Raw genomic sequence first — 288,358 nt, forward strand, 5'->3', positions numbered from 1 at the left:
AGTTGAATTGCTGTAGAAAGTCTGTAGGTTGTAACCTATTACCGTATATACTCGCGGATTCTCCCGCAGATAAGTCGGGACTTGATTTTATCGTATAATTTCTGGTATTTTATAATGTTGGTCATATAAGTCGAATGCGGAAAATTGACGCTATTGGACCAAGAGATTGTGATATGCTAACGTCCACCTGAGAGAGTAACCACGGCGCACACTGCCTTTTTTTTCTATGTGGGTGCGGCAATGTGCTGTGTCAGCGTGTGCCTCACCTCTCTCACTCTTTCTCTCTCTATTGTGCCTACGTATGGTATGGTTGTGGGAAATGTGAACTTGCATACTGTAGACAATGATCTTCTTTCTAGTCTTACAGGTCTTAGAACCGCCCTAAAAGAGGTTCATCAACAAGTGCAGCAGGCCTGGAGAGACAGCCCGCCTGTTAAAGATTCCCCTATTCCATTGGGTACCTGGATTCTGGTCCGCGATACTCGGAGGAAACATTGGCATCAACCAAGGTGGAGAGGCCCATTCCAAGTCCTGCTGTCCACTCCCCACACGGTAAAGGTTGAAGGACTACCTGCCTGGATCCACGCGTCTCATTGTAAACCATGGCAATCCTGAAGATGATTCTTACTCTGTACCTCATTGTCCCTTCTGGGGGGCAACGGCGGACGGGAGGTGATAGGCTCCTTTATCAGGCCAAACTGGCTAACAACGATAAATATCCGAACATTTCACTCACCACCGGCATCACTACTACTGTGAGGGTAGACTTTTGCTATATTGTGGACTGTGGTGACGGTCGCCAAACCGATTGGTTGTGGTCAGATAAGTATGTCTGTGTTTCAAGTCCAACAAATGCTGAAGATTGGTGTAGCCGTTGGGGTTTGGTGTTTTCTAACACATGGTCCCAATGATTGGGGTTATGTACCCCATAAGGCTATGACCCATGATCTAAAATATCGCTTTTCCATCATTAAGGGACATACTAACTCTGCTTGTGACTCCGGAGAATGTAATCCTCTCATTATCACACTTAAGGACCCTTCCCCACATGACACTGGTACGTACATATTAGGAGCCTACGTCTCTGGAAAGGACCCCCTAGGAAAATTTAACCTGATAGTTACCGACCCTCCCCTTAACATTTCTCCCAACATCTCTGCCTCTACCACCTCTAACACCCCACCTTCAAACACCACTAACACAGATAAACCCATAACCCACCTTTCTTATTTGAACATCACTACCCTTTCTTCCACCTTTTCCATAGAAACTGGGTACGGTGACCAAAACCGCTGGTTGCAATGGATCCTCTATTCAGCCCGACAGGTAAACCAGTCTGATTGCTATGCTTGTGCCACCGCTCGCCCCCATCTCGCCACTACCCCATTTCCCTTAACAAACCTCTCTGACCCTACTGGCTTTCCCTGCCTTCTTTATTTATTCACTACGCCCTCTCCTATACATACTAAGTGCAATACTTTACACACCCTTTTTCCCCCAGTCCCCCCCATGACTTCCCCAATGTTCAGACCCTACCTTGGTGCTTATACCTGTTTTCTGCGCGTCTCTTCTAACAAGACTGCCATTCCCCTGGGTGCCCCTCCCCCTCCTTATTGTTCAGTCACATATAATGTTTCCATCGACCCTACCCCAAATTCCTCCCTGCCAGCCGATATCTCCATCACCTGGTTCACCTCCCAAGTCACTGCACGTGCGGATGTTTGGTGGATGTGCCGAAGGTCCAAATTGCTAGATATCCTTCCACCAGACTGGACCGGTGCCTGCACCCTTGTCCAACTAGTTATGCCCTTCCGTCTCCTTCCCTTACATGGACAACAACCCTCCCCTACCCCCCATCCTCATAGGATCCGTAGATCCCTCGTATCCCTCGCCAATTTTTCATTACATGGCCCTGGTGTATATATTGATTCCATTGGGGTGCCCAGAGGTGTACCTAACAAATTCAAAGCCCGTGACCAGGTTGCCGCCGGTTTCGAGTCAATTTTTCCCTTGATCACAATAAACAAAAATGTGGACTGGATAAATTACTTATACTATAATCAGCAGCGGTTCCTAAATTTTACTAAAGAAGCTATCGCAGGCATACATGAGCAGTTAAATAAAACCTCACTTATGACCTGGCAAAATCGCCTAGCCTTGGACATGTTGTTAGCCGAAAAAGGAGGTGTCTGTGCTATGTTCGGAGATACCTGCTGCACATATATCCCAAACAATACTGCTCCTGATGGCTCCATCACGCGTGCCCTGGCTGGCCTAACTGCCCTTTCTCTAGAATTGTCACAGAACTCTGGGATTGATACTCCCCTAGATGAATGGTTCGCGTCATGGTTCGGCCCCTGGGCCCATCTTTTTAAATCAGTTTGTATCTCCCTCGCGATAGGTCTCCTTTTGTTACTACTCACTTTGTGCTGCATCGTTCCTTTAGTCAGGCATCTGGTTTCCCGTCTTTTTTCCAACACCATGGCAAAAGCTTTCCTCCTCCATGAAGAACGCACTCTCGTCTATGATCCTGAGAATGTTTCCCTTTAGTTACCCGATTCTTTTTTCTGCTCAAAAGGGTTGAGTGTGGAATGGAAATTTTCAGTTTACAGATAACTGTCCTTTTTATATTATAAGAAAATGTGTACTTGACAGTTTTCAGAAACTGTATATGTGACCTTTAACATATATTACTGATGCTGACCTGTGTGAGCAGTTCAAAAGAATCTGACTTTACCAGAAAGCTGCCTTTACCAGAAATGTATTTTTATAAACTGTTCTTCCTGTTTTACGAATAAGCTAAGCTATGAACTCATCTGTAACTGCCGTCTATTTTAAGCCCTAAAAGGCTCATGCATTAATCTGCCTTTATACGAACTTGTAAAGTTTGCACACAATCAGCTGATATAAAAGAGCTGAACTCTTTCCTGTCAGCGCGCATGCTACTGACACTCCAGTCTAGGTATGCAAGAATAAAAGAAAGCTTATGAACATTTCTTCTGGTGTGAGACTCTGACTCCTTCCATTTTACGGGTCAACAATTCTTTCTTCCACAGTGACCACATGGTAATACCCAAACTATTCCGAAGCGATGTTTGCACTGATTTGTGTTTTTTGTATCTCACACCCTCATGCACCTTTATCGGAAGAGCATCCCTTATCTACAATGGAGCGTTCGATCAGAAGAAAATATGAAGCTGGTTTTAACTTAAAAGACATTGACGTGGCGAAAGAAATTGGTAACTGCTCTGCTGCAACAAAATTCGATGTGTCTGAGAAACTGATGAAAGATTGGCGGAGGCAAGAAGATGTAAAAAAAAAAAAACTACAGTAAGTGTTGCATTTTTGAACAGGCATATAAGTCAGGGTCTGATTTTATGATCGATTTTTCAGGTTTCAAGAACCGACTTATACGTGAGTATATATGGTAGTTGTTCTCTGAAGAAGGCCCATTTGTAATATTCTGATATTTCCTTTTTTTCAGTTTCACTAACCTAAACTTTAAATTTAAAAGTCTGGCAGTTTACTGCTTACCTTTTCACCATTTTAGGTCATTCATTGCATTTCAGATGATTATATTTGAAGAAAAACTGGAAAAACTGAGGTGTTCTAAAACTTTTGATTAGTAGTGTAAATTGGCACCAGATTTCTGTGCTAAGGGCAGAAGGGGTAGGCCCTCTAAAAGTGATGCCATGGCTCATCCTGGGACTTATCCTACAGTATGTTCTTTCGGGGAGTGAGAATCGTTGGCCAGCGATTGCTTTTGCCTCTGCCCTCTGGTCAGTGTGCTTATTGCAGATGAGCCCCAAGCACTCGTGAGCAACTGTACATCTACTATGTGATAAAACGCTAGGGTCTCTGTGTGTGTCCAGTCCCTATGAGCAATCCAATTGGTCAGTTTGGCTTTGGTAACAGGATCGTAAGAGGAAGTGTGAATGTGAGACACACAAAGAGAAGTAAATACAATGGATGCTTGCTGAGAGTCGCCTTTTAAAGATGGGAAATATAAAAGTGGAAGTAACGTGCCTTGAAAGGACAGCATCTGAGAAGCAGGTGTTATGGGAATGCAATGAGGGGAGGGAGCTCTAGGATTCAGAATTTTGTCTTTTTTGCTTATTTTTAAATCATTTATTTATGTTAGTTACTTTTGCTTGTTATTTTTGCTACACTATATGGACAAAAGTATTGGGACCCACCTCTTAATTATTGATTTCAGGTATCTCAATCAGACCCATTGCCACAGGTGTTAGGGTGTCTCCATTTATAAACATTTGTGAAACGAAATGGGTCATCCTGAAGAGCTCAGTGACTTCAAGTGTGCTACTGTGATAGGATGTCACCATTGCAATCAGACGGCTTGTGAAATATCATCCCTGCTAAATATTCCACAGTCAACTTTAAGTGGTATTACTGGAAAGTAGAAGTGTTAAGGAACAACAGCAACTCAGCCATGAAGAGAAAGGCCACATTAAGTCACAGGGTGGGGTCAACGACTGGTAAGGTGCATGGAGTGTAAAAATTGCCAATGTTCTTCTGAATGCATAGCTGAAGAGTTCCAAACTTCCGCCGGCATTGATGCAATCACAAAATCTGTGTGGCGGGAGCTTCATGGAATGGGTTTCCATGGCCGAGCAGCTGAATGCAAGCCTCACATCACCAAGTGCAATGCCAAGCGTCAGATAGAGTGGTGGAAATGTGTTCTACGGGGTGACAAATCATGCTTCTCTGTTTAGCAGTCAGATGGGCGACCCTGGGTTTGGCGGATGATGGGAGAACGTTACCTGCCTGACTGCACTGTAAACGTTGGTGGAGAAGGGATAATGGTGTGGGGTTGTTTTTCAGGGTTTGGGCTGGACCTCTTACTTCCAGTGAAGGTCTTTAGCATATCAAGACATTTTGGACCACACTATGCTTCCAAATTTGTAGAAACAGTTTGGGGAAGGCCCTTTTCTATTCCAACATGACTGTGCCCCAGTGCATAAAGCAAGGTCCATAAAGACGTGGTGGGATAAGTTCAGTGTGGAAGAACTTGACTGGCCCACAGAGAGCCCTGACCTGAACCCAATCAAACACCTTTGGGATGAACTTGAATGGAGATTACAAGCCAGGCCTACTTGTCCAGCATCAGTGCCTGACCTCATAAATGTTCCACAGAATGAATGGGCACAAATTCCCACAGAATCATTCTAAGATCTGGTGGAAAGCCTTCCAAGAACAGTGGAAGCTGTTGTGGCTGCAAAGGGGGGATCAACTCCATATTAATGTCCATGTATTTGAATGCAATGTCATTAAAGTCCTTGTTGGTGTAACGGTCAGGTGTCCCAATACTTTTGTCCATACAGTGTATATTCCCTATGGCTGTGTTATTTTCCTTGTATTCTGTTAGTGGTTCCCCAAGAGATGGTGCCACCTGCCTATCACTGTAAGGGGCTGCCCTCATCCCTATAAAGGGGGGAAACCCACAGCTCCTTGTAGGTCATTCAAATCCGCTTGGGAGTGGAGAGTCCCTGGGTTTGTGATTGGGTTTTGTTATTTACAGGATTTTTCACATCTGTACTAGATTTCATTTTGGAACGTTTTCCCCTTTGCTGGCAACTCCTTTTTGCCTTTGCGCTCCTTGGGGCCAATTATTGTGCTAGAGAGCATTTTGTATTAATAAATCTTGTTATTCATAGAGAACCCTTTGTGTTAGCAGCCAGGGTTTTTATATGGTGTTTCCCCTTCTGTTTACATTTTTTTTCTTACTGTTTGGTAATAACATGCTTGGGAGCTATCAAGTTTAATAACACATACATCCATTTCAGGTTTGCAGGGGGCTGGAACATTTTTTAACAGTACTGCAGGCAAGATGGGAGACATCCTTGAAAATAGGGTGCCAGGCCCATCACCCTAACACATATCTGTGTGGACAAAGAGAATGGGCAAACTCAGAGATGGGGGATTTGTACCCAGGAGGCAGCCATGCCAATCACTGGAATGAGGCAAGGACAGTTGGGCATTCACAATTAAAAACAAACTTTACTGTCAAAGGGACCCTCACTTTGTAAGTATGCTGACGGGCACCCAGGAACCGATTCCTATTCATGATTAAATCACATAGCATTTCCTTCTAACATCTGAAGCTTCTTAACTGTGGTCATTGTCAGGTCTGAACTTGGAGAGTCTGATTATTCAGTAAGGCGCAGATAGGGCTGATGGTTCAAGTACCGCAGGCAGGAATGGCTTTCATCTATCACTTAATGCTAGTTTTATAAGAAGCTTTCAAAGTGCTTTACAAAGCAAATAAGGACAAGGCAATTAAAGATAATATAACCAGCTTCTTAAAAAAAGTGAAGGATAAACCTTTTGGGTCACTCTACGACTTGCTGGCTAACAGCTCTCATTTGTTTAAAATTGGGGGTACTTCTGATGCTGTAAATACAAACAGATGCAGCTGTGAATGTGTCCGGTGGAGCAGCAGCTGCCCACACTGCGCTTGCTGTAATGCGCTGACTGGCACTTGAGCAAGGCCTTTTGGCAAACGGGGTCAATGGACTCTCATCACTGGAAATTTCTTGACTGTATTTTATCCTGCAGTCCTACTGTGAATAACACTAATGAGGCAGGCCACTGGGAGGGCACCGTGTAGCCCTGGACTTACCCCCTCATACCACCACTTCCTGTACTCCTCAACACACCCTGTCCTACTTCACACATTTCAGGTTGTCTTGTCATCCCACACTTTGTTTGGCTCACTTTCTTCCTCTTAATCCTGCCACTTCACTCGATTTTCTTTAAGCCACACAGCTTAACACTATCCTGGCCCATGTACTCCTGACAGTACTAGTACTGCTGCTACAGTATACTCTTGTTAGAAAAGCTGCTGTGGCTGTGCATCTTGGTTTTCTGTAACAGAGGCATCTGAATGTCTTGACTTTGGAGGCCTGTTTAACCTCCTCTGTTAGGTGTGTGCTGAGCTCTTTAATGTACAATTAAAATACAACTGCAAAAAAAAACATTGTCAGCAATACCTTTCATGTATTCACCTTCCACATTGCATTGTCCATCCATCCATTTTCTACTGATAATCTATTCTGGATGGTGGTGACAACAGCCTAAGGAAAGATGCCAAGCTAGCCCCTTTCCCTGCCACCTCCTCTGCTTCCTCAGGGGGGTACTGAGGCATTGTGAGGGCAGCTGAGAGAAATAATCTCTCCAACATGTCCTAGATCTGCCCCTAGGTCTCCTCCCGGTTGGACAATCGTGAAACACCTCCCCAGGAAGGCATCCTAATCAGATGCCCAAACCACCTCAACTGGCATCTTTCCATGCGGAGCAGCAGCAGCAGCTTCACATTGAGCTCCTCTAAAATATCTCTGCTCCTCACCCTATCTCTATTGCTGAGCCTAGAAACCCTGAGAAGCAAGCTCATTTCTGCTGCTTGTATCCATGATCCAGGTCTTTTGGCCGTATAAGTGAGGGTAGGAACATAGATTGGCTGGCAAACCGAGAGCTTCGCTGTTCAGCTTGGCTCCCTCTTCACCACAACTGATCATTATGGCGTCCTTGTGACTGGGGATGCTGCCTTGATCTGCCTGTCAATCTCCCACTTCTATCCTCACTAAACACAAGATCCAGAGATACCTAAACTCCTCTGCTTGAGGCATCCCCAGCCTCTTGAGGGCACTCCACCTTTTTCTAGCTGGAAGCCATGACCTTGAACTTGGAGATGCTGATTCCTCATCGCAACTGCTTCACACTCGGGCATTAAGCCACTCCAGTCTAAGGTCACAGCCCAATGGAGTCAATAGAACCACATCATCTGCAAAAGGAAAAAGAGCTCAGCAAACTGGACACCCTGAACTCCATGGATATGCCTAGAAATTCTGTCCTTAAAAATTACAGAACAAAATCCGGGATGAAGGGCAGCTCTGGTGGGGTCCCACACCCACCGGAAACAATTCTGAATCCCTGCTAGCAATATTATATTACATTGCATTGTATTTATGACTAAAGAGTGACATCAGAATATGGCCAGCTAATGTAACAAGGACAAAAATTAGAAGTATCAGTCATGAACTAGTAGTACACTGTCAGGGGTAGTTTGTCACACGCAAAGACTTTAGTTAAATTCTTACCTGAAGCTCCATCTGTTTAAGTGGCCTGACCACAAGTTCACCTCTTTCTGTTTTTCAAGTCTTTCCCAAATACTGTAATCTCATTCTCCTTAGCTTATCATGTCCTTGTCTCTTTCATTCTTTCTGTACCTCACATTATCCTCTCTTCTCTCAGTGATATTAAGCGATTTTTGCCCCTTAGCTCACTGTGTAAACCCAGCTTTCCCTGTATATACTCATTCCATATGCACTCCACTCATTTCACTTCCTTAACTCGTTTTGAATTTCCCCAAATAGTACAAAAATAGTTTCCTCTTCACAATATTGCAAACGTTTCACATTCCTAGGCTTTGGGAATGCTGCATGTTTTCTTCCATCCAGTTTCTTTATTCCAGCCTGTAATGAGCCTCCTATTGTAATTAAGTTTAATAATTCCTAGCTTTCTATCATTTGTTATTTAAACTTCTTTCCTGTAGTACTAGTAGTAATAAACATAAGTAGTGTACTTCCTGCATCCTTAATCTAGACACAGACTCCATGTGCTGCTTGGGAATTCCCATCAGATCAAAGATTGTCATCTTGTTGTGATTTAGGCTATTTTGAGCATTTACGCCTAATGCTGACAACGGAGTCATCCTTTCCAGGAAGGTCTGTGCTGGCACGTTATACAAATATAACTTCACAGTGTTGACTTCCAGCCAGGGTTCCCATCCTGTCTGGGGTTCACATTTCTCGTTTTTTTCAAGGGAATACCCTCAGCCTTTAAACCCCAGTCCCTTGAGTTCATTATATGCACCAGGTGGTTGGTGTGATTATTGATTTTGATTATTTGTGATTTATTGGATTTTTGTTCTCTGTGTTATGTTTTCTTTTTTTTTACCAGGACATTATTTGCTTTGGCCTTTGAAGCTACACCTTTGGCCTTTCTGTGCTCTTCTGACTTTTTCTGTTTTCAGAGCATTTTTGAGAAAATAACTGTTTATTTATAAAGATTCTTCATTTGCCCTTTCCTAGCTAGTGTGGGTTTGACAGTTTTCCCCCTTTAGTGGGAATTTTGAATCATTATTGGGAGTTTTTTTTTTTTTCTTTGGAACTCTCTAGTTCACAACAAAGTATGTAATCTTACTTAGTGGAATGCCCAGAACAATGTTAACTGGAAAGCGTTTACCTAATGAAAATGAATATATGGAGCTAATTCATTGGTCACCACTATGCAATATACCACAATGCAACTTGGGTGACAACTGTTGTTTCGTTTTACCAATTCATGGGATTTTCCTTAACCTTTCTAAGTTAAATATGAAATGTGTTAAGGACAGCAATTGCGTATACTAGTTAAGCAGCTGTTGCTTTATATCCTTTAATTTTCTAAACTGGCTAATGATGTGGCTAAGGATCTGTGCCTTTATCTAGAAGTTTGCCAGTTCAAACCCTGTTACTACCAGAAGGGATCTGTTGGGCCCTTGAGCAAGGCCCTTAACCTGACAATTGCTCCACGATGGCTGACCCAACGCTCTCACCCAGAAAAGGTCATGCAAAAAGACAATTTCCGCTCGGGGATTAACAGAGTATATCAAAAACAAAAATCAGAAATCAATATACAGGTGGAAAAGACTTAAAATGTGTTACCGTTCTATGAGACTGATCTTCACTACATTAACCGCTCTTTGTGTGTGACTCTCCTGGGTAAATGGACTGGAAAACATAGTGCATGAATGAATGGCTCTGCCTTTTGCTTTAACACAAACTATTTGGAAGCAATTGAATCAGAATATAAAGGAGAAGTAACTGGAGTCGACAGGCGAGACAGACTCTTCTGAGCAGCATTGGAGATTCTGCAACATGAGATGATCACAAGACAGAAGAAATGTAGAGCTAAAAACAAAAAAGTGAACTACTAAACATCTATGAAACAGCAATGAAGGAGAGAGATACAGCTGCATTGATAAAATCCATCAAGAGGGTAAAGTTGAAAAGGATCAACAAGTGCCAGGAAAAGTTAAGTATAAAGCCAGTGATGCACTACACAACTTCTAGGCGGAGGGGACGTCAGACTTGTCAACCGCAGGTGCCGATGTCATCACCTGAGAATATCAGATTATATGACTAGAAACAGCAAGGGATGACAAATTACACAATTACATGTGAAGACTTCCCTAAATTATTGTGAATGGCGTGTTTCCTGACTGAGCCAGTGCCTGTGTGACGGCTTTCCAGGTATGGTGAGTACAGCCACAATGTCTTCCCTTTTTTTTCGTTTTCTATTCTGTTGTGTGAGGTATAAATACATACCATACATCTGGGTGAGCATTCATTGTTTGTTGGCTCTTATGCATGCACGCACTTTTCCCTACGACTAAAGATAAAATGTCTTGGCCAGTCACAGGAACTGTGCTGTCTCACTAAAGTTTATGTGAATGTTGTTTGCAATTTAAGGCATTAGTCCAGTCAGTGTGACTGGGCAGGTATCACAGTTTGGTCATCAGAAAGCTGAGGATCAATTGAAGAAAAAGAAAAAACAAACGAAGAAGTCTGCAAAACGACAGGGGTCAGGTGAATGGAAGAAAGTCATGGCAAGTAGGATAAGGCGGTTTGGGCACACTCAGTGTGAAGCAGGGAGGACGACCTGATTGGGAAAAACATGATGGCTGTCTGAGAAAGGAAGAAGATGGAGAAGCAGACAGGTATGGAGACATGGTGGCAAGAGATTTGAAAGTGCTGGGTCTCTGAGGGTAGAGTGAGCGGCAGACAGAGTATCCTGATGTTTATGATAAAAGACTGGAAGGATGGCAACAAGCCGAATAACAAAGAATTATGCTAAGTTTAAGAAATTGTCTCAAAAGAAAAGCAGCACTCACACAAAGGAATTTAGGAATTCTTGCTCCGCATCCTTCTGTCATTACAGCAAATCTGATTTGGCCTGTGATTGAAGTCATTGTTGACTTTGGTGTTTTCTTGCACAGCTTTTGAGCTCGGATTGAAGATATAAAACATCTCATAATCAGTTTTTCATAATGAGCACTCAGATAGATACCCATCTACTAATAATGTGGAGAGCTCATTTTTGGGGGAATGTTTTAAATAGCTTGATGGCCTTCTCTGTGTTGCAGGATTCAAGAGAAGTTGTTGAACCAGAAGAGTTCTTTGATTTTTGTCAAAACCATGGATTACCATAGCCATTTGTTTTAACTTTATATAAGCTTTAAAACCTGAAAAAAGACCTCTTTAATTTACACAATTCCCACTCAAATATAACAGTCACTCTAGCAGAAAACTTTATTTCTTATATTTGAAAGAGAGAATAAACAGTTCGTGGTGAACTTAATTAAGGGTAGCAGGACTTGATTACAGCTCAGCAAAAATCCAACCATAATGCAGCTCACAAGTTTTTGTGCAGAAGGCGTCTGTGGCTGGGGTTCTTCCTTCATAAGAAGGGCATTTCTTTTGAGATCCAGTGATGCATCAGTTTCTACGGTTATCTAGTGTGCCATTACAACTTTAAGCAGATTAAATTTACATTGTGGCATCAATTTCAAAATGGGTGAATGTAAGAGAAGTGCTAGAGTTGGTGGCAGGCTGTTATTATTTGCTTTTAAAATATTTGTAAAATTCTGTGACCGCTTTAGTAAATAGTGCCAAGACTTCAAGGGTAAGGTGGTAATGGACACAAGGTGCCCATCAGGAAATCTGGCAAAGGGATACTGTATATGCCAGGCTAAGCAGGGGTGGACCCGTGTCTTTGTGTGATGCTTGTGTGAAAATCACTGCAGGACACAGAGGGGTGAGGCAGCCACAGTTACAGCAGGGGGCCCTGGAAAGAACCCACAAGACTACGTGACTGAGAAGTGGCAGCACATGCTTTCTAGGTGGTGAAGCTTGGGACAAGTAGCCAATTTAAGGGTTATGTCAGCGGAATTTCAGGACTCTGCCACACAGCCTCAAGGGACATAATGAAATGGGACCATGTGAAGTGGGCAGTATGAAAGCTGGTCTTTATAGCTTACTAAGGGTTCAAAGTACAGCAACACTGGAGGTTCAAAGAGGGCTGCTGTGGAGCTCAGGTGGGATTTTGCACCTTGGCTGACATGTTCTGTCTGGTGGAATAATTAAATTGAATGTTAGGAGAGAGTTGGTGAAAAGGCTGACTGATGTTAGTAACATAAGACATGGTCACAATGGAGATGAAAAGGGAGTGTGTACTCTGGTAAGATTACACAGAGTGTTAACATTCAAATATGGGTAGAAGCTACCATTTTTATAGGAAGTTCTACAAGTGAAATTATATTTTTATGGAAAATTACCATTATTCCTCCAAATTACTTGTTTGACTTCAAAAGAATACAGTTCCCTGTAAAATTCTATTTTCCAAACATAACATCTACAAAAGCAATGGTTAGGAAAAGTAAGAACTCATCCACTGCATTAACGTTTTACTCATGGCCTACTGTATGTAGCATGTTCAAGAGTGTGGCGCTCCAGTGGTCTAATAATTTTAGCCCCTGGTTAAAAAAAAAAAATGAAAACAAATATTGCATACAGAAAACTACTCTGTTAGTTATATCATACACATCTGATTAATTGAGAGCACCGAGGCCCATTGCCTTAGTAAATTTCATGGGTGATGCCAGGTGACACTTCTTTAATGACAAGTGGGACTGTTCGTGGGGTATTTGTATACATTGCACTATGACTATACAATCAATTTCATCACTGCATCTGAACTCACATTTATACCAACTCCTCCTTCCATATTTTAATATGAATTTTTCTAAAGTTAAATGTCTTCAAAATAAAGTTATTTTGAACTATTTTCACTTTTATGCACCTTATTTTCTCAAAAGGAAGTGTGTTTTAGCTTTGCCCATATTTAAGCCAATGAAAAATGGATGGGGCCTTCTTGTGGGTGTTTGAGTGAATTAGGATGAGGTAAGCCGCTCCTGACATCTAAACAGAAGTGCCTTTCACTGTATTTCAACTCTCCAGAACGCACCCCCCACCCCCCGCCCCAACCTCCAAGAAAAGTATAAAAATACAAAAATAGCTTGTTTTACAAATGATGGAGTTTTACTCTTACTTTCGAAAATATGCTTGATGGGATGAGAACTCCCAAGAATCTATACCATCTTACGGTTCAGTTGCTAGGGTTTTAAACATAAAGTCAAGAACTTCATTAGAGAAGGAGATTTTTGTAAATCCGTGATGTGCACAGTAAATGGGTGACATGATCGTGTTTCACTTATTCAGTTGAGTGAGAACAGGGTAGGAAGTCTGTTTTAATGCATTTTTCAGTTCACCTGTAAAAAGGCACCACAAACTGTATTGTATCAAACCAAATCTATCTTAATTGTAACGACTTCAAATGTAGTGCCAGTATAACTCTCTGGAAGTGTGGGCCCTGTGATGGATTAGCCTTAGCCCAAGGCTGTCTCATACTGGAATAGACTCTGTTTCTCCCATGACCATGAAATTGATTTCTGTATTTATGTATGCATGAAAGCAGAAATATGTGGGGAAAATCCTGTGGACACAATATTAAAAATGAAATGATAAACAAACACCCAAAAAGTAGTCAACATTTGAGTATTAGCCCTTTATTTATGAAGGGTTTCAGACATTTAAACCGGGCTCCTTATATTGAGTATATACAGGGTGAGTCAAAATTATATTAACATTTGAATGGTGGAAACAATTTATTCACAAAACCTACTTCAAATGTGCAAGATGATTTACAGGAATGTCTCAACCTGTTCGCCATCATGTTCAACACACAAAAACCAAAGAGCAGCAGTACCATTTAAAGCCTGGACACACATTAAGCAAGGAATCGATGATACCACAGTCCGTATTCTGTCCTTCAGGTCATTGATATCACGAACTTTCCTGCTATACATGTCCTCCTTCACCATACCCCATAACCAGAAATCACAGGGTGTCAAATCAGGGGCGTGTGGAGGGCATGGCAATGGTCCACCATGAGCTATCCATTGACCTGGAAAACTGTGGTCGAGATAAAAATAATCCATTAGTGTTAACATAATTCTGAGTCACCCTGTATAGCACATGGCCGGGTGTAGGACTGGTCACGGAAGGATAAAAGTTGGGACACCAACTGGGTCATTGCATTTAATCAAAATAATTCAAACAAAAGAAATACCTCTTGTTGTTATACAGCAAACCCTTAGGCAGAATATAAACAAAAACATATTCGGGTCTCAGTGGTAGAAGAAAGGGTCATTGTACAGGAGTGCCATGTGGCAGGTCACTCTGATCAGAGAAGACGCCTCCTTCCTTGGCAGCCGGGTTTCTTATAGTAGGCAAACTGGAAGGGGTGGGGCTAAGTGCCGTCACTAGGCGGTTTCTCAGAGGAGGTGAGATCAGAATGTTAGCAACAGCACCTCCTCTTGCCCAGTAGGTTATTAATACCTCAGCTGAGCCTGTGAACAGATCCTCCCATGCACACGTGTGACAAAGCGCTAAAAATCATCTAGGGCAGTGGCCCTCATGTTCAGTCTCAGGGGACTTCTCTGGCTATATATATATATATATATATATATATATATATATATATATATATATTCACGGCATTCGTAGTCTGTGTCACAATCTGATTGTATGGGTGGTTACCTACCAGGTAACGCTTGTGGTTGGCCAGCAAGTCTGCTAACATCCGCCACGGTGCCCTCAGTTGTGAGAAGCAGATCATAGAATGGTTGAAATAGTTTACTGTCAAATAATGCAAAGAGTACGCGACACGTGTTTCGCCCTAATTCTGGGCTCATCAGGCGTACACACTCTACTGCACTCCCTCTCGGGAATCGAACCTCGGACGTCAGCGCCAGAGGCGAAGCCCCTAACGTTGAGATGCAGACTATGAATGCCGTGAATGTAATTACCCCGATCTACATGCTATAAAATAAACGAACCACACGCCGTGTCTCAACGTTAGGGGCTTCGCCTCTGGCGCCGACGTCCGAGGTTCGATTCCCGAGAGGGAGTGCAGTAGAGTGTGTACGCCTGATGAGCCCAGAATTAGGGCGAAACACATGTCGCGTACTCTGCATTATTTGACAGTAAACTATTTCAACCATATATATATATATATATATATATATATATATATATATATATATATATATATATATATATATATATATATTCTTTTTTTTTTTGTTTTATCCTAACTAATTTCACAATCAGTGCACCATTCTTACTCTTAGTCTATCTCATTACTACTGAACTGCTTTTTTATTTTCTTATTTTTTTTTTTTTATGTATTGAATACTTGCTTCCTTTGCCACACCCCTTTTTCAGCTGAGTTTGCTTCCATTGTTGTATCCAAATGTTGACAACTCTGAATGCTATAGGGGAGCAGTAACTTCTACACCCTAGTCACCCATCTGCTCATTTCTAAGAAATGTTTCTTAATGAACTGGCAAGTGAAATTGGCAGTCCGGTCACTGTTGCCCTTTTGCATTCACTGATATTTGCACCCATGTAATCATTAAGGAAGCAAATTCTACAGGCTTAACTCAAAATTAAACATCAAAAGAAACATGATCATTTAAAGCTATGGATAAGAATACCAAAATACACTACAGATATTTGTAAGCCAAAAGCTAAACCATGAGATGAATTTAAAAACAAGACTGAGAAACTGATTGTCAAACTGGATGGAATATAAACCTGCAGCCATGGTGGTCTCCTGGAACTGGCTTAGGGGTGGGGGGTTGAGTGTTCAGTTGTGATGACACCATATTTTTGACATCCGTGATCTGATTTGTTTCCTTCAAATTATTTATTAATCCTATACTTATTCTTGAAATCCCATTTTTTAAATTTTGGTTCTGCATGCTTGCCAATATTGTGTGACTCTGTCTGCTTGGCCACTCTGCTAACAGGTTGTGTTACTCATTGCTAATCACATGATTTGGAAGTCACACAACACTTAAACTCACCTTAGTACGATTATGACACACATTTCCATCTCCCCATTAATGGAATGAAGACAAAAGAACAAATTACATATTTAAAATTAAGACTTTCCCTTTGACAACTTGTTGTGATGTTTGGGTTTGTCCTTTTTTTTTTAAAAAAAAACAACCTTTTTTGGCAAACCCTGTTTGCCCTTTAAGTCCTACTATCTCCTCGTCAGTTTTTCCATCACACCTAATCATTTCTGAGCAGCTGTTTCCTGCCGGTGATCATCATGTTAGCTTGATGTAATTTTTAGTAACACAATATCTGTATTACTCTATCTTTGACAGAACTGAATAGAAAAAGCAAGTTTGAGAAAGTTCTGTTACTATCATTATAATGGAGAAAACAACAACTGTCATTGACCATCCAGTGTTAGTGCTAAAAGTCCAGCTTTTTGGAAGTAGGACTAGGGATGTCTCCTGTCATAATTGAGCTAAGCGCATGCTTATATAATGGTGTTTCTCACTTTATCCATAAAAATGATATATTACTTTGGGACCCAAAATCCCTGGAAACAGCCTGATATTACTCTAATAAAAAGAAGGTGGCAGAGACAGAAACCGGATGAGGGCAGAGAGTGTTTGTCTCATTGAAAAACACAGACACAAGGAATACGTTACTAGCAGCTATACCACCTGAACTTCAGAAGAGGTTGTCCACTTGAAGATAAGCCTGTTCAGGCTCACCCAGTACTTGGATGGGAGACCATCTAGGAAACACTTGGTTGCTGCTGGGAGAGGTGTTGGGGAGACCAGCAGGGGGCGCTTACCCTGTGGTCTGTGTGGGGAGCCCAATGTTCCAGTGCAGTTACAGGTACACTGTGCTGTAAAAATGTCATTGTCCTTTGGTTGAGATGTAAAACAAAGGTCCTAACTCTCTGAGGTCATAAAAGATCCCTGGGCATCTTTCAAGAAGGCTAGTGTGTATCATAATGTCCTGGCTAAATGCCTTCCACAACCTAGTCACCCCAACCAACTAATCATCCCCTGCTTCCAATGGTCTCTCTCTCTCTCTCTCACTCTCACCCCTTCACCAACTACCAGCTCAAGTGTAGTGAGTGTACTGGTGCAATAATGGTTACCGTCACATCATCCAGGTGGGTGCTACACATTGGCAGTGGTTTAAACGGTTCCCCTCTGTCTAAGCACTTTGGGTAGTGAGAAAAGTGCTATATAAATGTAATTAGTATTATTAAATACTGTGGTGGGCGGCACGGTGGCGCAGTGGGTAGCGCTGCTGCCTCGCAGTTGGGAGACCTGGGTTTGATTCCCGGGTCCTCCCTGCGTGGAGTTTGCATGTTCTCCCCGTGTCTGCGTGGGTTTCCTCCGGGCGCTCCGGTTTCCTCCCACAGTCCAAAGACATGCAGGTTAGGTGGATTGGTGATTCTAAATTGGCCCTAGTGTGTGCTTGGTGTGTGGGTGTGTGTGTGCGCCCTGCGGTGGGCTGGCACCCTGCCCAGGATTGTTTCCTGCCTTGTGCCCTGTGTTGGCTGGGATTGGCTCCAGCAGACCCCCGTGACCCTGTGTTCGGATTCAGCGGGTTGGAAAATGGATGGATGGATGGATGGAAATACTGTGGTAAAGAGTGGTACTCTATTGGCATAGACAAGTTGCATCAGGCTGGGGATGGCATCACCAATGAATCACCACAGTATCCACTGGAATTCCATCATTCAAATGATCCACTTCAGAGCCAGCTGCAGGGGAGCAAAAAAAACAAAAAAACAATGGCCATAATTCTCAAAAATTCCAAAAAGTGTGGAAACCACAAGCTGTCCTTATAAACAACAACAACAACATTTATTTATATAGCACATACAAATTATGTAACTCAAATTGCTTTATATGATGAAGAAAGAGAAAAAAGACAAAATAAAGAAGAATTAAAATAAGGGAACACTAATTAACATGGAATAAAAGTAAGGTCCGATGGCCAGGGAGGACAAAAAAAACAAAAAAAACTCCAGATGGCTAGAGAAAAAAATTAAATCTGCAGGGGTTCAGAGGCCACGAGACCACCCAGCCCCCTTTAGGCAGTCTACCTAACATAACTGACCTCAATCAGTCCTCATTGTATTCAGGGTTCTCATGGAAGAACTTGATGACGGTCATGTGGACTTCTGGGGCCTCATGTATAAACGGTGCGTAGGCACAGAAATGTTGTGTACGAACGTTTCCACGCTCAAATTGCGATGTATAAAACCTAAACTTGGCGTAAAGCCACGCACATTTCCATGGTACCTCATACCCTGGTGTACGCAAGTTTTGCGCTCGGTTTTGCAGACTGGTGGCACCCAGCATCAAAGCAGTGCTACTGTTCCTGTGTGGTCTCCCTTTCTTTATCATATCCACATCCCTGACGCGACTTTATAAATACACTGAAATTAACTGCATATTGTTTATTAGTTTAATGCATCTGATTGCAATTAACCTGTAACAATATAATGGTCCACAGAATGGTCAAACTATTCCAAATACCATAACTGCTTTAGCGTTGTTACTCTCACTGCACCTTCTTTTACTTCTTTCAGCTGCTCCTGTTAGGGGTTGCCACAGCAGATCATCTTTTTCCATATTACTCTCACTGCACCACTCGGAGCAGCTGATCGGAAAGAGAATTATTGGTATACAGCATCAAGCACGCACTGCCTCAGCCATGCTTCCTATTTGAACTGCTTCTCACACGGCAAATGCTTCAAAACCTTTTCTGTACGGACCTCGTGGTTCAGAAAGAGTTTCATCCCAAGAGCTCTAAACGCACTCAATCAGTCCATCAAGTGCTCCTTGTAGACCTGTTTGGACTTATAAGTACAATCACCTCACTGTAAACTTGCACTACAGTTATAATATTGCACAACTTGCGACACTTTATAAAGAGCGTATTTATATATGATGACAATATCATTTTTAAGATGAAATGCAGCAAAATATGTTTATTATATTATACAGATAAAACTTTAACTTCATTTAAATAATCTGTATTGTTAATAATTAAAGGACACGGTGTCGCTACGCTAGCAAGGATCTGGCACTCGTTCCTGCCTCACACTGTATGCTTCACTGGGACTGGCATGAAGGATAGAATAATTAAACATGTACTACGAAGATATTTCAGTGTTCCTTTAAAGTTTTGAAGAATCGACGTTATAAGCTTGCGGATGGCTTAACGTCTATTACAGAGCTGATTGGGTATTTGGAGAAAGAAAGGTAAGGACAGGAATTGGGGGTTAGTACGTTTGAAAGAGACAGCACTGCTGCAATAAAATCATCGAAGGTCGCGCACAATCACTGCGCCACCGTGTTCCCATGTTTAATAACATGCTTTAACTCCTATCATCATGAAAATGATATCACGTATACATCTCAGTATTTTAATTATTCCGAGAGCTGCAATATTACGAATGTAATGGATTCTGTGTCCTGTCGGAGGAAGACAAAACCCGGAAGCACGTATTGATTCTCACACATAGAGCACATAGAAGATCAAATACAAAACAAAGCATTTAACGTGCTACTTTAGTTACGATGGGATTTGAGAAACTAGTAAATTAAATGATTTTAAGATGAAGTTTATGATGTTCTACTTTAATGACAAAATAAACTACGTGATTAAAGTGGAAATTTCGAGATTAAAGTTGACATTTCGTGCTTTTTTCCCCACTGTGTGCCTATATTTTTTTCTCTGTACCCTAATAAGCTTTCATATGACACTCAGACGGTGGGCTATGACTCGGCTTTTCACGGCGACTTTGATATCTGACAACTTTTTTATTACGGGCACTGTGCGACTTTGTGAACTTGAGCTTTCGAGTTTCTCCAACACTCTCTGTCACTCGATCAACTTCCCTTTCTTGTTTATACCACTGTTTAAACCAACAAAAAGTATGTTTTTCCTTTGCCTCCACTTGGTATTTGCTGAAATTCTTATATTTTCCCCCATGCTTTTTCCATTGTCTTTTCATAGAAGGCTGAGCTTAAGGGCTATTTATATTGATTTGCATATTCAAAGAGGCATAATTCTGGGAGGAGTTGGGGCGGGACATCAGGCTTGTGCACGTGTGTTACTTTTCACGCTGATTGGGATTTATGTAGCGGAAGAACGTGGAAGTTTGCGTACGCACAGATTCCTGCATCTGGATTTTTCTGTGCATACGCACATTCCCGCTTTCGTGCTTACACCATATTATAGTGTGAGTTCTACGCACGGCGTTATACATGAGGCCCCTGGTCTTTAATCCATCAGTGTAGGGACATCACGGTGCTTTGATTAGGTGGTTGTGGCGCAGATCGCCACCACAGAAAACCGGAAAAAGAACAAAAGAGAAAGTAGGGGTTAGTATGGATTTTGGAGCCACCATGAATAATAATGATAATTAATTGAATATACAGAGCATCAGGATTAAACTAAGATGAAGCAATGAGAAAGCCATGTTAAAATAATGTGTTTTTAGCAGTTTTTTTAATGTGCTTCACTGCGTTAGCCTGGCAAATTCCTATTGGCAGGCTATTCGAGATTTTAGGTGCATAACAGCAGAAGGCCGCCTCACCACTCTTTTAAGTTTAGCTCTTGGAATTCTAAGCAGACACTCATTTGAAGATCTAAGTTTACGATTTGGAGTGTAAGGTGTAAGACATTCCAAAATATAAGATGGAGCAAGATTATTTAAGGCTTTATAAACCATAAGCAGTATTTTAAAGTCAATTCTAAATGACACAGGTAACCAATGTAGTGACATCAAAACTGGAGAGATGTGCTCGGATTTTCTTTTCCTAGTTAAGATTCTAGCAGCTGCATTCTGCACTCATTGCAATCGATTTATGTCTTTTTTAGGTGGTCCTGAGAGGAGTGCGTTACAGTAATCTAGTCGACTGAAAACAAAAGTGTGAACTAATTTCTCAGCATCTTGCAATGTTATAAGAGGTCTAACTTTGCTATATTTCTTAAGTGAAAAAATGCTGTCCTAGTAATCTGATTAGTATGTGATTTAAAAGATAGCAAGCTACTTAAAAAGACAACGTAAAAGGAGTAAGAATCCATTTGGTCGACACCTGTGAGCGCCAGCACAGCGCTAAAACACTTTGGAGACCTTCAAATGCTGAACATCCGAATGGTCCTCACAGAAAAAAAGTTTCTGGTGTGGCATTATGGAAGCGCGAGCAAGCCCTTGAATTAAATAATGGGCTTCACTATTAGATAGAACTGGGTTCTTATTAAGAAAAATGGAGTTTGAGACCCTGGAGATAGCTTGCTCATGATTGTTTGATGAATTGAGAGAGAGGTCACGATCACGTGTGGATAGCGTGTTGCTGTACCCAACATCTGATGAATCACCTGGATCGGGACCCAAGTGCAGCAGGTGGCACCTCAGCACCACACTGGAACCATGTGGGGTTTATTTTTATGGTGGCTGGAGTGCCAAAGTTTTCCCTATAAGTTGGAGGACCTGCTTGAAGGGCTGGATGTACAGTAGATTAACGTCATACCCAGGACAAAGCAATTGCAGGTTTAGGGCCTTGGTCAAGGGGCCCAACAGAGTACAGTCACTTCTGGCATTTTACGGGATTCTAAATGGCAACCTTCCGAGTGCCAGCGCCGATCCCAAGCCTCTGCCCTATTTGAGAACTCGTAAAATTAAAAAAAACAGTTACACAAGGTTTACAATCTTTTATAGCAATTCAGCTGCAATAAAAGCAAACAAAGAATTTTTCTTTTTCAGAAGTAACTGGTCACTAATGAGGAAAGTAACTGGAATGAAAACATACAGCTACTGCGGCCATCCAGGATTTGAGTTTAATGCCCTCCGAGATGGGTGAAAGGAGCTGATGAGCTTTATAGGCATAACTGGCCTGTTGTTGTTATTAGCAGTTTTTTTTTAAATGGTATTTTTTAGCTCCTACTCTAAGGTATGTACTTTTTGTTCAACCAAGAACTATCATGGGTGGGGCTCGGACCAATTGTGCTGACTGGTTGACCAAAATTGATGAACTTTGGGGAGTTATCGGTACAGATAGAGCACCACACTTTACACAGTATCACTCTTTTGTGCCTCCTCTTCGGTGCGCCATGCCATGCACGGCTACGAAGCAGTAATCTTCTCCCTTGTAAAGTCACGATTGCTTCGAAGCAGTAAGATGGGGAGGATTAGGGATACCCCATGAACTACCAAAAGCACTGCACTTGACACTGTATAACTTTCACATATTTTGCACCGGTGATAACACAACACACAAAAGCGGGCCAGTGCCTGCACCTTACAGAAACTCATTGGTTGCTGAAAACAAAGTACCTTTCCTATTCAGAAAATAAGGACTTACTGAACACTAGCTGTGTTACTCATCTAAGACAGGTTGAAGTCTAAATAATCAATGTAGACTTCACTGTTAACGTTTGTAGTACACCACCCACTAGAATGTTATTTGCAATGTGTACTGTATAGTAATAAAATGCATTATGTTTGTCATTCCAACAGATGCCACTTCACAAAATTTGTAGTCATAAAATGAAATACAGATGGCGCATCACAAACATCAGCACTGCTTTTCTGAATCCCATACCAAATAGCATATAACACAGACATAGCAACTGGACAGATTAGTGTGAATAGGCATTCTGGTTTGACCGGGGTAGTACCAGTTTCAGGCTATGTGTCCTGTTTTCTCCAGAAGAGTCCAATTTTTATGTATGGTGTTTTGGAATTGAAGAAAATGTCCTATTTTTTCCCCATTTTTAGATCTCTGAAATATAAGGGGGAAAAACATTTTGATTTCATGTGTAATTTTACAATTTACATGATAGTTAATGGAGAAAAATCGCCCATCTTCAATTTTATTTGTGTTTAGCACACTTGCTGGATTAATGAATTGTGGCACCATAACAATCTGGTCGGCTTAAGTTGCCCGGTTTGGGACTTTGAAAATCTGGTCAACCTAACTCAGACGCTTGTCACTTTATTAAGGTAGATGGGGTTTCATTACAGGTGTGACTGTTAAACAGGTGGTTTAATTGCCCAAAAAGGCTTCATTAAAGGTCATTAGCGTTGTCCGTGTCACCAAAGGCGAATATAAATTAGCAAGGGCAGCAATGGCACTAGGCGGCCACACACCGCAGTTTTACATCACGGATCATCTCTGATGAAGGAAAAAAAAAAACAGCGGAAAAAGGGACAGATTGATGAGCCAGCATTAAATATGCGTATGTGTGTGTTTGAATGGATGGTGTCGGAAGTAAACTGGTAAATTAAAGTATACTCTGGTCACTTGACGTGCCCGAAATCCGGTAACGCTCCGCTCGCTTCAACGCATACAATTACACGGCCGCATCTCTTGCATATTTTTTTTTCCTTCTTTCCCAAACTTTCAATCGCTTACCTGAAGGAGTTAAAAGTAACTCGACTCCCCTTGTCGTCCTGCTCTTCAGGGGAGGGAATTGAATATAAAACCCCGGCGACCGCTGGCGCGGTACTTTGACGCTCGCCAGGTGTTTTGTGGAGACGGAGGACGAAGCAGAACGGACAAGTAAGTGCGAGGCGCGCCTCAAGGCAGACAAACCCAACGCTTGTGGTTTTTCTTTTCTTTTCTGTTTTAAAAACGGCGGTCTATTCCGGCGCGGCTTTCCACCAGCTAGCGGCGGAGTCCATGAGAGTTCAGGGAATGCGCGGTAAATACGGGAGTGCGCCCCTTGTGGAAAGCGTCGAGAAGGACGCGCTAATGAAGGGGCAACAGCAAAGAGTCAAAACAGTAAACTGCGTCCCGTCACTGGGAGGTAAGCCGCTAACGCTTCATTAAGTACTGGGGGGCTTTCATTACCTGTTATTAAGTATAACCACATAAACAGTTTTTTTTAATTGTCATGATTGTCTCCTACAAAGGCGAAACTGCCACCCTTGTTTTAACTTGTTCGGAGAAAGTCCCAGTGTGTTATTTTAAAAAGTAAAAAGGTGTACAAACGCAGCAGAACTTGGGCGTGTCAGGATTAACGGAACGCCCTGACTTGCCTGCCCTTCACTTTCTGAGGCGGGGGTGTGGCAGTCCTGGATGGGACGGGACGGCGGACCACCATAGCAGGTCAATAAGGTTATTGTACACAGGTCAAGGTTGCACTTAGGCCGCGGTACTTCATTACGGGGTCATTATTGTCCTATGGGCGTGACGTGTGTTTTTACTTTTATTTTTTCCTGTTTATTATAAAAATGAGCCGAACCCCGTTGACATTTTTAGGGGGGCAGTGAAGGCCAGTCGAGTGGTCTTACATCATGAGATTGCAGTTCCAGCCTAGCATGGCAATTCCCAGGCTCGCTCTTCCGTCGCTCCTGCGCCTTACTGCCGTTTGTTCCAATCCGTTTAACATTCACGGTCATTTACCTCGAAGTTTGATTAGATTGCTTATGTGTTTTTCTTTTTTCTCATTTGGGCTTATTCTAAATGAGGAAGAGTAGCAGCTTTTCTAGGAAAAGCAAAAATCTTTGCATTTTTTTGCACAGTTTTCCTATAAGTTCACTTTTTTCTATGTAGTTTGCTCTCTCCTAATAATGAGAGATTAGGGCCAAGTGGAGTAGACCCCAGGTAAATTAATCTGAATGCTGCAATTTCATGATTAGTCCCATTGACCAGGTTACTACAAAGTAATGATTTAAACAACCAGAACCCATGGATTAGAATAATGAAAATTACGATTTAAATCTTAATTTAAAAAAAAAAAAAAAATACCACTTGCTGTATTCTAATAAAGCAAACATAGTTTTGATATTTCTGGTGTCAAGCCCACTAGTCTTCCATGTATTAGGATACAGTTAATGGTGGATGCTCCACAGAAAAAAAGTGGATTAATAGGAAAACAAATAAGAAAAGTTTAAGAACTTTTAAACTATGGCAAAAATACAAACATAAATATAGAGCATAAGAAATCTGACAAACGTGAAGTCCATTTGTCGCTCAGTTGTTTAGCTCCTTGCTAAGCTGTCCCAAAACCTCATCCAGATTCTTAAAGGTTCAACTCCATGGCTTGGTGGTTTGTTCCTGATTCCCAAAACTCTTTGTGTAAAGAGGTGCTTCCTGGCTTCATTCTTAAATGCACTTCCTCTTAATTTCCAAATTGCAATAAGAAAAAAAAGACATGCAAATTAAACAATGGAATTCATTAAAGAGAAAATTGCTCACTGGTTGTAACAAAAATCTGAAGCTTCTCGGTAATACAGGACTGGGCTTGGAAAACAGTGGCCAGCTATCTACTGCCTATGCTGAAGTGTCTTTGAGGCTCTGAGTAAATTTTAGATCAAATGTGTGCCAAGTTTCTGATATCGTTTTACTCTGAATTTTGTTTTTCTGCCCGCAAGTGACCATACAGGTGGAAATGCATTAAACTTGACAGGGATAGTATAGTACACTTATGTGTGTGTGTGTTCATCTGCAAACACATTTTCAACAATTTATGAAAGAATTATCCAGCTAGTACAGTTTTTCTCCGGGGTTTTGTTCTTTGCACAGTTTTGTGATTCTGTAGCACAGAAACGGACGTTAGGGTCACATGAGGTCACCTGATGTGTGTCTTTTATTAAATTAACAGGTGTTATGTATTTTTAAAACATTCGTGGCACCAGAGAGTAGCAACTTGTTGCATGTGGGACAGACGTACAAGTAAAGAGACATATAAATAGAAGATAGAACTTTTGTTTGTCCCCATGGGGAAATTTGGCTTTTAACAGAAGCTCACCAAATCAATAACTATATACACACACTATGATCTGAACACACCAGAATGACTCAAGAAAATTAGAAAGAAAGAAAACCTCTGACTTGGCGGTCCCAGTGAGGTGACGTATTGTGGTTGAAATAAAGGATCTCCAGTAGCATTTCATGACACACTTATACTGTACTAGCTGTGTAAGCCCGGGGTCCAAAAAACTATTGAATCCGTCAGAAAAGAAATTGAAATGTAGAGATGTCAGGTAATTGAAAGGAACTACTCTGGGCATCGCTTTCCTATGTTTCAAGAGCTGATGTGGTGGCCTCGCTTGTGTATTAGCGGCAGGAGGAAAAGTAAAAGGGATACCGTTTTGCCAATGTACTTGTCTCGCTTGTGGAGGAGTTTCTGTCTTTTCTCTGCGGCTTTGGCAACAGAAACGCTTTCTTATTCTAACTCGTTAACTTGGGGCCGCCTTGCTGGCTCTCTGAGTTTCATGCTGCAGGAGCCTAGCACTTCTGGGCCAGCCAGCCAGACAGACAGACACAAACACACACACGCGTGTAGACGTTTAGTTTTCTGTTTCCTCGGATGTGGAGCCCTTACCCCGACTCCACCTCTCACTTCCGGGCTGGACAGACAGACAGACAGACAGACAGACAGATACACACTTCCATGCACAGATGTTTATATATAAGTTAAGCCATTGGCTGGAAGTCCTCAGTGTTACTATGTCAGAGGGAGGATGTGGAGCATTGTTCATAACGGCACTCAATTTTGTCTACAATCTCTCTTTTGCTATCTCCAGGGGGTCCAGAGTGCATCCCATAACTGAGCCTGCCCTTTTAATTAGCTCACTAGCACAACACACCACACTCGCCATCACAGAGTTGTAGAAGATGTGAAGGATGTCGCTAAAGCATTAAAGGAACACCGGAATTTGATCTGCCCTTTCTTCTCTAGTTTCTCTGTGTTCGGAGATCAGTCCCCACCGGACCACATCCACTCCTTGATTAGTGACCAGATACAGAGGCTGTTTGGTGTGGCAAAAATCAATGACCAGTTCTCTGCAGACAATTCTGTCCACTCCAAAAAAACAAAGTTCTTCACTTGTCTCTTCTGCTGTGTCTTATTGAGAACAGAATCATCAGAGTATTTCACTGCATTTGTTAGCTGAAGGAAAACTGGCTTTAGTGTTTATATGTTCAGCCATGGGCAGCACAGTAATGCTGTTGCCTCTCAGTAAGCAGATCAGGATTTACATCCTGGGTGCTCACAGCATGGAGTTTGTATGCTCTGTTTATGTCCATTTGGGTTTTCTCACAAAGACATGCAGGTTAGGTGGATTGGTGATGCTAAATTGACCCTAGTGTGTGTTTGTTCCTCCTTTAATGTACTGGCACCCTTTTCAGGGGTTGTTCCTGCCTTGTACCCTGTGCTTGCTAGTATAGGGGTCCTGCCGCCACCCACAACCCAACTCAGGATAAGGAGGTTTGAGAATTAGGTGGATGGATGAATAAATGATCTACCATTAAATGTAACACTGACTGAACTGCAGTCAAGTACAAGCAGGTTTTGGCCCATGCACAATTTAACAATCCATGTGCTGTTCCTGTATTCTCGTTGGAGCTGCTGTGGTGGCCATTCATACTGGTTTTCTGCTTGTATTGGCTTGACCAGCGTGTTTAGCATCCTGTTATATGCATACTCTATAGTGGCCACTATTTGAATCACATGAAAAGACAACTGACTGTAAATAAGTTGTGGGGAATAACTCCTGTGCATTAGCCTCTTGGATACAAATCCCATCTTCTGCTTCTTCTTTCAGCTGCTCCCGTTAGGGGTTGCCACAGCGGATCATCATCTTCCATACTGCTTGGTATTTATGACTAAAGAGTGACACCTGAACATAGCGCATTTAACAAGCACAAATAGTAGTCATTACCTGTAATGTAATACTGTGCACAGAATATGGTGAAATTCTTACTTTTGTAGTTGCAACTCTAAAACACAACAGGTCACCACTCTCCAACAACATGATAAACAAGATGTATTAAAACATAGAGCTGTGTTGGTCAAATCCACTTAAATGATACGCTGCTTACTCCTGTTTCTATGTTCTCATGTTTTGAAACCATCTACAAAAAAAAAAAAAAAAAACCCAGAGGAAATCTTGAGTATCATTAGCATTCGTCACTCGTGCTTATTAATGTCATTTGTCCATGGTTTAGGTGTGTTTTTCCAAAGAGTGACAAAGTGCAGACATTTGTGCAAACGATTAACCTAAAAGAGGAACGACTTCTGTATTGTGGCTTTGCTTTTTCATAACTAAAATAACATGGTTTTATTTTTCTCAGACATTTTGAAATAAATAACAGAGGAATATCTTGAAAAAGAGACAATGGGCTCAATTACACCTACTTATTTATCTGAATAAAACCTGGTAAAAGTTTTCTATATAGACAAAATAAACAATTTCAGCATGGTTAATTAGTGCCTCGAAAGCTTGCATATTGTAATCTTTTTAGTTAGCCAATAAAAGGTGTCATTTTGCTTGACTTCTCACAGCATGGTTAATTGAAATAAAAGTGGAAATGAACTGTGACAGAAGTCTGTAGGCCCTGTGCCCTGGCATGCTGTATGTACTGTGAAAGATGCCCAGACACAGACAGACACTGAGACAGCCAGAAGTGCAGAACATACACGTTTAATTTTCTTTTGCCTTCTACACAGCACACACAGTACCCAAAACACCACAATAATGCGCACAGTCCTTTCTTCTCTTCTGCCACGTCCACTCCACTCCACTCTCGCAAGTTCTGTCTTCTTCCTCCCGACTCTGGCACCTTGAATGAAGTGAGGCAGCTCCTTTTATAGTGCACCTGCCCAGGAGGGCTCAACAGCTGTTGCAGCACCCCCTGACCGCACCTCCAGATTTTAACAGGGCTGTAGATAACTCCAACTCCCATGAAGCCCTGCAGGAATCCAAGGCACCTCTGCAACCCAGCGTGCTGCCCTCTAATGTCCTGGGGGAGGTTCTGTTAAGCCCACACTTGGTCCTCTGGTCCTCTCATTGAAGAGGCGTCCCGGCCGTCTGTGACAGTACCCACTTTGAATTTAGCACTAGAGCACCAGCAACACACTGTTTAGGCCATTTTAAAGTCAACGCAGTGAGCACATTGTCTTTGCAAGTCTGGACTGGAATTGTTTGTAGAGTTATAGCCTGAAGTTTGATTTGGTGAACTGTTTAAATGCTGCTTTAGATCGGCTTCTTTGCAGGGGGTGGCACTGCCAGGTTTACACCAAGATGGTTATCTGCTGAAAGTAAGCTCCCTTCTGCTCATGGAAGTTGTTGTCAGCGGCAGGTGCTTACTAGTGGTGTGTCATTCACTTTGGTGTGTTCTCTTGCAGCAGTGTCATTTAAAACTTTATATGAATGTTTCTAAAAGAAATGTGTTGTCTTAGACAGGGGACAGTTAAACAAAGCATTTGTCTCAGGGGTAAAACACATTTGTGTGCCTATTCTGTTTAGACAATTTGTGCAAAAGCAGAAGTCTTTCAACTGAGAAGGTTTAGGGGGTTTAGCGTTGGGGGGGCTTTGGCCTTAGTTTTGATTGGATTAGCTTGAACTAAAACTGGCAGCAGTGGTGCTCATTTAATTTCCTTTTGATTTATATAATGGACTGAGAATGCCACACAAGTTCTGTTTGAAATAGTAACAAGTATTCCATGGCACATAAAACTAGACATAGCACTCCACTATAGGCCACCATTTGAGAACTCCTCATTCTGGATGTTCGTTCTCAGTTCAGTTCATACAGTAACAAAACAAAACAAAAAGAATAATGGTGACTGGAGTTGGAATGTTTTGACTGTGGGTACTCAGCCATGGTCATAATGTAATAACTGTCTTTATTATTTTTGAAAGCATTCATCTACTAATATGTTTTGTTCTCACTGTAATATAATAAATAATATGGTCAGAGGTTGACTCACTCATTTTCAGACGATTCTCTTCTTACTGAATTAGTTCCCAGAATTGCTATTTCAGGATGAATTCTGCCATAAAGTGGTCTCCTGGCATAACAACATATTTAAGTATTTCACAGCTCGATTCCTTATTTTTTTTAATCCAGTACTACATCAGGGTTGGTTAACATTTCAGAGGAATTTATCAAGTATGTCTGAGTATGTCATACACAAGTGTGTTTTGACTTTCTTGATTGTTACAACAAAATGTTTTTTTGAGAAACCATTGTATAAGTTCACTTCTCATAGATAGATAGATAGATAAACTATCTATCTATCTATCTATCTATCTATCTATCTATCTATCTATCTATCTATCTATCTATCTATCTATCTATCTATCTATCTATCTATCTATCTATCTATCTATTCTCTTCCGCTTATCTCAGATCGGGTCGTGGGGGCAGCAGCTTGAGCAGAGATGCCCAGACTTCCCTCTCCCCGGCCACTTCTTCTAGCTCTTCCGGGAGAATCCCAAGGCGTTCCCAGGCCAGCCAAGACACATGGCCCATTCGGTCTCAATGTCCCCCACCTCCCTCGGGATGTGGTCGAAGTTCTGCCGGAGGTGGGAGTTGAAGCTACTTCTGACAGGGGACTCTGCCAGACGTTCCCAGCAGACCCTCACAACACAGACATTTGGCCACAGGTCCGACGACACGACCACAAAGTCAATCATCGAACTGAGGCCTAGGGTGTCCTTGTGCCAAGTGCACATATGAACACCCCTATGCTTGAACATGGTGTTCGTTATGGACAATCCGTGATGAGCACAAAAGTCCAATAACAAAACACCGCTCGGGTTCAGATCGGGGGGGCCATTCCTCCCAATCACGCCCTTCCAGGTCTCACTGTCATTGCCCACGTGAGCATTGAAGTCTCCCAGCAGAACGAGGGAGTCTCCAGAAGGTATGCCCTCTAGCACCCCCTCCAGGTACTCCAAAAAGGGTGGGTACTCCAAATTGCTGTTCGGCGCATATGCACAAACAACAGTTAGGACTCATCCCGCCACCCGAAGGCGGAGGGAGGCTGCCCTCTCGTCCACCGGGATAAACCCCAATGAAAAGGCTCCAAGTCGGGGGGCAATAAGTATGCCCACAACCACTCGGCGGCTCTCACCTGGGGCAACTCCAGAGTGGTAGAGAGTCCAGCCCCTCTCAAGGAGATTGGTTCCAGAGTCCAAGCTGTGCGTCGAGGTGAGCCTGACTATATCTAGCCGGAACCTCTCAACCTCACGCACTAGCTCAGGCTCCTTCCCTTTCAGAGAGGTGACATTCCACATCCCAAGAGACAGTTTCTGTAGCCGAGGATCAGACTGGCAAGGTCCCCGCCTTCGGCCACCACCCAACTCACACTGCACCTGACCTCCTTGGCCCCTCCCATAGGTGGTGAGCCCATGGGAAGGGGGACCCACGTTTCCTCTTCGGGCTGTGCCCCATGGGTGCAGGCCACCAGGTGCTTGCCATCAAGCCCTACCTCCAGGCCTGGCTCCAGAGGGGGGCCCCGGTGACCCATATCTGGGCAAGGGAAAATGTCGTCCAAAGGTTTGATTCATCATTGGAGGTTTGTTGAACTGCTCTTTGTCTCATCCCTCACCTAGGACCAGTTTGCCTTGGGTGGCCCTACCAGGGGCATAAAGCCGCGGACAACAGAGCTCCTAGGATCATTGGGACATGCAAAACCCTCCACCACGATAAGGTGGAAGTTCAAGGAGGGTCTATCTATCTATCTATCTATCTATCTATCTATCTATCTATCTATCAATTATTTGGTATAGCTATTGGAGCTGTCACCTCACATCATTTGGATCCTGGTTTGTTTCTGCCTTGGACTTCTTTCATGTTGTGTATGCTTGTTTTTCCTGTGTTCTTATGGTTTTCTCCTGCATTACAAACACATACAGTAAAATAACTGGTGACTTTTAGATAGAACTTTATTTGTCCCCATGAGGAAATTTAGTTTTTACAGAAGCTCTTTAAATAAATGCATATATGATAGGTAGATAACTAAGTAAATAAATAAATATACACACACCAGTATGACTATAAAGGAAGAAAATTGAAAAAGAAAGAAAACTTCTGACTTGGCGGTCACAGTCCGAGTGAGACATTGTGCAGACATACTGCTGTTGGTACTCACTTTTGCTGAGTAATTTATTTTCTGGAAGTCCTCAGTGGGAGGGTGTGCAGCATTGTTCATAATGGTACTCAGTTTTCTTTTCTTTCTCTTCTTTGCTATGACCTCCAGGGGGTCTACAGTGTGACCTGTTATCCTTTGTGTACAGTCTTAGGAGAGGTGGCATGGTGGTGCAGTGGAGTCTGCATATTCTCTCCATGTCTGTATGGGTTTTCTCTGGGTGTTCTGTTTTCTTTCCACTGTCCAAAGACATGCAGGTTAGGTGAACTGGTGATCCTAAGTCCCTAGTGTGTGTGTGTGTTCACCCTGCGATGGACTGGCGCCCTGTCCAGGGTTTGTTCCTGCCTTGTGCCCTATGCTAGCTGGGATAGGATGTAGCATCTCATGCAACTCTGTTCAGCACTAAGTGGGATCGAAAATGACAGACTGACAGTCTGGGGAAAAAACAAGTTAATTTATGTTTATGCAAAACCACTTTTTATATTGTTCCAAAATGGCTGATAATTTCACCATTTTAAAACACACCTTTAAATTCACAATGACTTTCATTTGAAACTTTTTTGTGAAATACAAAGCTGTGCAACAACAGATAAATTTCACAAAATGATAAACTGAGAGGCTGATGTTTAAAAAAAAGTTAAGGAAAAAAATCAAAAGAATTAATGAATGAAATGTGAGAATGAGTGGGCTGTTTTCGGTCAAACACTGCAATTTGAGAAGACAATTGTAATATATCTGACACAGAAATGGCTTCTCTGTTGTCATACTGTGCCTTAAACTGATAACAAGAGTCAATTTAAGGGTTTTATAAGGAAAATGAGAAGATGAGGGGCTACAGAGCAATAATGAACATCTCCCAGTAGGGTCCTTTCATAGTGGGGTGAGGCAGTGTGCTGCTGAGAGCTGTGCAGACATGACAGGTGTACACTTGAGCTGTGACGGGAGAAATTTCTTGAGTGACCTGGGCCTTAATGTGTGACATTGTGCTGGAATCTGCAGCTCATAGAGTTACTGTGTGCAGTAGTTTACTTTCTTACTTGACAGTTCTTGTCTTTTCATCACACACATCAGGCATTGGTGTAAATAAATGAACAGCTGTTTGATTATTTTTATGTTGTCTTAAAAGTAAATGCACTATTTTCCACCAAGAATTTATTCCATTTTAGTATCTTGTTTTAGAACGTTGTCAGCTTTTCTACTAGTTTATTATTTTCATGATTAGCAAGGTACCTTTCGTAATATCCATCTATTTATTTTCTAACTGTGAGTAGTTTAGAAGATCTCAGGGAGCTCCAGCAAGAGAAGGCACCAGTTCATTACAGTTGTTTCAGAATTGCTTCATCTTAATGAGTAAATATAAACACAAATATTTGCATGCTAAAAATTGTTAGTGAGATATATAGCTGTTCATGGCTCCTTAAAGGATGTGTGATCTTACTGTTTCACCTTATATAGAACTACAACCATAAGCTGGCTAAGCTGATAATGAGTGATATTTTGAGGATACAGTTCATATGTCCATTTTTATATGTTCAGGGTTCAGGAGGCGTGGAGTCTTTTGTGGCATCCTGACCACAAGGCAGTGTTAAGTTTTAATTTGTTCTTTGAGAAAAGCAATCAGAACTGCAAAATTTTTAAAACTTGGCTTTTTAGGTTTTGTCAATGCATGCTGTATTATGAGTGTTAAGTTTCTATTAAGGCTTAAGGGAATGTGGTACCATTTTGTTCAGTTTGTTAAGGAGACATAAACAAAGAAGTCCAAAGAGAACTCCTGAGCGGACCTGTTAGGTTAAATTGAGGACGTTTACCTTTCACTTGATGAATGTCGCTTTATAGGGTGCCTTTCCAATAACAAATACTTAAAACCTTGAAGAATTGCAAAAATTGTGATGCAGTAGTAAATGCTGTTAGCTTTGCCTACACCAGGGGAAGGCAACGTCGGTCCTGGTGAGCCTCAGTGGCTACAGGTTTTCATTCCAACCCAATTGCTTAATTAGAAACCAATCATTGCCAATCTCAGACCTTATTTAATTTTATGGCTTGTTAGTCTGTGCAATGTAAGGCTCTTATATCGTAGATTTTTTTCCTTTCCAAGGATATCATCCAAATGATTTGAAGCCTAAAACAGATCATTTTCAGTCTGTCAGTGTTTTATTAAATCAAACAGTGCATGACGAACACACAAAGATGTAATTGGAAAAAAGCTAGCTGGAGAACTGCTGGCTACTTTGTCTTTTACATCTTATTGCTAATAAGGAGCAATTAAAACACTGAATGCAGCAGTTTAAGATTGAAATAAGCAATTAAGGTTGGAGAACCTTAACAAGCGAGACCACTAAAAGGAAGCATCAAAATGTCACTTAAGCAATATGTGCTTCATCAGCAATAATTGAGTTCTCGTTAAGGAACTGGGTTGGAACAAAAACCTGCACATACTGTGGCACTCCAGGACCGACGTTGCCTACCCCTGGCCTACACCATGGTATGTCTTGATTATAACAGTTTTACAAATTTAGAAGCTCTGAATGCCATCCATCCATCCATCCATTTCCCAGCCCGCTGAATCCGAACACAGGGTCACGGGGGTCTGCTGGAGCCAATCCCAGCCAACACAGGGCACAAGGCAGGAAACAATCCCGGGCAGGGTGCCAACCCACCGCAGGACACACACAAACACACCCACACACCAAGCACACACTAGGGCCAATTTAGAATCACCAATCCACCTAACCTGCATGTCTTTGGACTGTGGGAGGAAACCGGAGCGCCCGGAGGAAACCCACGCAGACACGGGGAGAACATGCAAACTCCACGCAGGGAGGACCCGGGAATCGAACCCAGGTCCCCAGATCTCCCAACTGCGAGGCAGCAGCGCTACCCACTGCGCCACCGTGCCGCCAGCTCTGAATGCAAGATGTATATTTCTACTTTTTTGCCGTTATGGTTTTGCATGACATTTTATTGCTCTAATTTTTGAGAATCTGGGTGACAGTCCTTTACACTGTTAAAAAAATGGTATAATTGTTGTGACTTCATGTGTTGTAGTCTTTGACTATTATTGCAGTTCCTTTAACACAGTGTCTATTATACAGTTACCAGTAACAGTGCACTGCACTTTATCGTGCAGTGAATACACTTGACTTGAGCATTCCTAGTTTTCCTACTCTTTCTCTGTACGTTTATCATTCGTTTGCTCAGAGGTTGATGCACTTGCTGTTCCTGAGCAGTTCTTCTTTTCCCCACCCTAGTGGCCTACTTCTTCTCTTCTTTTGTCGGCATCTTTTTGCATTAAAACTGATTAAGTCAGTGTTTGTGTTGCAATTACTTAGTATGTTTTCCTTAATTTTTCACTTAAGCTGGCACTTAAGTCTTTAATCTGCCTCAAGAATGATTTAAGATATGAAGAGGTAGGGGAAGTGATGGCGAAGGTGGTAGGGATGAGAACGGCACCCGTATGCATGTGCTGCACGGCCGCCCTGCAGTCCGCTGCTGAGAGTTGATTCTACAATAAAATAAAATAAAAAGAGGTATAACCTTGGAGGTCAATCATCACCCCGAAAGCGGACAGTAGATGTCACGTAGTATATGTGTACCAAATTTCAGGTCAATAGTTCAAACAGTTTGCAAGCTGTAAGTGATTTAAAATCCTTAACAGACAAACGCACAGCCACAGTAGCATATTATATAAGAAGATGTAAGCAGATAATATACACCTAAAATTGCCTTTACAAAGACGATATCATTTTTGAGGTGCAATGTGGCCTTGTATAGTAAGTCCAGTCAAAAACGAAACTGCCAACCCAAATAAAAATGGGAATAGTTATGTAAGAAGAAGAAGTATAATAGCTTTGCACTTTTTGGTTTTGAAATATGTTCTACTTCTGTGGAATGGCCTGGTGTCCTCTCTATATCATTCCCTCTTTGCGCATAGTGGTGACATGTTTGGATCTGGTTCCACAATCCCCGAGTTAGAGCTGACATGCTTTAATATGTGTGTTTGATCAATGTTCTGTAACTCTCGTATTTTTACAGTTCTCCTTTTTAATAATAGTGTCTTCAGTTCTGCAAATAATTACATCTGTTTCACTTTAAGTGAATTTCTAACACAATTTGTTTTTCCTGAACATGCATGATGAAAAAACATAATCTGCTTTAGTGACAAGAACCTGTTCATTTGTCCCCTCCACTGTGTCCTGCGTGACAATTGCATTCTGCTGTCTGTTGTTACATATTATAAGATATGGGAGTTTTCTGGAACCCCAAGTTTCATTGTTAGCCAGGTTGATTCACAGCTAGTGTAAGAAGTGTTTCTTTTTAAGCATTTTTAGAGGTGTAATGGTTCCTTTTTTTTTTTTTTGAGAGTAATAAAACAGGTTAAATTCTATGCCACGGAGCTCTGATTAGGACATGTCAGAACTGGGTGTGTTTATTTTCCCTAAGGTTCATGTATTTCATTCTTTTTCGTGATTTATGTTTAATGTGGTGTGTGACCTCAGTATGTCTTGTGTAGTACATTTATGTGTCTGTGTGTGTGTAAGCCCACTTTATGTAGACTTAGTAAGCAGTCTTTTTAAAATGATGGTTGTTGACCATATCTTATTCCCGTCAAAATTTTGACTTCACTATAAAATAACACCTGTGCAAAAATTGTATATGACAGGTCAACAAAAAAATAACAGATTTCTGAACTTAAATGTCTACTTTTTTAATGTATTGCTATGCTCATGATTACATATTTCTCAGTTAACCCTATTTTCGTGATTTGTGAGGCTGGTTGTAAAAGTTTAGGCATATTTGTTTACTTGAAGTAATAGCAGTTTATGATGGCATCTGAAAATATTGGTCGCTGTTTTATTCTGGATACCTACAGTATGTTTCTTAGATGCTTTTCTACTGTGTTTATATGAAGCAAGAAATTGGGTTCAAAACTATGGACTTCAAGAACCTTCAGTTTGCCCTAACACAAATGTAAGTAAGTGGGGCACAAGTTGTTTTTCAGTGCTGTGCTCACTGTCTGTTTGTTGGTTGTACTCATGACAGTAAGTGTCCTGCTAGTACTACTGCTACTGCTGTCTTTTAAATTTGTTGCTTATTCTCTCCTGTTACAGAATAAACTGAATTTTATTGAATTTGTTTGTTAGAATATTCTAGATGAGAATTGGCCATTAAGGCCTACAAAGCTCACCAGTCCTATCCACTTAATTCTTTTATAATAACATCAAGTCGAGTTTTGAAAGTCCCTAAAGTCTTACTGTCTACCACACTACTTGGTCACTTATTCCAAGTGTCTGTGTGAAGAAAAACTTCCTAATGTTGGTGCCACATTTACCCTCAACAAGTTTCCAACTATAGGACCATGAAATTTTTCAATAACAAGTTGTATCCGGTTCAAACAGCATATGGTAGATCTCAAAGCATGAGTTTGCCATACTGCTTCTATGGTACAGACACTTTTTAATAGCTAATTCGCTTTTGCTGGTATCCCATGGAAAACTTAATAAGAAAGAAATGGCATGAATAATTAGGACAGTGGCCACATTATTGAACTAAAGTGTAAGAAGATGCAAAATCCACGTCTCTCTTGTTTTTTCAAGAAGGCTACACAAAGAACTTGATCTTTATCGTCATCCTGTACTAAACAAACGTATACCTGAACCTCTATTTCTGTAACCTGCTTGTTAAATATAAGAAGTCTAGAGACCCTCACAAAGCTTTTAGTGTGCTCTGCTTCCATCAACACAAAAGGTCAGCCTTTGAGATGACATTTAACAGCAATCCATTGGGTCACCATTTATTAAATACTAGTTGTGCTGCCTGTCTAAGATGTGTTGAAATTTAAGTAATCAACGTGGACTTCAGTGTATTCAGCATTAACATTTGTGGTGCACAGGGCATGTCAGGTCAGGATGGGGGGCATGCAGTAATACAATGCGTTGCCGCATCCACCACATGACGAATAAGCTCAGGATCCTGGTTGGCAACCCCCAAGGCAGACATGCAGTCCAGTACCACCCTTCAGAAATGACTGTCTGTCTGCCACTGCCAGGTCTTATGTGGGAGTCCCCTTGGCCTGGTACTGCCATTCGGATCCACAGCAATGGGAATCCTGTCTGCCAGATCACCTTTGGGGAATTGTTCCACATGGCCGTAGTGCCATAACTGACGCTCCCTCACGGTGCAGGTAATGTGCCTCATTGGGGACTCCGTGAACAACACAAAGTCAAACCAGCAGTACCCAAGGATTCTCCGGAGAGACACAGTACTGAGTCCAGTCTTCGTCTCAGGTCATTGGATAGCGTCCATGTCTCATGACCATATAGCAAGACAGGAAGCACCGGGACTTTAAAGACTTGGACCTTTGTCCTTTTGCATAGATATCGGGAGCGCCACACACCCCTTTCCAGCGACCTCATGACCCCCCCATGCTCTCCCAGTCTGTCTACTGACTTCATAGGAAGAGTCACCAGAGACATGAATGTCACTGTTGAGGTAAGTAAACCTCTCGATGAGGTTGACACTCTGTCCGCAGGCAGACACACTGCTGATGGCTGTGCCCAAGAGGTCATTAAAGGCCTGGATCTTGGTTATTATCAGGACACTTGAAAGCCCAGACACTCAGACTCCTCGCTCAGTCCCTCGAGAGCCCCGATCAGTGCTTCCATGGACTCTGTCAAGATCACAGCATCGTCAGCAAAGTCAAGATCAGTAAATCTTTCTTCACCAACAGATGCCCCACAGCTGCTGGACCCCACAACCCTGCAAGCATTGAACAGAGTAGGAGCAGAACACACCCCTGACGAACCTCACAATCAACTGGGAAAAATGCAGAGGTTCTGCCTCCACTCTGCACAGCACTCACAGTACCAGTGTACAGGCCAGCCATGATATCCAGCAACTTTGAGGGGATCCCGTGAAGTCTCAGGATGTCCCACAGGGCAGCTCGATCAACTGAGTCAAACGCTTTACAAAAATCGACAAAGGCTGCAAAGAAACTGCTAATATTTGTGTTTGCGGTCCATGAGAACCCTCCGTGCCAGGATGTGGTTGATGGTAGACTTCTTAAGTGTAAAACCAGACTGCTCCGGTCACTGGTAGGTGATCATGTGATCAAGGATCCTATTGAGGACAACCCTACTAAGGATCTTACCCGGCACTGAGTGCAGTGTTATCCCCCTGTAGTTGCCATAATCTAAGCGATCACCTTTCCCTTTCCAGATAGGGACGACAAGTCCTGTTTTCCAGTCAGTTGAGATGAAGCCCGTCTCCGAAATGGAAGCAAAAATTGTTTGCAATCCCAGGAGGACAGGCTTAGCACCAGCCTGGAGAAGTTAACCCCTTGATACCACAGATCCCCGCAGCCTTCCCTACCCTCAGCTGGTTCGCCACCTGTGCAGTCTCAGAGAGATTGTAGTGTACAATCTATTGAAATGTATTTTGTAATGTGTGTAGTATTTGTGATGGAATGGCAAATGCCAATGCATGTGTCTTTGTTATATGCTGTTCAGTATGGGATTCATAAAAAACTGTGTTACTGTTTGTAAATGTTTGTACTGTTTGTACTGTTTTAAAGCTACACCTTGCTTTTTAAGGCACTTGTGCCATCATACTTGAAGTTTACAAAACAGACAGAGCAAAATGTCCCAGTCGTGGGGGAGGCTGTGTCACGAATGTTGTAAAATTGTTTGTTGATCGATGAAAGTAAGCTGGTTTATTGTAAACATTGACAGGGTGATTATAAATAAAGCCTTTAAGATGACAAACAGAATTTAGAAATAATGCAATAATACAGTCACAGTGCATTGTTGCTGAGGAGAAAGAAAACCACCTGCTTTTTGATCGTTGTGATGAATGTTTAAAATGTTTAACACACAACTGCTATAATTTGTTAAAGTGAGGGTGGGAGTAGAAAGATCTGCTTAGTGTGCTGGATAATGTCCTCTCTACATGTGGAAATACTGAGCCTATGCATACTGTACATTTGATCTGGACTGAGGCTGGCTCTGTGCAGAAGTGGTCCGAAACTTTGGGAAAGAGAGCAGAAGTGGGGTTAAAAATTTATGTTCACTCAACCCTCTCATGAACTTGTGAGAGGTTAGATGCCTAAAAATAAAGCATTAAAATGACATACTGAAAATGAAGAGAAGAAGAAGCAAATAATTATCCACAAGTAGACTGACCATGTTAGTTATGTGAAGTTCATGGTAGGTGGCTGCTGCTCAGCAGGAACTTGTCTACGGGTAATGGCAAATGTTAAGGCACCTTTTTTATCACTTGGTTGCTTTTGTAAGTAGTGAAGTAACGTGTGAGGTTTGTGATTTGATATGGTTTTAAAGCTTTACTTAGAAGACTTAACATAGAATTAAACGTAATAGTTAGCTTCTGTAATCACAGTGCTTTGTGTCAGTTAATTTGTAATTAACTCTGCTTGTGTTGGCTGCTGTTTGACTGGTACACCATGAAGAACCTGAATCGTGACTTATATTGTAAATGCATGAAATGAACAATTCAGTTGTATTCATTCATTTATTTAATTTAGTATATATGCAGTTCACTGTTGATATGATGACTTAGTCACCTTACAATAATCATAGTAAAGATTTTACACTGCCCCTCAAATAATCAGATAACATTTACTTTACAAAAATATTTTAATTTTAATATTTGAAATTAACTGTAATTTTCATCATCCCCTTGGGGACTAATAAAATCTATCTATCTATCTATCTATCTATCTATCTATCTATCTATCTATCTATCTATCTATCTATCATATAGTGCCTTATTCATCTAGATATCTTTATTTTTATATGTTTTTCCAAGTATAAGTCATAACTCCCATATAGTCCCTTTCCTATCGGCTTATCTATGATATTGTGCCAGTCTTATGTGTCTATCATTTTTGTTATATAACACTTTTTCTATCTGTCTGTCTGTTTATATTATCTGTACAATTACACTCCATTTGTGTTCATTGTCATGCATTTTACACTTACATTTATTTGTTTAGCAGATACTTTTATGCAAAGTGACTTACCAAGAAGGTCAACATAATCAAGTAAACGTTGGTCTAGAGCAGGGGTAGGCAATGTCGGTCCCGGAGGGCTGCAGTGGCTGCAGGTTTTTGTTCCAACCCAGTTTCTTAATGAGAAGTCAATTATTGCTGATGAAGCAGTTATTGCTAAAGTGATATTTTGATTCTTCATTTTAGTGGTCTCGCTTGTTAAGGATCCCCACCCTTGATTGCTTATTTCAATCTTAAACAGCTGCATTCATTGTTTTAATGGCTCCTTATTAGCAATAAAATGTAAATGACAAAGTAGCCAGCAGTTCTTAATCTAGCTTGTTTCCATTTATATCTGTATGTGTTCATACACTGTTTGATTTAATAAAACACGTAATAGAAAATGTGACAGACTGAAAATTATCCGTTTTAGGCTTCAAATCATTTAGGTGATATCCTTGGAGATTAAAAAATCTATGATAAAAGAACCTTACATTGCAGACTAACAAACCATTAAATTAAATAAGGTGTGAGACTGGCAAAGTTTAGTTTCTAATTAAGCAGTTGGGTTGGAATGAAAACCTGTAGCCACTGTGGCTCTCCAGGACCGACATTGTCCACCCCTGGTCTAGAGGACTGTTTAGTGTGATAGAACAAGGTTGCAAAAACAACCATCACACGTGAAAAGCTCAGAACAAAATGACAGCAAGTTACAACTCTTAGACAGAAATTCACCCAACAAGAAGGTCTACAGATATTTTCTCAACACACTCAGAATGTCAAATGGAGCTGGGCAGCTCATTCTGCCAGCCAGGAGCTATGCATGAAAAGTAACAGGTATAACACACCGGCACATATTCACACTCACTCAAATGGGACCATCAGGCAGTGGCGTAGCTGGTGGGGGGGGGGGGTAAGGGGGGGACATCTGTCCCTGGGCGCAGCATCCAGGGGGCGCCGAATTGATGTTCCCCATTGCATTTTGGCAAACAGGAGGGGGTGCAAATCTTCAGTTGTCCCTGGGCGCTGAAAACCCTATCTTTGCCTCTGCCATCAGGGCGTTCTATGAGCACGGCCAGGGGCCCGTGACGGCAAAGGGCCTCTTCACCAAGATTTTTTGCTCCACCTCTTGATGAAATGATGGAGTATTTATCTACGAGTCGAAATGATCACCCGACTGTGATGAAGCGGTCAACTCTCACACCGAAATCAGAAGTGAAAACTGCCATCCGTGGACTACACTGTTAAATGTCTGATCAGTTCTCTGTTACAGAGCTCAGTCATGCAGGGGCCTGTAGAGGGTCTTAATCCATTCTCGCATGGGATGAATTTAGAGTTGACAAGTTTGAAGAAACATTTGACAATGTTAGATTTAGATGCTACAAGAATTGCTCTGTGAAACTGATGCTTATGTGCTACCTTAATTTTTTTTCCCCAGGGAGAATGAAGGTGTTCTGTTTCCTGCTCATCGCCTACCTAATGCCATTATTGGTGTATAGTGTAAGTTTTTATATTTCTTTATCTATAAAAATGACTGTGTAGGAACAGATTTATTAGTAAAGTTCTTCTTAATATACAGTAGCTATGTTTCTCTAATTTATTTAAGTGAAGTAACTTTAAAGTAATGTTAAGGCATTTAAATTAAAGAGTCTTGTTAAACAGTGTGGTATATTTTTGTGCCCTGTTTCCATTTGGTTTGGGTTTCCTTTGTCTTTCATGACTATTTTAACAGCATGCATTCTAATAATTACCACCAAAGTGCTGTCTATGGTTTGTCATCCACTTACTGATCTCCTCTTATGTTAACCAAGTCCCATTCAGTTAGTGGGCGGCATGGTGGCACAGTCTTAGCATGGCTACCTCACAGTATTTAGACCAGGGTTCGTGTCCTGGGTCCTCCCTGTGTACAGTTTGCCTGTTCTCCCCGTGTCTGCTTGGGTTTCCTCCCACTGTCAAAACACATGCAGGTTAGGTGAATTGGCGATGCTAAATTGATCCTAGTGTGTGTGTTTTGTGTGAGAATGTGTGTGTGTTCGCCTTGTGATGTACTGGTGCCCTGTCCAGGCTTTGTGTCTGCCTTGCTCCCTGTACCAGCTGTGATAGGCTCCAGTCCCCCACTCCCCACTGTTAGATGCTGACATGACATTCATTTTGTTGCTGTCACTTTGGAAGTTTGTGATGCTTTCAAACTCCCGAGGGAATCCTCCACACACTCATGTGTTTTACCCCTTTGTGTTTCCTCTGTGCTTATGTGCACCACACTTATGCTTAAAGGTTTTGTCATAGTTTGAAACATTGGAGAGCATTTTAAACGTTTATTGAAGTTAAACTGGGCAAAAAAGAAATATAATGTAATATATTCACTTTTGAATTTTTATTAATCAGTAAATGTTTATTAGTTGTGTCTTTTTGTTTAATGCTCTCATATTGATTAATATTCATATCTGTTCATGTCTAGATTTTTGGGGACAGCAAATGGTACAATAGTAGGAGCAGCTGCTTCAGATAATGTCATGTTATTGTTTAATCCGCTTAATCCTGTGCAGGGTCATAGTTGGGGGGGGGGGGGGTTGGGGGGGGTATCCCAGCTAGCACAGGAGGCAAGGCAGGAACAGACCCTGGACAGGACACCAGTCCATTTCAGGGTGAAAACACACACACACACACACACCAACCCACACACACTAGAGCCAATTTAGTGCCGTCAATTCATGTAACCTGCTTATCTTTGGACAGTGGGAAGAGGAAACCCATGCAGACATGGGAAAAATATGCAACCTCCACGCAAGGAGCACCCAGGACTTGAACCTTGTTGCACCACCAATGTGCCTCAAAGTAATATTTATTAATCACTGATTTACTTTCTCTTTATTAGACATTCAAAAGGACACCAAATAGGTTTTTCACTTTATTATTATGTTCTATTATAAATCACCTGCTTACACTCAAGTATACAGTATGTTGTAAAAATATAAAAGTATGGCAATTAGTAATAAAAATAATTTAGGCCAGAATTTGAAACACTTCATTAACAGCATAATTTAGTAAATAACAATTGTAATATTTCAGGTTCCAAAGGTGAAAAGACAGACGGATTATTGGGGCCCTTGGGGAGAGTGGGGTGAATGTAGCCGGACTTGTGGCAGAGGGATAATTGTTCGCCAAAGGCACTGTTACTCCCAAAGGTACTTCTACGTTTTACTTCTAAGTGTTTTAGGTTTAACACATTTTTGATTTTGCCTAAAAAGTTACAATTGTATCACTCTACTTGTATTGGGTAGATTCTGTGAAATAGACATTATTGCTGTTATATTTCAGCCAGGTGTCGTGAAATAAGAATCCAAGCACTAAAGCGTGTAGTTCCACACACTTCCAATAATGCCCACTGGCGGGGATATCATCATCAAACCCTGGCTAGTAATGAAAAAAAAAAAGATTCTAATACAGAATTGATAGACGAGAAAAATGCAGAAAAATCACAAGGCATAAAAAATTTACAAAAGCACATGAACTTGCCACTCCAGAGTGCATTCACAGTGAACCGCCAGGAACTGTGGGAGACCCTCTAAATTTAGAGGATGGAGGGCAGTTCCTGGCAGTGATTGAGGGGACCACCCACAAAACACATGGAACATAACTAAAGCACCTTATATACATAAACACATTCAAAAATAAAAAATGAATAATGAACAAAAGGGTCGTAAAACATGAAATTGCCAGGGGAGGAACCCTGCATGAGACATGACACATTTATTAATTTATTGTAAACCTGAAACCAAGGGTGAAAGTCACCATGTTTGGTTTCCATCTCTTTTGCCATCCAAATATCGTTTTTACATGTATGTATAAAGTGGTAAATACTGGGCAGCATACAATTACAAATGTGCACTCCCACTAGTTGGTTACCTACATATCTTCCTCCCCTGGCTGGGGTTCAAATCCATGTTTGTTTTTTTGTTTCTCTTTTGTTCATTTTTGATTTTTTTTTATTTATGTCGATGGTGTGTATCATTCTTTATTTTTGATTTTGTGTATGTATATAAGCTGCCTTTGTTATATTCCATGTGTTTTGTGGTGGGGCCGCTTGCCAACCACCGCCAGGAACTGCTCTCCACCCTATCTGGAGGGTCGCCCATCGTTCCTGGTGGTTCATTGTAAGTACACTAGGGAGTCGGTACGTTTACATGTCTTTATTGTTATTCTTTGATTTATTGGATTTCTGGATTTTTGACCTTTTATTGTTTCTTTGGATTCTGTGTTGGGACTTTTTTTTTTCTTCTTGCCTTACCTTGCCTTGCTGGCAACTCCTTCATGCTCTTTGGTGGTCTTCAGAGCTTTATAGTGTGAGTGAACATTTTTTGTGGAAGTAAGCTTTTCATTTTATTAAGGTCCTGTGTTTGCCATCATTACTAGCTAGGGTGTGATGGTAAATCTTCCCCTGCAATGGGCAATTTTGGAAGTGTTTTAGCCACGTGGAACTCTGTTTATAACAATTACTAGCTTGTTGTAAGTGCTTAATGATAATAAAATATGGTTTGGGATAAATAAGGTTTTAAAGAAAAAATAGAAGCACTTTCCATGACTTCACAGTCAGAATTCAGCATAACAGAACATATATTCTTTCATGCAGAAGTGCTGTTAGGTATGTAGAATGTGCAAATCTGTACAGAATAATCATTGATTAACTCCCTAAAGGGAGTGAGTGGTGTAGTAACGTGCATCACAAAATGAATTGAAAAGCCTTCAAGCAGATGCAGAGGCAGTGATTTTGCAGATATTCAACACTATGTATGTAATTACTTCTATTTGCTACTATAAGGAATACATCATATTTATATTGATTTGAACCTTTTGATATTGTAATTGTAACATTTCATTCAATTTAAAGTTTTTTCCTAAAAGACACAACCTAGTATTTGGTCACTTTGTGTATACAGTGCTCTCCCAAAGTATTCTGATAATAAAGGCAACAGTCCTGTTTTTGCCTTTGTGGATGACAGGAGTTCTTGAGACATCTTTAGACCAAGAATGATGTCTGTCATAATTTAAGTCATATTTGTATTTTTTATGTACTGTTTTGCAGGTGTCTTGGTGCCATTTTTTTGTATATCATTGGATTGAATTTACACGTGTGTGTGTTTGTTTCCATTTTGTGCATAATATCGTTTTGTGGTCACTTGTTAAAGACTAGTAAGCATTCACCTTTGTATTTGAATTTAACTTCTATAACTGGTTGAAGAAGGCTAGCTTTTGTAGCAGTTTCCTTTCATCCTTATTTTATATTTTATTTCTGGTTTTGACTATTCAAGATTACAATTTACGTTTGTTCCCCTTGGTTTTGGATGCTTTATTGACCTCTAGTACAAATTCCCTTGAATTACAACTTCTCACCACTTCACCATATTAGAAATTCTGGATTATCAATTGCTACAGAGATATAAGAGAGGTGCATTTACACTACCAAACTTGATCCAGAATGGAATGTAATTTAATTGTTCATGCATATCTGTGTAATGTAGTAGAGTTACAGTGTAAATACTCTACCAAATTGTGCCAGCATCTTGAAAACATTTATAGTGGGAAAAATGATCACCAATTTACAAAAAAGAATAATATGTAGAGTGTTTTTCTGCTCTTCTCGTTTGATGTATGAAATGGCATCTTTATTGCCATCAGCCATTGCCTTCAGGGGGTGCACCAAGCCTCAAAACCCAGACACAACTACACAAGGACTGTCCCACATTCAAACCAAAGAGAAAGAGAAGTTAGGAACACACACTGATACAGCGCATTGATGCACTCACCACACGACAAACAACCTCAAGACCACAAATTAGCACCTGAGTGTAGCTGTGCAGCGGGCGACACCTCAGCACCACACTAGTTTGAATTTGATGGAATAGTGGGAGGTTTTTTTACAGCGGCTGGAGTGCCAATCCTGCCACCAACCCCCAAATTTCCCTTGCAGGGCTGGATGCAGGTTAACGTCATACCAGGACAGAGCAATTGCAGGTAAAGGGCCTTGTTCAAGGGCCCACAGGCATTTATGGGATTTGAACCAGCAACCTTCCGATTGCCAGCACAGATCCCAAGGTCAGAGCCACCACTCCACCCATGTTCATCGAATTTTTATTCTTATTTTCACAGAGTACCCTTGACAGGCTTCTTTTCCTCAGTAGTACACCATTCTGTTCCATGGCAATCCATTGTAGCCAATCCAATCCTTTTTTTTTTTTTTTATTTCTTTTCTCCTCCAATCTCCCCAGGCGAATGTTGTCCTGCTCCGCTCCCGACTGCAAGTCCCTGAGCCAAGTGGAGGGTTCTTTTTAAATTCCGGACCCAGGAGTACTTCCGACGCTTAATCAGTTGCCTTCCAGAAGCACTTCTGGATCAGGAAGGATCAAAATAGTCCTTGTATTTTCACTATGTGAGACATCCCCCTGGTGGCCCACACAGAACCTGACAAGGCAGGCCCATGGGACCACAACTCCCATGTTGCCCTGCAGGCGAACATAATGAGACTTGCCAGACAGGATGCTGGTGCCCAGTGTAAAGAGAGACACTCTGCCCATGGAGTGATAAAATAACATCCAGTAATAATATACCATCATTGCTCATGGGGATGTTTAGTGGAAACATTTGTGACAGCATAAACTATATATTGAAAGCTTGGGCCATATGTCTGAACACTCAGTAGAGTACAAATGACCAGTCCTATAAATAATCTGTTTTATAGAAATACTGAAGTCCTCCTTTATGGTGTGTGTACATAACCTTGTGAAATATGTCTGTGAAGATTCTCTGTCATCCAGGTGAAATTATCTGGTAGTTGAGTCATGGCAACTGGACTCCTTACTTGTTATGTAGATATGTTTCACTGCTTATCCAAACAGCTTCTTCAGTCTGGGGAATGTTGTTAGAGACCACAATTTTATCCTCCAAGATAGTTTCACTTCACACCTGCCCTGAATAGGCTCGTTGAGTAAAACAAAGAAAGAGGGAGGTGTGGGTAGATGTAACCACCACACCTTTTAACAGCCCGTCCTACCCTCATAGAGTGGGTTGTTAAGAGTGGTCCACCTGGTGGAGGTGTGAATTGGGCCTGATTTTCCTGGGGATGGATGAAAGGGCAGCATGATAAATTGAAGACAGGTTATGCCTAAGGCCTCCACCTCTGTTGAGTGAGGGGTTGTTTATTTGCACATGCAAAGCTTCCCTCACCCCTCTCTCAAACCACTTGTCTTCTCTATCCAATATCTGGACATTAATGTTCTCAAATGAATGTCCTTTGTCCTTCAAACGGAGTTACACAGCTGATTACGGCCCTGAGGTGTTACTCCTTCTGTGCTGGGCCATCCTCCTGTGTAGTGGCTGTTTGGTCTCTCCAATGTACAGTTCAGGACACTCTTTGCTGTATTGAACGGCATATATTATATTGCTCTTCTTCTGTTTCGGCATCCGGTCTTTGGGGTGGATGAGTCTCTGTCTCAGTGTGTTTGAAGTGGACAGGTATGTGGTGCTGCGGTGGGTTGGCGCCCTGCCCGGGATTGATTCCCTGCCTTGCGCCCTGTGTTGGCTGGGATTGGCTCCAGCAGACCCCCGTGACCCTGTGTTCGGATTCAGCGGGTTGGAAAATGGATGGATGGATGGTATGTGGTGTTTTCCAAAAATCCTTTTTAATTTTTCGGACACACCAGCCATGTATGGAATAACCAGGTTCTTCTGTTGGTCCTGGGACTCCGACTGTTCCGTTGTCCTTTTTCTGGAACAAGATCCTGCCTTGTTAAAGGCCCACTTGGGATATCCACAGGCTTTAAGGGCTGTCTTCAGATGCCTGTTTTCCTTCTTCTTAGCTTCTGTGGAAGTGGGGATGTTCTCTGCTCTGTGGTGTAGAGTCCTGATAACTCCTTGTTTGTGTTGTATTGGGTGATGTGAACATCCAAGTACTGAGGTGTTTTCCGAACAAAGATTTTTAGTGAAGCAGTGTTTAGTTGTATGAAATTAAATCAAATGTGAAAAACTGGCTGTGCAAAAATTTGGGTACCCTTGTAATTTTGCTGATTTGAATGCATGTAACTGCTCAATGCTGATTACTTGCAACACCAAATTGGTTGGATTAGCTTGTTAAGCCTTGAACTTCATAGACAGGTGTGTCCAATCATGAGAAAAGGTATTTAAGGTGGTCAGTTGCTAGTTGTACTTCCCTTTGACTCTTCTCTGAAGAGTGACAACATGGGATCCTCAAAGCAACTCTCAAAAGATCTGAAAACAAAGATTGTTCAGTATCATGGTTTAGGGGAAGTCTACAAAAAGCTATCTCAGAGGTTTATACTGTCAGTTTCAACTGTAAGGAATGTAATCAGGAAATGGAAGGCCACAGGCACAGGTCTGGCAGGCCAAGAAAAATACAGGAGGGGCATATGCACGGGATTGTGAGAATGGTTACAGACAACCCACAGATCCCCTCCAAAGACCTGCAAGAACATCTTGCTGCAGATGGTGTATCTGTACATCGTTCTACAATTCAGCGCATTTTGCACAAAGAACATCTATATGGCAGGGTGATGAGAAAGAAACCCTTTCTGCACTCACACCACAAACAGAGTCGCATATTGTATGCAAATGCTCATTTGGACAAGCCGGATTCATTTTGGAACAAAGTGCTTTGGACTGATGAGACACAAATTGAGTTATTTGGTCATAACAAAAAGCGTTTTGCATGGTGGAAGAAGAACACCGCATTCCAAGTAAAACACCTGCTACCTACTGTCAAATTTGGTGGAGGTTCCATTATGCTGTGGGGCTGTGTGGCTAGTTCAGGGACTGGGGCCCTTGTTAAAGTCGAGGTTCGGATGAATTCAACCCATTATCAACAAATTCTTCAGGATAATGTTCAAGCATCAGTCACAAAGTTGAAGTTACGCAGGGGTTGGATATTCCAACAAGACAATGACCCAAAACACAGTTTGAAATCTACAAAGGCATTCATGCAGAGGGAGAAATACAATGTTCTGGAATGGCCATCACAGTCTCTTGACTTGAATATCATCGAAAATCTATTGGATGATTTGAAGCAGGCTGTCCATGCTCAGCAGCCATCAAATTTAACTGAACTGGAGAGATTTTGTATGGAAGAAGGTCAAAAATACCTCCATCCAGAATCCAGACACTCATCAAAGGCTATAAGAGGTGTCTAGGGGCTGTTATATTTGCAAAAGGAGTCTCAACTAAGTATTGATGTAATATCTCTGCGGGGGGGCCAAATTTATGCACCTGTCTAATTTTGTTATGATGCATATTGCATATTTTCTGTTAATCCAATAAAGTTAATGACACTGCTGAAATACTACTGTTTCCATAAGGCATGTCATATATTAAAAGGAAGTTGCTACTTTGAAAGCTCAGCCAATGATAAACAAAAATCCAACGAATTAATAGGGGTTCCCAAATGTTTTCATATGACTGTATCTACCTAGCAAGAAAGAAGTCCAGTTGCCATGACTCAACTACCAGATAACCTTGTGAAATGATACTCTTCTCTTGTAGTACCTGCAGCAGCCTCTCAGGTAGACATTTTCAGGCCATCTTATTCTAGCCATCTACCTTTATTAACCTGCTGGGTAATATAACTAGAACGATCAGTTCTGAGAAAAAAAAACATAACTTCCTTGAATAGGTTGATGTTCTATAGACTTTTGGTAGAGTCCATCTTGGGTGTTTCCTAGATTCTTTATCTCCAGCTTCTCCCAAAGTCATGCGAGACCTGCTGGAGTACTTTGAGCTCTTAAAGCCTTCACCAGTTGTTTTCCCTCTTCTGGGGTGGAGGCATTGCATTTTATATGTTTAGAAGTACTGCAGTTGTGTTTTCATAGGTTTCAATGAGAAAAAAGGACCAGGCATCAGGAGCTCAGTCATAGGCCACTATTCCTGAAGTTGGAAGTATTGATATAACACTTAGAAATGAAAATCAGGGAGATGTCAAGTCCAACATGAGCTTCACCTTAGACATTTTAACAAGAAATTTATGGTATCCGAGACTGCCTTTGGAGTAGCATAACTACAGCATCTTTAGTTGAAGGAATGCAAACATTGTTGTCAGAATTGGAATGACACCTCATCCAAGCAGAGCTTAAATAAGCATTTTAAAGACAGTAATTATATCAACCTAATCCACCCAATAGTAAAATCATAAGTACTTTGCCTCCTTTGCAGACGTGGTTCTTTAAAAATATACACTCTACCTTTTAAGGGTTTGTTTTTTCAATCTGTTATTAAAGGATACACTTTTGAAATGAAGGATATTTTTGCATGTATGCGGCATACTGTCATTTTCCCCAGCCAGTGCTTAGTTTAATGAATATGCACTTAATAATTTTATAAGAGCTATGTCTTACAACAGTATATCTGCAGGTATTTAGAAGAAAATAATTTTACGGCTAAAGTGGTATTTAAATATGCATGCCTAGAATGTGAAAACACAATGGAAAAGTTTGCACCTCTGCTTTCACACTTCCTCGTTTCAATAATCCTAGTACTCTGCAGCCACGGCAGCCATTGTGCTTAGCTTGGATGTCTGTACTCCAGTATATTATAGAAGTAGTGCAGCGGAGAAGTGTGAAATATGTTTTATTAAATCATTATGAGAGGGTGCTCTCTAGGTATCCCTGCCTTATCTTTACGTGATTAATTGCAAAACGTTTCTAGTCTAAGTTGTTGATTTAGACCAGTCTTTCTCAAAGTGGGCGATAACGCCCCCTTGTGGGCGCTGGAGGCCTACAGGGGGGCGTTAAAGGGCCCAGAGAAAATTGGGGGGTGTTGAAGCGGTTTAGGGGGGCGATGGCTGATTTGTATTTTTTTTCTAATATTTTAAAATTGTAAACTAAAATCAAAACCTACCTACTATACTACATCGATTATTTTGTTCTTATTCCTGTCCTGTTTGATTGTATAAATATAAATAATTTATCATGGCTTTCGTAGGTAGCCCATGAGCAATCAAGTTTTAACAAGTTTTTATTAAACAAAGTGATTTGTGCAATCCTGTATCAAGCGGCCGGATCATCGATACTTGTTCTAACTGATTCCGGTCGTTTTTATCGAAAATAAAAAATATAGAAAATAAAAAATATCGAATTAAAAAATGTCGAAATTTTCGTATAAATAAAAAATGAATCTTAGCCCTAGCCTTAACCCCTAAACCAATTTTATATTTATACTAAAATTTCGACATTTTTTAATTGGATATTTTTTATTTTTGACAAAAATGAGGGTTACCATTCTAACTTGCTCAGTACGAATTCCGTCGAATGAGGTAAACGAGTTTGTGCATGTTTGTCTTATTCCTGTCGGTGCGTGCTGTATTTTAATCCTATATAAGAGCGCGTAATACTTCTTTTATTTTCATTAGTTATATTTTCGCGTGCAATCGTTAGAAAGTTTTTTAAGCTTGATACTTTACTCACGTATTTGTAAAGACAAAACCATGTCGGAAGCAAAAAAGAAGAGACGGCAATACAGTGCGGAATGTATTAAATACGGATTTGTTGAAAATCCCACAAATCCATCTTCGCCTATGTGCCTTCTTTGTCAAAAAACATTTTCGAATGAAGCGATGAAGCCTTCTAGGCTACAAGATCATTTGAATAAAATGCATCCAGATAAGAAAGAAAAAAATGTGGCCTATTTTCAAGACCTGGAAAAGAAGTACATAGCTCAGCCAACTGTATCAAAACTTTTTTCAGCGGCTTCTAAGCAAGACGATGACGGACTTCGAGCCTCGTACAATATCTCTTTGTTAATTGCTCAAACAGGCAAACCACACACTATTGGAGAAGAGTTAATTTTACCGGCAATAAAAGAAGTAATAACTACTGTGCTCCATAAACCAGCGGCAGATATTATTCGAAAAATTCCTTTGAGCAATAGTTCTGTGCAAAGACGAATTGATGAGATGGCTGAAAATATTGAAGACTCATTGTGCAATCATCTGAAGACTACTCAATTCTCAATTCAGTTGGATGAGTCCACTTTACCAACTAACGAAGCACTATTGTTGTCATACGTGAGGTTTATTAAAGATGAGAAAATATGTCAAGAACTATTTGTTAGAAATTTAGAGACAGATACAACCAGAGAAACCATATTTAATACACTGGAAAAGTTTTGTAATGAGAAAGAAATTCCCTTGAAGAATATTATATCAGCTGCTACGGATGGCGCTCCGGCTATGACAGGGCGTCACAAAGGCTTCATAGCGTACTTAAAAAATAAAATTCCAGATGTGCTCGCTGTTCATTGCGTCATTCATTGACAACATTTGGTTGCGAGAAATTTGAGTGAACGGCTGTTTCAATCACTGCAACATGTCATCAAAGCAGTCAATAAAATCCGAAAGAGCTCTTTAAATGACAGATTATTTAATCAGTTTTGTATTGTTAATGACGAAGATTTCAACCGATTGCTGTTTTACACAGAAGTGTGTTGGCTACCAAGAGGTACTTGTCTGACTCGATTTTATAATCTGTTTGACTCTGTGATAGAGTTCTTGGAAAACAAAGACACAGAATTGTGCAACAACCTCCTCACATCAAAGAATGATATTGAGTACTTGACAGACCTGTATAAATTGTTTAATGATATCAATCTCCAACTTCAAGGTGACGACTTGAACTTGATTAAAACAAAAAATATCGTTGCTGCTTTCGTAGCCAAACTGCTCTTACACAAGAAAAACATCGGCAGACGTGAGTTTCACAATTTCCCTAATTTATCAGCAGTACCCTTCATCAACGACGACTTGCTTGTTTACTGCCAACATTTGGAGAACCTCCACAGTGATTTCAAAGAACGGTTCCAGGACATTTTAAAATTGGAAATACCGGACTGGGTGTTGGATCCTTTTTCAAATGTCAACACAGCAGGATCATCCCAGCTTGAGGAAGAACTTATAGAACTGACAACGAACGAGGAAATAAAAATCAAATTCAAAAATGGCTACCAAGAATTTTGGCTACAAAAGCCAATCCCACAATTGTACCCTGGATTGTGGTCGATTGTTCAACGATTTTTGGTAGCATTCCCATCGTCATATTTGTGTGAACGTGGATTTAGTGCTGTGGCAACGCTGCTAACTAAAAAGAGGAATCGTTTGCATGTTACCGAACGCGGTGACTTACGGCTGTTTTTGAGTAAATTCGAACCTGATATTAACAAACTTGTTAAAAATCATCAGATTCATCCTTCACATTAGATAAGTTTTAAAATTTTAATTGAAATGTTTGTTTTAATTTGAATAAAAGTCTTTTTAAATATTATAAAGTTGCGTTTTTATTGCTCCCGTTAGTTAGAAAGTCTCATTTAAAATGTAAGTTTGAACTCAGAAACAGGATAAGACACATATGGCACGCTATAATTAAAGTAATGATTGCGTTTGTGATTTTAAAGATGTGGTAAAGTTAAAAATTTTGGGGGGCGCTAGAAAATAATTGATTCTCAAAGTGGGCAGTAGACAAAATAAGTTTGAGAACCTCTGATTTAGACCTTGCAGCTTCACTGCTTTTTCCAATTTATATTTATAAAATGGGAAATTACCTCTATGAATAACAAAGATTGTGGCATTGCAGGAAAATGAGGCCTTGTTACCAGATATATCTCTACATTTCTGCTGGTAGTAGTAAGCCCTGCTGCATACAGTGCTCATACTGATTCTCTTTGGACATAAGTGGGCATATCTAATATGTACGCCACAAACTACCTTTTGTCCTAAGCCTAACAGCAGCTACAATTTGTAAATTTACATCTTTCAGTGTTTTTGATTCCTCCCTGTCTCATCCTCCCCCCATTGCAGCGTGCCCTCTTAGATATATTCTACTTCATATAGGTAAGTCTCACAGCAAAACTGAATATACTGTATCATCATTGCCAGTCTTTTTGTCAGGCATACCAGTGGTGTAAATTGCCAGTTGATATTGATTATATTTATAATGGTAGCTCTGACAATTGCATTCAAAAAAGTGGGTCATGGCACCAAAAAGGTTTAGATACACTGATGTGAATGACAGCTTGTTTATCTGAGTCTTTATAAAAAATGTGCAAAATACAGAAGTTACTATTAAAAGTTGTAAATGTGGAAGCAGATGCACTGGCATTCTGAATGGGATTGAGTATAGGCCATAATGGAAGGGCAGCAAGAAGGGAGGAGCAACCCACCTAAGAGGATCACCAATTTCTATCCCAGTTGGTAGGAACTAAAGATGGATGGATGAGGGTCGACAGGATTTTATGAGCAGTTTGTCCCTGCACCCCTCTAATAGGGGCCCAGTTAGGACACCACTGGGACATATAACATGAAAGGGCAACCCCGTCAAGGTCTCTGGGTCCTGCAGGGTGGTACTGTGAAAATTGGATATCCCTATTATGGGGTACTTTGGTATGACCCGGAAGTGCTTTCTTGTCATTGCACCAGAAGTGCTCCTGGGTTCAGCATAAAAGAAGGCACCTCAGCTACCTCAAGGTCAAAATCCAGAGGAGGTGGATGAGGATATCAGAGGTTGTAGTGGAAGGAGACAGAGGTGCTTGATCGTTCAATTATATTGTGTCTCACTGCTTTTTATTGTGTTATGGTAGAATTTATCAAATACATGTTATTTTATTTTACTGGTGAAATTGTGTTTGGCTGAATTGGCTCTGGGGTGCCCCCTGCAGTTCTCAAAGTACATATGCAGTTTTTAGGCTTTTAATGGAATTTCCTAGTAATTATGTCATTGGGTGGTATGAAATCATATAAGTAAAGAATGAAGAAGGTGATGTGGAAAGCAAGACTTCTTTCAATTAATAGTAGATTCACGAAAAAGTGGGAATATATTTTGGTTAAAACACATTGGAGATGTGTTTTTTTTTAATCAAATGTTTTAAATCGAATCCATAAATTTGTTCAAAGAGTTGTTTAAAAGATAGCATGCTATCACTCTTGAAAATATTAACCCAAGTGGTCTTTCAAAATGCTTGCTCCTGTGAAGACTGTCTAGTGTTCTACATTTTTTTTTCAAATGAATATTATTCCTGTGCTTTCGGTGCTTTGGAAATTATTTTATACACCGTTCCAGAAATAAAACCATGAACAGTTTTTTTTTTTTTGCAATTTCTTTTAATCAAATCATAATGTGACGAGAGAATCTGTGTGTTGAGAACTTTTCTATAATGGAAAGCTTGACTTTAGTCCAGTTGATATGGAACAGGGATCAACAGTATCAGATGTGATTGTTAACAGTAGCATTCAACGATTGATCTTCTCTTCAGCTTCATTGACAAGGAGACCGACAACAATGAGGTTTCCTCAGCTGTGTGCTAAGTAATACAAGGTCAATGAAATAGGGCTAGGGTTAGGTTTATTTAGCTTTGGACAACAGCTGTCCCTTGGAACTCAGTCCAAGGATATGCTCCTTTGTCCCACTCACACTCAGATAAGTGATTACAGTTAAAGGTGTAGTAAATTGTGTTACATTTTGTGCTTGAAATAAGAATAAATGTTCAGTGTTTTGATGCTAGTTTAAACGGCAGGGTTAACTTCCAGGCCAATGGTTAATCAATAGGCCAGACTTGCACTATCTGTAGAGTGTTAATGTACATTCTCTAGAATTGTACTTGTAATGCTGTGGTTCCTTTAGCAGTAATCAAGGAAAACCATGGAAATCTTACTATGCCTCCTTGTTGTAGGCTTTCTGCCAAGTTCCACATTTACATGAAATACCGTGAAGCATAAGCTCATGTACCTTTTTCATGGGGGAATCCACTAGGCATGACAGTTGTTCTAATTTCTAAATAGATAGGACTGCTCCCCCTGTGATTCAGCTACAGAAAAATGTATTCTTCAAGGTTTTGCCACCTTTTTCCCCATTAAGCACATAAGGGTTGTAGTGCTTTTTGCCTAAAACCCATATTTCCCTGCCCCATCTGCCTCAATGGCTTCAGAGGTAAACGAAACATCACACATGTCAAACTGTTACAGTTAGAGCTGCATTCATTAAGGTTTTATGGATTTACTCTTAGATGAGATTTGCTTGTTGATAATACACATCATTCATTATGATTATTATACTAATACTGTTCCTTTAAATGATAACACTGTATTTTATGTTTCACGTGATAACACATATAAAAAGAAATGGCTTCTTGTCGAGCTGTATCATACAGCAGTTTCTATGTTTCCATTGAATGAAGGCTTTTTTTCAAGAGATAAAATGAAAACTGCATTAAATTACTGCAACTGCAGCTAGTTTCCATCAAACTGACTTCTAGTGATAATGTAATTTCTTGAATAAAACTGCTGTTGCACATGTTTTTCTTTATTGGACAAACACAGAGCTGTCATTTGTGTTTTTATCCTGAGCTTCATGTATAATGCAAATGATACACAGGGAAATTCACTTGAAAAGAGAAGGAGGTTAGGAGCAGGTGCTGATGCAGCGCTTTGCAGAACCCACGACATGACAAACCAACTCAGGATCCCAGATTAGGACCTGAGTAAAGCCAATCAATGGGTGGCACCTCAGCGCCACATTAGTTCAGATGGAGTGGAACAGTGTGAAGTTTTTTTTTATGGTGGCTGGAGGGCCAATTCTGCCACCAACCACCAGGTTTTTCCCTGAAGGTTGGAGGACCAACATGCAGGGCTGGATGCAGATTAACATCATACCAGGGTGGAGCAATTGCAGGTTAAGGGCCTTGCTCAAGGGCCCAATGAAGTAGTCACTTTTGGGGATTACGGGATTTGAACCAGCAACCTTCACTCGAAAGAGGCCACAAATATTCTGTATTAACTCTCGCTAGGACGAAGCAATCTGAACGAAACAACATGCAATTTGCTCCGCAGTATATGGAGCATCAAACAAGCCGGGATACCCCTGCGTTGGAGCTATAAGGTAGACACTGGACAGCCATCTTGATGTTTAACCTCCGTTTGCAATTTCTGAGTGCATATCACCCGTACCCCTTCACTCAGTCACTTGACTTCTCATCAGGATGGTGGTGTCCAGTATTGAGCAGCGCGTCTTCGTGTTGCAAACCTATTGGGTCACAAATCCCTTTAAGCGATGTCAGAAACAACTGGATGCTCGTGAGTTAGCGGAAGGCTACTTCCAGTAAGATGGAGCAACGCGTCACACATTGGCTAGGAGCATGGCAGAAATGGAGTCCTTCTTTGGCCACAGGGTCATTTCAATGGGGCTTTGGCCACCACGGTCACCAGATCTGACACCGGCAGACTTCTTCCTTTGGGGTCTGCTCAAAGGAAAAGTCTACCGGAACAAGCCTCGCACTGTGGAAGATTTGAAGGAAAACATCCAGCGTGAAATTGCTGCTAATCACCCCGAGATGCTTGCCAATAAATACAGGAACATGGAGCACCGCGTCGAAATGTGTCTGGCAGAAAACGGAAACCACTTCCAGCATCGCATGGAATGCATTCGATTACACATACGTTAAGGTATAGAGAGTATTTTTTTGGTTCAGATTGTTTCACCCTAATGGGAGTTACAATAGAATATTCGGGGCTTCTTTTGAGTGAATCTCCTTGTACTTTTGGCTTTTGTGACTCTTCAGTATAGTCAAGTCAAGCTGTCCCATCTGTGTTTATTGTCATACCATCCATACACCATATTACACATACAGTAGCAAAAAAAGCATTCAACAGGACATATCCATAAAGGCAGGAAAAGTGCAAAACAGTATACTATAAATGGATAAATAAATAATAGGTAAATGAATAAACAGTAATAAATCAAAATCAATAGTAATAAATAAATATTAACAACAACTAACACTTGTAACATGTATAACAAATGTACTGCATAAAATAGTATTTAAATATATTACTGATATGTGTGACAAAACCTAAATGGACAGGATATACAGGTCGCCAATTAATGGTTGCCTGTTTAAAATAATTCTTATGTCTCACCTACCTGCCACACTTAATACCCATCCAAAGATGACAGTGCTGCAATGAAACAATTGCTCAAATAATAAGACAACAAGAGCCTGCCCTTTTAAAAACCCAACATATAGAAAAGATTGCATGTCAGAAGGTTGTGGGTGACTCTAACTGAGAAGCCTTCTAACAAAACCCACTGACTACAACATTTCAAAATGTCAAGATGAATATTGGAAAACCTCTGTAGTTGCATAAGAACATTTGTTAGACACCTATGTAACCTCCAACTGCCAGTTCCAATCTAAAAGTGAACTTCCATAGCTTTGCAGTTTGACATTTTGTCTGAGTATCGAGTCATTGGAGAGAGACATTTGAGGCCAGTAAGACCACCATCCTCTACTGTGTTTGCACGGTGTACATGCTATTTGAAAGACAATGATGTGCACGTACATGAAGTTACCAGACATTGTATGGTGCAGCCCACTTCTTTCCAGTACTTTGCACCATAGCTGTTTGGTGCACTCAGTAAAATGCATACACTTGCCCAAAAGTGAAGGTTACCACACTTGCATTAATGGTAAAGGATCTTCTTCTTCAGGTGAGGTGCTGTTCAAAGACAAGTGCTCAATCACAGACTTTGGGAGTGTGCACGGTATGAACGTATTCACCGCATTAGACTTTTACAGGTATGTTGAATAGTTTCAAGGCTGTTAAATATTATGAATGTTTATATATTTATTATGTATAACCTTAATAGACTACATAACAAGTTGTCTATTTTTAATTGACACTTTAAATGAATATTACACATTACACATTATAGAAAGCTACAGGTATTATGATTTTGATAGGCTGAATGATTTGTTGTATGAGAGGTGCATGATAAAATCCCACAACACCAGAGTGATACATAATTGCATTATTTTTCCTGTTTAAACCGTTTTTTGTGGTAACCTAGATAATCTCTTTATCATATCAATTAACATGCAGGAGTCAACGTTACTGCCGTCAAGTGAAGCCTGTCGTCCTCCACGAGAGGTCAGGATGGTAAACTGATGTGTTAAGATAGTCAGACCTATTGAGTACAGATAAAACAAAATCAGAAAATAAGTGGACAATGTAGATAGCAAAGAACAGAAAAATAAAATAGTACAAGATCCAGCAAGGCCTTACAGGTCCGGAGGATTTTATAATAATTGTGTGCTTTAGACTTTTAGATTATTTTTGTGGTTGTAGGTATGATGTCACGATTCTGTTCATCTCTAAACATTTTTTAGTTTATTTAAAATTAATTTTAGTAGCTCATGCAATAAGACACTGCAATCACAGAAACAGATGGTCTGAGATGAGAAATATCTCTGAAAAGGAAAAATATAACTAGATCTTGATTGAAAATGTATGACTTCCATACTGAGTTTCTAGCTATTCCAAAAACCTTCAAAACTATCAACCATTAGCTTTACATAATCCAGCTTAGTCTACTTGGACTTATGTGTAATGAGTGTTGTCTTCATTTTATCACTCTCGAATTAAAGAAAAAGTGTGTGATAGATACATATCTAGTAAGCAAGAAAAAAAAAAGAATTAGGTGGTACAAAACATCTCAGTGCCATCTTCATAATTGCATCCTAGGACCCAGACCATAAAGGGAGCATATACAGTACATCTAAATGTTAGACCGTGAGGGTACAGGAGTGAGCCCAGTGGCATACTTTGGGTATCAGGGCCAGTAACAGGTTTAGGGGTACTGAGGGCAAAGAGCTGATCTCTAACACAGATAGGACCGGCAGCTCCAAAGGGTTCTAAAGAAGTTGTTTTTTTATTATAAAAATAGGGTGTACAAAGAAGACTCAACAGATAAGGAGCACACACAAAACCAAAAAAAACAAAGTAGAAAATAAATAATGTGTGCTCCAGTGGGCTTTCTTAGAAAAATTAGTGCCCCTAACTAACAGTGGGGATGCCTACTGCACTTCAACTCTGTAGACTCCAAATATCGCACACCAAGTCTGTTCTTTATTCTTCCAGCCAGCTGAACTTTTGAAAATACTCTTCTACACAACCTCAAGCTCACCAGCCACATATCCAGCAGTCTCCTTTAAGCCCCAGCCTACAAGCAATTCTGGGGTCACTTGTCATTAGAAGATTAGAACAATTTAGATGAGAACAGGCCATTCAGCTCAACAAAACTCGCCAGTCCTATCCACCTAATTCCTCCAAAATAATGTCAAGTTCAGGTCCTTTAGGTTTAAAGGTCCCTAAGGTTCTACTGTATACCACACTGCTTGGTCATTTATTCCTTGTGTCTGTGGCTCTGTCTGAAGAAAAATCTACCTAAAGTTTGTGTGAAATTTACCCTTAACTGGAATAATTCACTTCATAATTTTAAACAGTTCAATCATGTCACCTATTCATCTTCTTTTCTTTAAACTGTAAAGGCTCATCTCTCTTAATCTTTCTTCATAATTCAACTCCTGTAGCCCTGGACGTAGCCTACTTGCTCTTCTCTGGTCTTTTTCTAGTGCTTCTATGTCCTTTTTTGTAATCTGGAGACCCAAACTGCACCGAGTACTCCAGATGAGGCCTCACCAGTGTGTTATGAAGCTTGAGCAGAACCTCCTGTGACTTGTACACCACACACATCAGGGTGCTACATAAGATAACATACTGTTAGCCTACTTAATGGCTTCCATCTAGCAGTTGATAGTGACAAGTCCAGTAAGACTCCTAAATTTGTCTCATAAGGTGTACTTTGAATTTTCCCCTTGGAAACACTTTTGACATGGGGGCTAATGTATCTCTCGACCCAGTTCACCAGAATAGCACTCCGTGTATTTGCTGATATTATCATTGCATCTCCCAGCTATGGTATAAATCAGGGTCTCGTGCATAAATAAAATCCTTTCTTGTTCCCAACATGACTGAATCTCAAAGTTACTGCCTATTAGATAATAAAAGACTTAAAACAGTTCAGATCAGTGGCACAATTAGCAAAAATAACTGTAAGTTCTCACACAGTGCAGTCTGATAAACTGAGTTGAAGGCAGCACTGAAGTGTAAAAGAAATAGTTTAAAGAGGACTTCAGATGAGACAACTTTTAAACTGCAGCAGCGCTCCTCTGTGTGTGTGTTTGTGTGTGTGTGTGTGTATGAATGTTGGACTGGCCCGGTTTCATGTCCCAGCTCATATGTGCACCTGGGCTGCTACAGTATGCTCTCACCTCAGAACCAGAAACCATTGGCAAATCATTATCCACTTTTGCCAGTGCTGCCTTAATTCTAAGCTTAGAGTGAAAAATCTGACTGGAGTGGTATACGCAGATTATATGAATGCATGGGTGCCTCCAGCTGCTCTGTCACAACATGTTCAAGGACGTGAGAGTTAGTTTAATAGGTGCTTAGGTTTGAGATCTACTTTTTAAAAATAGGTCCAGGTGTTGACATTTTTAGGCTAGATGGTTAAAGTTCAGAAGACAGGGAGCTGTTGATAATACTAACAATGACAAGACAAAACATTGAAAAGTCCCTCTTAAAGTGTAGCAAGCATGGGATCCATGAGGAGTTAATCACCTTAAGATGAAAGATTGAAAGTTTTGTTAACGGAGAAGCAGTTTTATGGAATAAACTGATGGGCTACTGAGATTGTAGTAGTAGTAGCAGGAGTGTACTTAAGTGATTACATATTGAAAGAAACAGAGATATGTTGAATACAGTTACCTTGGTCTTAGATAAGTTTATTATGGTCACAATAAAGCCTTAGGGTTTTCTTTCACAGGTGAGATCATTTCAGAGGTTTGTAACTTTGAAAGAGATGAAGACATCTTTGTAAACTAGGTGATATTTTAATGATGGCCGTCAAAGTCTTTATTCACAGATCCTCTGGATTTAGCCTGTGAGCTTCACATGCATGAGAGCATTTAAAATGCCCTGAGTTTTTTTCTAAAATGGACGGCCTTTCTCAACTTCAAAAGGTTTCTGCAGGTCCTTTGCTAACTCTACTTCATTGGGCCCTTGAGCAAAGCCCTTAACCTGCAATTGCTCCGTCCTGGGTATGATGTTAATCTGCGTCCAACCCTGCATGTAGGCCCTCCAAACTGCAGGGAAAAACCTGGGGGTTGGTGGCAGAATTGGCAATCCGGCCACCATATAAAATCTCACACTGGTTCTATTCCATCTGAACTAGTGTGGTGCTGAGGTGTCACCCGTTGCGTGGCTGCACTCGGCTCCTAATATGGGATCCTGAGTTGGTTCGTCATGTGGTGGGTGCAGCAATGCGCTCTATCAGCACCTGCTCCTAACCTCAACCTCAACCATTGCTGTTACTGTAGTATTCTTTGACACCAGCTTCAGTACTGCATGCTCCTTTGTAGGACGACCGCCACTTGCAGGGGGAGCAGCAACAGTACTGACTTTCCTCCATGTGTAGAAGTGATGCATGTGCGAGTTGCAGTACCAGCAAAAATATGGGTGGCATGTGTGTTCAAGTTTTGGTACATGATGTCAGCATCGTTGTTTACTATCAAAATGTGACAGCAGGCATGTAGCTCCAACAGGATCAATCTGCATGCTTTGATATTTGATGAATGGTTCGATGTGTTAAAGCAAATCATTAAACTTAAATGCTAACATGCAAATGTCTTTATGGTCTCTTTATGGTGCTTTTCTTCATCCATTTCTCGCATAGCAACACAAGCATTGCATATTCCCCGTCATAATGATGCGATACACTTAAAGGTCTCGCATACCATCTTCTGTATGGCTGTTGCTGTTCTTTATTCCCTAAACATCTTTGTCCCCTAAACACACAACACAGTGAAACCGAACATTGTTTCCTCACCATGATGATTTCTCACACTGCCACCTGGTGGAATCCTCCAGATTTACTTAAAGTACGCATGCAAGTATAGACAGCAGCAGTGTCCTCAAACTCACGCTTCTTGTGGCATTAAGCATATCCTTGGCCTTAGACGATCAGCTTGAAGAGTGCGCCAATGACTGCTTCCAACAGGTTAAGATTATGTAAAGGAAGGCTATGACTGAAAATCGCTGAAAAGGTTGTCTAATATGATGTGGGCTTAAGTCTACTGGGACTAATGTGTAATCAATTCTGTATCCATTTTAGTACGATTTAATTAAAAAATAAAATTTTTTAAATAAATTGTTGCAAATTTTAGGTTGCAAAAACATGTTATGTTTTATGTATGTGCACCCACACCATATGAAAACTGGATGCAGCATCTCGACAGTCAGTTAATGGCTTCCAGCACAGCAGGCATGATAGAGTGAAGCTTGACTGAGATATTTCTGACCTGTTGGCCAGTTCCCTGGGAAGTGACAACAGGTAGCAGATATAAAATGACGAAAGAAACAAAAAAGTTTTTTTTGTGCAAATATACAGCAGAGGACTGAAATATAGTCTTTGTGTATGATATTCACGACTTATGAAGAGGCTTGTAATCATTCTGTTAGCCTTTCTAAGGCAGCATGTCTAGTATCCCTGCAAACGATGCTGTGAGCAGACTTCACTGTCTTTTGTATAGGTCCATGGTCTTGAGCTAAGCATGTACCATTGAGGATGGCCTTCATTGTGCACCAAATGAAGTTCTGGGGGTACTCTCAAGTAGGCCACAAACCCAAAAGAATGCATAGATACTAACAAAGTCCAACAAAAAGGGGATTTGTTGAGTTTAGGCAGAATAACACCTAACAAACAATAAATAGACAGTGGGAAGCATAATATGTAACAAAACTAGCCTCACTCAGGCTTTGCCCTGCCTTGAACCTTGTCTTATCCCTGACTTTGTCCTCCACCTAAGCCCTTATCACTGTCCCACTCTCGACTACAAGCACACCTGCCTGAGGTTAGAAGGTCCTTTATAAAGAGTAAAGCAAAACCACTTCTGGCGTCATTGCCAATTGTCTGGCTACTGGATCTGGTTCATCCCTGACCCTTTGGACCCTATAACTCCTGGCTGGCCTGGTACACCAAGTATTGGTCTTTTCATTTTCTGGACACTTTTGCTGCCTTGCCCAGAATAGGACTTTATCCAGCTTCCAGACGGCTGCTTGGCCTCACTGGTAGTTGTCCAGTCCAACATCTAGTTGATGATTGGCCTTTGCAGTACAACCACATGTGTAGCTGTTTTTGAACACCTGTAAATTTTATTGAGCATATGTATAGACATCTGGCCTGTCCACTGACATCTGAAGAAGTAGTCATTGGTAAGCCTTGTTAAACCAAGGTGAGTTGTGCCCATTTTATCAGTAATAGAGACTCCAAGAAGTTTAAACCTACTGACCCTCTTCTGCTTTCTTAAGTCTTTGACCTGCCTCGTGGTTTTGTTGAAGTTAAGACCAAGACTGTTGGTCTGGCACTGATGTCTGTCAGCAGGCAAACCTCTTCTCTGCAAGACTATTCCATCATTTTTAGTAATTAGGACTTATTAAGATGGTGTCATCAGCAAATTTAATAAAAATGATTGGAGCTGCATTTAGCTACATAGCTGTAGGTGGGGAAGGAACAACGGAGAAAACAGACTACTGTGTAGGCTGTCTGTGTTGAGGAGAAGGAAGTGACGTTGCCAGTTCTTAGAGTCTGCCAGTTACTAAGTACAAAATCCAGTTGCAGAGAGTGGTCCTAAGTTGAGGAGCTTGGTGATCATCTTTAATCTGGCATCACATTATACAACTTGTAGTTGCAGAGCACATCAAACTTAATGACTGTGGGTGCTGCATCTCATCACCTTGAAGATGTCAGATTACACAACTGGGACTTGCAGGGGGTGATAGATTACATGACTGCCTTACAACTTAATAACATTGTTCTACATTAACAAAGTATGTTGAGGTAGATAAACCATTCTTCTGTTTATGTGTCCCAGTGCCACTGTCTTAAAGATTTTCATCACAATGAGACTGAGTACCTAGACTATAGTCATTGAAACAGTCTATTTTTTCCCTTAGGCACAAGATTTGTTTTGTTTTTAAAGCAGGTTGTGAACCTTAGGTTTTCCTAGTGAGAAATTAAAGATCACATTTAAAATGTGCCCTGAAATTACCTTTGAACCAGATGCTTTATGAATCTTGACCTGTTTACAGGAGATGGATCATAAGGTACTCTAGTAAAGGCTATACTGGAAGTGACTATGAGCTAAGTCAACCCCGTTGTTACTAAGCTGTGCCTCTGGTTCGTGCTAGGAGCTCCTGGCTTGAAGGTTTAGAATCTTACTCTGCAATGGAAGGGGCATGGGGGCCCTGTGTAATGCAGTAAGAGTTACGCATTGCATCAGGTCGTAAGAAGGACACCTGTGGAATTATACATGGCTACCTGCTTCACATTATACAGTAAATGTCATAGTATCCGCAGTTTGAAGGGCTCATTGATAGAAGGCTGGGGTGCGGTGTTGCAGGCATAATACTATGAAGATGACTCTAGAGGTTTTAAAATCATGTCCTGACTCTGAGAGTTACTCCTAGGGAGTCGTTCCTGGCCAGGGGTTATAAGCCCCATCTGCTCATTCAGAGGATGAACTTCAACTTAGTAGAAGAGTTAGATATACAGTAGCTTAAAGTGGGGCGCGGAGAGACCAGAGTTACTGGGTAGAATTTATGGAAGAAGTCACTGAGAAAGATTATTGTGTTTTGAGAGGGAAGAAAGGGTCATGTGATAAACTGGGAGCAATGCCTCTGCTTGACAAAGACTATGATTTGTGTGTTTTCTTTTCATTCTTTTCTTTCCCTTGTGCTATTCCTCTGTTTATTTGTAATGCTGTTAGTAAAATTTTTATTTGAATTGATGTATAATGCGGTCACGCTGTTTGAAGTTTTTAAATGTCAAAATTTTCCACTGAAAAGCATAGGCAAATTTGCAAAGATGTCCACGTTAAAACAGAGAAACGTTCTTTGCGACTTTAGGAAATATTTTATTGTTACAATTTAACAGTTTCTCGAATGTGTTGTGGTTGCTTGCACATGTATTTTTTTTATATTTTCTTCTTTTACTCAACTGACAGCCACTTGGATGCCCAATGCAAGCGAGTTAAATGTTGGGCAGACCGGGTGCACATGCAGGCACTCATGCACGAATGCAAACAGTTCACACAGCCAGCAGAGACCGTCTTCACACAGCATCACCCTTCTCCTGCTACTTTATGTAAGTTTCCAAACAGAGTACACAAAAGGTCGCTTCACTGGAAATAAATGGAAAGAGAAAACAATTGTATAAGCATATGTAAGACTAAATTGAGTGCACCATGTTATTATTGTATAGAAATGACATTATCCACCTGCAGTTAAATGATGTTTGAAGTCATTATTAACACAGGAAAGGTGCAGCTGCCTTAACTGATATAAACATGGGATGGGTATATTAATGGACAAATGGAGGGTTGGGGCTTCAGTGGCTTAAACCCCTAATCTCTGGCACACAGACCCTAATATACACAAATATTCTTGCCCATCATGTATCATTTGTATTCCCATTATACAATAAATCAGTTGCTTTCCAAGTTATTACTTATTTATGTAATTAAGGAATTACTGTTTTAACTAATACTAATAGCTTATTTCAGTTTCTTTTCTTTCATTGGGTAATATTGATACTGATTTTATTCTAGTGTTGGTCGTTTTATATCTCTCTATTATAAAAGGAAATCCTGAGACGAGACTTTTTCAAAGAAATAATTTCAAGTCCTGCAAGATGAGACTTTGGCCATGAGATTTTTTCCAAGGCCCGCCCTCCTCTCAACCATGCACACGGTCTTCTCATTTCTAATTTGTGCGAATGCTTTTGACAGACACAGTTCCTGGGCTCTCAGCTCTTATAAATTTTAACGTTTTCCTTGTGACGATGCGGGTTCTCTTCACGCTCCCAACGTCCTTATGGGAGCCCTGAACCCAACACTGTCAGTAATGTCACCGAGATGAGCTGACAAATGGGGACAAATCTCACATGAAACCAGGGGATATATTCAAAAAGTGCTTAAGTGCTTTTATTAAAACAATCAGAAAAACAAAAAGTGCAGTGCATCAAGTTCAATAAATAAATCCTTATAACAAGTGTCCAGTGGGGATAAAAACCATCCAATAAATGAATCCTTTAAAACTCGAGGTTAAAATACAGAAGTTAAAAATGAAGTCTCACTCCCTTTACTCTCTGGCCCACCTCTGTCTCTTTCTCCCCGGCTCACCCATTACTCGCAGCCGGCGGAGACCAACAGCCACAAGCTCCTTCAGCTAACCTCTGTCTTGGCCTCCTTTCGGATGTCACTGCCAGACCGTCGAGGTCAGCTCTCCTCCCTTGATCTTTCGCGCACTTGCAGTCACTTTTCAGATCCCATGGGAGGACACCTCTCTGCTCACCCCACTCGCTTGTTTTCAGTGGGGTGAACTAGCCCCTAGAGCGCAACTAACTAATGCTCCTGCGCGGTGCCCCAGCTCGTGATGTCTCCACTTTCCAGGTGGCCAGATCCTCCTGCTAAGACTGCTCTCTCACTTTTTTTAACCTCCTTTACCTCTCTTCTCTCCTCGATCGATCTCTCTATTCATATATCTCTTTTCATGCATCTCTCCTCTCTCTGGTTCGACCCGTACATATACACCCTCGCGGGTGCCTCCGTGGGCGCAGCACCTTAATCACACACCGCAGGAAGCCAATGAGGCAAAAGAGAACGACCGCACCCACACGTGCAGGTGCGACTCGCTCCAGCCACATCATTAACTCCCTGTGGTCGTGCAACTTGCACTCACGGAGAACGACACGGCTATACAGATTTAAAACCTGGCCCTTTCTTGAAGCCGCGGACCTGCTATACCACATTCCTCACTTTAAGTTCCCAATTAAAGAAGATGTATTATGTCCAAATCATATTGAAGAATTTCATCACGAAGGGTTATCAATCGGAGAAATAAGCACCGAGAAACAATGAAGTCAAATGAATTAACGCGAAAATTGTCGATCGGTTACACGACAAATTGGTTAAATGCGCATCAATAGACAATGCTGAAACAGTTGGTGGTGATTGTGCGGAAGATGAAAACATCAACTTACAATATCCCGAAGAATATCTACAACCGTTAACACCGTCTGGTCTTCCACCACCCAAATTACTGTTGACAGAAGGATGTATCCCAGAAAGGTAATGTAGTAAATCTCCCACAGATAACATAAGACACCAAAGGAGATCTTGATATGCCATTCGTATTAAAACGTTAACAGTTTCCTGTTAGAATAGCTTTTGCAAAGACAATTAACAAATCAGAGACAAACATTTGAAAAAGTCGGTTTATTTATTAGAGAGAGAAACAAAATTAACTCATGGGCAGTTATATGTTGCGTTGTCACGATATAACTCCAAACACGGAATGAATCAAAATTTAATGCGATATTGACAAAAATTAAATTAAAAAAATTGTTTTTACTGAAGATTTACAGTAAAAGTGTACGTTTAAAAAGTATTTGCGTGTTCATTTCAAATCCAAGCAGAACGAAATCGTATAACACAACGAATAACTGTAACACAACATGAAACATAATTTATTTTCAAATTATTACGTTTTACTATTTTTTAATATGGTTAAGTACTTGCTGTAATGTAAAATAGTTCTATTATGCATATGTAACAATTCCCATGAAAATAACAATCTGTTTAAATTGTACATTCGCATCCCCATATGCGAGTAGCAGAACCGCAAAGAGGCTAGCGTGTAGCGCAGGCCTGGTGGTTGGCACGTGAAGCGAGCAGGGGGCAAAGCCCACTAGTTAAAAGATATTTTTCAATTGTTAATATTGAGTACAGCTCTATTGGGTATACTTTCAAAAATGTTATGTTTAAGAAAATTGAACAACAGTTGGTCATAGACTCTCCACCACTAACACACATCACTTGCCATTTTGCATCACTTGAATTGGACTCTGCTGTGTATGAAAGCTACTGAGTTCCCACAAGCCTCTTGTGCTCTGGTTTTAACTCCATTGTAAAATGCCATTAGAAAGCACGTATTTAATGCAGCGTACTGACAGTTGCATTCTGTTATAACTATTACTTTTCAATGTGACTCATTGTTACAAAACTATTTAATAAACAAAATGTAATAACTAACTCTTGGAAGAAGTAAATAAAAATGTGAAATGCTTCAACTTGCGCCTTAATTGAGAATGCACCTGAATGTGACACCATGCGCAGTTTGTCTAACTTGTTTGATATTTGAGACTCCATTGAGTTATTTCTTGGTTTGGAGGCATCTCATCCACAGGTTAGATAAAAACAGGAAATAGCCATATACTTCTTTTATAAAGCTGTTGTTTTGGACTTTGCAATAAGTGCAGAAGGAGAGTTTACTCATCTATCACTACGTTTCTTAAAAGAACAGGACAAACTTTTTGGAGGAGAGTTGCTGCTCAAGTATTCTGACGTTTTTATGAAAACATTTAATTCCATCAGGTTTGGCTTGACAGTAATATATCATCCACTCAGGAATTCACTTTAGCAAGTTCAATCCTGTTGCTCAACTTCATTATCAGGGGTTTGAGGGGGGCATTTAAAAGAATTTCTTCTCTTTTCCTTAAGGCAGCCATACACCTAGTGCCAGCTCCCAATTTAAACAAAAAATCTATGGGGCAGCAACTTTATTATGTTGTCTAAGGATTTACTAGACAATAAAGCAGACTGTGGCTATGCCCACACTAAAAGCAGTCAATAATGAAAGGTTAACAAAACAAATACAGAAGAATTATTTTTCAAAGACCACACATGATTATTTTTTTAAGTTCTTATTTGTAACATGGTATTTTTTTAAATATAATGATACTGTACAGACATGATGAGTTGATTGCCCCCAGCAGTGCACTGTCTTGTGTACTCCTCTGTTGATGTGCCCAAAGTTGGAAGGCACCTGTCTTTCAATTTGCCTTCCCATGTAAAGCCAGGTGAACCAATAGTGCCACTCAAATACCAGACATGAGTAGACATTTATTCTAAGGGTTTGAAAAGTGTGCAGTCTGCTCTTAAGCTCTTTAAAACTGCTTCTTAATGATATTCCCCTGAGGGAAGGTAGGGATGGAGTTTGCAGCAGGATTTGGAAATCTGGGCTTTATTGCCCTGTGGAGGAAATATAAAAAGGCAGGAGGCATCTTCTTACACTCATGACAATCTTCTAAATACTTACATTTGTATATCATAAAGAAATACTTCACCCAAAAGTTATATATTTTTTTTATAAGTTACTTACCCCATGTAGTCTGCAGTGATGGATAAGAAAAATTTTTAATCTCATGTTTTCATGAAGAACAGAGATGAAAAAATGTTTCAGATACCAGTCTATGGTGACCAACACTGGACAGCAGCAAACAACATCTAAATGTCCATTAAAAAATCTCTTGTTGCTTGTGTTACATAATCCACAAGTCAAATCATCCAGTTGTATGCTCACAACATCCTAAACAAATGTATTTTTAATAAAATAGTACTCAGTAAGTCACTTCCAGAAAAAAAAACACTCCTGTGAACTAAAACAGAACACAGTCAGACATGAACAAATGTTTGAATTGAAGACCCGCTTCTCCTTTCATTCATTGGTCACGAGTCTAGCCCAGTCACAGCTATCCATTGGCTGACATTGCACTTCATGTGATATCAACAGTGCAAAGTTCACAGAAAGATGTGTACCATAAAGATTAAAAGTTTAAGAAAAGTGAGCGAAAACATTATGAAGAAGAGAAAGTGCCTCAGATATATGTGTTTCCATGATGGTTCAACAAGCAGAAGCTGCTAAATAATCCTGAGGTACTCCAGTTGTGGGTGGCACAGTGCCTCACAGTGAGGAGGCCAGGTTTCGCTTCTCATATCCTCCCAGAATTTAGTTGACATGTCCCTCCCATGTCTGCACTGATTTCCTCCAGGTGCTGCAGTTTCTTCCCACAGTCCAAAGAATTGCAGTTTTAGATGACTGGATAAGCTTAAGTGGCCCTACTGGATGGGAGTGTGGAAGTGTGTTGCACCCTGTGAAAGACTGGTGTCCTGTCCAGGAGATTATTCCTTCCTTGCACCCTGTACTTGCTGGGATAATCTCCAGTCTCCGGCAATCCTGCTCAGGAAATGGTCTGGTGTGTTACTCTAGTTTTGAATATGAATATAAATGTAATGAAGGGAGGCAGACCTACAGTTCAAATATCTGAGCACGTTCAATTTAAGTTAACAAGAACATTGTTTCTGGAATTGACCAATGTAACATTATTTTACTAAAAACACATGCCTTTTGTCTGTTGTGAGCATACAACTGGATTATGCAACACAAGTAACAGGGGATTTTTTCATGAATGTTTTGATATTGTTTGCTGTTGTCCAGAACTTGTCATCATAGGTTTATATGTTATCAGAAATTCTTTTCTCTTGTTCTGCACGAAAACATGACATTACAATTTTTTCTCAGCAATCACCACAAACTACATGGGATAAGTAACATAATAAAAAAACATTTTTGGGTGGAGTGTTCCTGTGATATTTAGAACCTGGGGTGAGGAAGAGAGTGCATTGTTAATGATTATTGTGCTTTGGTTTATATTTTTGACGTCTCCTCTGTGCATTTCTTTATGTTCTTGTTCTATTTTTCTCTGTTTTTTTTGTTAGGAAGAATAAATATTCTATCATTGTTCTTTATTTTTGAGATTTGTTTAAAATAATATTTTTTCACATTACTGCTTCAAAATAATTTTTTGCATTCTTGGGCACCACCATTTTGGGGACTTTTTGTGTATGGATTCTATGCTTAGATGACTAAATGTTCCTGATATTATCATTGCATCGGTAAAGTTCAGCATCATGTACTTCAAGGTTTTCCAGGATTGTGGATAAATTTTACAGCTCACTATGTGTGTTTCTCATGTTTGATTTTCTGATAACTGAATTTTGTGCAAATTACTTGTGCAAAATAATACTTGCTCAGTATTATTTGATCTCCTCATTACAACATTTTGGATGCGGTTCGTCTCCTGGTCCCTGAATGTGTTGCTCTTGTGGTAATGTATATTTCATGTTCTGGCAGTACATGTATCCTCATTTGTACAAATTAGACCTTGTGGTCTAGTTAGTTTCCAAATTGCAGTGGTTGAAGATTCAGGGTGCAGTGTTCTTCCTTGCAAAGACTCAAGCTCTGGATGTGGTGTGGCATGATGGAATAAGTGGTGAAACCTAGTGAATGATGTGGCTTTGAATAACAATCTTCATCATTCAGGGAGCTAACAACTAGCCTCAAGCTAATTGCTTAGTGGTTTTGTGGCTAGTGGCAAGAAGAAATATGGAAGATTCAGGTATTAGAAAGAATGATGTGTGTGGCCATAGTTAATATTTAGGTGTTCTGTTATACAATAAGCTGTGTGTTAGTGTAACAGTTGTGGCTAAAGACAGCTGAGACTGTAAATTATTTTCAAAGGTTTTTATACTTGTTTTTAAAGAGTGTTAATCAATTATACTCTATTCATACTAATGCAGATTATCTTTTTGGCTATTAGTATTATTTCATATTTTTTACAGTGCATTTACATTTTGTGAGTTGTAGTAATATGTAGCGGGAACTAACAAAATCAAAAAGTAAAAAGTCACCAAGGTTTGTGATTTATTTGATGTGGCAAATAATCAAACATGCAATGTTCCCAGTTAGTCTTTACAATAGCAGCTATCCCACTAAGTCTTTATAAAAATTAATTAAAACTTTTATATGAAGTCATAAAGATCCCTAGAATGAAGTAATGTAATCTACAGGTCCTTCTCACTTCAACTAATGTTCATGGCTTCATCATCAGAAGGGTGTACACTAGGGCAAAATTAAGTCAAAGGCAAGGTGACAATGCAGAAACTTTGATTTGCTAATAAGAACACAAATGCTAATATTAAATCTACCAAAGCCAAGTTAGATATTCCTCAGCCATTCTGTAGCAAAACATTTTAACTGAAGTTGATCCTATTATGACAGGAGAATAGCTAATAATGCATTCAACAGTAAGGATTAAGGACCTCATGCAAGTTGTCAACCATGTTTTTGAAAGTAAGCTGTTGACTCTCAGAATCTTGTCTTCTGATTCTGTTGTGGCTTTGGGTCGGCCAGACCTGACCCTGTTAGAATTTTCTCCAGTTTCCAAGTTCCTTTTGATGATGTAGGACACTAGGCTTACTGACACCTTGGCTTTCTGTGCAGTTTCTATAACTGAAAGTCCTACACTTTGAAGACTTCTAACAGTTTATCTGTCTTTCTTTGTTAATTGCCTTTTTTCTCACCATTGTGATAGCAATATACAGTGCAATATTTTCCAAAAAATGTTTCAGAGAATGTAGCAAAACTTTGTTCCAGCATCACTTTTGTGTAAACAGAGGATTTGTAAGTAGTTGACAAAAGTTGGGACACCTGTAGAAATTGTTTGCCATCAACTTTCAAGGTTTAAATACCGTATATACTCGCGGATAAGTCAGGACTTGATTTTACCGTATAATTTCTGGTATTTTATAATGTCGGTCATATAAGTTGAATTTGGAAAACTCACGCTATTGGTCCAAGAGATTATGATATGCTAATGCCCACCTGAGAGAGTAACCATGGAGCACACTTCCTTTTTTTTTCTATGTATTGTGCCTACGTGACCACACAGTGATACCCAAACTATTCCAAAGCGAACAAAGCGAAGTTTGCACTGATTTGTGTTTTTTGTATCTCACACCCTCATACACCTTTATCGTTAGAGCATCCCTTACATACGATGGAGCGTTCGATCAGAAAAAAATATGAAGCTGGTTTTAAATTTAAAGTCGCTGAAGTGGCGAAAGAAATTGCTAATTGCGCTGCTGCAACAAAATTTGATGTGTCTCAAATCTACGGAAGCGTATTAGGGCCACGGTAAAAAAAAAAAAATATGGACACAGTGAAGAAAGAAAAAAAACTAAATGTTGAGATTAAAGTCTACATGTTGACTTTATTCTCGACATTTCCACTTTATTCTCGCCATTTATGGTTAGATTAAAGTTGTCATTTCCACTTTATTCTCGTAGTTTATTTTGTCAGTAGAATGTCTCAAACTAAACTTCATCTTAAAATGAATGTTTAATTTACTTGATTTTCTCAAACCCCGTCATAAGTTAATGTAGCACATTAAATGCTTTATATTAAGTGTTCCCGGCCCAGTTGTTAATCTCTATGCGCTTCTTAAACTGACTTCCTCTTGCACTGAGGAGGTGCCGGCAGCATTTGCCGCACATTGACTTCATGATATTCCTGCTCTATGAACATTCAGAATACTAAGATAAATACTTGATATCTTTTTAATGATAAAATGCATTAAATCATGTATTAAACATGGGTGGCAGGGGGCACGGTGGCGTGGTTATAGTGCTGCTCCCTCGCATTAAGGGGTCCCCAGGTCTACGTTCAGTGTAGAGAACTTTATGGCAGGTGTGACGAGGCTCCAAAAAAAACGGATATATGAATGGGTATCACACAGGTTTAACTGAAATATGTTGTAAATGTTAGGTTCGTGATGGATGTTTTTCTGAGCGGGCTTTTTTTATTGCATACATGCTGTCTCTATCTGACGTACTTATCCCCCAATTCCTATCCTTCCTTTTTCTTTCTCCACATAGCCAATTACCACATGATAAACGTCTTTGTGAAATTAAAACTAGTTATAAACTTAGACCTCAGAGTTTTCAGAACTTTAAAAAAAATCTTCGTTATACATGTTTAATTATGCCATCCATTCTGGGTTGCGCCCATCCCAGCAAGCATCATGTGCAAGACAGGAGCAAATCCCGAATGGGGCACCAGCACATCACAGGGTGATTACGAGCAACATATACAGTAGCAGGGTCAATAATACATAACAAAACCCCACATCCTACATGACTGTGAAAGGAAACTGAAGCACAGTGAGTAAACCCACCAGAAAAACATGCAAACTCAAGGCAGGGAACACCCAGAACCGCCTTGCTGCGAGGCAGCAGTGCAACCACCACACCACCGTGCCCCCACATGCTTTAATGTATTTCATTATGAAAATGATATCAAGTATTTATCTTAGCATTCTAAATGTTCAGAGAGCAGGAATATCATGACGTGAATGTGTTCTGTGCGGTGATCACTGCCTGCTCCTCCTCTTAGTGCAAGAGGAAATCAGTTTAAGAAGCGCATACTGATTAACATGGGTCGGGGAACACTTAACACAAAACATTTAATGTGCTACATAATTTATGAGGGGGTTTGAGAAAATCTAGTAAATGAAACATTCATTTTAAGATGAAGTTTAGCTTGAGACATTCTACTGATAAAATAAACTACGAGAATAAAATGAAAATGTCGACTTTAATCTCGACATAAATGGCGAGAATAAAGTGGAAATGTCGAGAATAAAGTCAACATGTCGACTTTAATCTCGACATTTAGTTTTTTTCTTTCTTCACTGCATCCGTATTTATTTTTTTCACCGTGGTCCTAATACGCTTCCATACAAATCACAGTTAATGTATTGTCTCAGGGTTGGAGGTTTTTTTCAGGAACACTTCAGAAGGCCCTTCACTTAAACAGTTTGTTACAGTAAGTCGTGTTTGTGGCACTGGCTCAGCTCAACAAGAGAAAGACAAGGCCTTCATATACATACAATAGTTTGATGGTCAGTGATACTGTCTCAGAATCTGAATAAATAGTCACTTAATTTGTGACCGTATAAAGAGGATACAATAAGGATTTTTATGTTAATATGAACTTCCTGTTTTCTGTAATTAGCTATACTTGGTTTGTAATTATTACATCATTATATTGGTAATTAGTAATACTTGGTTTTTGGCTACTAAAAAGGTAATTTGGCTCCTAAACGTTAATTTTGGGAGTCATTTTCTCCTAGTGATTTTGTAGCCTGGGGCCCTGTATATTATAAGCTTTATATACACACATATATGAATATAGTAATATATATATAATTTTTTAAAAAAGATTTTAATATACTTTATTAATCCCCAGGGTAAATTCTCTTTTTGCATGACTTTTGGAGGTCAGAGCCAGGGTCAATATATATATATATATATATATATATATATATATATACAGTATATATATATATATATATATATATATATATATGCAGTATATATATATATATATATATATGCAGTATATATAGAATTGAAAATTTATTTGGAATAAAATTGAGACCCCAAGAATAAAAATCAAATCGCATTTCTAGTTTCCCAAAGTTTCTCAATCCTACATTTTACCACTTTACATATTTAAGTTCTAGATAGAGAGACGTAGTGATGCAGTGTGATGTTTGCTTCTTTATTTTTATTTTTCAGTATTGTTATATCTAATTACTCAGTGTCTTTTATTTTTATAATTAGGAAAATAGGGTGGGTTGTGCAGTGGGTCACGAGTAGGTTGCTGCTCTGACAATCACACTTGCCCCCCTTTGCACTTGGTTCACCAAACCAAGGGATACCAACTCTGACAGTCATGCTCAAAGTATCAAGGGTTGCAAAAGGTTTGTCGCAAAGATACATAGAAAGAAAACATAAAAGGTTGAGAAACACTGAGTTAAGGGACACTGCTTTTTTTTATTGTGATTCTTTTAAATAATTAAATATATGGCATGTACAAAGTGGTAATGTAGTTCTTTAAAAAGAGCAACTAAGAACTCTTCCACAACCATCCTCTGTATTAAATAATTTTTTATAATTAAAGTCAGTCAGTCAGTCATCATCCAACCCGCTATATCCTAAGACAGGGTCACGGGGGTCTGCTGGAGCCAATCCCAGTCAACACAGGGCGTAAGGCAGGAACAAATTCCCGGGCAGGGAGCCAGCCCACCACAGGGCACACCCACACACACTAGGGACAATTTAGGATTGCCAATGCACCTAACCTGCATGTCTTTGAACTGTGGGTGGAAACCGGAGCACCCGGAGGAAACCCACGCAGACTCGGGGAGAACATGCAAACTCCACGCAGGGTGGATCTGGGAAGCAAACCCAGGTCTCATAACTGCGAGGTAGCAGCGCTACCACTGCACCACCGTGTCGCCTATTATTAAAGTACAAAGCCAAATTGTATTATGGGATATCATCTACTGTTGAATTCTGCTCTGTACTTGTAATATTTCTATTTTACTATTATATTGTATTGAGGATTACTTGTGTTCTGTTCTGTGTATTGTATTGTATTGACCCCCTTTTTTGACACCCACTGCACACCCAGCCTACCAAGGTTTCTTCCATTTTTTTCCCTACTAGGGTTTTTTCTTGTCTTCTTAGAGAGTCAAGGCTGGGGGGCTGTCAAGAGGCCTAGTCTATTAAAGGTCATTGCGGCACTACTTGTATGATTTTGGGCTATATAAAAATAAATTGTATTGTTTTGTATTGTATTAGGGTTTAATATAATGGAGGATTTTTTTTTCTTTGTGACAGCAGTCTTCTTAACAGGGAAAGATTAGGTTAATAGTAGTTGGGCATAACTTCAGTGAGATCAGCACAAGGAAATAATTACTGAATAATTTTAGGACATGATGAAGAACAGAGCAGCACAGCCCAGTATTAGTCTCATTAGTTAATGATTTTACCAGCATTATCCTGATGAATCTCTCTCTGTGTCTCTCTGTCTCTCTTCTCCATACATGTTTCTGTTATTGCATGTCACTTGCATTGCTTCTTTCCTTCCTTGCCACAAATGTACAGTACTTTTTCAGGAAACGTTTATGTGAAATTGTTCAAGTGTAGCCATCCTCCTCCATTTCACCATCCAAGGCAGTTGATTTTTTTGGTCTTCCAAAGTTGTGTTTCTTGTCATTGTGTCCTCACATACTGTATTTAGTATAAAGTGTGCGTGCAGCAGTATCTGTGTATGTCTGGATTATTATTTGTGTCCTTTTGCCTTGTGGGATTTTGCCTTCTAGTAAGTCCTTTACAACATTCCTAAATCATTTTCAGTGTCACCAAGAACTTGCAGTCTTTACCCACATTGTGTTCCATTTTGCAGCCGTCTTAGTAACTTTTCCATTCAGATGATTAATTTCCCTCTTCAAAGAATGACTGGCCTCTTCAGGTTTGTCAGCTACTTTTTATTTTCGTTATTTTATCTAAATTTAAGATAGCAGTGTACTGACTATGGAACTTTAGATCAGAACTCTTGCCTTGTGCTGTTGCTCGAATATACATTTCTAGATAGCAGTTATCCTCTGCTGCCTATAACGTAACACAACATTCTGCAACCCACTTATCCAAGTCCGGGTGACGGGGGACCAGAACCTATAACAGCAACACAACACACAAGCCAGCAAACAGTCCACAATAGGCTGGCAGTCCATCACAGAGACCCTCATGTACAGAATGCACAATCATACTCACCCAGAGTGACTATGGAATCACTAGTCTTCTAACCGGAATGTCTTTAGTGAGGTGGGAGAAAAACCTGAATACCCAAAGGAGAAGAAATGTACAAGAGGAACATGCACACTCCACACAGACTACGACCAGGCACTCCAGCCATATTTTGCTTTATTAAAGTTTTTCATACAATCTTGCTTTGTTTTCCTAATGCTGTTTGTAGGACAAGGTGGGCACTGCCCATTTTGTTAGGCTTTTTAGTGTCAAACAAGACATTTAACAGGGATGCTGACAATTGGCTGCACCAAACTTCAGGATCTTAACTCGTTCCAAACTGAGTAAGACATTTCCCTGTGAAGCTGCAGACAAAGGAGAAAAGCACTGCACACCATGAACAAAGAACCATATGCACTCCAACACAAGAAGAATATACCACTTGAACTTGGAGCATCAACAAAAGCAGCAACTTCACACAACATCCTTAAGGTGTTGGAATTGTGAAATATTTATCTGTGCCTAGAGCAAGTTAACAGGCATCCTCTTCTGTATTATATTTTTGTCAGTCTCCTCTGTCTGATATCCTCTCTTATATGTCAGTACATACACAGTTATATTATTTCTGTTATCCTGTTGTTTATCTATAAGTAATATTAAAATGAGTGGGTTTCATTTACCTTGATATAAGTCAAAAAGCTTGAGACCACCTTCTACAGAGAAAGGTAAGGAAAATGAAGAAGGAGCCTGTGGCCGAATGCAGGAATGACAGATTGCGGGAATAATACAAGATGGGACACCAACCGGATTGTCTCATTTAATTGAACAAAGTCCAACAAAAAAGTGGCTCTTTCGGTTTGTACGAGTAGCCTTTGGGAGATAATAGAGTATTTGTCTCTTAGCTACAGAATTTAGGGTCGTTTACTGGAGCTCTGTCTTGGGAGTTTCTCTGATGCAAAAGACGCCTCCTTCTGGACAGGGCAGGGCTAAGTGTCCTCAAACGGCATTATGCATGAGGCCCCTGGTGATTTCTCGGAGCTGCGGGAAGAAAGAGAAGAGAATGTTAGCACAGCGCCTCTAACCTCAGTGGGTTATCACATACCTCGATCGAGCCCGTGAGGAGATCATCTGATGTGCATGTGTGACATAGACTTACCAAATTATTAAATTTAAATTTCCGGCATTGCCGAAGGCAAAACTTATCATCCCTTCTTTTCCTACATTTTTCTTAATTCATACTAGTTCCCTTTCCTGATCCCACTGTGGAGCCGAAATTTGTGTATTTACATAAATCTGCTCCCATTTAGGCACTATTTAAAACAATGGTAATTTTCCAGCACATACCTGACTCTTCTTTTCTTTGCTGCCATGCATCTGTTTTAGTTTGTCTCCAGTCGGTGGCAGCCATCCACAGGCTATCAAATGACCTTTCAAGCCGAGAAAATCCTAGTACAACAATTAAATCTCCAGTGTACTGCACGGAATGTGTTTAATCATCCTCCATCTCGTTCCTTTTCTCTGTAATCTTACTTTAAAATCCACCTTTTTTCACTGATGCTTATTTTCATTTTAAGTGTGTTTCCTTTTCCCAGCTACTGTATGTCTATCACTCACCCTCCTGCCGTTTCCCCATCGCTACTGTGGTTTTTAAATTTACTTTTGTAGCATTTCATTCCTTTGTAGGCACAATATGGCACAATATGTTTTTCTTGCTTCATTTAGCTGTCTGTTCCACTGTCGCAATGTCCTGCATCATGCAACTCGTTTTTGAACTTGTGATCATTTTTTTTTTAACAGATTTAGAGTTTGTCTGGATTATGTTCACATTTACCACTTTGTATAAAATTTGTAGCTTTTGTCATGCAATAATATATTCTGCTCATGAGTATTGAAATATTTTGTATTTACAAATACTATATCTTCTTCTTTCGTTGCTTGCTTTGACAGAATACATTTGCTGTGGTTTTTCAGCCATGATATGACTCTTTATTTTTTTAACTCCATTTACTTAACCCTTGCAGTTTTATCTTTTTGATTCTTATAACACCCTATAGACTGGCATTGCCACAGTAAATAGCTGAATTCAGTGACCCCCTGTTGGCTCAGGGGCACATGAACTCCTATTGCACTTCATGACACACGTTTGTATTGTATATGTTGCTGTTTTTGAGGATTACTGCTTTAATTTTTAGTTTAGTGATTTTCCTTCTATCAGTCAGTTTAAACAAACTGCTCTGTATATTCCTCCATTACATTTTCCATTCTCAGAGTTTGGATGAAACTTTGTTTCCATGTTTCAACTCCTGGCTGGCCACAGTTTTTTATTTGCTCATTCTAGTTGCTGCATTGATGATGGGGAGTGCTTAATCATCAAGCAGAAGCACTTCCATTGTTTGGATTGTTTTCTTTGCACATGCTTCCTCTGCCTGACATCACTAAATGCTGATGCATTTGTCACTGCTTTCCAAGTATTTTGGAGTCAGCTATTTCTGTTCCACCTCACATAGACATATTAGAGTTTATTTATTTACAGTAACGGCGCACTGCATGATAACGTGCAGTGAATACACTTGACTTGAGCATTCCTAGTTTTCATCCTGTTTCTCTGTACGTTTATCATTCGTTTGCTCAGAGGTTGATGCGCTTGCTGCTTCCTGAGCAGCTCTTCTTTTCTCCACCCTAGCAGCCTGCACCTTCTCTTCTTTCGTTGGTATCTTTTTGCGTTAAATCTGATTAAATCGGTGTTTGTGTTGCAATTAGTATGTTTTCCTTAATTTTTCTCTTAAGCTGGCACTTAAGTCTTCAATCTGCCTCAAGAATGATTTAAGATATAAAGAGGTAGGGGAAGTGAAGGCGAAGATGGTAGGGATGAGAACGGCGCCCGTACGCATGCGCCACACAGCCGCCCTGCTGGCTGCTGCTGAGAGTTGATTCTACAATAAAATAAAATAAAAATAAAAAGAGGAATAACCTTGGAGGTCAATCATCACCCCGAAAGTGGATAGTAGACGTCACATGTGTACCAAATTTCAGGTCAATAGGTCAAACGGTTTGCGAGATTGAGGTGATTTAAAATCCTGGACAGACAAACAAACAGCCATGGTAGTGAATTATATATAAAGATTTATTGTTTACATTATTTACTTTGTGCATTAAATAAAAGCTATATTCTGCACTCCATCATCTGTTGTTACCTTACCTTCACAAATACCTTCTGCAAGATTTTTCTGTGTTTTGCTTTATGTGCTTCATTGCATCATCCTTGGGTGAGCTTCTAAATATGATAGGATGACAACTAAATGGCAGAATAAGCTACAAGTTTATCTTTCCTAAATTTTCATTGGGGAGGCACTAAGCACACCCCACCCACTCATATCCACACCCCACTCATTTAGCTTAAGTGTGTTTAAGAAGGTTTGTGTGGATTTTAATTGGTGTCACGAAGTGTTAGTTGAGTGTTAGTGCACTAGTCAGACTGTAAGGTCCTGGCCTGGTAGCAATCTTTGTGTAGTGTGCAGGACTGTAATGAAAAATAGCCCAATTGGACTAGAGACCGTCCTTAACCTGACAGCGCTGACCACCAGTCAAAGTGAACAATGCAGTCTGAACAGATTTTGGACGCCCCTACAATTCTGAATAACCAAGGGTGCATTACATTAGAATTTTTGTTTCTAAAATTTAGGTTTGGCCATCAGTGCACGGTTGTGGAAAGAGTTTACATCTTTTTTCACTTGAATGAATATTTTTTTGCTACTTTTCCGCTGCATGACAGAGCACCACTAAATTAATTTATAAAACCTATGACTCTGCGTGGAATAAGCGAGTTTGAAAATATGGTTAGCTAGATGGTTTAATTTATAGTATAATATAGTAATGTACACTTCTATATTATTCAGAGACCCATTCTGTGACCTTCCACTTCATAACTACAGAGTGTTTAATTTGTTTCAGTGATCATTTCTCCTGTTCTCTATTGGTTGGCCACTCAGTTTTTGCTCTCCATGGCCAATGAAACTCCTGTTTATTTAATCAATCCATTCCTACTCTTCACTTAAATATTTTAGTGATTAATGTAGTCATGTTGATTTTGGAGTTTTTTGTTAGATTTTAGATACAGTATATTGGCTTTGTTTATACTTATTACTATCTGTTCACTTACCTTTTATCCATCTATCTTTCTATCTATTTCTAGTACAGTGTTGTTCTTTACCTGTCTTACACCTGTCCTCTGTTTTCTGTGTATATTGCACCGCGGTCCTGGGCAGCGTTATTTCATGCCACTGTATGCTGCAATATGGTGTATGGATAGTATGAAAATAAAGACTCTTGAGTTGATTTAATTTGACTTGAGGTAATTTGGAATATTTTTTGTTGGAGCCTCCTTCACATCGAGATGCATAAAAATGATAAAATTCATACCATCAGCTGCATCTTTTCATTACCAAATCAGTTGTATTAAGCTCTTAATGTTCTCTTACATTTTCAACAATCCCAAACCTTCTAAGTCTAATTTAGGGGTTGCGTAAGTAAGAATCTATTCTGACAGCATCATGTGTAAGGTAGGAGGCACTCATGCACTTTCTCAAATTTCCACACTTACAGGCCCTCTTCTGCATGTCTTTTGGGAAGTGGGAGGTTGACCAAAGTTCTTTTGTGAAAACTACCATTGACATTTGGAAGGCATGTAATCTTCACACATACAGTAGACAGGTGGGGGATTTAAACTTAGGATGCTGAATCTGTAAGGTGATTCATAAGGTTAATTTTAAATGTATCTGATGAATGACATAAATGTTTGTCATCAGTCATTTTTTTCAAAGGTTCAGAACATTTGTCCAGAAGATCTATAATTCACCGAGCTGACTTAAATTCACTTTTAGAAATGTTTGTGTTTTTCTCTGTCAGTCGTTCCATTTCTTCCACTATCTCCATTCCTAGACTTCAGGTCTCTCTTATGCATTTTATTCAGTCCCAAAATCCTACAATCCATAATTAGATTCTAGTAATGGTTGTTCTTCCTAGTTGTCAGTTTAGAAGTCTTAACCTTAACTATGATTTTATTATATGTTTCATTCTTTTACGATAGTTTCATTCTCTGCTTTCATAAAGTTTCAAATGATGTAAAGGTATATATTAGTCCTTTTGCATCATATTCATCATAATTAAGTATAAACATTTACAGTCTCCAATTTTTTATTACTTATTCCTAATCTCTTGCAAGATGTTATGGAAGGTCTCAATTCAGAAGTCCCTGTATTGAGCAGATCAGCAGTTGTTGTATAAATCTCTGGAAACAATAAACTTTCTTCTGGCACAGTCCAAGAAGTGCTGACTGATAAGCATAAGAGTGACAATAAAAAGCAAGAATGTATGATAAAAAGGAAAAAGCAAGGAATGTAAAATAATAATAATAGAAATTAGGTACATATTTTATATGAAATAATAATTCATTATTACTTTTTTTTTTCCTGTTAAAGCTCCCTTTTTTCTATGGAATGTGGTGTAGTGACTAAAGATCAGACCTACTGTGGTTTAACTGTAAACTTGTTGCTTTAGTCTATACTTCATGAGGTTTTCATGTTACAGATCTTTTGGGACTTCAGTTGTTTTGAAAGTCATAGGTAAAACACATTGTTTTTTGATAAATAACAGGCATGTGATGCTAACACCTAACCTATCCTATTAATTTATTTTTTTATCATTACTCAGATATGGTGACTAATCATGGTGTAATTAAGCTTTTATTTGCCATTGCTTAATGATGTCTATCTCTGTATCTTACAGGACAGATGGAGGGTCGAGCTGTGTGGGTCCTGTCAGAAACTTTCGCACCTGCAACATTCAGGTGAAAGTCCAGCTCATTCATTAAACTGTTTATCATATGTATTAATGTATATCTGGTATGATACGGCATTAGTAAGCTTTGTAGATATAAGCTGCAAAATTGTTGATATTGACTTCTAGCAATGGAGAAAGCAAAACATTCTATCAACGTCTTTATTTATATACCATTATATATATATATATATATATATAGTCACAAAAACCAGACATAAGAGTCATGAAAAGGTTTGGGGAAGCCACCCGTATAATTTGGTTTCCTGGCTGCAAAGCTGCTTTCAATAGAAATAGCACTGATGTGCACAAAACCGAGTCCAACATAGAACCGAGGGAACAGGGAAGACAGGAAGTGAGGTCAAAGGGGTCGGGCTCATGAAGGTCTTCTGTCATTGGTGCGAGCCCGGACGTGACATCACAGGGGCCGGAGCCGGCAAGGTCTCCTTCCATTGGCTCGGTCCCGAAAGTGACGTCAAGAGGACCAGGTGGGATCCCTCGTGAATGGTCTGCAGGCAAAGGAGAAAAATAGTCAGTGCACTCTGCCACATCCCGGTATGTCTCGGAACTGCCCTTACTCAAGCCCTTTAGCTGCCTCATGCACACGTGTGTGACAATATATATATATATATATATATATATATATATATATATATATATATATATATATATATACAGTATATAATATATTTAAAGCATTTTTTTCATTTTTTATTACGTGATTGTGAATGCCCGACTTCTCCTGTGACATGATATCCATACACTAAAAAAAATTTTTCCCTAAAACTTTACCAAATGTAAAGTGCCTTTTATTGCACCTTCACAAAAGCCCAAACAAAGCTACTCTTTGAATTTGATGGTAGCTTTCATAATGGCGTATTCATTTTCCAGCAATTCTTTCATTCTTATCCAAAAAGACATTCTTAAATAGGTTTTCAACTGTCAGTCATTCCAGCTACTTTAGACACCCCCTATCAAAGTTATACACTTAGCTGCGACATCAAGGGACATACAGTAGGCCTTGGTAAGAGTAACTGAGTACTGCACTCTCTGCAGCACAATGCTCAGGAAAAGCTGTGGTGTTACTGCATTTATTAAATGATGTCTTTTATCTTTCTCAGCAGTACAAGAAAGAACCCACACAATCTATTATATTATTTGTTTCTTAGTATAAATGCATGAAACACTAAAACCAATGCAATTTTTGACTTCATTGCACATTCGTTAGAATGAAAAATGTTTTTATTAAATCAAAGGTTTTGTTTTGTAATTCCCAACAATAGAGCTTCAAATGAAATGTTCTTTATTTGGGAAAACAGTAATGTCACTGCTTGCATTATAATAGTGACTTTTTGTTGCTCAATGCATTAACATGTTTTTTTAATAGGAATTAATAATAACTTTATATTGTAAAAGCTACTTTATTTTAAGGAATACTGCTTCATAATTCTCTTCAAGTATTCCATTGTATTTAGTAGTAAATAAAAATATTAATAGATATTTGTCAGGTTTAGTTTATTCTTTTATTTTACAACTAGCTGTGCTAACTGTCTAAGATGGACTGAAATTGAAGTAATCAACGTGTGTCTCAGTGTTAATGTTTGCAGCGTACCATCTACTGGAATGTATTTTGTAAGGCATGTACTGTAGTAATAAAGTGCTTTTCATTTGTCATTCCAATAGATGGCTCATCACAAACACTTGTAGCTATAAAATGCATTAATACAGATGTTTGTAATATGCCATCTGTTGAAGTGACAAATGCAAAGCATGTGTCTCTGTTATGTGCCATTTGGTATGGTATTTGTAAAGGCAGTGTCAATGTTTGTGACAAATGCAATACATTTTATTCCTACAAATGTTTATGAAGCGCCATCACACACAGTTAGACAGATACACAGACACCTATCCTTTTATTAGGGCGGCTGAGTCAATAAAAAATGAGTTAGCAGAAATAACAGTTACAGTAATATACAGATAGTTTCATTATCTAAAAACTAATTTATTTCACTAATTTATTATTTATTTTGGGGAAAATGCAAAAGAAAATGAAAATCAAATAAACACCACTAGACAGAGCAGTTTTTAAAAATAATTTTGTTGGAATAGTATTATAAAGAACTTTGATTAGGACTTGCTTTTTTTGTTTCAATCATTCTTTAACAAACTCTTGACAGCTTTGAGGGCTACTATGTCTCAGTACCTTTATTAGCTATATGTGAGAGTTTGGCCTCCAAAACCCTTAATGCCTCACTGTCTTGTTACTCACACTAACCATTCAAACTTGGCAGTGGGCCGTCTAAGCTTATGAAACTGTGGACTGAGCTGAGTGATGTGCAGAAGGTGTTTCTGTCTTCTACCGTTTGTTTGAAATACATTTTTGAAATCTGCTCTTTCATTTTGAATAGCCCTGTATATAAAACCAAGGAATACGTCAGAAGAAAGCTGGAGTGGGAGAGGATTGAACAAGAGCTCTTTATGAATCGCTTCTTCCTTAACCACATAACTACAAATTATATAAAAAGTATTCACCTCCTTGGATGTTTCATATTTTATTGTTATAGATACAACACTGAAATTCATTGGACTTTGTTTTTTGACACCAGTCAACAGAAAATGACTCTTTAATGATAAAGCGAAAACAGATCAATGCAAAATGAACTAAAATTAATTAAATTAAATTAATTTAATTAAAAATACAAACACAAAATAATTGATTGCAAAAGTAATAAGTAGATGCACCTTTAGTATTCATGACAGCCTTGAGTCTGTGTGCACAATTCTCTTTGTCATTATCGGCTTTGCACATCTCAACTTTGCCATTTTCCCCCATTCTTCTTCGTCAAACTGCTCAAGCTCTGTCGGGCTACATGAAGATCATGAGTGAACAGCCTTTGTTAAGTCTAGCCATAAATTCTCAATTGCATTGAGATCTGGACTGTGACTCATTCTCTCCTGGGCATTCACTTTGTTGTTTTTAAGCCATTCCTGTACACCATTAGCTTTATGCTTGAAGTCAGTGTCTTGCTAGAAAACAAATCTCCAATTGTGTGGGACTTTTGCAAACTGCATCAGCTTTTCCTTCAGGATCTACCTGTATTTTGCTGCATACAGTATATTTTACTGTCTAACTTCACAAGCCTGCCACATCCTATGGCAGAGAAGAAGCCCCACTGCATGAAGCTGCAACCACCTTGGCTCATGGTGAGGATGGTGTGTTTAAGTTTAGGTTAAAGTACGGCTTAACCAAACCTGAAATCTAGTCTGATGACCATAAAAGCTCAGTTTTGGTCCAATCAGATGATAGAACATTCTTCCAGCTGACTTCAGTGCCTACCCTGTGCCTTCTGGTAAACACTCTGTATTTTTTTAGCACTGACTTTCTCTTTGTGACTCTCCAATAAACCTGCGACTAGAGAATCACTCGAGCAGCAATCCAGTCTCAATTGCTTTTGCTTGTTACTCTTTCCGAGTTCTCATAGGACTATTGGTGGCCCGTTTCACTAGTCATCTTCTTGCCTGATCATTTTGTTTCTGTGGACAGTCTGCTCTAGTTAGGTTTATAGCTGTGCCATGCTCTTTCTGTTTCTTAATGACTGATTTGAACTGGATTCTAAGGGATATTCAGTGAATTGGATATTTCATTCACTCCATCTCCTGACTTGTGCTTTTCAATAACCTTTTCATTGAGTTGCTTGGAGTGTTCTTTTGTCTTCATTGTGTAAGATAGGCCACTATACTGACTTGCCTGAAGTTGGACCTTCCACATAAAGGAACATTTTTACTACAGTCAATTGAAACCCCAGGAAGATGACCTCCATTTAACTGATTACTGTCTGTGAATACTTATGCAGTCATTTTGTTATGTTTTAAATTTATAAATAATTTTCAGAGATCTTTTTTTTTCACTTTGACATTAGAGTGTCTTTTTTGTTGATAAATATCAAAAAGCCAAATTAATTCAACTGTGATTCAATGTCATGTAACCATAAAATGTGAAAACTTCCAAAGGCTGAATACTTACATTTTGAAATATTACTAGTTACAGTGTCTGTAATATGAACAGTTAAAAGTAAACACGACAAAATAGGACTCTTTACTAAAACTTCAGTAACAAATAAAAGAGATGAGACATGTCTGTAATTATGAATAAATGTGAATTGCTAAAAAATGAATCATTTTAAAAGTTATAATGTCAAATGTCTCTGTGAAGAATTGAAAAGAAAAAAAAATGCTTTATTACATTTTAGTCCATTAGAGATGGATAAAGCCTTTCTTCAGGGGACTCGGCTGAATGTGGTCGGTAGCAACACCGCCTGCACTTCAGAAGAGATCACCCACCTGAAGCTAAGCCTGTTCAGGATGGGAGACCACCCAGGAAAAGCTTTAGTTGCTTTTGGAAGAGGTGGTGGTGAGGCTAGCAGGGGGTGCTCACCCTGTGATCTGAATGTGGATCTCAATGCCCCAGTGCAGTGACGGGACACTGTGCTGTAAAAATTACGCTTTCCTTTGAATGAGATGTCAAATTCAGGTCCTGACCTCTGTAGCGAGAAAAGACCCCTGGGCATCTTTTAAAAAGTGCAGAGTGTTTCCTAATGTCCTAGCTAAACAGGTCACCACAGCCCCCTAATCATCCCCTGTCCCTAACTGACTAACTATTGCTCTCACCAGTTCACCTCCTAACAGGTAATATTTGGTGACAGTACTGGTGCAATAATGGCTGCTGTTGAATCATGTGACATGGATGGTACACATTGGTGGTGATTGAAGTGTCTCCACACTGTATATGTAAAGTGCTTTGAGTAATGAGAAAAGCACTCTATAAATGTACTGTAATGTGTTAATTATTATTTAGACTAACCTGACTTAAGAGAGAATGGAGTGGATGGGAATTTCTTTCTAAGTATGGCAGTGAATCTAAAGGAGTGAGAAGGAATTTGAAAGGTGCTATACTGCAGTAAGAAGGAAAACTGAAGAAAACTAAATTAATCCTGGTGAACATATACAGTGCCCCCTATAATATCTGGGAAAAAGACACATTTTCCATTCATTTACTTAACCCTGTGCTCCACAGTTTAAAATCACAAATCAAACAATTCAGACACTGTGATTAATGTGCACATTGCAGACTTTCATTTAAGGGGATTTGCATACATTTCAGTAACACTATATAGAAACGACAATGCTTTTCATAAATAAATAAAATGCTAGCCCATAAATTAGGGGAAGGTTCTTAAGACCATCAATAAAATCAATCAATGGAGTCGCAGGAGTATGACACTACCTAACTTTCAACTGTACTAATTGGTTGTAAATTTATATATTAAGAGACTTTGGGGGGCAAAGCGGCACCATTCATAGACAATTACATTTCCCCTCATCCCAATACTACATAATCTTTAGCACATGCAAGGAGCTACAGATTGGAACCTTTAGAATTTTTTTATTGACTATGTCTTTGCCATCCTTTGAACAAGTCAGTCTTGGGGATAACCTGTCTCCAGTACATTTCGTTTACTTCATGAAAGTTTAAGACTTTGGTAAAAGAAACCTATCCATTTCTTCTAATTTTGGCCTAATGGGTGCTTTTCAATCTATTCTATCTATCTCTTAATCTGGACAAGATGAAAGAGATGATTGTTGATTTCAGGAAGAACCATGGTGTCCACACCCCACTGCACATCGAGGGCTCTGTTGTCAGGGTCAAATTCCTTGGTGTGCACCTGGCAGCTGACTTTACTCTTCTACCACCATAGCACCATATTTCCTTCAGTGGTCGAAGACGGCAAGATTACCTCCCCCCTTTCTCACCATATTCTACACGGGCACCATTGATAGTGTTCTAACCAGCTGCATCACAGTCTGGTTTGGGAACTGCAGTGTCTCTCATCATAAGGTCCTGCAGTGGATAGTGTACATTGTAAAGCTTTGTATTCGTAAAGCTTACAGCATTATAATGGACCTCTCCCACCCCTCAGACATTCTCTTTGTCCGATTTCCATCTGGCAGAAGGTACTGTAGTATCCAAACCAGTTCTGCTGGGTTCTGCAACAGCTTCTACCCTTTGACGATCTAGACTCTGATCTCAGTTTTCTATAAAAACATGAGATTGCAATTTTTTTTCTTGGCAATTACTACAAAAAACTCTGGTGAAGTAACACATATAAAACGTGATCATTTGTGGTTGGAGTATTCCTTTTAAAAATACCCTGTTTGAGTGAATGATGCCTGTGGAGAGTGTGGTTTGAAATGCACTACATGTAGAGTCTGTGGCTGCCTTACACCTGATGCTGCAGTATAACATTTGACCTTCCATGACTCTGATATTGATTAGGCGGATTCAGACAATAGTATACTTGAAATGAAAAAAAAAGAGAGAGAGCATAAAATGAAACGTTAGTGCTGAAAGAAATTGTACATTGAGTCATTCATTTTCTGTGCTTGTTTACTCAAGTTAAGGGGTGAAGACAACACTCAGTATTGTAAGCATCATCTAGAAAAGTAGGGCCACCCAAGGCAAACTGGTCCTAGGTGAGGGATGAGACAAAGTGCGGTTCAACACAACCTCCTATGATGAATAAAAAATTTGGACGGCGTTTTCCCTTGCCCGGACGCGGGTCACCGGGGCCCCCCTCTGGAGCCAGGCCTGGAGGTGGGGCTCGATGGCGAGCGCCTGGTGGCCGGGCCTGCACCCATGGGGCTCGGCCGGGCACAGCCCGAAGAGGCAATGTGGGTCCCCCTTCCCATGGGCTCACCACCTATGGGAGGGGCCAAAGAGGTCGGGTGCAGTGTGAGTTGGGTGGTGGCCGAAGGCGGGGACCTTGGCGATCCGATCCTCGGCTACAGAAGAAGCTGGCTCTTGGGACGTAGAATGTCACCTCTCTGAAGGGGAAGGAGCCTGAGCTTATGCGCGAGGTTGAGAGGTTCTGGCTAGATGTAGTCGGACTCACCTCGACGCACAGCTTGGACTCTGGAACCAATCTCCTTGAGAGGGGCTGGAAAATGTACCACTCTGGAGTTGCAACCGGTGAGTGGGCATACTTATTGCCCCCCGACTTGGAGCCTGTACATTGGGGTTTACCCCGGTGGACGAGAGGGTAGCCTCCCTCCGCCTTCGGGTGGGGGGACGGGTCCTAACTGTTGTTTGTGCGTATGCACCGAACAGCAGTTTGGAGTACCCACCCTTTTTGGAGTCCCTGGAGGGGGTGCTAGAGGGCATACCTTCTGGGGACTCCCTCGTACTGCTGGGAGACTTCAATGCTCACGTGGGCAATGACAGTGAGACCTGGAAGGGCGTGATTGGGAGGAATGGCCCCCCCGATCTGAACCCGAGTGGTGTTTTGTTATTGGACTTCTGTGCTCGTCACGGATTGTCCATAACAAACACCATGTTCAAGCATAGGGGTGTTCATATGTGCACTTGGCACCAGGACACTCTAGGCCTCAGTTCGATGATCGACTTTGTGGTCGTGTCGTCGGACTTGCGGACACATGTCCTGGACACTCGGGTAAAGAGAAGGGCGGAGCTGTCAACTGATCACCACCTCGTGGTGAGTTGGCTTCGATGGTGGGGGAGGATGCCGGTCAGGCCTGGTAGGTCCAAACGTGTTGTGAGGGTCTGCTGGGAACGTCTGGCAGAGCCCCCTGTCAGAAGAAGCTTCAACTCCCACCTCCGGCAGAACTTCGACCTTGTCCCGAGGGAGGTGGGGGACATTGAGTCCAAATGGGCCATGTTCCGTGCCTCTATTGTTGAGGTGGCCGACCGGAGCTGTGACCGTAAGGTGGTCAGTGCCTGTCGCGGCGGCAATCCCCGACCCCGTTGGTGGACACCGGCGGTGAGAGATGCTGTCAAGCTGAAGAAGGAGTCCTACCGGTCCCTTTTGTCCTGTGGGACTCTGGAGGCAGCTAATAGGTACCAGCAGGCCAAGCGGAATGCGGCTTCGGTGGTTGCTGAGGCAAAAACTTGGGCATGGGAGGAGTTTGGGGAGGACATGGAGAACGACTTTCGGACGGCTTCGAGGAGATTCTGGTCCACCGTCTGGCGTCTCAGGAGGGGGAAGCAGTGCAGTGTCAACACTGTATATGGTGGGGATGGTGCGCTGCTGACCTTGACTTGGGACGTTGTGGGTCGGTGGGGGGAGTACTTCGAAGACCTCCTCAATCCCACTAACATGCCTTCCAGTGAGGAAGCAAAGCCTGGGGACTCGGAGGTGGGCTGCCCCATCTCTGGGACTGAGGTCACCGAGGTGGTCAAAAAACTCCTTGGTGGCAGGGCCCCGGGGGTGGATGAGATACGCCCGAAGTTCCTCAAGGCTCTGGATGTTGTAGGGCTGTCTTGGTTGACACGTCTCTGCAACATCGCATGGACATCAGGGAAAGTGCCTCTGGATTGGCAGACCGGGGTGGTGGTCCCCCTCTTTAAGAAGGGGGACCGGAGGGTGTGTTCCAACTACAGAGTGATCACACTCCTCAGCCTCCCTGGAAAAGTCTATTTCGGGGGTTCTGGAGAGGAGGGTCCATCGGATAGTCGAAACCGGATTTAGGAGGAACAGTGTGGTTTTCGTCCTGGTCGCGGAACAGTGGACCAGCTCAACACCCTTAGCAGAGTCCTGGAGGGTGCATGGGAGTTCGCCCAACCAGTCTACATGTGTTTTGTGGACTTGGAAAAGGCGTTTGACCGTGTCCCTCGGGGAATCCTGTGGGGTGTGCTCTGGGAGTATGGGGTACCGGACCCCCTGATAAGGGCTGTTCGGTCCCTGTACAACCGGTGTCAGAGCTTGGTCCGCATTGCCGGCAGTAAGTCGAACCCGTTTCCAGTGAGAGTTGGACTCCGCCAGGGCTGCCCTTTGTCACCGATTCTGTTCATAACTTTTATGGACAGAATTTCTAGGTGCAGCCAGGGTGTTGAGGGGGTCCGGTTTGGTGGACTCAGGATTGGGTCACTGCTTTTTGCAGATAATGTTGTCCTGTTTGCTTCATCAGGGCGTGATCTTCAGCTCTCTCTGGATCGGTTCGCAGCTGAGTGTGAAGCGGCTGGGATGGGAATCAGCACCTCCAAATCCGAGACCATGGTCCTCAGCCGGAAAAGGGTGGAGTGCCCTCTCAGGGTTGGGAGCGAGATCCTGCCCCAAGTGGAGGAGTTCAAGTATCTCGGGGTCTTGTTCACGAGTGAGGGAAGAATGGAGCATGAGATCGACAGGTGGATCGGTGCGGCGTCCGCAGTGATGCGGGTTCTGCATCGGTCTGTCGTGGTGAAAAAGGAGCTGAGCCGTAAGGCAAAGCTCTCAATTTACCAGTCGATCTATGTTCCTACCCTGTTCCTACCCTCACCTATGGTCATGAGCTATGGGTAGTGACCGAAAGAACGAGATCGCGAATACAAGCGGCTGAAATGAGTTTCCTCCGCAGGGTGTCTGGGCTCTCCTTTAAAGATAGGGTGAGAAGCTCAGTCATCCGGGAGAGGCTCAGAGTAGAGCCGCTGCTCCTCCACATCGAGAGGAGTCAGATGAGGTGGCTCGGGCATCTGATCAGGATGCCTCCTGGACGCCTCCCTGGTGAGGTGTTCCGGGCACGTCCAACCAGGAGGATGCCCCGCGGAAGACTCAGGACACGCTGGAGGGACCATGTCTCCCGGCTGGCCTGGGAACGCCTCGGGATTCTCCCAGAAGAGCTAGAAGTGGCCGGGGAAAGGGAAGTCTGGGTATCTCTGCTCAAGCTGCTGCCCCCGCGACCCGACCTCGGATAAGCGGAAGAGGATGGATGGATGGATCCAGAAAAGGCCTAATCATCCATCCATCCATCCATTTTCCAACCCGCTGAATCCGAACACAGGGTCACGGGGGTCTGCTGGAGCCAATCCCAGCCAACACAGGGCACAAGGCAGGGAACCAATCCTGGGCAGGGTGCCAACCCACCACAGGACACACACAAACACACCCACACACCAAGCACACACTAGGGCCAATTTAGAAACGCCAATCCACCTAACCTGCATGTCTTTGGACAGTGGGAGGAAACCGGAGCGCCCGGAGGAAACCCACGCAGACACGGGGAGAACATGCAAACTCCACGCAGGGAGGACCCGGGAAGCGAACCCGGGTCCCCAGGTCTCCCAACTGCGAGGCAGCAGCGCTACCCACTGCGCCACCGTGCCGCCCAAGGCCGAATCATCCTTTTTATAATTAGAAGGTAAATGTGGCATCCAATTAATTTGATTTAAAGGCTTGCAGCAATTATAACATCCTTCCACCATTAAGTGTTGGCTTGGAAAGGATATATCACTTCTTCACTGACCTGCTGTTATCAAGGCCTTCTGGCCAGGTAAGGGAGTGGCGTCTATACCGGCTGAGATGCTGGTTCATTTGTCACAACTAAAATTGGATAGATTCATGCATTGGATATAGCAAATAAAAATAGCGGCCACAGTGTTACTCTAACAGTCAGATGATCACTGAAGGTGCTTGAGCCTATTGGGTTCAACTCGAGTTCATAGTACGGAGCATTCATTCATACATCTTCACTAACTCCGCACTCACAGTAAATGTACATCAGGTAAGCAGAGCTGTGCTTGCTGTTAATTAAAATGGAGTTTTGTGCTTTAACCCATCCATTTTCCAACCCGCTGAATCCAAACACAGGGTCACGGGGGTCTGCTGGAGCCAATCCCAGCCAACACAGGGCACAAGGCAGGAACCAATCCCAGGCAGGGTGCCAACCCACCGCAGGTGCTTTAACCCATTCTTGTTTATTATTGTGTCAGAAAGTGGTGATGTGTGGCATGTTTGTTGGAAATGCAAATAAGAACTGAACTGCTCTTTGTGCATGTTGAGGTACAATAACTATTGCTACTACCGATGCACTTTAGATGTCATTATGATAAGTTATCTAGACAGTCTGAAATAATAGGTTTCTGTTTATTTAAATCTACTGGCACTCTGTGGCCATGAGCAAGTCACTTGATTAGCCTGTGCTCCAATTGGAAAACCAAAACAAATGTAACCAATTGTATCATAAATGTTGTTAGTTGCCTTGGATAAAGGTGTCAGCCAAATAAGTAAATGTAAAATAAATGTAAATCCCTTGACAAAACTGCACACATTTTCTAGGAGAATAGATTTCATCATTTGTGTGCCTTTACTGCGATGTTGTCACAATCTCAACTATAAAGCTTTCACTTCTTCATATGTGTATTTTCAGTGTTTTTGTTTCTCTCAAGGTAGAACACAGCCATATGTAAATCTTTTGTACTTGCCAGTTTTTCTGCTCTTTAAAAAAAAAATGAAGTAAACTTTAATAGTTAGCAAGGTCTAAAAATAGAGAGATGCCAGTCTCAACTATATTGAGGTAAATAAAGCAAGTTATACCAGTTAGGCTTGTACCCCTTTCTGAGTATTATGTAAAGCTTGTAAATGTGAGGATATTGAAGATTTCATTTTTTTTTTCCTAAGGAAAGTGTATCATGCAGTAACTTGTTTTCTGTCTTTTGGTATTGTGCATTCTCCATTTGTCCTTTGTTTGTTGCTCAGTGTTTTTGGTCTCTTTATGATATTCCTTAAAAGAACACATCACCACAAATACTGTTTCTGTTCATTTATCTTGCCTCACCTAGACTGTTGTGATGTCTTGTCCAGAATTATTAAGTCCTTCCTGGCTCATTCAGTGCTCAGTACAGCTTTTTTTCTTTATCTGTCATTGTATTTTGTGTCAGGTTTTACTTCTCGGCTATATTATAACTACTTGATTCTTTTCATGCACACACAAGCCTCTTAATAGGTGATGGAAGGACACTCAAAACATTCAAACGTCAAAGAAAAATTACACGTTATCTGACCTTTATTGGTAGTTTAACTCCTTTAAAAACAACTGATAAGGCACAGGGAGCAACATATTAGCATGACCAGCGGTACAAAATGCTCTGGTCTAGCAGGAATGTGTGCAGGTTTGTAGTGTTTTCTTGATTCTTTAGCCATGTCTGGGTTTCAAACTCTGGAAGACTTGATAAATTCCAACAAAACTGCACTCAGATGTTTAACCATGGTTCAGAGTGTACTGGCTGCCCTTTGAATAATTTTGCTAAAATGTTTTTTAAAATGAGTCCAAATGATAATGCAGTTACTCTAATGTCCCATTCATATTCATACTTCCTTTTGTAACTTGATATTCTTTCAAGAATTTGGCTTATACAAAAGAACCCTTTGTGTTATCTGCCTGGATGATTACACTTGAAAAGGGCCTGGAATTACAGCTTAAAAGCATTCTCATATAGTATTCATCATTAAATAAAATACTACAACTAAATACTCTTGTTTGTTTTGGGAGCTAGAGTCTATGTAGCAGCAAGGAGTGAGTCCATTCTGTAAGTTAAACCAGTCCATCAGGGACACACTTGTACACACACCACACACTTATACTGGAGCTCTGTGGAGTCTGCAGTTCACCTAAGTCTCTAGGCCTCTGCTCTGGGACACTACTCACTACTTTTATTTTTTTAGTCTTTCCATATGGGGCTTCAAAAAGCCACTGTTCTGCTTCAGCCTATCCACTAATTGTCCTTTCTTACTTACTTACTTTTTCTTACTGCTTTCAGTGCACTGATGTTCAGCTGCCTGTGATGACAAAGGGCTTAACAAAGCATCTCAGCCCGATACTGACGCCACTGTTTTCTTGTACTGCTAGGTTTTCATGTAGTCATGGGATTTCTGTCCCATCTCCCTTCCTGTTTACCCGCTGCACAACAGTCATCCGGTACAGTATCAGCACTTGCCAACTACAAACATTTTCAGATTACAACAACAAGAATTTATTTCTTGTATAGCCCAATCACACAAGGAATGCCTAAATCGAGTTTAACAGGCTCAGCTATTTGACAACCCCACTAGCTTTGACTCCCTAAGAAGATGAGAAAAAACTCCCCCAAAAAAACCTTGATGGAAAAAAATGGAAGAAATCTTAGGAAAGGCAATTAAGAGAGAGAGAGAGAGAGAGAGACCCCTTTCCACATAGGTTGGGTGTGCAATGTGTGTCAAGAAATTGGGTAAATACAATACACAAAACAGAGCAGAAGTAATCCTCTTCACAGAGCTAGATGGCCTATCATGGCCACCTTAGAAATTCAACACAACAGTACAAAATACTTTGTTCTTGCACAGCGCTAATCCATCATTGGCTGAATTAATAATGGAGACGAGCCAGAGTACAGGAAGACTGGAGAGAACCACCAGCAATTAAGCCTCAACAAGAGCTAGTTGTGGACTTTCAATGATCATCTGAAACGGGTCACCATTCAGGGGGAGGGTGCAGAGCTACAAGGACCTGGGGATTCACATGAACAACAAACTGGACTGGTCTGACAACACAGTGGCATTGTATTAGAAAGGCCAGAGAAGACTGGACTTGCTAAAGAGACTCGGGACTTTTGATGTGTGCAGTAAGCTGCTGGAAATGTTCTACCTGTCCATAGTAGACATTGTGTTCTATACTGTGGTCTCCTGGGGAAGTGAACCTGAGCTCAAAATAAGCACAATGACCTGAACAAACTTAACAGGAAACCTTGCATCATCACAGGGCGGACCCTGGACATACTTGGAGCTGTTGTGGAAAAGAGGATGGTAGCAAAATTAGATGACATCATGAGAAACCCTCCCCATCTCCTCCAGGAGACACTATCCTGGAGCACTTTTAGACACAGGCTCATTCCACCACGGTGTGCTAAGAAGCACCTCTGGGGGTCTTTTCTGCCCGCTGCTATCAGACAATTCAGTGCTTCTTTCCATCTTACTTTTTAAGTTCATTCTGAAATTTCTGCACAATATTCATGTATTTGTTTACTTATCAATCGATTGATTGATTGGCTGTATTATTTGTCCTGTTAGTTTGTATCATTTTTATGTTTCTGCTGCTCTATGCATCTGAATTTCCCGACTGGATTAATAATGTTTATCTAATCTAATCTAAACTTACAATAATATTACTGTGCTACTTATGGTTAACTTAAATTTTGTTCGCTGTTGCTTGTTAACTTTTTTTTTTCCCATGTTGCCATGGTTAAATATAGCATCCAAATAAAAAAATAACAATTATTATTAGCAGAGGCCAAACCCTGGAGAAAATCAGTGTGCATAGGAAGAATTAAGACCCTCCACAAGGACTGGTAACCATACCACCACTGCACAGCTTTTACTGCGTCGTATTTCCTTTTTTTTTTTTTTTTTTGAGAGTAAAAATTCTTACAGTGGCGTGGGTGGCAATTTTAATAAACCATGAAAATATGAGGACAACTCTAAATTAATTTGTAGTACTTTTTCCTGCTCATAAACTAATCCACCCATTGCCTGATTCTGTACTTATTTACAGTATATTAATTTCCATCTAGCATTTCCAAGGCCTTGCTTGTTCCATTTATTTTTTATTTCTGTGTAACATCCAAAGGTGTGATTAGACTGAAAAATTTTTACTACATGATCTAGCTAAATGTATAGTAAATCACACATAAAGAGTTTGTGATTTGCACCTTGAAAATCCCCTTTTCTTTCAAACTGACGGTAGCAAATAAATAAATCAAAATATTATATAAAAAGAAGAACGTTCTTTAGAGAGTATATAAAAATGACAAACTGTGTGATCATTCTGGATTTATAAACCAAATCTCCGTCCTTGTCTCCTTCCTACTGTAAGAGTATATCGTGTTGAGAATATGAGCATTTGTGAGTCGAGTACCTAAGCATTCAAATGAAATCTGGGAATTGTAAAATGCTCTTCAAAACTGCCATTGTTGTGCACATCTGTAAAGCATTGCATGCGTGGTTAGGAACATGGCCTCTTTTTTATCATACTTGTCTTTCTAATTTAATTCCAGGACTGCCCTGAGGGCTCTCGGGATTTTCGTGAGGAGCAATGCTCCAAATATGATGGAGTTAATTTTCAGGGTAAACATTACAAGTGGCTGCCATATTATGGAGGTAAGAGATTAAAACAGAAATAAAACTTTTCATTTTTCAGTCATTGGCAGATATGTATTCTCTGTTTGGCATTTTTAAGGTAACCTTCTGTCTTCTTTTTTAATGTATTGGAGAAATATCTATGTATGGCCTTTGACAAATAATGTATTTTACTGCAATTCTGTTGCAGGAAAACATATAATAAACACCTGCCACCCCTCATCTGCCTATATACACACACACACACACGCACACCTACGTCCCACTCTCTCTCATGCACATGTCTCATTTTGAGAATTATGTGTCAATTTAAAATTCCTTATAGGGTCTAGACAACTTTTATTTAAAGGGGTCCCATTTCTCCTGATTAATTCATTACTCTCTCTTTACTCATCTCTTCTTAGCACCAAACAAATGTGAGCTGAATTGCATCCCCAAAGGAGAAAACTTCTACTACCACCACAGGGAAGCAGTGTTAGATGGGACGCCATGTGAACCTGGCAAGCGGGACATTTGTGTGGAGGGAGTGTGCAAGGTAACGTGGGAAGGCTGGATCTTAACTTGATTCTTCGCATAGTGTTTTATTTACAAAAGAATATCCATGGTAACTGTGTGTGAATGAGAGTTTCTATAGCACCCTCAAAAGTTACAAATGTGTGTGAAGCTCCCATCTTCAGCTTTTCGTCTCCTGAATGGGCTGAACATGTCCTTTAATGCAAATAAAGATATGTGCATTAAAGGTAGCTGCAGTCTTAGAATTAGATGGGTCCTGCCTTCTATTAACAGTTTGTAGAAGGTAGCTTACAAAAAGTGTATTTTCTTTGAAAGATAAAAGGCAAAGCATTTATCATAAAAAATGCAATTTTATTACTCATTTTATTTTTGTTGAACTTGCTAATACAAATAGTGCTTGAACTTTTGCACCAACAGCTTGCCACAAGAGTGACAAATTCTTCGTCTCCCCCCACTTCTGAGAAAATGTGCTTTAACAAAAAGAATTCAGTTTGTAACAAGTATAAATGAGTAGTCATTATGACGCTCCCGTCATTGAAACCGCTAGCTATGGTGTACAATAATGGAAAGAGAAATTACATTTATTTGAATGCTATATTAAGTTATAAAATATAAATATTTTTGTTTCTTTTAGCAACTTGGTTGTGACAACATGTTGGATTCAAATCAGAAAGAAGATCAGTGTTTAGAGTGTGGTGGGGTTGGAAAGTCCTGCTATCCAGTTCAAGGGACTTTTGAGGTGGCAGACCTCCCTAAAGGTTTGTAATAAGGCTTGTGAAAGTTTCCTGGATGTCACCTACTAACAGTCATACAATGAGATTAAGTCAGTTGTGTTGTTTTAAAAGATAGGTTTGGTATTTTTGAAGTCAAAGTTATTTCTTCACAAACATGGTATATTTTCATTTGCCATATTTTCTATAAATTAAAAAAAAAAACAAGCATAGCCTGTCTTGGCCTTTTATAAAGTCGTGGAGCACAACGACCGGAAAGTAAAAAGTTAAAAACTTACCAAATATTCCCATTTTTCAAACCAAGAAAGTTATTGAGCATTGAACCACATCTTGAGATTACGTGCACATTGTAAAATAGCTTATACATGTCATTTTGAAACAAAAAAAAACATTATGAGATTCAGCAATTTTAAAAGAAGATCAGCTGTACGTTCTACCTCCAAGCTTGTCTTCCTATTGTCGCAGGTGGCTGGGGGGGTGACCTGGCTGGGAGGACCGGAAGAGGGCTTACGCCTTCCCCAGACGACGTGGGGGCGACTGCCCTGGCAGCTATGGGGACCACAGGTACAGAGCATGGAAGCTCATCCCTGTAGGGGCCCGTGGTCACCGCTAGGGGGTGCCCGAATGCCTTGGGAGCCCTGGACCTCAGCACTTCCGCCACACCCGGAAGTGCTGGGGGGAAGAGGATCGGGGACACCCGGAGTGCTTCCGGGTACGCAGCCAGCACTTCCGTCACACTGGGGAGTGCCGGTGGAAGATTGCCGGGAAGCACCTGGAGCACAACTGGGTGAGGATAAAAGGGGTCGCCTCCCTTCATTCAGGACTAGAGTCGGGTGGAAGACGGATGAGGTCTGGAGGAGAGATAAGGAGGCGGCCTGAAGGAGAAGGCATTGTGTTGTGGCCAGGACTTTGGGGGCTTAGGGACTGAGGAGCACTTATTGTAAATATGGAGCACTTTAATATATGTGTGTGGGGTGATTACAACGTGTGTGCCTGTCTGTGTCCGGGTCATGTTCCACACTATAAACAACAACCTTTCACTCCCTGGAGTGTGGTTTCCTCTCGAAAGACAAAATCACACTAAACAGCTCCTGCCATGTGCTTGGTATCATGCTGATTTACTTCTGTGTTTATGTGAGCCGTTTATCCCACACCTCCAGGCCGCCAGATAGAGCCCTCCCAGCAGCTTGGAAGTTTCCCTGAATTCCAGCAGAGCCTTATGGACATTGTAGTTTTTATAAACAACCCTGCTGGATACCATGGGGACCACCATGAGCCGCTGTAGAGAGGCTTGCAGAGTGCTACGTGCCCTATAACCCGGAAGTGCGTCCTGATCACATGACCGGAAGGAACGACGTGCTTCCGGGTTAAAGAAAAGGACTTTTAATCTGACCCGGAAGTGATGAGGACTCATGGATTGCAGGGCTGGAACCACTTCCGAGTCAGGGACTATAAAGGACTCTGGGGAAACCCCAGACGAGTGAGCTGAGCTGGGTGGAAGGGTGGCAATGCGTCTGGGAGAGGAGGATTGGTTATTGATTATTGAATATTGTGTTATATGAGTAGTGCAGAGTGGAGGGTGCTTTGTGCACATTATTATTATAAAATAAATAATAATTGTACTTTTACCCGGTGTTTGGAGTGGTACCTGAGGGTTCAAGAGGTCGATAGGGACCTCTACTGCTACAGCGGTTTGGACACAGTTTTTCAACAAATAGCATACTTGCTGCAGTTAACCAAATAGCCCAAATAATAGCATTTGTTCATAACATAAGGATAATAAAAGATGGGTATATGCAAGTATATGCAGGTACAAGAAAATAATGATCAACAGAAAGCATAAATCTATTTGAGGTTAGTTTGATCTTATTCTCTCCTTTAGAGAAATGCACAAAGCTTGGGAATTCTATTTCCTTAATTCGTATCTGAAGGAATTAACCCAGGAAATATTATTCATTCAGGTCTGGCATCTAAATGTTACTGTCACAATTTAATTCTTTCAGTTAGTTTCGGTTATATCAATAACCAGAACGCATTAGCTGACTTTTCCTAACTACTAAATTACAGACAATAGCTCTCAGAATGAATGTAAAGGATTGAAGAAGCATATGAAAGAAAGTGGACTGAGTATGGAGGGTTGATGGCACAGTGTCGGAGCAAGGGATGGAAGGCCAGGTGTCAGCCAATGGAAGTAGACTGCAGAGGCTTTGTAGGCCACTCTCTTAACTGAATCCTAAATATCCTTGGCATATCTGGACTTCACACCAGAAGAGGCATCAAGAACATTTTTGAAGCAGTTGAAATGGCTTCTAGGTGACTTTGGATCTGTAGGGCTGAACCTTGGCATAGCCTGCAACTTAAACACAAGCAAGGGCTTAATCATCCCCTACTGGGTAACCTGGCTGAGGGCACCAGGTGATCAAAGACCCGAAATGCCCTGAGAGTATTCAAGTAGTACCAGAAGATGTGTTACAAAATCATGGCGTAGTTCTTGTTGATGTCAGCTGGAGTAATGCTTTGTATTGGTTCCATCAAATCTGCTGGGACTTCCTCTGACACATGTGGAAGGCCATTCATTGAACTTTGCCTTCTTTGTCCAGATGCTTTTCTCTCTTAGCTTCTCATACTTTGTGATTGCGGCATGTACTGCAGTTTGCAGTCTTTGAGGTTTTGCACACAGTGGTCCTTGTTCGCTGGCATAAAAATTAAATCTTATGGGCAGAAAGCCATCAGATGAATGTCTTCTTCAGCAAGGTAAATATGTTGCTATATGTAGGTCTCTTTTGTGCCCTCTGCTATTCTTTAGCAAGGTTGGACAAAATATCTCACCCATGTCCAGCTCTGTTATAGACGGCTTTCTACTCTTCTAGTCTGGCACTAGGTTGCTTTCTGGAATAGGGTTTGCTCCAGTTTTTGGTAGACCACTGCCTGGAGAAGCAGGGAATGGGCAGAGAGCACAGAAACCGTGCTTGCATTGGCTAAGGAAGGAAGATGTGGCCAATTTGCCATTGGTTTCTTGGATGCAATTGTTTGATAATCTTTTGAAAAGTTTTGCCCATCATGGTTGCCAAGGGTTAAGTCCTGTTTTTTTTTTGTTCACTGAGCAATTGGTAAATGGTGCAAGATTGGGTCATTTGACTGTGATTGATCAGTCTTATCAATTGTATCCCAGAAATCTCATGGCAAAAAAAGGTTCTGTGAGGAGAACCAACTGCTGAGCTGAACTTAAGTGGCATTGAAAACAGGGCTGAGAGCTGCAGCTTAAGCAAAATGTTTGTGTGCTAAAGCTAAGTGAATAATTTCAGTCTTTTTTTTAGTTATCCCATTCCAAAAACATGCTACTACAAGCAAAGGTGGCCTGCAGTCAAGCAGAGCAACTTTTGCTAAAGGCACAAAATATAAACAAGAGAGTGCAAGCTGGACAAATTGTACAGTAGTGGCCGAATGTTTTGACACTAATGTTGTGTTTTGCTAAATTTGCTGCTTCAGCATTTTCAGATTTCTTTACATGTTTTTATGGTATACTGCAGAACAATTATAAACATTTAATAAATTTCAAAGACTTTTATTGGCAAATAGATCAAATTTATGTAAAGAGGCAGTATTTACAGTGTTGACCCTTATTCTTCATAACTTCTGCAATTCGCTCTGGCATGCTGGATATCAGCTTCTGGGCCAAATCCTGACTGATGGTGAACCATTCTTGTCTTTGTAGTGCTTGGAGTTGATCACAATTTGTGGGCTGCAGTTTGTCCACCTGTTTTTTGAGAATTGACCATAGGCTGTCAATGAGATTAAGATCTGGGGATTTTCCTGGCCAAACTTTCAATGTTATGATCTCTGAGCCACTTTGTTATCATTTTTTCCTTGTGACATGGTGCTCCATCATGCTGTAAAATACACAGATCATCACCAAATTGCACCTGGATTGTTGGGAGATGTTGCTCTTGGAGGACGTTTTGATAACATTCTTTATTTTTTGCTGTGTTCTTGGGCAGAATTGTGAGTGGGCCCAACTCCCTTGGATGAGAAGCAACCACACACATGGATTGTCTGAAGCATTTGTCAGAGATGCTTCACTGTTGGCATGACACAAGACTCATGGTAGCATTCATCTTTCCCTTCAATGGATGTCCAGATGTCCAAAACAGTCAGAAGGGAAATTCATCTGAAAAAATAACTTTGCACCAGTCTTCTCCTGTCCAATCCTTGTACTTCCTGCAGAATTTCAGTCTGTCCTTGATGTTTTTCTTGGAAAGAAGTCACTTCTTTGCTGCCCTTCTTGACACAAGGCCGTTGTCCAAAAGTCTACACCTCGTTGTGTGTGTAGATGCAGTCACACCCACCCGCTGCCATTCCTGAGCAAGCTCTGCACCAGTGGCAACATGATTCTTTACCTGACTCCTCAGAAGGAGACGGTCCTGGCTCTTGCTGGACACTTTTAGCTGATCATTTTCTGCCAAGGGCCAAAATAAGTGAAAATGAATTTTTGTGATAAAGTTAACTTTTTATGCTAATAAAGCTCTTGCAGTGAATTAATATGCATCTGATCACGCTGCACAATAGTATAAAAACAATATGAATTGCCACCACAAAAATTGAAGCTGCAAATTTTGCAAAGCACAACATTTGTGTCACTGCCAAAACATTTGGCTACTACTGTACTATGCTGGTAGCATGCTATTTAACCAAAGAAATGGTCCATTTTCACACTGTAGAGAAGAGATCTTCCAAGAGATGAGCTACCATTTGAAAGTATTTTTCAAATATGGTAATCCCCCATCTCAACAATAAAATGTCTGAAAATGTTGCTAAAGAACTGATTTTTGTGGAGTTTCTAGCTTTCACAATGGACATGCAGTCCAACGGCCTGGACAAGTCACCATACCCATTACCACACACTATATAACTGAAGTATGAGAGCTCAAGGCAGAGTGGCTGCAGTCAACATTCCTGCCTAAAAGCCATACTGCAGATTATATAGCTGAGGGGCTTTGTGATGCAATGCTGGACAGGAAAGTAGATGATTAAAAAAAAAAAAACATGTATCAGAAGTGATAACGGAGCCAACATTGTCATGGCAATCTGGAAGCTTCAGTGGCCATGGTTAAACTGCTTTGCCCACAACCTAAGGAGGGAAAGCGAAAGCCTAAACAGACAGAGCATTTGGGGTCTCTCATGCAATAAAAAAAGACGAAGGGAGCTGCACAAATCCCAGGAAGAACTCCCTGAACATTCTGTCTTCTCAGGAACTACCAAGTCTTTCGTAAAGCTGGAATGGACCTCTGCAGTGCTGCTTTGATAATAACTACTAGAAAGAAACAGACTGGAGTTAAGCACCTATGCTTTCGTAAAGGAAACCGAAAATGTAATCTACAGTCTCTGTTAAGTTTTCAGTGTGAAGAGATGCACAAAACAGGTTGCAATGATTGTTGGCATATCTGCAGTAGGCCATAATATATTAAATCAAAGCAAAGTACTGTACAACTTAAATGACAATAATGACACCTCCTGGGCAAACGTATGCTTAAACAGTGACCCTGTAGTTTATTAGTCCAGAGAGAAAAGTACAAGATCATTTAGGATAGCAAATATTTTTTTCAATTGTTTACAATCTTATAAACATAATATTACAGAATAAACTACTGGCAAACAATATCATTGCACACAGCGTTCATGTAATTTTTTAAATGCTGATAAATGTCATTGTTAAAATCGGTAATACATGACTTAACTACGAATAAGCCTTGCAAATCATAAGCGGTAATCAAGACTCTTTTAAATGACTGATCAAATTTAAACTTTCAGAACACACACTTTTAGGCATGGACACACACAACCGGGTCTTGACGTGGAAGTGTCTTAGAGAAAAATGTAACAGTAGGGTAGATGAAAGATATTAAAATTGTAATTCAAAAACATGAAATTGCTACACAATTGTGGTACCTCACCTTTCATTTATAATAGCCTTATAAACTATGTGTTACTATACATTCTAGCTGGTGCTAAATAGCTAAATTAACTTTTCTTTAGAATAATATATATGTTGTCTTTCTAACCCAGAACCATGCTAATCAGCCAATGAGTAATCTTTCTGAGCCATGTTACACTTGCAAACAAATATATAATGACTCATTAAAAAAGAGAACAGTCAGCTTGAATTCAATGGAGCTTCAAGTATATGGAGTGAACTTAATGGACTTTTGTCGTTATTTAAATCAGATAACCCTCTCACAACCCTAATCTTTACCATAGTATAACCAGGAAGAGTTCTGAAAGTCTGCAGCTGGACTCTACTGACACCCATTGGAGGCAGCACAACCTACTTGGAGCTCCAAGGTGGAGGCTGTGAGCTACAGAGATATCAGAACTCTGTGAACTGCAGTTTTGTGGTATAGTTCATCAAGTACAACTGAATTCAAGCTGACACTTCTCCAGGAGGCAAAGATTCAGACCTTTCAGACTGGAAGTCTTTCGAAGGACTAATTTGGCCAATCCCCTGTCACTATATTAGTCTTATAATAAGCTCCTCTGCTCTTCCACCCACTCTGGAAGAAGAAAGAAAAAAAAAAAAGAAAAGATGCCTGGATGTGTAATTATAAACTAACATAGCACAGGAATCTCACACACCTCTTACAACTGCTTGACAAGTTCCTTGCGAGGTATGTGAGATGTTTAAAAAATAAACAAATAAAAAGTGACGGTTGCTGTGTGTCTCTTTGAGGAAATCAAAGATTTTTTTCACCGTAGATATCGACCATCACCTCAGTTCTAATAAACATCTCTTCATCTTGTGTCTTTTGTTTAAGTAAACAAGTATTTTTAAAATTTTGGGCCTATATTATAATTATTTTTTCCTCCGGGTGCTCCGGTTTCCTCCCACAGTCCAAAGACATGCAGGTTAGGTGTATTGGTGATCCTAAATTGTCCCTAGTGTGTGCTTGGTGTGTGGGTGTGTGTGCCCTGCGGTGGGCTGGCGCCCTGCCCAGGGTTTGTTTCCTGCCTTGCGCCCTGTGTTGGCAGGGATTGGCTCCAGCAGACCCCCGTGACCCTATAGTTAGGATAGAGTGGGTTGGATAATGGATAGATATTATAATTATTTTATATGGTACTCTTGTTATTACAACATACAGTATGAATTAGAATGTGGTCATGTGTATAGCAGGGGTGTGTATATTCAGCATGGATATGTCTGTATATTCTGTACTGTATGTGTATATTGAAGCAGTCGAGGACACCTTTGTGCTCTCTATTCATACTTGGAATAAAACCAAGGAAGCCACAGGAATACTAATGATAGATAAATTTAAAAGAAGCACACAAGGAAGTAAACTCAATTGTGAGCCAAAATGAGCAAAATAACATTTACAATGACATTTATTTCTATAGCACAATTTCATACAAAGGATGTAGCTCAAAGTGACATCAAAGAAAAAAATAGATAATAATAATAATAAATAAATCAATAAAAATAGCAGGTGATAAACAGACCCCTCACTGCTGCCGTGGGCTTGTCTTCTCAGGGGTTTCATCTACTGTGTACCACCTCTTTAATACTTTCAAAGCATTTTTCTATTGTGTTCCTCATTTCTCTTTAGTTCTTAAGCTCAGCTCCTCAACTTTACTCTGAATTGTATCTTTGAGAGAAGGCAGCTTTAAAACCCTTTGAATGATGACTTTCAGCTAAGTTTCTCAAACATTTCCAGATCTACTTTGATCTACAGTCTAAAAGTCCTTCTAGAAGCCATTGGTGTTCCTGCATGCTTAAGCGTTTAGTAATCTTTAAAGAGCCTAATCTCAAACACAACTCTTAATTGGACATTATGGTCCCACGACCCCTATAGCATCATCTGGTTCTGCTGCCCTATACCGTCCTGCCTTAATCTTCTTAACTATCTCCTGTAATGCAGCTCTGATGTCCTGGCTAGTGCCACTTCTGAGATACCATACTGCATATGATGGGGTTCTGCTGCCTTCCTGCAATTGCATGCTTAGCTGATTCATCCCTAGTTTGTATGAGTCTCCCTATCTTTTAGAGATTTTATGGCACTGAGCTCTACTTATTGTCACTTTGGTGGTACCCTTGCCCTGGTAATCTCATTTGAATATTCAGTATATAAATTACTGCAATGATTACAATTGTGTTGTAACTATGCCCTCTGCTGGTTGAAAGTGATATTTGTTAGTAATTGCAACTGACCTAGTGCTGCCCTTTATATTTTAACTTGAACACATTGCCCTTGATGAATGTTTTGACGTTTTCAGTGTTCTTGGGCATATTTTAATGCAAGGCAGGATATATATATCTTATATCCTTAATAAAACTATTTAAGCTATAAAGAAAATGACTGTTAGGAGCTATATACAAAATCAGTCTTCATTTCAGTTGACAGAGAAAGTGGCAGCACATCTTTTTAAATAGGGCTATACTGTACAGTATGTGGGGAATGTTATAACTTTTTTGTTCTTCTAATTCATTATTTTGTGTTGTTTGCATCTGTATACTTTATAATGTGGTGTGGGACAATGGGTAAGTGATTTTTTGTAAAAATGGTATAATATTTGATGTATATGAATGTTTACAGTTTGTTGTAGTTATTACTTTCAAGAAAAGTACAAGCTTATTTTTTTCTTCACTAGTCATTTTGTTCCAGAATAAAAAAAGAGAAAATCAGGGTAATAAAATTTCAACTGGAAATTACAATGTGTGTATAATAAAATAATTGAAGTTTTTTTTTATTATACATTTTTTAAGGTTATAATCAGATGTTTATCATTCCTGTTGGTGCTATGAGCATCCGAATTCGAGAAGTGGTCCCTACAAGAAATTTTCTGGGTAAGCTGAAATGAATTGAGCAAATGTTTTATTGTGTATTGGTAGATTCTTTAATTATTATCATTCTTTAATTTAATATTATTTATTGTATCAGTATGCTGCTGCTGAAGAATGTGAATTTCCCATTGGGATTAATAAAGTATCTATCTATCTATCTATCTATCTATCTATCTATCTATCTATCTATCTATCTATCTATCTATCTATCTATCTATCTATCTATCTATCTATCTAGATAAGCTAATGTGCAGTTTGTATCTTCTTTGGAATTGGAAAAAGAAGAAAAAAATCATTAGTATTTTTATTTTGTTGTCTTGGCAGCAATACTGACTGTACTTGCATAGACACCGACCAGTCTGCATATTGAAAATGGGTCTTTCGGGTTTTGTGGCAGCAGCAGTAATTGTGCAGAACCACCATTAGATTAGATAAACTTTTTTTAATCCCATGTGGAAATTCAGATGCATACTGTGGCAGAAACATAAAAAACAAAGATATAGACTCACCGGACCAATAATATAGCCAATCAATCAATCAATCGACCTGTTTAATTTTGGTTCACATAGCATGTGTGTGATATTAGATAGGCTCAAGACTCTTTATATACTTACAAAAAGTATCCATTACTCCATTATAAAACTTGACCTAATCAAGTTCTCACAGGTATGGAGTGCATGGCACATAATTACAAATAACACCTTTCTTAAAATAAAACGAAAAGTAGCCTGCAGTATACACATATCAGTACCTATTTATAGGCATTATTGTATATGTCACGTGCATCAGACAGTACATGTGCTGTTTAAGTAACTTGCTCAAGGTCACACAGTGTGTCAGACTGGGAAAATGATCTTACAGCCTTTGAGTTTAGGGGTCATTTCCTAAGCCACTGCACTACACTTTCTGCCTGTTATGACTGGGAGTTCCAAAACCACTTTCAAAAATGCCCAAAAAAGGGTGAAACCACATTAAAATCCTAACTAGATTCAAAAAGATCCATATATAAAGTCTTTACAAAATGAAAGATTGGTTCTTCACAAAAATGCTCTGCAATGAACAATGAAACTACTTGGAGCACAAAGGCAAAAAGACTTTCCTAAACCAATGAGGCAATCCAATGCAAAAAAGCCAAAACAGAGCATGAAATCAAAATCAGAAAACCAAAATTTATGTAGAAGATCACTGTAACTTACCACTCTGTAACACTTTCAAATACTGTAGACCAACTGGAACTGTGGTACACCCTCTTGCTTTTTATATGGTAGTCGGCAGTTTCTGGAGGTGATTGGCTGGTGGTCCCACCTACAAAACACAAGGCAAATAACACAGGCAAAGACAAAACAGCATATAATTAACAAAAGTACCCTTATAAACAAAATGTGTTATTATTATTATTATTATTCATGTACATATATGGATCAACTACAGACATAAAGGACATAAGTTGTGGATTTGATCCCTAGTGGGGAGATGAGCCCTGCCTGAAATATAACCCTGCCTAGTGTAAATCTCAAAAAACAAAAGATTTTCGTTTGATCAGCCTAATCCTGAAAAAGTGATAAGCACTTTGTTTTTTTGCATATTCTTCAGTGTTTTGATCTGCAGCTTTATGGTTTCACTTTCATACTCAGCAGTACTTTTTTAAAATTGTATTGTGATTAGAATCTGTTACTCTTTTTAAATACTCTCTCAAAAATCAAGAGTGAGGGGAACAATATATGAACCTATAATTTTCCTTTCTGTTGATTATGTAATCCTTACTTTCTATCAGAGTGCATTATGTGATAGCAAAAGGTGTTGTAAGATTTCATGTCATTTAATAATCTCCATTGAATTACCAATCTGAGATGAGAAAATGTGCTTCTGCTGATGCAGGTGGGCAGTTTTACTTTGGAATGTGCATTCCATGCACAGCGAAAACATTTCTGAATTCCTATTATTTTTTTTATTAGTCCTTCTGAATAACTGGCCTTCAGGTACATTGATTTGGCTACAGCAGGTAACTGTGAGGGACGCTGTCTTTGAAAATGACTATAAGGCAGTCCTGTTGTGAGACTTCAGATTTAGAGGTGCTGATTCCTGCCAACCATATTGATGCATGTGTGGTAATAGTTACTTACTTGAATTCTTCACGTCACCCTCAATTATAAATGTGAAGAGTTAAATGCAAAAGTGTGGTTTCAGTTGTACTAATTCAGGATTGAATTATTTTGTAGTTTTCATTTGAAGCATGTATACTGTATACCTAAATGTTTTTCAGTTACTTAGTGGTAATGTGGACTTCACCTGAAGAGTTATTTACTAGCAGCTTTTACTTGGTGTTTCCATTAAAAAGCCATTGTAGCTCTACATAGATTTAGTTTCTAGTTTAATTTAAATTGTTGGAACAAGGTTCTGATTCTACCCCCAAAATCTGTTCAAATCTGCAATTCAGCCACATATTTTTAAGTTTGTTTTTTGCTGGTGAACTGTTTGTACTTTTTCAAGCTATATGATGCTTACAGCTTTTAGTGCATGCAGTTATATAACAGTTTTCTTGTTTTATATCAATACTGTGCTGTCTTTCACAGCTATAAAAAATGTCAGAGGGGAGTACTACCTGAATGGGCACTGGGTCATTGACTTTCCTCGTGCCGCACATATAGCTGGCACAGTCCTACACTACGAGAGGGGAGCTGAGGGAGACTTGGCACCAGAAACTATCTGGGGAAGGGGACCCACTACGGAGCCACTTGCTGTGGAGGTAGAGTTTTACAGTATGCTACATTTATATCAGTATAAAGATGTTATACATAATTAATGAGTTAGCAGTATACTAGATACTGTAAATAATGAGATGTCAAGAGCCATATACATAAAATGCAAATGCAAACACATCAATATGGCCTTGCAAGAAGATATCTACAAAGGGTATTATGTCCATGGCAATAAGATAACCAATTCAGGAAGGCAGAAAGCTTAATATAATATTCTTAAGCCTTGTTAATTCAATTGAGGACCTTGGGATAGGAGAGTATTATGTTGATAATTTCTGAAGTTTTTAAGGATGAGATTACAAGGTACAGGAATATGTTAAAAGGTGTTGATAATGAGGTGTATGAGTATCATGAAAGCAACAACTGCCAAGACCAAACACAAAACAAAGGTTTAATGAGAGGATTCCTATATTTTGTACCTAGTGTCTGTATCACTCAATAAAAAGCAAACTTTTTGACTTAACGACAAATACAATGCTCTCCATAATGTTTGGGACAAAAACACATTTGTCTTTGATTTCCACCTCTGCTCCACATCTTAAAGTTACAAATTAAACATTTCAGACATTGTGGTTGAATTGCACATTGCTGACTTTCATTTAAGGGGCTCTGAAGACATTTCGGTCACAGCACTTTTTCTATATGGTCCCCCATTTCAGGACTCCATAATGTTTTGACAATTGGAGTCACAGGTGTTTGTGATTCATCAGGTGCGTTTCATTGTTTCATAACATACATTAGCTTGCTTCTACCCTTTGGGGTCTGTAGTTGACATGGTTCATAATGAGTAGAAGAGCTGTGCCAATGAAAGTCAAAGAAGCCATTAGGAGTCTGAAAAACAAGAATGAAACCATCAGAGACATCAGTAAAACCTTAGGATGACCAAAATCAACTGTCTGGAATATCATGAAAAAGAAAGAATACATTGGTGTGGTCAGTAATCACAAAGGAACTGGTAGACCAAGGAAGACCTCCACTGCTGATGACAGAAGCATCCTCACTATGGTAAAGAAAAAGCCCCAAACGCCTGTGCAACAGATCAGAAACAGGAGGCAGATGTGGATGAGTCAGAGACAACTATCTGCAGAAGTCTTCATGAATGCAAATACAGAGGCCAGACTGCAAGATGTAGACCCCTAGTTAGCTACAAAAACAGGATGACGAGATTACAGTTTATGAAAAAGGACTTAAAAGAGTCTGCGAAATTCTGGAGAAAGGTCTTGTGGACAGACGAGACAAAGATAAACCTCATCAGAGTGATGGTGAGAGCAAAGTGTGGAGACGAAAAGGAACTGCCTGAGATCCAAAGGAGGCCATCTCATCTGTAAAACATGGCATTGGGAGTGTTATGGCTTAGACATGTGTGGCTGCCACGGGTCCTGGCATACTTCTCTTCATTGATGACGTGACTGCTGATGGCAGTGATACAAGGAATTCTGAGGTGTAGAAAACATGTGATCTGCTCAAGTTCCAGTAAAGGCCTCTGAACGCATTGGTGGTGCTTCATCCTGCAACAAGATAATGAGCCAAGCATGCTGCTGAGGCAACACAGGAGTTTATCAAAGCTAAACATTTGGAAATTCTTGAATGGCCAAACCAGATACTTGATTGAAATCCAATTGATTGGATCTTCCATATACTGAATAGGAACACTTAAGGGTACAAGCCCCTGAAACAAGCACGAGCTGAAGATGGCTACATTAAAGACTTGGCAGAGCATAACCAGAGAAGACCTTCAACACCTGGTATGTCTGCAGTTAATACATGCAAAGGATATGTGACAGAGTCCTAAATACGACAATGGCTATAATAGACCTCCCATTGCTGTGACCAAACATTAGGGTGCCCTGAAATGGGGGCATGTAGATAAAGTGTTGACATTTTGACATGGTGTGACTGTATGAAAATGAAAGGTTTAAATGAAAGTGTGTGATGTGCACTTTAATCGCATGTGTCTTTGTCCCCAACATTATGGAGGGCACTGTAATATCTTTGACTAGAACTGCTTTATTCCCTAAAAAGCAATTTTTAATCGACACAGTTCCTGAACTTTTGATATTTAGAAGTCAGTCTAATACCTGACTCTCTTAAATGTTAAGTGTTATTTAAATGTTATTTAAAAGGTACCCCAGTTTAAAATATGACTTTAATTAGTGTCTTACACTATTATTCCAAAAGCCCCTAAAAGATGTATAGCAATGAATGTATTTTTAAAAAAGAAAATCGCTGTTTCTGTAGTGATGAACAGATGTAATTAGTGATTGAATATTTTGTTTAGCCAATAACTAAAACTCTCCAATGAGTAAAGTGGCTAGAAGCAGCAAATGTATGTCTTGCTCATTTGAACTGTGTATTTTGATAACTGTAAAGTGACATGGAAACTGCATGTTAATCCAAATACAGAAGATATTAAATATTTGTTTTATCTTCTGGTTATTGATCTTTGTGTAAATTGTGGCAATTACTGAATTTTGCAAGTGAACAGAAAATTTCACTGGCATTCAAATTCTGACTGGCATTCAAATGAATGTTGTTTCTGTAATTAATAAAATGAGAAATAAATAGAAAGTAAAGTGACTCTAATAGAATATGACTGGACTATACAAGTAAAAAAAAATTCAAAATGCAGCATAGTTTGACAACCAGTTGTGCTACTAGACAGAAGTCCGATAAAACTGCTTTGACCATCTTTTGGGTGGCCTTTTTATGGTTTTTACTTTCCAACTTATTGTAGCTATGAAAATGCAAAAGATTTCCTGAATGTATTTTTCATTTGCTCAGTAGACTTTAAAAATAAAAACACGCTATTGCTTTACCACGCTAAAGTGGCCGGAAATGTGTACTTTTACTACATTAACCTCGATGAAAGCACCTTTGAGTTTATGTCATTCGGAATCAGGTTGCTGTTGCAACACCATTTTGTCAGGTACACTGCCACTCTTCTGAATGCAGAAATTCATACAGTAACTCTGAAAAATGAACTCACTTACTGTGGTGCAAGTTTGCAAATTTTATAATTTGAGGTTGTACTTATCATGGATAAAGTGGGAGTGTTGTAATGGACAAACGTTATGAATCATTTTGAATCTATGAACTATTTTCTGATCTATTGCCTTTTGTCTAACTGCTTGGAGTAGGATGAGTCCCTCAAGGTCGCCCCTGACTTGGAGTGAAACATCATAAATATCTCTCTCTGTGTAACCTAGTTCAGGCTGATCTAATGCCCCATATACTATATGGTCCTATTTGTAATAGATTAACATGTTATTGGCAATATGCCAAATATTCTTTTATATATATATATATATATAATATATATACACGAGGGGGGACCCAAAAATAACCGGAAATAAATAAATAACCTAACAACAACAAAATTCCAGTTATTTTTGGGTTCCCCCTTGTGTATATATATATATATATATATATATATATATATATATATATATATATATATACACACACAGTATGCATACACAGTAAAGCGTTTGTCTAACAAAAGACTAGCAGCACTTCTGTGATTTCAATACAGAGAGCATGGGGTACTCCATAGTTTTCTTTGTTAAATATATTTTATTTATCCATATATATTGCTTGAGTCTGAAGAACCTTTTATGTTTGAGTGCTGCAGTAGAATCAGATCTGAATTTTATTTTTCCCTCTTAGTGTAAACTAGTACCAAAACTGCAGCTATAAAAGGTGCTGGTGTTTACAATTTTTCAAAGCTCAGTTGCCTATTTTTAACAACTTTATTCATACAAATGACACATATGTGACACATATATCTATTAAAAATAAAGTATTTATAGCACAGTTGCATACAGTACATGAAATGCAAGCTGTATTGATGTACACTGAACTAGTGTCTCTGAAGCTCATTAAACCTGTTGTAACTTTTTAAATTGTGTTTTCTTTGTAGCTCATTAGCCAGGAGCCAAATAAGAAGGTTGAGTATGAATATTACTTACCACTACAGAGCCAGCGTCAAGGGTATTTCTGGAGCTTTGGGTCCTGGTCTGAGTGCAGTAAAGAGTGTGGGGCAGGTATGATCTGAGGACATTGGTGGTGATATTGCACTGCTTAAATTTTTTATTATAACCTCTGTAAAATCACATTTTTATCATTTGCCATATAAACTACTGAATAGAATGTCAGTGTTTGTTGAGTTTTATAAGGCTATATGTTTAAAAGTTGCTTTCCAAGTCTATCAAAGTTCAAAGTTCCATTTGTCAGAGTGCTCAGATTCATGCTTGCTCTGTACTGTATAGGGACACTGTGACTTCTTCAGCATACCAATATATAGCATGACCTGTAGGGGGTGCTGCAGTCACCCAAACTCAGATACCACTACACAAACACAAATCCCGGGTTCAAATAAATGATTTATTATCAATAATACTGTCACAATGATTCTTCAAAACACACAATTCATCTTTTATTCATCTCCTTCCTCTCTTCCAAACCTCCAGGTGAGCTTTGTCCTCCTTTGTCCTGACTCCGACTCTCCCGGATGTGTTTCTTTTATTGTGACCCTAGGAGTGCTTCCAGTACCATGGTATATTCCAGTGCCACTGCTCTATAGGACTCCCATTCCCAGTGTGTCCTGCCAGTGTCCTAATTGGTAGTGTCAAGGGAGGGATTGCCATCTGTCTTGTTGGGGGAAGCCTGTAGCCTTCCCAGGTTGTCTTTCCCTGTCCTTCAACCCTCCTGGCCTCCTGGCCAGGTTAGGGATCAGAAGCCATTCAGACTGGAACGCCTATATATAGTGGACCACCAGCGTGCTCCAGCCGCCCCAGCTCCAACACAGACAGGCAGAAACGTGAGTTGCAGCACACCACACACTTTATTTCTATGGGGAAATGGTTCTGTCTGGTCTCCTCAACAGCAACACAGTACAAACACAGCACCAATGCACAGTTCTCTTCTTCATCCTCTCTCTCTCACTGTCTCTCTCAATCCTTCCTCTTCCCCTTCTCCTGGCAAGCTTTGTTCACCTCCTCCTGACTCTAGCTCCTAGAGTGGTGGTGGCTGGCCCCTATTATGTGGCATCCGGACAGAGGTACTGCACCAAATGACTCAGCAATCATTTAGGCGCTTCCTGGCAGTGGCCATGGGACCCAGCAGGGTTGAGCTTCCATATTCCAAACCTGTGATCCCACTGCAAACCAGAGGGGCTGCCTTCTTGCCTGGCAGCTCTGTCCTTAACATCCTTCTCCCAATATACTCAGCATCTCTCCTGAGCACATGTTCAAACCAACACAATCTCACCTCTCTGCCTTTGTCTCCCAACCGTCCAACTTGAGCTGACCCTCTAATGTCCTCATTTCTAATCTTGTCCATCCTCATCACTCCCAATGCAAATCTTAACATCTTTAACTCTGCCACCTCCAGCTTTGTCTCCTGCTTTCTGGTCAGTGCCACCGTCTCCAACCCATATAACATAGCTGGTCTCACTACCATCCTGTAGACCTTCCCTTTCACTCTTGCTGATACCTGTCTGTCACAAATTACTCCTGCTGACCTTCATTCCTCTCTTCTCTAGAGCATATCTCCACCTCTCCAGGGTCTCTTCAACCTTCGCCCTACTATCGCTACAGATCACAATGTCATCAGAAAACATCATAGTCCACGGTGACTCCTCTCTAATCTCATCTGTCAACCTGTCCATCACCATTGCAAATAAGAAAGGGCTCAGAGCCAATCCCTGATGTAATCCCACCTCCTCCTTGAATGCATCCATCACTCCTACCAGACCTCACCACTGTCACACTTTCCTCGTACATATCCTATACAATTCTTACATACTTCTCTGCCACTCTTGACTTCTTTATACAATACCACAACTCCTCTCGAGGCACCCTGTCATATGTTTTCTCCAGGTCCACAAAGGCACAATGCAACTCCTTCTGGGCTACTCTATACTTCTCCATCAACATCCTCAGAGCAAACATTGCATCTGTGGTGCTCTTTCTTGGCATGAAACCATACTACTGCTCACTAATCATCACCTCACTTCTTAACCTCGCTTCCACTACTCTTTCTCATAACTCCAAGGTTTGGCTCATCAGTTTTATCTCTCTGTAGTTACTACAGCTCTACATATCCCCTTTATTCTTAAATATCGGTACCAGTACACTTCGTCTTCACTCTTCAGGCATCCTCTCACTTTCCGAGATTCCATTAAACGATCTGGTTTAAAACTCCACTGCCATCTCTCTTAAACACCTCCATGCTTCCACAGGTATGTCATCTGGACCAGTGGCATTTCCATTCTTCATCCTCTTCATAGCTGTCCTTACTTCCTCCTTGCTAATCCGTTGCACTTCCTGATTCACTGTTGCCACATCATCCAACCTTCTCTCTCTCATTCTCTTCATTCATCAAGCCTCTCAAAGTACTCTTTCTGTCTGCTCAACACACCCTCCTTGCTTGTCAGTACGTTTCCATCTTTATCCTTTATCACCCTAACCAATTGGTATAGGTCCTTTTGTCCCTCCTTAGTGTTCAGCCTCTCATACAACTCATCATCTTCACCTTACACCTTATCTCCTTGTACTCTTGTCTATTTTCTGCATCTCTCTGACTATCCCACTTCTTTTTCGCCATCCTCTTCCTCTGTATACTCTCCTGTACTTCCCCATTCCATCACCATGTTTCCTTTTCCTCCTTCCTCTGTCCAGATGTCACGCCAAGCACACTTCTTGCTGTCACCCTTACTAATCCTGGTGTAGTTAACCAGCTATCTGGCAACTCTTCATTGCCACCCAGTGCCTGTCTTACCTCCTCCCTAAACTCAACCTTGCACTCTTCCTTTTTCAACTTCCACCATTTGATCCTTGGCTCTGCCCTCACTCTCTTCCTCTTTTGATCTCCAACGTCATCCTATAGGCCACCATCCTATGCTGTCTAACTACTCTTTCCCCTGTTACCATTCTGTAGTCTTTAATCTCCTTCAGATTGACTCTTCTATATAGGATGTAATCTACCTGTGTGAATCTTCCTGCACTCTTGTACGTCACCCTATGTTCCTCCCTCTTCTTAAAATATGTATTCACCACAGCCATGGCCATCCTTTTTGCAAAATCCACTATCATCTGGACTTATTCATTCCTCTCCTTAAAACCATACCTACCCATCACCTCCTCTGTTTCCTTCACCAACATGCCCATTGAAATCTACTACAATACATTCCTCCTCGGGCAGACGTGGAGTCAGCGAGTGACATCATCCATTCCGCTGTTGCTAAGTTACAAACGCAGCACCCTGAGGCGCTTGTGCTAATCGCTGGAGACTTTAACCATGTGACGCTGGACAAAACATTACCTGCATTCTCCCAGTATGTGCACTGTAACACCCGGGGAAATAAAACTATTGATTTACTTTATGCAAACGTTAAAGACGCATACAGCGCCACCCCGCTGCCTGCGCTTGGGAAAGCAGATCATAACCTGGTTCTGCTTCAGCCTCACTATAAACCAAAAGTTAGAGTCCTACCTGTAACCACACGATCATTCAGGAAGTGGACTCCGGAGGCTGAGAATACTCTGAGAGAATGTTTTGGAACTACAGACTGGGATATCCTGCAGGGATCTCATAGTGAGAACATTGAGGAAGTTGTTGACTGCACTACTGACTACATCAACTTCTGTATGGACATTGTAGTTCCAGTAAGAACTGTACGCTGCTATGCTAACAACAAGCCATGGATTACAAGTGACATCAAGGGCCTTTTGAATCAGAAGAAAAGGGCTTTTAAAGACGGTGATCAGCATGAGCTCAAGCGCGTGCAGAAGGAACTCCGAGTCCAACTCAGGGCGGCGAAGGAGCAGTACAGGAGATAGCTGGAGCAGAACTTGCAGAATAACAGCATAAAGGAAGTGTGGGATGGGATGAAGATCATCACTGGCTGCAGCTCGAAGCGGGGTACCACCATTGAGAGAGACGTGAAGAGAGCAAACCAAATGAACAACTTTTTTAACAGGTTTGACCACCCTAACCCACTCTCACTCTCACCTCGGAGTACTGCACCCTCCACACATCCTTCTGCTGATACCAGCATAGGAAAGACATCCCCACCCATAATTACAACAGCGCAAGTGAGCAGAGAGCTGAGGAGACTTCGTGCCAGCAAAGTAGCGGGTCCAGATGGAGTATCGCCACGACTGCTGAAGGTCTGTGCATCGGAGCTGGGGGGTCCTCTACAGCGCATCTTCAACCTGAGCCTGGAACAGGGGAGAGTCCCGAGGCTTTGGAAAACATCTTGTATCACCCCAGTCCCAAAGGTATCACGTCCTAGTGAGCTGAATGACTTTCGGCCTGTTGCTCTGACATCACATGTGATGAAGACCATGGAGAGGCTGCTGCTTCACCACCTTAGGCCACAGGTTCAACACGCCCTTGACCCTCTGCAGTTTGCATATCAGGAGAAGGTGGGAGCGGAAGATGCCATCATCTATATGCTACACCGATCCCTCTCTCACTTGGACAGAGGCAGTGGTGCTGTAAGAATTATGTTTCTAGACTTCTCTAGCGCCTTCAACACAATCCAACCTCTGCTCCTTAGGGACAAGCTGACAGAGATGGGATTAGATTCATACCTAGTGGCATGGATCGTGGACTATCTTAAAGACAGACCTCAGTATGTGCGTCTTGGGAACTGCACGTCTGACATTGTGGTCAGCAACACAGGAGCGCCACAAGGGACTGTACTTTCTCCGGTCCTGTTCAGCCTATATACATCGGACTTCCAATACAACTCGGAGTCCTGCCATGTGCAAAAGTTCGCTGATGACACTGCTATCGTGGGCTGCATCAGGAATGGGCTGGAGGAGGAGTATAGGGACCTAATCAATGACTTTGTTAAATGGTGCGACTCAAACCACCTACACCTGAACAGCAGCAAAACCAAGGAGCTGGTGGTGGATTTTAGGAGGCCCAGACCCCTCATAGATCCAGTGATCATCAAAGGTGACTGTGTGCAGAGGGTGCAGACCTATAAATATCTGGGAGTGCAGCTGGATGATAAATTAGACTGGACTGCCAATACTGATGCGCTGTGCAAGAAAGGACAAAGCCGGTTATACTTCCTTAGAAGGCTGGCTTCCTTCAACATCTGCAATAAGATGCTGCAGATGTTCTATCAAACAGTTGTGGCGAGCGCCCTCTTCTACGCAGTGGTGTGCTGGGGAGGCAGCATTAAGAGGAAAGACGCCTCACACCTGGACAAACTGGTGAGGAAGGCAGGCTCTATTGTTGGCATGGAGCTGGACAGTTTAACATCTGTGGCAGAGCGAAGGGCGCTCAGCAGGCTCCTATCAATTATGGAGAATCCACTGCATCCACTTAATAGTATCATCTCCAGACAGAAGAGCAGCTTCAGCGACAGACTGCTGTCACTGTCCTGCTCCACTGACAGATTGAGGAGATCGTTCCTCCCCCAAACTATGCGACTCTTTAATTCCACCCGGGGGGGTAAACGTTAATATTTAACATTATACATAGTTATTGTCTGTTTTTTCACCTGTATTATTATCATTCTTTAATTTAATATTATTTATTGTATCAGTATGCTGCTGCTGAAGAATGTGAATTTCCCATTGGGATTAATAAAGTATCTATCTATCTATCTATCTATCTATCTATCTATCTATCTATCTATCTATCTATCTATCTATCTATCTATCTATCTATCTATCTATCTACAATCACGACTCTCTTTCCCTTGGGTATACTGTTCATCATTCATAATCTTCATAATCATTACTCTGTCTGACACTCTTTTCACTTCCAAAACACTATTGACATACTGTTCTTCAGAATAACTCCTACCCCATTTCTCCTCCCATTCACACCATGATAGAACAATTTGAATCCACCTCCGATCCACCTGGCCTTAATCCCCTTCCGTTTAGTCTCTTGCACGCACAATATATCAACCTTCCTTCTCTCCATCATATCAGCTAACTCTCTCCTTTTACCAGTCATACTGCCAACATTCAAAGTTCCTTCCCTCAGTTCCACTCTCTTTACCTTCCTCCTCTCCTCCTGCCTCCAGAGACGTCTACCCCCTCTTCTTCTCCTTCTTCAGCCAACAGTAACCCAATTTCTGCCAGCATCCTGTTGGCTAACAGTACTGGTGGCGGTCATTGTTAACCAGGGATTCAACAGATTCAGAATGAATCTGGAGGTAATGGAGGTAATGCCCTGAATATTCTCTCTCCCTCTGTGCTTTCAGTATAGGGGCGTCCCGGCTAGGCAATGGCCCTGGTCGTCCACCACAATGTATATTGGCCTGCGGCCCCAAACCGACACAGACAACGCCAGCAGCTCAGGCTAACAAAAGCCTTTATTTCATGGAAAGGCGCTCAGATCCAGAGTTGTCCACAAGGACCGATACTAATAATCCCAATCTGGGTAAAACTCCGTTCCCTTTCCTCTAGAGTCTTACAGCCTCTTTTCTCTTCCGAATATGAGCCTCACCAGCCTTATCCTCCGACTCTGCCTCCTTTTTTAGCCACATTCAGGAGGTTCATTATGGAGTTCTGGAGTTGCTCCCAGGTGTTGCTGAGGCACAAAATAGGGCTCTGCAATTCCCACAGCTCCACAGATCCCACATAATAATTCCCACACAGCCCTGCAGGAATCCAACGTGGCGCTGCAACCCAGTGGAGCTGCCAAATAACAGTTCGGGGAAGAGGGTGTCCCCTGGAAGTCCTCTCCAACTGTCCTTCCACGTTGGCGGCATCCCAGTTGGGTAATCTGTCACAAAAAAAAAAAAAAAAAAATATATATATATATATATATATATATATATATATATATATATATATATATATATATATATATATATATACATACACAGACACAGACACAGATGTGTCATCACACATATTTAGAATATGTGTGATGAAGCATTTCTTAAAATAAACTACATTTATTCTGTGATGACAAAGCACAGCAAGAATTACTGAATGTCCTAATGGTCATGAAGGTTTTTTTATTGAAATTTTATCAAAGCCTGTATTTTGTGAAAGGAATACTCCACCCAAAAATTATACTTTTTAAATTTCCTGCTTACATGCAGAATAAGAGAAAAATGTTTATGATATAATAGAACTCAATGGCAAACTGTGCTGTGCAATGGAAAATGATGTGAAAAACTTCCACAGGAAACAATAAAAAATTCTCACGTTGCTTGCTTCACTTAATACACATTTCCATTATCCAATCGAATTCCCAAATGGATGCATTTTTTGCTAAAATATTATTCCTATAATACTGTGCTCTTTAATTGAAGACCTACCTCTCTCCATCATTCATTCATTGGTCAAGAGTTTTGCCCTCAATACCGGCTTAGTCATTGGCATTAGAGGTTATCCTGGCGACATCATGTAGTATGCAGGAACCAAACCAGGACAAGGGTGCCAATTCATCACAGAGCACACTCCCAGACTCTCAAGCCCAAGCTCACTAATTAAGTATCCATTTAGAGTCCCTGCATGTTTTAGAGAAGTGGGAGGAGACTTGTAACACTGGAGAAAAACGTCATGGACATGACAAGGAGTGTAAGCTGTGGAAAGACATTGGACCAGGACTCTGGAGCTTTGAGTCACTACTGCTGTCCTTTCTCCTCATTATATGTATGTGTATTTTTAGATGATTAATTTAGTTATATTTTATAAAGTGTACTGAACAATATTGAAATTCATTGTATTTCCTTAATCGTCGTCGTCTTCTTCTTCTTTCGGCTGCTCCCGTTAGGGGTTGCCACAGCGGATAATCTTCTTCCATATCTTTCTGTCCTCTGCATCTTGCTGTGTTACACCCATCACCTGCATGTCCTCTCTCGCCACATCCATAAACCTTCTCTTAGGCCTTCCTCTTTTTCTCTTGCCTGGCAGCTCTATCCTTAACATCCTTCTCCCAATATACCCAGCATCTCTCCTCTACACATGTCCAAACCAACGCAATCTCGCCTCTCTGACTTTGTCTCCCAAATCGTCCAACATGAGCTGACCCTCTAATGTCCTCATTTCTAATCCTATCCATCCTCGTCACACCCAGTGCAAATCTTAGCATCTTTAACTCTGCTACCTCCAGCTCGGTCTACATCTTTCCGGTCAGTGCCACTAATTTTCCCTAATCATCTTACTAATTAAGGCATTATTTCAAAAGTAACATAACCTGTTTTCATAAAGTGTAAGTGTTCATTTATGTATTTTATTTTGCTTTTATTTTGTCTGTTTGTTTTCATCCACCTTCCTGTTTTCAGGATACCAAGCGCGTCTAGTTTTCTGCACCATTGACAACGAGGCATACCCTGATTACTTGTGTGCACACCTTCCCCGACCTGCTAGTAACAGAACTTGCAATGTTCAGGCCTGTCCTCAAACTCGACGGTAAGACAGCTGCACTGTTTCTGAGGACTCTTTCTAAGAAATATCTTGCATAAAACAGAAAATAATCTCTTAATAATTCTCCCTGCATATGGCTACTGTTTTGTATAATTTGTAGTAGCTGCACTGGTACAAAAGCCAAAGTAGCACAAATAGAAAGAGATTTTTTTCTGTGCATTTTTGTGATCATTATACCTTTGGACATTCATAAATCCCAGAGGAATATTAATTCACATAGCAGGAGCAAAGAAATGCATTTAAATGAATTTATTTAGTGTTTCATTTTAACTACAATAACTGTCTGTTTGTCTGTAACCTTTTTGACCAAGTTACAGTAGAGAAAACTCTACTGCATTTAAACTGTGCTTCACAACTGACCAGTTTTTTAACTGTATAACTTTGTGCTTGACCACAGTACTTTAATTACATTTACATTGCGTTTAGTTACTTAGCAGAAGCTTTTACCCAAACTGATTTACAAAAGACTTTAATGAAGATGCATCCAATGACTGAGGCAAAGAAACAAAGGACATGGATCACACACGTTTACTGTGCTCATTAGTTTACTTATTTCCCTTTTATTTCTGTATCTCTTCTCAAATTGACAGTCCAAAGCATATTGACAGGTTCATTTTAAGTCTACAGAGTGGCATTTCTCCTTTTGATCCCTTTCTGTATCCAACATAATTTAAGAATTTTACGGCTATAAGGACTGCAGTTTTTAGTTGTTTGCTAACAAAAAATCCATCCCTTCAACTGTTCATCAATCCACCCATCCATCCATTCATCCAACCATCCATTTCCAAGCCTATTTATCCTGAGCACGGTTGTGGAGAGGCTGGAGCCTATCTCAGCAACATTTGGGCTGAAGGCAGAAACGTTCTCTGGACAGAATACCAGTCCATCACAGGCCAACAGAAAATTAATACTTTATTTATTTATTTTTTATTATTGCTTGGACAAGTCTTTTGAAGATTTGCAAATATTAACATTCTCTGCTTTATGTAGTCATTCTTCAAACTTTTAAATACACTGATATCAGCACTGCGTGATGTAGGTCTTTGTCAGCAAGTTTTGTCTTATAAGGATCCTTAATCAAAACTGCACATACTAGTGAGGCTCTGACAAAAAGCCTAGAGCACTGGTTTGAATATTAGGCACTCGGAAACCCCTTCCTTTCATTTAAATGCAGGTTTCACTTACTAATACTGCTCGTAAAAGCTATTGAAAAGAGTACTATACATTAGTGAAAAGCTGGGTAATGTTATGTGCTAGGTGAGGCGGTGATGGTGTATTATAATTGTAGCAAAACAGTTTGGCATTAAGATTAAATTTGAAGACCACTTTGCCTTGGACATAAGAAGCTAAGTTAACAAAAAACATCTGAAAGTGTTTTTGAAAATTTGTATTGTAAGAGCATCTAAGATTAATTTAATTAATATATGTATTGTTCCACAGCTGGAAAGATAAGGAAACTATGAATGTTTTTCCATCTTACTGTACTAGTGTTCTGCCAGCGAGTTGGAATGTATTTGCCTGCTAGGTTTAGGGTTAACCAGATCAGGAGATGTGCATATGTTCAGGGAACTGTAATGAGGGGTGATATCAAAAAATTACAGAAATTGTTAAAAATAAAGGGATTGGTAGGCCAAGGAAGACCTCCACTGTTGACAACAGAAGAATCCTCACTTTGGTGAAGAAAAAGTCCCAAATGCCTGTGTGACAGATCAGAGAAAGGAGGCAATTGTGTGTTTTCCAGGGATGACTATCTGCAGAAGGCTTCATGAACAGAAATACAAAGGCCACAATGCAAGATGTAAGCCACTAGTTAGCCACACAAACAGGACGGCCAGATTACAGTTTGTGAAAAAGGACTTCAAAGAGCCTGCAGTCTTCTGGAAAAGGTTTTGTGGACCAATGAGACAAAGATGAACCTGCATCAGAGTGATGGCAAAAGCAAAGCGTAGAGGCGAAAAACTGCCCACGATCCAAAGCAGACCAACTCATCTGTAAAACATGGTGGTGGGGGTGTTATGGTTTGGGCATGTGTGGGTGACACAGGTTCTGGCTCATTTATCTTCATTGACGACATGACTTGTAAAGAGAGTTGCACAATTAATTCTGAGGTGTATAAAAACATCATATTTGCTCAAGTTCCAGTAAATACCTCCAAAGTCATTGGACAGCACGTAACCCTACAACAAGATAATGACCCAAACATACTGCTAGGGTAACACAGGAGTTTATCAAAGATAAAAAATGGAAAATTGTGGAATGGCCAAGCCAATCACCTGATTGAAATCCAACTGAGCAGGCCTTCCATATACTGAAGAAAGAACATAAGGGGACAAGTCCCTGAAACAAGCAGGAACTGAAGATGGCTGAATCAAAGGCTTGGCAGAGCATCACCAAGAAGATCCTTAGCACCTATGAATGACTATGAATCACAGACTTCAAGCAGTCATTGCAAGCAAGGGATATGCGACAAAGTCCTAAATATGATGGCTTTAATAGACCTGCCATTGCTGCGCCCAAACATTATGGTGCCCTGAAATGGGTGGACATGTAGAAAAAGTGTTGTCATTTCTACATGGTGTGACCGAAATGTGTGAAAATCCCCTTAAATTAGAGTCTGCAATGTGCACTTTAATCACAATGTCTGAGTTGTTTGTTTTGACATTTTAAACTGTGGAGCAGAGGAGTAAGAGAGAGAGAGGTTGGCAGCATGCACTGACACAGCATCTTTCCTCACCCACCACACGAGGAACTACCTCAGGATCCCAAATTAGGACATTAGCAAGGTGTAAATTAAGGAAAATGTGTCTTTGTCCCAAACTTTCTGGAGTGGAGTGTATATTGTTGGCCTCATGCAAGAAAGAAGAGGGATGCACTCTGAACATTATTCTGATTGATTTTGTTACCCGACTTTGCTTGATTAACTGGTTTGCCAGTTTAATGTGGGAAGAAGCTGTATCTCAATACTTAGAATAAGAAAAAAAAATGAAAATCCCTCGGTAGGCATCTTTTTGTTAGTATTTTTAATTTACATTCATTAGCTTTAATCTCCTGAACCAGGTGATTAAATAATGATTATTGTTATGGTTGCACTTGATTGATTTTTCTTTCTATTTTTCCTCTTTCTCTATGGAATGAGGAAGGATCTGCCCGGGACCAATGTACATTATTGAATGCTTTCAGATCACTTTTAGTTGGATTTATCTTGCACTAGGGGGCTTTGCCCCTGCTCGCTTTGCTTGCCAACACACCTGTGCTACGCACCAGCAACTTCATGTCTCTGAGACTCGCGTATGTAAATTTCACTTTCACCAAACAACAAAACTTTTAATTCTCGCAGATAGGCCTCTTCATTGGGAAGAAACACTACTTTTCCCTGATGGCAACACGAATTAGATGATCCACAAGTCTCTGACTTAAAGTTTAAAGCCAAACAATATCTACATACTTCTGTCATATAACCTATGTCCATATATTCGATCTCTTTTCACTTTTACCTTTTTTGTCAATATAGCATTAAATTTTGATTCCGTGTTTTGATTGCATTAGTGATAACAAACGGAAATTATTACTCGGTGAAATAACGGAACAGCAAAAAGAGATCAAATTTATGGACATAGGTGATATGACAGAAGTATGTAGGTATTGGTCGGCTTTAAAGTCAGAGACTTGTAGATCGTCTAATTTGTAGAACAAGTAGCGTTTCTTCCCAATGAAGAGGCGTATCTGTGAGAATTAAAAGATTTGTTATTTGGTGAAAGTGAAATCCACAAACACTACAGGCAAAATATCCGAATCTACAATAATCTGTTTGCGTTTGCATCATTTAAATGCTCAAAACGTAGATTTGCATGATTCAGGACCATACGTTATGAGAATCTGTGGTCCCGCAACAATTATTAAAGCTACTGCAAGTTTAATTAAAAAAAAAAAAAAAATCACACAATTCGGTCAGGTTTATATTTATGATCACGGAGAAGCGATGCAGCATAGAATCAAAAGAGTTAAACGATCAGATGTATTAGAAATTCTACAGCTCATAAAGGATACAAATCCATATGTCCAAATACGGATAACATTAGACAACAAAGGAGATCTTGATATGCCATTCATATTAAAACTTTTACAGTTTCCTGTTAGAATAGCTTGTGCAAAGGCAATTAACAAATCTCAGAGCCAAACATTCAAAAAAGTCGTTTTATTTAATAGAGAGAAAGAAATGAAAGTCAATCACAGGTAGTTATACATTGCATTAATGCATATGTAACAATTCCCATAAAAATAAAAATCTGTTTAAATTGTACATCCGCTTCCCCATACGCGAGCGGCAGAACTGCAAAGAGGCTAGAGCGTAGAGCAGACCCAGGGGGTTGGCGAGCAAAGCGAACAGGGGGCAAAGCCCCCTCGTATATATTATATATAATTATATTTTGGTGTATATTTGCTAATGAAGTCTATATCTAAATATGTAAATATAGCAAAAAGTAAGATGTACATAAGAATTTAAAACATAAATCACAGTGAAATGCTAATTATTGAATACATTTTCTGCACACTGTAGACTGTCAAGTCTCAGATGTGAGGTGTCTGACCTTTAGCTTTTGTACATTCAAACCTTCCACGGCAGCATGCAAAAAACAGCAGGTTTAGTTTCTTAGTAACAGCAGCAAAAAATTCCTGCAAAGTATCTGATTTTCATTTTGTTTATTTGGCAGGTTTAAATTGTCATTTTATGTGCCATTTCAGTTTGACTGTTGCCATTTTCAGCTGTTACTTCTCACTAATCTGAGTATAACATCATAGACTAATTCAGCTGTCTGTGTGGCATAAAACGTCAAGGTGTAGATGAAAAAAAAAGTTTGTTAAAAAAACTTTTATATTTTCATATTATTCCTCAACCACTTGCTTCTGCCTACAGAGTTAAGTAAGGGCCCATGTGATTACCACAGGCATTGTGCCTACACAGACCAAAAACCAAGTAAGAGAGGAACAGGACAGTTTGCTCAATCCATTCTGACTTGGTTTTCTTCCTAGAATATGTTATGAAACAGATCCTTCTTTTTCAGTCCTGCAGTATGCCTTTAACAAGCAGAATTTGTTATTTTGGAAATGGTAAAGTTCATTACCACATTTAGATCTTCTTCCTCAAGATGATGTTCACTTACCTGTTTTCTAAATAAACCAGAAATACAAACCTACAGACGTGTATGTTTAGATCTGTGTACGCTTGCACTTTGCAGAAAAAACATGTAGAGTTAGTGTGAGGTCTGAAAGGTGGAAACATACCATAAATGTTGCAGCCTTCATAAATGGCTTCACTGATTAGATAATACTATGGTTTCTTATCACTTCTGGACCCCTCTTTGGCAAAAAAAAAAAAATTAGATTACATTAGATAAACTTTATTGATCCCAAGGAGACATTTAGATGCATACAGCAGCAGAAACATAAAACAAAACAAAGATAGAGACTCCAAATAATTTAATCTATCAATAGACAGATCAATAAATAAATACATACATAACAAATGTTCACTGTATTTATGCAGAAACAGCAAATTATAAATTATAAGTACTTAGTCTGGGCTGTCGTGAAGAAGCATTGAACAGGCCTGGTAGCATTGTCATGGTGAATTAACCTGTGGCTAAAAGTGCCTCCTGGAGGAGATGGGGGGATTTTTCATGATGGCATCCAGTTTTCTTTCCGTCATCTTTTCCACAACAGCTTCCTGTGTGTCCAGGGTTTGTCCTGTGATGAAACTTGCATTCCTGATAAGTCTGTTCAAGAAGCAGGCTTTGAAAGCAAGTACCACCATCCATCTGTAATGCTGCCCAGAGACATGCCCCTCATAGGTTGGGAAGAAACCTTTGGACTCCATTTGTTCTTAGCTAGAGAACTAAACATCAGCACTTGATAATGTGATAGGTAATACAGATTGTAAACTTTAGTTGGTTTGTTTTGGATGTGTATTTTTACATTAGATTACATGTTCAGACACATGACAAGTGTAGTGAACCCTGGGAATGGAAACCAATTTGTAAAATGAAAGAAAGATGGGTTTTTATGTTTTGGACATTTTCTCTTTCTCTCCCTACCAACTTTTGAGATAATTAGTAAAGTAATTACTTACATGTCTCTTGGTATGTGATGACAAGAATGCAAACGAGTCTTATTATGGCTTTATCACCAGGTGTGCATCAAGAAAGAACTTATGGTATCATATTAAAACATTAATAAAAGTTCTCTTTAGTGCACCTCTAGGTGGTGGTGCTTTTTTGAAATTCCAGGCTTTCTAATCATGTGTAAGTTTCTTTATTTTTTCTGCTTATTCCATCGATCTATCCATTGTACTATGTGTTTTTGGGAGGCCTTGCAAATCTGGAATTAAGTATACCTTGCTTATATAAAGGTTAAATGAGTGTGTGAGTTCTGAAAGATGACTCACCCTCTTTTGTTTGTTCCCATTAAAAGGATGGCCTACCTCTACCTGCCACAGGTATGGAAACAGCATCGACACCAGCGCTCAGGGGTGTACAGGTAAAGCTTCAGAGTTGAAGGCTGGCAGTCATACTTTATAATAGCCTTAGTCATTTAAAAGAGCCTCTTTACTGATTAGCTGAAGCACATCTCATTGTGCTGAAGGCAAAAATAAGAATCAGTTTCCCAGTGGCCCCTTCCAAGCAGCTCAGTTGATGAAGGAAGGGGCCACACATTCAGTGATCAAGCTGGAATGACATTTTCTTGGAATAATCTGTCCTGTTATATATATTCATACCATTCATTATTTGATGAGGTTCTGTTTTCTACTTTTCACTGTCTTAGGGATGAAAGTCAACACAATTGTGTAGGCAATCTGATATAGCTGACGATGTTTATTAATCAAGATGAAACTTTTTTTACTTAAATAAGTTCAATTCATGATGATAATCTTGAGTGTCGTAACTGCCAATGTGTTGCCAACAACTTAAGTTGGTCAATATTCATTAGGTCCTGCTCTATTGGGCAAGTGGTCAGAATCTGGGCATTGACAGAATACTTCAGAACATTTCTATTACCATCATATGAATGACATCCCCATCCACCTTTCATGTGAAATATTCTTGAAAATGCAAAAAATAATAATTCCATTCAGTTAGTAACACACACATCTCACAGAGGAAACGCATTTTTTAAAATCTGCTTTAGCTTGAGATGTACTTATTTCATGTGTCTATGTTTCTCTGTGTGAAGAAAAACTTCCAAATGTTTTTGCGAAATTTACCCTTACTACATTTCTAACTGTGTCCCTGTGTTCTTGATGAACTTAAAGTCACAGTCTCGATCCACTGGACTAATTCCATTCATAATTTTAAACACTTCAATCATGTCTCCTTTTAATCTTCTTTTGCTTAAACTGAAAAGGCTCAGCTCTTTTAATCTTTCTTCATAATTTATCCCCTTGTAGCCCTTAAATCAATCTAGTTGTTTTTCTCTGGACTTTCTCTGGTGCTGCAATGTCCTTTTTGTATCCTGGAGACCAAAACTGTACACAGTACTCCAGATGAGGCCTCACCAGTGTGTTATAAAACTTCAGCATAACCTCCTGGGACTTGTATTCTGCGCATCAAGACACTATGTAACCTGACATTCTGTTAGCCTTCTTAATGGCTTCTGAACACTGTCTGGAAGTTGATAGTGTCGAGTCCACTTCTTCTTCTTTCACCTGCTCTTGTTAGGGGTAGCCACAGTGGATCATCTTTTTCCATCTCTTCCTGTCATCCACATCTTACACCCTTCATCTGCATGTCCTCTCTCACCACATCCATATACCTTCTTTTAGGCCTTCCTCTTGTCTGGCAGCTCTGTCTTTAACATCCTTTTCCCAACATACCCACCATCTCTCCTCTGCACATGTTCAAACCAATCCAATCTCGACTCTCTGACTTTGTCTCCAAACTACCCAACTTGAGCTGACCCTCTAATGTACTCGTTCCTAATCCTATCCATCCTCGTCACACCCGGTGCAAATCGTAGCATCTTTAACTCTGCCACCTCCAGCCCTGTCTCCTGTTTTTTGGTCAGTGCCACCATCTCCAACCCATATAACATAGCTAGTCTCACTACTGTCCTGTAGACCTTCCCTTTCACTCTTGCTGATGCCCGTATGTCACAAATCACTCCTGACACTCTTCTCCATCTACTCCACCCTCCCTGCATTCTCTTTTCCACCTCTCTTCCACAATCCCCATTACTCTGTACTGTTGATCCCAAGTATTTAAACTCCTCCACCTTCACCAACTCTACTCCCTGTATCCTCACCATTCCACTGACCTCCCTCTCATTTACATGCATGTATTCTGTTTTGTTCATACTGACCCTCATTCCCTCCCCTCTAGACCATATCTCCTTCTCTCCAGGGTCTCCTCAACCTGCTCCCTACTTTCATTACAAATCACAATATCATCAGCAAACATTCCATTTCCACATTTCCATTCTTCATCCTCTTCATAGCTGTCCTTCCTAATCCGTTACACTTCCTGATTCACTATCACCATATCATTCAACCTTCTCTTTCTCATTCTCTTCATTCATTAGCCTCTCATAAAGAACTCTTTCTATCTGCTCAACACACTCTCCTCGCTTGTGAGTACGTTTCCATCTTTATCCTTTATCACTCTAACCTGCTGCACATCTTTCCCAGCTCGGTCCATCTGTCTAGCCAATCAGTACAGGTCCTTTTCTCCCCCTTAGTGTTCAGCCTCACATACAACTCATCATACGCCTTTTCTTTAGCCTTTGCCACCTCTATCTTCACCTTGTGCCTCATCTCCTTGTACTTTTGTCTATCTCTCTATCTGTCTTGTCTTTCTGCATCTCTCTGACTTCTTTTTCACCAACCTTTTCCTCTGTATACTCTCCTGTACTTCCCCATTTCTTCACCATGTTTCCTTTTCCTCCTTCCTCTGTCCAGATGTCATGCCAAGTGCCCTCTTTGCTGTCACCTTTACTACTTCTGCTGTAGTTGCACAGCTGTCTGGTAACTGTTCCCTGCCACCCAGTGCCTGTCTTACCTCCTCCCTGAACTCAACCTTGCAGTCTTCCTTTTTCAACTTCCACCATTTGATCCTTGGTTCTGCCTTCACTCTCCTACTCTTCTTGATCTCAAACTTCATTCTAAAGACCACCATTCTATGCTGTCTAACTATACTTTCCCCTGCCACCACTTTGCAGTTGTCAGTCTCCTTCAGATTGACTCTTCTGTATAGGATATAATCTACCTGTGTGCATCTTCCTCTACTCTTGTACGTCACCCTATGTTCCTCCCTCTTCTTAAAATACCTATTTACCACAGCCATGGCCATCCTTTTGGCAAAATCCACTATCATCTGACCTTCTTCATTCCTCTCCTTGACACCATACCTACCCATCACCTCCTCATCTCCTCATCAACATGTCAATTTAAATCCACTCCAATCATCACTCTGTATCCTTTGGGTACACTGTCCATCACTTCATCCAACTCACTCCAGAAATCTTCTTTCTCATCCATCACACACCCAACTTGCGGGGCATATGCACTAACAAAATTCATCATCACACATTCAATTTCCAGCTTCATAATCATCATTTTGTCTGACACTCTTTTCACCTCCAAAACACTCTTGACATACTGTTCCTTCAGAATAACCCCTACCCCATTTCTCCTCCCATCCACACCATGATAGAACAATCTGAATCCACTTCTGATCCACCTGGCCTTACTCCCCTTCCATTTAGTCTCTTGCACGCACAATGTATCAACCTTCCTTCTCTGTCATATCAGCTAACTCTCTCCCCTTACCAGTCATACTGCCAACATTCAAAGTTCCTACCCTCAGTTCCACTCACTTTACCTTCCTGCTTTCCTTCTGCCTCTCCGGACACGTCTCCCCCCTCTTCTTCTCCTTCTTCGGCCAACAGTAGCCCAATTTCCGCCAACACCCTGTTAGTATCATCTGCAAACTTGACCAGCTTGCTACTTATATTCCTATCCAAATCATTTATACTGTATATATCAAAAATAGCAGTGGCCCTAGCACTAACTTCCGTGGAACACCACTCTTAACGTCTGCCAGTCTGATAGAGATCCTCATACCATAACCCTCTGCTTCCTGAGTCTGAGCCAATTTTGAACGCATCTACGCACAACTCCCTTGAAATAACGCTAAAACCTGAAACATATCACAGTGCTCTAGTTTATTTATGGGGGTGATCTTCTTCCTCAGTGATGGGATCTTGGTGTAACCAATCCTTACAAATGTACCTCAAGGTAATCCCACAGAAGTAATGAAAAACACATTTGCATTTGGGATGTTTGTTTTTAATTAGTAACTCCCAATTCCCAGCTTGACACTTGATGGCCTGATTTGATTTTTTTGCCTGGTTCCCCTAGTGCTTCCCTTGGCTGATGTTTGTCTATGCAAGCGGAAAGCAGTGTGGCTAACAGGGCTCCTACATCTGCAGGTCTGGAAAGTGTTGGTGGACAAATCACTCAGTTTAGCATGTCCGTTTTGTCTTTTGTCTGCACTTATTTCATGCAATAACAAATATAGACATTCTGAAAAAGAACCAGCTAAGGATTTAAAATTTTGTAATTGATTATAAGATGATGGCTCTAAAGAAAACATTTAGAACAATGTCAGTCTCGAGAGGCATTTCCTTGCCTTCAGTAGTTATTCAGTAGTTGGCTTCTCTTTTTTTTTTTTTAAATTGTGCATAAGGCATGGTGGGAGGGTCAGCTTTTAGAATGGTCTTTGTCTAAGCATTTTCTCTTGCCTTTCATTGTAGTTGAACAGCTCAGCACCTGTTGTTTCATTGAGATGACAGGTGGATGTGAGAGTCCTGATTATATAAGTGCAGATGGTTCCTTCTGGGAGCTTAACTCTTGTTTCAGGGATGCGGCTTGCTTGATCATGGTGTGCTTTTCTTGGTAATCCTGCATTTGCTTCACTATACTTTGAAATGAGTGATCCCTCTCTGTTTTCTGCTGTTGACTTTGTAAAAATTCAATTTGGCTTCGGCTTAAGGCTATTGGGGATAAATGTCCATGTGATTTTTGTTTTTTTTTATTTATTATTCTGTGATTCTTTATTATCCTTTAGTATCTTTCTGTAATCATTTTCAAATGAAGGTCTTAAGAATTAGCACCTTACAAGATAAATTTAGGTATAGTTGTGCCAAGTTGCAAATGTATATAAAAAATAATAGCGGCACTTTAGTTTAGGTACTGCAAAATACATCTATTACTCTTATGTAAAAAGATCATAACATATAGTTCTTCGGTTCTTCATTAGACTTAGAAAGTCTTGAAAGTGTTTCTTCATCTCTACAATGTGACCTACTAACAAAACATCACTGTGGAGTGCTCCGAGGTAGCTAATGGAGACACAAGTCTCTTAATTTTAAATATTTAGTATCCTTCCTTTATTAGCATGTCAATATGCCACACAGCACAGACATGAATAACCCATCTACTGATGGCTTATACTGTAAGTGTTATGAAGACTAAGAGAAGCCTTTATTAAGGTCTTGCTACATACCAGTAAATGAGTAATAGATGCATTTTTGTAGTACTTTAAAGTGTTATCACTATCATTTTTCTTGGTCATAGCGGTGCTGTATTTATAGATGGTTTAACCATTAAACATTTCTGTTACAAGTATATGATAGTCACTAGTCATGAAGACATGTGAAAAGCATTCCAGAAGCAGTGGAAATAGTAGAGAAACACGATAGCGATCCATCAGCGAAAGACTTGAAATGCCAACAAATTGTTGCGAATATGTGCAGCATGTAAAAGTACCATTAGTTTAGAAGTGATCTTTAGACTAAAGGTAAAGTTGAAGATAAAAGCTTTTAGCTTTATTTACAAAGCGTTTTTTATTTTCCTGCTTGTTTAAAGAAGTCCTTTCACTCTCGGCCCTTCACGTTTCAACATTTATCCAAAGCAAAGTAACTCCATCTCAGTGAGTAATGTCTAAGAGACTTCATTTAATTTGTCAAAAGCGTAATAGGCCTAATCCTTGGACAGTCTTGTGCGGAAGAGCAGGTGGGATTTTTGCAATTCAAGGGCAGCTTACAAGATTTGCTTTGTCTGTTTTTCTCCCTGCTAGTTGGAAGACTGGCGAGTGGAGTACATGCTCTACTTCATGTGATGGAGGAACTCAGACACGCACTGTGTTTTGTCTCATTCATGACACTTCTGGGTCCAGAGTAGTCGAGGATGCACAGTGCCAGGCTTTCTCTTCTAGGCCACACACTCAGCAGGCCTGCAACTTTCGCCAGTGTGCAACTTGGAGCGTTGGTGAATGGTCAGAGGTGAGAATGGGACAATTCCAAGTCTTTTAATTTCAACCCATCTTCCTTTTACAGTGTCTTGTGTTCTAAATTCTACTTTAAGCAAGTACTAGCATTGTAATACCTTTTATCCTCTTAATGTATTTTTCTTCCATGTCATACTTCATTTAAATCATTTGTAGAATGCCAAAAAAATGTGTTATATTAATGCTTATATAAATCTTTTTGTCACACTCTTTCGCGTAACATTTCTGAAAATAAGAAAGGCAAATTCGAGAAAAACAAATTACATACTGTCATGTATGGAGTCCTTGTAGTTTGAGAAAACACAAGTAAATGATTGCCATTACAGTATGGCTTTTAAGATTACAAGAAGCACAGCTGAACAGAATAAAGTAATGTGTATTTCAACAGCAGAACCAGGAGATGCACATAGAATTGTGAATTTCCCCTTGGGATTAGTTAGTCAGTCTGTCTGTCTGTCTGTCTGTCTGTCTGTCTGTCTGTCTGTCTGTCTGTCTGTCTGTCTGTCTGTCTGTCTGTCTGTCTGTCTATCTATCTATCTATCTATCTATCTATCTATCTATCTATCTATCTATCTATCTATCTATCTATCTATCTATCTATCTATCTATCTATCTATCTATCTATCTATCTATCTATCTATCTATCTATCTATCTATCTATCTATCTATCTATCTATCTATCTATCTATCTATCTAAAGTCTAAGCTGAGACACCCTGTGAAGGAAGCTCATTTCTGCTGCTTGTATCTGTGATTTAGTTGTTTTGGTCACCACACAACTCATTGACTTAAAATTAAAGTGCTTTTTATAGAAGTTCATGCTAAGTAATAGTTAAGAGTTTTCAAACTGGATAAATAATCTTAGTAATTCATTGATTTAGAGTATGTGTTTAAGAATGCAAGGTAAACATTAGAAACACGGGTTTATTTACTATGTATCTGCATGTAACAACTGAAAATTTCACCATAGAATAGATTCTTACCTTAGTTTTTGAGGGGTAAAAGTAATTAGTAATTCTTTGCTTTTTTCTATCCCTCCCAGTGCTCAGTGACGTGTGGTGAAGGCGAGCAAACCCGGCCAGTAGTTTGTACTTCAAGCCAGGGCTCCCGTATTCAAGATTTTGCTTGTTTATCGTTACACAAACCGGCAGTCACACAGATCTGCGAAACACAGGCTTGTACAACTGAGATTAGCTGGCATATTGGTGACTGGGGCCTGGTAAGAAAATTTACATTTATTTTGAAATTACTTATTACTTGAAATTACTAATTAATTGAACACAGATTTTTAAAGCACACTTTACACATCTTAATAAAATTTATAAATTAATGATGTATTAAAAATGTACCGCGTATTGAGTATTAATTGTAGTGCCTGGCAACATACATCCAAGTACAGTATAATAATAAGTCTTGTACCACAATTACAAAATTAGAGTTAAAAAAGAAAATATTATTGCATAAACTCAGTTTTTGTAAATATCTGATTACAATTTTTACAACAGTCATGTACAATTAACCATTATCAAAGTTTTTCGGTTATAAATCTTATCTCTTAAATAAGTCTTATCACAGAGCTTGGAAATGTGTAATCATTTAGTTTTGATTAAGGCTGCTACTTAATTTTACAGCTCAAAGGAATACTTGATTCAAATATTATCATTTTTTTATATGTTACTTAACCATGTGGTTGGCAGTGATGGCCAACAGTAATTTTTAATCTCATGTTTTCATGGAGAATGGAGATAAGTGTTTCTGATAGAATGGCAGCTTGTCGTGACCAGCGCTGGACAACCATAAACAATATCAAAACCATCCATAAAAGATCTCATGTTACTCATGTTGAATAATCCACATGTCAGTTCATTTAAGTAAATGCTCATGTCTTGAAAAACATGCATTTTTTTCTAATATACTGTTTAATAAATACCTGTGGAAAGTGAAAGCAGTCCACAGACAGGAAGACTGTTCACATTGGATAGTGCTTTTGAACTGAAGCCAGGACTCTTGACTAATAAATGGGAGATAGAGGCAGGTCTTGAATTCAGACATTAACAGACTTGCTGTTTGTGAAATACTTTTGTTAAGTAAAAGACAGAAACATGTTTGAAATCCAAAAACAATACCTGACTCTAGGCCTACTTTGAAGTAGTAACTAATTGACACTACAAAGCTGTTTTCATTATCCAACTGGAAGGTAATTCACAATGGAAATGCTGCTGTATTTATACCCCAGTTTTGACGATGCTATGAAAGCAATGGCTGCATTTAGATGATGTGATACTAATGTTGTGTAAACTAAGAACAGAAAGAAATGAAAATAGAAATAAACTTCATCAAAACAAATCAATCAAGAGAAAAAACATCATAATGAATTCTTGTCTCATTCCTTGGTGATATTTGGCTTCTGTGGTCTTTAATTGCAAACCCATAGAAACTCATGAAAATCAGCAGAAACATTTGAAGGACAGATGTAATATAGGCAAATTGCTATATTCACGTGCCGTGGGTATTATGGGAAATACAAACTTCCCAGTGGGAAATTTCACGCAAATGCCCTGCCAGATCAGTGGCAAAATTCAGACGTAATATCTTTATATAAACTTGTCAATGTTTGATACAATGTTGAACTATCTCTTGATTGTGTCCTGTAAATTAAAAAGAAGCTTATTTGAAAAATGGCATTTTGTGGTTGTGTTATATTTGAAGTGATAAAATACCCACTTCATCTTTGTTTTTTATTTTCCCATAAATATTACAGCAATGACCTTGAAGTATGTCTCACATTTTACATAATCTACCTCACAACTCCAGGGGTCTGAGTTTAGTTGATGGTTTTTCAGATTTTGCACCTGCTCCAAAATGTGTGTGAGAGGATTATTTGGGGGCTCCAGCTTCTTCCCACATGGGAAAGACCTAAATTGGCCTCATATCACTGAATGTCTCTTGTTTCTGTGACCAACCATGTAATGACTAGGTCTGAAGCACTAAATACTTCCAAATCCTCCAAAAACACTTCCCAAAATGCACACTAGATGGAGTTATATTGCCATAACTCCAGCTAGAACGCAGGCAAATTTATTTTCTCGGAATACTCTGTCCCAAAAGAGAAGCTTCGTGGAGCACAAGAGGCATAAAGGAGTTGCTGAAGATAACAGCAAGATAATTTAAAGCAAACACAGTCCCCTTACAGAATCCAGTTTTTTTTTTGTTTTTTGATATACAGTATTAATCCCCGAGGGGAAATTGTCTCGTTGCATGACCTTTGGGAGTCAAAGCACAGGGTAAGCCATTGTACAGCAACCCTGGAGCAATTTTCAAGTTTGGGGCTTTGCTCAAGGGCTCAACAGAGTAGGATCCCTTTTGGCAATAATATACAAAGTCTAAAACAGAGCAGAGTCGAACATCCAGTAAATCACACAAGTACAGGCACTGCAAAATCAAGGACTCATCAACTCCCTAGCACTTTCAAAAAGAACCACCAAGAACTGTGGGAGATCCGATTATATATAGTGGAGGGCAGTTCCTACAGTGATTGGCAGGCACCCCACCTCTTGGGGGACTGCTCACAAGACACGTGGAACAGTAGTAACATAAATAAACAGCTCAATGATGAACAAAATGGACACAACACATGGAATTGAGTAACCCTGGCTGAAATATCACAGCCTGATATCCCTTCCAGGATGAGCGTCTTTATTTATGTTACAGCAAAACCTGATTCACATAATTCAAAAACTGAAATCAAGGTTAAGTTCTGTTTCTGTGACCCTGCTTTTGAAATTGTTGGATGATTTTTTCTAATTACTGATATACATAAGCCATTGTGAAGTAAAAGGTGGTCACCTTTTTCTTGCTCTTCCATTGTAACCCTAACACTACGTTCTTGGCTAACATACCAGTGTGTTGTCTTTTTGTTGGTCACACATATGGTAAAATAATGAATGGTAACACACAGGAGGTTACAAAAAGAAGGCAAATTCTAGAAGCGTGAGTTATAAAAATAAATTACATATTGATAACTCTCCAAGTCAGTTGGTATAGTACCGTTCACATTGTGTGATGCTTCTGAATATAACTGTTCTTTTCATTTCCTCGGACAGTGTTCAAAGAGCTGTAGCTCGGGCCTTAGGGAACGTCAGGTGATCTGTGCTGACCGGGATAGAAATTTCTACAGCTCGGAGCTGTGTTCTGACGTCGAGCGTCCTCCTACTGTGGAAACCTGCAATGCCCAGCCCTGTTACTTGTCACAGCGTAAGTATCTCAAAAATATGCTCAAGTTCATCACCAAACGTTTTCTAAGTGGTGCCACCTTTGCTTTACATATTTCAAGCATTCAGTTATGTGCTGTTGAAAATGTTCTGTAATTCCTTCTGAAAATAATAATACTAATGCATGATAAATATAAGATATAACTTAAAGCCTATCAAAAGGTTTCCTTTTTTCTATTTATACTAGGGGGCTTTGCCCCCTGCTCGCTTCGCTTTACAACCCCCGTGTTTGCACTACGCGCTAGCCTCTTTGCGGTTCTGCCACTTGCGTATTGGGAAGCGGATGTGCAATTTACTATTTTCCATTACAGCTTGTAATTAACCATATTAAAAAACATTAAAACGTAATAAATTGAATGTAAATTATGTTTCATTTTGCGTTAGAGTTATTCGTTGCGTAATATGATTTCATTCTGTTTGGCTTTAAATTAACATGCAAAAACTTTTTAAACTTTTACTATAAAACTTCAGTAAAAACAAGTTTTTTAATTACATTTTCGTCAATATCACATTGAATTGTGATTCTGTGTTTGGAGATTCATCGTGACAACACCACGTATAACTGCCCGTGATTGAATTTCATTTCTTTCTCTCCATTAAATAAACGGACTTTTTCGAATGTTTGACTCTGAGATTTGTTAATTGTCTTTGCAAAAGCTATTCTAACGGGAAACTGTTAACGTTTTAATATGAATGGCATATCAAGATCCCCTTTGTTGTCTAATGTCATCTCCTGAAGATGTACTACATTACCTTTCTTGGATACATCCTTCTTTCTACAGTAATTATTGCGCTGGAAGACCAGATGGTGTTAATGGTTGTAAATATTGGTTGTATATAATAGAGGAACAACACTGAATCTTATTGAATTTAATTTGGCTTTGTTGACATTGATAGCGAATTGGGTGATGCCTTCAAAAAAGACCCATAAATACATTACAGATCTTTCACTAGTCTGCCCCAGTACAAGTTTCATCCAGGCAAGCCTGACCCCAGGGAATTGGGACGTTTCAAGCCTGTCACTGACACGAAGTGGTATTGAGCTTTTAAAGTTCAAAAATAATGAGACTTTCAGATAACTCAACAAATGTCTCACAAAAGAGAGAACTGTAAAACTCTGTTCTATATGAAGACAAGTCCCATATCAAAATTAATTAAACAAATAGGATTAATTAAAAATAAAAAAACAGGTAAATACAAGAAGATGCTCAAAAGAGCATAAGGGAGTTGCCTGAAAAAATGTTAACTGTCATTCCCTAATGTGTTGTACAAATGCGTGTGTGGGTACCAGTGTGACATCTAGGGTTGGCTCTTGCCTTGTGCCTTGTGGTGCTAAGACAGACTCCTGACCCTGCAACCCTGAATTGGATTTAAATGAGTTTGAAATTTTTATGTTGTATTATGTTAGTCCTCATAAACTATGACTTTGTTTGGATTTTAAATGTGTCATTAACAACATATAACACTCAAAATATGTGGAAGTGAAACTGAAATATCAGAATGAGGGAATAGTGTGCTCTCCCATAGCCTTTCACAAGTAAAATACTTATTACCTTTGGTTTTGATGGTGTGGCATTGTAGAGCTTGGGTTTAAATTTGTACCTGTCTGAGAGTACCCCCTTTACACTCCTGAATGAGATCTAACATGTAATGTGAATATCCCAAACAAATACAAATTTGCATCATTAGCTAATGAAACACTAACTTGCCTTTGAAAAAGTCTGATTTGTAATGGGGAGATCTGCCTTGAGGCATATAAGAGCTTGACTGTCATAGTCCTGGATTTGTTTCTTTGATACTTAAGAGATCAAGCTGAGCTAAGTATCAGAAAGAATTGTGCAGTTGTAAAGTGTATCCAAAGCAGGCAACTTCCTCCGGGACTCCACTAAATATTTTGCCTTTATTTGCACAAAGAAACTCTCTGTTTTAGTAGAGTGAGTCAGTAATCATTTATTAAAAAGGCAGAAAGTGTCAGCCACATGCTAGAGAGAATGGAGTAGAGAAAGTAGAAATGAATGTATAGAATGTTACCAGTAGTACTCCAATTTATGTTATACATAAGCAACATAAATTGATGTAAAACCCACCCAAGGATTAAAATATAATCTGTACAGAAACACAGACTATGTGTGATAATAATTACAAGTTTTTGAGCAATGAGAAATATTTTTAATAACACATTCCAAGAGAGGAATTTGACACAGAGGAGAACACTTTGCTGCCATATCTTAATTATTCACTTTACTCATTTTATGACTAAAATGTCCACCCAAACTTTCTCCAAATTTTTCTCAACCTACCTCTTTGAACAATTATCTTTGGAAAGATTTGATTTGGAAGTTCCTAGTGAGCTCATTTCATAAGAAACATTTGGCTTTCATTCCTGCAGTGCCCTGCGTCTGTCTTTCTTGTTTCTATTAAAGTTTCTTTTATATTGCTGTAGGCAACTTAAATTTGAAAATGTAAAGACAAATGGTGTGAAATATGTGCATAGTAGTGTACTTCTTTGATGTACGGTAATACCTTCATGCACATTCATTTTCAATTAATATTTATTCTTTATCTGTACATAGAGGTGCCTAGTATGCCAGACCCTCGTGGCTATGACAACACCCGTCACGGAATCTTGGTCCCTTATATCCCAAGTGAATCTTCCACAGGTCAGGACCATTTTCTTTTCCTCTGTGCTATACTTATTAAGAAATTTGAGGTTGTCTGGTAAGAAGGATGCAAGAATTGATGTTTAATTTATATAGATAATGTACCACAATTAATTTGTAATAGCTTTAATCTGCGTTTTAGCCTCCGTTTAGAAAATGGATTTAGGACTTTATTGTACTTTTATACAACTTCAGTTATTTTCTTTAAAAATGGCAGAAATGTGATGTTTTCCTCATTTATTTTCTTTCTTTCTTTCTTTCTTTCTTTCTTTCTTTCTTTCTTTCTTTCTTTCTTTCTTTCTTGTTATATCTTAAGTAATTTTAATTAATCCTTTATCTACATGAGCAGTGAAGTTGATATGATAACTGCAGAGGCAATACTCATTGGCCCCAGGGAGTCTACCCAGAACGCAGATCTAATGGTAGATGTACTCCTGGTGGAATGCTAATAGAACATCCCTGCTGTCCTACCTCCAAACACCATAAATACTGTTTATACTCACAGATAAATTCTCCCATGGATAAGTCGGGACTTGATTTTACCGTATAATTTCTGGTGTTTTTTAATGTTGGTCGTATAAGTCGAATGTGGAACACTCCCGCTATTAGTCCAAGAGATTATGATATGCTATCACCCACCTGAGAGAGAAACCACGGAGCACACGGCCTTGTTTTTCTATGTATTGTACCTACGTGACCACACAGTAATACCCAAACTATTCCGAAGCGACATTTGCACCGATTTGTGTTTTTTGTATCTCACACCCTCATACCTTTATCGTAAGAGCATCCCTTATCTACGATGGAGCGTTCGATCAGAAGAAAATATGAAGCTGGTTTTAAATTAAACGTCATTGAAGTGGCGAAAGAAATTGGTAACTGTGCTGCTGCAGAAAAATTCAATGCATCTGAGAAACTGATGGGAGATTGGCAGAGGCAAGAAGATGTTAACAAAAAAAAAAGGCTCTCATTTGAATGGGCATATGAGTCAGGGTCTGATTTTATTATCGATTTTTCAGGTTTCAAGACTCGACTTATATGTGAGTATTGTATATATGGTAGTCTAAAATAAAAATAATTTATTGTCACAAATATACAGTGTTTGTGATAATGATCCAGTTTTCCTTGATTGACCCCTCAGCTCCACAGTTTAAAATTAAAAACAGTTCAGATGTAATTAAAGTGCACATTGCAGACTTTCATTTAAGGGGGTTTATATACATTTCGGTCACAGCATGTAGAAATATCAAATATATTTCTGGGCTCCATATTGTTTGGCATCACAGGTGTTTGTGATTATTCAGGTGTGTTTCATTGCTTTATAAGATACCTTGGCTTGCTTCTACACTTTGGAGTCTGTAGTTGCCATTATTCAACATGAGGACGAGAGATCTGTGACTCCAATTGTTCCAGACATAATGATGCCCTGAAATGGGAGTTCTTGTCTAAAAAGTGATGTCATTTCTACATGGTCTGACCGAAATGTATGAAAATCCCTTTAAATAAAAGTCTACACTCATCATCAGTTTGCACCGATCTGTGGGCTCTGTTTCAAACAGCTTCTGCAACAAAATAGCACAATTCGTTCAGTTTTCTTTTATTGCGTGTGCATCCCGCCTGGCACTGCCTCAGCAGTCGGTGCCACCTTGACTGTCACTCAGGTTGCCTTTCACACGAGCGTAACAGCTCCTGTATCATTTTGTTGATAGTATTCGGTTTCCTTTATTTTACTTTTCCACACAAGTCCTATTCCTGCATTTTTCTCCCTACTTTCCACAGATTCAATTTCATTGTTTTTATATTTTTATTTGCGGAATTTACTGTGGGTGGCATAGTGGGGCAGTGGTAGCACTGCTGCCTTACAGTAAGGAGACTGTGGTTCACATCCTGGTTTTCCCCATATCTGTGTGGGTTTTCTCTGGATGCTCCGGTTTCCTCCCACAGTCCAAAGACATGCTGGTTAGGTGGATTGGTGACACTAAATTGGCCCGTGTGTGTGTTTGTGTTCACCCTGCAATGGACTGGCGCCCTATCCAGGGTCTGTTTCTGCCATGCATCCTGCGCTAACTGGGATGGGCTCCAGCACCCCCCGCGACCTTGTTCAGGACTAAGCAGGCTTAGAAAATAACTGACTAATTTACTGTTTTTGTTTCTCTTCAGTTAGCTTGGCATGGTTGATTGATCAGTCATAATTTGTTCAGAGTTACAGACAAATTGATAGTCATGACCAATGTTCCCTCTAAGGAGTAGCATATAGTGAGCAAAAAACAATGTTTATGAGCGACATTTTGTTTAAGCCAAAAATTTATGAGCACCTCGGAGTGAGCGATCGTGCGATAAGTACGAGTGACGCTCTGAATTCGTGTGAGCAATCGCTCACGCGCTCAGCTTAGAGGGAACATTGGTCGTGACTCGTAATGCAATTGTTGTTTTAGTGTACAGGAGAACAGAACGCAGGGAATCTGTGGGAGGAACGAAAGTTGAAGAGGAACGAAGAAGGAACAACTTACCTTATAGGTGGGATTACCATCCGCAATCCCGTCAAGACTCTTCTCTGAACCCTGATCGTGGCTGTGTCCATTCTCAACATGGCTGTTGCCCAGATGGTCTCACACCGGCACGAGGGCCTCAGTGGTGGGGCTGCCCAGGGTACAACTGTGCACAGACCAGGTATCATCTGTTATAAGACTGATATAGTAGCTAATGAATAACGTTTAATTACAGGGCCTGATTTGTAAAAGTGACATTAGTAAAAACCAAACATTAACCCTTATGAAATAATAACTTCTTTCAGTTTTATGGATTACTAAAACCCTTTCTCTTTAAGAAGAAAATGGAAAGTGCGTAGTGTATCCTAGATGAAGCAGATCCAGTTAACCTTCTGAAATATATGGTATTGCTTCCAGCTTGTGGCCATTGCTGTCAGTTTAAGCTTTTGACCTTCCTAAGCCTGTACTGCAGAACATGAATAGAAGAACAGGGTGATCAAAAATGAGGGCTAGCACCTTTTCTATCACATGTATTTCTCCCAGACTAGTGGTCGCTGACGTTTGATACCCCGATATTGACAACTCATTTAGGTGGTCTCATTGACACTGTTTTGGTTTTATCGTGACGTAGGTATGGATGTTGTCCAGATGGTCATACAGCAGCCGCAGGTCCAAACCAAGCTGGGTGTCATCGATACGCTGGTGACAGTAACAATGGAGGCACCAGACCATCGTCGAACACTGATCCTGTGAGTGCTTTTTGTAATGGGAAATGTGTAGACTGATTTCTTTTGACAGGGTTGTCTGGTTCTAATACTGGAGCCACAGTGGCTTCGACTTTTTCTTCAGACATTTTCTTTATTTGAGATTAATCCTGCTTGTTAATTCAAATTGTGTAATCAGAATCTCACTCTAGCTCTCTATCAACATTTTCAGAAATTAACAAAGTCCAAAAAGTGCACATTTGTTGTCATGTGTCTGCAGTACAATGAAATTCTTACTTGCGTGTCTCCCACAGACCCATACAAAGCTGGCAACAGACAGATAGAAGTCAGTGAGCATAGATGGAGACATCTGGGCTTTCTTCAGACATCTAATGAAGTAAACGTGTTGGTGAGCCTTCTAGGCTAAAGCAGAGATGTGTTGTTTTCAACTTGAAGTTGTGAGCGATGGTTACTATATTAACTTTAAAGCTGCTCTAACTCCCCACCGCAGTCTGTCCAGTGTGATCTGCTTCCCAAAGTATATTAGCAGATTCTCTGTTTATCTAACATTAATGAAGAGACTGCTGTCCTGCCGCCACTGTGTCAGAAGGCATGTCCTTAGGCTTTAAATCGTGTTGTTGTTGATCCAGCCTACAGCATTGGTATCTTTAGAAAAATGATATTGGGCCAACCGTTCATAGCTCAATAAGGAATACAGCCTGCAGGCTTTTGTGCTGAGGATCAGTGTGGAGAAAGTCATAAATGAAAACATCTTGGGGTCTCCCAGTTAGGAAGTCCAAAACCTACTTGTAGAAGGTGACCCTAAGTTCCAGATCTAGAAGCCTTTCCACCATTGATGGTACAACAGTCATACATTCTTAGCTGTAGTCTAGAAACCATACTCTGGCAGAGCTGTTTTCACTGTCCAGGTGTGTCAGGGTGGTATGCGATGGATATGCTATTGTTTTTGCACCATGCGCTTATGAATTTAGGAAGACTGGCTATCTGGAATATTGTCATTTTCACCTCAATATTAACTGATGGCTGATTAAGACCACCGGCAAAAATTAAAACCTTAATGCAGCTGCTAAAAACTAAAATAAGCAATTAAGGGTTCTGTGTCACAAGTAAAACTAAGCCCAAAAAAACATATTGCTTTATTAGTAAATAAATAGGTTCTAATTAAGAATCTGTGAAAACTGGCAGCTACTGCAGACCTCAAGGGCCATGATTGGGTAACCCTGGTCTAGCTTAGTACTTTCAAGTCTGTTGTTGACATCTAGGGGTAGAAGGCTGAGAATTTGCCTAGAGTGTATTTTTTGATTTTGTCCACTACATCGCAGAAAAGACCACAAGATGAACTGAGTGACAGTCACTGCTGTCAAAACAAATCTTCTGTAATGGAAGCTGTGCATATTGTTGACCCCGCTGATTCTGCAGTGTTAAGTGGGGATGTTGAATTGCCTTAAGAAACACACAAAAGGGACACTAAGAGGGCTTTTGGATTTACCCTTTAAGTGTGAATGAGAGCAGAATGAACATTTCTCCAATGTGCAGGTCTTGTAAGCCACCAATTTCTTACCAGAAGCAAAGGTGAAATGACTCCACACTTTGGAGTTTTTTACCCTTTGACACTCCGCCTTAGGTACATTTCTGTCTCCACCAATTCTCATATTGCGATGCACATTAATCTTATTCAACAAAGTGATATGTAATATGTCTGATTTTAGGATGAAGTTTAGTTTACGACATTTTACTTTAATTATAAAATAAACTATGAGAATAAATTGGAAATGTCGACTTTATTCTCGACATATAGTTTGTTTTTTACTTCCCTGTGTCCGTATTTTTTTTCTTCACTGTAGCCCTAATACGATTCCATAGGGCTATACCACAAATAGCATTATAAATGCAAGTTGCAGTTTTATTATTTATGCATATAGCTTAGCTTGAAGCAAAGTCCATATTAATGCAGTTTGAGTTAATGATGGTTCAGTTGGTAAAGATGTCATCACCAAGTTGCACTTGTTTTATTTTATTTTAATTTGGTGAATACTGTGTAATGCATCTGGGCTTGAAGCCTTGAAGTAATAGTGCAACTATCAGTAATAATACTATTATTTATTTTATTGTTATTATTTATTAGTTTAAATATTATGCAGTTTAATGATGGTAAAGTTGTTTAAAAAATCACTTTAACGTGTCAGTGAACAGAGATTGTTAACATTAACAGAAAGTGTAGTTGGTTTACAAAAATATTTACTATTTATTCCTTTTCTACGACATGTTCAGTGCAACACAACTTTCGACAAACACTTCTGGATATTTTACTAAGTCTAAATGCCTCTTGGGCGGCACGGTGGCGCAGTGGGTAGCGCTGCTGCCTCGCAGTTGTGAGACCTGGGGACCTGGGTTCGCTTCCCGGGTCCTCCCTGCGTGGAGTTTGCATGTTCTCCCCGTGTCTGCGTGGGTTTCCTCCGGGTGCTCCGGTTTCCTCCCACAGTCCAAAGACATGCAGGTTAGGTGGATTGGTGATTCTAAATTGGCCTTAGTGTGTGCTTGGTGTGTGGGTGTGTTTGTGTGTGTCCTGCGGTGGGTTGGCACCCTGCCCGGGATTGCTTCCTGCCTTGTGCCCTGTGTTGGCTGGGATTGGCTCCAGCAGACCCCCGTGACCCTGTGTTCGGATTCAGCGGGTTGGAACATGGATGGATGGATAAATGCCTCTTTGGATGGTTGAAAATATGTTGTCAATATTTTACTTTACGTTTTTGCAAAATTCGTTCAATAAAAAGGTTCTACATTTTGACTGCATCTATCATGCAATGTGATTCCTTCTCTTCATTAGTGCCACCCCCTTGAAAAGTATCACTTTATGGGGCCATGCAAACCTGTATTAATACTTATGTGCACATTAAAATGTTTTTTTTGTACAATGTACAATTCTCATGACAGTGGAGTAGGTTTTTCTTAGCCAGTAATTGCACTGGAAAATGTGGTTAACATCCACTCATGCATGGGAAAAAAATACCGTCAAATACCATGAAACTGGGATAATTTAGAAAAATACCGTGATATAGAATTTCGGTCATACCGCCCACCCCTAATAATGGATATTAATAATGTACAGATGTGTACAGACTGGAGTCCACAACAGAACTGACTCGATAGCACAAAGATGGTGACTTTAAAGGAGAGCGGAGGAAGTGGCATGATTGAGGCGGGATTTCCCATGACTGGTCTGCAGAGGAGTGAGAGAAAGAGTTAGTACATTCCACCACTCCCTGGTTTGGCATGGAATTACTCTCATTCAGGCTCTTTAGCTGCTTCCCATGTGCATGTGTGTGACATACAGTATGTAACAAGGCAACAATTGATAAGATTTGTTGGCAGCTATCTTCTTTATCAATTATTATTAATGACATTGACTCATTGTTGCAACCTGTCTCCATATCACTGAAGACCTGCGACCCGTGGCAAAACACTTTCAGGGAGCATAACAAGTGAATCACGCTCTCAGTTGTGTGGCAATGTCAACAATTAGCAAAAGCAGGAATGACAAATTTTACAAAACAAAAATGAGATTGTTGGTTTCCAGTAGAAGTGTTGATGTATCATCTTCTGTTTTTAGCACAGGTGTCAAAAACTGGGGGGGGGGGATTTGTTTTCTGATTCCACAGGGCATCTCAATAAAATTTTCTCTTGATCTGTTTGCAGCCTTCTCATTCTCAGACTCAGAGGACCCCATCAGATGTGTGCCGATCTGCACCATTTGGTTGCTGCTTTGATAATGATGTGCCTGCCACTGGCCCAAATGGAGAGGGTTGTCACCAGCAGCCCAGTAACTGTATGTGATATAAAAATGTATTTATTCGATTTAATGTGGCATCTATACCTGTGTTCCATTACCTTTACCATTAAGTTATAAACTGAATGAAAGAGATTCATTAAAGTTATGAATTACTGGTGCAAAACAGGAAGCATGTATAGGAAAAGACGTTTTCAGTATTAATGGCCCTGGTAGCTCAATTGCTTCCTTGAGTATATTTAATCAAAATTAAAGATTAGTATAAACAGTCTGTAACTTCAAAAAATGACGATTTTGCACATCAGGACAATTGTCAAACTTGTGTGGGTTTTTGGTCTTCCCAAGTGGTCATCCAGCACATTCAGAAGTGTCAACGTGACACCCTCATCTACTGTCTTAGCTCTATAAGCAGAATGGTGAGGGTCCAGGTGGGCCTGCTTTTTGCATAACAGCACTTTCCTAATCAGCTCCTTGAAGGATTTTAATGACACCCATCTGGTTACCTCTTCTAGACCCTGGGCATTAGTTGCATTTCTAGTGGAATCTCAGATTTGGGGTAGAATACTGAACTCATGTGCAAGAGTGAAGCAGTTGGCTGTACCAATGTAACCCACTTTGTTTTTTGGGAACAACAGTACAATGTCTGGCAGGAGGAAAGTTGTAGTAATCTCAGAGGGGAACTGAAGATTCGTGTCAATGTTCCCTCTCATGTTCCAGATGCCACTAGGTGATAGGACTGATGCTGTCCGAGGGATGTAAGGTCCTCCACCTCCTGATCTAGTCAAGGGAATCAACAGTTGTCTATGTCCTGGATCAGCTCCATTTGCTTCCTATGTGCATGCTCTTGAGATCACTGATACCTGGTCATGCCGCCATCTATAGTCACCTTGTGCCAATGGAGAGTATGTGGTTTAGTGTGGGACCTGGAGCGTTGCAGAGTGGACATTCTTCAGAAGAAGTGTACCAAAGACACAGGTTGCTGGGGCTAGGGAAAGTGTCATACATTGATCTTAGGAGTAAACTACGTCTGGCTTGTGGTTTCCTCCATGTGTCATTCCAGCTCAGTTCCCCATTGACAACTCCCTCCCAGGTTGTCCAGGTCTCTTGTTGACTCTGACTTACAGCTTTCACTTTGTAGAGCTCTACTTCCATATTGGCTATTTTGGAGATCAACAGCTTTCTTTTCCTTTCCTGTGGCAGTAGACCACAACACAGAAGCCTTTCCTCACCCAAGACCACTTCTTCCAGTCTGTGTCCTACTGACCACTTCCTGCAGTCTCAGTCTGCTAATGGCTTGGTTAACAGCCTTCCATCTGCGACCGGCTCTAATCTGAGCCTTTGCTCTGCATGCTGACTGATTAGACGACCCTCTCAGCTCCATCGTTTGCCTTCCCCTGTGTGCAACTCAGGCTGGTTGACTTTAGTGGCAGTTGACGCATGTTTTTTCCAAAAAATCGCACGCTGGAAAGGCGCCTTGGTAGGCCTAGTTTTTCCTTATGTTATTATTGGTCTTACCATCCATTCTCAATGCTGTTGTTGTTGTGATTTCATATATCTTTAGGGGCCACTTCAGCCCCTGGTAGAACAGGGTGTTGCGTCATTGTCACAGCTTGTAATGATTTAGGTGAAACTGCTTTTGAGTACTTTCAGTGTCTTATGTAAATAAATCTTCAATAAACATTACTACACCCTTACTGTGGTATAAAATATTTTAAAAATATTTTTATTTTAATTACGTCTATAGATTAGCTTTGCACTGCAGTGATTTCTTATGCAAGGGCTTGCTTTAGGCAAGATATGTTTGGTTTTTTCGGGCATGATCATGGATCTAAAAACATTTCTTGTTTTTGTTTCTTATAGCTTATCCTCTTCATTGTCTTCTTCCCAGTGCCAATGGCCCATGTGCGGATTGGACTATTCGCTGGTACTTCATTCCATCAGCTGGTGGTTGTAACCGCTTTTGGTACGGAGGCTGCCAAGGCAATCGCAACAATTTCCAGTCAGAGAAAGCTTGTCTGAAGGAATGTAAACCACAAGGAGAAAATGTTGGGTTGGACTATGGAAGCCATTTCACAAGGCAGTTACATCCAGTAGCAGGAAGGGGACAAGACATCATGGCTCAAACTGTCAACTTAGGAAAGGGTGTTTCATCTGATCGCAGCCAGCAAAGGCTAGCAGTGCAAAGTGGGCAGGAAACTCCAAGGGGGGACACCTGGACAGTGTCTCGTGATGAACATGCACCCAGTAGTACCAGTCTGGTAAACTCTCAAAATAATCACAAAGTTTTAACTGTTTATCACAGAGGGGATCCACTGTTGACCATTGAAAAGAATCTGGATTCTCGAGTATCAAGTTATGCTAATGGCAAAGGGCAAACTGAAGTGTCCTTGGCTTCCAAAGGGCAAAGTATGGGAGTGGACGGTAATAACAACAGGAGGTTTTATGACAGAGAGTCACGGGTGAATTTTGTGAAGGGTCAACACCGACTTATACATGGTGGGTCACAGAAAACACCCTCCCCTACGAATTCTAACCATGGGTCAAAAATAACCGATGTTCTGAGTACTAGGCAGTTCCCTTTTGACCAAGATAATCCCAGAGTTTCAAGTAAGTCTGAGCACATAATCCACAATTCAGAGAGCATTAACCCTGAAACAGTTAACACCAGATACCCCACTGATGTAGGGATGGGGGCTTTCTTTCCAGCCAGCAATCAGCAAGGAAGAAGTTCACCTGTATTCTCACAGGTGATCACCTCAAGGCCTGAGGTTGCGAAACATCCAGAAAAATCCAGAGAAGAGGTAGAAGAAGAGGATGACTCAGGTGCCAAAGATGATCGCCATAATGGACAGCCTGCACGTACAGAGACGAGTCTCCAGTCTCAAGTTGGAGTGGTGCATGGACGGAGTAATGCTGCCGTGGATTATCGTAACACACCGAAAGTGCAAAGGTAATGGTGGTATCCAGGAAAGGAGACAATTGGTGACCTTAAGGCTGTTTTATCTCCAGGTACCTGCTCTCTACGCATATGGCCTAGAGTTATTGTGATGGTATACAAAGGCATTTAATGAAGGTGACAGCATGAGGAATCTGCTGCATTTTAACATGGTCTGTCATGACTACTCCTGTGACTTCCAGGGCTTCTCCAAGATCCTCATCAGCTCAAAAGCTGCTTAGCTGAATAGTCCTAGTGACCAATAGTAATGTAGTTTTAGGTTGGGACAGCATGAAAGTAGAGGCCGTCGTTGTGGTCCACAGGTTTTTTGAGTTGGTCCTTAGTCAATATGAAGGTGAACTTTGTAGCTTTGTTCTCAGAAATATCTCTGTGCTACTTTTTCTTTTTGTTAAGTATGGTGAAGAACAAAGTGATGATGATGATTTAATAGCTGATGCGTGGGCCATACTTGTCTGGTGCTTTCAAAAAGTGGTTGATGCATTATCAAAGAATTTCTAACTCTTGATGGTCTTATTTAGATATTCAGTATATTAGAGTTCCATCTTTCTTCCAGTCTGCATGAAAACAGAACAGGTGACACAAGAGCAGGAGTGATTTCATAGTACATGAAAAAGAATAATGAATTTGTCCAGATTGGGGGTACAAGTGAGGCTTGTTAGTATCAGATAGAAATATCTTCTGCATTGGGTCATCAGATTGTGAATGTAATAGTGTTCATTCAGTGTCACAGGGTGCTAAAGTGTATCTCTGCTGCAAACGGCACAAGAAGAAGAAGACGACACTGCATTTATCTCATTACCCAAAGCATTAACACAGTGAATAGGAAGTCAATTTAACCAACGCCAATGTGCAGCATCCACCTGGATGATGTGATGGCAGACATTATTGCACCTCACCACACTTTAGCTGTTTAGGTGGCAAAGTGGTGAGAGAGATAGTTAGCCAGATAGAAACTGGGGATGATTAGAGGGCCAGAATGACCAGGCCGTGAATGGCTATTTCGCCAGGACATCAGGATAAACTCTGTTCTTTATGAAGGATGCCCAGAGATCTTTTATGACCACAGAGAGTCATTACTTCAGTTTTACGTCTCATCCAAAGGACAATACAATACAATACAGTACAGTACAGTACAATTTATTTTTGTATAGCCCAAAATCACACAGGAGTGCTGCAATTGGCTTTAACAGGCTCTACCTTTAGACAGCACCCCAGCCTTGAAGACAAGGGAAAACTCCCCCAAAAAAAAGGAAGAAACCTTGGGAAAGGCAATTCAAAGAGAGACCCTTTCCAGTGAGCGAGCAGTGGGTGTCAAAAAAAGGGGGTGAATACAACACAGAACAGAACACAAGTAATCCATCCATCCATCCATCCATTTTCCAACCCGCTGAATCCGAACACAGGGTAACGGGAGTCTGCTGGAGCCAATCCCAGCCAACACAGAGCACAAGGTAGGAACCAATCCCGGGCAGGGTGCCATCCCACCACAGGACACACCCACACACCAAGCACACACTAGGGCCAATTTAGAATTGCCAATCCACCTAACCTGCATGTCTTTGGACTGTGGGAGGAAACCCACGCAGACACAGGGAGAACATGCCACCTCCACGCAGGGAGGACCCGGGAAGCGAACCCAGGTCTCTTTACTGCGAGGCAGCAGCACTACCACTGCGCCACCGTGCCACCCACAAGTAATCCTCAAACAAGTAATCCTGAACGGTCTCTCATCCAGGGCCCAAACAGGCTTAGCTTCAGGTGGATGACCTCTTCTGAGGTGCAGGTGGTGAGGCTGCTGGCTCAAAAGGTAGGAAACGGCTCTGAACAGGCCGTCAGCCCACTTTAGGACCCACTCACTCATTAACAGAGGGGCAATTTGAAATCACCAGATAATATGACCGGCACATATGGGCGTGTGGGGGAAAACTGGAGCACCAGGAGAACAAAACATGCAGAATAATGCTCAGTGAATAATCTGTCCAAAGGCTGTTACCATCAGAGCGTGTCCACCTCACCAAAATGCTGAAGGGTACTGACATTGCACAGACTTTCCAGAGAGATGGCAGATGTTTGTGATCAGGTCTTATGCAGTCAGACCATAGCTTGGGAAGGTTTAAAAGGTTGTTTAATGGATGATGGGGTCTTGTTATATGGGCATTATATATATATATATATATATTGTCATTTCAGTAGCAGCAGTAATATGGTATATTAATTTTGATATTTAACCATTTAAATATCCAGTTGGTTACACACACAAGCATACTCCAGATGTTTCTGCAGCATCTATTGACAGTCTTCGCACTTTGTAGCTTCTTGTTTTGTTTTTTTTTTTAACCTTTTGTATGCATTAGATACTGCATTTCAAGAGAAATCTAAATGGTTAAGAATTCTAAAAAAATATGCTGGATAATTAAACAATATTTAAAGTATCTCCGGTTGTAATCAGCCTTCAAGATCACAGACTAATTGGCTTATTGTATTCAGTCTTTGTAGGCTTCTTCTAGTGCATTTCATTATAAATATTGAATGTGGGCTGCAAGGACCTCTCAGGAGATAAGGTTGTATGAAAGATATGGACCAGTTGAAAGACATAATATTTTTCAAATCTTTGAACAGCATAATTCCCAAGCAACACTATCAAAATAATGACAGATAGCACAAGGACTTTGTCTGGATCAGAGAAGATGAAAATAAGAATAATGAGAGAGACCACTCTCGATCATTTCATAGTCAATGTGGCCCTCTTGTGTTTTAGCCTAAATTGAAACACATAAAAATGATCTCACAATGAGGCAGGATTGAGGGATCTGAAGAAAGTTTTAAACTAACCAGAGAAATTAAATATTTTCACATCATTAACCTTTGGTTTGAACCCTCTTTCTGTGACAAATTTCCCCTTCTGGACAAATTAAGTTGTATCTGTCGATAGCATGTCACCCAAAGAACACAGCTAGCTACACATGTGAATGATGGTAGTAATACAGTAATATTCTATTACTGAGGCACTAACCCTCACCATAAACCTGGACAGTCCTCAAAACGGCATACAGAATAGAGGTGGCTTACAGCAGGTCTTACACTCTCAGTAAGAAAGGGGAACGTGGCAGGGCGGGAATAAAAAGGGCATCACTCTTAAAGATTGTCTTGCCAGTGGGACGTCAGTCAATGCAGGCCTGTTTTATTGTGCTCACCCAGAGGGACACCAATAAATGTGGGAAATGGAAAGGTGAGTTTGAACTTGGTTCATTAATGATCAGTCACCTCCTAATACATCCAATAATTCATTAAGGCTTCTACTTTATTTACCTTACCTGTCTCTGCTGTAGGAGAGGTTCTACGGCCTTTAGATTTATATCAAGGTAACTGAAGCTCACTCGATTTAAGAAGCAGAGTATTACAATTTATTGATAAACAGAAGGACTATAGAAACTTGATCACTGTACACACTGTACATGTTGACATATAAGACAGACAAACATCTAACATAGAGAGGCTTGCTGTTTACTGGCTACTTAGAGTTCTGATTTATCTTAGCACAGATAAACAGTTTAACAGTACCGAGTCTTTAAAGATGATGTCCAATGTTTTGTGGATCAGCTGCCTTGTTGTTGCTTCAAGTTCAAGTAGAGGATTCATCTTGCGTTGGGAGTGGGCTCTTTCTCTTTGCAGTATGATCCTTTATTTCTGGTGTTCTGTGATGGCTGCTTTCTCAGTTTTTTTTTTGCCATAAGACCCTGTGGTGTGTTGTCTTCAACTTAGGGAAGACCATTACTGTTTCTGGCACAATGGTGTAGGTGCTGAAGTTCCCTTATTGATGTTTGGCCCACAGCGTGGCTTGGCAGTGAGATGGTCAAAATGTGATCCTCAAAGAAAAGAAGTTATCAGCTCTCCGAACATAAAATGGCTAATCAGCTTTTAGTTTCTGTCAGAAGATTCAGAAGGTCATTTTGCAGATTTTTCTCCTCTCTGAGTGAGTGTCCAGCAGAATATTCTCAGATGGGATGAGTGTATTTAGTTTTAAAGGGAGGTATAATTTCTCCTGATTGGATTAAAGCCACTTCCAGTTACAAAGTCAATGTGTTTCTTCTTAGGCAAGTTCTTCTGCTTATCGGAGTTGTCAACTCCCTTGAATTTTACCTCTTTGTGTCCATTTCACACCTTCTGACTCAAGAAGCCTGCAGAGGAGCCTCTGAAGAGATGTCCATTCAACTCTGATTATCACCTTTGTTATCCGATGATGTCCAGGCAGATCCTGGTGCCAGCTGGAGTTCAGCCACTTAGTTTGGAATGCAAGTGGGTGAAGGCGTAGCTGGACGGTTTGTTAGTGGTCTTGGCCGTTCCTGGTTTCTATTGGCGCGCTGTACATGTATTTGGTTGTTTTGTGCCTGGGCCTGGGATCTCGGTTATAATAAGATGTTTCTTTTGGTTTTATTCAGTAGTAATAGTCTTCCTATGCAGTATTGTTTCCTCTAACAGAGAAAGTGTTTTGTGTATTTTATTTCTCTATATAGACACCACAAAACAGAAAAGATACCTCGGATTAAATTACTGTTTCTGTTAAGTAATTGTCTTCTTTCCCCTCCACCCCCCAGGCTATCCATCGATAAGTCTGGTCCTTCATCAGTCACAGGAAGGCCCGGCCAAATGGTAAGACTTCCTTGCAGGTTCTCTGCCAGTTCCTCTGTGAATGTGGAGTGGAGAAAGGACAGCCATCCCATCCCGTCCTCCAGGTAGGAGCCCTTTTCTTCTGTGCTTTATTCCTTAAATGGTATGTGAGCTCTCATTTCTTAACTTGCAGCAGCGTTCTTGCCACTTGAAGAACTAATACTTTAAAAATTAGAATTCTTCTCACTCCTTGTAGACAGTATTTTACTTTGTCTTTTTACGAATGTGCTTGTAAAATTGAACAAAAAAATGTGTTTTTCCGTTAGAATTTATTTCAAATCCAAACATAAATAAAGACATACATTCTGAGAATGGCATTCATTTATGTGGGAAACTCTAATGTAAAAGATTTTTTTTTTTTTTTTTGGAATTTAAATCACTTTTTATAGAAATCTTTACATGTACATAAATTCACGAGTTATTTCATGTCTGTCTTCTGGGTGCCTTTTGTTATTTGGCGTTTAGTAACGTGAGCCCGAAGCACCATTAAGTGACACGTCTCTAGACATGTCTGCTTTGGTGCTTTCTCTGCAGCATTATAGATTTTCATTCAGGAAGTCTTCAGGCCCCTCCACTTTTTGCACACTTTATGCTGTTATACATTTAAATTTAAATAGATAAACTGGACATCGTTGCCCTTCAGTCTCCACTCAATAACCCATTGTGACAGCTGAAAACATTTTGACAAAGGTTTGCAGATATATGGTATGTACTCGCATATAAGTTGGGTCTTGAAACCCGAAAAATTGATCATAAAATCAGACACCGACTTGTACGCCCATTTAAAAATGCAACATTTACATTTTTTTTACATCTTCTTGCCTCCTCCAATCTCGCACCAGTTTCTCAGACGCATCGAATTTTGTTGCAGCAGCGCAGTTGCCAATTTCTTTTGCCACTTTATAGACTTTTAATTTAAAACCAGCTTCATGTTTACTTCTGATCGAATGCTCCATCGTAGATAAGGGATGCTGTTACAATAAAGGTGTATGAGGGTGTGAGATACACCCTCACACCCGACGAAGTGCAAACGTCGCTTCGGAATAGTTCAGGTATTACTGTGTGGTCACGTAGGCACAATACATAGAAAAAAAGGCCGTGTGCTCGGTGGTTACTCTCTCAGATGGGCGTTAGCATATCGTAATCTCTTGGACCAATAGCAGGAGTTTTCCGCATTCGACTTATACAACTGGCATTATATAATACTGGAAATTATACGGTAAAATCAAGCCCCGACTTATCCACGGGAGAACTTAAACATGAATACAGTATATATGGTATTCAGCGTTGAAAACGTAAATCTCTCCTTCATGGAAATTTTCAAAGCCTTAATTCAGAGTTTTGTAGAAGACCTTTTGGCAGCAATTTCAGCTTCTCGGTGAGCTTTGTACCCCTAGATTTGGGTAGTTGATCCATCAGATCCTCTCTAGCTCTGTTAGGCTGGATGGGAAGTCTGTATCAGCTGGCAACCTTTAACTGTTTTAACTTTTTTTAACTGTTGTGTGTATGTCAATTATGTAACTTATAATTGGAGAGTCACCAAAACTGGAATCAGATTCCTTGTAAGCATGCATACTTGGCCAGTAAATCTGATTCTGATTCTGATCTTCCAGTCTCTCCATATGTTCTATGTCACTCAAGGACAGAGACTTGTCCCAAAGCCAATCCAGTGTCGTTTTGGCTGTCTGCTTCAGGTCATTGAACTGTCACCCGTGTCTGTGGTGAGGTGCACTCTGGAGCAGATTTTCTTCAAGGACCTCTCAGTGTTTGGCTGCACTCATCCTTCCCTCAGTTCTGACCTGTCTCCCTCTCCCCATAGCATGGTACAGCCACCACCATGCTGTACCATAGGGGTGTTATTAGGCAGGTGATGAACAGTGCCTGGTCTTCTCCAGACGTAGTGCTTGGAGTTCTATCCAAAGATTTCAATTTTTGTCTCCTCAGGCCAGAAAATCTTTTACTCTTTGGCAAACTCCAAACAGGAGTTAGACACTTTATCATAAAAGCCTGATTGATGGGATGCTGCCGAGATGGCGTACTTCTTACTTGCTCTCCTCTCTCAGCAGGAGAGTCCTGAAGTTCTGTGAGAGTAACCATTTGGTTCTTGGTCACTGTTGCAGAAAAGACTTAGTAAATAGAAAAGGCCTTGAGTCATCAATATAAACGAAATCCAAGGACATTTTTATTTACACCAACTGATGGAGGCTCATTGTGTGAGCAGCAAGACTATCCATAGTAAGTGTGATTAGTCTTAAGAGAGCAGCTTCTGTTAGGCTCATTGGCATATAGTAGCTAGTAAACATTTCAGTCAATCACCAGTGACCACTCAGATACTCAGTACATTCTAGCAGTACCCCTCTGCCAATGAATAACCTCCAGAGGTACCAAAATAAGTTAATCATTAAGCGTCTTGTCGAAACATTTGGTTTACAGAATAAGACTTCTTATATGTGAACTGTTATCACAGAACAAAGCACAAAGTTAAATGTTACATATGATCTCATTTCCGAATATAAATTGTTAGGTACAAATGATGTCAGGATGACCCAGCTTAACAGGTAGGCAGTGTCAAACACTTTATTTATTTTCCCTTACCTTCCTGACCAACACCTTTCTTGCCTAGTTACTCCGTTTAGCTGGACAGCAGACACCAGGAGGAGTCCTGGTGGTTCCAATCTTCCTCCATTACGTATTCATTGAGACCAGTGTGCTAAAAGGACCACATGAAGCTTCATAAAATGGTTTGATCCCCTTGCTGCGGTCTGTGCCTCACCACAGTTTGATCACAGAGTTTCCTTGGACTTTGTGGCTTGTTTTTGGTCCTGACGTGCAGTGTGACTCGTCAGACCTTCTCTACACGTATGCTCTTCTAATGTCCAATCAATTCACTTTGCTACAGGTGGACTCTGATCAAGTTCTAGAAACATCTCAAGGAGGATTCAGGCAAACAGGAGGCACATGACCGCAACTTCCAGTTTAAATACTTCTATGAAGGAGAGGTTTAAGTTTTTGATCTATACTAATAAAAGGCAAAGCCCTCACTCACTCACTCACTCACTGACTGACTCATCACTAATTCTCCAACTTCCCATGTAGGTGGAAGGCTGAAATTTGGCAGGCTCATTCCTTACAGCTTACTTACAAAAGTTAGGCAGGTTTCATTTCGAAATTCTACACGTAATGGTCATAACTGGAACCTCTTTTTTGTCCATATACTGTAATAGACTGCAGCTCAATGGCCGTGGGAGGCGGAGTTGCGTATCGCGTCATCACGCCTCCCACGTAATCACGTGAACTGACTGTGAACGCAGTACGTACAAAACAAGGAAGAGCCCCAAAGAGCGCTGAAGAAAACATTCATTACACAATTGAGAAGGCAGCGAAACAATAAGAAGCGAGCGAGTGATGCATACAAGCATATTCATAAGTGCAGCTACTGCGGAAACAAAGCACGGTGTAAACCGTAAGTTTAAATTAAGTTTATAGAAACGCTCCCCCAGCCGTTTGCAATACCATATTCGCGACATACAAGTTTAATGAGAAGACACGAGGTATAAACGAGACTTTGGATCACTTTGTAACGGAGTTAAAATTGCTGTAGCGAGAAAATTTTAAGTGCCGGGTCTTAGCTAACATTAAATAGTTCATAGACCTACAAAAGGTTGCCATTGATTTGAGGCAAGATTGCTTTTCTCCTGTACAACTATACGTTGCATTCTCAACAGTAAGCTTGCACGGCTTGGTCATATTACAACCGGAGTGCTGAACTAACAACGTGGTATACAAACAGAACTATAACAATCGTGATAAAAGAACAATAAAACAGCGGAGAACCCATGGATTAAATAAAAAGGCTGCTTCCTTGGCAAAGCAAGGAAAAAGGATGACCTTATATGGCATTCGTTTATAAAACAGCAGAGAAGCTGTGTAAAGACTGCTTCACAAAAAAACAGCAGAGCGCCTTATATGAGCAGGCAGTCAGCTAAAGAAAGGAATCAATAAATAACTATAATCGAAATAAACGAACAAAAAATAGCAGAGAATCCGCGGACTACATAAAGGAAATGAGTACATGAACAGAAAAGTGAGTCTCAAATAGCTACACAATAACTATAACAATCGTAATAAATGAACAATAAAACAATACAGAACCGCTAAGCAAGGAGAAAGGACGGCTTTATATGGCGTTCGTTTATAAAACAGCGGACAGGCTGTGTAAAGGCAGCTTCACAAAAAAACAGATCCTTAACAAATTATTATTGGTATATTTTCCCTCGATTTAAAAAGTTTTTCTTTTCTTCTTAATAAAAATTTAAAAGCAGTACTTTGCCGCTGCGAAGCGCGGGGATTTGGCTATTATATATATGTCAATGTATGTATGTATATATGTATGTCTATATGCTGTATATATATGTAGATATGTATATATATGTAGATATGTAAATATGTATATGTATATATATGTGTCTGTATGTGTATATATATATATATATATATATATATATATATATATATATATATATATATATATATGTGTGTGTATGTATGTTTGCATGTGTGTATATATATATATATATATATATATGTATGTGTATGTATTTGTGTATATGTATGTGTATGTATATATTGATATGTGTATATATATATATATATATATATATATATATATATATATATATGTATATATATATATATATATATATGTATATATATATGTATATATATATATATATATATATGTATATATATATGTATATATATATATATATATATATGTGGATGTGTATATGTATATATATATATATATGTATATATATGTATATGTAGATATGTGTATTTGTAGATATGTATATATATGTAGATATGTATATGTATATATATGTTTACATAACCTCTTTAACACACTACTTCTCCGCTGCGAAGCGCGGGTATTTTGCTAGTTTTTAATAAAACTAGGGGGCTTTGCCCCCTGCTTGCTTCACTCTCCAACCCCCGTGCCTGTGCTATGCGCTGGCCTCTTTACGGTTCAGCCACTCATGTATGGGGATGTGAATGTACAATTTAAACAGATTTTTATTTTCCTGGGAATTGTTACATATGCATAACAGAACTATTTTACATTACAGCGAGTAATTAACCATATTAAAAAAGAGTAAAATGTAATAATTTGAAATTAATTTATGTTTCATGTTAGAATTATTCATTGTGTAATTCAATTTCGTTCTGCTAGGATTACCCGTGTACTCATTTTTTTCTGTTGATAACCCTTCGTGATGAAATTCTTCAATAAGATTTGGACATAATACGTCTTCTTTAATTGGAAACTTAAAGTGAGGAAAATGTTAAAATTTATAAGAGCTGAGAGAGCAGAAAATGTGTCTGACAAAAGCATTCACACGAATAAGAGGTGAGATTACTGTGTGCGTGGTTGAATATGGTTGTGAGGAGGACAGGACTTGAAAACATCTCATGGCAAAAGTCTCAACTCGTGGGACTTGGAAAAAATCTTCCAAAAAGTCTTGTCGCATTGCAGGATTTTCTTCTTTAATAGAGAGATGTTCCAACCTTTCTGAAATTCTGTTTTAATGAAATAAAAATAAAATGTACAACACAATAAAGTGTGCAGAAAGTGAAGGGGTCTGAATCCAGTGTAAGTAGCCTTCACTACCTCTGCAGACACACGACTGATCTCACGTCACATCCTCTTCTCAGGTACGCCCAGGAGCCTGACGGTACTCTGGTCATTGATCCACTTACAGCCCAAGACTCTGGATGGTTAATGTGTGTTATTTCAGATGGGAGGGAAAGAGACCACCATTTCATTCACCTGTCTGTCTCAGGTAACAGTTTTATTTTTTTTCATACTTTGATTTATGTACATGTATGTTAGAAGAACATGTTAGATAGAAAGGTATTAGCATCCCATTAATGAATCCTAAAAGAAAACATTTTAAAAGTAGCAAAATAGGTTGTTTCTTTTTCTGTGGAAATATTTTTTAATGTCCTTAAGCACTGAACAAATGCAAAAAACAATAAATCCTGACTTCCTAAACTGTGCCCTGTGTTGCGATTTTAGAAGATGCCCGTCCTACGGTGTTACCCTCGAAGCAGCAAGGAAGCAGCTTTGTGTCTGGACAGGCGGTGGACCTTTCTCCTCAGAACACTCCGTCAGTAGTGCCACGGCCATCACACCAGGGGTCTCACAGGTGGGCATTATTAATTTGTTTGTGCTCCTCTTAATTTTAAATATGTTTTGTTTGAGATGTACAGACCCAGTTTGTCTTCTCTGGGTTTTCAGGGTTTTTAGTTTCTTTGAGCGTTTTCAGTAATGACTGTCACACATCTAGACGTATGCCCTTCACACTGCACAGTTAATTTCAGAAAGTAATGGGCTATAAAACTGGAAAAAATCAAGTTCAATGGAAAAGCATGTTAATGAAGTTGTAAAAGAATGGACTTGTGCCTGTTGGTGGCCTATCAGCCTCCTGTATCTTTTCACCATTTTAATTGCCTATGATGTACCACACATAATGTTTAGAGCTCTTATTGTATGTTAAGATATCGTGCCTTTTCTTCTATAGAGATTGCAGTTATTTTTCTGTCTAGTTGATGGGGTACATCTCCATTGAAAAACATACATACATAGCACACTTTTGACTTTCAAAAGCACTTCTGTATACTGAGGATGTTCAATCAACATCACCTATTCAGTAGCCATTCTCCACGTTTCCACAGATTAGCTATGTCCCCACCAAACCCTCTACCTCCCCTCTTTACAGTTTTTGTTATTCATTGAGTCGATACTCATTCTTTCAATATCGTTTCACACGGCCTCTGACCACATCTTCTTCTGTTTCCCTCTCTGCCTCATCAGTTCCATCTCCATCTTGGTCATCCTCTGCCTCTTGTGCCAAATAATCTCAGTCTTCTCAGCACAACACTTCTGGCCTCCAGTCTGTCTGTTAACTCGACATTAATCTTTCTTTCACTGCATAGCACTCTGCACATCCACCTGATCGTCCTTGTGTCCATCCTTTCTAGCTTTGCTTCATGTTTTGACTTCCTTGGCTGTGTTTGACTCTCATGTAGCACACTACAGCATAAATGTTACTCTCTTCTTGAGAAGTGAAAATCAGGGGCAGCTTCATCCACACATCTCTCACTGTTGTCATCATTGCTGCACCACCTCTTGTACTCATCACCAGAACTTTTCGATTTCCTTCAAAACACCTCTATTGCTGTTATATAAATGGACACTTCCTACTTCAGTTTTCTTCTTCTGCCTCCTGACGCTTTGCGAGGTCAGTGCGTCGTCAGAGGTCTGTAGTGGCCATGCGCAGAACTTTCATGCCATGTGTACTGTAAGCATATCACATTTTACACCACTGCTTCATGAAGGCGTGATGTGACTATCCTATCAGAAGTCTAGCGAGATTTGCACCCTATGTGCATTAAAAAAAAAAATAAAAAACAGTATTTTCACTGGAAGGGTACATTAATTGACAATGATGAGAATATTATGAAAGTTCTTTGTTGTTCTGTTATACATTCATTGCACGTTGTTCCTTCACTGCCAGATTAAGTGTGTTATGCTCCTCACTATACAGGTGGTGGTGAGCACGTTGATCCCTCTCGTCATCGGCTCGGCCCGTTTAGAGAGACTCAAACACAGAGGTGCTGGTAAAGAGTAGCTCAGTAGTGCCCGCCAGTCTTCGAGTTTAGCCATGTGCCAGAGCTACGACCCCAAAGAAGCTTTAAAGGAAGGGCAAGAATGAAAACCCATGAGACCCTGTGAAATAATAACAATAACAAAAGATTTATTACTCTTTACACATTGTTTCTGTTGTCTTGATGGAAGAATGAAAGTGTGAAGAACAGAATGGAAACAAAACAAATGTGACAGCTTACGTGGACACCATGTGGCTTATGCAAGAGTGACATCAAATAAAGCTGTGTGGCATGGCCAATCACTGCCCCCAAGATTTTATTTAGATTTATTTTTATTTATATGTATTTAACATTTTTGTATTTTATTTCCTACTTATTGCTATTCTGTTGGCCATTTGTTGCGTGTTGTTTGTGGCTGCCGTTCCGTCTGCTTTGTTCATTGTGCAGTGGTTAGCACTTCTACCTCATAGCTACGGTCTTATTTTTGGCCACAGTAATTGGCAGATGCTTCACTAGTCCTTCAGGGACACTTGATTGACCACTGCACCATGATAGGCCCCTCAAAACTAGTTCACTGTCTTCTTCCCCATTGACTTGAATGCATTTAAGTGAATTTGGTGAAGTCTCCGAACATTTTTGCAATTTTGCTGCACTCACGCCAAAGCTATCTCTGCAATGTTCACTCATCACTCACCATCAACATTCAATTTAATTTAATTAAAAATGAAATTAGTGTCCAGCCTTCTTCCCTTGCTGTGGCCCAGGCTGGGTCCACTCTCTCATCTCTTTATGTGGCGGGCTCCCAGCAGTCCAGTTTCTGGCACGTGTGTCTCGTGTTTCTGGGTATACTCCTTATGCGGACAACTCGCCATCTAAGGCTGATTTTGGAAAATGTGTGAATAACAGAAAAAGCTTATGTGATCTTGGAATAATTTCCCATACAGAATACCAGCTTATTTTATTTGTTTCTTTATGCTGTCAGAATTATGTTACTGAGCTGACGAGCATTGACTGCTAAGGAAACTTGTTTATATGTGAAAATGGTGAAGTCTTAAAAAAACGTGAAATCAGACTGCCGTGTTGTTCTTGATGGTCTCCTGTTGCGTTTCTAAAGCTGCTGGGGAGCTTTAAATGGTTCTTTTTAAAAATGTCAAACTGTGAATCACATCCTGAATTTCTCTTATAGGCTGATCATTGATAAGTCGGGCCCATCGACAGTGGCAGGAAGACCCGGCCAGACAGTGAAGCTGCCTTGTAAGATCCCCTCCTCTTCTGATGTTATTGTCGAATGGAAGAAAAACGGCCACCTGCTGAAGTCCCCCAGGTAGGCTGCTGAACTCCGCAAATTTCACCCCACTCCTGTGCACCTTTCTGAACGTAACTAAGGTGGAACTCCGCTTCATGTTGTAATATAATAATTATTTTCTTTAAATTTCATGATAAGATATAACCACACAATTGCTCATTTTTACAGACACCAATAAAAAAACACATTCAACAGAAAACGTCAGGGCTCTGCTTGGATTCCTTATTTCACTGTTCAGTTTAAAAGTGAGCGATAGCACACCTTTAGAGCCAACATTTTGAATATGACAATATTTGAAATGCTAACCAAATCATTCAGATCAAACAGACCAGGGTCAAAAGATTTTGAAAAAATACCAGTTGATATTCCTATTCCGAAAATTCTAAAATGCTCCAAAATCCGAAACTTTTTGAGTGCCAATGTGACGCAACCTATGTTGCTTTTTCTGCTGAGCGGATGGAAACAACACGTGTGTGGATTCCTTCTTCTTCCTGCTGACCTTCATTCCTGTCCTCTCCTCTCCAGATCATATCTCCACCTTTCCAGGGTCTCCTCAACCTGCTCCCTACTCTCGCTACAGATCACAATGTCATCAGCAAACATCATAGTCCACAGGGACTCCTGTCTAATCACGTCTGTGCAGATTCCAAACGGATTTATTCATTCGGAGCTTTGGCCTGGCATCCCTGTGAAGCAACAAGAGCCACAAAGCTGTGACACACAATCGACAACCGGGGTTGGGGTCTCCTGTAAAGCAGCAAGCACCACGAGGCACCGCCATGCGGTAAAGGATCTCTCGGTCCCTCGTGAACTGCTGTGACGCGGGAAACATTTACACCAAAACAAAGAACACCACAGCAGGGGTCTCATTCATAAAGGTTTGCTTGGATTTGAGTGTTAAAATATCCCAAAAAACAGGATAGTGCATATGCCAAAAAAAAATCCAGTTTATAAAAATCAAAATGCTCTAAGTATGTTATAGACCAGGGGTGGGCAATGTCGGTCCTGGAGGGCCGCAGTGGCTGCAGGTTTTTGTTCCAACCAAGTTTCTTAATGAGAAGTCAATTATTGCTGATGACGCACTTATTGCTCAAGTGACATTTTGATGTTTCATTTTAGTGGTCTCGCTTGTTAAGGTTCTCCAACCTTAATTGCTTATTTCAATCTTAAACTGCTGCATTCAGTGTTTTAATTGCTCCTTATTAGCAATAAGATGTAAATGACAAAGCACTCAGCAGTTCACCATCTAGCTTGTTTCCATTTACATCTCTGTGTGTTTATTATGCACTGTTTGATTTAATAAAACACGTAATAGAAAATGTGACAGACCGAAAATGATCCGTTTTAGGCTTCAAATCGTTTGGGTGATATCCTTGGAAAGGAAAAAAATCTACGATATAAGAACCTTACACTGCAGACTAACAAGCCATAAAATTAAATAAGGTGTGAGACTGGCAAGGATTGGTTTCTAATTAAGTAGTTGGGTTGGATTGAAAACCTGCAGCCACTGCGGCTCTCCAGGACCGACATTGTTCACCCCGTTAGAGACAAATGCTGGATGTAGCGCCATGTCGGTCGCTTAATGGCTTCCAGCACAGCAGGCCTGATGAAGTGAAGCTTGGCTGAGATATTCCTGACTTGTCTGTCAGTTCCTTGAGAAGTGACAACTGGTAGCCGATATAAATTGACAAAAAAACAAAAAAGTTTTTCAGTGCAAATATGCAACATTGGTCCTCTTAAAAGGGAGCTAAAATCCTGTCTGCACATCATAGTCCTCACTGATGAAGTTTGTCACATCAATGCAGACTATAACGATGACTCCGTAATATAAATTATTATACACCCGAGCTGTCATCTAGCTGATCTGGCTGCATTACCTACTTGATCAAACGTGTTCCCAAGATATCTCATTATGCAAATACAAATATTCCAAAATCCAAAAATATCCAAAATACTCATTGGATTTGAGATACTCAACCTGTTCAACCATCTCCTTTTCTGGTGCCAGGACTTGTCATTTTGTGTAGTTTACCCAAGTAGAAGACTCTCACCTTGCTGCGGCAGCGTCAAAGTTGGGCCTTTTATCACCGGACTGAAGGGGTTTTCCTGATTTTCCTTCTGCAGACAAACACAACAGTCAGATGGCTCCTTGATTATCAGTCAGCTGAGAAGTGAAGATGCCGGCTCATACTCCTGCTCTGCTTATCGTGGAAAGGAGAGAGACTTCCTGCAGCTGCAACTCAAAGTACACGGTGAGCAAAAACGCAGCTGTTACCCATAGAGTTATAGACAGAAATAAGCACCAGTCTTTTGTGAGAAATTCTAGATTTATATATTTTAAAGATGGTGCCAGAATATGTTCTAGAATGTTCCCATAGTGTCCACTTGAAGAATGGGAAATGGAGCCCTAGAGGGGAGGGGTCCCCCTCAGTATCTTTATTTATTTATTTATTGTATAACGCTGTAAACAGTTTTCACTTAAAAATACAAGTACAGATCATACTAATTACTAAAATCAGACCTGTAGTCCATAGTGCAGATGGTAATCACAAAGATCCGGAGAGCACGCTGCTTGTGTTACATACAGTATATGGTGGCCCTCAGCGTCCACAGTGTACATTCAGTATTATTAAACTTCAAGGACCATGGATGGGGGGACTCCCTGAGTATCTGGAGCACATGCCCCTCCATAGTGTCCCCCTTGTTGTCCACAGTGAAGCTCTGCTGTGAGCCCAGCAGGTGACGATGCCCTGGACGGCCGCCTAAGTCGCCTAATGGATTGATCAGCTCTGCTCTGTTGTTATGTTCTTTGAAGCAGACCACTTGTGTCCTGTGAATTGGAGGTATTGTAGTCTTGGAAAAGGTCAGGATGGAAATATTTCTCCACACGACGTGATCAATCAGAATCCCTTGGCATGTATCTTTATGTAGGCCGTGTCAGGAAAACTCACTCTGCATCTTAGCAGAGTCACCAGAGCTGTTTGTAGCAGGAAACAAGGATTTGGACCTGCAGGCTCTCCATGGACGGACTTGCTTACTGACGGCGATTCGTCTGACCCAACGATTTCCATTCACTGCACATGTGACCAGAGTTTGTCATCTTACCGGTATTTTCAAGTGCAGAGGCCTTATTTGCTGTCATTCGAGGTTTAGAACCTTAACCCACCTCTAGGAGTCCCAGCTGTCTGTGAAGTTCCATTCTGAATGAGAATTTCTGCTTCTTCTTTACATGGACATTTGTAATCATCATCTGAATTCCAGGCCACTCCCACCTTAGCAAATACTTGTTGATATACCTTTTGACTTTTGGGGGTCAGTGCATGTGATGGTGTGCGGGTCAGCTCAACGATTCCTCTTCCATTTTGGGAGCCTCTTGAACCAGAGACCAGGATGAGCCTGGCTAGATGAGGACAAATACACACCAAGCAAGGGAATGGTGAAAAAGTGCTCTAGTGCTTCTAATCAGCAACTCAAAGATCAAAACAGTGTCAATTAAAATACACTGCTTCTAAAACTCATCAATAATAAAAAAACAGTGGAAATCCGTGAGATTAAAAACAAGACGTAAAATGAGACCGAAAGTAACGCCACAGTCAGCAGGTCATCGTTCCTTCCAGATTTGGACCCCCTCTTTGTCTCCCCAGCTCTCCCATAGCTCACTCATCTGGCAGAGACACTAGCAGCCACAGTCCTCTCCTCCCACGCCCTCTCTTAGCCACCTCAAGCGACATCAGCCAGACGACTCTGGGTCGGTTGTTCTCCCATCTTCCTTCATACTCCCACAGTCATTCCTCGGGTCCCTGGGGAAGACGCCACCTTGATCGCACCTGCTCCTCAAGGACAGTCAGTGGACACAATGTGCCCCTAGAGTACCAAAACGTTGCTGTAGGGTGAACGACGGTGCTACCTTTCCCCACACTGGCTGGCTGGCTCGACCTGCTCCTCCACCTGCTGCTGTTCTCACAGCTCTTCTACTCTTTGTTCTGTCTCCTGTTACAGTATATGCTGGGCAGCGGGGCTGACAATGAGACAATCAGACTGTCCACATGTGCCGGCAAGGCAACGTACGGACGGCTGACCACCTGGCAGCATCCTGGAGACGAGCAGACTTCTCCACAGATGGTTGTCACTTGCTCCACTCCCCAGCGTGAGCGCGTTCGTTATTTATTTATGTAAAATCGGCTACATTTTTCTGAGCTGTGGACCTGCTACACCACAGTGCATAGGGTCAGCCTTTGTGCAGCACCCCTAAATATTCCTTATAAATCTGAAACAATGTTACTGCACAAGTCCTGCCACTGTTTCTCAGACTTTTTTTTCTTCGAGATGAGGAGCTGGGCCTGTTCAGCACTGATCTGCCACCTGCTGTCCGGGTGGGTCACTTGTGTCCTCTGGTGTTTCTCTGATTTGTGAGTGACAACTGGGCAGATGCAGACGTGGCTTTATGACATCTGGCAGTTTACTTTGATGGATGAACTGCTCAGACAGAGAGGGTCCCCACATTCCTCAAACAAATATGGAATGTGCATGAAGTTAGGTTAGAGCTACAGTATTTTGAATTGTGCTGCTTTGCTAACGTGAAAGTCCTGATTACCCACCATGACTCTCTGCCATTATTTCTAAGTTATGAGTATATAATTATTGCATAGAAATCTGAGGTATTAAATTAATTTGTAGCAAGTACTTTATGTCTTGCCTAAGGTCATTACGAATTTAACACTTTGTGATTTTTGAACCGTGTCCCCACCTACTAACCGAGCCTTGTAAAGAAAGAGGATGCCAGGTACAACTTGTTGTATGCCCTCCTTTTCAGGGGACCTGAAGATCACAGTCGCTCCAAACAACGTGCAGGTGTCTGAAGGAAGCAGTACCCAGCTGCCCTGCGTGGTGTCTGGGAACAACGTTAACATCCAATGGTCTCGGTAAGTGGCTTGGGATGACGGAGTGTGCACAGTGTCACCGCATTCCCTTTGCTTTGCTCATGTCACTCTGTGTCTGTGCTTTCGTCCTTAATCCCTCGTATGTCTCCTGAATTTTAGTTTTTTGGACCGATGTTTATTTTCCCCATACACTGATCTTTTTAATTTACCTCATCCATTTTGGTAGTTTCTTAAGGGTTTTAATTATGCCGTATGTTTGCAGCTTGTTTGTTTTTCTGCCTGCATCAGAACATCTCTAAATTGAGGAGAGTTGACATTTCTGTTTCCCCATTTTCTGCAATTCAGGTGGTGAATCTCAAGTAGGCCGCAGCACAGATGTGTGGTTCTTGTGGCAAACATTCACAGTCATATTCTGAGCAGTTTTGTGATTTCACTGTTTCTCTGCTTACATTGTATGGTGCAGTTAATGTGTGACATAGCAGGGTGTGTGTGTTTGGTGAGTGACCTTGTAGGGCTGCCGTTTTTTGTATTATTTACTTCAGTTCTTGTTTGCACTTCAGTTCTTTTTCAAAAAGCTTTAAAAACGCATGAGGTTTTTACTGTTGATTGCTCAGGTAGCTCCCGTTTCTGCTTTCCAGGAATGGCGCCCCCGTGAGGCCCGATGGAAGGCACGTGCTGGTGTCCCCGGATGGCAGCCTAATTCTGAATAACGTGAAGCCTGCTGACGAGGGTGCCTATACCTGCAACGCCTACACGGGGTCCTACTCTGTCAGTGCCAGTGCGGAGATCAAGGTCATGAAGCCATCGCAGCAAGGTAACATCAGCTCAGATTGTCAATAATATTCATAATGCTTTAAGTTTGTATAGCGCTGTTCTCGTTACTCAAAGCGCTTTTTTATAGTGAGAGTGGAGCCACCACTGTGTACCACCCACCTGGATGATGTGATGGCAGCCATGTTTGTATCAGTCACATGAGCTATTAGGTGGTGAAGGGCTGACAGAGACGGGGATGATTAGGGGGCCAGAATGTTTAGGCCATGGTGGGCAGTTTAGCCTGGACATTGGGATACACCTTACTCTTTATGAAGGATGCCCAGGCATCTTTAATAACCACAAAGAGTCAGGACCTCGGTTTTACATCTCATCCAAAGGACACCCCCATTTTTAGAGCACAGTGTCCCCGTCACCGCACTGGGGCATTGGGATCCACACACACACCACTGAGTAACCCAATGGCCCCCTGTTAACAGTACCCATCTTGTCCCAAGCCATCCACTGCTGGGATTAGAGTGTTTTGAAGTCTTGTTTGACGTAACCCACGTTCGATACTTGTGTAAGGAAAAGTGGAGTATTGTGGGTTTGTTTTTTATTTACTTCAGCTTAATTAGACCTTAAGTACTAAGTGTGCCACCTCACAATCTTGAATTCAAGTTTTATTCCAAGATTGCCCTTCCTTTCTCATTGATTGCCATACAAGAAATAAAATCCGAAAGCTTTGAAATGCAAAGTAGCCACACGTTATCCAATAAGTGTTGTTAAACTCGTGTTCATCTCCACATACATCCAAAAACCAGTGTCAGAAGCAGCAGCCATGTGACCTTTTTGACGTATGACCTACCATGCCAGTTTTAGTTTGATTCCCACCGGCACACCGTTCTAGCTTGAGAAGATGAGCGGGGTCATCCGAAATGGGGGATTCAGCTGTGATGACTTCAACACCTGGGCTCGTGGTGAGCACCTTAGAGATGGTGTCCTTCGAATCAGTGGGTTTACCTCTCAGTTGAGAATGATGTAACGTGCCAGTATGTACCCATGTGTGATGTTTAGCAGATCATGACATATTGCTTGGTGGCTGCAGATCTTGAAGCACATCTGTGAAGCTCAAGGTCTTCCTATATGTCAGGGCTGCGAGTTATTCAAATCGCTTACGCATTTCAAGGCGATGCTCGTGTAAACATTGAGGTGGCACATAATGGTCATTTTGTAGTAGTAGAGAATATTTACTGGCATAACTGTAAAAACTGGAGAAAGCTGACTGGTGAAGGATCTAACGACGCTTGTTGTTCTCTTGTGTGGGGCTCCCCAGATTCTCCTCAGTGACTCAAGGTGGTTGCCTCAGGTAGGTCCACTGTACACCCACCCACATTACAAGTCATTCAGCTTCTCTGGAGACAACTGGCAACAAGAGAATATCTCACTTTGTCATGGAAACTATGCTGGCACCTTTGACACTTACTGTAATGCTCATTATTGTATGTTTTATGTCTCCTTATTCTTCATATTTCCTCTTGTTTATTTGAACTCCTGTTTATTTGCCATGAGTCTATCCTCATCTCCTTCTGGTGGGGCAGATCGTGCCACAGACCTTGTGTATTGTCATGAATTAATTCATTGTTCCTGTGTCTGTAGTCATGATGGATGTCCACTGTTGTTTTTGGTAAAGCTTGCACTTGGATTCCCACAGTTAAAGTCCCTTGAAATAGAAAGTATTGTCCTCAAATCCCCATGAATTAATCAAACTGTAGAACTTTCAATGACCTATGCTGGACTGACTCACCATCTAGTGGTGGTTCCTCTCTTGGGTGGGCCCAGTGCTGCCCTGAGTTGGGGAGTGTTTTCTTATAGTTCTTTCTTTCTGTTATGTTCTTTCCTCATTGATTCATTTGGTCTTTTCCTGGTTTGGTTCTTCTTGAGAAGGAGGGCTTGAATGTCATTAATGGAGAACAATGTCAGCCGGCACTTCCTACAGCCACAAAAGTGATCTACTCAAAGCCACGTAGTTTTACAGTCTTTGCACACATTTGCTTCATTTTGTCTTTGCAGTGCTGCCGTCCTCAGTCAGCAATCACTTTTGCATAGACCAGCCTGACCTCGCCAACTGTGACTTGATCGTCTATGCCAAACTCTGCAACAATGAATATTATTCCAGTTTCTGCTGTGCCAGCTGTTCCAGACCTTCCCCGAGATCCCGGAAGCACACAGAAGATGGCGGTAAACATGCAGAAGAGCAGACTGAGACAAGTGAGAGGGTCTAGTGAGGAGCCGCAGCCACAAAGCCAACTTGATTCCTTCACTTAGACACTATGTGCCTCCAATGGCATTCCAGTAAACCGTGAGTGGGAGACCTGGGTGCAGTCATCCAGTGGGAGGGGGATTATGGGCCAGTAACAGATGCCTTCAGTGCAGACCTTTTATTTTGTTTGGTTTTGACAACATTTATAACTCCCAAGCGAGTCTCCTTGTACATGTCTGCAGGGAGAGTGGGGACTTGCATGGAGGGGGGTCCTGGCAAAGCACCCAAAAAAACATCACCAGGTGCAAATGAAAGGCCACCACGGTTCCATTTACAGGTTTGATTGAAATGTGACAAAATCCTTTGTGTGTCAGCAAACATATCAGACGACAGCAGGACTCCTCCGGTCCACATCCACAGAGTTGCTGCAGGCATTGTACACTTTTCAGAATATCTGCCTGCAGGCAAGGTACGTAAGACAGCTGAGCAAACCTCATTACAAAAGTGCCTGAGACAGGAAACGAGTCCAGCCGTGAGTTTAGTGAACCTTCATTCTGTTATATTGTGGGTGATACGTGTGGAAGCCTTCAGACGTACAAAACGGGAGCTTGTGTTTAATAATATATTATAGAGGTAACAAATATATTTATAATTTATAGTAATCCAACGAGAGAGAATCCAAAAGTAAAGGCAACTTAACAATTAACACCAGTGACTGTGAGCAGAAGGACATGACTGTCCCACCACTTCTCCACAAGGTCTCCCTGCAGGTCCACACTCTTCTCGTATTATTCCACTGACTTCTTCATTCCTTGGGAGATGAAGCTTTTCAGTTACTCCCAATCTCATCATCCGAGGTGAACCTGCGACCATGCCTAGCCTCTCTTAAGTGGGCCAAAAGAGTGACCATCACGCACACACACCTCCACCGTTGCGGCCACTGCATGGGGACGTGGACTTGTCGTGGTGCAGCGTTCCTCCTATTTTGCCGTGAATTGCAGATTTCGGTTTCTCTCTAAACACAGCACGCTACATTGCACTGGTCACTGATTGTCTGTGTTCCTGAAAATGCACCTGCATGTCCCTAAAGAAGGTGGCCATGATTTTCTTGGTGGAGGGCTGTTGTTTGAATTTCTCCTTTACTGGTGAAGACGGATGTTTCCACTGCATTCCTTTGCCTCTTGCTCTCTGGCTTCCAGTGATGGACCCCTGTCTCATCTCTGGTGATTTTCTTCTCAAGAATACTCAGATCTTCATCATGATTCGGGAATTGGGTCTCAACCTCCATGTGCAGATCAGCAAGCTGTTTGAGTACCCGTCTTGACCAAACGTTCTGGTACCCCAAGTCATCCTGTACTATGGCGGCTGCAGATCCATAGCTGATATCCAGCAGACACCGTGCTATGTTGGTGGTCTTCTGTGATGAAGGCATTCACCAAGTCCATGAGAGATTTGAGTGTGCGATGCTGGTGGTCCACCAGCTCAAGCTTTGTCAGTTACACTTGATTGTCCTGCTTCAGACCTGTCTGCCCAATCAGAACCTTTTTGTCGAGTTCTGCTTTTTTCAGGTTTCACACCCTCCTCCGCCTAATGAAATCTGACTATGGCGCGACAGTGGACCATCCATGTTCAGTTGACCCTGGCTTTGACTAGAGTAACGGCAGAGCGCTGCGCTGTGCCTGCTCAGGCTACCCATAAGCCATTGTGAATGTGTTGTCTAGCGCCAGCTTCAGTCCATTTTCTGCGGTTACCGCATCATTGCCTTTACTTTTGGATTCGCCATCGTGTTTGCTGGAGGTCTCGATCACTGGCTCCTGCAGGTGAGCTCAGTCCTCAGTTTGGTTTTGGGATGCAGTTGTCTGCCGCTCGTCCTCCATGACACCTGTAGCAGTTACCTAATTTGTTTTATTTCTTGTAAGCAGTGTAATGACAAGCCGGCTCTGTGGGCTAAAATCCAGGGTCTCTAAGTTTGACGTTGTAAACGTTCATTGATGTGGCTGCCTCTTTCTAGCAGAACTGTTGCTCCTTGTATCCTTTGTATGTCAGCCTTCAGCTTTGTATGACAAGGACTCCATTTGAAACTGATTTATGAAAAGTGCGCCATTGCTGTGATACAGAAGATCGTCAAGAACGTCCCACAGTCCCAATGAGAACAACATGCATGGAAGAGGAGTGAGGTGATGGACGAAGGAGCACAGGCTTCATCCACACCTCAGGCCGCTGACTTCCAGATTGGGGGTTAATCAAACATGGAGTTAAACGTGTTGTCATTTTTTAATTGCAACATCTCATAATGCAGCGTTTCTCAACCACCGTGAGGGTCATGTTAGGTTGTGGGTTGGGTTCGGTGTTTCCCCACTCTGATGACTGCACTTGACTCATTAAGGGTCCCCTCTAACAATCACATTTGATTAAGCAAGGGAGGCCTTCCACTGGTGGGCTGCAAAGACCCCCTAGCCTGTGTGTAAATAATAGCAAATATAAAAAGATGACATGAAATGTCTTCTCTCCCAGAGCTCTTCGGTTTGGAATACAAACTGGGATGTGCCACATCTGGCCATTAAAAAGAGACCATTTAAACAGAACATCGAACACTGGACGAGAAAAGGCATGCAGGTGCTTGACTTGCTGAGGGTCAGGCTGTTTGTTTTTAACAGCTAATCCTTCTTCACAGAACAGTTAGGACCACCCAAGTCTGTCAACAACGTCAGCCATTGCAGGTGGGACTGTCCGGCTCTTCTTTGTACCGTATGTAGTGTGCTTTGGATTGTGTTTTCTGTACAAATGTTACATCATGTATTTAAATTCTGCTGTGGCTCAAGCACTAAATAAACAGGGCATTGTAAGCTTTGGCTCAGGTGGTCTTGGACTTGTCTCCTTCCAGCAACAGATCTTTTCAATAAAACTGTCCTATGCTGATACAGACGAGGGTGGCAGTGTCATTTATGTCAAGGCGGGTGCCCGCGCATTCTTGGAGGCCTTCTGGAGATTGGGAGGAGGTCACTGATCAGACATGGCCATCAGATCCCCTTTGTCTGTGTGTCTGTCATACATCAGAAGCACCCTGGCCTTCTCAAGACGTGGGCTGTTTATTCATCATGGCCTGCACTCTTAAACAAATGGAAAGTAACAAAGCTTACTGTACACAAAAATCATCAAATTGTAGCAGCCATTTTATGTAAGGTCACATTTTTATTTTTCATCTGCTTTTGGGTAAGGAATTGAGTCTCAGTGGTCTTGCTTCATTTCATGAGGATGAAGACCACTGTATACTGGCCGAGGTACCTTAGCATTGTAGATAAGGGTCTGGAACGTCACGAGGCATTCACTGTTTTCTCAGAACATTTTGGAAGCCACCAAAACACAGAGGGGGTCTCCTGTTGAATTTCTCATCACACAAGCCCATCGGTCACCTGGAGAGTACGGATGTGCCCTCTGAACTCCCAACGGCTCTTCACTGATGTGGCCCCCTGCCCTGTCTGTCTGCGGAAGTGAACCTGACTCGCCAGATCTAACCAGAACTCTTCGGACCGCCACACTGGCCCTGGCCTGAGTAACAGTTCACATCCAAAGGGGTCCTGTGACATTTCAGCTGCACATGGCCGCCTTGTAAGCCAGCTGTGGTGGGAATCGTTATGTGTCTTCTGTGAGGCCAGTTTTCGTTGTTCATGTTTGAATCATCCCAGGGGAGTTCTGGAATGGGACAAAGCTCAAAGGTGTGCCGTTACGGCAGGGTGGCGTTGTGGGTGCTTCTGGAATTAAAAAAGATCTTTTAAAAGTGTTGTAGTGGGGCACAAGATGGCACCATAAAGAAGCACGAACCTGCAGCATGTCCTACGCATGGCTGATTTTTACATTGTTTGAGGTACAATGCAGATATGTAGATATGAAAGGAGCTATAAAAAGTCAATGTTACAACAGAGGCACAGTTAGGTAGCAGAAGTTATACAGTAATAATGAAATGATAGCTAGAGCAGTGAGGCACTATAAAATAGAGTGATAGATAACTCATAAAGGCACTACATGATCGATGAGAAACGCACGGATAGATATGCAAGACACTATATAATGGACAGCATATTTGTATGATATTGGTATAATGATATGATTTTGCCTTTTTTCCCCAGTTATTTTTGGGATGCTACAGCGTTAACTAAATACGAGTCTGTCAAAATTGTTCTTTAACGCGCTTTGGTGAAGGACGGCTCGTTAAAAGCCGCTCACACGTTGAACATCCCCCTTGTCTCGCCCTCCGCAGCAGAGCCTTGAACTGAGCGGCGCTGACCGTGATGGAGCAGCTCGAGTTCGAGACCCCCAGAGCCAGAATGAGTAATAAAAAAAGATGAATACAGAGAGAAAAACGGGTGTTTCCTACCATTAACGTGCTCCCCAGTTATTTTTCAACTTGAGATTTTGCAGCCGCTCACCTCCATTGCTAAGCAGCACGAGTGGGCTGTGGTCATCAGGTTAAATTTACTTAGGACCGGAGCGTACAACGCGGTCCCGCCCCTGCAGGATTCGAACTCCAGTACCCCGGGATGTTAGGCAGCAGCCTTCCCCACTGAGCCACGGTCCCACTTCGTGAGTTACGCCACATTCTGCGCACTTGTAGTCTGTGCTGTGTGTCCCGTCTTGCGTTGTTAGGATTACTGCTGGTGACGATGGCGTGCGAGCTCATTGACTTTCTCTGTCTGTAAGGCGCACTTTATAACGTTTATTTCAAATAATGACAGAACCGGTCGACACTTTTGACAAAAGGCGGGCTAATGGCTTTACCTTTGAAATCATGCGGGCTGTCTGCGGATCTCTTAACTCCTATTGGGTACTCGAACAAAGGGGCGTTGGTGCTACGCCGTCAGCGTCGAGTGTTCGTCACCTGCGGCACACGCGCCCTTTCAGCACTGAGCAGCGGACTGAGAGGTCGGTGAGTCCGGCGTTGTGTTTTTATTTACCGAAGCACAATAAAATAGCAGGAAACTAAAATGTGTGAGCCTGCCTCTACTGTCAGGTGGCTCTTTGGCTTTCTTGGCGTACGTGTTGTCGTTGATTGGATTCGTGTGTGTGTGTCGCCGAGCAGACGGGCTGCACCTTTCAAATTGGATGCGGAGTTTGTTTTTGTACATGTACTGTTAGAGGCTCGAGGCTCACTGTAAAAGTGTGAAGCCACCGATGGTCTTTGTTTACTCACTCGCTTACTTATTTATTCATTGTTTTATTTTTTGTTAATTTCCAGTTTTCATTGCTAAGATCCACTGAGCTAGCTGTCAAAAAGCGATTGCGGTAAAAGCCGCTCAGGGTTTCTACCCACGGCTCCCCAGATGTTGGGTCACTTCCTGCCTTATACCAATAAGTGGCGATTACATAATTATTATAAGGCAGGATTACATTCGAGGAGCGGTCTTGCTCTTTTGAGACCACACCCGGAACGGGACACTGGACAGGGGGCACTTTAGTGTCTTCAATCAACCTGACCGCATGTCTTTAGGCTTTTGGGGGGAAACTGGGCCCACGCAGTCACGGGGAAGAACATGCAGACTCCGCACTGGGGGTCGCGGACGGGATTCGATCCCATTGGGGGGTCACGTGACATCGGCGCGTCCCCAGCTCTTAGTAATTCGTGGGGGAAGTGGAAGCCGAATGTCAGGTGCGGCCAGAAGTGCAGAGAGGTGTGCTGCTGGGCGCTTCATTTTCAGCCATTGGATCCATCAGGAAGCATAACGGGACTGCGAATTTCAGGTGGTAGCGGACGATTTCTCGAGTTTGCATAAGTAGTCAGGTTACTTGTTGACGTTTTATTTTGTTGTATTATTGAGTTGGAGGTGCTCTCGGGCGTACGTTACCGTTTTCCTTTTCCAGTGCGACCCCCGGTAAAGCCAACATTTTTGCACCTCCCACGTCTTTCGTCTTTGCAGATCTAGTTTTGACAGCTCCTGTTTGTTTACCAGATTTTTTTTTTTTTTTAAACAAGAGGCGGGTTCATCTTTCCGACTCTGAATTGTATTGGTTAGTCGTTGTGGAGGCGTGTCCTCCCGCTCCTCCCCCGCTGTCATTTCCAGCAATCAGTGCAGACCTGTGTCAGGTGTGCTGGAGGCGTTTTGCACTTAAGGCCACGCGGTGGACCTTCGGGCGTTTTTGTTGAGTTTTTACCGTTGAGCTGCTCGTCTCTTTTCGCAGTTTTTCTGTAATTTCGTTTTAATGGTTGGTTGCGTCGTAGTTTTTGTTCAACTTTCTTTTTTTTTTTTGCAATGTTAGTGCGGCGGTGTGAGGCTCAGCTACGTTTTAATTTTTTGAACAGCATTTGCGTTTCTAATTCCCTGCAGGTTCCAGGAGCTGTGCGTTTCTCTGGCTAGTTTTGGAGTTTGAAGGTTCAGTGTCGGCGCGTTTGCCATGTTGGCTTGTGGAATGCTTGGGGCTTTTCTAGAAAGGGAAGCTGCTCTTGTTAAACGGGCTAGCGGCTTGTCCGTTACTCTGCGGCGAGTTTTCCGTATTTTTGTTGCGGTATCGTGGACTTGGACGTTCGTGAGTTTCTGATGTTAGGACGTTGCGGCTTTCGCTGAATTTTTTTTCTTTTTAACCCGCAGAGCCGTTAAAGGCTCAGCTCTGTGGCTTATTCAGGTTGGTAGAGGTCCAGGTTTTTTTTTTTTGTCTTTGCTGGCTCGATTTTTGCTTCTTTTAATAAATAGTCAATGTAATTTCATTCAAGTCTCAACTTTTGCCCAATTATAATTGTGGCCATATGAGTGCAAAAATTTCACAAAGTTCCGATGTTTGTCCCCCTTGATAGTGAGAGCCAAGTTCATAAAAGCTCACCTCCCTCATGTGTCCCCAGCTCTGCCCCCACCCAAATACAAACACTGAGACCACTCGTTTTCTTTATTAACAATCTGTTTCCACAGAACTACATCCTTTTTTTCCTCTCCTCGTCCAAACAGTCTTTGGGCCAACTGCTTCTGTCATCTTCTAGCATTGAGACTCTGCAGGACTGTGCAGTGTTACAAAAAAAAAAGGGGGGGGGGGAGCAGTGAGCACAACAGTGGACTGAGCCCATCAGCCATAAAGATAGATAGCTTCAGCTGTGCAGAACTCAGTAAAAGTCCACACACAACTTGATGTTTATTAATCATTTCAAAATACACTGTAAACCCGTATGGAGGGATCCCATCTGCCTGCAAACAAAACAAAGGGCCCAGTAAGTACTGATGGAGGTCCAGCTACAGACTGACAGCAGCATTTAAAGAAACAGTTGGCTTCACCCACCAACAAGACCAAGGGACAGCAAAACTGAAGCCACAAGTGGTGCTGCAAAACTGGCACAGTGTGAGCCAATCATACACATCCACACAACTCCATCTGAAGCCTGGGCCTGAGCTCAGATGGCACCACTCGTAGCCAGTTTTAAAACATTGAGACAACTACATTATTGCACATGCACCGGACCCAATTTCAGATTAAACCCATTCACATAGGAGGTCAACTCCACTAAAGGACGTGTGGTCACAGGCTACTCCCCATCCACAGAGGAATTGAACTTGGCTCTCTGTAGCCACCCTAACCAGTGAGGTACTGGAAGTCTGTCAATCCAGCACAATGTGTCGCTTGTTTCTCAGCCTAAACCCAGCAGGACAAGTGGCAGACACTCAGCTTGCAAGCTCTGGATGGGTCACCACCACATTTTCATTTCTTACTTAGACTTCATGCCACTTAAGAAACTTCCAGAACTGTGTGTTTGTTAGAGAAATGTCAAACCCGGCAATCTTTTCCTATCATTCTGCAAACCAATACAGAACGGGCTGGAGCTCGGTCAGGGGGTCTGCTCTTACAGGGGCGCACATCAAGCACACCTAACACGTCACTGCTACTGGAAAGTGGGAAACCATCATGAAACAAATGGCTGACGTCAACCATTTCATTCACAGACAGCATATTTAACGTTCTATAGCTACAGGAGGTGTCATTTCTATTCTCGGAAGGCTTCAGCAAACAGCATAACCGATGAAAATATGGAATCGTTTCAAATAACTTTTAAATCTTGTCTGGACTGTTGTCGAAATCCAAATGGTCACCTCCTCAAATGTACAACTTTTAAACCGATGGAGAGCCTGCACTATGAAGACTGATGACAAACTAAATCCAGTTCAGGGTCACTGGGGCATGAAGCCTAACCCAGCCGAACTGGGCACAGAGCAGGAGAAAGTCAGGGTGTAGCGCCAGAAGAATAAACAGAAGAGGAGGGTCAAAAAATTAAAACAAAAAAGTTACAGAGGGCTCAACTGTACCAACAGTGACGGATAAAACGAAAGAAAGACGGTGAAAGAAACACCATGTTTTAACAATGTGCGGTAAGCACCAAGTTTGGCAGGAGCTGTGAGCAGAGCGAGGCCGCAATGTTGTTCAGTGCCCTCCCAGATCTGGCATAGAAAACGGTGAGGGACCTCTTGGTCTGAGGACATAAAAAGAACAAGACAAGGAGTGACTGCCAGTGACAGCTAAACGTAAAGTGGAAGACAAAAATGTCAACTCAAGTACGACTTGATAGGCTTCTGACTCTTTGGCCTGTCAGGTGTTCCTTTCATTCAGTTGATGCTGGTGAAGGGAAACGCATTGCCTGTCGGTGACACTTGCAGGTAAGACCTACTCTCTACATGGACAGTACGACATTCAGACTGAGGGACCTGAGATGGCTTTAGAAACGAGTGAAATGTGACAAACCACACACAAGAGGATTTTTGTATTTCTTCACAATTCTCATTGACCAGTAAAATTAACGTCATGTGGACAACTCAGTGTGGCCTACAAAAAGGAGAGCCAGGGAGTGAGGCGTTCAAGGACACCTCTGCTGTGTGGCTGCAGATGGCTCTATCCCTGTGCACAGAATGGCACAATCTGAACCTTTTTTTAACAGAAATAATAACAAAGTACATTTGAAAAGCCCACTTTATCAAGACTTCAAACTTTATTAACACACTGAAAGCCACTGCTGACACATTTGCTCAGGTCCCACATGCTGACTCATCAGATTGCTTTCTTCCACAGACACAAAACGTCAGGAGGTCCTTGTGCAGGTGACAGAAAAAAAAAACGAGTCGAGTTGGAGCAAAGATGTGGGCTGAGCAGTGGGCCTTGTGTGAAGTCAGGAGTCGAATGAGCAGGGTCACCACTCAGGTTAATGTCCATCTTGTGGGGGCCACTCTTAATGGTAAGACAAGAAAACACACACTTAAAAACGACAAGCGAGAAGACCCAACAAAACACCAACGATTTGTGTGATGACCGCTCATTCCACAGAGTCACAGTTTTCAAGTACAAAATACAAAAAAGTATGTAAACTTGAACATGCTGGGCATCGTATGGTGGCAACAAGAAACCCTTCTGAAAACACAGAGACACCCAGTAGTTGCATGACTAGACCCTCCACTCGTGTTTGTCCCACAACCTCACTCTGCACACCACTTTGTGTTATACAAGGCTTGTGCGACATTAAGCTCATCCAAAACCTTCTTGCACCTCACCTGTCAAATGACGCTTTGATAAAGACGTCAGACACGTCGCTGTGACCGGCAACTTTAAATGGCTTGGCACTGGCTGATGTCGACTTCTTCTCCTCCTCATACTTCTTAGGCTCATGCCCCAGCCACCCAAGGAGTACAATTTCATACATTTGCTATTTAATGAACGCTAAACAGAAAGGTGTCACTGCACAAGCAAATACAAAAAAGAACAAAACGGTATGAATGGCAGGTCAGTTTTACTTTGGTTTTGTCAGCCCAGGCTCAGGTAACAGGGTTGTAACGGCCGACCCCTTACCCAGCCAGCAGCTACACCTCCAAGACCTGTGGCCTGGATGAATTACTGAGATTGAATCTTAATATCAAGCCGTACCTCTAACAAATAAACTTTTCCCCACAATTGACAGTGTTTTAAAGCACAAAAGAAAAGTGGATATGTAAAAATAAGTGAATATATTAAAACAGAACACAACAAAACACTATTGCATATACACCATGTAGAATACAGTGGAACCTCGGTTCATGAACATCTCGGTACACGTACAAATCGGTTCACGACCAAAAAGTTCGCCAAACCTTTGCCTCGGTTCACGACCACACACTTGGTATACGAACAAGCCAGGTTCCCTTTCGGTTTGTATGTGTTTAGTCTCTCCCTGTGCATTTCCTGTACAGCAAGCAAGATAGGGAGCGAGAGAGCGTGACACACACACACACACACACACACACACACACACACACACACAGAGAGGCAGTGCGAGACAAAGCCAGACGCACACACACAGGCAGCGCGAGAGAGGGGGCTGGACGCATAAGGTAGGAAGGCAGTTAAAGAATGCACTGGGCTTGATTTTGTTTTCAGTTCTGTTTACAGCGATTGGTTCGTAGCGTGCATTGTTGCAATGTTACTTTTCTTGGTGGTTTATTAAATTACGGATTTTTCAAATATTCATTTTTTTCCCTGTGCTTAAAACTCATTAAAAAAAAGTGTTTTTAGCCAGCGGTTGGTAGAGCTATAGCGTGAACTATTGCAGTGTTAGTTTTCTCAGTGTTATTCAATGTTTTTACATTTAGTTTACTATTATGCTGTGCATTGAATTGTTTAATTAACTATATTTGTGCTTAAAAACTTGAAAAAAAAATATATTTACATACAGTTCGTACGGTCTGGAACGGATTAATTGTATTTACATACAATCCTATGGGGGAAAACTGTTTCGGTTCACGACCAAATCGGTTTACGACCAGAGTTTTGGAACGAATTATGGTCGTGAACCGAGGTTCCACTGTGTATATATATATATATATATATATATATATATATATATATATATATATATATATATATATATATATCCCTCCACCAGAGCAATACCGTGACAACACTATATTATTATTATTATATATATATTATATATATATATATATATATATATATATATACACACAAACACACACACAACAAACCGTCTCTTGCCCCTGTAACATAACAAACAACAACGAATAACAACAATGAATGAAACACGGAAAATGGCAATGGTACTGAACTTGAGTCCGAGTGTACAACTGTCCTGAATGCGGATGATTGATCATCTGATAAGAGATGCGTTCGTTTTTCCCGGATTAAATGGAGCAACCTCACCGTGAATCCTCGGCGCGTGGTGGATGATGTAATCTGACCCCAGGGTCTCTGGTGATGAGGGAATTGAAGTCAGTCCAGCAGAATGAAAACAAACTGGTGCAAAAGCGCGATGTGGAAAAACAGCAGGTAAGTTGATTCGTGGTGGTGAAAAATGGTCTCCGTCTTTCTCCTCTCTCTCCCTCTCGTTTCCTCCTGATTTCTTAAATAGTACTGCCAGATGTAATTGATCATTAACAGTTTTCCAATTTGGGGCTGCGGTCTCTTTCCATCATCCATCCCCCTTGTAATTTACGGGGACGACATTTACTGACGCACACAAACAGCAAACGGGACAATTGAAACAAAACGCACTCAGCACAAACATTGAACAACACTATTACTATGTAGCCACACTACAGGGTGGCACCTCCTCCTCCACACATGTCCACTTCAAATGATGGCAGCTGAACTCCAAGGTCTCACGAGACACCCACTCCCCCCAAAGTGAATCTGTCAGAAACACATCAGTGAAAGTAATCCAAACGTGATGATGATGATGAAAGGGACAGAAACAACAAGCGAGATGGTGGGCACTGCTTTTTGGGTCTTTGGATCCCCCCGGGTGTTCACTCCTGGTACGTCCACATGAACACTCAATACTGCACCAACCTGGAACCCAACAACAGGCAGATGAGCGTTCAGGCCATCACATCAACAGGCCTGACAAGATCTAAAGAACCACTCCTGTCTGTCAAAACACACTCAACGTGCAGTAAACATCTCATCTGACTGGGATCTCTTGGAAAACGTGTGGCTTGGCTTTGCAGCTTCTCACACACACACACACAGAATTCTCATTAACACTAGAACACTTTGAATAAAAACGCGCTTGTTCCGTTATATTTTGTGAAAGTGCTTATTTGATATTTGGACTTAAGTCTTCGCACATTATACACATGTCTACATTTTGTCGTTAGTAGTTTCACACACGTGAAATGCATGTGTTCCAAATAACGATATATTTTTTAGCCTATACAGCTCCAAGTACCTCACTTCCAGTTAAACAAGGCTTCAGCTGCTAGAGCTTTTTGCCATTTCTGCAGCGGTGGGAGGATGGGATAGTAGGCTGCTTGGGCTTAGACACATTTACAAGACAAAAGACACTGATGGAGAGGTGTGAGCGGATTTACGATTTTTTTCGTAGGCTCTGGTAATTCTAGTGTTAAAGCACTGAATCCATTATTGTTCTGAGAGGCACAATGAAGAGCTGATAACAACTAACAGAGTCCTAAGGCAGCCCCTTTGCGGATGTCACCGTGTGTTTGACACGTCGCTCACATCCGCATGTTTGAGGTCAGCCCGAGTGTAATCCTCATATCCTTCAAACAGTAATAAAGCTTTTCACAGGGTTACATCTGTGTTATGTCTGTGGGCGGGCATGTGCCCTGTCGATGATTCTTATCACACTGCTTGCACTTCACTCTGGTCCCTGCTTTGTCTTCAGATGTGCAGCACACAGGCGGCGTCTTCAATTGGCAGGACCCTGCACATCATCCTTCACAGGGTTTTGACATCTCTGAAGATCTCCTGCTACATTTCTTGCCTCGCCAGGACTAACAGAACAAAGTTGACAACCGGTCATTCAGTCCGACCAGCGGGTCAATGCCATTCTCACAAATGAGATCTGAAACTCCATCAAGTCCTCCTCTCAGACCCCCAGTGGCAATGCTGCTGCTCTCCACCCGTCTTAGTCAGAAGACCAGCTGGGAGGGCAGTCAGAGAATACCGGAGGACTTCTCCATCCAACTAGATTCTGAACTACTGTTTTTTTTATTTGTAACTACTATTTTCTCACAAGTGGAGTTACTTTCTGCTGTTTATCTTTCAACTTCATTTACACTCAGGAGGTGCTTCCATTTGCAGAAGCTATTAAAGATTATTTCATCGTTATTACTGCTGCTTATTGTAGCTGGATGTGTCACAAAGTTGGACTTGAGTTTGTCCCTGATGAAAGTCTGAACTTTAGAATTTCTGATTCTTGTTTTTATGCTGGGAATAAATTCTTTAGCTATTTTGAACAGGTCTCTCTGCTGACTACAACAGCGTATTTAACATTAAAGAAAGGTTTGCTGATGACTCTTCTTATAGTGAAATATGGCACTGCTGTTTCTGTTTGGTCACATCTAACGAATTCATCAACGACATTTCAATTACGTATCTTGAAAATGTAATCTAAATATAACACAGACCGACTCTGACACGACCAGCTGTTCCTGCCTGGCGTACCACTGCTGGCTGTGTGTCTTCTTTTTCTTCAAACACCCCATGTTTGTGTTCAGACTTTGTGACCCTGAGTACCAGGATACACCACAAGCATCGACACTGAGCTTTGGTTTACGGAGAAGAGATCTCTGCTCTGCCTTCCTAATCTGTGACTTTCACTTCTAAGTTGTTATTAGGGCGCCAGGTGTTAAGTCTGCTCAAGAAATGTGATTAGAAATTGTCATCTGGACCCTAATAAATTCTTTGACTCTTCAGACATTGTGCAACACCATGGGCTCATGAAAGCAACTGACTGAAGATGTGAAAATTAAACTAAGTGATGTCTACAAAGCAGGAGAACACGATAAGGAAATATCAAAACAATTGCAGCTAACAACTTGTGCAGTGCATAATGACATTAAAAAAAGCAGTTATGGTGGAACTGTTGAGGTCAGACAAGATCTGGAAGACCAAGAAAAGTGACAAGAGGGCACAGCATGTATACTATGTGAGGGTGTAAAGGAAAAAAAAGACCCCAAAGGACTGGCAGGGTCCTGATGAGAAAGTACTGTGCAGCGTTACTAACATGGCGTCCGTGGAAGAGCCATTAGATTGAAACCTTACCTGCAATCTAAACAAGATCTCAAGTATCCAAAGAACATCTGCATTAAACCGAGGCATTTTGGGACCAAGTGCTAATGACGGTTGAAGCCACAACCACAGGGTTTGTTTGACAAAAAAAGGTGCATTTGAAGAAGAAGAAAAAAAAACACCACCTTGCTAACTGTCGAGGAATCTGTTAAGCTTCAGAGTGAGAGTACCCAGAAGAATGGACTCCACGAAATATCAAGAGATCCAAGAGAACAATGTCACACAGTCAGTTAGGCAACCGAGACTGAAAAAAGGACTGGGTCTAAAACGAGAAAAAGATGCAAAATACACCTGGACATGTAATGTGACGTACCTCAACAAGAACAAGGTGAATGTTTTGGAATGGCCCTTGCAGACAACAAACTTGAACAGCACTGAAAGTCTGCATGTAGATCTTAAACGTGGTGTGGCAGTGCAAGAATCTCTCGGAGATGGAGGTTATCTGCAAGAAAGAAGAGGGACAAATGTCCAAAACAAGAATTCAAAAAACTCTAAAAACTGCCTACAAGAAACGCTTGCTTCAAATATTAACACAATATACTGTTTGGCAAGAAGGTCCAAACTCCTACATGGAACTGTAAATACAGTATGAGTTATATACAAATATATATATATTTATACACCGTATGTTATATTAACAGACATTAACTGTCCTGTATTTATCCTGCATGTCCACATCACATTACTAAGCTCCTCATAACGTGATTCTTAAGGGAGTCGACCCCAACTACTCCTGAAATCAGCAAAGTGGCTATCACTCCATGCACTCCAAGCTCTTCCCTTCACTATCATTATCTAGGATCACTCTTTAAACAATTCCCCATCGCCCTAAACCAACATGAGCGCCACGGTTTAACTTACACTGTGTGATCGGAGTGCCTCCCCAGGAAGACAAATGAAAAGGGCAGCACCCCAAACTCCCGGCTTTCCTTGCACCAGCCTGGTCCGCTCTGTGGCTCAACTTGTCCTTGAATCATCTTCTGGTGCTCACAGCTGACTTGTAGTGGTCACCACTAAGAGGGCTCCAGAGTTTACCATTCTTGTACCTCACACATTTATGTTGTTTCAATTAAGCACATTTGTTTATTTATCTTTAAAAGGAGTTAACAGCTGACAGCATATCAGCAAATACAATAATGTCCGCATTACACCTAACAAGAAAACCCCTGAGGCTATCAGTGTGCAGTCTTCAGAGAACTGTAACATGCTGCACTACACACAGGTGAATTACTGCTGCCAACAGTAAAGTCTGAAATGACGAAATATCAAACGTGACCTACTGAGAGGAGACCTAAATACGCCTCAACGCTTACACATCTCACATTCCATATTCCATAGCATCGCGTATGGTGCAAACCATAAAGCAAGGCGTCTCGAGACAGACCCTTACATAACTGTACACCCGGGCTACCAGTGTGCTTAGGTTTAGCTTGTGCGAGTCAGAAATTTCCATCAAAATCACACACCCGGGCACAGTTCAGTTCCATTAGTACGTGGGTGGCTCAGGCTCCTTAAGTGCCCTTTGCTTCAGTTCAACATGACCAGAGTGGTTTTTTGGAGAAACAACATCAGCTCTTGAGAATATACAAGCACAACTAAGACAGCTAAAACATACTTACTTCATGCTGCAAGACCACCGGTGTTTAGACTAGAGTGTTACCTAGGATGGGCATTTAGATATGTAGAGAGAAAATGTAAATGTCAAAGAAAGTTGAGCATTATTTTGATACTGGACTGGCAGTGCCTACAGCCCACTCAGGTGTATCCGTGACCTGTTTGAGCCTAATGGGAACACGTCAGGTCTCGGTCTCGAGTCCAGCATGCACGCGGGAATGACTCGTCCACCTCCATACCATCGCATGACAGTAAGTTTTGCTTCATCTCATCCCACTGTGGATAATACAGAGCAGACATTTACGTTTACACACATTTCAGTCCTCTTCTAGCCGTAGGCTGAAACATTGAGCTGTTCTCACATCCTGCATGCCAGAAACACATGAAGAGTGGAGGGGCGAGTACACTGAAAGTAAAAGAGCGGGAGACACGGAGACGCAGTGACAGGACAAGAAGGCCCTCTTGCTAAATATAAGGGGGGGGGGGGGGGGGAGATTGTCACCCTGCACCTCTCTGATGTTTTGCATTCTTTTTCTTATTTTTTAGTTTTTATGATTCATGGCCTGGTCATGTAAAGTTTAATTTATGGTAAGGACTTACTGTACTTTGATTAAATAGCTAAACAAGATGATGTCTGGCTACGTTCTCGGCTACAACATGAGGCAAGTCTCAAACAATGGCACAAAGGCAATAAGAAAGAAAAATTGGGCACCTCAGGATGAATATGTCTGTCATGTGTGGCAAGTACTGCACATGCAGAGCAACTAACCTCTCACCAATGGAGACGAGCTACACGTTAAATTACGTCCAGGCAACATGTGAGAAAAGCCTGCATGTTATGTTCACGCTGCTAACTAGGACGTGCAGGGCTGTGTTTTGGGTGCCTACAAGACGTTTTCCCCAGCAGAGTGCCGAACATTTCAGTGTGAAGTTTTCTGCGTAAGGGATGGAGGAGGATAACGAGCGAGAAAAGAAACAAGGCAAAGGGAACAATAGGATGAAGATCGCCATTAGACAAGCAAGGGAAAGGTGACCATACATGCATGTATCACTATTATGCTGTTTTAGTATTTCTTGGACTCTGAAACACTGAGAAAAGACTTTGTTTCCAGACATGTCTACCAAAAGAAAATTAAGCTGCTAGCTTAACACTGATTGGTTAATTCTAAAAATGACCTTCTGAAAATGAATACCCATCCTGGGCACTTAAGGACCCAGACACACTACAACTAGCTTGTCTACCCAGGCGTCTGTGTCACCGCTGTGCAGCCATAGTAGCCCTTTGTCCAAGATTACATTTTTGACCAGAGAACAAGTGCAGTTCAGTGATTTACGGTTCTGTATTTCTTTCTTATAATCAGATGTTTAATAAACGTGTTCACAGATATAGAAAGGAAAACATAAAAACTCTTTTTATGGCTCCTATCAACATTTAAAAAAGCTTTTGAGACTTAGTAAAAATGAAAGGAAACAAGTGTCATCCAGCAATTAGAGGACACCAAAGAACAATGAAAAAGACAGGGAGCTCCATGATAAGGTAACCCTAGCCACCTTCTGACCAACACAGTTGCATTAAGAACTGGATGAGATGTTCATCAAGATGCAGAACATTCCAAGAAGGAGTGGATCGAAGTGATGAGTCCTGGCATTTCCTGTGGGAGACCAGTAATAGCAGCTTGAGTGATTACCCTTATGGCAGTACAGGGAGGGAGGCAGTGGAGAAACCCAAAAGAAGGAAACCCTGAGGGGCTGGAAAAGCTGATAATTGATTGATTATCTGGGAGTGAAGTGGAGTTTTAGAGTGGAAATAATAGATCGTTATTTGGAACACACTAATTTCATGTGTGTTCCGTTTCTACAGTAATCTGTGTAAACACATTGTTAAAGCAGAAACTTTTTCATATTTTAGTAATAAATGTTACAAAATGTAGGCATAAACTATAGAATGTGTGAAGCATGAAGTCCAAACATCAAATTAACACTTTCACAAAAGGTTCAAGAACAGTACAACAGCTTCCGTGGCGTAGCGGTAAGAGACCTGAGTTTGATTCCCCGTTGAGGAGAAAGTGTTCTATTTTTTTTCTCTTTTTCACCTCAAACGGACATAAAATTTATAAATTGGTATGCACTGTCAGTTAATGAGATCGTTATATTTTCATGTGGGATGCTTCTTTTAAAATATTTTTTAACAATTAAGACTGCAATTAACATGAACAAGTGTCCTTATAACTGTTATTTTTAAGATCCATAACACACAGACAGACAGAACACTGAGTAATAGAGAGAGACAGACAGAAAAGTCACTAGATATATAAACAAACAGGGAAGGCACATGTACTGAAAGAAAAAAAAGATCAACATGTGCGTTGATCTGCTGCACTGAATAAGCTCACGCGCTCTAACATCTGCCCCCACCCACCCCCTGATCTGAATTTAGAAACAGTGCAAGTACAGACGCAAACCAAGTGTAATCAAGAGTCCCCGGTTCGATCCCCAGTCACTCCTATATTTGCTGTTTTCAGTAGTAAGCTGCTCTTTTTGTTAATATTATACAGTACACACATACAGTGCATCCGGAAAGTATTCATAGCACATCACTTTTTCCACATTTTGTTATGTTACAGCCTTATTCCAAAATGGATTAAATTCATTTTTCTTCCTCAGAATTCTGCACACAACACCCCATAATTACAACGTGAAAAAAGTTTACTTGAGGTTTTTGCACATTTATTAAAAATAAAAAAACTGAGAAATCACATGTACATAAGTATTCACAGCCTTTGCTCAATACTTTGTCGATGCACCTTTGGCAGCAATTACAGCCTCAAGTCTTGTTGAATATGATGCCACAAGCTTGGCACACCTATCCTTGGCCAGTTTCGCCCATTCCTCTTTGCAGCACCTCTCAAGCTCCATCAGGTTGGATGGGAAGCGTCAGTGCACAGCCATTTTAAGATCTCTCCAGAGATGTTCAATCGGATTCAAGTCTGGGCTCTGGCTGGGCCACTCAAGGACATTCACAGAGTTGTCCTGAAGCCACTCCTTTGATATCTTGGCTGTGTGCTTAGGGTCGTTGTCCTGCTGAAAGATGAACCGTCGCCCCAGTCTGAGGTGAAGAGCGCTCTGGAGCAGGTTTTCATCCAGGATGTCTCTGTACATTGCTGCAGTCATCTTTCCCTTTATCCTGACTAGTCTCCCAGTTCCTGCTGCTGAAAAACATCCCCACAGCATGATGCTGCCACCACCATGCTTCACTGTAGGGATGGTGCCAGGTTTCCTCCAAACGTGATGCCTGGCATTCACACCAAAGTGTTCAATCTTTGTCTCATCAGACCAGAGAATTTTCTTTCTCATGGTCTGAGAGTCCTTCAGGTGCCTTTTGGCAAACTCCAGGTGGGCTGCCATGTGCCTTTTACTAAGAAGTGGCTTCCGTCTGGCCACTCTACCATACAGGCCTGATTGGTGGATTGCTGCAGAGATGGTTGTCCTTCTGGAAGGTTCTCCTCTCTCCACAGAGGACCTCTGGCGCTCTGACAGAGTGACCATTGGGTTCTTGGTCACCTCCCTGACTAAGGCCCTTCTCTCCCGATCGCTCAGTTTAGATGGCCGGTCAGCTCTAGGAAGAGTCCTGGTGGTTTCGAACTTCTTCCACTTACGGATGATGGAGGCCACTGTGCTCATTGGGACCTTCAAAGCAGCAGAAATTTATCTGTAACCTTCTGCAGATTTGTGCCTCGAGACAATCCTGTCTCGGAGGTCTACAGACAATTCCTTTGACTTCATGCTTGGTTTGTGCTCTGACATGAACTGTCAACTGTGGGACCTTATATAGACAGGTGTGTGCCTTTCCAAATCATGTCCAATCAACTGAATTTACCACAAGGTGGACTCTAATGAAGCTGCAGAAACATCTCAAGGATGATCAGGGGAAACAGGATGCACCTGAGCTCAATTTTGAGCTTCATGGCAAAGGCTGTGAATACTTATGTACATGTGTTTTCTCAATTTTTTTATTTTTAATAAATTTGCAAAAACCTCAAGTAAACTTTTTTCACGTTGTCATTATGGGGTGTTGTGTGTAGAATTCTGAGGAAGAAAAATGAATTTAATCCATTTTGGAATAAGGCTGTAACATAACAAAATGTGGAAAAAGTGATGCGCTGTGAATACTTTCCGGATGCACTGTATGTGTGTACTGTATAATATTAACAAAAAGAGCAGCTTACTACTGAAAACAGCAAATATAGGAGTGACTGGGGATTGAACCGGGGACTCTTGATTACACTTGGTTTGCGTCTGTACTTGCGCTGTTTCTAAATTCAGATCGGGGGGGTGGTGGGGGCGGATGTGAGAGCGCGTGAGCTTATTCAGTGCTGCAGGATCAACGCACATGTTGATCTTTTTTTGCTTTCAGTAATAGTGCCAGCATAAATCCTCACCCGATCTGACGCTGTTCATTTTCAAATAATATTGCATTAGTGCGATGATGTTTTCACATATATTGTCTCTTTCTTTCAGGTGTGTAATAGGAACCACAGCATAGAGAGAAGCTATGGTTGAGAGAAGCTGTAAATGTAGGAAAGACTATCCTTGCGTGTGTGTGAACAGTTAACATTTGAATCTGATGATTGCATATAGCGCTGAACTTACTGCTCTGTACTATTCTATCCTCTGCATGTCCTGGAGTACAAAAGAAACAGCATACAGCAACATGTGGGGATTGGCAAGATTGGGGGGAAAAAACACGCAGTCACTGATTACAACCGCAAGATGTTATGCGAATGAATATGAATAATGTTGCATCCGTGCCAAAAAGTTTTCTGAAATGTACTATACAGGTCATAAAACGAATAATTCCAAATGTCATATATACTTTGACATCATACACCATAAGGTGCACTCTAATTCAGCGTGAGCAGGAACACTCAATAACACTGAATAAGAAAAAAAATCAAGTGACGGTGAGATATGAAGAAGTCTGATTCACCAGCGTTTGTGTGTCAGCTTTAATCCCTCCATATGAGAGAATGTCCAGTTCCATTGTCTCAAAACACCACTCACATCTATTATTCCGTTTTAAATGAAAAATAACAGCGTCAGATTCCTGAGGGGTGGGTGGGTGGTTGGCGGTAGTATAGTATAAAAGCCAAATGTACCACACGCGTCCTACAACCATTGCTGAACTAAAATGGAGAATTGAAGAGGAAATCGCTGGCATTTTTTCCTGACATGTGATGTAGAGCAAAGCAGAATTTCCACAACAGGCTGTCAGAAAGTGTACGGAGAAATAGAAAACACCTTCATGAGGTTTTCTTCAGAACCTAAAATGAATACCATCGTTAATAGCACATCCTGTACATTTCATTAAAAGTATTTTGTAATGCGTTTATTCGTGCATTGAACGACAATGGAAAATTTGCCGTTTCCCTGCTCCACCCTGTATAAATAAAAAATACAACTCGGACAGATATTGAGACAAAAAGGTCTTGGCTCACATGAAGAAGGTCATAAATGGTTAGCTACCATGAAACCCACCCCTTACCATGACTTGTCCAAGAGATACAGTGAAAAATATTGTTTTCTATCACCATTCTTTATTCAATCTGGTCAAAACCTGATTACAGTGATTGTAAGGCTTATACTGAAATAGAACAAATGGAAAGAAAAGCTTCCTTCTTCCTGTACACCGTACATGCGTGTGTATCGTGTATGTCATCAGCACACACTCAGATTTTTAAACATTTTTCAAAGGTTAAAACCTTTGCTCTAGAACTATTTACGGGTTAAAAAGCCCTAATTCTTCAACATTTTAACCTTGTGCAAATGCAATTTTAGAAAAAAAAAAATAGACCACTAAATTGACAATAGTGTTAAAAATCCATAAAAATACATTTAAGACTTAACAAAAAGAAAAAAAAAAGAAAAAACAAAAAACCTGGATTCAAGCCACCACGACAATACTGCTCTTAACAGAGATACAGGTGCGCTATCAAGTGGTTATGATTGTTACTGCAATTTCAAACAACTAACAGTAGAACAGGAAACGTCCAATCAGAGGACAACAATACCCTCCCCTACCCCCCCCACCCCATCTCACTTACAACAGAATCAGAGATAAATCAGCTCTATATACAGTATACACGTGTCACGCAGCGGTTAGCTTACCTTTGGCAAGATTACTTACATCTCTTCCTGTTAAATTTCTCAGCTATTTAAAATATACACTAAATGCATAAAAATAAACATTTGGCATTCTCATTTCTTTAAGTCTCAAGTTTAAAATGGAAGCTCTTCAGGTCTCTGGTATCTTAACATAAACGGGGGTCCTGATATCACCTTAACTCATTCAAAAAGAAATCAGACCAAAGAAAGCGGGCACTCGTAGGTTAAACGGACTCCAAATTAAACAGAAGTTTTAAACGCTTCAGATCCACAGGTCTCTTCTCATGTAGGTATCAGATACTGCTCTGGGAATTTAAACAGCTAAAAAACAAAAAAAACAAAGCACGGAGCAAAGCAGATCCTCATTCCCATTTGCCACCTCCAATATATTATATGATTTATATTTTAATTTTCTATACTGCAGTTTTCAAGTTAATGAGTTAAGACTTTCCTAACTCAAATCCGTTCTAAAGTTCAATCTCAAAAGTTTTCTGCAAATCACTAGAAAAGGGGTTTGTCGGAGAAGGAGAAGTGCGCTGCCGGGATCGGCTCTCAAGTGCTGCCCACTGGGCTTCAAAGGGATCCACCTGCTGTGCAAGCGTAGGCTGTCCCCAGCTATCTTCACCATTAAACGTGGCAGTGCCATTCAGATGCTGAGGCTGCTGCTCAGGCTTGAAGAATGGACTGGCGCTCGACCTTCCATCATACTGAGGAAAAGAGCTCTGTTTGGAGAAATTGACAGGGGACGGCTGGGAGGCCATCTGCGGGTGTGTGGCTGTGCCGAAAACATGTGCAACCATCTGAGACGGGGTGATGCCAACCACAGGGACGCTGGGATGAGCATAGGGAATGCCATTAGCCACTGGGTAGCTCTGGGCAGGAGTGGGGATGAAGGCTGGTTGATGTCTTGGGGGAATCAAAGGAACGACAGGAGGTTGAGGAGCCATGAAGGTTCCGACAGGAAATTGCTGTATAGGTGGTGGTATGCTCATTCCAGAAGGAGCCATTTGTGGGTGCTGTTGAGCTCGAATCGTCTTTGATACTTCTTCTAACCAGCGATCCGCTTCTGAGGGAGTTCTTTTGTGATTCGACCCTGCTGCCGCCATTACTGTTGTTGATGTTATTGCAATAGGGACAGAGGGGTTTGTCGTAACTTCATTCTTCCACTCGCCAGCTGTAGAACCCAAAAACAAAGTTAATTAACTTTTCAGTCTTTAAAAAAAAAAACAATCTGTTTGTGTTGACAGCTGTGTAATTGCGCCCAAACTCATTAACATGCCCTCCTGGACCAGTGGAGTATCCTCTTCGTTTTGTCGCAGATCACAGACAAATTCTGCACAGTGCTAAGAAATTTGTATTCAGTGAAAAATGAAGACTGTAACTTGATATCTATGCCACTGACATGTAAACTTTACAAAATCATCCAGGGATACAAACAATTCAAAGGAGGAAATCTATGGGAGCAAAATATACAAGAAAACGCCATCATGGAAAGTTTGAAGAATTTTTAAAATATCGAACAGTAATTTTTTGAAGCAAAATCTCATTATTTGATTTGTCCATTCATAAGTCTCCTCTCAGCATCAAAGCAAACCTTCACAAGAAGCAAGTGACTCTTCAGACTGACAATCACCTAAATGTTAATATTGTAGCAATCATCTATACGATTGTAACAGAAAATTATATCCAGCATATAGATTGATACATTTTTCTTATGTCTAACAATATAGACATCAAAACAATTATCTAATCGTCAAGTGCAAGGAACCTGGATAATCCTGTTTTTACTTCCAATGAGCTTCACTGAGATCAGTCTTCATGACTTAACTACCTACATATGCTTGATTTCTTTCTTGTTTGTTTGAAAATACATTTATGTGTCCTTTGAAATGTGAGAAAACGCTGACAAAGCTAAAATGGGGACTATTTCACTGGAGAGTCAGAGGCTATGGAGACCATGTCTCTCAAAGGTCATATTCAAACAGTCTGTGCTGTCTGCCATGGCCATTCCATCCAACTAACATACAGTACAACACCACACTGTGACAAAGACCAAGTTAGAGCAAAGAATATAGAGTATTAAGGGGACAATAGGGTCACCACAGGACTCTATTTTAACAAAAACAAAAGAATGGTATAACCCAATTTCCATCCATCCAGCAGCTACGGTTCCAGAAAATTTGCTTCCAGGTGAAAGCAAGTTTGCTACAAGTAAGTGAAGCATAGCCTTGAATGATAGACCAATAATTATTATGGACTCTCCCAGATGATCAGTAATATTCAAGGTCAGTGTTGACAAAATTCCACCTGAAGGGGTATAAAGCTGAAATAGTAATTAAATGTAGCAAAAAGTCATCTAGAGAAGATTGTTTGGTTTTATTCACTATATGGCCACAAATACTCTAATATAAAATGAGACTTATGAACTTCAGGCATTTATTCCCCTTAAAGCATGGTATGAAATCCCAGCCATTGCTAATGTCAGAAAAGAAAAAATACAAGCCAGACAACTGATCAAAACGAATCACCACTGAAATTAAACAGTGAGCACACAAATGCATACAACTGATTATTTTGAACAGGATTATGTGGTTTGATATTATTAATGTCAGGCATTTGTTAGTTGTATATTTTGCACACTCAGAGCAATAATCACAAACAAGTATTTCTTGCTGAAATGAGTCAACTTACATAAACCACCACAGAGGGTCAGCTGTTTGCATATACAGTATGTGTGTGTGTATGTGTGTGTGTGTGTGTGTGCGTGTGTGTATGTGCGCGCAGACTCCAATAAACCAACAGTTCTATTAAGTGGGCTGAGTTGCAGTCAGGGCTTAACAACTTCAGCAAGTTCAGTCACGAGCGAGAGACATGGATTCAAGGAAACAAGATGTGAGACTGTTTTGATTGTACAGCTATGTACTGCTATATAATACAGCACTCCCATGTTCCTGTACAAGTGTGATCAAAAACTATGGTGAATGTTGCTGCTGAGTGCCATCCAATGGAAAGGCAGGGATCTTCAATATGGGAAGCAGCGCATCGAACCGTAGTAACAGTGTGACAAGTTTCAACTTGTTTGGTGCAGTCAGTCAGTTGTGAGCTACGGTTGAGAGAAGGTGTGTTTTAAACAAACAGCGCATTAACGTGGAATTTTGTTTCAAACTGCAAAAAAGTGCTCAAGAAAAGCACAAAATGTTTAAATTAGTTTATGGTGATGCTGCAGTGACCATTAAGACGACTTACAAATGGTTCAAGCAGTTTCAGAATGGTTGTGAATTGGCTGAAGATGAGGCAACATCAGGACGTCCTTCAACATCAAAAAACCAACAGAATGTTGAAACACTAAGCGAAATGATTCAATCAAACAGGCAATTAGCTATTAGGGAAATATCTAAGGATATGAACATCTCTTATGATTCTGTTAAAAAATGGTCAAACAAAAGCAACAGCGTTTGTCAATTTCATTGGAGCTGCGTGATCATACCGCTTCAGATTCCAGCTTTTTAAGAAATGTCATCACAGGAGATGAAATTTGGGCCTATGGTTATGATCCTGAGACCAAGGTTCAGAGTTCTCAATGGAAATCACCCAATTCTCCTCGTGCAAAAAAATTACATCAATCGAGATCTAGTATCAAGGTGAGGATGACTGTGTTTTTACACAGTCTTATTAGAGCATTTACAAAATGATGTGTGTAGAAAACGACCTGAGAAATGGGCAAACAGTTTCATCCTCTATCATGACAATGCTCTGTGTGGTACGGTAGTTACAGTCAAATAAAAACATTACTCTGTGTCCTCATCCACCTTATTCACCGGATGTGGCACTGTGTGACTTCTGGCTCCTCCCCAACGTCAAAATGACCATGAAAGGCAAGTGTTTGGAATTGATTGAGGATATTGAGGCATCCACGACAGGGCAACTAAAGACAGTTTTGAAAGAGGACTTCCAGAACTACTTCAAGAACAATGGGATAAGTGTGTTCAAAGTGAGGGGGTGGATGTGGTTTTGGTTTGGGGGGATTTTGAGGGGGGTTAATGACATTGTGTCGTTTACTGTAATACATTTTTTTTATTTAAACATTCACCATATTATTTGATCACACCTCATATATATGTGCACACACAGAAAAAAGGATGGTTTATAATGACTTCCTACCAGTGTTAATCTTCTGCTGGCCTAACTTGAGTTTTATTAACGATATGAAAAACTGACTTTACCTTAACACCATTTGTAATACTAGACTGTTAACATATATCAGGATGCCAAACTAAGAACCCTAGAGGGCCATAGTGTCTCTTTTTTGGTACCAGTCATTTTCTTACTTAGTGACCTATTACTGCTTACTGTAATTTTCACTGACTTGTTTTTTAATATTAAGAACTCGTTACTTTTTTTTTTCAACCTGCAGCTAAACAATAAAGCCATGCAAATCAAACTTTCAGTGAGATACATAGAGAGAGAGAGAACTATATAATAGATTCAACTTTATTTGCTCCCAGGGAGACATTTGGCTTTTTACAGAGGCTCAATAAATAAATAAATATGATTATAACAAACAATGTTACCATCCCACCACACCACAGCATAACAGAGCTGCAGAAGAGGAAATATCTGGTGTGATAGAACTAAGAAGTCCATCCATCCATCCATTTTCCAACCCGCTGAATCCAAACACAGGGTCACGGGGGTCTGCTGGAGCCAATCCCAGCCAACACAGGGCACAAGGCAGGAACCAATCCTGGGCAGGGTGCCAACCCACCGCAGGACACACACAAACACACCAAGCACACACTAGGGCCAATTTAGAATCGCCAATCCACCTAACCTGCATGTCTTTGGACTGTGGGAGGAAACCGGAGTGCCCGGAGGAAACACTCGCAGACACTGGGAGAACATGCAAACTCCACGCAGGGAGGACCCGGGAAGCGAACCCGGGTCTCCTAACTGCAAGGCAGCAGCGCTACCACTGCGCCACCGTGCCGCCCGAACTAAGAAGTCATAAAAGTAAATTCCATGTTTAACTTGGAGCAAAAAATAGGCCTCTAATTATATATAAAAAAAAGCATTACTAACTGTGATTCTTAAAAAGCAAATCTGTTAAGATTAGTGGACACTTTTTTGTCTTTGTGTCAGTAACCAGTTACTAATTATGAAAGTGAGTGGAACAAAACATACAGCCATGGCCATCCTCCAGTATCTGAGTTTGACACCCCAATGAAAAGCCTTTGCAAAAAAGAAAATAAAGAGTTATTAACCACATAACATTTTAATTTGAAACCATCAGCACTCCCTAAATCAAAAGGATGAAAGCTCAAACCTTTAGGGACAAGTCTTCATTTCTTACAGAAACAAATAATGCTCTTCCTGCATGTTTAGGAAGCCACTCACCCTTAATAGGTGGAGCCGGGACAGCCAGTGCAGCAGTGCCAACTTGACCTTGTGCCCAGGGGTTGGTGTCACGAGCAGGTAGTGGTGGGGGGATCAGGACAGCGGTACCTGCTGAGTTATCATGAGGCAGTGGTAATCCAGGCACAGCAGCACCATTCACTAACAACACAAAAAAAGGAAGAAAAAAAAAAAAAAAGTCAAGCTTTGGAAGACAGAAAGCACAGGCGACTCACAGGATGAAATGAAAACTGTAAAAGTAGGCCCAACAGTGAGCAGGTATACCTTGAGAAGCTGGAGACTGTGGAGAGGATACAGGCTTGGACATGGGCGCTGAAGAGAAGGGATCTTCAGGGGGAGCAATGAAGGCAGTGGCAATCTGGGTGCACAAGGAGCTGATACTGTCTGCCTCGCCCTCTACCTCGGGGACTGCCAGGGACAAAGGGAGAGGAGTGAAAGGACAGAAGAGGGAAGGTCAGGAGGAGGACTCACATCCATGCACAAAGATCACAGGTGCAGGGCAGCCAAGGTCACAGAAGTTCTACAAATCAGTTGTCCCTAAGTTCAATCCTATGGCTACAGGTTTTTGTTCCAACCTCTGCCCTAATCAATCCGTCATTTAACTTCAAACTGATATAAGTATTTAAACAGCTGAGACCTCATGTATAATGCCTTGCATAGAATTCACTCTAAAACATGGTGTACTGACAAAGCTGGAAATGTGTGTAAGCACAAAAAAAAATTCAGATGCATCAAGCTGTGCATAAAGAAAGTTCCACATACTTCCCCTTTATAAATCCCAAAAAACATGAATTTTAACACACATGCACACACCTACAGCCCCACACCAACTTCTGCCAGAATTTTGCCTATTTGAATATGCAAAGCAATATAAAAAGCCCCTTCCGTTCAGTTTATGTTACGATGGCGAATGCGAAATGGAGGTCCTGCTTAGTGAAGTGTAGGCAAGGAAAAATGTACTGTTTGGTAGCTTAAGCAGTGGTGTAAACAATAAAAGGAAATTGATGAAGCGGTAAAACATGGAGGAGGCACTCAAAAGTTCAAGTTCAAAAAGTCACATGGTACCCGAAATAAAAAAAGAAGTGGTAACATATCAAAGTCACTATGAAAAGGCAACTTTTGAAATTTCCACTTTAATCTGTCAGTTTATTTTGTCATTACAGTAGAAGTTGTAAACTTCATCTTAAAAATCTATGTTTAATTATTAGAGTTTTTAAAACCCCTTCGTAACTAAAGTAGCACGTTAAATGCTTCTTTTTCCAAGTGTCTTTAACAGGCTTTCTCTTACACCGACAGAGTGTGCAGGCACTGATCGCCACACAGAATGCATAACATTCATGATATTACAGTTCTCTGAGTCCCAGCAAGCATCGAGCGTGAAGCAAAAACAATCCCTGGATGGGTTACCAGCTCATCGCTACTGCTGTGCCACTGTGACCCCTCATGTTTAATTATTACCAGTATACATTATTTAAATGAAGTTAATTTATCTGTAAAGTATAATATACATACTTTAATCCACTTCTTCATAGAAATGATATCAAGTAAACATATTTAAATAAAAGTATGATATTAGCTTTACTGCATTAGATGTATAAACACCATTCCCAACACTTTTCCATAAACCATGCACAAAATCCCAAAAAGGAAAACTAAAAGTGACTTTTAATCATACACTTCCAATATTTAAAGATTTGTCATACTACTTTTTCTGAGGTCCAGATGCGGTAATATTTTGATTTCAACACTGATAAATCATTAAACACCTCTTACATTCCTCAGATTCTATATCCAAGTTTTTACCATCTGTAAAAGGTCCCGATTACTTTCACAGTCATACATCTTATCGAATTATTACCCTCATACAAGGTCAGATGATTATGTGACTACACTCAATTTGTTCTAGCCCTCACCAAAGATTCATCTGTTCACAATGTGCTCTATAAAGCATCAAAATAATGAGAACCTTACAATATGCACCTCATGCTCACTTATTAACTGTCAGCACCATTTGTTCCTAGTTTTGGCTTGTACTTCCATTTTTAAACTGAACTTCTTGGTCAATCAAGTTTATACTGTGGAAAAAACATGAACTAATAACATACCACCATTATTTATCCTGTTAATGATTTTCAAAACAATTAAAAAAAATAATAAGTCAATTTTGTCCTGCAATACTATGATCACAAAAGTTTCAAGCAAGTGCAGTCTGACTGTGGAGCATCTGTTCATCTGCACAAATCTGCAGATTTTTTTTAACTTCTGAGCTTCCTTGAGAAACAACTCACCAAAGCCACTTTAGCCTTGTGGGAAAAATTTGCTTGTGAAAGAAAAAATAAATGACACTACCCTACATAAAACTGCAGCTCTGCTGGTTACACAACCTGCCATCTTTACTACACCCAGAAAATTTTGGATTAAGGAATATCAGACTTTCTGATCTGAAGAAATTAGTAAAATTTGGCTGTCATTCCTCCTACCTGTCTACCAGAACACAGTTTTTTCATCTGTCTGTTGTATGAAATCCAAAATTCAGACTATAATCATGAAACTATAAGAACTGTCCCATGAATCCCAATACAGACTGATTTGTGGAAAAAAAAAACATTTGCACAGCCCATAGTTAACATTACATATCTTTACTGAAATACAGTATTTCCAGTTATTGTCCACTGTTAGAACTTTATATTAAGATGCATCTAAGACTTGGGAGATTAATTTCAAATCTTTACAGAAAATTATCATCTCTTTTCTGAGAGATGACCGTCCATTTTTTGCCCAGTCACAACTTGACCTTTTACTTTAAACGATATGCCAATAAACTTCAAAACAAGAATCCTTGTAAGAAGCAATGACTGTGTTTTTTCAATTCAGTACAATTACTGAAAAAAGCAGTAATACTCTTCTACTAGATACCGGTAAAAGTCTGTTTTTTGAAAGTCTCAGGTAGAAATGTGACAACTACAAAATACAGTTCAAGGCTCCATTCTACATGTACTGTCATTCAGTCTAAAACATTCATCAAAAGCATCACTCTAACAAAGATGTATTTCCTACTAACAATTAATGTGTTTCGTTTGTGGTATTTGGTGCTTTATTTTAGGCCAGCATATCAAGACCTCCGACCCACCTTTTGTTAGGTCACAGGGCTAAGTAAAGTGGATAGACAGGAACATGCTTTAAAAGTGCTAATAGTCTGAAATCATAAACAACTCCACTAAAATACATTAATTATATGAAAAATGTTTATGTTTACTTGACTCTGCACAATGTATCACAATAATCAGGTTTTTTTTCTTTTTAAACCACTGGATGCCAAATTATATAAAACTCAAAATGACAATTCAAAAGTCAGCCAGAAAAAATAAAGCAAACTATACTCTTTCCCACATCCCCCACCCCCCTTACCAGAGTTCTTCATGGGGAAGTCTGATTTGCGTTGCATTGTGGATGGCAGTTCATTCATACGTAGAGACAGCTGCCTTTTGAAAGGAGATGTTTTCTGACTCAGGGCAGGGAAACCTCTAAAAGAACCTTGGCGAGCAAGGGCTTCCATAGGTGCATGTCGTCGTGGGATAGCATGTGGGTTAGTATCCTGAGAGACACCTGTCTGAGGAGAGGAGACAGGAGACGCTGAGGTGGCAGTTGAAGCTATTGGGTTCACTATGGAGGGAGCTGTTGTTATAGGTGGAGCTGGGGTCTTCACTTCCACTTCCACTGTAAAATAAACACAGTATCACATTTATATCTTAAAAATCTATTATCCTTTTGCTCTACTTAAAGTTACTGTGCTATTTTGTTAAATTGAAAGTCAAAACATCCCAGCCTATTTAATTGTATATAATGGCTCCTTCTGTTTTCTTTAATTAACATGATAAAGCCAAGAGAATGTTCCACAAACCTGTGTGAAGTATAACATGCATAGGAAAATTACATGTTAACTTCATTGGTGTTAATCCCAAGGTTATGGTTATGCCCAAGTCAGACTTAGGGTGATGTGCAATGATCTGCTTTACAGTGGTAAGTCCTAGTAACTACTCGGAACAGTATTCTGCTGCCATCTAGCAGACGGAGTGACATCATGCTGCACAAAATCATGAATATTTCTATGCATTCTGGCACTTTATAATACCTCTGTTGTAACTAATCAGTATTTATTAGTTTGGTGGAGCCTTCAACCAAAAACATAATGGCAAGTGAAATGTCGTAAAGCCAGTTTTAAAAAAAAAACGAAACTAATCCAACTGCTGACCATGTGAATCGGTCATCAGATGCTGACATGGATAGTGAAACCAATGATGACACTTCACAACTGAACCGACATGATATGCCTAGTCAATTTGGTCTTGTGAAGCCTAACTTTGGTGCAACAGACACTGTGTGGTAAAAAGGCACAATGACTACTATTAAGTGCAAGGTCAATAAAGACATTATGCCCCTAAGCACGGTTCACAATGCAGCAAACTGTCAAAGTTTGTGTCAGTGGAAATCTGGAATTCACTGAGCTTTGCGCTGTGGTAGCCTACAACAACATAAGCTGAATGTCTTTCGTGTAGTAGAGCAGGCACTGACATTCCACATTCTCATGTACAAGCAACAAAAAAACAATATAAGAAAAGTGTGCAAAGAAACACACTTAAACTGTCCTGAATGCAATGTCAGGCTGTGTATTGGTGACTGTTTCAAAACATACCATACAAAGGATTTGTACCAAATCTCCATCAGTACAGCAGTGGGCACGAGGCAGAACTTCCTTACTATATTTATGTTGACATTTTGGTGTTTATATGTTTCTCTTACACATAATAACATTTTTTTCTTGTTAAAACATTAAATGTTTTTGACTCGTTTTTCCAGGGGAAAAATAATGCTAAGAAGGTTTATGGCTATTTCTTATTAAAACAATATATTGGTTATTACCAGATCTGTAACTTCGGCAAGTTATACCAGAGACATTAACATCTGGCAGCATCATGGTGTGCTATTGGAGTACCTGGAGAGGGAGCTGATGACAAGCTAGCCAAGGGTGATGTATTTTGTGTAAACTAAGATTTTATACAGCATTTTATGTAAATGGCTATGTATTTCTACATTAGTCTACTCCTCTGGTAAATGTACCACCTTTACAGACAGACTGACTGCATTCATTTTTGATAAACAGCAACGAGTTACTCTCTTTCCATTACTGGTTCACACATAATATGTACAGCCTATGTCTCTACAGAGCTACTGCTGCTGTTACACATATTCTAATAGGCTGACTCAAAAGTCAAGTCATGAACTCCCAAAATGTGGTCTGGAGTGCTTGTGCTAGCAGAATTTTCAAAATTATAAAAGTACGCCATTCTTAGCACAACAGCCCTGCATCCTGCTGTTTCCAACGACTTTATTTGTGACATTCTCTGCTCATCCCAGAATACCAGTCAGCAGCTATGTAATATGACTGATACACTTGTTTTCTATACACCAATGTTTAGCAATGCTTATAAACCACTGAACAGAAACCTTAGCCGAAGAGATAATGCAGTGTAGTTAAAAAATATTAGCCAGCAATGATATATATGCATAACTACATCAAATTTACAAATGAAGTTTCTGCTGTCATCTCCTGATTTGGAAGACCAAGTGTTTTACTGTTTAGTTCATGCATTAAAGATTACTTAACATTCTTAATGTGACCAAGACAGAAGCAAAGTAATGAACGTGAAAAATAATATGAAATGCAACCTCTATGTAGGAGCCTAGGCATCTAGGATGCTCTTCACCTTAGTAAGATGACTGGTCTCTAAACAGGTAGAATGAAATAAAGAGAGACTACATTTTTCGGTTAGCCTGAATTTATCCTGGTCAATTGCTTCCTTGATATACCTTGGAGCAATTGGACATTGTAGCTTAAGGCCACCTCTCCTGTCATGTTTAGGCTGCATGCCCTTTTAACAATCATTTTCAGGCAAGCCTTATTTCCTGGAAAACTCCTACCATCCAAGTCTACCTCTGCAGCTTCCTGGGCTAGGTCTAACTTGCGTTTTGCACTTGAATAGTTACAACTTGCATGTAGATGTCAGTTTATACTGGTTCTGATCTATTATGTGATGAGCAGAATAAGAGTCTCCGGTTCCATTTACGGTTAAGTTACAAACTATCTTGTCATTCGAATCTAAGATTAAAAACTCACGGAACAAAGAAAAAACTATGCATACTGTCAGAATGCTGCTTCTTTAAAAATATTTAACAGTGAATTATCGCATAAAATGCAAAAGACTGCAAATACACAGCACAAAATAAAATAGCAGTTCTTAACTCTGTTGATTTCTCGTCATTCCTGGGTATGCTTTCAATCCCATTACACCATGTTCAATCAGATCTGGTCTTAAGCAGCAATCTTTTGACAAACACGTATTGTTTAGTGTGATATCCCTGTACAAAGGCACCTTAGCACATATCTCAGAGTACAGACATCGGCAGTCATCCCTGAGTGACCAGAGGGAGAGACGCAGACACATAAACTTCAGGAAAATATAGAAGAGGTGCTTATTTCACCTTGTGCCAAATCTCAGACCAGTGCCAAGCAACGAATCTATCTATCTATCTATATATATCTATATATCTAAGTCAATGTATGTGTGTGTGTATGCATGTATGTATGTTCCAGCATCACTTCCGAACGGCTGGAGCGATTTTCATGAAACTTGGTACAAATGTTTTTCAATGGTCGACTAAAAATACTGTAGGGTGAAATCAGCTCTAACCCACCCCCTTCTAGGTAGGGTGGGGGGTGATCTTGCAGTCTTGTGTGCATGTTATCATCCAGTTGACACTCGGAACGACCACCAGAGGGTGAACTGGAGGTGCCTGCCAGCATTTTTTATGTCTGAGCGCCACCGCGCCCCTGATGCTTTTGAAATGAAATAGAGTTGGTCGGTTCCAAGCGTCAATTGGATGATAACATACATACAAGACAGTAAGACAAGTACATTAGCGAGTCTTCATTGTTAGTTAATTTATTTTTATTTTTAAAGTTGTGTTTTTTTTTTTAATTATATTTTTCTGAAACAATTAAAAACAAAAACAACACTTTATATTCCTCCCGGGCAACGCCGGGTATTTCAGCTAGTTCTTGTACACTAACACAATCAAAAACAAAGTTCAAAATAATTAAATAAATAAAAATTGAACAAGCAAGCAAACAAACAAATAAATAAATAGTCTTGATTTCTCTCCCCTCTTTATCTATCTATGTTCCTAAAATTTAATCCAGACAAAGAGACTCCACAGAGTACTATATCAGGATGAAAATGAGCTCACGTCAACGATTAACAATTTAACCTCCTTTTGCAAGCACTGCCATACCTTCTTTCTCATTACGAAACTGAACAATATTAACAGGTAAGTTGAAAGGTTTCTTCAGAACCCTTCTGTCCCAGATTCTTGCCTCCACTTTGATAGTAAGCCAGAAGACTTGACACTGCACCACTTTCATCATCTAATACAGAGCTTACAGAGGGTCACTATAAACTAACCCACAAAACAATCCGACAAACAGAAGAAGATCACTCACATCACTGTAGCCCCATTAAATATTGCTATGGGACTTCTGAAGCCGATCCTGGTCAATTAACTCTCTCATCCCCACACACAGGCTAATATGCTGCTATTCCAAAAATGCAACAGTACGTTCATTCACCTAATAACAAATCTTACATCATGGGGCAATGAACTTGCACATGACTGGCAACATGCACAGTGGATCCATAGTCCAGTCACCCTCCCTGAACCCCCACTTAGATAACTCTCTCCTAATTCCACCTGGGCCATTTTGCTCTCTTGCACTGCTCTTCTTAGCCAGCACTTTACTTGATGCTTTTCTTTCCTAGGTGACAAAGCAATGCCAGGATGTTGGTACCAGTAGAAATCTGACAGGTCTACTACAAGCATAGTAGAATAAATTTGATGCCTTAGTTTCAGATATAATAGTTTGGTCTAAAATCAGCAAACTAATAAATTGCATTAAAAAAGCAATTGTTGTATGTATCACAGACGATTGCTTTTTGTTGGTTATGTGTGTCCTGCAGCACTCTGATGAATATTTACTTGCCGTCACACTCACAGTATTACGTTATGGTTTTCTAACAGTCAGTACAGGACTGACAAACTTTTGAGTGCAATACTTTAAACGGATCTCCGGCAGGTATGCAATATAGTTTTAAGTCAAATCATTAAATAGTCAGTAGACATTTAAAACAATTACTAGACTAAAACATGAAGACAGACATGAAAGACTTTGGGATTTAACATAAAACTGTCATTCACTAAAAGGAATATCTGTCTCTTTTCATACTCATTTTCTAAATATGGTGATATCAAATACTGAAGGTGAAATACGACTAAGTATAGAGCAAAGTACCTGAATCACACTGGATCTGAGACCGAAACTATCAAAAGTTCTGTTGCAACAAAAAGCTATGGGAGACTCCACAAAGTGAAATGGTTTTCTATTTCACCCACAAATATTACACATTAATAACAATACTATAGCTCCCCCGGTCCGAATGGGAGAGGTACACGCTCCTCCAACTGGCGCACACTGTTTGAAGGAGCAGAAATATCCGGAGAAGCGATCTATAAAAGCAGCCATGTGAGTAGCGAGTACAAGGGGGTGCACACACCTCACTTTCAACTGCGCTTCCCCCGCAGCTAAAGCTCATTGGTTCTGATGCTTGGCCTCCAGTAAGCATCACATGTGGACCCAGGCCTCAGGTTGGCTCACGGAACCAGGTGAAAGTGTGGCATTTGGGTTGCATCTGACCCTGTGTGAGTAAACTAACACGGAGCTGAGTGATGTGTATCAGCTGAAGAAGCTAATGGTATTTTTTTTAGAGCCACATCCAGAAATCAGGCTTAAAGTGGCCAATTCCATTTCTCCTTCTCTCTCGCCCCCGAGTCTGCGTTCTGCTCCAGGTGTTATTTTACAGCTTCTCCTGTCAATTCTAAGTGAGGTTAGTTTTTGGTGATTGAACCACATGACAGAGGGGATTTACCTGTTAATAGTCATTGTGTCATGTTTAAACTTCAACTGCTGGGAATAAAATCAAATACATGCTTATTTGGTACATGGACTATACTTGGTCCAATCTTTCTGTTGAGGTCTACCTTATTGGGCTATACGACCTCACAAATGACCACTGCTCTTAATGTCTAAATAGTGAATGCGAATAAACTTGCATTTGCATCTGTACAGGAAAATTCAAATTGTACATGCAGTGTGACTTAATGAAAAAAGTATCTCTCTTTTGAAATCTAAAAACAAAAAAAAAAAATACACAAGATATGTTTATTATTGCTGCTATAGCTTTATGTTAATATTATTACCTACTATGCATTTGTTGTACCTAAAAGAATAGCACATTGAGTACAACAATTGTCTTTCTTGGAATATAAGAGAAACAGTACAGTACAATGTTACACTTTTTACTGAAATGATCAAACAGACGACACAGTATCTTGTTCAGTGTGCTTCTTGTGTTAACCTACTGGAGTATCTGGTAGGAAACTGACATTCAAATCAGAAACAAATCATGGATTCGATCAGGTCTAGAGATGACATTCATATAAATACCTTTCTTGGTTTCCTGCATTTGCCTCATTATTTCTTCCCTCTCTGCTTGCTCGGTTGCTGTGGTTACTCTGAAAGATCCCTCCCGGGTGAAAGTAGTTCTGTTGTTATCAAAAGTTGCTGTTACTCCACATTCTTTCTCCCTCTTCTGCTTCCTTTCTAGGCAGGCAGCAAAAGCACAACCTACAGCATGGCTCAGACGTTCTCCCTAAGGATACAAGGAGCAAACAGCACATTTTTTCCCTAAGTCTACAATTTACCAGCAGACAACAACAAAAAAAAAAAAGTATGCATATACAAATTTATCAGAAAAACAGCAGCATCAACATCATTATGTGACACGACTACAAATTAAGCTTTGGGACACACCGAGTCCTTCACAGCCATGAAGCAGTGGCATATCCAGCGACGTGTTGTACCATCCCTGCAGATGTAGGAGAAAGCTCGATCAAAGTTTCTGTCGGGTGCACAAAAGGACACCTTTTCTATTGTTTGGTCCAAAATCAGGTCCTGCCAAAAGAAATACCACTGTTTACTGCTGTGTTCTTTGAGCTAATTTCATTCAAACAATTGAACACCGAAAATACAACAAGATTTCTATTCTTTGCAAAATGATTGTGTAAGAAATAAAGGAGGAAAAAATATTTAAACCTGACATAGTTATGCTGTAACAAGAGTGTACTAACCATAAATACAATGTGCGCAACTTATATTTTGCTGAAAAATAGGTAAAGGTAATACCTAGATCTTGTCAAGACTTATTTTTCTGCAACATAAATTGACACTGTGCTGATGGACTGAAGAAGGCTCTCCCCTGAAGTTTTACCCATTTAACATTTTTCATGTAGCAGACAGAAACATCTGTGGCCATTACCTAATTTACACCTGCTGTTGCAAGGATAACCCCAACAAGAACCTCAAATTGTTTGTTTCAGAATGGTATTTGTTAATGTTACACCTTCCATGTTTTCTAGTTAAACTCTTGTCCAACTCAGTTTTTTGCTTGTCTTCTTCATAATCTGAGCATTTAACAGCTATTAAAACAGGACTGGGCTATCAAATTCAACACAAGGAGGGCTGCAGTGGCTGTAGTTTTAATTTCAGCCACTTTCTTCATTATCAGTTTCTGCTGCTAATGGAACAAACTATAAACCCTTGATTTTAATTAACTTAAAATATGTTTATTTTCTTCTATACTAATAAAAGGCAAAGCCCTCACTCACTCACTCACTCATCACTAATTCTCCAACTTCCCGTGTAGGTGGAAGGCTGAAATTTGGCAGGCTCATTCCTTACAGCTTACTTACAAAAGTTAGGCAGGTTTCATTTCAAAATTCAAAGCGTAACGGTCATAACTGGAACCTCTTTTTTGTCCATATACAGTAATGGACGGCAGCTCGCTGGCCGTGGGAGGCGGGGTTGCGTATCGCGTCATCACGCCTCACACGTAATCACGTGAACTGACTGTGAAGGAGAAAGGACGGCCTTATATGGCGTTCGTTTATAAAACAGCGGACAGGCTGTGTAAAGGCAGCTTCACAAAAAAACAGATCCTTAAATTGTTATTGGTATATTTTCCCTCAGTTTAAAAAGGTTTTCTTTTCTTCTTAATAAAAATTTAAAAGCAGAACTTCGCCGCTGCAAAGCGCGCCTGACTTTATTGAAAAGAAACTAAACTTGCAGCGCCGCTCTTCAATGACGCGCCGCTATTCAATTACACTTGCCTTACGCCTGATGAGCCAAGAATTAGGGCGAAACACGTGTCACGTACTCTTTGCATTATTTGACAGTAAACTATTTTCAACCATTCTATGATCTGCTTCTCACAACTGAAGGCACCGTGGCTGATGTTAGCTGACTTGCTGGCCAACCATAAGCGTTACCTGGTAGGTAACCACCCATATAATCAGATTGTGATTCAGACTACGAATGCCTTGAATGTAATTACCCCGATCTACATACTAGAGAAAACCTCAATGAAGAAGAAACAGTGTGTAAGCATACATATTAACACATGTGCAATTAAACGTGTGCATTTACGGGGTGATTTCTCAGGCTTAAAAGCTCGCCTTTTATTAAAAAGGTAAATGCAAACTGTTTTCATTCTGAAGGGCACAAACCACGTTGGATTTCAGCCGTTAAACGCGCAAAAATGTCGGTACACCAGATAAATAAGCGCAACATATTATCAGTTGTATTGTATGCTTACAATACATATAGAAATGTGTTAATCGTTAACTAATAGCCTGGGATGGTGTTTTTCGACTCGCGCCTTGATTTAAACGATTCCATGTCTTGGTGGGTTTGCGTAGCTTATTGTCAATATCTTTACACCTGTTTTTAAGACTTATTGACTGAAACGGGCTTTCACGAAAAAAGTTAGGGCTTTGCTACAGGATACACCCTCCACAAGTTAAGGAAGTAAAAATAAAGGTATATATTTCTGTTTTATTTAAACCTTTTAAGTTCGTATGCATAGCCCCATTTGGCTGTTTTAGTTTTTTTTTTTTCTTTCTTCAGTAATATTTAATCTCCTTAAAGAAAAACAACATATGCATTTTACTTTTTTGGTATCTCTTTAGTAATATTTTAGTGTAAAAGGATAACCAGTATTTAAACCTTTTATGTTACTTTATAAAGTTATTTTACACAATGTTGAAAAATTAATAAGAAAGCTGCATATTTTGGCAGCTGCTGCTTTAATTTTCAATGAAATGAAAAAAGCTCTCCAAAAGAAAACCTCAATGAAGAAGAAACAGTTTGCACTATCTAAAAAGGAGAAACCCTCATTTATAAAGGTTTGCTGCAGATGACTTAACTGAAAATAAATGAATAGTTCCTATGTGTATAATACATATTTATCTATTTGACTTATGCCTTTATTTCAGCAACTTGCAACATCTGAGGTACAATTTGTTACATTACTTTTGTTTTTTGCAGCACAGGCAGGTGAAGTGACTTCCTCAGGGTCACACAGTGGTGTCAGTACCAGGATTTGAACTGACAAGCTCCGGGTTTGCTGAAATATTACTGAAGAAAGAAAAAAAACGAAAACGGGCAAATGGGGCTATGCATACAAATGTCCATCCATCCATTATCCAACCCGCTATATCCTAAATACAGGAGCCAATCCCTGCCAACACAGGGCACAAGGCAGGAAACAAACCCCGGGCAAGGTGCCAGCCCACCGCAGGGCGCACACACCCACACACACGGGACAATTTAGAATCGCCAATGCACCTAACCTGCATGTCTTTGGACTGTGGGAGGAAACCGGAATACCCGGAGGAATCCCAGACAGACACGGGGAGAACATTCAAACTCCACGCAGGGAAGCAAACCCGGGTCTCCTAACTGGCACCTTTCACTGCGCCACCATACCGCCCGCATACAAACTTAAAAGGTTTAAATAAAACAGAAATATATACCTTTATTTTTACTTCCTTAACTTGTGGAGGGTGTATCCTGTAGCAAAACCCTAACTTTTTTCATGAAAGCCCCTTTCAGTCAATAAGCCTTAAAAACAGGTGTAAAGCTAAACTTGCAGCACCGCTATTCAATTACACTTGCCTAATGCCTCTCCTAAGGGGAGATACTGTGGGATCTGGGCATCAGTCAAAGCACCAACCACAGGCCCGATTAGAAACCGGGAAGCTGTGATTTGTCGTCTCCCTCCCATGTAATAATCACAGCCCGTGTTACAACGCACTATGTATGTATGTATATATGTATATATATGTATATGTAGATATGTGTATATATGTATATGTATATATGTATATATATGTTTACATAACCTCTTTAACATACTACTTCTCCGCTGCGAAGCGTGGGTATTTTGCTAGTCTTTAATAATAATGAGATGCAAAGCAAGACAACTGATAACTAAGATTGTATTTGTATCTTTCATACATGTCTCAATAATATATTTGACAAGAAAAAAGCGAAGGTCTAAGAAATACTGACCTGCTATAGTCCACAAAGCATTTGGATTGTGATCTCAGAAAAAAGAAGAGACTGTTGGGGCAGAATGAGAACACTTACAGGCCATTGCTCATTTACAAATACAGTTGGGCCAGATTTTCAAGCCAAGAACTTTATCTGGGCCAGACATTTTCAGCAGCAGGTAATGACAAATTTTAAATCAACACAAATGAATGTATTTAAAAACAAGTAATTTTCATTCATTGTTGCCCTTTTAAATTTGGTCACTTCTGAACAGGCAATAATGAGGTTGCCGGTTTGAATCCCGTAAATGCCATAAGTGACTCTACTCCGTTGGGCCCTTGACCAAGGCCCTAAACCTGCATTCGCTTTCCGGGGATTTACATTAATCTGCATCCAGCACTCTAAGCAGGTCCTCCAATTTACAGGGAAAACGTGCGGGTTGGTAGCAGGACTGGCACTCCAGCCAACATAAAAAAGCTCACTGTCCCAGTGTGGTGCTGAGGTGTCACCAAACACACTGGGGTCCCAATCCAGGTGGTTTGTTGTGTTCTGGGTATGACAACGCGCTGTACACAGCGCACACCCCCAACCTCTCTCTGGCACAGGCATATCAAAAATGTAAACAATAAAATAAAAAATTATATACAGTTAGGTCCATAAATATTTGGACAGAGACAACTTTTTTCTCATTTTGGTTCTGTACATTAGCACAATAAATTTTAAATGAAACAACTCAGATGCAGTTGAAGTGCAGACTTTCGGTTTTAATTCAGTGGGGTAAACAAAACGATTGCATAAAAATGTGAGGAAACAAAAGCATTTTTTTTAACACAATCCCTTCATTTCAGGAGCTCAAAAGTAATTGGACAAATTAAATAACTGGAAATAAAATGTTCATTTCTAATACTTGGTTGAAAACCCTTTGCTGGCAATGACAGCCTGATGTCTTGAACTCATGGACATCACCAGATGCTGGGTTTCCTGGGTTTCATTTTAATGCTCTGCCAGGCCTTTACTGCAGCGGCTTTCAGTTGCTGTTTGTTTGTGGGCCTTTCTGTCCAAAGTTTAGTCTTCAACAAGTGAAGCATGTCTCTGAACACCTCAGAATTCATTCGGCTGCTTCTGTCCTGTGTCACATCATCAATAAACACTAGTGTCCCAGTGCCACTGGCAGCCATGCACGTCCAAGCCATCACACTGCCTCCACCGTGTTTTACAGATGATGTGGTATGCTTTGGATAATGAGCTGTTGCACGCCTTCTCCATACTTTTTTCTTGCCATCATTCTGGTAGAGGTTGATCTTGGTTTCATCTGTCCAAAGAATGTTTTTCCAGAACTATGCTGGCTTTTTAGGATGTTCTTTAGCAAAGTCCAATCTAGCCTTTCTATTCTTGAGGCTTATGAGTGGCTTGCACCTTGCAGTGCACCCTCTGTATTTACTTTCATGCAGTCTTCTCTTTATGGTAGACTTGGATATCGATACGCCTACCTCCTGGAGAGTGTTGTTCACTTGGTTGGCTGTTGTGAAGGGGTTTCTCTTCACCATGGAAATGATTCTGCGATCATCCTCCACTGTTGATTTCCGTGGACGTCCAGGTCTTTTTGCGTTGCTGAGTTCACCAGTGCTTGCTTTCTTTCTCAGGATGTACCAAACTGTAGATTTTGCCACTCGTAATATTGTAGCAATTTCTCGGATGGGTTTTTTCTGTTTTCGCAGCTTAAGGATGGCTTCTTTCACCTGCATGGAGAACTCCTTTGACCACATGTTGTCTGTTCACAGCAAAATCTTCCACATGCAAGCACCACACCTCAAATCAACTCCAGGCCTTTTATCTGCTTAATTGATAATGACATAACGACGGACTTGCCCACACCTGCCCATGAAATAGCCTTTGAGTCAATTGTCCAATTTACTTTTGAGCCCCTGAAATGAAGGGATTGTGTTAAAAAAATGCTTTAGTTGCCTCACATTTTTATGCAATCGTTTTGTTCACCCCACTGAATTAAAGCTGAACGTCTGCACTTCAACTGCATCTGAGTTGTTTCATTTAAAATTCATTGTGGTAATGTACAGAACCAAAATTGGAAAAAAGTTGTCTCTGTCCAAATATTTATGGACCTAACTGTGTGTGTGTGTGTGTGTGTGTATATTATATATATATATATATATATATATATATATATATATATATATATATAAAAATAAACATAAACTGAACAGAATCTGATGTAGTCGCAATACTATTTTCCACTTTTGGAAAAAAAAACAACATTTTGCTCATATCTGACCCAGACACATCTAAAAAGTGCATAAAATCAAATAAAGTACACAATATTAGCAATAACTTTGGTTTCCCTTTTGAAATATGAGATCCTCCCCCAGTTTAAAGGGGTGGTCATGACAGGCAGGGGATTTGTTTTTTCATAGAACTTAAACTCATTCACACAGTTTTAATCACTCATGTGACCAAGGTTAAATTTGAGTCCCACAACGACGCCTTTCCCATGGAAATTGTTTTTTTTTTTTTTCCCCTCCAGGAAAAAAAACTACCCTAGTAAATGTTTAACAGCAATGCACTACGTATGGCGTGAAAATGGATTAGTACATTTATTTTAATGATTTGTCTTTAAAATATCAATGTACAGAGTTCTTGGGTGTCATGCAATTAATTTTTAACTATAATTATTACTATTATTTTTTGTTTTACTAAATCTTATTTTCCATGTTAATGAGCTCCTGTTGGAAGAATTTACTGACAACAGAACATATAGCACGCACGCCAAAACGACTGAAGTAACAACTAAAGAAGTGGCATTTTTTGATACCATTTTAACAAAGTCTACTGTCCTCCATCAATCACAGAGCAGCCTAGTAAAGCGACAGTAATACACCTGCAACCTTAAAACACAGACTTCATCACATCGCTGTGTGTGACAAAACATCGGGCAGGCGACTGCTCCTACATGTCTACTGACGGAAAGGTCAGCATTTTGCACGGAGTATCAGTTAAATCAAAAGAGAAATGCATGCAAACACAAGGAGACTGGTGACAATCACACCTTAGTGTGCCTGCACGAAATCAGAAGAGACAGCTGAATTCCACAGGGCACATATATCTTCATAACAGGGGACCTTTATGATGGGCAGAGGAATTTCAAATGTTTTGCAAGCCTACATTTTGTTTTGATGACCAGTTGCTCATTATTCTGACACAAGTGTAACCTGCCTCTCGTTGAAATTCACAGCTGTCCTGTCAGCCGCGCCGTGTACTTAGAAATATTTTCCCACACGCGTCTCCAAGTTTGATGTCATTTTCGCCGCGACTCCCTTGCACCCAGTGAGGGATATAAACTGGCCTTTATGCGACTCAGGGATATTACAAGGGGGGGTCCACACCGACACCTATGTTAACGTCACATCTGCTTTACAATAAAAAATGACCTTTTGCATTTGTTACAGTATAATAGTGTAAAGTTTCAATAATTTCATTCGCCACTGGCGAACTAAGCAGAAATGATAACCGCTAAAGCCTATTTTTGGTTTGTGACCATTTTAGCTGCCCTGGAGGGACCATGGGCTAGGCCACTCGGAGGTTGCTAAAGAGGAGATTGGTTGGAATGAAACTGCTCACTCTCTAGGACTGTTTGAGTCCTCTGAGTTAGCTGGTCATTTGGTGGTTAGTTTTACATTTCTTTATGGTTTAAGAAAGAAAAAAAACTATCAAGTATGTCAGTAATAATAAGGAAAAGCAGTCTGTTAAATTAGTAACAATAAATGTTTACCAATGAATAATAATAATAAATAATACATTTATATAGCACCTTTCTCATGCTCAAGGCACTTCACAGAGTTTAAGAGAACAGCAGATAGATAGATAGATAGATAGATAGATAGATAGATAGATAGATAGATAGATAGATAGATAGATAGATAGATAGATAGATAGATAGATAGATAGATAGATAGATAGATAGATAGATAGATAGATAGATAGATAGATAGATAGATAGATACTTTATTAATCCCAAGGGGAAATTCACAGCAGGGTATACAGTATATAGTACTGTACTAAACCAAATAAATAAAGAACAATAACATAGTAAATGGAGAATGAGTCTGGAGAAAAAAAAAATCTACAGCCACCTAATGTTCCTGCTCACCATGAAATGTTTTAACACTAGGACCCACATTAACAATATTAAATGCATGCAATGGCACAGAAAACCCACAAGGTTTCCTTGATATGGTAATCCTCAAATCTCTTATTTTGTTACCAGTGTTACCTTTATTCACTTTGTGTATTATAATAAAACAAAATGGAAGAGAAAGAAAAAGTACTAAAACATACGCACAGTAAACACAAATACCAACCTTTGTTTTATCATCGACAACCCTGAGTCCATCTGCTGAAACCCAGAGGACAGCTCTCACAGCCTTCTTTCCAGCCTTAATTGGATGAAAGAAAGAAGAAAAAAAAATTAACATAACATCAAGTGAAGAGATCAGGCACCACCACCCTTCCCTGCAAGGCATAATCCTCCTCATTCTGCCCTGCCTTGACCTGTAAGAAAGAAAGGTAATGTTCATTACAGGGACAGAGAAGAGGGAGACCTCCAAACCTTATGGGTCTTTGCTGCGCTGGCACTCAACTTTTAGTTTAACCCTGTAGACACACAATCACCAAACAGAAAAATTCAAACCATCACAAGAAAAACCAAACAAAGATAAAAACCTCCCCTTTGAAATGATCTTCAATTAACTGTAAAACAGTGGGAAAGGAAGGAGGAAGGCCAAGGGGTCACACCATGCAGAGGATGGAAAATTTCATTAAGCATTTCTGGAATTAATTACTTAATATAATAAAATTCAGACATCATCTTTATTAATAAACTCTAGTACTTACGTAAACCTTCAGCAGAGCACCTTTTGATTCACATCAAAGCAACTATGTTAGCCTAAACTAGCAGTGTCCACCGAGGGTTTACAGTAAAGGAACTCAAATTGCACTTCACAGTGTAAATCTCAGAAGCATCAACATGTGATGTTCAGAAGAAAATCAATTAATTCTTAAAAACTTAGTGAATTGTCAGCTGTGTTTTTAGGAGGATGCATGCTTCCCGAGTTGATTTATTATAAAATAATGCCGTCTGCATGGCTCTTAAGCCAAGAAAGCAGTTGAATGGCACTTTATATTTTAAATTTGCAGTCTCCACTTGGCTGTTCGTCCTACTTGCTCACAACATTTGGCCATATTATAGGGCTCAGCACACTTCTTTTCTAGAGCACTCTGAGGAGATAACATGCATTCTTTTGAACACACTTCATCCATCTGGAGGACAGCAGACACAGAAATCACCATTAGAATTAATTAGTGACAAAAAGGTGTGACGTCCTTGTCCTTCATAGCACCTTTGACCTGCACCCACTTACCAGACAAAGAAACGGGGAGAAAGTTGCAACTTACTTTTCCAAAGAAGCCTTTGAAGAACTTCCTGTCCTGGAGTGACAGAAGGGGAACAAGGCAGCAGAGCATTACTGAAGGAAGCTACACGTCCCACAGCTTCAGCCACATACACAATGGGGAAAGAAAGACAGCCCCCAATCTCCCTCAAAGCCCCTTCCCCCAAGTCAAAGGCAAAGCATAGACTCCAAGGTGAGAGATGAGATGGAACATCAAAGCAGGGAAAGCCATTCAAACGGCAGTGATCATGCACTCCTGTGGTAACTTAATTTCATCAAGAACAAGTTTTTAGTTCTCCAGTTAGTAGAATGTTATTCAGTTACAGGCATCACTTTAGACAGCCTACCTACGAGATAAATGTATTTAACATTAAGAGACAGAAGGACACAGACTACTACAAGTAGTGTGAGATTTAAAAACACTTCTAGCCACTGGGAAAACTGGAAGGGATGAGGGGAAAAAATGAGATACTAAGGAGTTCACAATAATGGTGGGAAAGAGGAGACACACCGAGTGAAAAACCTACTGTCTTACTCGCAATCATCTTAATCATCTATTACACTTAACTATCATATTGATCTTACCACCACTAATTCCAGATTAGTCCAAAAGGTGGCACTACTTACACATTCATCTGTTACACTGACTCAGACTGTAATGACTTGCAACATTACTGAAATCTTTTCAGAAATGAATGTATCTTCAAGAAGAGAGAAACAAGAGGATGACTGACTGAATTCCAGGCCTCCAGGCATCTGACAAAGCCGCTTGAGCAATAGGGTAGCCTTATATCCTAATCTGCCTAAGACAACTTCCCCAGCAGTCATTTCACAAGCACATTTTTCTTAACTAAGTAGCTTCTAAGTTCCCCTGCCAGAATATGCAAAATTAATACTTTATTACCTTACTAAGAGATGTCACTAAGTGCTGTATAGTAATCTTTTTTATGCAAAATGAAATGGAGCACATGATGGCAAACCAGTTCTCCTCTTCAACAGACACATTACCATCTCCTGCTTGAGGGACTTGTGGCTGAGATGTTATTTTGTTTCACTTATGTTGTATTTATAATCATAGCCTATTTACAGTGTACTCACTATGACTAAACCAACGACGGTTTCTAATGTCACAAAGAAACAAACAGATCACCTGCTATCCTCCTTTAAATGTGGAAATCTAATAACTTCAGGTTGACTTTGCAATTTATACATGAAGTTTACACTGGACTTAAAATTTAAGCAATTTTTCTCAAATGATAAACATAACAATTGCTACATACATACAGGAAAAGTTGTAATTTATGATTTGGAATGCTGTGTTTTTTGTTGCACCTTTATCCTGCCTTAACGCACACGTTAAGTTTAAACCAAATGTAAATGCGTAACCTAAATTTTATTCACTTAACATCGGTCCTTCTTAAAGTTCATCTAAACAACAAAACAATAAAAACAAAATCTTTATGTCCATTCATTAACTACTGTGTTATTGTAGCATGAACCTCAGTCTGTTAATAGTTAATTTGATGTGAATTTCAAATGGAAGAGAGTGGTCTTTCAAGGGTTAGAGAAAATATCAAGCATGCAAATAAAAATCAGATAAAGTAGTAAGGCAGTGTATTTTAAAATAAAACATTTCCTTTAACCTGCTTAAAAACAAAAACAGATATTAAAAACAAAATTAAAAACCATCTGAACACTTGACAATTATACATTAAGCAACTGTGTGGGAGCATTAAATTCTAAAGTCATTGGGAATTTAGAATCCAAACTAAATTATAGTATACTTTTCAATAAAATGAACTTGAAAAACAACTTATGTATATTGGTTGCAGGGTACATGAAATTTAGGAAAGAATGGTTTTTCTGAGTTCACCAAACATTAAAAGCACTGCTAGCAAATACACTAGCATGGAATTTATCTTTTAGAAAACACCAGTCTCCAAAGTCTCCCTGAGTAAACTCAAACAAAGCAAAATCTTGTGTGCGCCCAGCTTTTACATAAATGAATGTCTGCAAACACACCAACTGAAGAATACTTACCATGTGATGTCACTGAAAAAGGCCACACATGACACTGAATACCAAATGAACATTTTGGAATCATTCTAGCAAAGAGACCCACCACTTTCTTTTCATTCTTCAACAAACCAACAAACTGTGTGCAGAAAATCTCAATTCTCCTGTTCATTGGAATGCATGACTTACAGTGTAGATTTGGCACCAGCATTTTAGCTGTACATTACCTTTGACTGAACTGGAGAGGTGGTGTATCTCGTATGGGTAACCCTGAGCTGTATATTGTAATACAAATCCTCAAGAAACTGGTATTTAGCTTAAGATGTACTAAATACATCTTAAAACCTACGCAAATACCAGTAAATTAACAATATGACACAAAATAATTAGGATGAATTAAATATTTCATCAGATAATTAAGTATGAAATAATATTGCTTTCACTGAAAACCCACCTTTATTAGTCAAGTGTTTACTGCATGCAGACTGCAATATAGATTTACTTGAAATCACATTAACTTTATTACCCTTAGATTTGCTGATCTTCACTTTTGAACCTCATATTGTACACAAGTTGAAGTGCTAAGAAATAGTTTCTACAGGAAACTGTTAAATACATGCTTAAAATCAGGTCTCAGAGTTTTATTTCTCTTTTGTATTTTTTTCCTGGTTTTCAATATCACAGACGCACTGGTCATGTCTACTTCAGCTTGCCTTCTAACATTACGGCATTACTGCTGGTTACCTGCTCCTGCTCTAGGGTTACAGTGCTAACACAATGCATCTATTATTCAAACACACCTCTATTTTTGTACAGTGCCCAAGAATGTCTGTCATGAATAGCATGTTACATGAATATCATTACATTTTTTGTGACTTTAGCTATCTCAAAACACTAAACAATTCCAGAGATTTTACTTTCAGAAGCTGGACTAACTTTAATGTAACAAGCTGTAGACAAGGAGCCACTCCAGGGCACACTCATATACAAACCAAAATGAAAACTGACACAAAAGCCTTTAGGGATGATGGAAGAAAATCCAATGCATAGACTCTTGAGTGCATAAAAACACTACACAGACAATAACTAGGCTCAAGATAGACAGTTCCCTGGACAGTAGGTCCGTGAAGTAGCTCATTAACACTATACCATTATGCCATACAATACAAACATAAGCTTAGTTCTAGAAGTGCAGGTATTGATTGCATTAAGGGTTTTATTAGTAATAAAATAATATGTGGTCTATTACACTGCTCAAAAAAATGAAAAGAACACTTTGAAAACACATCAGATCTCAATGGGAAAAAATCCTGCTGGATATCTCTACTGATATGGACTGGATAATGTGTTAGGAACGAAAAGATGCCACATCGTTTGATGGTAATGAAAATAATCAGAGGGCTGAATTCAATGACACCCTGAAAATCAAAATGAAAAAATGATGCAGCAGGCTAGTCCATTTTGCCAAAATTTAATTCCAGCAACTCCAAATCGTACTCAGTAGTTTGTATGGCCCTCACGTGCTTGTATGCATGCCTGGAAATATTGGTGTTTAATGCTCCTAATGAGACGACAGATGGTGTCCTGGGGGATCTCCTCCCAGATCTGGACCAGGGCATCACTAAGTTCCTGGACAGTCTGAGGTGCAACCTGGCGGCGTGAGATGGACCGAAACATAATGTCTCAGAGGTGTTCTATTGGATTGAGGTCAGGCAAGTGAGCATGGGGGCCAGTCAATGGTATCAATTCCTTCATCCTCCAGGAACTGCCTTCATACGCTTGCCACATGAGGCCGGGCATTGTTGTGCACCAGGAGGAACCCAGGACCCGCTGCACCAGCATAGGGTTTGACAATGGGTCCAAGGATTTCATGCCATTTCATGGCAGTCAAGGTGCTGTTGTCTAGCCTGTAGAGGTCTATGCGTCCCTCCATGGATATGCCTCCCCAGACCATCACTGACCCACCAACAAACCAGTCATGCTGAACGATGTTACAGGCAGCATAACGTTCTCCACGGTTCTCCAGACCCTTTGACGTCTGTCACATGTGCTCAGTGTGAACCTGCTCTCATCTGTGAAAAACACAGGGCGCCAGTGGTGAACCTGCCAATTCTGGTATTCTATGACAAATGCCAAATCAGCTCCATGGTGCCGGGCGGGCTGTGAGCACAGGGCCCATAGGCCAACCTCATGAAGTCTGTTTCTATTTGTTTGGTCAGAGACATTCACACCAGTGGCCAGCTGGAGGTCATTTTGTAGGGCTCTGGCAGTGCTCATCCTGTTCCGCCTTGCCCAACGGAGCAGATACCGGTCAGTCCTGCTGATGGGTTAAGGACCTTCTACGGCCCTGTCCAGCTCTCCTGCAGTAACTGCCTGTCTCCTGGAATCTCCTCCATGCCCTTCAAACTGTGCTGGGAGGCACAGCAAACCTTCTGGCAATGGCGCATATTGATGTGCCATCCTGGAGAAGTTGGACTACCTGTGCAACCTCTGTAGGGTCCAGTATCGCCTCATGCTACTAGAAGTGACACTGACCGTAGCACAACTGCAAAACAAGTGAAAAAATAGTCAGAAAAGATGTCAATTGCCTCCACCTGTTAAACCATTCCTGTTTTGGGGGTTGTCTCATTGTTGCCCCTCTAGTGCACCAAAGCAGCTGAAACTACTTAACTGACTAGATCAATAGCCCAGAAGTGTCACTGACTTGATGCTATACTCTCATTCAAAAGCATTCCTTTAATTTTTTTTTTTTTTTTTTTTGGGCAGTATTTATTATTTTTTATTAAGATGTGTAAGATTTGTGTTACTTTCAGTTATATCAGGGAAAATTAGTTGAGCACAAACTATGCCTCTAAGATTAGGACATACTTTCATGTAACTCCTTTTTCTAAACATTTCAGTTGTTTAGAATTCCAAATGTATAGTCATGTGAAAAAGTACAGCCCATGAAATGGTGTTTTTCTTTTTTAACATGTGGACGCCTCAAGATTAGATCTTCATTTAAACAGTGTCTACAGATAAAGGTGATGCAATTGAAAACATAATGCCACATTTATATTTGGTAGTCTATTGTATAATTTAAATAAAACAGAAATGCAAATTTTTGTTTCAGATCAAAAGAGCTTTCTTAGGTCTCCCAAAATCAGGTTCTAAATACCTAGGATTTTGAGAAGGGATTTCAAAAGATCTTCAAATGATAAAAAATGTGAACCATTCCACTTTCTGGAAGATAATCAACAAATTACAGTCATGTGAAAAAGTTTGGGAACTCCTCTTAATTCTTTGGATTTTTGTTTATCATTGGCTGAGCTTTCAAAATAGCAACTTCCTTTTAAAATATGACATGCCTTATGGAAACAGTAGTATTTCAGCAGTGACATTAAGTTTATTGGATTAACAGAAAATATGCAATATGCATCATAACAAAATTAGACAGGTGCATAAATTTGGGCACCCCAACAGAGATATTACATCAATACTTAGTTGAGCCTCCTTTTGCAAATATAACAGCCCCTAGACGCCTCCTATAGCCTTTAATGAGTGTCTGGATTCTGGATGGAGGTATTTTTGACCTTCTTCCATACAAAATCTCTCCAGTTCAGTTAAATTTGATGGCTGATGAGCACGGACAGCCTGCTTCAAATCATCCTATAGATTTTCAATGATATTCAAGTCAGGGGACTGTGACAGCCATTTCAGAACATTGTACTTCTCCCTTGCATGAATGTCTTTGTAGATTTTGAACTGTGTTTTGGGTTATTGTCTTGTAACTTCAACTTTGTGACTGATGCTTGAACAATATCCTGAAGAATTTGTTGATATTGGGTTGAATTCATCTGACCCTCAACTTTAACAAGGGCCCCAGTCCAATGAAATAGCCACACAGCCCCACAGCATGATGGAACCTCCACCAAATTTGACAGTAGGCAGCAGGTGTTTTTCTTGGAATGCGATAAGCTTCTTCTGCCATGCAAAGCACTTTTTGTTATGACCAAATAACTCAATTTTTGTCTCATCAATCCAAAGCACTTTGTTCCAAAATTAATCTGGCTTGTCTAAATGAACATTTGCATACAACAAGCGACTCTGTTTGTGGCGTGAGTGCAGAAAGGGCTTCTTTCTCATCACCCTGCCATACAGATGTTCTTTGTGCAAATTGCACAGAATTGTAGAACAATGTACAGATACACCATCTGCAGCAAGATGTTCTTGCAGGTCTTTGGAGGTGATCTGTGGGTTGTCTGTAACCATTCTCACAATCCTGCGAATATGCCGCTCCTGTATTTTTCTTGGCCTGCCAGACCTGGGTTTAACAGCAGCTGTGCCTGTGGCCTTCCATTTCCTGATTACATTCCTTACAGTTGAAACTGACAGTTAAACCTCTGAGATAGCTTTTTGTAGCCTTCCCCTAAACCATGATACTGAACAATCTTTGTTTTCAGATCTTTTGAGAGTTGCTTTGAGGATCCCATGCTGTCACTCTTCAGAAGAGAGTCAAAGGGAAGCACAACTTGCAATTGACCACCTTAAATACATTTTCTCATGATTGGACACCCCTGTTTATGAAGTTCAAGGCTTAACAAGCTAATCCAACCAATTTGGTGTTGCAAGTAATCAGTATTGAGTGAGCAGTGACATGCATTCAATTCAGCAAAATTACAAGGATATCCAAATTTTTGCACAGCCAGTTTTTCACATTTGATTTAATTTCATACAACTAAATACTGCTTCACTAAAAATCTGTTTGGAAAACACCCCAGTACTAAGATGTTCCTAGGAAATGAAAAACATACCACGGTTATCTTTTTTGTTGAAAATAGAGTCAATTATTATGCAGGCTGAGAGGGGTTCCCAAACTTTTTCATATGACTGTATATCTACATGGAATGTATGCCAGGAGGAAAACAGTGCTGTCCAGAAAGAACATCATTCCAAGACTAAAGTTTGCCCATGGACACCTAGGCAAAGACCAGGAACTCTGGAACAATGTGCTCTAGGAACAAAAGGCAAATATAGAATTATTTGGCTGCAGTACCAGAAAGCAAGTTTGGCAAAATTAAAGACAGCATTTGAATAGCAGAACCTGATAACTTTAATTTGTGGCGGTGGAAATGTTCTTGTTTGGGGTTGCTTTGCTGCATCAGGGCCTGGGTAGCTCACTGTCATATAATCCGCTATGAATTCTTTATTATAGAAGAGGGCGTTAGATGACAATGTGAGGCTAGCTGTCAAAATACTGAAGCTCTACTGAAAGCACACCTTGCAACATGACTATGATCCAAGGAATGGAATAAAAGAAAAAAAAAAAAGATGGATTGTGGAATGTGCAAGTCAAAGCCCTGAGTTGAATTACATCAAGATGCTGTGGGAGAATTTATTATGAGCTGTGCAGTCGAGGCACCCTTCAAACACAGAAGAGACCCCAACATGAGGGGGCAATACCAGCTATTAGAGCCACCAATTTCCATTAACAACAATGGCATTTTTGATAAATTTTCATTAAACTAATTGTAGCAAAGCCAAATTTTATTTCTCTCCCCCCTCCCCCCAATTACATCACATTTATCTATAGATACTGATTAAAGGAAAATCAAATCATGATATGTCCACATATGTTGAAAAAAAAAAACACTTCATAGGGTAGGTATGCTTACTTTCTCATATAATTGTACTACGAACTGCCACAAGCAAATTCTGCACATCATTCAAACAAAAGGCTAGCTCCTCGTCGTAAATGATCAAGTGAAGACAAGATGTTCATAAAACAGAAAGGAAAACAACATTCAATAGATATGAAATAATTGCAACACCCAAATACTTGAAAATCAGTAATCAATTATTCAAAATACAACTGCATAATCAAATTCTGCTAACACAATGGAAAAATGAATCCAATTTCATTATGACAAGTCAAAAGTTAAAAAATCTAATTATACATGTAGATAAGCTTATAAGACAAAATAAAAAAGTATGAAGAGGTTTAGAACGGGTATTTCATATTGCCAACCACGCAATGCCAACAGGGCACCCATGAAATACTGGAAACCAACAATCTGACTGATAAGAGAAATGCACACATTTTGTTAAACAGAAAGCAAGTAACGTACACCAGGACTGTTAACAATGTACTTGTCTAGAGGACAGAGTTAATGTGAAATTTGTGTTGCATAAACCTAAGCAAAACCTTTTCACACGAACACAGTTAAGGTTAGGATTGGCCAACGATTAACAGAGAATACTTAAAGTGGACAGTTTTGTCCAAAAATGTGATGGCCCATTGGTACTTGGGCATACTATGGTAGTGTTCACCTCACTTTAAATATACAGTACTCCTGGAAAGGGTTGTGGTGGCAACAAGCCAAGCTGAACACACCATGCCACTTCATCCTCAGTAACAATTTCTAGAACTTACTGGGGAATTCCCAGATACTCCTATGCCAATGAAAAGATAACACTTCTCCAATGTGTTTGGGTCTTGAGACTATTACAAGTCTGAAATAACTATCTGCATTTCTACTAACACATTAAATTTCATTACTGTTGTGAAATTATTTCAAGACGCACTAAATTAACACAGATTAAAAGAAAGAACAAACTATATTTACAGCAAAAATCTACTTCTTAAACCTCTGCTCCTTAGGGACAAGCTGACAGAGATGGGAGTAGATTCATACCTGGTGGCATGGATCGTGGACTATGTTACAGACAGACCTCAGTATGTGCGTCTCGGGAACTGCAGGTCTGACATTGTGCTTTCTCCGGTCCTGTTCAGCCTATATACATCAGACTTCCAATACAACTCGGAGTCCTGCCACGTGCAAAACATTTAAACGGTAACATTATACAATGTTATTGACTGTTATACCTGCCTTGCACTCTCCACCTTGCATTTTTTAACTTGCACTGCATTTTTATCACTCTTTAATTAATATTGTTTTTATCAGTATGCTGCTGCTGGAGTATATGAATTTCCCCTTAGGGATTAATAAAGTACAGTGCATCCGGAAAGTATTCATAGCACATCACTTTTTCCACATTTTGTTATGTTACAGCCTTATTCCAAAATAGATTAAATTCATTTTTTTCCTCAGAATTCTGCACACAACACCCCATAATGATAACGTGAAAAAAGTTTACTTGAGGTTTTTGCAAATTTATTAAAAATAAAAAAACTGAGAAATCCCATGTACACAAGTATTCACAGCCTTTGCTCAATACTTTGTCGATGCACCTTTGGCAGCAATTACAGCCTCAAGTCTTTTTGAATATGATGCCACAAGCTTGGCACACCTATCCTTGGCCAGTTTCGCCTATTCCTCTTTGCAGCACCTCTCAAGCTCCATCAGGTTGGATGGGAAGCATTGGTGCACAGCCATTTTAAGATCTCTCCAGAGATGTTTAATAGGATTCAAGTCTGGGCTCTGGCTGGGCCACTCAAGGACATTCACAGAGTTGTCCTGAAGCCACTCCTTTGATATTTTGGCTGTGTGCTTAGGGTCGTTGTCCTGCTGAAAGATGAACTGTCGCCCCAGTCTGAGGTCAAGAGCGCTCTGGCGCAGGTATTCATCCAGGATGTCTCTGTACATTGCTGCAGTCATCTTTCCCTTTATCCTGACTAGTGTCCCAGTCCCTGCCGCTGAAAAACATCCCCACAGCATGATGCTGCCACCACCATGCTTCACTGTAGGGATTGGTACTGGCCTGGTGATGAGCAGTGCCTGGTTTACTCCAAACGTGACGCCTGGCATTCACACCAAAGAGTTCAATCTTTGTCTCATCAGACCAGAGAATTTTCTTTCTCATGGTCTGAGAGTCCTTCAGGTGCCTTTTGGCAAACTCCAGGCGGGCTGCCATGTGCCTTTTACTAAGGAGTGGCTTCCGTCTGGCCACTCTACCATACAGGCCTGGTTGGTGGATTGCTGCAGAGATGGTTGTCCTTCTGGAAGGTTCTCCTCTCTCCACAGAGGACCTCTGCAGCTCTGACAGAGTGACCATCGGGTTCTTGGTCACCTCCCTGACTAAGGCTCTTCTCCCCTTATCGCTCAGTTTAGAAGGCCGGCCAGCTCTAGGAAGAGTCCTGGTGGTTTCGAACTTCTTCCACTTACAGATGATGGAGGCCACTGTGCTTATTGGGACCTTCAAAGCAGCAGAAACTTTTCTGTAACCTTCCCCAGATCTTTGCCTCAAGACAATCCTGTCTCAGAGGTCTACAGACAATTCCTTTGACTTCATTCTTGGTTTGTGCTCTGACATGAACTGTCAACTGTGGGACATTATATAGACAGGTGTGTGCCTTTCCAAATCATGTCCAACCAACTGAATTTACCACAGGTGGACTCCAATTAAGCTGCAGAAACATCTCAAGGATGATCAGGGGAAACAGGATGCACCTGAGCTCAATTTCGAGCTTCATGGCAAAAGCTGTGAATACTTATGTACATGTGCTTTCTCAATTTTTTTATTTTTAATAAATTTGCAAAAATCTCAAGTAAACTTTTTTCACATTGTCATTATGGGGTGTTGTGTGTAGAATTCTGAGGAAAAAATGAATTTAATCCATTTTGGAATAAGGCTGTAACATAACAAAATGTGGAAAAAGTGATGCGCTGTGAATACTTTCCGGATGCACTGCATCTATCTATCTATCTTCTTCCATGTTGTTTTTCAAAAACGTGCCATTCCAAAAATCAAAACTCTGTCAGTGAAATGAATTTCTGTGGCAGATGGCTTTCCATTTGTGTACTTCTGCATAAACACCACCTTCAGTTTTTCATATCTCTTAAGGGAAATACTGACATTACTTCAAACGTTCATTATTCATGATGGAAACTTCAACACAGGTTACATACTGTACAAAGCAGCATCGCTAGCAGCATGAGAGGATGACAAACAGGGTAGGAAAACAATGCTACACATTTCAGAGAAGGAAGACAAGGGCAGCTAGTAACTTGACCCCACACTGCTGCTGACCAACAACAGAAATTTGATACAATGAGGCTAATTTGTCATCACTCCCTGCAGATTTTCTGACTTTGGAAATTACAGGGCACAGGCCACTTTCTGAAGACTGAAGTTAACATTTACCCCGGAAAGAAAAACCTAGACGCTTCACAAAATTCCTGCTGCAAGTACTCAAAGCCTTGCTTTAAAAAGATGTAGCAGATAATGAGTGGTTCACAAATAAAGGGAGATATACATATTTATTATAAAATAGCTAAAGACCTTGGATAGCCCAACATAGCAGTTCTACCTCTGTTTGCTTGGAAGGGGGAAATAAATATTCTCTTTTAAAAAAGTGTGATACTGTCAGATAATTTTCTATTAATTTCGCTAATTAATAAAAAATGTGTCTCTGGAGTGAATCAGACAGAACGGGTCTTGGGCTAAAAGGTGAATGAAATAATGTGCATATAAAAGATATCAGTGAAGAGCAAAATGACACATAGATTGATTACAGGTGTTTGCCGGTATCAATATATAAACATTAATTGGATAGTATGAAAGAGGGCTGTTACAAAATACTTCCTTAGGAAATGATAGATTACACAGTTATACTGTCATAGGCCAAAGTGTAAGAAAAATTAACAGGCCCATACAGTTCCACAATCCCAAGCCTACCTTCCAGTAGGTAAAAACTGTGACAATGAGAAAATCAGGCAGAGCTGAGCATCGCACACAAGTAGATAACTAATAAGCCAACTCTAAACACAGTAATACCCTTGGTTACAAAAACTGAGTTTCTGTGGGCTAGTTGGAGGCCTTCCCGTATATATTATCTATTCTTTTTAAGCTGTTTGGCACTTGCTACTCAAGTGAGGCTTGCCTGCCAATTCCTGAATGCACATGTACAAAGAAAAGGCATCTGTTAACTGAAGGAAGATTATCTTGCTCGACTTTTATGCTACCTTATACCCAATTTGGCAATTTCAACTGATAGTACACAAGTTTGTAAGACAAACCCACCATAAAAACAGCAGCAATCTATAAATGCAGAAAACCTTCAAACAACAACCTACAGAAAAGAATGGGGTACACTCATGGTAAAGAAAAAGTGGTCTTCTTCAGGTATCACTTACTGAAAGGCATTATTGAAAGGGAGCTGCTAAACTACAGTGACTATTCTTAAAACTTAAAGCAAAATAAGGAGAACTCAGAGATTCGCTGTGAGAATATAATCAACCAGTCAGGCGATGGAAGCCAAACACAAAGTCAAGCTCATATTTTCAGATACCTGATGGATCTACTATAAGTTACCTTAGATATTCTCTATCAATGACCTTATCTTTTAGGGCAGCATTTCTTAAACTTTTCAGGACTGCAGAGCCATATAAAAAAAAACTCATAACAAGAAAATATTTATAAATAAATGTATATATAGTATATAATTTAAAAGGATGGAATTATAAAAACTGTTTCATGTTTGTGTTGCCACTGTCTGACACAAATCATAACTATTTAGTGTAAGGTTTGTTAAAGATAGCTTTAATATACAGTAGGTGTTATATTTAGTGGATTTTGATTATTTGTGTTCATCTCAGTGACAGCTGAAAATCTTTCACATAAGCATGCAGAAGCAAATTTGAGTAGGATCCTAAATGTTTACTCTAAAAAGTTCACATTCACTATTATATTTTATCTAAAACTTACCAAGAAATAAACATAATAATAAATTTTATTTAAAAGGGCACTTCAAGGTACCCAAGGACACTGTATATCAAAATACATAACATCAAAAAGTTCAATATACAAACATAATTAACGAGGTCAACAAAAACAATATTAGATAAGTTGTAAGTTTAGATTTAAAAACAGAAACTGAGGTACATGTAACTGAGTTCCAAAGGCAGGGCATTCCATAAATGGGGCCCAGATACACTAAAAGCCCTATCATCCATAGTACATAATCTGCACAGTGGAATGGTTAACAGCAAGGAGTCAGAAGAACAAAGTGAACATGATGGAGTACAGTATACGGACATAATAAAGAAGACAAGAAAGTTCGGGCCAGACCACAAAGAGCCTTAAAATCTAAAAGGAGAATTTTATACTGAATACGAAAAAGAAATAGGTAACATTTTGTAAATGATTGGTCACAATAAGTTTTAGACAGTGAAAACTAATTTTTTGAAGAAGTTTTCAATTAAGCTGTTTTCAATTCTTTGTAGTCCAAGTTTGATTTTCTCCTTTGGTCCTTCTATTTCATCACAACTGTCAAATATTGTTTAATGTGTTTCCTGAAGTGATAAGTTAAACTTCCTAATAGCTGAAGTATTTCTGCAAAGTAAACTAACTTCATGTTCCAATGTGAATCTATTTTAAGAACTGCACAATGTCACAGTGTTTGTTTTCTGCTCTTAGTTTTTCAAAAATGTGACTTTACAAAAAACAACAAACATTTGTAGCAATAAAAAAATGTAGCTTAGGTTATTTACCTGCATTTGCAAAGAAATTTTAAGAAGGCAGTAATATCATATTCAGTTTAGTTAATGGGCACAACTACATAGACGATGGTAAATGCAACACGGCATGCATCAATCAACAGAGACATTATCAACTATTATGACAGACAGAAGAACCTCTACTTTCTGTTTTGGGTGGGCTCAAGATCAGTGTGATGAAAGTTACAATTATTGTTGTATCAAATTCAGGCTCTTTGTTGATCGCTGCTAATTTTTCCAGTAGCTACAGCCAATACAAGACATTATAACTAATGGCTCACAGAACATGGAAAGTAAAAAAATTGTCATTAAAAATGTTTTTTTTAAAAAAATAAATAAATAAAAAAATCACATTTTGGTGAATTATCTTAATTTCACACTGAAAAAAATGAGAGAAATCCAAACTTTAACTGATGTCAATTAATTCTGAGAAATAATAATCCTTTATCAGGAAATAGTTGCTTTTAACAAACCATATGTTGCCATACCTTGTATAACCTCCCTTTGCCTATAAAACAGCACTGAGTATTCTCCTATAGTATAGGAGAATATATAAAGCAAAGAATCTGATACAATTCCTTTTTATAGAATCTCATCATATCATCCAGGGTTCCAAGTCATATCTTGCGCTCTCTCCTCTTTGGCCCCCTCCACAAGTTTTGAAAGGAATTTAGGTCTGGGGGCTGAAACGGCCATGACAGAAGCTCGATTTTGTTGCTCCTTTAGCCATTTTTGTGTTAATTTGGAAATTTAAAATATCCTGGTATTTCATGGAGTCCACGTGCTCTAACAAAAGTACATTTGTCAAGAAAACCTTTTTTCTGGAACGCCTTCTATATAAATCGGCTTGTTTGCAGGTTGCGTCTGATGGTAGTTTTGTACTTAGTGACACAGAGATGCTAATTTTTCTGTAAATCTCCAAAAGCTATCCATTAGGATTTTTTTTTTTTTACATCTCTTACTATCCTCCTCACTGAAAAATAAACTTGGTGACAGTTCCAGATTTGAATGTATTTATTATTATTGATTATTTCCCTGACTGTAGATATGGTAATAAGCAAGTAGCATTTTTTATAGTCATTCCCTTACTTATGAAAATCACAACACACTTCTCCCTATTTTGAATTGTGTGTTCTCTTATCTTTCCCAATGACACAGAAAGTCATGGATTACTGCTTGAGACTTCCTACTTACTCTGATCAATTAAAAAAAGTAACATATAGACGGATAAAAATGCTTCAGTTACACATTGTTCATTAGAATTTCTAATGGATGCCAGTAATCGAGGCACATGTGGTTTTGTTAAGAATAATTATGTATTTTTAATGAGGCATTATTTTTTCTTAGAAAAAAAATGTATGAATTGAAATTTGGATTTCTCTCATTTTTTTCAGTGTGAGATTAAGAAAATACACCAAAACGGTAAAGTTTTTTTATAACCCTTTTTATTATTTAATATTCAGCCAGTGTTAAATGTACCATTTTATTCACAACATCTAAATTAACTCAGCTCATAACATCATTTCTAAATTCAGATTACAATGTTTAAAATTTAACTGACAGAGAAATGCAATACAAATTCATTCTTCTGTATTTTAAAGCAAAGGATTTATTGCTTTTGCTATTTTATTTAAGTTAACAGCATAACATTGAAGGGGAACTAACAAGTCACAGGTTTGCTAGGTGCTGAAGCTGCCACTGCAGTCTTAAAAGGGACACATACTGTTTCAAATCACTGCAATTAAGTACCGGTGCATACACATGAATCTCAAGCTACCAGATAAAAAAGGCTTAGACATAATTAACTCATTTGAAATAATTCAGCTAACATTAATTCATGAAAATGCACGTTTTTCTTTTAAAATGTAGATTTTTGAAACAGGAAAATGGAGATAAGATACACAGAACAGTGATACTTCCACTAAATACATTTTTTTTTGAAAATTAAAATATCTGCATTCAATTACTTTAATTTAGAATAGTAAACTGCTCCAAGGAGTAAGATATGTTTCACCACTCTGTGTGATGTTGGTGTAGTGTGCTTTCTTTTAATATCTATAAATGTAAAAGACTATGATTAACAAGACAACATGCTATAGTTCTTTCCATTTTGTTATTACAATTTTTATGTTTTATTATTACAAATTTCTTTCCCGGTGATAAAACAAACACTTTTACAAATTAAAAAGCGATAGTTTAGTTAGTTACACATACTGACAATAGGCCAACCTGATTTCCATGGGGCAAACCTTGCTTTAAGGAACACCAGGATTTTAAGAAACTGATTATCGGGAAAAAAAAAAAAAAAAAAAAAAAAACCACTCTAAACAATATATTCTAAACAAAATCTATGAACAATACCCCGCCACCATTAACATTAATACCTCCAGAAACTCTGGTTTTTTTCCACTCATCCTAGTACATTTCAGAAAGAAGAGCCAACAAGCAACAGCCCTCCTTCCTTGCTCACTTCCTTCATCTTTTGGCACAATATTTAAACAAACCTCTACCAGAAATCCAGTGCTCTACTTCTGATAAAAGCCTTTGGCAGTTCAAAGCAATATCCCTTAGCTGCCTTATATTATATTATATTCTCCATTGCTCCTTTACTAGTTCTCCATCTCATTTGGCTCATTTGGAAGAAGATTGCACTTTGTAAAAGCTTAGAAATGTTTTACACTACCCCTCGAGTAGAACTCAACTACTTCACAAAATCGCTTGCTACCATATACTTTAATCAAGTAAAATAAAAAAGTAATATCTAAAGGAGGAAACATTTCTAATATTTTGTCAGCATAAATCTTAGCTGTAGTTGTATGAAAGTCAGAAGAGTACCTCTAAACAGCATTTTAGTCATGGTATCATGACATAAGATTTACATAGTGTGTCAATCAGAAAACCATTTTTTAAACCATGAAAGTATATTTCACATTGCAACTGACACCAGACAATAAATACAGAGCAAAGACAGGCTACTGAAGGAGCTCCTTACCGTCTTCAGCTTCTTCACTGCATCTTCACAAATGTGCATTCCACGGGATTCATCAACTTCCACATAACCAAGATACTTAAAAAAAACAAAAAAACAAAAACAAAAAAAAAAACCAGTTAGTAAAACAAAAGTAGGAGCTAAAAACGTAAAATATCTGCATTTAGACTTATATGCAATTAGGATATATGCACAAATTTCAATAGGAATGGTAGGCCAGATCTTTCAACATGATCTGCTGCAACCTCTATCACTCTCTTTAGATACTTTTAATCTATTATGTATGTTATTCCATCTGAAAATATCATGCACTGAAGGTTTATCTGAAAAATGTAGAACAATGCTTGGAAGTCACTTAGAATAAATGGCAAAAGTGACCAGACTGCCTCCAGGGAGAAGAGTACAAGGTCACTTATTTTTAAAGTACTGTGTTTTTCTTCCTGATTTTTAAATTTAATTTCAAAATGAATTGGGCGAATGCAATTTCTCTCACAAGGTGCTCTCCCTGTACATTTGTTACTTTCTAGCATTCAGTGTTAACCAATTGCTGTTGTAATATGAAACTTCAAAGTTGTCCTTGCACTAACAAAAGAGGGCTAGTTGACAAGACCATACACAATAACATTAGTGAAGTATCATGTAAAATATGCCCTTAACATATTTCCATACTGTAATTAGTCATTAATATGGTTCTTACAATTAAATAAATAACAGAAGACTTGCCTCTTTCACTCACTGCCAATCACAAACAGCCTCTATTCTAACGGGAAAAATGAACCACCTTTGTACTCCCATCATGACCCCTTTCTGCCTAATAACTTATCAACAAAAAAAAGTTCAAACATGACTGACATGTGAGCAGATACAAAGGCTAAACCTTCAAACAAACACAGAGCACTTTCAGCAGAAGTGTGTTAAGAAACCCTACGGGGACTCTTTCATACCAACAGCAATACATCAGTATAATGAACACCTCATTGCGACTGGGAAGGTCAAGTCAGAACTTCTTTCTTTTCAGTTTTCTTGCTTTATAGTCTTTCTGGTGTGTGATCAAACCAAAGTATGTGTGTATTTATTTACATATTCATGTATTTATTTAAAGTGCTTCTGTAAAAAGCCAAACTCCCCCCTGGGGATAAATAAAGTTCTCTCTCTCTCTCTCTCTCTATTTATCTCTGTCTATCTATCTTTAAATTCCTTACAGAAGAAGTCAAAGTAGAACACAACACGCAATCTAATGCATTTCTGGATAATTCACAAATACCACAAATAGATGCTTTAAGTGCTGAGGAACTAGATAAACCTCTAACGCTAACAGAATTACTAGACGCTATAAAGTCACTACAAAGCGGGAAATCATCAGGCCCTGATGGTTACCCCGTAGAGTTTTATAAGAAATTCTCCACTCAGCTAGCTCCACTCTTATTGGTAACATTTACAGAAGCTAAAGACCACCAAATACTACCTCAAACATTTCGACAAGCATTAATCACCGTCTTTCCTAAACAAAATAAGGACTTGTTACAATGTGCATCATATAGACCAATTTCACTCCTGAATAATGATGTTAAGATACTCTCAAAAATCCTAGCTAGAAGGATGGAGAAAGTGCTGCCCTCGGTAATATCACAAGATCAAACTGGATTTATTAAAGGCCGACATCTATCTTCAAATCTCCGACGCTTGTTTAATGTTATATATTCACCAGCAAAATCAAACACCCCAGAGATATTACTATCATTAGACGCAGAAAAGGCATTTGACATGATCGAATGGAATTACCTTTTCACTGCATTGGAGAAATTTGGGTTTGGCCCGAATATTTGTGCTTGGATTAAACTACTGTATACCAGTCCAGAAGCTTCAGTTTGTATTAATAAAATTTGCTCAGACTACTTTAAACTAGAACGTGGTACCAGACAAGGATGTCCCTTGTCGCCACTGTTGTTTGCAATCGCTATTGAACCACTGGCGGTTCACTGCCGAAATTCTTATCAGATAAAGGGGATTGTCAGAGAAGGACTGGAACAGAAAATTTCTCTATATGCAGATGATATGGTCTTATATATATCAGACCCAGAAAACACTGTCCCTGCTGTTTTAACAGCACTAACAGAATTTCAAAAGATATCTGGTCTTAGAATTAATCTGAATAAAAGTATACTCTTTCCAGTGAACTCACAAGCATATAATATTAAATTAGACACCCTACCTTTTACCATAGTAGATCAGTTTAAATACCTAGGGGTAAATATCACAAGTAAACATAAAGCTCTTTATCAACAAAATTTTGGCGTCTGTATGGAAAAAATTAAGCAAGACTTGCATAGATGGTCAACCCTTCATCTCACTCTAGCCGGAAGAATTAACATTGTTAAGATGAATATCCTTCCTAAACTTCTCTTTTTATTTCAAAACATTTCAATATATATCAATAAATCGTTTTTTAAACAGTTAGATTCAATAATAACCTCATTCATTTGGAACTCAAAACACCCACGTATCCGAAGAGCGACCCTACAAAGACCTCAGGCAGAAGGTGGCATGGCTTTACCTAATTTTCAGTTTTATTACTGGGCAGCAAACATACAAGCCATAAAAACCTGGACACAAATAAATGCACATACACAGGCTTGGTCTGCAATAGAAGTAAAATCCTGTAGTACTTCTTTATATTCCCTGCTCTTCTCTCCAATAAATGAAAGTTATCGCAAATATACTAATAACCCAATTGTGCTTTACTCACTCAGAATATGGAACCAAATTAGGAAGCATTTTAAGATGGAAAATCTTTTATCAGTGGCACCTCTGCAAGGGAACCACCTCTTTCAACCTTCGCAAGTATATGCAGTTTTTAATACCTGGAAAAGTTTTGGGATTAAAATGCTCAGAGATCTTTATATAGACAACATATTTACATCTTTTGAACAATTACGTTCAAAATTTAACCTCCCAGCTACACATTTCTTTTAGTATCTTCAAATTAGAAATTTTGTTAAACAGAAATTGCCCGATTTCCCCCACCTTGCACCCTCCACAATGCTGGAAAAAATACTGCTCAATTCCGAGGAATCAAACACTATTTCCGCAATATATAAAATCTTATTAGAGTCCCTACCTTTCAAAGATCCAAGAGGACATTGGGAAGAAGATCTCTTAATCAATATATCAGAAAAGGAGTGGAAGGTAGCAAAGCAGAGAATTCACTCGAGTTCTATATGCGCAAAGCATAGAATTATTCAACTAAAAATTATATATCGAGCTCATCTGTCTCGCTTAAAACTGTCCAAAATGTTTCCAGGCCAGGATCCGACCTGCGAGTGCTGCAACCAAGCTCCTGCCTCACTGGGTCACATGTTCTGGGCCTGCACCAAACTAACATCATTTTGGACAAAAAATTTTAAGTGCCTCTCAGACAGCCTCAGTATCACAATCCCTCCTAACCCACTAACAGCTGTGTTTGGTGTCCTTCCAGATGGACTTGAATTGGAGAAGGACAAGCAAATGGTGATTGCATTCACTACACTCTTGGCACGCAGACTTATTTTGTTAAATTGGAAGAATCCTAATTCTCCTCTTATAAGTCAGTGGGAAACCGATGTTTTATATTATTTGAAATTGGAAAAAATCAAATTTTCAGTTAGAGGATCTGTACAAAATTTTTTCAAAACTTGGCAGGATTTAATCAATATTATTTTAGAATAAGAGAATTAACTATTATTGCATTTAACTCCCTTCTCCATCTCTTATTTATATAGATATTTACTTCTCCCCTTCTTTTGTCTAATGTTGCCTTATTAAAAAGCTTAAAGAAATTTTCCTTTAGCTAAGCTCTCCTTCTCAGGGGTGGGGTTTGATTTGTTTTCAAATTTGTTGGGTTATAAATTGATCTGTTTGTATGGAATGATTACAATAAAATTAATAAAATAAGAATATTAAAAAAAAGAAGAAGTCAAAGTCCACGAGAGGCTGATGGCTGTGTTTCATGATGATGCACCTTCATACTATAAGGTGAAAGAAATGTGCCAAAAAACTGAGGCCATGACTAGGAAAGATTGTTGTGTTAAGGTTAATGTTATAGCCCATGAACTAAGCATTTCAGATGGTACAATCATCCATACTCATTTGATGTTGTCGAAGGTCCTGATTGACTCCCCAAACATTGGCATCAGACCAGACAGAATGATGGTCATTTTATATTTCTTCCATTAATGAATAATCTCACCAACAGTTATCACCTTCTCACCAAGCTCCTTGCTGATGGTCTTGCAGCCAATTCCAGCTTTGTGCAGGTCTACAATCTTGTCCCTGACATCCTTTGACAGCTCTTTGGTCTTGCCCATGGTGGTGGAGAGGTTGGAAGCGAAGAAATTGATTCTGTGGACAGGTGTGCTTTATACACACAACGAGTTGAGATCAGGAGTATCTGTGATTGATTGATTGATTGTAATCTGTGTGCCACATGGGCACACAACAAATCTGTGGAAGCCAGAATTCTGGCTGGGTTGTAAGGAATCAAATACTTATTTCACTCAATGACATGCAAATCAATTTATAACTTTTATGTAATGTACTTTTTCTGGATTTTTGGTTGATATTCTGTCTCTCTCCATTAAAATGAAACTACCATAAAAATTAGAGACTGTTCATTTCTTTGTAAGTGAGCAAACTTACAAATTCAGCATGGGATCAAGACATATGGAAAGAAAAGAAGTTTCTTAAAAAAATATCTGAATGCATACCCATGTTACTTGTTTTTAAGAAAAGCCAATAAACAGATGGAACAGCCCCAAATGCATTAATATAGCATCATCTACAAAAGCAATAGGGGTAATGGAATTTATACAGGTCATTCACAAAAAACTCATTAGCAATAACTGCATTCTCAAGCATAAAATGCTGCTGTCATCAAACCATTTAATATATCATTACTGTCGTTCTGCCAAAAGTTGTGAATAAATTATTCAAATGCTGTATAAAGAAATATTTAATGGCCAATACTAAGCTCATACAATTCAACCAATCCCACAGATGGTTGCTATTAAGTTACCTACAAATCTCAATGTCCTAAACTAAAAAATATAGCTTTTAGACAAAATCCAACAAAGCATTTATTTTTTTATTCTGATTAGTCACAGTTTGTAACATTATAGTGGCCAGAAAGATGAGTTTTTGGTTTCAAAAAGTACTTCTATATACAAACACACACTGATGGTTCAATAGTCATAAAAGACAATGAAACATACCACATGGTGTGCTATGTCATATTAACAAAATGTTCTGTGAATCAGCAGCTATTCAGCCCAACACACGTAAATATAGACTAAGAAACTACATTTTGAAAACAATATAAAGGGCTTAATTATTCTACCTACAACACAAAAAAAACAGCATGCATAGAATACACAATAAAACATTGTATATGGACAAAACTGGAAATGTGTGTACGCACAAAAAATATCCAGATACATAAAACTGCGTACGCCAAGTTCCACGCACTTCCCCTTTATAAATCCCAATGAACACAAAATTTAACGCCCGTGCACAAGCCTAGAGCCTCACCTCACCTCCTCCCAAATTTTGGCATATTTGAATTTGTGAATCAATATAAACAGCCTCTTTTGTTCTGTGTTTTACTAAAAGACAATGTTAAAAGCACATATAAAAAAGACAAATTTCACTGAATGTAAAGTGGAGGCAAGCAAAAATGTACTTTTTGGTGGCTTAGGCAGTGGTATGGTTTGGTGGAGGGGTGCAATCGTTGGCAACATGACCAAGTGCGACCAAACAACTGCAGAAGGTGTCTCCTTACCTATCACTAATAGCATGCACCACCGCCACCAAAGAAAGCACATAGCCTTTGTGAAAGAAGGAGAGCAGCCCAAACTACAGTCCAAGGTAATAGGAGGAGGCCTATTTAACCTCACTTGTAATTTGCAGCTAACCATCAACATGAGGAAGTAGCTGAAGCTTCTAGCTCACATGAAAGTAACAATTTTGTGACCAGACAGGGTCTTTTTATCAAATGCCTCAAAACAGCCATGATTGAATTGATAGTGCCCTGCCCTTTGAAAATCAGAAATGCCTTCCTCTCAAATGGAGTAGTCATCTGAAAGGGAAAAAAAGTGCTGTACCAGGAACTTCTGGAGGAATGCTGGAAATATGGGTGGAAAGCTCACTGCCATACAATTTAGGTGGGCTGCAGAGGTGTTGCTGGTTGCTGTCTCTGCAGAGATATTTACTATCCCTAAATCCACCTTCCTCTTCCAAAAGCCAGTATGGTTTTGTGTAAAATGACAAATCATCACAGGTAGCTAATCATTCAATCCATCCTCTTAGTAAAGACAGCAGGCAAACAAGTACTTCAACTTTGGTTGAATGTGTACACAGAAAACTAAGATTATTTCTTTAACTCCTACCAACTTGTGACGTATTATGACAGGCCAGACAATAAATAAATCGAAAAGCAGACAAAACATCATATGATATTAAAATGTGAGTAGCAGTAAAATCCAGCTGTATGTATGATTATGGGCAACTATTCAGCAGCCTCATGACTGAAGGATAAAAACTCTCAAGAGAAGATTCACTGTGAAGTCTTTAATGGCACTCTTTGCCTTTCAAAGCTAGCTATGTTACACATGTCCTGAATAGAATTGAGTGGTGTGCCAGTGCCTGACAGTGTCACCCTTCATCAACCTCTTCAATGCTTTGTGTTCTTGAACTGAGTGGGAGCGAGTGAGGATGGACTACCCTGTACAAATACAAAACTCGGTGCAGATGGAAAGGTCTAGGCCTTCCTCAAAAGTATGAAAAAGTAAAAGTACTGGTGAGCATTCTAGATGATTGCCAACATATGCTATGATAATTTCAGTTCACCAGTAAATCCAAGGAATTTAAACCTGTTGACCCTCTTCATAGCACTTCCATTAACTGAGACTAGAGTGTAGTTTGCCTCTTGCTTCCTGAAGTCTATGACTAGCTTCTTGTTTTTGCTGACATTAAGGGGGAAACTGCTATCCTGACACTAATGTTTCATAGGAAAATATGTTAAGGTGTTTCATCATAATCGGTGATCAAATTAATTAACTGACTCGGAACTGTGATGATAGTGAAGAAGGAGCAGCATGAGGCTAAATCCTGTGCTGATGATCAATGTTGAGGAAGTAATATTATCGATGTGTATATACTAGAGTCTGTAGGTTATCTGTTGACATATAGGCACTGAAGCTTTTATTAAGCATTTCTGTCAGAATAAAATGAAGTGTAAAGGATAAGGCATCATCTGTGGACCAGTTTTAGTGATAAACAAACCAGATGAGGTCCACACCAACTAAAATATTCATTTTTAGGTTTCATATTATCATTCTCTTGAAATATTTTATCATAGTTGTACCTAGTGTTTTTAATCATTAATTCCATACACTTTTGTTTCATAAGTAGACGTTTACTAACTTGCCTCCCTATAATCCAATAATCAATTTTGTTATCAATACCAGCTTCTGAACTTCAGCACTGGTACCAAATCATTTCCAAATCAATTTAGCCCCCCATGAAGTCGCAAACACATCAAAGCAATATGGAGGGGGAGCGGGTATTCCATGAATTCCAAATTGTGCCACACGTCATACCACATCTCTCTTCATAGCCGCCTCACTGGTGCGCTGCATCATGCACTGCACTGAGGCAATAAACCCCTGTTAAGTCACGATCACTTCAGAGCAATAAGAGGGAGAGGCCCCCATGACATCGCGAGCGTGACCAGGCAACAAGCGATGAGGGGGGTTGGTCAGGGAGTAGGTCCCCAGTGAACCACCGATCACACCACACTTCACTACGCATCACTCATCATAGCCGCCTCCCGTGAAGTTACGACTGCTTTGAAGCAGTAATGGGTGGGGTGTCCCTGTGGCGTCCAGAGCATGTAGAAGCAATAAGGGGGTGGAGGGGGAGCCTGTGAACCGCATATTTTATAAGAGGGGCATTCAAATTGACCATAAAAAGAATAGCTGATCAGATGCTACAAGTTATTTAAATGTACCCTAACACTCCATCTGGACCAACTGTTTAACACTGACTTATTTTAAATTAAAAAAAAAATCAATAATCATCATTCACAGAGACAGGGAAATTAATTTAAGTAGAGGTGCAAGCACTTGCATGGGAAGAACTTCAAATCACGAATAAAGCTTGCATAGAAAGAATTTTATTCACCTTTATTCACAAAGCAAGTGTGGTGGATATGACTGGATTTTGTTTCCATATTATCCCAGTATTTACTACTTTTTATCAAACCTGATTGCTTTCCTGAGCTTGTACATACATTTCTTGTGTATTTTGACACTGCTGACCGGAGATGGTTCAGTTTGAGGCTTCAGTCAGTTACAGCTGTCACTGGTAATGTGTTCAGATTATGGTAGAGAACAAACCTCCAGGTTTATTAGCACATGGATGCCAACACATTTTTAATGATTTATACAGTGGGTATAGAAAAGAATCACCCCCTTTGAAATATTCCCATTTTTTTTGCTTTACAGCCTTAAATGAAAACTCACACAAAAAATATTTCTTCCCAACTTTACTTACTCAATGCAACCTATAACATCCAAGTGAAAGATATCACAGCTAAAGTTCAGAAAAATTATTAAAAAAAAAATCAAAAACAAGACATACTGAGATTAATAAAGGATCAACAAAGTCAATATTTTGTTGAACCACCTTTTGCTTTAATGACAGCCTTGAGTCTGTTCTGTATCAGCTTTGCACATCTACATTGAGCAATATTTGCCCACTCTTCATTACAGAACTGTTCAAGTTCGGTCAAATTGGATGGTGAGCGTTGGTGGACTGCTATCTTCAAATCTTTCCACAGATTTTCAGTGGGATTTAGGTCTGGGCTCTGACTGGGCCACATGAGGACATTCACTGATTTCTCCTTCAGCCGCTGTGTGCTTCGGGTTGTTATCGTGTTGAAAGGTGAACATTCTGCCCATCTTCAACTGTCTGGCAGAGGGTAGCAGGTTTTCCCTCAAGAATTTGACGGTATTTTGCCCCATCCATTTTTCCTTCTACCCTAACGAGAGCCCCAGGCCCTGAGGCAGAGAAACACACCCCACAACAGGATGCTGCCACCTCCATGCTTTACTGTAGGTATGGTGTGTTATGGATGGTGAGCTGCATTGGATTTCAGCCAGGTGTACCGTTTGGTATTGAGGCCAAATAGTTCGATTATGGTCTCATCTGACCATAAAACCTTTTTCCACTTGGCATCAGAATCTTCAAGGTGCATTCTGGCAAAGCTCAAACGAGCCCTAATGTGGCCTTTCTTGAGAAGTGGCTTTTTCTTTGCGATCCTCCTGAACAAGCCACAATTGTGGAGTGCTTGTGAAATTGTTGTCACATGCACACAATGACCACTGTTTGCCATAAAATCCTATAACTCCTTCAAAGTGGCTATTGGCCTGTTGGTAGTCTCTCTTACCAGTTTCCTCCTTGCTCTTCCATCCAGTTTGGAGGGATGGCTGGATCCAGGGAGGGTCCTAGTAGTACCAAACACTTGCCACTTCTTTATTATGGACTTTACTGTGCTCCTTGGGATTGATAAAGCCTTTTATCATTTTTGAAAATTCTTCTAAACTAGAGCTGTGATATCTTTCACTTAGATGTTATAGATTGCATTGAGAAAGTAAAGCTGGAAAAATATTGGTTTGTGTGTTTTCATTTAAGGCTGTAAAGCAAAAAAAAAAAAAAGGGAATATTTCAAAGGGGGTGATTCTTTTCTACACCCACTGTATACACTCAATCAGTTTGGACAGAAATCTCCATACAGTCCTTTGATTAAAAGAGTCCTCTTGTGAAAGACCCACTGCAGTATGTCTATTGGACAAAGAATGAATTGGAAGATGCAATCATCTATCTGCTCCGCATGGCTTATTCCAATCTGGACAAAGCTGGCAGAACTGTAAGGATTATGCTTTCTTAACTCTTTTAGGGCGGATGTTGACTTTTGTTGACAGGAGGGGTTGAGGGCGAATGTCGACAAAAGTCGACATCCAAGGATAGAGGGCGACAATCAGCTGTTAATGGCTACAAAACTCACTGTCACGTCACAGGCATTCCCTCTGTGCTTGGAGGAATGCTAGACTCGTTGACTCGGCAACTAATCCTTGCATGTGCGTGAGTTGCGAAATGTAAACAATGGCAAGATGGCATCGACATGTCACAAGGGAGCGAAGTGTGCAGAAAAGAAAACACTCGGCAGACAATGTTTTGCGCATTATCGCAGAGTCGGACTCTGATTTTTCAGAATCGGATTTTATTGACAGTGATCAGGAGATCGAACAAGAGAGTGAGAAGCCAGCATCAACTGATCGGACACTACACGATGCCGCGCCAGCGGATCCGCTGGCAGCTGAACGCATTTGCGCAGCCGATGCATCTACGGCAAGGTTCACGTGTGAGGAATACACAGACATTGATCCGTGGGCTACCGGACTTCACAAGACGGCATGGCTTGCTGTTGGACACGACAGATCACCAGCTGCTGAACTACTTCAGGCTGCTCTCTCCTGATGCTGCTTTTCAGCTACTGTCAGACGAGACAAACAGGTAGGCAGAGAAATTTTTTGAATCGCGGGCTGCGCTTGCATCGCATTCTCGTTTTTCAAAGTGGAAACCCACAACAAAAGATGAGATGAAGCGCACTGTGGCATTACAAATAGAGATGGGACAGAACTGGTGATATAACTTCAGAGACCATTGGTCCAAACGTGCTTTGTCCCCTGGTGGCTTTGGACAGGTTATGCAGCGTGATGATAGGTACGTGATGCTGCAAAGTTTTATTCAGAAAACTTGGTGGCAGTGGCATGGCACGATGGCAAACGAGTGACTTGTCTCTCTACAGTACACACTAACAATATATGTGAGAAAGTGCAGCAACAGACAATTGAAAAGTAGGCACCAAAGCAACACATATTACTGTATAAGCAGTGCAATGTGGCAATGACTGAAATTGGCTGCTTTGAGCGAGATCAGGCTTTGCAGGACTTTGCTGTGTAAAATGTATGTGATATGTATGTAAAATCATAGAGTATGCAGGCTCATACAACATGCAAGACAGTAACATTTGTCAAAAGTAAATATTTTTTGTTGATTTCAATTGCTGTGTGTTCTTTTTTTAAAAAAAGTTAGTTTTTGGAAAAATATTCAGCCCTGGGAGAAAAGAAACAAAAACAAAAAAATTAGCCCTAAGAGAGTTAATTCTCCAGTGTCTTCAATGCTCTCCATCCCTATTAAAGAGTAAGCTCAGAGATATGCAGGTGGATGAACCTGTCGTGTCCAGGATAATTGACTATCTGTCAGGCAGAATACAGTTTGTGAGGCTCAAGGTCTGTGTGAGCAATACTGATGCACCACAAGAAAGAGTCCTGTTCCCTTTTACTTCACCCAGTGCACCTTGAGCTATAAATATAACATCAGGTCATGTCACTTGCAGAAATTCTCAGATGATTCTGAACTAATGAGGTGTATTGATGGGGGGGGGGGGGGGGGGGGGGGGGTGTGTGTGTGACTGAGGAGAGAAGTCAGGTGGAGAATTCTGTTTCTTGGTACAAATAAAAATGTCTGCAGCTTAGCATCACAATCAAGGAACTGGTCATTGACATCCCAAAGAGCCTCTATGCCAGGTCGATATTCAGGGGATGGTTGTGGAGGTGGTGTATTGCTACAAGTACTTGTAGGTCCACATCAATGACAGGTTGAACTCTAACAATCTGCCCACTGGACATGTATGATGTAGTACCAAAAGAGAGAATTAAGACCACACTGATGACCACTAGGAATTATGCTACACGTCCTCTCATTGACACAATGACACTTTCAGCCAATAGATTATTCAGTAAAAGTGTGTCAAGAACCACAACTGGGGCTCCTTTATTCCTATGGCAACAAGGCTTAATAATGCCTCATTTTGATTGTAACTACTCATTTTATCTTTAACCAAATCACATTTTTTCTTTCTTATTCAGTGACTATTGTGTGTATTTTTAACACAATATTTATGTATTGATATGTTTACTTATTTATTAAGCTTTAATGAAAGCTAAATCCTCTCCTTGGGACAAATACCAATTTATCTGTTTCAAGTACTCGGAAACAAACAGTTACTCAGGATGTTCACAATTGTATTTCAACAACAATGTTCTGCAGTTGAAAGCAGTGTTTGGGCTGACTAACACAGACTGTATACAGTGTTAAGAAAAAAACTGGAGAATCCTCGTGACAGGTATTTCAAATAAATGGGCACATTGATGGACTAAAAGACAAGTAAAGTGTTTATTCGACACAGCATTATGAAACTGCCCTCCACACACAGTCTCTTATTATAGTGGAGCTCTCTTCTACCAATTCTTCAGTATCCAAACATGAATTGCTTCAAAGAAATCATAAACAAGGCAATGCTGAAAACAGCTCAAGCAGAACAGAGCAGAGACCCACAGGTTCACACTCCATTGGGACATTGCAAGAGTAGTGATTTATTCAAGGTAGATGTAATTAAGGTAGAAGAGAAGCTAAAGACATAACATAAGAAATGCCTACCAACATACCTGTATTTAATCTTATATCATATCCATGTAAGAATTTCACTCTACTACTGTATGTACATGTGGTAACAAAGACCCTACAATAACCTGTTAAGTTCCCTGTTTGAGGGCCAAGAAGTGCAAATGACACAAGGAACAGACATACTGGTTTTAAGAAATACATACTGTAGCTCCACAAATTATATTAAGCGAAGATAGACATTCAGCTATACAATTTTTAAAAAGTGTGTGAAGTGGAGCTGCTTTCTAATGGAGGAAATGCTGTAGGTTCTCTCCTGAATCAGCCGACACGACACTGTTCTTCCACTGAATGTTCAATAAATAAATTATATGATGCTTTGCTGATTAAGAGGAAATCCTCCATTAAAAGTGCATTGTGCTTTTCTAAAACAACCCTGCTGACCAAGATGTATACAGACTCATTCTTTTTAAAAGGCCCATCTACTTACTATTGGCACTGTTTTAGAAAATGATTGCTATTTAAAGACTACTATGTTAACAATGGCAGCTTTGTTACTTAAAAGGCTGAAAAACTGAGGCTGACTGCACATTCAATGGAAATTAAGCAACGTGCATTATTTAGCTTGAACTGAAATAGGAGCAAGAAGTAATTTGCAAGATAATCTATATATATAATTCACAAAGTCGCCGCCAGAAGGGGAAGACACCCATGAAAGCACGCACACCAAAACAAGACACCCTTGAAAGCACGCAGAAAGGGGCGTGGCCCACCAACTCTAAGACCATTGGATACGACGACAACTCAGAGCCACACCCACCAACTCGGACGCGCCGCCTCAGAAAAAACGTCGTCATTTATGTTCGTCTGTGCAACAGTACACATTGACCTCTGAGCCACGTTGACATTTCGGTTACGACGCACGACCGCGTGCACCATCGCAAACTGTTTTAAACGCTACATACAGCAATTCGCATCTGCGACAAACATGCGTCTTCTTACATGGTCCTGCAGGAACACGGAAGACATTACCCCGCCCATGACCAGGCAGTGTGTATGCTTCGAGAACGAGGGTGGACGTGGCAGGACCATCTAAAAAGAGGCTGTGTATCAATATATATAATTCACTAAGCCGCCGCCAGAGCAAGCAAGACACCCATGAAAGCACGCACCGTTTTGAAAGTAGTCAACTCACAAAGCCCAGCCCACCAACTCGAGCACACGTCTACCCACGCTCTCAAGGCATTCACGGTGCCTGCTCATGTGCCCGGACGAAACAACTCACTTTCATCTTTGCTACAGTACACATGCACCACTGAGCGATGTTGACTTTTCATTATTCTTTTCTGTTTTAGCTGCATTTCCATATATAATCCACCAAGTCGTCCAACCGTGGGATACAAACGACAGAGCACCGCCCAAGAACTCGAACCGCTAGAGAGACACGCCCACCAACTCTAAGAGCACCAACTCTAATATGCCTGCCCGCCTGACTGTTACCAGCATTCACCGCAATGTACTGGAGTGTAAAACCATCACAACTATCAGACGCTGTCTATATCTAAGAAGATATACAGATACTCATTTTCCCCTGCACGCGTCCACCCACGCTCTCAAGGCATTCACAGTGCCTGCTCATGTGCTCGAACACAACAACTCGCCACACACAAATCTTGCTTAATTTGACTCAACACGGGAAACCTCACCCTGCCCGGACACAGAGAAGATTGACAGATTCATAGCTCTTTCTCGATTCTGTGCATGGTGTTGCATGGCCGTACTTAGTTGGTGGAGCCATCTAAGTTTGGTTAGTCTGGTTAATTCTGAAAACGAATGAGACTCCCTCCTGCTTAACAGTTACGCAATCGCCAAGCGGTAGGCGTCCAACTTCTTAGAGGAACAAGTGGCTTTCAGCCACGTGAGATTGAGCATTAACAGTTATGTGATGTCCGGTACTACACGCGCGCCACACTGAATGGATGAACGCGTGTCTACCCGGCGCCGACAGGCGTGGGTAAGCCGTTAAACCCCATTCTTAATGGGCACCGGGGCTTGCAATTGTTCCCCACGAACGAGGAATACCCACTGAGTGCGGGTCATACGCTCCCTCTGAATACGTCCCTGCCCTGTGTACGCACCCCACCCCCCTCCTACTACCATGGTCGGGTGACTTGGATTATATATAGAAAAGCAGCCGGAACTGCAAAGAACAATGAAAGGACAACGTGGCTCAGAGGTGCACAGATGACAGCGACTCAGGTGAGGAGTTGGGGGCAGCAAGTCTTTGATAGGCTGCAACAAAATGATGAAAGAACAGACGCATTTTTTGTGCAAGATTTAATATGCACAAGCGGTAACACTGCAAAACCAGCCCAAACCTGAAAAGATGGCTGGCAAAAGGTGGCTGACAAATTAAACGCGTGTGCATTGTACTTACTGAACGCAGCGTTACGGATTTTGCAAATGTTCATTTTTTTCCCTCTGCTTAAAAAACATTTAAAAAGCGCCGTGATTATGTGGCGTATACTATGCCGCGGGTTGGTATGCACTGTGTAAAACAGTTTTGTTTGTCGCAGATAATATAAGAATATTAATACTTCATTACATTGATATACCGGTGTTTTCAGTATTCAAAGCGCTATCCACACAGGGAGGAACCGGGAAGCGAACCCCAAATCTTCCACAGTCTCCTTACTGTAAAGCGGCAACACTACCACTGCGCTACAATGCAGAGAATGCAGTTAAAGAATTCACCACGCTCGATTTTATTTTCACTTCTGTTTGGACAACTGTGTCGTTCAGGAAGTGTTCACCCATCAATACATAATTATGCGGCGAGCGGGTTGGCTAGTAAGATTATAAAAGGGTGTGCACCTTGCTTAGGCCAACTTTGACAGCACTGTCTGTGAAAACAGAAAAGTAAACCGTTCAGCAGATTCCAAGTCAAGTCAAGTTGGGGAGCATGCACTGGTACAGTGCGTTGCTGTACCCACTACACGTCAAAACAGCTCGGGATCCCGGTTGGCAACCCCCCAGGCAGACATGTGGTCCAGTCCTACCCTCCAGAAATGACCCTCTATCTGCTGCAGCCAGGTGTTACGTGGGCGACCCCTTGGCCTGGTCCAGCCACTTGGGTCCCCAACAATGAGGATCTTATGAGCCGGATCACCCTCGGGGAAACGCGTCACATGGCCGTAGTGCCGTAACTGACGCTCCCCTCACAATGCAGGTAGTGTGCCTCATTCGGGACTCCATGAGCAACCGCTCATTCGACACAAAGTCAAACCAACGGTACCCAAGGATTTTCCAGAGAGACACAGTAATCGGAAGGTTGCCGGTTCGAATCCTGTAAATGCCAACAGGGACTCTGCTCTGTTGGGCCCTTGAGCAAAGCCCTTAACCTGCAATTGCTGAGCACTTTGAGTAGTGAGAAAAGCGCTATATAAATGCAAAGAATTATTATTATTATTACCAAAAGAGTCCAGTCATCATCTCAGGTCACTGGATAGCGTCCATGTCTCACAACCATATAGTAAGACAGGAAGCACCAGGACTCTAAAGACTTGGACCTTCGTCCTTCTGCATAGATATCGGAAGCGCCACACACCCCTTTCCAGCGACCTCATGACCCCCCATGCTCTCCCAATCTGTCTACTGACTTCACAGGAAGAGTCACCAGAGACATAAATGTCACTGCCAAGGTAAGTAAACCTCTCAACAAGGTCAACACTCTCTCCTCAGACAGACACACTGCTGATGGCTGTGCCCAAGAGGTCATTAAAGGCCTGGATCTCGGTTTTTATCCAGGACACTCGCAAGCCAAGACACTCAGACTCCTCGCTCAGTCTCTCGAGCGCCCCGATCAGAGCCTCCATTGACTCCGCGAAGATCACAGCATCGTCAGCAATGTCAAGATCCGTGAATCTTTCTTCACCAACAGATGCCCCACAGCCGCTGGACCCCACAAACATGCCCAACACCCAATCCATACAAGCATTGAACAGAGTAGGAGCAAGAACACACCCCTGACGAACCCCAGGATCAACTGGGAAAAACGCAGAGGTCCTGCCTCCACTCTGCACAGCACTCACAGTACCAGTGTACAGGCCAGCCATGATATCCAGCAACCTCGAGGGGATCCCGCGAACCCTCTGTATGTCCCACAGGGCAGCTCGATCAACTGAGTCGAACGCTTTGCGAAAATCAACAAAGGCTGCAATGAAACTCTGCCGATATTCTCATTTTGTGCTCTATGAGAATCCTCAGTGCCAAGATGCGGTCGATGGTAGACTTCTTAGGTGTAAAACCAGACTGTTCCGGTCACTGGTAGGTGAGCAAGTGATCACGGATCCTGTTGAGGATGACCTTAACAAGGACCTTACCCGGCACCGAGAGCAGTGTAGTTGCTGCAATCCAGGCCATCACCCTTCCCTTTCCAGATAGGGACGACAAGATCCGTTTTCCAGTCAGTTGGGATGATGCCAGTCTCCTAAATGGAAGCAAAGATTGCTTGCAATGCCAGGAGGACAGCCTTACCACCAGCCTGGAGAAGTTCACCCTGGATACCACAGATCCCTGCAGCCTTTCCCCCCCTCAGCTGGTTCACCACCTGTGCAATCTCAGTGAGATTGGGTGGTTCACAGCTAATTGGAGGATCAGCCTCAAGAACCGTGGACGCAGAGATATGCAACGTCCTAGTGGGAGGATCAGCTTTGAACAACTGCTCAAAGTAGCCAGCCTAGCGGGTCAGAACTGCAGTGTCATCAGTAAGGACCGTTCCATCAGCTGCCCTGAGTGCGACTCTCCGAGGAACAGATTCAGATGTGCGTAATGCTTCGATTCCTCTGTAAGCAGGACATGGGTCGCAAGACCACAGATGGTGTGTCACTTGCTCACAGATTCCTCTAACAAATGTCTCTTTATCTGCCCTCAGGGCCCTTGCAGCCGTCCTTCTCAGATCCAGGTACAGACCAGAGTTGCCATTGAGCCGTGCGCTGCGACTCTTCTCGATGATATCCAGGGTGCCCTGCGAGATGAAACACCTCCTTCTGGGAACACCGGTAACACCAACACAACCCTCAGCAACCTTCAGGGTCTTGTCACGGAAGGTCTCCCACATCACATTAGGATCGGCAGTCGTACCCAAATCTGAAAGTTCCTCACACAAACTGGGTGCAAACTCATTAGAAACAGCCTGGTCTTGGAGTCTGGCCAAGTCCAGGCTCATTTTTCCTAGTAGGTGGTAACCTACTGAACCTAAGCTGGATCCTAAGAGTAGCAACAACAAGTCTATGGTCAAAATTCACAAACTGGGCACTTCTGTAGACCCTGCAGTTTTGCAAGAGCCTCCAGTGTCTGCCCACGAGGATGTGATCGATCTCCTTCACTGCACCACCAGTATTGGAGTACCAAGTCCAACGATGTGGTTCAGGGCACTGGAACCAGGATCCAGCGATTCACAGCCCCTGACCTTTTACAAAGTCAAGGAACATGAAGCCACTTACACCACGGTCACCAGACCCATGGGGACCAAGACAATCCTCATAGCCAGCCCTGTCAGTGCCAGTGGCTGCATTGAAGTCGCCCATGACCAGAGGAGTGTCACCCCGTGGGCACCCATCAACCACTGAGCGAAGCTGCGAATAAAATGTCTCCCTCACCGAGACATCACTCACCGCGGTCAGAGCATACACTGAGACAACAAACAAGGCACCCAGGGAGTGCCGTAATCTGAGTCCCATAATACGCTCGTTGAAAGGAGTGACATCGGACACCATCGGAAGAAGCCAATCCACTACAGCAACAGCTACTCCCTGAGTATGACAGCCATCAGGCTGACCAGACCAATAAAAGGTGTATCCACCTACAGAGATCTGCCAAGTCCCCGGTCTGCGCACCTCAGAGAGTGCCGCCACTGAAATGTGGAGTTTACGCAGCTCCTCCGACAGCAGTGGAAGATGATCATCTTGCTGGAGAGACAAGACGTTCCATGAGCCCACCCGTATGGGCCACCTCAAATTGGGACCCGAGTGCTGCCGTGCAGTAGATGACGCCTCAGCACCACACCAGTTCCGATCCCCAACAGACTTTACCCTATTGGCTCTCCAATGGTTTCGACTCTTCCAGAGATGGGGCTCCCTAGGGTTTTCCCCCATCCCCTTCATGATGTGAGCACCCTCCCTATGGTGTTTTTTTTTTTTTTTTTACAGTGGCCGGAGTGCTATTGCTGCCACCAACCCCCATGATTTCCCTGCAAGTTGGAGGACCGCTTGCAGGGCCGGATGCAGTTTAACGTCATACCCAGGACAGAGCTGATTCCCACACTACAATAATCCGTGCATCCTGAACTGGTTGACAGTACTATTTGCAAGCAAAAAAAAAGACCACAAAGGCAGCTTTGAAAGAAGATGATAAAAACACACAGATATCAGATTCAAAGTTTAAATTAAGAAAACCAAAGAAACAGCCATAACAGGTTCTGCTTTTATGGAATTTAATGGACCGCAAATGGACAAATGGTACCTGCTTGGATTTGTTTACTTGAGTCTGAGATTAGCTTTCTAACATCAGCCATTTTAACTCTTTTAGGGCTAATTGTTTTTTGTTTCTTTTCTCCCAGGGCTGAATATTTTTCCAAAAACTAACATTTTTTTAAAAAAGAACACAAAGCAATTGTTTAACATATCAAATCAACAAAAAATATTTACTTTTGACAAATGTTACTGTCTTGCATGTTGTATGAGCCTGCATACTCTATGATTTCACATACATATCACATACATTTTACACAGCAAAGTCTGATCTCGCTCAAAGCAGCCAATTTCAGTCATTGCCACATTGCACTCCTTACAATATGTGTTGCTTTGGTGCCTATTTTTCAATTGTCTGTTGCTGCACTTTCTCACATATATTGTTAGTGTGTACTGTAGAGAGACAAGTCACCCATTTGCCATCGTGCCATGCCACTGCCACCAAGTTTTCTGCCTGCATGAAAACTGTATTGTCACCTCTTTTCATCTTCTGAAACTTTATGAACTTTATGTATGGCATTATAGCCTGGCTCACCCCATGGGATTTGCTTCTGTTTATTACAGAAGTGAATAAAACTTTGCAGCAGCACGTACCTAAGCCACCAGGGGACAAAATACGTTTGGACCAATGCTCCCTGAAGTTATATCACCAGTTCTGTCCCATCTCTATTTGTAATGCCACAGCGCGCTTCATCTTGTCTTTCGTTGTGGGTTTCCACTTTGAAAAACGAGAATGTGATGCAAACGCAGCCCGCGATTCAAAAAAAATCTCTGCCTACCTGTTTGTCTCGTCTGACAGTAGCTGAAAAGCAGCATCAGGAGAGAGCAGCCTGAAGTACAGCAGCTGGTGATCTGTCGTATCCAACAGCAAGCCATGCCGTCTTGTAAACTCCGGTAGCCAGATCGGCTCTCAACGGATCAATGTCTGTGTATTTATCCCATGCGAACCTTGCCGTAGATGCATCGGCTGCGCGAAGGCACTCAACTGGCAGCAGATCCGCTGGCGCGGCATCGGCTGGTGTCTGATCAGCTGATGCCGGCTTCTCACTCTCTTGCTCGATCTCCTGATCACTGCCAATAAAATCCGATTCTGAAAAATCAAGAGTCCGACTCCGCGATAATGCTTAAAACATCGTCTGCCGAGTGTTTTCTTTTCTGCACTTGCTTCGCTCCCTTTTCACATGTCGATGCCATCTTGCCATTGTTTACATTTCGCAACTCACGCACATGCAAGGTTTAGTTGCCGAGTCAACGAGTCTAGCATTCCTCCAAGCACAGAGGGAATGCCTGTGACGTGACAGTGAGATTTGTCGTCATAACAGCTGATTGTCGCCCCCTATCCCTGGATGTCGACTTTTGTCGACATTCGCCTTCAACCCCTCCTGTCGACAAAAGTCGACATCCGCCCTAAAAGAGTTAATTGACTTGCTGAGCAAACACTACCTTTTGTCCTGAAACTGAGGAGAAATGGACAGCAAGATCACAGTCAAGACAGCTCTTTATGTATTCTTTCACTTCTGCCTTTTGATTTTACACTTTCAGCACATTCTACATACTCTCGTTGTTTTAGTACTCCTGCTAATATCCTTTTCTATACAACCTAATCTCTTGTAGCATTTCAAGGACATTTCATATAAAGAGAAAGGTTTCTGATAATGAATCATAGTTAGGTTTTGCATATTACAAAAACAGTTAATATCTGAAAAAATCCATGTTATTTCATGATAAAACCTGTAGTTCTATATTCCCATTGTTTATATAATGATCTTTACTTAAAGCCTATTTTGTTTTCTAGAAATTTAATAAAGTATAACACAAGGGTGGATGGTATGGCCAAAAATCTGTAATCTGTAAACCTGATGGTGATGTGTAGCACGTTGATTAACAAATACTATTAAGAACATCACTGCACACATGACAAAAAGGACACTGTAAACTTATAAACAAATAAAGTCTGTGCCTGACTAGTGATCACCACCATCTGATGTAACTAAATCACACCCTTCATCTATTTATTAAAAGGAAGTTTGAGTCCATTCTTATTTATCATGGTACCTGAGAGGGACAACATGTTGCATCTTGGTCAGGCATGCAAGCGAGAATTTCTCTGTACCCTGTACATAGGACAGTAATGACCTGTTAATGTCAATTTAAAATAGGTCACATTTACACTACACAAAGTTCTCTTCCACTTAAGGTGATTACACTACAAGGTTTCCATCTAGTTATTTCTTTTATCTCTCTGAACTTTGTTTCTAAATTGTAAAAACTGTCAATAAATAAATCTTATTGAATGTACAAAGAGAAAGTTTTAACAGATGCCAATAAAATTTATCTGCTCCCCCATTACCTAATAAAGCCGCAAAAAATGTTCACAGGATGACTGCACACTCTCAACATGCAGTCCAATGTGACAAAACTTGGTGAATGTAACAGACAAAAAAATATATGCAGAGTACCAGAGTATAAAAGTTCATCATTGATTAAATTTTTAAAAACATAGATGTTCAAGGCAACTTGTCAAACAACAAGTCATTTCAGACATAACATAAAAATGATAAACAAAATTAAGAATGTTCACAAACATAAAAGCAAAGCAGGCAAAAATGTCATCGAATTATATGGCATGTATTTCTTAAAACTCTTTTCATATCCAAGATTACCAGACACATAAGATATACCATGATGAGTGTTAATAATTAGATTATCCAGTTGGTATTTGCTAATGATGATGCCTTTCAGTTCTTCCACAACGATATGCAAATAAAACCAACTTAAGTTATCATCAGATTATACTTCTATATTACTGGTCACAGTGTCCCCAAAAATAGCAACTTGTATTAATGCACATCAACTATGAATTTAAACAGGTAAACACATTTGTTTAACATGTGTGTCACAGTGCCAACTCCTTGTACAGGATGTGTGCGCGTAGGTTCAGTGAGCAGTGCCAGAACAGGCCCCAGTGCTGATTCTGAATATGTCTTAAGCATACCACTGATAACAACCTGAATGCTGCCAAGTCTTCAAGCAGTCCTGCAAGCCAGAAGCAAATAATGCCAGCAAAGAAAGATTTCCAGGCAGGCTTGAGTGGATAGTGGCCCAAGAATGAGCAAACAAACTGAAGAGATCTGTCACAGGTGATACGCTTTACAAGTCCAGGTTGTAATAAGAAGTCACTCTCTTTCCTGAATGCAATCCAGTACAAACACATTTTACCTTTACAAAGGCAAATCTGTAAATAAAGCCAGTTAAAAAAAAACACGTAATCAAGCATGACTTTCGTTTTTCCATTATAACCGAGATATTTAGTTGAATTTCTAAGCCACATATTTTTTTTTTTTTTAAATGGTAGGCTAGTTGAACAGTGACTCACACACAGAATATAAACTGATATACACCCATTATCTACACAACACTATGTGGGTTAATAGTGAAGCACAGAGCAGAGGCTGCAGCAATAATGTAACGCTTTTTTATTTTTCCAGTTTTGGTCACATTAATTGAAATATTTACAATGTCATAACAGCAAAGGAAAACCTAATATTAGATAAAACCTGAGTGTTAATTATGTCCGCACACTCTTTTTAAGATTAAGCACAATTCTTCACAAGAGAAAAATAATTCCCCCTACAGTCAATAAATGATAAGCAGCAATAACTACAAAGAGATGCTTTCTACTATTAATGATCTGCCTCTCACCATGCTGTAGAGGAAATCTGACTCACCCCTTCTTGCAAAACTGATATATCCTAGTTGCATTTGTGGGTTTTTGAGCAGAATTTGCACATTTTACTTCCTGTCACAGTACCTCAGTAAGGTTTAGGTCTGGATGTTGTCAGCCCATTTCAAAATATTTAATTGATTTTTCCACAGTTTTGTCAAGAAGGATTATATGTTTCACATAATTGTTTTGTTTCATATGCTATCTGCTCTACATATTCAGTTCAAATATATGCTGACCTTTCTTTCTTCTAAAGATACCTCCTCTGCAGGAAAACATTTATCATTTCTTCTCTGATGATTAGTTCTCTACACTCATTCCAAAACCACAACTCAATAAAGTCTGGCAAATGGAATGAGATTCTAACTGTACAATTTAGTATTAATCTCTCTCTGTACACACAGAGGTCGATGCAGGCAAGTTTAATTTCAGCTAATGAATACATAAAATATTATTTCGGAACTCAAGTTGTTAAAAACTGAGGAAAGCAGTCACACGCATAATAGAAAGCAGTGCTTTCGGCCATGCTGCAATAAAACAGAATATATTTTTGAAAAGTCCATTGAATAACTGCCACTGAACTACCAGAGTAATGATGATGCAGTAATGAAGGAGCACAGCTGTGGCAAACCCAGCCAACAGAATACAGCAGGAAGTTCTAGAGATATGGAGAGGATGGCAAACCTGTGTAATATCAATAACTGTCCCAAACTTTCTCTATTTGGACAGTATAGTTTCACTAACCCTTGAATTGAGCTCAAAGTCTTAGTACTAGCTTTCTAACTGTTTGTAAATGTCCCAAAAGTACCTTCAAGAATTGGATTATTAATGAACAATATATCCAAATGCTACTCAAATTATATATTCATATGACATCACCTTAAATACTGAATTCAGCAGTCTCAAAACGTGTTTCGAACACACCTGATTTGTTTCTGTTATCTGTTTGACGCATTGAGATGGAGAATGCCAAAAGTATCAGACTGGCAAAACTGAACATGTTACACAAAAATGTGAAATGTTAACCAGACTGATGCATCTTTATTGCTTATTCTTCTTCAAAATGTTAAAAAGTCACCAATAAGTCTCTGTTGATAGACTATTTAGGCGTGATTTTAAAGGTACCCTGAGGTACCCTGGGCCAATCTTTCTAGTGCTCAAGACAAATTATTGGGGTACAATTTTATAAGGCCAGATATTAATATGTCCTTTATTTATTTAAGTGTTTTCCCTGTATAGGAGCCTACAAATATTACACAGGTGTCGGCGTATAAGGTTCATATTGTCATTATTGTTCCCTGCTCTATAATAGATAGTAAAATAGTCAGAAAGATGTGAAAGGTTCTATATAGGAAGTCATATGGTCCTTATTGGCCTGTCTAAAGAGTACATTGAAATTCTTACCTGTATGTGCTACTTAACACCATGATAAGAGAACTATTGAATCTTTTTGAAATGAAAATGAAATCTAAAAGATCACTGATGAACTTTTGTTAATGTGAGCTGTCTGTTGAGCAGCCATTAATTAGAAGTAGGCAAAGCTTTTAAATCAAATTGGAGATTCACAACCTTAGTCTGGCAGAACAATTAGAGATGTTAATCAGTTGCACATTTTGCACGTATGTTAGTAATATATATAGAATAATACCATAACTATTATATTAATTATGAACCACTACTAACCTTCCTCTGATCTGTTTTTGTTCTTAGTGTCCTGCTGTGACACTTTGTGCCATTGCTCTACTATCAAGCCATTTTACTGCTCATGGGAAAGATGTCTGGGATACCAGGCTACTTGAAACAGAAGGATGAAATGACTTAGTCATCTTACTCCATAGCCCAATTCATTTTACTAAACAATGACATGAAGGGGTTAGGCGGTCAAGTTGGCCGAGTTCTCCAGGACTGTGACTGACTTCCTCTTTGACAATCCCTGTTGTAATTGATTCTGGACACCAAAAGGCTTATTTTTTCTATGGATGCTTCTGACTGGAGTGTTTGTTCTCCTCTCCTCTGTTGTGATCTGTCCATAGTTAAAAGATAATGTTAATGGGCAATATTGTTAGGCTTAACATATATTAATTAGTTTGGGACTTTTTTGTTTAACTGTGTGTTTAACACTAGAATTACCAGAGCCTACGAAAAAACTCGTAAATCCGTCCCACCTTAAATCGCGTCTTAAATCCGTTTGCACCTCTCCGCCAGAGTCCTTTGTCATCTAAATGTGCTGATAAAGCTACTAGCAGCCAGCTATTCCATCCCCCCACCGACTTAGAATGAACTTCTCTCCTAGCTCAAGCCTTGCCTTGATTTGATTACCTGGGATTGAAGTGGAGTTTTACAGTGGAAATAATTCTAGCGTTATTTGGAATACACGCATTTCATGTGTGTTCCATTTCTATAGTTGGCTGTGCAAACACATTTTTAAAACAGAAACGTTTTTCATATTCTAATAGTAAATGACAAAATGTAGGCATAAACTATATAACGTATGAAGCCTGAAGTCCATATATTAAAGAAACACTTTCACAAAAGGTACAAATAAAAGAACACGTGCGCCTTCATTCAAAAAAAAAAAAAAAAAAAAAAAAAAAGCCGCATTAGCATGCCACATTGACACTCTTACTACAACCGCCGCAGTGGTGTAATGGTATCAGCGCCTGACTGGGAATCAGAGGGTGGCGAGTTCGATTCCCCACGGCTCCACTTCGAGAAATTAACTGCTCTTATTCTTACAATTTTAGAATAACAATATAAATTTGATTTCAGTCTGTAACAGGCGGTGTAACTTATGATACTGGTAAAGGTTAGCTTTTTTTTTTTTTTTTTTTTAATTCACTTTTCATTCTCGCAGTCACATTCAGAATCAATCCATACAACCCCATCTGACACAGCTGGTTTCACATAAATAAAAGTGCACTTTTATTCAAGACTATAACCGAAGAATAAAGAAAGCAAGTTACAGTTGGTGGTTGATACGACAGCTTGCGTGGTGCAATGTTAAGAACTGCTGATTTCCGATCCGTGCTATATAAAATCATCACATTCAAATATTAACAGTTCCCACACACCCAAGGTCCACCATTCCTACATTTACAACATGTGTACTTGTTGCAGTGTACACACCTCTCTGTGCTATGGTTCCTATTACAGTGAATGAGCACCTGACACTGTACTTTCTTCCCTGGGGGAAGCTGAGGTCTTAGAACGGAAGTTTGTTGACGCTGTATCATCTTTTCTTTTTCCATCGCCTTTTCCTGTAAGAAGCGACGACGAAGTTCCTCTGCAAGGTGAGCCATGAACACTCTTCTTTCCTCAGCGGACCCCGTGCATGCCTTATACAGTACGTGTGCGTTCATCGCTGCTAGGTCAAGGATGTTGTACAACACAGCAACCGGCCACCTGCGTGTTCCTGTGCGCACTGAACAAGCACGCGCCTTCTGGTCCATGATGTCAACGCCACGCTGGGGAAAAAAGAAAGACAAATATATGTGACATTTTGAAGAAATCATTTTATCACCAGAAGAGCACCAGAATACTTCGTCACACTAATATTTTTTTCATTAGCATACCTTCATGTGGTTGTAGTCTGTGACCGTGTTTGTTTTTTTTTTTTTTATCTTGCCCAATCTCCACATCATGGTGCATTGTGCTGAGAATGCAGACAGACTTCATCTTTTTGGGCACATACACTGTCAGCATGGCACTGGGAGATCTAAACACCAGCGTGGAGAATTGTTCGTGTACTGAACTGACTTTAGCTGCAGGTGGAAGTTCCCGTCGCACTTTATTCATGGTGCCAAGCAGAGTTGTATTGCGGTGCAGCAGTCTATTAGCCAGCGAAAGTGACGTGAAGAAGTTGTCTGTTGTTACGGTTCTGCCTTTTTGGATTGCGGCAGATTTGGAGACAAAGTACATGTGCAATGCCACTCCTTATTTAGGAAAAGATCCCAGTCGTCCCACGGGAGAAAGACTTTCCGAGTCTGTGGTCATAAAGCTTATGGAGCCATTTCTGGACAAAGGCAGAACCGTAACAACAGACAACTTCTTCACGTCACTTTCGCTGGCTAATAGACTGCTGCACCGCAATACAACTCTGCTTGGCACCATGAATAAAGTGCGACGGGAACTTCCACCTGCAGCTAAAGTCAGTTCAGTACACGAACAATTCTCCACGCTGGTGTTTAGATCTCCCAGTGCCATGCTGACAGTGTATGTGCCCAAAAAGATGAAGTCTGTCTGCATTCTCAGCACAATGCACCATGATGTGGAGATTGGGCAAGATAAAAATAAAAAAAAAACAAACACGGTCACAGACTACAACCACATGAAGGTATGCTAATGAAAAAAATATTAGTGTGACGAAGTATTCTGGTGCTCTTCTGGTGATAAAATGATTTCTTCAAAATGTCACATATATTTGTCTTTCTTTTTTCCCCAGCGTGGCGTTGACATCATGGACCAGAAGGCGCGTGCTTGTTCAGTGCGCACAGGAACACGCAGGTGGCCGGTTGCTGTGTTGTACAACATCCTTGACCTAGCAGCGATGAACGCACACGTACTGTATAAGGCATGCACGGGGTCCGCTGAGGAAAGAAGAGTGTTCATGGCTCACCTTGCAGAGGAACTTCGTCGTCGCTTCTTACAGGAAAAGGCGATGGAAAAAGAAAAGATGATACAGCGTCAACAAACTTCCGTTCTAAGACCTCAGCTTCCCCCAGGGAAGAAAGTACAGTGTCAGGTGCTCATTCACTGTAATAGGAACCATAGCACAGAGAGGTGTGTACACTGCAACAAGTACACATGTTGTAAATGTAGGAATGGCGGACCTTGGGTGTGTGGGAACTGTTAATATTTGAATGTGATGATTTTATATAGCACGGATCGGAAATCAGCAGTTCTTAACATTGCACCACGCAAGCTGTCGTATCAACCACCAACTGTAACTTGCTTTCTTTATTCTTCGGTTATAGTCTTGAATAAAAGTGCACTTTTATTTATGTGAAACCAGCTGTGTCAGATGGGGTTGTATGGATTGATTCTGAATGTGACTGCGAGAATGAAAAGTGAATTAAAAAAAAAAAAAAAAAAAAAGCTAACCTTTACCAGTATCATAAGTTACACCGCCTGTTACAGACTGAAATCAAATTTATATTGTTATTCTAAAATTGTAAGAATAAGAGCAGTTAATTTCTCGAAGTGGAGCCGTGGGGAATCGAACTCGCCACCCTCTGATTCCCAGTCAGGCGCTGATACCATTACACCACTGTGGCGGTTGTAGTAAGAGTGTCAATGTGGCATGCTAACGCGGCTTTTTTTTTTTTTTTTTTTTTTTTTTGAATGAAGGTGCACGTGTTCTTTTATTTGTACCTTTTGTGAAAGTGTTTCTTTGATATATGGACTTCAGGCTTCATACGTTATATAGTTTATGCCTACATTTTGTCATTTACTATTAGAATATGAAAAACGTTTCTGTTTTAAAAATGTGTTTGCACAGCCAACTATAGAAATGGAACACACATGAAATGCGTGTATTCCAAATAACGCTAGAATTATTTCCACTGTAAAACTCCACTTCAATCCCAGGTAATCAAATCAAGGCAAGGCTTGAGCTAGGAGAGAAGTTCATTCTAAGTCGGTGGGGGGATGGAATAGCTGGCTGCTAGTAGTTTTATCAGCACATTTAGATGACAAAGGACTCTGGCGGAGAGGTGCAAACGGATTTAAGACGCGATTTAAGGTGGGACGGATTTACGAGTTTTTTCGTAGGCTCTGGTAATTCTAGTGTTAAGCAAATCGGTGCCTTTACGTTTATACATTATAAAATTAGTAGTCGATAAATTGGTAATTCTGCTTTACCTACAAACTTGTTACAGCAGTCTGAGCCAGCACTCAGTGAAGAACATTAAACAAAAATAAGTTGAACTGAACTGAATTGTGGTATAATTAATTTACTTCCACCACTTTCAGAGATACCTAGTGATAAGAAAACATTGTGAAGTTTACTACACCATGAGTTCAGGTGAATCATAGAAATGTTTGAGATATTCGCTGAATTCTGTGAAATGCATTAAAGTCAATGGGGAAGGAGTAAATGAAGTAATTTTAAGTGGATTATAATGGTGCAATGGTCTTTTAAGTGTTCTTGTGGGCAATTGAAAAGTCTGCCAACTATGCTGGATGATTATTTGTGGCAAAATGTGTGACACATGCTATGATGAAGAAGTGCTAACCACTGTGCACAATGCCTCAAACAACAAAAGACACAGATGAACAGAACACCACTATCAGTAAGTAAATAAAATATAGATCATTGAGATCACAGAGTTCCACTCTTGGGGCACATACTGGCCATGCCACAAAGCGGCTAGAAGGGACTGGCTCATTTCATTATTTGAAGTTGTGGCTCTGGATGCAGTGGAAATTACTTTTTTATTTCAAACATATCTGTGCAGATGCTTCACACTTTCTTCTCAAATCAAGAAGAAACAAACACCTTGTACATAATACAATTTTTGTTTTTATTATTTCACAGCATGTCCTGTGTTTTCTGATGAGGGGAGGGTCTCTCTGGAGGTTGTTTTAGGAATTGCAGTTGCAACATGTAATTTGCATGCAATTTGTAATTTGTATTAGCCATGTGGTACTCTGCTGCCAGCACACCTGGATCATCATTATATACCCAGCGGCAGCACACATAATATTCTCATTATCACTGGCTAATGTGCCCCTCAAACGAAATTATTATTTTTTTTTTTTTTAAAAAAAGAACACAGGATGAAAATCCCACAGTGTTTCTCAACCTTTGTGGCTTCAGGGCCAATTTTTACCTTTTAAATTTCACTTACACATAGAAGAAATCTAAGTCTATAGAAGAAATGAGTGTGGGTGGAAACAGGCAAAATATTGTCAAGCACTGTTAAGTGCTTCTTTGGACTAGGGGTGGGGTGGGAAAGTTACAGCATACCTCAGTAGCTAAAAAAGGCATTTTTTCCTTTGTATGCTTGTGACGGAAACATTGGAAATGAGATCATTTTCTGATGTAATTATAAAATTTCAGTTTGCATTGATCACATTATAGTGAACGCTGGGTATTGCCATTGTCATACTCATTTTCTCATTTTTGATTTCAAAAATCTAAATAACACATAGCAACACAAAGAGAACTCAATAGCCAATCACAAAAGCATCTTAAGAAACCTCTAACAGAAGAACCAGAAATACACACTCAAACATTAAATTACATAGATTAAATACCTCCAGTTCTCTTTGCAAAGCAGATAGACCATATTGTCCACGTGTCAACCATTAGCCTGTCTAGTTAAGGTATTTTCTTCTCTTTGTACTTTCAGGGCACAGTATGGCAAGAGTCAGGAAAACAGTTCCTTTTTTTTTTTTTTTAAACAGGTCTGTGGACATCATGTTTTTTTGAACAGGAAAACTGTCCACTGGAGCCATGTACAGGTATAATCAGAGTAACAACATCATGGCATGTCAGTCAAACCAAGCATGCTTGCACGGTTTGAGCACTTTATGACTTGTCACTCTGTCGTGCAGTGTGAGTAGTTGCTTGCCCATGACTTTATATTAAAAATAAATAAATAAATAAAAAATCGCAGTTTACACCTGGCATTAGAGTAAGCATGAGTGAAAGTTCTGTGCATGGCTGCTACAGCTCTCTGATGTCACACTGGCCTTGCAAAGCATCATGGGGCACCTGTTAAACAAAAGAAAAAAAAATTGCCACAAGGCAAATTTTCAGGAAAATATTTGGAGAACAAGGTCACCAGTGACACAGAATTAACTGCTGTGAAAAACAATCAATACTAGTAATGATATAATGAGGGCAATGCACAGTGAGGGACTAGGCTACAGGAGGTTAAAAGCGGCCTAAATCACATCACAAAAATCTAAGGACACGTCTGTGTGTTCCACATCTCTTAGGAACTGGCTAAGACATGATGTTAAATCCAAGGCTATTAAAATTATTTAATAAAATATTGAACAGAGATCATTAAATTTCAGAAAAAAATAATGAATATGTAAAGCTGGGCAAAATCTTCTTGACAGAGAGTAGTCAATTATACAAAAATGCAGTGAGCCTGCTGGAGTGCTGCCACTATGACTTACACAGAAAAGTTGCTGTGTGACATTAATATGGTGTGCACCGTACAACTTGAAGTGCTTAGTTATTTTATGTACACTGTAGTAATAGAAATATTTTTTCTAAAGTAATGCATATAATTTGTCCGTTATGTCAGAAAAAAATAAATGAATATCTTTAGATACTAAAAAAGAAAAAAAATGTGACAAAGCATTATCATTATTGTTAGCATTCATTCATGAAAGCAGCCCAGTGATGTAAACAGAGGATTTCAGAAAGGCTTCTCTGTGGCTAAAGCTCATTCTTCTGGGTATATAACCACATATGAGTTTGCTGACCTTCTCTCTCTTTCATTCCTAGGACACAAAGTGGAAGCAGACCATGACCGACGGTGAGATGGAGCACGTTGTCGAAGAAATCCAGGACCTCAATTACCAGATCCAGAAACTCCTGTCCAGATGGATGCACCTGAGGGAATTGAAGGCTCGCCTACTGAAAGAGTTCTCCCTGACATCTGAGATCGTTGCTACTACTTCAGTTTAGCATATCCTGACTAGAGCTGCTGATTAACTGTACAGACTGCATCTCTGTTGTTAGTCATTAGCACTAAAACATAAGTAACATGATAGCTATAATTTGTTACTAAACCTCACCTACTGTATTCTGTTTCTCTTCTCGGTACTCAAATGTGGCACTTGGTGCCACAGCCCACCTGCCAAGTTGTTTTGCCTGCCTAAGGTAAAGTCATCCCTGATGGAGGATCACAGGAACCGTGGGGTAGAGGGGTCCTTTCATCGGATTGGATGGTCCAGCACTGTTTCAGCTGTGGAATGGCCAAATGGGGGAGGCAGCTTGATGGCTGAGGTCTCCAGGACTCTAAACAAATCCAAATCATATGATATGATATCATCTACTGTTAAATTCTGGTCCGTACTTGTAATTTTTTTATTTTATATACTGTATTGAGGATTTGTTTTGTTCTGTGTATTATATTGTATTGATCCCCTTCTTTTTGACACCTACTGCACGCCCAACCTACCTGGAAAGGGGTCTCTTTTTGAACTGCCTTTCCCAAGGTTTCTTCCATTTCTTCCCTACAAGGGTTTTTTTGGGAGTTTTTCCTTGTCTTCTTAGAGAGTCAAGGCTGGGGGGCTGTCAAGAGGCAGGGCCTGTTAAAACCCATTGCGGCACTTCTTGTGTGATTTTGGGCTATACAAAAATAAATTGTATTGTATTGTTGCAGCTGATTGCGATTCAGCAACATCAACTCCACACTGCGCCGCTCATTTTCAGGGCCAAGTGAGTTTTACCCCCATGACTCATCGGAGCGACAACATCAACGATAAGGGAATCGGCCTGTTTCAGCTATGCAGGCGGGGGTTTAAGGGTAGATCACCTCCATCGGCCCAGACAAGCATCTCCTCCCAGAATCGGTTCGACCCAGTCTGCTCCCCAACTATGCCGGCAACCCCAGGTGATGTATTCATGATTGGAGATTCTATTATACAAAACCTAAACATTTCTTGCCCTAAACAGAAATCTTTTGTTTCTTGTTTTCTAGGTGTTTGTATTTGAGATGTTATAACAAGAGTGCCAACAGTCTTCGAGAGACACAAGAACAGGGCAGTGGGATCCATCATAAATCATGCCGGGGTAAACGACGCAAGATACCGACACTCGGAGATTCTTAAGGCGTACTTTGCAGCACTTATTAACGCCACAAAGGAGAGGAACCCGGGTGCGAGAATCTTCATCTCGGGTCCCTTACCTCTGGTTAGAAGATCAAATGAGTACTACAGTCATCTGCTGGCCATTAAACATCTGGTTTAAAGGCTTCTGCAAGGGACAAAACATCGGGTTTGTGGACAACCAGGATCTGTTCTGGCGAGATGGTCTGCATCCTAAAAGATTCAGGAGGCCCGGGTCCTCTCCAAAAACATCTCTAAGGTAAATCGTCTCTCTTTACTATGTACTTTTAATCCTAATTATTTCCATAATGGCTTGCTAGGACATGTAGTGAACTCTGTAGTGAACTCTTCCTCAAAAGTGCACTGCATCAATACTTTAATAACCAAACTCAGTTCATGAAAAAATCCAGACAGTGTGGCAAAAATGTGAATAATTTAATTACCATTTCACCTCTAGATGTGCACTTTATTAAACCTATAACAACAGACTATAGATTAAATAAAAAATCTGCACAAAGTGGCGCTAATATGAATAATTTAATTACTATTTTGAATAGCCGTAATGCTCCGACAATTCAGTTCTGCTCTTCCGAGACCTTAAATATGGCTTTACTAAATGTTAGAGCATGGGCAGCACGGTGGCGCTTTTGCCTCGCAGTTGGGTGATCTGGGGACCTGGGTTCGCTTCCCGGGTCCTCCCTGCGTGGAGTTTGCATGTTCTCCCCGTGTCTGCGTGGGTTTCCTCCGGGTGCTCCAGATTCCTCCCACAGTCCAAAGACATGCAGGTTAGGTGGATTGGCGATTCTAAATTGGCCCTAGTGTGTGCTTGGTGTTTGTGTGTGTCCTGCGGTGGGTTGGCACCCTGCCCAGGATTGTTTCCTGCCTTGTGCCCTGTGTTGGCTGGGATTGGCTCCAGCAGACCCCTGTGACCCTGTGTTCGGATTCAGCGGGTTGGAAAATGGATGGATGGATAAATGTTAGAGCATTAAACTACAAGGCATTTTCCATCAACGATCTTATTAGTGATAGGAAAATCGATTTTATTGCATTAAGTGAAACATGGCTTAGCTCTGATGGTGCGGCTGTTTTAATCGAATTTACACCTCCAAATTATAGCTTTACTCATGCGGATCACCAAGGTAAGAAAGGCAACGGTTCAGCAAATATTTACTCGAACCGGTTAAAGTCTAAACATGTCGGCTTTGGTACATTCATGTCTTTTGAATATCTTGTCATTATTATTCATGGAGTTTCTCAGTGTCTACTATTGTCCGTGTATAGACTTCCTAAATACAATGTGTCTTTCTTTGAGGAATTCTCAGACTTGGTGTCTGAGAATTGAAATCATAAACTACGACACGTTCCTAATAGTTGGTGACTTTAACTTTCATATCGATTATCAGTGTGACCCAAAAGTAAATGAATTCATGAACCTCCTGCACCTCTTTTGATCTGAGCCAGCACGTTAGTCAGCCAGCACACAAAAGGAGGGCACGCATTGGATTTAGTGATTACTGAAGGACTAAAAGTTGATGTTAGGCAGACCGTGGATATCGGGTTTATCAGACCATTTTCTTTTATTATTTAGAAACAATGATAGATAAAATTAACGAGAAGCATACTGTTAAAACACACTTCTTTGCTTCATCTGCAGTTTCAAAGTTTACAAACATTTTAAGCAACCAGTCCGTTTGTAGTGCTTATTACAATAGTGATAATGATGTAAATAGTAAAGTGGAAAATTTTAATAGTAAAGTGAGAGCTGCCACTGACATAGTCGCTCCTGAAAAGACAGTTAAAAAATCCTCCAGCACTGTTACACCATGTAAGATCCAAAGAGTGTACGATTTAAAGAAAACATGATCTAAGCATAAATGAAGAAAAAATAAATTGATTATCCACTATGAGATATTGAAGGATAAAATAACAGAATACAACAACATAGTCCGTCTTGAGAGGCAGTGCTATTTCTCTAAAACTATAAAAATCGATAGAAATCCGAGAGGTTTATTCTCTACTACTGATCGTTTGCTAAACCCTCGTCATTCAAAGGAATGCCTCCAAAAAACTTCCAATGAAACTTGTGTGGCTTTTGCTATATTTTTTATCAGAAAATTAATATTAGAAATAATATAGTATATCCCCCCAATACTGATCCTCTTAATTCCCGGTATTTCATTTAAGCAAATTAAATTCTTTCACCAGGATAGATTTACCCAATTTACATAAAATAATTTCTCAACTGACACCCTCAACCTGCGTCCTTGACCCAATACCAACAAGTTTTTTCAAAGAAGTATCTTATGTACTAACAGAGTGTTCCTGACTTAGTAAATTCATCATTAGATATGGAGGTCTTCCTAGACTGTCTTAAGACTGCTGTTGTTAAACCCCTGCTCAAGAAAAATAATCGACTCCTTTGATTTTGATATTTGTAATCCTATTTATAACCTGCCTTCCTTAAGTAAAATCCTAGAAAAGGCAGTCATTACGCAGCTAAATCATCACCTGAATAAACATTCTGTTCTTGACAAGTTTCAGTCAGGTTTTAAAACAAATCACAGTACATAAACTGCGCTAGTTAAAGTAGTAAATGACTTGCGGGTAAATGCAGACAGAGGCCGCTTATCTGTTCTCATCCTCCTACATATGAGTGCCGCATTTGATACCATTGATCACAATATTCTTATAAATCGCCTTAGTCAGTGGGCGGGCCTCTCTGGCAGGGTCTTAAATTGTTTTGAGTCTTACTTAACAGATAGAAAATTCCTTGTTAGCTGTGGTAATTATACTTCAAAGACACATTATATTCTACATGGTGTTCCACTAAAGGGTCCATCTTGAGTCCACTGCTCTTTTTGATCTACAGGTACTCGTCGACATACGACCTATGCAAGTTACGACTGTTCGACTTTACGACGCGTTTGACTGTTTCCCCTGCCAGCTGTTGGCAGCGCCAGTTTCCCGCACTCTCAAGTCTCGCTACGCAGCAGTAAAAATATACGCAGCAGTGTTGCCCCACGTGTGTTTGTGTCTTGTTGTTTTGGCAATTTTCGATAATAATATAACCCTAACATATAACCCTATAATATTAACACTAATAGCAGCTTTCTACTCAAAACGGCAAACTTGAGAAGCTGCCAGCATCAAACCCAGAAGCTCTTGATTGGGCAGTTCTTAGGATTGCACTACGCAAGCAGTCGCATCAACTGCTTACCGCAACCTGCTTTCTTTTTTCTTCTTGAATAAAAGCGCACTTGTTCTGTTATACTTGTACTTGTGAAAGTGTTTATTTGATATTTGGACTTCAGGCTTCACACCAGTCATTCTCAGTCACACACACCACTCACATCCACATCCACAGTTATCCCAGTCTCGTTCGTGCACAAGTTTTATATACAATCATCACATTCAAATGTTAACAGTTCCCACACACAACTGCTGACTCCCAATCAAGAGCTTCTGGGTTCGATGCTAGCAGCTTCTCGAGTTTACCGCTTTGAGTAGAGAGCTGCTGTTATTGTTAATATTATACAATAAAAACATACATTTGATTTACGTCTGTAACAACCATTGTAAATTTATAGTGCTTGTCAAAGTTAGCGTTCACGCTCGCCCCGATATGACACTGCTCTTTTCAAATAAAGACGCGCTATAACAGAGGTGAACTCAGATCAGAGAAAACAGAAGCCCTCCCCGCAAGAAATGTCGACTCACAGTGTATGAATGGCGTATGGAAGAAGTGTGTTAAGTGTTATGTAAATACTTTTGCTGGATTTAACAGTGAACAAGAACTTGATGAGATTCGTGAAGAAATAGTGAAACTGTCAAAAGACCTTTCATTGGAATGTGAAATGGAAGATGTCGAGGAGTTGCTAGACCGGGAATCAGGTGAACTTATGAATGAAGAGCTGATAGAATTGGAAGAAGAAAGAGTGGCGGAAGAAGAAACAAGAGAATTGGAGTAAGACGAAGAGGAGGAGGTGCCACAAAGAATGTTCACCACAAAGGGATTGTCAGAAGATTTATCTACTGAATAAACTCCTCGCTCATTTTGAAAAAATGGACCCAAATATTGAACGATTTGCGAGGATTGAACGGATGGCACGCAACACATTTCGTCCTTATTGCGAAATTTATGAAGAGAAAAAAAAAAACAAACAATTCAGACGAAGCTCACTATGTTTATGAAAAGAGCAACTCCTCCCATCACCCCGTCCGCAGCCTCGCCTGATCTGATGAAGGCGATATCGACAACCCGCAGCCAAGCACCAGTGGTGCCAGGAATTAAATGTACAGTACAGTATTTCTTGTTTTGTACGTTTTCCACATATTAAACAAATTGTACTGTAGTATGCTGTGTTTGTCTTAGAAAGTAAGAAAATGTTGATAAAATATTACTTTAAGATGATTACAATATTATTACCCAGTCTAATATTCTTACCTTAAATTAACATAGGCCAACTTACGTCCAGATCGACTTACAACCAGTCAGTCGGAACCAATCGCAGTCGTAAGTCGACAAGTACCTGTATATGCTTCCATTAGGTGAGATTATCTCAAGGCATAAAATGAGCTACCACAGCTATACAACTGTATTTATCAGTAGCGCCTGATGATCCCAACTCTTGTTTTACTGACACAATGTCTTGCATGTGTTTCTGAATGGATGAGTAGTAATTTTGTCAAACTAATAAGGAGAAATCAGAAAAAAGGGGTAATTATTGACTCTGACTTAAATTTTAAATCTCATATTAATCAGATTACTAGGACAGCATTTTTTCACTTAAGAAATATAGCAAAAGTTAGATCTCTTATTACTTTGTAAGATGCTGAAAAATTAGTTCACGCTTTTGTTTTTAGTCGACTAGATTACTGCAACGTACTCCACTCAGGACTACCCAAAATAGACAATCGATTGCAACTAGTGCAAAATGCAGCTGCCAGAATCTTAACTAGGAAAAGAAAATCCGAGCACATCTCTCTAGTTTTGATGTCACACATTGATTACCTGAACCATTTAGAATTGACTTTAAAATATTGCTTACAGTTTACAACAGGCATGTCAAACACGCGGCCCCCGGGCCGCAAAAGAAATCTGTGCAGCCCGAATGACAGATCCTAGTTAGCACTGAACTTGTACAAAATGATTACTATCGTTTGTGATTGAATCATTCTGCATCTTCGGTGTTACTTATTGACTTTTCTTACTTCTGCATTCTGACAAAAGCGCAGTTTCCCATTGCACTACGGTACCGGAAACGTCATCAGCTAGTATAGCCATGAGCCTTGACCAAAGTTAATGAGCCTCAGTGTCACAACTGAATGTGCTAGGCTGCAGCAGCGGGCAGCAGGTGTGGCCTTAGGCATGTGCAAACTGTGCACCTGCACAGTGCCGCCAAATCCCAGGGGCCGCCACCCCAATATATATTGAATATAAAACAGAAAGAGAAAATAACGACACAGCTGACGGCAATGTGGCCGAAAAACATTGTGTTTCTTGTTAATTAGTAGGCTGTATTTACTAGAGTCAGAGCAGTAAGCTATATGTAGTATTATAACGTTCTGCCGTAATGAGAATATCATGGGCCGCCACTTGGTTTTCAAGTTACGGACACGCGTATATAGAAGCATGTCATGAGCACGAGGCGGCTATGCAGTGTCCGTAACGGATGTGGCCATCCGCCGTGAATGAGATACCGTACTGACATTGCCAGGCGAAGGGGCCACCAATTCTTTCTCTGCCCAGGGCCGCCACGAGCCTAGAGCCGCCCCTGCTAAGGCTACACTACTGACTGGGCTGCTGAGACTGGCCACTGGGAAGAACTGACCATCACGAGTAGTAATAGCCCGCATATTTTCACGTTTTTGTGCTCTAGTTTCATGTAATTTTGCTCTAGTATTGTAACAAACAGTTAGTGCAGACTACAGCTGAAGATCTGAAGTGGACGCGAGAAGTTGGTGAGTTGGTTTATTAATATATTTTTGTGATTTTGAGTTTGTAAAATTATTGTAGGTCAGGTGGCTTTTTGCAGATCGGCTTACTTTAAAATATAAAACTTTGAAGTAAACTTAGTAAAGTAAAATTTGATTTTTGGAGGATTTGTTTTCCAACTTGAATTACTGAGCATTTTCGTGATTTCAGTTCACACAAGCAGGGCATTGCGCTGTTCTCTTACAACGTTGAGAATGCGCCTGAGAATATCCAAATGGAATTGATTGAAGTGAAGTCAGATTCTATTCTGAAGGCAAAATACAACGAAGTTGGTGTGCCAGGCTTGTATGCTTACCTGCCACCCTCGTATGTGCAGATCCGTAAGTTGGCATCGAGAGTACTGTCAATGTTCGGAAGCACTTACCTTTGTGAGCAATTATTTTCGTTAATGAAAGCTACCAAAACCCCACATCACTCAAGACTTACCGTCGAGCACCTTTCATCCCTCATAAAAGTTGCAGCTGCACAAGATTTCAAGCCTGATATTGACGAACTGGTTACTAACAAGAGATGCCAAGTGTCGGGACAAAAGAAATAAATCTCACACTGTAAGGCTCCTATATAAGCAATGAATATAATATGAATATAATATAATAAGGACCTAGCTAAGAGGCTAAGACTCTAATTCTACACTGTTGTATGGAGACTGTATGGAAATAAATTGCTTTTCTTTAAACTTTAAGTGTTACATTTTTTAAAGTTTTCAGTATTGGAAAGAAAGCTACAGTAACTTTGTATAATAGTATAATAGTATTTGTTACAGTGCAGCCCGCTGACGCACGAATGGCAGTCGAAGCGGCCCACCAATGGTAGTGAGTTTGACACGCCTGGTTTACAACGCCTAACAATCTTGCTCCATCCTATATTTTGGAATGCCTTTAACCTGACACTCCAAATCATAACCTTAGACCTTCAAATGCATGTCTGCTTATAATTCCAAGAGCTAAACTTAAAAGAAGTGGTGAGGTGGCCTTCTGCTGTTGTGCACCTACAATCTGGAATAGCTTACTGATGGAAATTCGCCTGGCTAATACGGTGGAGCACTTTTTAAAAAAAAACAACTGCTAAAAACACATTACTTTAACATGGCTTTCTCATAGCTTCATTTTAGTGTAACCCTGATATCCTGTATATGCATTTAATTATCTTTTTTTTTTTCATGGCTCCGAAATCCATACTAACCCCTACTTCCTCTGCTGTTCTTTTTCTGGTTTTCTGTGGTAGCGATCTGCACCACCACCACCTGATCAAAGCACCCTACATTGATGGACTGAAGGCAAGAGGTCCACATGACCATCATCGTCTAATTCTTCCATGTGAACCCTGAAAATATGGAAGCTCTGAACTGCACAGTGAAAAAAATTATGGGATAACCCTTATCTCATACTTACATGAATAGATCTTGAATGTACGGGATACTTTCACGTACAGTACATACAAGATGTTTTTGCATACGTATGAGATAGTTTCATGTACGTACGAGATAAAGTTAGATTTAAAAATTACAAAAGTGTGCTTCGGGGCTACCTAATTACACCTTTACCAAAGCTATGGCGCTTCAGTTTGACTTCACTTCCATCTCTTGTAGTGCAGTGATATAAAAAAAGTAGATGGGTGGGCTTTTATTTATTAAAGGAGTGTGGGATGGTTGGAGATGGGTTTAACTGCAGCCTGCAATACCTATGACGTATGTCAGGTAATGCCCACAATGTCAGTCATGAAATACCCATCGCATGCCCCGTAACACTATGGTTAAGATTAGGGTTGTGGGAGGGTTATCTGACTCAAAAGGTTTAGGTATATGCTTTACGTTTACAGGTATTCGTATGCACACTCGTATAGAGCCCCTGAGAAGATATGGTGTGTTTTTTTCTTCTATTTCATGCCCACCATGTATGTATCTCATGCCCACCACTTATCATAGCCTGCACACTTTTTTCGTTGGCTTCAGGGATTCTAGTGTTAAAAAAAATATATAAAAAAGCAGCAGCAGCAGCACTGGGACAAAAAGTATACCATACAGTCATATAAACACATGCATATCTAATTGTTAATTTTTTTCAACATATTTAAACATGAATATCAACAAGTAATATAAGGGATTCAAAATATTACTGTGTTCTTCCCCACTGAAGAGCTGTTTGCCTTGTCCAAAAAGATTAAGTTCAAAAAGGGTTAATAATACAAAACCTGCATTAGGTTTCCTCTATAGAAGAGGAAATGAAACGCACCAACAAGTCATACGCTTTACAGTCTTTTGTAAGATTTATTAATATAATTTTCTTTTCAAGTATTGCTTTAGAAATTAATATTTTGATACTGTATTTGGTAAAACTTCATACCTGCTTACTACTTGCAAACAGAATTAGTCTGTTGGCTTTACTCAAGTCGCAGTGATTGAGCAACTCAATAAAACAGGTCAAGAGATCACATAAATGTGACAAATTAATTTTATCTTATGGGTTTTATGACAACATGTATCCATTCTTATGATGCCAAAGGGGCTTAAAAAGCGCTGTTCTGAAATGCTAGTTTTTCAAATACAGTAAGTACCACAGAAAGGTCAAGTTGTCACTCTTCAATTTTTCAGATGTCAGGCTTTTTTTAATACACAAAATGAAAATATTGCATGTATAACACAGTAAAATATTTGGTGGAACTTATGAGGGTAGACACACAATATTGGTCATTTTTAAAATAGTTAATAATGTAAAAATGTTTTTAAATCGTTCTAACAATCTTGTATAATTTAAGCTAGTCTGTATCATGTTAGTGAGAGGTGTTAATACCCACAAATTCTTTGTATTATTTAAAGGAAACCTACATATTATACTACATAGGTAGTATAAAAAAAATAAGTAAGACTTAGATATTGTGTGAAAGCAGTACCTCACAAAGTTAACTAGCTTCATCAGTAAGGCAAGTTCATACAGAGAGTCCATCTAACAAGTTTAGTCATGAAACAGTCAATCACCTGGTCAATGTCTGATGGCACTCAACTAGGGGTGCGGGAGCAGTTGACTTCTTACCATTATTGTTACAAATAATGGCACAAAGAGTTTTTCAAGGTTGCTGAGAATATATGCACATGTACTAGCCGGAGACATCACAGTGACTATTTGAGAATAGGAGAGGTCAGTTACACTGCTCACCTGAACTACATTTAAACAGGAAAGACGTCTACTAAGGAAAAGCACATTTCTAGTGCAACCACACTTCAAAAAAGTTCAAAACAACAACTTGAACTATGCCTCAAAACTCCATTTTAGTCTGATTTCTTTATTTTAAGACAAAAATCTCTATTGATTTACTAATCATAATTTGGCTTAGCATCTTTACTTTTATTATTAAGACAGTGTGATTCACCTGGTTGAGAATTTGCAATCTATCTATGCTTCTGTATTATACCGTTTATCGTACTGCCTGTTTATAGCTCCCTGACTAACACAAACTTGTGTACTTTTTACCACTGAGATTCTGAGATGATATGCAAGACTACTGAAAGAAACATTGATTGTCAAAACTCACAAAGCCTGTTTCAGGTGGTCTTTTTCCCTAGAGTACTGGTGTGTTTCTAGCTTGGGTTGTTCCTGATGTGAGACCTGGTCCGAACACTATCAGACAGACTCTAGTATCAGTACAAAACAACACACATTTATTCTTATAAAGTCCCAACACAGCACAAACACCCCTAATCACGGGCCTTTCAAACGTCCGTGGGCTGCCTTTCTTCCCTCTGTCACTGGAGCTTTGTCCACCCCCAGCTCCTCACTCTTGCTCCCCAACTGTAGGAAGGCGGCCCCTTTTATTGTCACCTGGATGTGCTCCAAGTGCTTGTTGATGAGCTTCCTGCGGCACTTCCTGGTGTGGCGGAAGTGCTGCATGAGCACCCGGAAGCACTCCGGGTGTCCATGGAAGGTCCTTCCTCCACCGTCCCAGGTGTGGCAGAAGTGCAGATCTCCCAGGCTCCACGAAGCTTGGGGTCCCCCTGGTGGCAGCCACAGACCCCAATGGGTTTGAGCCTCCTTGCTCTGTCCCCATGGTCCCCTCTTTATCCAGGGCGGTTGCCCCCTCGTGGCCCAGGGGTCGTATAGACATCCTTCCAGGTGTCCCGGCTGGGTCTGCCCCCCAGCCTCCTGCCACATTGGTCAATACCTAGCAGGCTAACCTCAAAAAAGTTGAATATCAAATATTAAGATACATACCATGAAAATATCTATACATACCGCCCTTCCTAACCTCCACTATATAAACAGTGTTTTGTACAAATAGAAAATCCAGATTAGTAATCCAGATTATCAGTATATACAATGTACATGCTGTACCTCGTACATGTATCACATAATGCAAGCGTTTTTTCAAGGGTAGGGCCGATTCCCCAGACTGTAATTCCTGCCTGTCTAAGGTGCCTGGCACCTTTATGCATGACTTTTGGGAATGCTGCAGTGTGTCAGAAATGTGGTATCTTGTTACGAGTAAACTTACCTCCATTCTGGATATTCAAATACCTGTATCACCACAACTACTGATCTTACCATATTTCTCAATTTATCTTTTGTTGATATCTCAGCTACACAAATGGGCTATTTTAACTACTTCTGTTGCTTTAAAACTTCTACTGCTGTGTCGTTGGAGAGACCCAGATAGTATATCCTTTAGTCAGTAGAAGTTTTCATTTTATAATTTGATGCTTTTAGAAGGCTCAGCTTCAAGAATGAATGGGTCAGAAATTCAAAAGCAAAATGTGCTGTGTTTAGGGGTGTTTTTTTTTCATTTTCTATTATGATTTGCATACTATGGATAATTGGTGGTCTGCTGTCATGTCTGAGTGGGCATTTTGGGGTTGGGGCCACTGAGTCTTTGGGGGGGATTGGAAGGCTTTAGTTTACAACCCCTCTAATGTCTAACATTCTTAAATTAATGATTTTTCAAACATAGTTTGTAATTTGTTTTTCTTTGGCTTAATTGTAATTTTATACAGTGTATAGGTTTTCCTTTTTTACATTACTATGTATCATATCTTACTCTCAATAAAGAATTGATCACAAAAAAAATGCCACAAACATTTTGGTTTCATTAAAAATCACAATTTAAAAAATAAAATTAGGTTTGCAAACCTGCTCACCTACAAAGAATGAACAACTTTTGAATATGGAGCCGTATGTAGCATCATAGCTACAATATTAAAGGGCCTCACGCTAATACACATCAGCAATTTAAGATTTGATTTCTAAGCTGGATAAGTAACAAAATAATTTTCTATGTGACAACTTGAAGTTGCAAGTTAGCATTTCCCATGATACAGAAAAAAGTGTGTCGGAGTGCATTTATTTATTGAGATGAGATTACCTATTTGTTAATTTTTTCATCTGTAAGGGTAATTTTTAAATTACCAATTGAATATCTGAGATAGTGGTTTAAAGCTGAAAATAAATCTCTGTCGAATGTTATTTTACAGAAAAACCAATGGAAATTAAGCAGAAACTCTGATTTAACACATCAATTATTTGGTAAGACAGGGGCTACATAATTAAAATGCATGATTATTATTACTATTATTATTACTAATATTACTATTATTATTATTACTAATATTACTATTATTATTATTACTAATATTACTATTATTATTAAAACAGGCTATATGTAAAGTTGGAGAACTTTGAGTTTGAAGCTCAACTGTATCATCAGCTTAACGTTTATTTGACTGCTCGATTAGGGGTAAAGGGTCCAATTGCTCATACATTAGACAAGTCAGATTTATGTCTGCTTACCTTATTCTAATATAAATTTGATTAGTTACTTTTAACATTATTTTGGCCTGGACTTTAAACCTTTTCAGATCTCAAAATCTTTTCAGTATCAACGATTTATTGGGTTTTTGTCACAATTTAAGGTTATCTGTGTAACAGAAGCGTCAATTTGATAATACTGTACAACACAAAGAGCCCCAAGAGCTCCTCACCCCTACACCCACAATGGGAGTAAACTGGGGTCCCTGTCAATACAGTTAGTTAACTGACATGGAAATGAAAATAGAAAAAAATTGCAAAAACAGATTAAAAGGAAGGTTCTGAGGTTTTAGAGTCAAAACTCAGATGTTAAACTAACAGTAATGTGGTGACAAGACCTAAAAATGAGAATTTAAGAAAACTAATCACAACACATTTGTAAAGTGCATTAATTCCAAGAATATTGGCTATATAAATGTAATGAATTATTATTATTATTATTATTATTACTGCAGATTAACTATATACAGTACCACATCTACATTCTGTACATTTTTTCCATTCAGCTAATTTTGCAAATGACATTTTGTTAAATGTTTAATGTAATAACTAATACGACCATATCTGCAAGGTTTTTTTTTGTGTGTTCATTATACGTTATCTACAACAAATATTTAAATTCAGATAAGATTTATCTAGGATATGAAACATGAATAAATCACAAATATGCATGCAGTACATGCCATGATAGTGCAATTAAGTTTGTTTCAACGTACCCAAACATGAAAATGCAATGCCATATTATTGAAAAACTGATTTAATGGAGAGCAACATGGTGGAAAAGTGTTTACTGCTGCTGCCTCACAGACCCAACCACATGTGGGTTTTGTGAATTTGTACACCATTTGATCGTTTTTTTAGTCTGGTGCCTGTCCAATGTTGGATCTCTCCTTTTACCCAGTGCTTCTAGGATAGTGTTAGGTTTGTGTGACCCTGAAATGAATCAAGCGAGTTTCAGAATGCATGATGAACGTAAAGTGGGCATTCAGTGAAGCTGAAGGAAATACTTGTTCTTGCTCAAGAAACTTGTCAGCTAGAAGCCTTGTCGACAACTGGCTGAGCGGAGTTTCTCCGATGAACTTAGCTGGCTGACACATTTGCTATTTAATTCGAAGGTCCTGGTGTTTATGTCTCACTACTGCCACCTCAAACAGACCATTAGCATGATTGTATGGTCACTTCACACATGTAAATGACTTCATCTTTTGAGCTGTTAGAGAGACTTAAAAGTCTGGAGAAAATCCACACAGTATGTAAGCATGCAGTTTTCAGTCATTCTTATTTTGTACAGGCAGCAGCTGTTTGCTGTCTGTTGTCAGCTCAAAGCTGCTGCTAGTCATTCATTAACATTAAACTGTAAATAAATAAGCACTACTGAGTGAACCATAGATAACACAAACTTTTTAGTAAAGACGACACATAACTTGTGTGTCATTAACATGATCATAAATAAAATTTATTATTATTATTATTATCTTAGCCCAAGAATGTGGCCTTTCCATCTAGGCTTTAACAGCCAAATATACTTGTACGCTGCAACAATTGCCAATAAACACAACTCCTCGGCAAAGCTGGAAATCACAGCCAAGTTTAACAGAAGACCACCAACTGACAACTCTGTCGATACCATTTCTGATAAATTCAAAATGATTTAAATGTTTCTGATCCTATTCTAGTAATACCCACTGTACAGAATGTTAACACTCAATGTGTAGTCTGTTATTATAGGGCACACATGGAAAATAGGATTTCTGATCATTGAGAGTGTTGTGTTTATGGATGTGAAGATAAACACACACATTTATTTTGAGTGAACACTATCACAAGGAAAAAAACATCAAACATACCATGCTAGCAAAGAAAAGAGGATAAAGATTAATTTTCGTTTGCTCTTTTAAGCTAGCTTGCACAGCCAGGAGGAACAATAACACCTTTAAACCTTGTTTCATAATCACAATCTACAGCTGCTTTCTGTTTTTCTCAAGTACAAAACTGCATGCTTCCTACATATTTTCATTTTCCACTGTTTTATCAGCTACAAATAAATGGAGGTTGCATTTGTGGGTGGTTTAAAAAAAATAAAACAAATTTTGCCTGCATAGAGAAGCGTATACATTCAGTTTCATATTTAAAATTAGTCAAAGGAAATTCAGATGCTCATTGCACAGTGTTTCTCTTTTGCCATTGTGCCATTACATTAAAAGACAGGTGCAAGTACCGCACAAGTTTGGAAAAGAAATAAAAAGTGAACTAAAAAACATTACTATGTTTTTATCAAATAAATGCAGGAAATGTTAAATCCAAATACATATTAATCTCATGGGGAAAAAATGCTGCAACACTTGTCATGATGTTCAAACTCTGAATTCTGTGTGGTGCAGCTGCTGCTAGAAGCTACAGAAACCTCTGCTTCCTGTAACATGGTTTCAAGTCCGAAAAGCCTACAAATGCTTCAGAGACAGCAAGGCCAACATATTCCATGGCCCAGGCTCCGGGGTTGGGGGCTGCATAAGGTTTTTGTAAAGATAGACAACACTTATGGAATAATGTCAAAGCATAAGTGTTGTCTGCCTTTACAAAAACCTTAGAAACTGCTACAAGATTCATACAGATAAAATCAGCTTGAAGGTAAAAGAAGACTTTGCTCAAATATGCCCCCTATTTTGAGGGTCATTGATCTATTTAGGGTTGTGGAGTCATTGAAAGAAGCTTCTGTATTTATCTCCAGATTTAGTATAGGCTATGTCTCTAACTGAAGTTTTATAGAAGACACTTAACATTTGTTTTCCAACTTAATTTCAATTACTTATCATTATTTTTAACTTACAAATGAAGCAAACTATCTTTGACGCAGATTAATAGTTAACTGGCAGCACTAACACATCTGGTCACCACTTTTAATAATTTTTTACACACTGTGACTGAATGTAAAAGCTTGGTCACAGACTGACAGCAGGCTATCTATCTCCCAGCGTCCTAAGCATGACTCTCTGTTGTACCGTGTCAGGGAGTACAGCTGCTGGGTGGTGACACTTTCAGCAGTCCCTTAACAAAGGGAGCATGTGTCGCTGAATATAGCCGATGGTCTGCTGTTCTGCTACCTTATCAAATTTTGATGCCATTGGTGTTAAAAGGGAAGCAAAATGTGAGAGAGAGAACTTCAAGATCACCTGTCTATCAAATTTTGCTGCTTTTACAGACAGAAATGGAAACGTGTAGGGACAGGATTACATATAAAAGACTAGAGGAAGAAATGGTTGGATGCGTATGTATAGAAATAATATTGGTAAAATGTATTTTTAAAAAAGCATTATGAAACTATTTTTAAATATTTTTCTTATTGTTTTACAGTAAAGTGACATATTAAAATTTGTCAAATTTGTTTGTCACATGTTTCTACCCAGGGTTCAAGTCTGTTCACTGACTTCTGTATACAACCACATGTGATTATTTAAACAACAGAAAAAACAGTAACAACACCAACAGAGCAAAGCCTGACTAATAAGCTGCAAACTAAAATGAAATAGCAAACTATGCAAGACTTTCAAGTTGCAAATGCTATACAGTACACCCCCAAAATTCGTGGGGGTTACGTTCCTAGAGCACCCACGAATTGTGAAAAACTGCAAATTTTTGGATGTGGTTAAAAAAACGCTTATTTTTATAGTTTAAACCCTAAATATGCCACAAAAACACTTTAATTTAACTTCAAACTCAGTTTAATACATTACCTAAAAAAAAAGAACGTAAAGGTAAACCTGTATACTGTACTGCTATGTCTCCCACAGTGCTAGAATGTAAAATGCCGATGTTACCACTATATGTACTGTAATTAATGCAAGTGCGTTTTCATTGCCAGAAGCCTTAGAAGGAGCAGGGCATTTTGGCAGCATCTTGGGGATTTAACCCTTAAACTGCCACATACTTGGGGGGGTTAATGCATCCCTGGACGCCAAATACTTTTTTGCTGGACTTTTTAAGCAAATGTCACAATTCACAAAGAAAAAGTTCAATTTTAATGGAACACATTTTTTTTCATGCAAAGAGCATCACAATTACTGCAACACTGATCATTTTACACACTGCTAATGAACTGTAAAAATTATTTAAAAGACTACTGGAACAGTATGTACAAGGTGCAAATGACGCCATGGATGAAATTCAGTAAATCACCGAGCCAACTGTGCTTGAACTGGCTGCATGCAAGCACACAGAGGTAAGCGCTGATGCTTGCAGGCTAGTCTAGTGCAGCGGCTAAATCCCAGGGACAGTGAGGCTGCAGTGCTGCAGGGGCTGGCAGTGGTCATGAGCTGGCTGCTCAACGAATTTGCGGCACTGACTCATCAGCTCCTGCGTGCTCGCAAATGGCACTGGGAAATGACTATAGCTGGTTGTGGCAGTTTAAGGGTTAAGAGGAACAAAATGGAAAACACAAGAACACTCAGCTGGAGATGCATCACAGCCAATCAGCAACAAGGAGAAATGAATAACAACGTAGCGGTCTGGTGCCACTAAGATTCACACCGTCGAGAAGACAGTGATTTATTTATTTTTATGGTGGAGATTCCAGGGATGCACCCAGCCTTGGCCTGACCCGCACGCACTCACAAACAGAGACAAAAAAAAACCAAACCAGTAATCAAACAGCAAATATATAACGTAATGAAAACAAATGAAATAAATGAAAACAACTATACCACTCCTGTTCTCCTTATGGCGATTACACATTAAATACAACAAAGCACAAACAAAACACACACAGCAAATCATGAAAAACGTTCATGAAAAATGGAAATGGATGAAATGTAATGATGAAAATAGATAGTTCAGAGATCCGCACGTTGAACGGGAATGTAAAGATAGTCCTACCGATAGTTCCTGAAATGGTGAAGACGGGTGGACAGGTTCAGGAGCGCTCCTTTCTTTGCAGGATGGACATGAATCCACTTACAGTCCTCATGTACACAGGCAGACGGCAGACAATCCAGACGCCAACCACGAAACGATCCAGGACAAAACCAATAAGTACACGTAACCAAACAGAAGACAGACAAACAGGAACTTGAAACACAAATTACGAAAACTTTTTTTTTTTGCTTTTGGTCACCAGCCCCCTTTTTAAAAGCCGTGCTGGCATCCTTTGACCCCAACAGCCCCTGCGCCCTCAGCAGAAGACCAATCAGAGCCACTGCAGGGACTGCAGGGAGTTGCAGCTTCAAATTCTATTGGCTACTTTCACCATCCCAAACCGCATTTTCCTCTATAGTTGCTTCTTGTTCTCTCTACAGTACAGTATTGCCACGAAAAA

The 288,358-nt window shown here is 40.2% G+C and overlaps 2 protein-coding genes across 4 annotated transcripts in view; one reads left to right on the plus strand and one right to left on the minus strand.

Moving 5' to 3' along the window:
- Positions 1–23,419: 23,419 nt before the first annotated feature.
- On the plus strand, positions 23,420–178,885 carry paplna (papilin a, proteoglycan-like sulfated glycoprotein). Of its 2 annotated transcripts, XM_028822019.2 has the most exons (28): positions 23,420–23,587; positions 42,353–42,414; positions 43,984–44,099; positions 84,970–85,030; positions 99,875–99,977; positions 100,361–100,491; positions 101,104–101,227; positions 109,956–110,036; positions 112,607–112,779; positions 116,712–116,835; positions 125,064–125,190; positions 131,674–131,739; positions 137,334–137,538; positions 138,585–138,761; positions 141,646–141,796; positions 144,387–144,473; positions 146,909–147,143; positions 147,594–147,711; positions 151,381–151,510; positions 153,332–154,421; positions 159,023–159,160; positions 164,808–164,935; positions 165,172–165,301; positions 167,950–168,087; positions 170,194–170,321; positions 172,883–172,991; positions 173,588–173,763; positions 175,773–178,885. In XM_028822019.2, the coding sequence occupies exons 2-28, from the start codon at positions 42,358–42,360 to the stop codon at positions 175,982–175,984; spliced, it is 4,515 nt and encodes a 1,504-aa protein (XP_028677852.1). In that variant the 5' UTR covers positions 23,420–23,587; positions 42,353–42,357; the 3' UTR covers positions 175,985–178,885. The 2 variants fall into 2 exon arrangements, with proteins under 2 accessions (XP_028677852.1, XP_051775872.1); XM_051919912.1 differs by lacking the exon at positions 131,674–131,739.
- Positions 178,886–197,190: 18,305 nt separating this feature from the next.
- numb (NUMB endocytic adaptor protein) overlaps positions 197,191–288,358 on the minus strand; it is a 260,447-nt gene continuing 169,279 nt past the window's right edge. The window contains exons 3-11 of one of the 2 annotated variants that reach the window (XM_028822132.2): positions 238,660–238,734; positions 222,218–222,250; positions 221,125–221,199; positions 213,173–213,313; positions 212,807–213,011; positions 206,599–206,907; positions 203,455–203,598; positions 203,173–203,331; positions 197,191–198,952 (exon numbers count right to left, since the gene is read on the minus strand). In XM_028822132.2, the coding sequence (XP_028677965.1) occupies positions 198,246–198,952; positions 203,173–203,331; positions 203,455–203,598; positions 206,599–206,907; positions 212,807–213,011; positions 213,173–213,313; positions 221,125–221,199; positions 222,218–222,250; positions 238,660–238,734 (1,848 nt within the window). In that variant the 3' untranslated portion in view covers positions 197,191–198,245. The remainder of the gene's footprint in view (positions 198,953–203,172; positions 203,332–203,454; positions 203,599–206,598; positions 206,908–212,806; positions 213,012–213,172; positions 213,314–221,124; positions 221,200–222,217; positions 222,251–238,659; positions 238,735–288,358) is intronic. The other variant, XM_028822133.2, reaches the window with a different exon arrangement.

Source organism: Erpetoichthys calabaricus, chromosome 16, assembly GCF_900747795.2.
Source record: "Erpetoichthys calabaricus chromosome 16, fErpCal1.3, whole genome shotgun sequence".
Taxonomy (NCBI): Eukaryota; Metazoa; Chordata; class Cladistia; order Polypteriformes; family Polypteridae; genus Erpetoichthys; species Erpetoichthys calabaricus.

What these genes read in the sequence shown, in the direction of transcription:
- paplna (XM_028822019.2), top strand. Translation starts at nt 42,358, where the DNA reads ATGAAGGTGTTCTGTTTCCTGCTCATCGCCTACCTAATGCCATTATTG. An exon ending in CGGAGCCACTTGCTGTGGAG is followed by an intron (nt 112,780 to 116,711) that starts GTAGAGTTTTAC and finishes TTTTCTTTGTAG; the next exon opens with CTCATTAGCCAGGAGCCAAA. An exon ending in TCACACCAGGGGTCTCACAG is followed by an intron (nt 165,302 to 167,949) that starts GTGGGCATTATT and finishes TTTCTCTTATAG; the next exon opens with GCTGATCATTGATAAGTCGG.